We start from the raw sequence: 288,358 nt of genomic DNA on the forward strand, positions 1-288,358 counted from the left end.
GAAATGGATACAGCGCCCAGAGGCGATTCAGTTCGCATGTGTTGCGCTTTACAAGTCTCTCTCTCTCTCTCTCACAACTGTCATTTACACAATAAAGAATGCATTTTAAATGCATTTTTTGCTGTGAAAATTACAATGGTCCCAAAAATGTGTCAAAATTGTGCGAAGTGTCCTCCATATTGTCGCAGTCACGAAAAAAATCGCTGATCGCCGCCATTAGTAGTAAAAAAAAATAATAAAAATGCAATAAAACTATCCCCTATTTTGTAAACGCTATAGATTTTGCGCAAACCAACCGATAAACGCTTATAGCGATTTTTTTTACCAAAAATATGTAGAAGAATACGCATCGGCCTAAACTGAGAAAAAAAAATTTTAATATATTTTTGGGGGATATTTATTATAGCAAAAAGTAAAAAATATTGCATTTTTTTCAAAATTGTCGCTCTATTTTTTTTTTAGCACAAAAAATAAAAACCGCAGAGGTGATCAAATACCACCAAAAAAAAAGCTCTATTTGTGGGGAAAAAAGGACGCCAATTTTGTTTGGGAGCCACGTCGCACGACCGCGCAATTGTCAGTTAAAGCGACGCAGTCCGGAATCGCAAAAAGGGGCCTGGTCCTTTACCTGCATTTTGGTCTGGGGCTTAAGTGGTTAATATGGCATCCTCGGGCTTCCCGGCCTCTAGGGGGCGCATGCCGCGCTACTCGGGTGCCGATGCGCATGCCTGGCGGCCACGATGTCCGCCAGGAACCCGCGATCGCTAGTTACAGAGCCAGGGACGTGGATCTGTGTGTGTAAACACACAGATCCATGTACTCTCAGGGAGAGGAGACCGATGGTGACTTCTTTGTAGATAGGAACACTGATCGGTCTCCTCCCCCGGTCAGTCTCCTCCCCCCATAGTTAGAAGCTAGGATACACATTTAACCCCTTGATCACCCCCTTGTGTTAACCCCTTTCCTGCCTGTCACATTTACACAGTAATCGGTGCATTTTTATAGCACTGATCGCTGTATAAATGTAAATGGTCCCAAAAATGTGTCAAAAGTGTCCGATATGTCTGTCGCAATGTTGCAGTCACAATAAAAATTGCAGATCGCCGCTAGTAAAAAAAAAATGCCATAAATGTAATACCTATTTTGTAGACGCTATACTTTTTACGCAAACTAGGGTTGTCCCGAAACCACTTTTTTGAGACCGAGTACCGATCCTTTTTTTCAAGTACTCGCCAATACCAATACTTTTTTTTAATGTCATGTGACAGTGGCAGTATTTTTTTTATTTATTTTTTTTTACAGTGATTTATTTTTTTCTTTGTTTTTAGGTGGGGGGGGGGAGTGGATTGTCAGTGTGTTTTTTTTTTATTATTTACATTTTATTTTGTATCTATTTTTTTTTTATTTACTGCAATTTTTTTTATTTCTTTAATCAGCCCCTGTTGGGGGTCTTTGGTGAGATATCAGGGGTCTTAACAGACCTCTGACATCTCCCCTTTAAGACAGAGAAAGGGACTAAAGACACAGATTCCACAGTCCTTTTCTCTGCAGCCTCAGCTAAAATGAATGGAGAGAAGCTCCTCTCCATTCATAAACTGAAGCATCGTAAACACAGGTTTATGAATGGACAGAGTCAGTGATCATTCGGAAAAGGTCGAGCCGGATTTAGCGGCTCCTACCTCCGCTCTCCATCCTGACAAATTGAGGGAGGAGAAGACAGCAAGGAGGGGGAGAAAAAAGGACGGAGCACGGAGGGGGGGAGAAGACAGCATTGAGAGGGGAAAAGAGCACGGAAGGGGGGAGAAGACAGCACGGAGGGGGGGAGAAGACTGCACGGAGGGGGGGGAGAAGACAGCACGGAGCATGGGGGGGGACAGCACGGAGCATGGGGGGGGGAGACAGCACGGAGCACGGAGGGTGGGAGAAGACAGCACGGAGGGGGGTGGACAGCACGGAGGGGGGGGACAGCACGAAGGGGGGGAGAAGACAGCGCGGATGGGGGGGGAGAAGACAGCATGGAGCACGGAGGGTGGAGGAGAAGACAGCACGGAGGGGGGGGGGAAGACAGCATGGAGGGGGAAGACAGCATGGGGCACGGAGGGTGGAGGAGAAGACAGCACGGAGGGGGGGGGGAAACAGCATGGAGGGGGAAGACAGCATGGGGCACGGAGGGGGGGAAGACAGCACGGAGGACGTGGAAGATAGCATGGAGGACGAAGGGGGGGGGGGACAGCACGGAGGGGGGAAGACAGCACTGAGGGGGACAGTAAGCAGTGATTGGTGCGGCTTTGGGGGGAGTTTCAAGCACTGATCACTGCTGTATAACTTTAACCAAAACAGCTGAAAAGGGGGCAGATCAGTGCTTGCAACTCCCCTGCCGCACCGATCACCCTGATTGCCCAGGTATCAAGTGAAGCATTGGAGCATTTCCCCCGAGTACAAGTACTCGGGGGAAATGCTCGGTATCGGTAGCGATACCTAAACTAGTATCGATATCGGGACATCCCTAGCGCAAACCAATGAATATACGCTTATTGTGAGGTTTTTTACCAAAAATATGCAGAAGAATACATATTGGCCTAAACTGAGGACAAAATGTATTTTTATTTTTTTAATTTGTGATATTTATTATAGCAATAAGTAAAAAAATATTGTGGGCCAGATCCACAGAGAGAGTACGCCGGCGTATCTACTAATACTCCGGCGCACTTTCAAATTTCCCGCGTCGTATCTTTAGTTTGAATCCTCAAACCAAGATACGACGGCTTCTGGGTTCGATTCGACAGGCGTACGGCTTCGGATCTTAGATGCAATACTTTGGCGCCCGCTGGGTGGAGTTCTCGTAGTTTTCCGCGTCGGGTATGCAAATTAGCGATTTACGACGATCCACGAACGTACACGCGGCCGTCGCATTTTCTAACGTCGTCTGTAGTCTGCTTTTTCCGGCGTATAGTTAAAGCTGGTATTTTTCGGCGTACAGATAGAATTGCCATGTTAAGTATGGCCGTCGTTCCCGCATCGAAATTTGAATTTTTTTTTTTTCTTTTGCGTAAGTCGTTCGTGAATAGGGATGGACGTAACTCACGTCTAAGTTAAAAAAATGATGTCCTAGCGACGTCATTTAGCCTAATGCACGGCGGGAAATTTTGCGACGATGCATGCGCAGTTCATTCGGCGCGGGGACGCGCTTCATTTAAATGAAACCCGCCCCCAACCCGCCCAATTTGAAATCCGCCGCCAGAAATACACTACGCCGCCGTAACTTACGGCGCGAACTCGCTGAGGATTCGAATATACGCCAGGTAAGGTACGGCGGCGTAGTGTATCTCTGATACGCTGCGCCTAACTAAATGTATGTGGATCTGGCCCTGTGTTTTTTTTTCAAAATTGTCGCTCTTTTTTTGTTTATAGCGCAAAAAATAAAAACCGCAGAGGTGATCAAATACCACCAGAATAAAGCTCTGTTTGTGGGGGGGAAAAAAACATAAAATGTCATTTGGGTACAGTGTTGCATGACCGCTCAATTGTCATTCAAAGTGCGATAGCGCTGAAAACTAAATATTGGTCTGGGCAGGAAGGAGGTGAAAATTCCCGGTATTGAAGAGCTTATATAGTGAAATTCAGTATTTGGAAACCTGTCAGACTGTTTTGATGTTGCTTTTTCAAAGCTTTTATAAATTAACATCTATTTCACTATAAAAGCTCAGTTTACTGTTAAAAATAAGTGTGAAATGAAAGACTCCGGTGGGTGTAACAAGATGTCCGCTTGCAGCCTTCTCACTGTATCCGAGTGCGAGGTGTGGCAAGATGGCGGCGGCAAACGTCACTTCCGTTACAAAAAAATCCGAAGGGTCGCCCATCTGACGAAAAACCTGGATCATTGTTCTTCGTCGCAGGGCGCTGATTGGCTAGGAGGGATAGCGGCGGAAGTGACGTGGTAAAGCCTGGCCGCGCTGTTGCTTGCTCTGAGAAGCGACTGGTTGAGTTGAGGCCTCGTGTTTGGTTTGGCGCCATGGTGAAGTTGACGGCGGATCTGATCGAGCAGGCGGCTCAGTACACGAATGCCGTGCGGGACCGGGAGCTGGACCTGCGGGGTGAGTGTGAGGAGAGGCCGATTACTGCCGGAGGGGGATGGGAAATAGCCACCTCAACCAACATGGAGTCCAGTCTGTACACCTGGGGAGCGCCGGACGTGATTCCTTGTAGTGTGTGAGGACACAGAGTGTCTCCATGGATCAGCAGATAGGATGGAGTGACATTACTGCTGGAGGCCTAGGTGTTGTTTGGTTGCTGTGAGAATTCCACATTTCTTGTGGTGCACAATACTTCACCCCCCCCCCCCCATATGTTGTGGTTTCTTCCGCCCGCTAATGAAACATTATGGGACATACCAAGTGGTAGGAGAAGAGGGGGGGGGGCAGGTATCTATTTTTTCCCCCTGACTGTTCCTTAAATTTCATTTTTTAAAGTAGAACTAAAGCCCCCCCCTTTCCCCCCCCTCTTAATTTTGAATAGATTTATGTTTCCCATTGTGGAGATATCCCTTCCTATCCCATAGCCAAACAGGAAGTGAGAGGAAATCCCTCTGAAGCGAGGGAATCTCTGGTTGTCTCCAGAACTAGTGACCCCATTGGAAGATTTTTATTTTTTAAAGCGGTGTTCCCACCGCTGCAAAGATAAACCACTTCCCGCCCGGCCTATAGCAAAATGACGGCCGGGCGGTGGTTATCATACGACGTCCAGTCAGGATAACAACAGCCGCCGCGTGCCCGTGGGGGTGCGCATCGCGGTGAGCGGTGGTGCGGTGTGTCAGCCTGACGGAGACTCTTTACCACGTGATCAGCCGTGTCCAATCACGGCTGATCACAATGTAAACGGGAAGAGCCGTTGATTGGCTTTTCCTCACTCGTGTCTGACAGACGTGAGGAGAGATGATCGGCTGCTCTCGTGACAGGGGTTGTGCGGGGGGGGGTATCTGTGCTGATTGTTCATCAGCGCAGCCTCCCCTCGGATGCCCGCCCAGGACCACCAGGGTGCCACACTGGACCACCAGGTATGTCCCCAGGCAATTGCCAATCAATGCCCAGGCAGCTGCCAAACAGTAATCACCCATAATGCCTATCAGTGCCACACATAAGTACCCATCATTGCAGCCTTTCAGTGCCACCCATGAGTGCCTATCAGTGCCACCTCATTGGCGCCGCCTTATCAGTGAAGGTAAAAACTAAATTTGCCCAGAAATTCCTGTGAAAAAAAGATTTTTGTACTTAGTTTGGTGTCTTGCGCGGCGGCCTCGTTGGGTCCGGCGTCCGTCTGCGGCTTCGGGTGTCCTCTTCGTTGGGTCCGGCGGCGTCCTCGCTCGTTTCTCGCTTTCCCGTGCCGAGTTTGAATACTGCGCCGGCATATACCGAGCGCAGTACACTTGTGTATAGTCGGGCAGTCTCGGGTACACTCGCGCTCACGTCCTGGACGTGCAGGACGTCAGCGCGAGAGGAGCCGAGACTGCCCGACTATACACGAGTGTACTGCGCTCGGTATATGCCGGCGCAGTATTCAAACTCGGCACGGGTATCGGCGTATATCGCGCACCCACAATTTTGCCCTGATTTTCAGGGCAAAAAAGTGCGCGTGTACGCCGATAAATATGGTACTAATTTACAAAATGTTATAATGGAAATTTTCAGTATTTTTTTTTTTTAGTTCGTTTAGCAAAAAATAAAAACCGCAGAGGTGATCAAATACCACCAAATGAAAGCTCTATTTGTGGGGGGAAAAAATGATACAATCCCTTAAACAGAATTTTTAAAGGTAACATTTTTTTATTTATTTTTTAACCACTTAAGACCCGGACCATTATGCAGCTAAAGGACCTGGCCCTTTTTTGCGATTCGGCACTGCGTCGCTATAACTCAAAATTGCGCGGTCGTGCGACGTGGCTCCCAAACAAAATTGACGTCTCCCCCCCCCCCCCCCCCACAAGTAGAGCTTTCTTTTGGTGGTATTTGCTCACCTCTGAGGTTTTTATTTTTTTGCGCTATAAACAAAAATAGAGCCACAATTTTGAAAAAAAATCTGTATTTTTTGCTGTAATATCCCCAAAAATATATATAAAAAAATATTTTTTCCTCAGTTTAGGCCGATACGTATTCTTCTACATATTCTTGGTAAAAAAAATCGCAATAAACTTTTATTGATTGATTTGCGCAAAAGTTATAGCGTCTACACAATAGGGGATAGTTTTGTGGCATTTTTATTAATATTTTATTTTTTACTAGTAATGGTGGCGATCAGCTTTTTTTTTTTTATCATGACTGCGACATTATGGCGGACACATCGGACAATTTTGACACTATTTTGGGACCATTGTAGTTTTTACAGCGATCAGTGTTATAAAAATGCACTGATTATTGTGAAAATGACACTGGCAGTGAAGGGTTTAACCTGTAGGGGTGCTAAAGGGGTTAAGTGTTCCCTAATGTGTGTTTCCTACTGTAGGTGGGGAGTGGCTGTGCGTGTGACGTCACTGATCATCGTTCCCTATGACAGGAAACAGACGATCAGTGACAGGCTCACTAGGAAGCACGGGGAAGGTTTGTTTACACTTACCTCTCCCCGTTCTTCAGCTCTGTGACTCGATCGCGGGACATCGGCAGCGATCGGGTCCACGGGACCCGTGGGCATGATCACGAAGCCCAGGACTGGGTCGTGAGCGCTTGGCCTGCGGCGACCCACAGCTGGGCTTTTTAAAGGGGACGTACCTGTACGTCCATCCGTGCTATTCTGCCGACATATTTAGTCTTGCGGCGGTCTTTAATTGGTTAAATAACAAACATGTTATACTTGCCTCCACTGTGCAGGTCGTTTTGCTCATAGTGGCCCCGAACCCTGTCTTCTCGGGTCCCTCGGCGGCTGTCTCGGCTCCTCCCCCGCAAGAACTAACCACCTTCATGTGAGCGAGCTCTCTCGCATGGTGGTTAGTTCTTGTGGGCGCGCTCCCGTGATACAGCCGACGGCTATAGCCGCTCATTGTATCACTCGGCCCCGCCGCATCTTTGAATGTGATTGACAGCAGCGTGAGCCAATGGCTGTGCTGCTTTCAATCAACCAATGAATGAGCCAAGAAGCCAGCACATTCACGGCGCGGGACTTTCGAGGGGTCAGGTAAGTAAACGAGGGCTGAGGGGGCCGCTAATCCTTGGATGTTTTTTCACCTTAATGCATTAGGGTGAAAAAAATGTACCTTTACAACCCCTTTTAGGTACAGTGTTGTATGACGGCGCAAATTTTCATTTAGACAGCGACATCGCTGAAAATTGGCCTGGGCAGGAAGGGGGTGCAAGTGCCTGGTATTGAAGTGGTTAAAAGCCAGCAGCTACACATATTTCAGCTGCTGGCTTTAAATAATCGGACACTTACTTCTCCTGGAGTCAGTGATGACGGCACTCGCAACTGATGTTTCCAGCTGTCAGGTGCTGCCGCAGCCATTGCAGGGAAGGGAAAACCTGGCAGTGTAGCCTTACGGCTTCATTCTGGGAACCCTACTGCGCATGCGTGAGGCTCCACTCTCCTACTGGCAACAAGGGGAGGAGGAGTGAGCCCCACAGTGATGTCAATATTCATGGCTGTGGCTCCCGGAATTGGAAACAGGATATCCTATCCCCGCTCTTCCCCGAAAGGTGCCAAATATGGTACCGGAAGGGGGCGGGGGTGGTTAGGAATCAAATGAGAAGAGGTTCCACTTTAAGCTTTTTCTTTTTTAAATAACAGACATATATACAGGGTTTGACAAATTTGCTTGGAATCTAGGAGCCAGCTAAAAAAGTTAGGAGCCAGAAAACGCACCCCGTCCCGACAAGCTTGCGCGCAGAAGCGAACACATACGTGAGCAGCGCCCACATATGTAAACGGTGTTCAAAACCACATGTGAGGTATCGCCGCAATTGGTAGAGCGAGAGCAATAGTTCTAGCCCTAGACCTCCTCTGTAACCCAAAACATGCAACCTGTAGATTTTTTTAAAAGTTGCATAGGAAAATTTTAAAGGGTAAAAGTTTGTCGGCATTCCACGAGCGGACGTAATTACTGTTGTCTTATTTTTTAATTAAAAAAAGTGTAATTTTTCCCAAAAAAAGTGCGCTTGTAAGACCGCTGCGCAAATACGGCGTGACAGAAAGTATTGCAACAATCGCCATTTTATTCTCTAGGGTATTAGGATAAAAAATGTATATAATGTTTGGGGGATCTAATTAGAGGGAAGGAGATGGCAGTGAAAATAGTGAAAAATTACATTAGAATTGCTGTTTAACTTGTAATGCTTAACTTGTAATACCAACGGCCACCACCAGATGGTGCCCACCTTCCAAGCCAAGTCGCCAGGAGGCTATTTCTAGTCGCCATGGCGACCAGGATTTGTCGAGCCCTGTGTTATACTTCCTCTGTGCAAGGGTTTTGCACAGTGGCCCTGATCCTCCTTTTCTGGGGTCCCCCAGAAGAGGAGGATGGGGGCTGCTGTGTGCAATATACAATTTTTGCCTTTAGAATCACTAGAAATCTGTCTCCTAGTGGTGAATCTCCACAATAAAAACCTCTTGGGGGATCTTCCGGGTACCCCATCATTTTCCTAACCGGGTGCAAACTGGGTTGCTTAGAAAAACACGCCCACTTTCTAGATTGTAAGCTCGAACGAGCAGGGCCCTCTGATCCCTCCTGTATTGAATTTTATTGTAATTGTACTGTCTTCCCGCATGATGTAAAGTGCTGTGCAAACTGTTGGCGCAATATAAATCCTGTATAATAATAACTAGAGGAAGGACTCTTTATTGTGATCAGTCCTTTCCAATAGATGTTTTGACCAGTGGCCATTTTCTGTTCTGTTTACAGGGTACAAAATCCCAGTTATTGAGAACCTTGGGGCCACACTGGACCAGTTTGATACAATCGATTTTTCAGACAATGAGATAAGGAAGGTGGATGGATTTCCTTTACTAAAGAGGCTTAAGACTTTATTATTAAACAACAACCGGATATGGTAAGTTCTGCTTTACTTTTTTTTTTTTTTATCTGATAATCAAGTCCTGATCAAATGTATAGAGCTTGGGGGGTGTTTGGCACTTTCGATTATCATTATTTTTTAATTAATGTTTTTATGCCTTTGCTTTCATTTTAATTGATCACTTTTATTGCTATCTCAAGGAATGTGAACATCCTTGTGACTGCAATAGGTACTCTTTATGGAGAGATCTTTAGGCTTGGTTCACATTGATGTGAGAACCCTGCGAATCCACTGAGGGTTCCCGCATTGCACCTGACTCGCAGGCAGTGGACACTGCCATATGCAAACTGCTGGGAGTGTCAATAGAAAGTTAAAGTGGAGGTTCACCCAAAAACTTAATTTTTAACCTTAGATTGATGCTCATTTTGTGAAGGGGAATCGGGTGTTTTTTTTTTTTAATCGAAGCCGTACTTATCGTTATAGAGAGCGATCTTCTCCGCCGCTTCCGGGTATGGGCTGCGGGACTGGGCGTTCCTATTTGATTGACAGGCTTCCGACGGTCGCATACATCGCTTCACGATTTTCCAAAAGTAGCCGAACGTCGGTGCGCATGCGCTGTATAGAGCCGCACCGACGTTCGGCTTCTTTCGGCTACTCGTGACGCGCTGTATGCGACCGTCTGAAGCCTGTCAATCAATCAAATAGGAACGCCCAGTCCTGGAAGCGGCGGAGAAGATCGCTCTCTAAAACGGTAAGTACTGCTTCGATTTAAAAAAAAAAAAACACCCGATTCCCCTTCACAAAATGAGCATCAATCTAATGTTAAAAAAAAATTTCGGGTGAACTCCTGCTTTAATGACGCCTCCAAATCGGTTCGCATATCACAGTATGAACTGTCAATTCAGACAGGAATCTGATCGCATAGGTGTGAACACCCATGTGATCCGATTCTAGTGCAGACCAAAAAAGAGTCCTGTGCAAGTTTTGGTCCCAATGCAATGTGTATGGCTGAGTTCGCATTGCACAGACATTGCGTGTGATTCGTGGTGTGAATCACATCCAATATCGCACAGCATGTGCAGTGTGATCCCAACCTTAAAGGGGTTTTAAAGGTACTATTTTATTTTCCTAAATAGGACTACAGGACAGTCAAGACGCTCTTTACGTTGCAGATAAAGGAGCTGTGTGTTAGTGGGTGTCCTGACTCTCCGGTAGTCCAAGGGAGGGGGCGAACAGGACTCCACACCAGGGAGACAGCCTCGCATTACTGTGTGGAGTTACAGACAGAAGAACAGGAAGTGAGGATTTCTCAGAAGAAATAAGGACATTTAAAAGCAAAATGGAAGGATGAGGTAAGTGAAGGAGGACTGCACTAAGGTAAAGGAAGATATTTAGGGAAACATTTTTTTACTTTTACAACCCCAAATCAGTTCGCATATCACAGTATGAACTGTCAATTCAGACAGGAATCTGATCACATGGGTGTGCATACCCATGTGATCTGATTCTAGTCCGGACCAAACAAAAGGGTCCTGTGCAAGTTTTGCTCCCAATGCAATGCGTATTCAGCCATACAATGTGTATGGCTGAGTTCGCATTGCACAGACATTGCGTGTGAATCACATCCAATGTCGCACAGCATGTGCAGTGTGATCCCAACCTTAAGAGTATTGGTGTTATTGAATGCTTTAGATAAAAAAAAAATTAAAAATGGTGCTGTTGACATCCAAGTTACCATAGTGGAGACCCGATGAATGCCGATCCAGCTGGTTTCTTTGGTCTCCCGCTTGGATGGGAGAGCCAGAGCAAGCCGCAGAAGGCGGGGCAGGGAAGTCTTGCCCCGCTGCTTGTAAAAGCAGTCCAGCTGCTAGTTGGCCAAAAGATTGCTTTTACAAGGGAGATGACTACCAGCTCTTAAAAGAAAATAACGGTACCGGGGTGATGCCTGCGGGTGCAGACCTTATCCTGGTATAACCACCGAAAGTCCAGCAACTTTATGGGTACATCGCTGGTCTGGAGGTGGTTGGGAAGAGTGCAGGCATCACATGTTACATGCAGTTTTCCGGTAATGTTGGTTTGCACACTTTGAAGGTCATGTTTCCTTAAAGCATGGGGTCTTCAAACTACGGCCCTCCAGTTGTTCAGGAACTACAATTCCCATCATGCCTAGTCATGTCCGTGAATGTCAAAGTTTTACAATGCCTCATGGGATGTGTAGTTCCGCAACAGCTGGAGGGCCGTAGTTTGAGGATCCCTGCCTTAAAGCATGAATGTTGACATTTGTAGAGATGAAACATTTATTGTGCAGTATTCTCCAAATGTAATCGCTTTATTTATTTTTTTCCTATTACAGTCGTATCGGAGAAGGTCTTGAGCAGATGTTGCCTAATTTAAAAGAACTGATTCTCACCAACAACAGTATCATGGAACTGGTAAGGCTCCTCCCCTATTTAAAACATCAAATTCCCTCTGTCTGCCCAGTGCTTGTGATTTGTGTATTCTGTTGTAACTTGTTTTTCAGATGTCTAACATCTTTGTATTTCCTCACAGGGTGACTTGGACAATTTAGCTACCTTTAAAAACCTCACCTATCTCAGGTAAGTAGCACTGATTGTCCTGGATTCTCCCCTTATGCTCCAGCAAAGTTTAAAAAAGTTTAACACTGGAGTCAACGTACAGCAGAAATCTTAAAGCGGAGCTCCACCCTAAAGTGGAACTTCCGCTCATCGGAACCCTCCCCCCTCTCCGGTGTCACATTTGACACCTTTCAGGGGGGAGGGGGGGTGCAGATACCTGTCTAAGACATGTATTTGCACCCACTTCCAGGAGTCCTCTCTGCGGGTAGTGCGTCACTTCTTGCCCGTTGTGTTGTGGGAAACACACGGCTCCCAGAACACAGTGGGGACGGTGCTGCGTCACTCGCTCATGCGCCGTAGGGAATCGGCCCGTGAAGCCAGAACGCGTCACCAAAGATGGCGGTAGGGGCAGCAGATAGAAGAGCGATTGCTCGTTATCTGCTGCAGACGTTGCTTGACTCCTGGACAGGTAAGTGTTCATATATTAAAAGTCAGCAGCTGCAGTATTTTTTTTTTTTAACGGCGGAGCTCCGCTTTAACACGTTTCAGCTTGCAAAGCTTTACTCATCGCTACTCTGTTGTCAGTAGAGCTCTCATTTTATAAACTGCTCGGTCACTTCAGGTAGAGGGGTGTTCAATACCAGAGTTGTAGTAATTGGTTATGTGTGCAGCTTGTAGTGAAGCTGCACACCGCTGATAACTTGTGTACAGAAACTATTCTAGCACAAAAACACTCCACCCACATGCTCCCTTCTAATGCAGTTTGCACACTATTAGTGGTTGAAATGCATCAGTGGGAGGAAGTTGGTGGAGTGTTGCTATTTTAGTTTTTTGTCCCCCCCCATGTGAACCGGCACCCTAAAGTAGAATTCTAGACTAAACCTAATTGGTCATAACTTGGTTTACTATGCAATTCTATGTTGATGCTTTTTCATATTTAACCACTTAAGACCCGGACCTTTAGGCAGCTAAGGGACCTGGTCAGTTTTTGCGATTCGGCACTGCGTCGCTTTAACTGACAATTGTGCGACGTGGCTCCCAAACAAAATTGGCGTCCTTCTCCCCCCCCCCCCCCCCCCCACACACACAAATAGAGCTTTCTTTTGGTGGTATTTGATCACCTCTGCTGTTATTTTTTGCGCTATAAACAAAAATAGAGCGACAATTTTGAAAAAGAAAATCAATATTTTTTACTTTTTGCTATAATAAATATCCCCCAAAAATATATATATATATATATATATATATATATATATATATATATATATATATATATATATAACAAAAAAATCCTCAGTTTCGGCCGATATGTATTCTTCTACATGTTTTTGTTAAAAAAAATCGCAATAAACTTTTATCAATTGGTTTGCGCAAAATGTATAGCATTTACAAAATAGGGGATAGTTTTATTGCATTTTTTTTTTTACTACTAATGGCTGCGATCAGCTTCGGACAATTCTGATGCATTTTTGGGACCATTGTCATTTTCACAGCAAAAAATGCATTGTTTACTGTGAAAATGACAATTGCAGTTTGGGAGTTAACCACAAGGGGGCGCTGAAGGGGTTAAGTGTGACCTCATTTGTGTTTCTAACTGTAGGGGGGCGGGCCTGGACATGTGACGTCATTGATTGTGTTTTCCTATAAAAGGGAACACACGATCAATGACGGCGCAACAGTGAAGAACGGGGAAGCTGTGTTTTCACACGCAGCTCTCCCCGTTCTTCAGCTCCGGGGACCGATCGCGGGACTCCAGCGGTGAGCGGGTCCCATGGTCCCGGTGCTTCGGACCGGTTCGTGGGCGCACGCCCGCGACCCACGGCTGGGCACTTAAAGAGGACGTACCTGTACGTGCTTGTGCCCAGCCGTGCCATTCTGCCGACGTATATGTACAGGAGGCGGTCCTTAAGTGGCTAAACAATGCGCAGAAGTGATGGTACCCGGAGGCTGCCAGCACAGAGCCTCAAGGCTATGCAAAGTATACTTCTTGTAGTATTCGCTGTATCGCACAATTTATTCGTACTTTTATCTTTCAGTCTGATAAGGAATCCAGTGATTAACAAGCGACATTACAGACTGTATGTGGTCTTCAGACTTCCACAAATCCGTGTGTTGGATTTCCAGAAAATCAGACAAAAGGTGAGTTCCCTGGTGGCAGTTTTGAAATGTTCCTCCTTCACCCATGTTCACGATACTTCTATTTTTTTTTATTTAAACAATAACCGTGCTTGTGGAATTAATAATCTTGTGAGCTGCTAGCACGCTGTTTTCTACAGCAAGTAACTGCATAGAACCATTGTAATGCATGAATAAAAAAAAATATATATATATATATATATATATATATATATATATATATATATATATAATGATCCTTGTACTGTAAAGTATTTGAAATAAAGATAGGTGTTCAATATGTGAATCCAATCTTCCACCCCCATACAAAGGCACTCATAAATGCTTACCAGACACTTGTAGAGGAGTCGTATAAAGCTTTGCACATAATTGCACGTCGTCCAAGCCAGGTCTCAGGATACCTTCCTCCATCTGAGTCTGCCATCTCAATACTGTCACTCAACTGTCTTTCCAACCATTACTCCGTGTGTGCAGATATGGACCAATAAAACGCCCAAAAGCTACACTCTAGTGTGAGAACTCTCTAGATATTAACCACTTGCCAACCGTGCTATAGCCAAATGACGGCTACAGTGCAGCCGGACTGTTCTGGGAGGCTGTCATATAACATCCTCCTATGATTGCGCTGCTGATCACAGATTGAGATAAAGAGCCCTTTACCACTTGATGAGCTGTGTCCAATCACAGCTGATCACAATGTAAACGGAAGCCGGTTATCGTCACCTGACAATGTGAGGAGAGCCAATAACCGGCTTGTGTAAAAGCGACCTCTACACTGATTATCAGTGCAGTCCCAACAGTGCCAATCAGTGCAGATTCTTCAGCGCACATCAGGCGAAGGAGAAAAATTACTGGTTTACAAAATGTTATAACATAATTTTTTTTTTTTTTTTTTTTCTGTTTTATTTAGATAAAAAATAAAACCGCAGAGGTGATTAAATACCACCAAAAGAAAGCTCTATTTGTGTAAAAAAAAAAAAAAAAAAAAATTATCAAAATGTTGTATAGGTACAGTGTTGCATGACAAGCAAATTGTCATTCAAAGTGCAACAGTGCTAAAAATTGACCTGGGCCGTAAGGGGGTAAAAGTGCCTAGTAGGCAAGTGGTTATAAAAGGTACTAAAAATGTAAAAATGCACTTCCAAACAAATGTGGTAAGAGATATTATATAGAGATAGAGATAGATAGAGAGAGAGAGAGAGAGAGAGAGAGAGATATATATATATTCTGGGATTAGTAAAAAATCGTCATACTTCTGGGTCACTTCTGGTGTATGTGGTGATGTCACAACAGGCTCTGCCAGATGCATTTGATCCCATCTTTCGGGAGTAATGGTTGGAGAAACGAGTTGGGTGAAGGTACCCCTTTGAGCTGGTGGAGGAAGATATCTGGAGACCTGGGTGGATGATATACAATTTATTTGCAGCCAGGGCTTTAGATGACTTCTCTACTCAGTCATATGTACATTTTTTGAGTGCCTTTGTATGATGGTGGAAGCATTGGAATAGTGTTTAAAGGGGTTGTAAAGGTACAATTTATTTCCCTAAATAGCTTCCTTTCCCTTAGTGCAGTCCTCCTTCGCTTACCTCATCCTTCCATTTTGCTTTTAAATGTCCTTATTTCTTCTGAGAAATCCTCACTTCCTGTTCTTCTGTCTGTAACTCCACACCGTAATGCGAGGCTTTCTCCCTGGTGTGGAGTGTCGTGCTCGCCCCCTCCCTCGGACTCCAGGAGAGTCAGGACGCTCTCTACGTTGCAGATAGAGAAAGCATCAGATCCTTTTCTTCCCTTATTTTTTTTTTTATTGTTCTGATGCTTTCAAGGGTAGAGGGGAGATCTGGGGTCTTGTAAACCCCAAAGGTCTCCATAAAGAGGGCATGTCGTCCTTTATTGCTATCGTAAGGGATATTTACATTTCTGGCGACAATAAAGGTGATCAAAAAATAATTAATGGGACAATGTAAAAATAATCAACCAGGGGCGGACTGACCATTCGGGCACTGCCTGAGGACCCAATGCCTCTAGGGGGGCCCAATCGGGGTTGCCAGCCTCAGTAAAAACCAGGGGGCCCTGGAAACGCATTGGAGAAGGGCAAAATTTTAAATCTCCCCTCATGCTCCATTGCAGGGGCGAACGAATACATAAATCGTGCACACATATGTCAACAGTGTTTGCGAACGCTATAGTGGGAATCAATATTTTTAGCCCTAGTCCTCCTTTTGTAACTGGTAACCTGTAAGAAGCGTCGCCTATGGAGATTTTTAATTGTCAGTTTGTTGCCGTTCCACGAGCGTGCAAGATTTTTTTAAAGCCTGAGATGTACTGTATTTATTGGCGTATAACACTCAATTTTTACCCTGAAAATAGAGGGAAAACTGTGCCTGCGTGTTATACGCAGGGGGCTGTGGAAAGTGTTTTCCCTGAAACTTCTCTCTAAAAGTTAGGGTGCGTGTTATACGCCAATAAATACGGTACTTACTCACTTGGGGGTTCTAAGTAAATTTTCTAGCAAACAAATGCTGACTTATGCTTTGTAAACAAAAGGTGTCAGAAAAGGCGAAGGTTAAAGCCGTTGCTGGGTATTTTTTTATTTTTATTTTTTATTTCCTGACCTGTAAGGTAAAGCCATAAAGTGCTAGTATGCATCGAATACTAGCACATTATGTGAAACCTACCTGAAAACAAAGTATTCCAGCGATGCAATGTCATCACTGTAGGCCGCTTCCGTCTTTCTTCCGGGCCCGCGGACACCGGCTGTGTGACTGTCTGGAGCCGCGATGACGTCACTCCTGCGCATGCATTTTATTTATTTTAATTTTTTTATATTGTGGATATTTGTGAAACCACACACACACTCACACACACCTGGTAATGTAATGCTCTGTATAAGACTGCTGAGCAGTCAGTTCCCAGTGTTCCATTTTCTGTATTTGATTCTCCATTAACTCTGTGTATAATATCGCTTCAGGAGCGAGAGGAGGCAGCGAGTATGTTCAAGGGCAAGCTGGGTGCAGAGCTTGCAAAGGATATTGCCAAGCGATCAAAAACGTAAGATGCAAACTTTGTCTCTGCAAATTGAAAGTCTCCTACACAAGCACCTTTTTGTACAGAAACACTAAATCTCCTTTTCTAGGATGGTTATATTGTCATGCAAGTCTTTACCTCCCCTCCCCCGCCTAAGTTTCCCTTTTATCAGGATGCTTTTGTTAGTGTTCCACATGGGATATCTTTATGATGAATTGTGTCATCAAGTCTGGTTTTCGATCACCTTTTTGAAATCTTCATACTGCAGACTTTCTAATTTTATGTTGCTAGGGTGCCCCTGTTTTTCTGTCCAATACAAGGTGCTTGTGAAGAAGTTCTACTGTTCTTTTGTGTCAGCTATTAACAAAGATAAGATACTACACTGGTTTTAAATCACTTTCATGGTGTCACCTTTGAAAGTTGAGAGAAGCAGATCTTGTCTCTTTATTGTATTCTCACAAACATCACTGCATTGTTGCTTGTCTGGTTGCAGATTCACACCGGGTGCAGGATTAGCAGAGAAGAAGAAAGCTGGACCTTCTCCCGCGGATGTAGAAGCTATTAAGGTATTTAAAAGTTGGAGCCTAGTGGTTTGTCATTCAAGTGACAAGTCACTCCCTCTCTCACTTACCTGTGATGCTATAGTGCTCTTCAAAGCACATACTGACCTGCATAACAAATCCGGAGCTCGGCCGAAACAACGCCTACATCCTGGTCCTCTTCAGTTGGCTGCCTCTTCCGGGTCCAATAATGTGCTGGACCACCCCTTATTCACTCTGTGTGCTGATCCTGGAAGATGTGATGCAGGTATCCCAGGAGGCAACAGGGCCAGATGCACATCATTCTGGCTAGGCTGAAATGGTGGCTGCAGGCGGTGCAAAAAATTTACCCAAATTCTGCTTGAAGAGGGAGCGTTAAAGCTGGACTAACTTTTCTTTTTGGAGTTAAAGCAGAGTTCCACCCAAAAATTGAACTTTTGCTTTAAGGGAAGGTGACCCCCCTGATATTTGTCATGTACGTTTTTTGGGGGGGCCTCTTTTTTTTTTATTTATTTTTTTCCCTTGAGGGTTTCAGCTCCAACTTCCTCCCTGGGCGAGGTGGGAAGTTCACCAACCTCCCCCCCCCCCCCCTCCCTCTCGGCAATCTGGGACGCATCACAGGTACCAGATGCTTGCTCGGCCAGTCACGGTGCGCGGCTCGCGCATGCGCAGTGCGTGCCCGGCTGTGAAGCCACAGCTGGGCGCCCACAGTGACAATGTCGGCACGGGGGGACGACAATCCTTCTTTTTTTTTTTTTTCTTTTTTTTTTTTTTTTTTTGGTATTTGATTACTTCTGCGTATATATTTTTTTTTGTTCATAGCGCAAAAATATATAAATTTTTTTTTTTTTTTTTTGTGTGGTTGGACTGGATGGACTTGTGTCTTTTCAACCTGACTAACATATATAGCAAAAGTTATAGCATCTACCAACAATGAGATTTTATATTTTTATTTTATTTATAGAGAGATAGAGATCTCTCTAAAAAAAAAAGTAGCCAGCGGCTTATAGCGGGACTGGCATAGTGCGGTAGACAAAATCGGACACTGACACTTTTTGGGAACCAGTGACACTAATACAGTGATCAGTGCTAAAAATATGCACTGTCACAGTACTAATGACACTGGCTGGGAGGGGTGATCAAAGGGTTAACACTGTGCCTAGCTATAGTTCACTCCATTGCGAATTGAATGTGGGTTCCCTGCTTCCAGTTCACTATAGTAGGAGATTTTGACCAGCTCTCTATGGAGCCGGTTCATACATTTCCGATGCGGCTTTGGTGCGAATTTGCACAGGAGCCCTGTGAGTCTTTTGGTCCATTTCAGGTCCCAATTCGGCTGGAATGGGACCTGAATAGGTGAATCGGGATGCTCTGGACCCCTGCTGGGAGCCACATGTGGCGATGGTGTGAACCCAGCCTTGGTGTACTGTAGGCGGTGCTTTTACTAGGGGGAGACCTGGATCCGAGTCCTTGCTTTGCAGAGACACAGGATCCATGCCTTCCCTCCTGACAGAGCGCAATCTGCCTTGTTTACGTAGGATGATCGGAAGGTGCTGGCAGACATCGGTACGCGCAGATCAGCTCCGGCTGTGTATAATCGGAGCGGGGTGGCGAGCATGTGTGCCCTCTACCCAGAAGTGTCTGATCACGTACTACATATGTGATCCAGCAGAGCCACCTTGCCGCCATATATGCAAGTTATGCATTTGGAAAGTGATACTAAAGAAATATTATTTATTTTTACAAACATGTTATATTTACCTGCTCTGTGTAATGGTTTTGCACAGAGCAGCGCTGATCCTCCTCTTCTCGGTTCCTCAGCTGGTGCTCTGGACTCCTTCCCCCTCTGAGTACCACCATAGCAAGCTGCTTGCTAGGAGAGGCACTCATGTGTGCTCGCTCCTGATTCCCGCTCTGGGTTGTCTATTAACCACTTAAGGACCCCTTCACGCCGATATACGCCGGCAGAATGGCACGGCTGGGCACATCCACGTACCTGTGGATCAACTGTGGGTATGGAGTTGGGTGTATAGGATTGTACTGTGTTTTTTATTTTGTTTGTTTATTTTTTGTGGTTGAACTGGATGGACTTGTGTCTTTTTTCAACCTGACTAACTATGTATCCACGTACCTGTACGTGGCCCTTTAAGCCCAGCCGAGGGGTCGCGCGGGTGCACACGACCCGGCCTGAAGCTCCGTGGCCGCTGGACCTGATCGCCGCCGGAGTCCCGCGATCGGTCCCCGAAGCTGAAGAACGGGGAGAGGTGTGTGTAAACAGCTTCCCCGTTCTTCACAGTGGCAGCTTCATTGATCGGGTGTTCCCTGATATAGGGAAGCACGATCAATGACATCACACGTCCAGTCCCGCCCCCCTACAGTTAGAAAAACATATGAGGTCACACGTAACCCCTACAGCGCCCCCTAGTGGTTAACTCCTAAACTGCACTGTCATTTTCACAGTAAACAATGCATTTTTATAGATTTTTTTTTTTTTTTTTTGCTGTGAAAATGACGATGGTCCCAAAAATTGTCCGATTTGTCCGCCATAATGTCGCAGTCACGAAAAAAATCGCCGATCGCCGCCATTGGTAGTAAAAAAAAAAAAAAAATCATAAAAATGCAAAAAAAATATCTTCTGTTTTGTAAACACAATAAATTTTGCGCAAACCAATCGTTAAACGCTTATTGCAATTTTTTTTTTCTGTTTTTTTACCAAAAATGGGTAGAAGAATACTTATCGGCCTAAACTGAGGAAAAACAAGTTTTTACATTTTTTTGGGAGATATTTATTAGGGCAAAAAGTAAAAAAAATATTGATTTTTTATTTTTTTATAATTGTCGCTCTATTGTTTATAGCGCAAAAAATTAAAACCGCAGAGGTGATCAAATACGACCAAAAGAAAGCTTTATTTGTGGGGGGAGAAAAGGACGCCAATTTTGTTTTTGAGCCATGTCGCACGACCGCGCAATGGTCAGTTAAAGCGACGCAGTGCCGAATCGCAAAAACTGGCCAGGTCCTTTTACCTGCATAAAGGTCCGGGTCTTAAGTGGTTAAAGCACAGAACAAGGCTCAGCCCCGCTTCCTCCTTACTGGCTGTGATTAACTGACAGCAGTGTGAGCCAATGGCTCCCACTGTTATGTCTGAGCCAATGAGGGGGAGAGCAGCTGCTCTTGTGCACATCGATGGATGGAGATGGGGCTCGGGTGAGTGTTTAGGGATAAGTACATATGTTGTCTGTGTTAGGGATCCTATATCTCTGTACTGGTTTATGTGTCACTGAGACAGAGGCTGTGTTATCTTTGCAGAATGCCATTGCCAATGCTACCACCCTGGCAGAAGTAGAGAGACTCAAAGGCCTGTTGCAGTCTGGACAGATTCCTGGCAAGGACCGTACACCTGGTAAGTGCAGTGTGTCATTTTTATAAGTTCTATAAAACCCAAATAGAAACAGCTAGACTAGTGCTAGTAGTCATTGTATAGATGGCAAAATATGTGGAAAAAAACGGAATAAGTAGCTTTTTATTTCAGACGCGTGACGTCTGATTGGATTAGTCTAGTGCAATTTCCCAAATGTTTGAGATATATTGGATTTACCATATTAGGAATGTGACCCTTTTATATGTATTTTATGATTGTTTTATTGTTTATGTTCCACTTTTTATAGGAAACGAGATCTTCATTTCAGAGGAAGCGGATGATGAAGAGATGGAGGAAGAGATGGTTGCTAACGGGTCCTAAACTGTTTTATTGCTTTTTTTTTTTTTTTTTTGTGTTCATTGTAAATGTTCTCCTGTAAATTTTAACGACTATAATAAAAGCCTTTTTTTGTATTTTACCTCGCTTCCTTTGCATAAAATCTTGACATAAATATTTGGGGCATGGCTGTGTGTTGGACTCCATTTACACTGGTGTGACTTTGGACATGTCGCAGCCCATTCTTTCCAATGGCACCCGTTCACATTGGTGCGACGTAAAGTGACAGCGACTCTAAAAGGCGACTGACTTTGTCGGGACTTTTGATGCAACTTTAGTCCAGAGAATTCAAAGTCACACTGCAAAGTCCAACTGGAAATCTTGGGGACACGCTTATGTGAATAAAGCAGAAGTCAATGGAGCTTTTGAGCTTAATTCCTCAAAGAATCGCTGATGCACTTGGTCTAAATATAAAGTTTACATGCAATCAAGTGCAGAAATGCTGTTTTTTGTTGTATTCATTTTTTTTTCTATTCCTGAAACAACATGATTGGATGTTCAACTGTATAGTTGCTGACTTTTATTTTATTTATTTTTTCCCATTTTATAGAGATCAAAAGTAAAATTCTATATTGTAAACCAGTGGTCTCCAAACTGTGGCTGGGGGGACAATGGGAAACAATTGGAAATAGTACACCCCGCTGACACAAATGATGGGACACGATTTCCCCCCCCCCCCTCCCACTGACACCAATGATGGGGGCACGATTCCCCCCCCCCCCCACTGACACCAATGATGGGGGCACGATTCCCCCCTCCCACTGACACCAATGATGGGGGCACGATTCCCCCCTCCCACTGACACCAATGATGGGGGCACGATTCCCCCCCCCCCCCACTGACACCAATGATGGGGGCACGATTCCCCCCCCCCCCACTGACACCAATGATGGGGGCACGATTTCCCCCCCCCCCCCCCCACTGACACCAATGATGGGGGCACGATTCCCCCCCCCCCCCCCCACTGACACCAATGATGGGGGCACGATTCCCCCCCCCCCCCACTGACACCAATGATGGGGGCACGATTCCCCCCCCCCCCCCACTGACACCAATGATGGGGGCACGATTCCCCCCCCCCCCCACTGACACCAATGATGGGGGCACGATTCCCCCCCCCCCCACTGATGCCAATGATGGGGGCGCGATTCCCCCCCCTGACCCAAATGATGGGGGTGCGATTTCCCCCACCCACTGACCCAAATGATGGGGGTGCGATTTCCCCCACCCACTGACCCAAATGATGGGGGCGCGATTTCCCCCACCCACTGACCCAAATGATGGGGGCACGATTTCCCCCACCCACTGACCCAAATGATGGGGGCGCGATTTCCCCCACCCACTGACCCAAATGATGGGGGCGCGATTTCCCCCACCCACTGACCCAAATGATGGGGGCACGATTTCCCCCCCCCCCCCCACTGACACCAATGATGGGGGCACGATTCCCCCCCCCCCCACTGACACCAATGATGGGGGCACGATTACCCCCCCCCCACTGACACCAATGATGGGGGCACGATTCCCCCCCCCCCCACTGACGCCAATGATGGGGGCACGATTCCCCCCCCCCCCCACTGACGCCAATGATGGGGGCGCGATTCCCCCCCCTGACCCAAATGATGGGGGTGCGATTTCCCCCACCCACTGACCCAAATGATGGGGGCGCGATTTCCCCCACCCACTGACCCAAATGATGGGGGCGCGATTTCCCCCACCCACTGACCCAAATGATGGGGGCGCGATTTCCCCCACCCACTGACCCAAATGATGGGGGCGCGATTTCCCCCACCCACTGACCCAAATGATGGGGGCGCGATTTCCCCCACCCACTGACCCAAATGATGGGGGCGCGATTTCCCCCACCCACTGACCCAAATGATGGGGGCGCGATTTCCCCCTCCCACTGACCCAAATGATGGGGGCGCGATTTCCCCCTCCCACTGACCCAAATGATGGGGGCGCGATTTCCCCCACCCACTGACCCAAATGATGGGGGCGCGATTTCCCCCACCCACTGACCCAAATGATGGGGGCGCGATTTCCCCCACCCACTGACCCAAATGATGGGGGCGCGATTTCCCCCACCCACTGACCCAAATGATGGGGGCGCGATTTCCCCCACCCACTGACCCAAATGATGGGGGCGCGATTTCCCCCACCCACTGACCCAAATGATGGGGGCGCGATTTCCCCCACCCACTGACCCAAATGATGGGGGCGCGATTTCCCCCACCCACTGACCCAAATGATGGGGGCGCGATTTCCCCCACCCACTGACCCAAATGATGGGGGCGCGATTTCCCCCACCCACTGACCCAAATGATGGGGGCGCGATTTCCCCCACCCACTGACCCAAATGATGGGGCACTATTCCTTAGGCGACCTGATGTGGCACTTTGCTTGCCTTTATTCGTCCCTTGGTGCACTATTCTTTCCACTGATATTAACAATGGGCTATAGCTCCTCCTACTGACATTAACGATGAGACATTATTCCCACTAATTTTAATGACGAGACACTGCCCCCCCCCCCCCACTGACACCAATCAGGGGACACTATTCCTGCGGTGGCAACTGACTTCGATAGATGGTTCTCAGGTAGGTGTTTGGGGGTGGCTGCTACACACAGAAGACTTTATCTTAATGCACCCTTCTGCCTTTAGGTACCTGGTAATTGCACAGTCATGCAACGCTGTACCCAAATTAAATTTATATCATATGTTTCTTACACAAATGGTTCTTTCTTTTGGTGGTATAAAATCCCCACTAGGGTTTTTATTAATCAAAAAACACATTTTGAAAATAAATAAATTGTTCTGTATATGTAAAACAAAATAATTTTTTTTTTTTTTTTTTTACATTTCTTCATACATTGTATTTTGCTACATGAACGTGCCTTTTGATAAAAAAAAATCCCAATAAGTGTATATTAATTGGTTTGTGTGAAAGTATAGCATTTACAGTATCTTACAAAAGTAAGTACACCCCTCACATTTTTGTAAATATTTTCTTCTATCTTTTCATGTGACCTCACTGAAGAAATTCTAGAGAATAAAATGGCGATTGTTGCAATATTTTATGTCGCACGGTATTTGCGCAGGGGTGTTTTAAACACAACTTTTTGGGAAAAATTAACTTTGATGAATTTTTAAAAAAATGAAAAATTAAAATTAGCCCAATTTTTTTGCATAATGTGAAAGATGATGTTGCGCCGAGTAAATAGATACCAAGCATGTCACGCTTTATAATTGCACGCACACGTGGAATTGCGACAAACTACGGTACCTTAAAATCTCCATAGGCGATGCTTTAAACTTTTTTTACGGTTCCCAGGTTAGAGTTACAGAGAAGGTCTAGTGCTAGAATTATTGCTCTCGCTCTGACGATTGCGGCGATACCTCACATGTGTGATTTAAACACCGTTTTAATATGCGGGCGCGACTTCCGTACACGTTTTTTTTTTTTTTTTTATAATATTAAATAGTTTTTTTTTTTTGTTTGTTTGTTTTTTTTACATTTTGATCACTTTTATTGCTGTCACAAGGAATGTAAACATCCCTTGTGACAGTAATAGGTGGTGACAGGTACTCTTTATGGAGGGATCGGGGGTCTAAAAGACCCCCGAGCCCTCCTTTGCACTTCAAAGTATTCAGATCGCTGAAAACGGCGATTCTGAACACTGTACTTTTTTAAATCCGGTGCCATTGGCAGCCGAGAAACCCGGAAGTGACGTCATGACGTTTCTTCCGTGTTTTCAATGCGGACACTGAATCAAAGCCGTTTACGGCTTTGTTTCAGAGCGGGCCTGGACAGTGGAGGCGCAGGATCGGGGATCGGGAGGCCCGGTCAGAGCGGCGGGAGGGCGGGGAAGTCCCCTCCCGCTCCTCCAGCATAACGAGCGGCTTTTAGCCGCATCGGTTGTTATGTTTGGGTAGCTGATCGCCGGCTCTAAACAACGGTACCGGGATGATACCTGCGGCTGCATCCCGGTATAACCCCCGAAAGCCGAGGACGCATATATGCGTTCCGTCGGCGTGAAAGGGTTAAAAGGACAGGTTCCACTCAGAACAGGCCTCGCCATGGTCCACCAAAAAAGTTGAGGTCACGTGCTCAGCGTTTTATCCAGAGGTTGTCTTTGGGAAATAGATGTAGAGGTTGAAGGGGTGGGGGGGTCAGCTGGTCAGTGCTCAGACCATACGCTGCATGGCTGTCGTCCCAGAAGGAAGCCTCTTCTAAAGATGATGCATAAGAAAACCTACAAACAGTTTGCCTACAGTCAAACATGGTGGTGGGAGTCAATGTAGAGGGGAAGGAAAAGGGTACCAAAAAACCCTGGGGACTTTTAAACGGTGCTGATAGAGTGAAATAACACAAATGTCATATAGAAAAATAATTTTATCTGATAACAAATAAATAAAAACCATCCGATAAATATTATAGTTGTTGAACTTCAAAGATATGAGAAGACCTGTTTGCAGTATTAAATCGCTCTACATGTTTCGCTCCAAAATGAACTTCTTTAGGAGCTTGAACAGGTAATACTACAAAATATTAAAAAAAAAAGACAAAAAAAATATAAAGGATGGGAAACAACACATTGGTAAGTATAGGTGCATATATATATATAAACTTTTGAAAACAAAAATGTATATAGACAATAATTCAAAAAGGGGGTATATGATACAGTATAAGTTCAGATATACAAAAGGTGCAGAGTGATGTGCAAGCAAGCGTACCACATGAGACCAGATCACTTCAAAGCATGAAGGTATAGTAAAAAAGCACACAACGTTGTTGAGATAATGGAGCCATGCATCAAAATATTTGATATTGGTGGGAGTGTCACGGTCTGGGGATGCATGAGTGCTGCCGGCACTAGGGAGCTACAGATCATTGAGGGAATGGGGCCTGGCTGCAGCTCTGTGTCTGAATAGACACACGGAGCTGTGACTTGGCTCGGGTGCCCCCCACAGCTAGCTGCTTGCTGTTGGGGAACTCGACAGGAGGGAGGAGCCAGGAACACCGAAGAGGGACCCCAGAAGAGGAGGATCGGGCTGCTCTGTGCAAAACCACTACTCAGAGGAGATAAGTATAACATGTTTATTATTATTTTTTTATAGAAAAAAAAAAAGACTTTACAATCACTTTAAAATGGCCTGGTCATGAAGGGGGTAAAATCTTCCACATGTCAAGTGGGTAAATTACCATTCAGCTCCCGTTTGTAAATGTTGAACACATTGAAGCTAGCAGGCTTTCAGCAAGCTTCAAGAAATGCTGAAGTCTGCTAGCAGCTTGTTTAAAGTGGCAATCAGCACTCCCATTAGGATCTGTGTTCAACATTTACAAACTGGAACTGAATGGAACTTTAAGGACTTTTCACTTACTGTTATCTCACATATATATTATTATAGCCAAATTTACCACCCTAACTCCTCCCAGAGGCGTTGCTAGTGGGGTGCGGTCCGCACCCGGGTGACACCCGCTAGAGGGGTGACACCATCCTGACATTGAGGATTTTTTTTTGCTGACATGCAGGGGGGGAACACTGGGCGGTGTCAGGCCAGCAACCCCCCCCCCCGTGACTGCAGCAATGACAGCTGCAGTCACGGAGTGACATTTAGGCAGCGCCGCGGTACAAGAGGAGGGGGGGTGACACCGCGGCACCATCCATCCCCTCCTCTCACAGCCATGGGCTGTTAGCGGTGCTCGACACACAGGCACAGCCGAGTGAAGCCGCTGCCGCCTCCCCCTCCTCTCTGTTTGTGTGTACAGAGGGGGAGGGGCCCTTCTGTCCATGTGCCGTGACCGTCGCTGCGCCTGTGATGATCTGAGGTACTAAATGGGGAAGGGGGGGTGTTTGCACCTGGGGGGATTTCACTGAAGGGGGGGTGTTTGCACTGAGGGGGGGTTGTACTAAGGGGGGGTTTGCACTAAGGGGGGGTTTGCACTGAGGGGGGTTGTACTAAGGGGGAGTTGCACTGAGGGGGTTTTCACTAAGGGGGGGTTTGCACTGAGGGGGGGTTACGCTAAGGGGGGGTGTCTGCACTGAGGGGGTGTCTGAACTGAAGGGGGGGTACATGCTGCAGGAGGATGTGCAGCGTTTTAAAGGCTCCGATGATGGTACACAGCTAGAGGAAGGCAGTAACGTGAGCCCAGAGAGAGGGGGTGCCCAAGAAGGACAGCAATCTGGCAGTCATGTTCCCCCAGCTGCAGCATACTGCCAGGTTTTCTACAGTGATGAGGAGGAAAAAGATGATGAGGTCACTGACCCCACGTGGGTGCCTGATAGGAGGGAGGAGGAGGCAAATCTCCAACGAGGCAGGATGCCCTCCAGGGGCCAGCTTAAGGGCAGCACACCGACTACATCACAACGCAGATCTCCGCATGTGCAGGGCGCTGCTGTCTCTCCGCGTTATTTCAAAAGTTCTTTGGTGTGGGCCTTTTTTGAGACGAGTGCATCAGATCGCACCACAGCTATTTGCAACATATGTCTCAAGTGTATCTCGCGTGGCCAAAACATCACTTGCTTGGGCACCACATGCTTGACCAGACATATGTCGACCTGCCATGCAGTTCGTTGGCAAGCGTACCTTAAAGACCCACACCAAAGAACAAAGCAGACCTCTCCTTGCTCCTCATCTGCTGGGATCTCCAACCCCACTATACCTTCAGTCCTCTCTGAAGCCTGCACTGATAGGACTGAAGGTGTAGAATTAGGTGTGTCACAACCTAGTAGTACATGCGGGCAATCTATTAGCGGTACACCGATGGCAGATTGTACCAGACAAATTTCCCTGCCCCAGCTGCTGCAGCGCCGAAAGAAGTACTCTCCCAGCCATCCACATGCCCAGCGGTTGAATGCTAGCTTAGTGAAATTGCTTGCACTTCAACGGCTGCCTTTTCAGTTGGTAGATTCTGGCCCCTTCCGTAAGTTTGTGGAACGTGCGGTACCTCAGTGGCAAGTTCCCAAACGCCACATTTTTTTATTCAAGGAAGGCGATTCCGGCTCTCTACCGCCATGTGGAAGGCAATGTCCATGCCTCGCTGGGCAGGGCGGTCAGTGGTAAGGTGCATATTACCGCTGACTCATGGTCCAGCAGGCATGGACAGGGACGTAACCTCTCTTTCACGGCGCATTGGGTGACTCTGCTGGCAGCTGGGAAGGATGCAGGGCAAGGTACAGTAGTGTTGGAGGTTGTTCCGCCACCACGCCTCCAAAACACTACTACTGGTTGTGACACACCTCTCTCCTCCACCCCCTCCTCTTCTTCTTCCTCTGTGGCCTCTTCCTGTGCTGATGTTTCCTCGGAACCAGCGGTGCTCCCTAGGCGTTCAAGGGGCTATGCAGGTACGCAGGCAAAGAGATGCCATGCGGTGCTTGAGCTGGTGTGCTTGGGAGACAGGAGCCACACTGGGGCAGAGGTTCTGTCAGCTCTGCATGGGCAGGCTCAGAAGTGGTTGACGCCACGCCAGCCAGGAATGGTGGTTAGCGACAATGGCACCAACCTCCTCTCTGCCCTGCGACAGGGACAACTGACCCATGTGCCCTGTTTTGCTCATGTTCTGAATTTGGTGGTGCAGCAGTTCTTGGGCAGGTACCCGGGCTTACAGGATGTCCTGAAGCATGCCAGGAAACCCTGTGTGCATTTCCGACTGTCATATAATGCCAGTGCTCGGCTGGCAGACCTCCAAAAGGAATACAACCTGCCCAAGAACCACCTAATCTGTGACATGCCCACCAGGTTAATTACAATTTTTGATGCAATACTTTGCAGCAGGGCTCATTAGTGCGCTCCAACTAGAGCATCTGTGAGGGGTTGCTGTGTTGTGGAACCAGTGCCTAAGGCCCAATTTTTCTGCTTCTGTTCAACAGGGGCATGTAATTACAATTCTTGATCTAATATTTCATAGCAGGGCCCATTCCTGCGCCCACCATTAACTGTGAGGACTTACAGTGTTGTAGCGCCAGCACCAAAGGCCCAATTTTTCTACCACTGTTCAACAATGGCATGTAATTACAATTCTTGATATAATAGTTCACAGCAGGGCGTTCCAGCGCCCACCAAGACTAACTGTGAGGGCTTACAGTGTTGTGGCAACACCAACACCTAGGGCCCAAATTTATGCAGAGTATATACGGCAGGCCCCTACTTTCAAACATCCAACTTACAAACGACTCCTAATTGCAAACGGAATGAGACAACAGGAAGTGAGAGGAAATCTACCCCTAGGAAGGGAAATTCTCTTCTGTAAGAGGTCTCTCCTGTCCACTGATGCTTTATCACCAATCCTTGTTTCACAAAAAAAAACAAATTAAAAAAAAAAACATTTGTCATTGGGACAGAAAGTGAGGTGCAATCTTCTGAACAGATGCACACAGACAGCAAAACAAATGTTACAGGGGTGATTGCCCTTCTCTTTGTTTTCCAAAAACACTTTAGAAAAGTACCAGTTCACAATTACAAACAGATTCTACTTAACAACAAACCTACAGTCCCTGTCTTGTTTGTACCGCCTGTATACTGCTGTTCAAAGTATATAGGGCCAATGGGGCTGGTAATGAACTGGGGGATGGGGGGGGGACCCATGCTATTTTTCTCAATGATTTCCATCTATATTGCAGGGACCAAACATTACATTAAAGCCGCAAGCAGTTTTAAATTACTTTTTTCTTATAGTAATGTAATTTTGTGCAGGGACAGTTCTAAACACGTGCCACTTCACAGGCATACTATAGACACCCAGCAGGTACGATATTTAAAGGAGTTTTCCAAATTTTTTAAAACAATTTTTTCCATTGATACATGTTTCCTGGGGCAAGACCCGGGTCCCCAAACCCGTTTTACGACAATAACTTGCATATTAGCCTTAAAAATGAGCACTTTTGATTTTGAACGTTCGAGTCCCATAGACTTCAATGGGGTTCTAAAGTTTGCGCGAACGATCGGTCCGTTCGAAGGTTCTGGTTCAAACCGAACGGGGGGGGGGGGGAGCATGTTCGGCTCATCCCTAATAGAGATGTACAGAACTGTTCGCCGGCGAATTTTGCGCGTTCGCATTCGCCGATGCGCGCGAACATATGCGATGTTCGATCCGCCTCCTATTATTTTTCATTGAGCAAACTTTGACCCTCAATTTCACAGTCAGCAGACACATTCCAGCCAATCAGCAGCATACCCTCCCTCCCTGACCCTCCCACCTCTAGGGCAGCATCCATTTTAGATTCATTCCGAACCTGCATTCTTAGTGAGAGGAGGGATAGTGCTGCTGCTGCTGAATTGATAGGGAAAGAATAGCTAGAGTAGTGTTTTCAGTGTCCTGAACGACTCATCTGATCTCTGCTGTAAGGACAGCACCCCAAAAAGCCCTTTTTAGGGCTGGTAACCCCAAAAAGCCCTTTTTAGGGCTGGTATATCAGTCTGCTTTTTTTTCTCTGTAATCTCATTGCAGTTGCCTGCTAGGAAGGCAGCCTGTGTGTGTCAGGATCACAGCGTACACTGTGCCCAGTGCCATCCACCACTCATCTATCTTGGTGGCTTCTTTTTCTCTGTAATCTCATTGCAGTTGCCTGCTAGGAAGGCAGCCTGTGTGTGTCAGGATCACAGCGTACACTGTGCCCAGTGCCATACACCACTCATCTATCTTTCTTGGCACAGTAGATAACATTTAAAAAAAAAAACAATTATTACTGCAATATAATTGCAGTCAGTTGCCTGTCTGCCAGCGTGTGTCAGGGTACAGCGTACACTGTGCCCAGTGCCACCCACCACCCATCTGTCTTGGTGGCACAGTCGATAACATAAAAAAAATTAAAAAATTATTACTGCAATATAATTGCAGTCAGTTGCCTGTCTGCCAGCGTGTGTCAGGGTACAGCGTACACTGTGCCCAGTGCCACCTACCACCCATCTGTCTTGGTGGCACAGTCGGTAACATTTTAAAAAAATAAAAAATTATTACTGCAATATAATTGCAGTCAGTTGCCTGTCTGCCAGCGTGTGTCAGGGTACAGCGTACACTGTGCCCCGTGCCACCCACCACCCATCTGTCTTGGTGGCACAGTCGATAACATTTAAAAAAAATAAAAAATTATTACTGCAATATAATTGCAGTCAGTTGCCTGTCTGCCAGCGTGTGTCAGGGTACAGCGTACAATGTGCCCAGTGCCACCCACCACCCATCTGTCTTGGTGGCACAGTCGATAACATAAAAAAAAATAAAAAATTATTACTGCAATATAATTGCAGTCAGTTGCCTGTCTGCCAGCGTGTGTCAGGGTACAGCGTACACTGTGCCCAGTGCCACCCACCACCCATCTGTCTTGGTGGCACAGTCGATAACATTTAAAAAAAATAAAAAATTATTACTGCAATATAATTGCAGTCAGTTGCCTGTCTGCCAGCGTGTGTCAGGGTACAGCGTACACTGTGCCCAGTGCCACCCACCACCCATCTGTCTTGGTGGCACAGTCGATAACATTTAAAAATATTTTTTTTTATTACTGCAATATAATTGTAGTCAGTTGCCTGTCTGCCAGCGTGTGTCAGGGTACAGCGTACACTGTGCCCAGTGCCACCCACCACCCATCTGACTTGGTGGCATAGTCGATAACATTTAAAAATAAAAAAAATTATTACTGCAATATAATTGTAGTCAGTTGCCTGTCTGCCAGCGTGTGTCAGGGTACAGCGTACACTGTGCCCAGTGCCACCCACCACCCATCTGTCTTGGTAGCACAGTACATAACATTTAAAAACCCCCTAAAATTTACTGCAATAGAATTGTAGTCAGTTGCCAGCGTGTGTCAGGCTCATAGTGTAAACTGTGCTCACTTGCCCAGTGCCACCACTCATATATCTGGTGGCATAGTATATTAAATTTAAAAAGAAAAAACACAATTTTGACTGCAATAGAATAGCAGTTAATTGTCTGCAGGCGTGTGTCAGGCCTACAGCGTCTACTCTGCCAACTTCTGCCAGTGCACAGTGCCACTCATATCTGGTGTCACAGTAGCTTGCACGCATAGTACAACTAAACAAATAATAAAAAATGACTAGCAGAGGCAGGCCACCCCGCAGGGGCTGTCGTGGTCGTGGTGCTGTGATTCCCTTTGGCCCTAGAATAATGCCCAGTGTTCAGAGGCCACGTACCCTGAACTCGAAAAGTTCTGAGGACATAGTTGACTGGCTAACACAGGACACCCAATCTTCTACAGCTTCCGCTCATAACCTTGACACACCATCCTCCTCCAGCTCAGCTTCAGGCACCTCTCAAGTTACCACTCGCCCGCATGCCGCCACCACCAACACTAGCATCACAGCTGCTTCACTTGATCCGTCAGAGGAGTTATTTACACATCAGTTGGAAGAAATGAGTGATGCGCAACCATTATTGCCAGAGGTTGTAGATAAAAGGGATATGACTCAGTCAGGCAGCATTACACACATGGACGTATGGTGTGATGATGATGTACCCGCTGCTGCTTCCTTTGCTGAGTTGTCATATACAAGTGAAGCGGTTGATGATGACGATGTGTCCGGGGATGTCACGTGGGTGCCCGCTCGAAGAGAAGAAGAAGAGGGGGAAAGTTCAGATGGGGAGACAGAGAGGAGGAGGAGACGAGTTGGAAGCAGGGGGAGGTCGTCGCAGGGAGCTAGTGGCACAGTCAGACAGCATGTATCGGCACCCGGGGTCAGCCAGACAGCACGCCAATCAACGCATGCTGTTGCCACCACCAGAATGCCGGCATTGCAAAGCTCAGCAGTGTGGCATTTTTTTTGTGTGTCTGCCTCTGATAACAGTGATGCCATTTGCAACCTGTGCCAAAAGAAACTGAGTCGTGGGAAATCCAACACCCACCTAGGTACAACTGCTTTGCGAAGGCACATGATCACACATCACAAACACATGATGATGAGTACAAGCAGCACACAAGCTCAAAGCCACCATCCTCCTCCTGGTGCAGCATCTTCAGTCACATCAACCACTGCTGTCCTCCTTGCCCCCTCTCAACCATCCGCCACTCCATCTCTCACCTTGAGCAGTTCCTGCTCATCTGCCCACAGTTTGGTGTCTGTCAAGGACATGTTTGAGCGTAAGAAGCCAATGTCACAGAGTCACCCCCTTGCCCGGCGTCTGACAGCTGGCTTGTCGGAACTCTTAGCCCGCCAGCTTTTACCATACAAGCTGGTGGAGTCTGAGGCCTTCAAAAAATTTGTAGCTATTGGGACACCGCAGTGGAAGGTACCCGGCCGAAATTTCTTTTCACAAAAGGCAATCCCCAACCTGTACTCTATTGTGCAAAAGGAAGTCATGGCATCCTTGGCACACAGTGTTGGGGCAAGGGTCCATCTGACCACTGATACCTGGTCTGCAAAGCACGGTCAGGGCAGGTATATCACCTACACTGCGCATTGGGTAAACCTGCTGACGGCTGACAAGCATGTAATGCGTGGCTCTGCAGAGGAGTTGGTGACACCGCCACGACTTGCAGGCAGGTCTGCTGCCACCTCCTCTACTCCTCCTACTCCATCCTCTTTGATAACCTCCTCGGCTGAGTCATCTTCTGCTGCTGCGTCTTGCTCCACATCAACTTCACCCCCCCCAGCTCCCCAGGGGCTATTCCACATCACGCATACGACAGTGTCACGCCGTCTTGGGGTTGACTTGCCTGAAAGCAGAGAGTCACACCGGACCAGCACTCCTGTCCGCCCTGAACACACAGGTGGATCAGTGGCTGACTCCGCACCAACTGGAGATCGGCAAAGTGGTGTGTGACAACGGAAGCAATTTGTTGGCAGCATTGAATTTGGGCAAGTTGACACATGTCCCGTGCATGGCACATGTGATGAATCTGATTGTACAACGCTTTGTGCATAAGTACCCAGACTTACAGGATGTGCTCAAGCAGGCCAGGAAGGTGTGTGGCCATTTCAGGCGTTCCTACACGGCCATGGCGCACTTTTCAGATATCCAGCGGCGAAACAACATACCAGTGAGGCGACTGATTTGCGACAGCCCGACACGTTGGAATTCAACACTCCTAATGTTTGACCGCCTGCTCCAACAAGAAAAAGCCGTCACCGAGTATTTGTATGACCGGGGTGCTAGGACAGCCTCTGCGCAGCTGGGAATTTTTTTGCCACGTTACTGGACGCTCATGCGTCCTTTTGAGGAGGTGACAAACCTAGTCAGTCGCACTGAAGGCAGCATCAGCGACATCATCCCATTTGTTTTCTTCCTGGAACGTGCGCTGCGAAGAGTGCTGGATCAGGCCATAGATGAGCGAGAGGAAGAGGAGGAGTTGTGGTCACCATCACCACCACCAGAAACAGCCTTATCAGCATCACTTGCTGGACTTGCAGAAACGCTGGAAGAGGAGTGTGAGGAAGAGGAGTCAGAGGAGGAATGTGGCTTTGAGGAGGAGGAAGACCAACCACAGCAGGCATCCCAGGGTGCTCGTTGTCACCTATCTGGTACCCGTGGTGTTGTACGTGGCTGGGAGGAAGAACAGACCTTCAGTGAGGTAGAGGAACGGGACATGAGTAGCTCGGCATCCAACCTTGTGCAAATGGGGTCTTTCATGCTGTCGTGCCTGTTGAGGGACCCTCGTATAAAAAGGCTGAAGGAGAACGACCTGTACTGGGTGGCCACGCTACTAGACGCCCGGTATAAGCAGAAAGTGCCTGAAATGTTACCGAATTACCGGAAGTCGGAAAGGATGCAGCAGTTCCAAAATAAATGAAAAAGTATGCTTTACACAGCATACAAGGGTGATGTCGCAGCACAACGGGAATCTAACAGGGGAAGAGGTGAAAGTAATCCTCCTCCTACCATGACCACGCCGGCAAGGACAGGACGCTTTACAGACGTGTTGTTGATGGAGGACATGCAGAGCTTTTTCAGCCCTACGCGTCGCCACAGCCCTTCGGGGTCCACCCTCAGAGAACGAATCGACCGACAGGTAGCAGACTACCTCGCCTTAACTGCAGATATCGACACTCTGAGGAGCGATGAACCCCTTGACTACTGGGTGTGCAGGCTTGACCTGTGGCCTGAGCTATCCCAATTTGCGATAGAACTTCTGTCCTGCCCCGCTTCAAGTGTCCTTTCAGAAAGGACCTTCAGTGCAGCAGGAGGTATTGTCACTGAGAAGAGAAGTCGCCTAGGTCAAAAAAGTCTAGATTACCTCACCTTTATTAAGATGAATGAGGCATGGATCCCGAAGGGACTGACAGTGGGCGATACATTTGACTAAAGGCCTGATGAGATGAGCTTCCTTGGGCTACAAATGGTCCACACGCTGCTGTATTTTATCTCTGCCGGATGACTTGCGTGGCTTATCCGCCACCAACTAGGGTTCAAGCCGCAATGTTTTAGTGCACTTTCTGCCTGGAAAACGTCAATTTTTCTGGCCGCTGCTACAGCAGCAGCTGCAACAATACCTACTTTTTCAGGCATGTTTACATGCCTAATTTTTCTGGCCTCTGGTGCTGCACTGTGGCTGCAAAAACAAAACAAAAAAAAAGGCACAAACATGTGTCAATTCCCCTTCGTGATCGCTACCTTGTTGTGGTGAAGGGGCTTGCGTATCACAATGAAGCGACCACCTCTATGAGTGTGTTGGCAATGGCAATGTTGGCACACCCCAGATGATAAGGTCGTTGCTTCATTGTGATCAGACCAAAAGCGATCAGCTGGATAATTTTGCATAGAAAAACCATTAAATTTCTTTGTGATCATCTAATGAATGAATGAATGAATGAAAAATTTATATAGCGCGGCACATGCGAACTGAATCGCCTCTGGGCGCTTGTTGTTAGTGTCTCATGCCTATCAGAAAAGCAGGGTTTTGATCTGCCTTCTGAAAGACAGGTGGTTTTGCTCCAACCGAATGCTGGTTGGTAAAGCATTCCAAAGCCTGGGGCCCTGAAAAGCAAACCTTCTTTCTCCTTTGGACTTGTATTTGGTTTTAGGAACCTTGACCAGATTTTGGTCGGTGGATCGCAGAATGCGGTTGCAATTGTGCGGTTTGATCTTGTCGCATAGATATCTAGGAGCCTTCCCATGGATGCACTTATGTGTCAGGCAGAGTGCTTTGAATGCAATTCTGTCTTTCACTGGCAACCAGTGAAGGGATCTCAGCGAAGGTGAGATTGATTCCCAAGATTTTTTCCCAGTCACAAGTCTAGCGGCCGTATTCTGTACGACTTGAAGACGAGCGATTTGGTACTTGGGGAGCCCGAGGTAAAGGGCATTTGCATAGTCCAGTCTGGAATTCACGATTGTTCCCACCATGACTGCTACGTCTTCTTTGGGAATAAATGGAATAAGTCTGCGTAGAAGGCGCATCAAATGGTGCGTCCCGCTGACTACTGACCCTATTTGTGCGTCCATTGTCATGAAGGTGTCAAACGTGACTCCTAGACTTCTGACTTTGGAGCTAGGGGAGATGGTCTGACCCAGGATGGGCGAAGGTGTCCAGTTTGTTGTCGGTTGACTCTTCCGACTGGCATTGAACATAAAGAGTTCTGTTTTAGCGCTATTGAGTTTGAGATAACTCTTAGTCATCCAGTTTTCTATTGAAGAGAGACATTTCTCTAATCTGAGATGATGATCCTTTTTTTGGCAGATGCGAAAGTACAACTGCGTGTCGTCTGCATAAGAGTGATAGAGTAGTTCTTGGCTACTGATAATATCAAAGAGAGGACGAAGATAGATATTGAACAGCACCGGTGATAGGGGGGATCCTTGGGGGACCCCACATGGCACCGCGCGTTTTTCTGACGTGAAAGATCCCAGTTTCACTGTTTGTGAACGGTTTCCGAGAAAAGAGGAGAACCATGGTAAGGCATCTTCTGAGACTCCGGCGACTTCTGTTAGTCGTCTCAGTAGCAATTTATGGTCTACTGTGTCAAAGGCTGCGCTTAGGTCCAGCAGAACCAGGAGACACGATTCTCCTTCGTCTGCGGCCTCGAGCGCATCATCCCATATTTTCAGTAAGGCCGTTTCTGTCCCGTGTCCGGGACGGAACCCGGATTGAAATGGATCGAGTAGGTTGTGGGTATCCAGATGCTGTTGCAGCTGATTTACCACCACTTTCTCCATTATCTTGGACAGAGCATTTAGACCTGTTATGGGACGGCGGTGAGTTGGGTCCATAGGATCCAAATTAGGTTTTTTCAAGATCGGCAGGATTGTGCCCTCTTTCAGCAGGGAAGGCACTATGCCTTCCTTAAATGACTGATTTATAAGCTGTGTGATCGGAGGCGCCAGGATGTCGGCACATTCCTTCAGTAGCTTGGTGGGAATGATGTCATTGGGTGCTGTGCTGTTGCGCAGCGCACCAATGAATTTTTTTGTGGTATCAATGGAGATGGGTTCCAAAGTGAACTTAGTTGATTGTAGAGGCGTTCCGTCGGTGTTTTGATTGAAGAGGGGGCTGAGTGGAGTATTGTTTTGCCGAATACTTACCCGAATTTTTTCAATTTTGTTGATGAAGAAATCCGATAGTTCATTGCAGAACTCTTGGGTGTCTGAAGTGGGGACTTCAAGACATCCCGGATTCATGGTCTGGGTGACCATCTTGAAGAGTTCACGTGGGCGATTCATTGCGCTGTTAATCACCGTGGAAAAGTGAAGTTTCTTGGCTTTGAAAATTTCCTTGTGATATCGTGTAGTTACTGCTTTGTAGAAGTTGAGGCGGTCTTCTGAAGGACTTCTTATCCAGGCGGCTTCCGCCTGGTGAAGAAGTGATCATTAAAGCCTACTAGGCCAACGATGGGCCCACACTGCAGAATCATTGTTTTCTGGGTCACTTAACTGTCACTGAACTACCTCAGCACGACCATAGGCTTTGAAAAACCCCCATCGCCTGCAATCTCAAAAACGTTCATTGACGTCAGTGAGGACAAGGAACGGGACATGGCTAGCTAGGTTACAGTTAGGGTTAGGGTTACAGATAGGGTTAGGGTTACAGATAGAGTTAGGGTTAGGGTTAAAGATAGGGTTACAGATAGGGTTAGGGTTACAGAAAGGGGTAAGGGTTACAGATAGGGTTAGGGTTACAGTTAGGGTTAGGGTTACAGATAGGGTTAGGGTTACAGATAGAGTTAGGGTTAGGGTTAAAGATAGGGTTAGGGTTACAGATAGGGTTAGGGTTACAGATAGGGTTAGGGTTACAGATAGAGTTAGGGTTAGGGTTAAAGATAGGGTTAGGGTTACAGATAGGGTTAGGGTTACAGATAGGGATAGGGTTAAAGATAGGGTTAGGGTTAAAGATAGGGTTAGGGTTACAGATAGGGTTAGGGTTACAGATAGGGTTAGGGTTACAGATAGAGTTAGGGTTAGGGTTAAAGATAGGGTTAGGGTTACAGATAGGGTTAGGGTTACAGATAGGGTTAGGGTTAAAGATAGGGTTAGGGTTACAGATAGGGTTAGGGTTAAAGATAGGGTTAGGGTTACAGATAGGGTTAGGGTTACAGATAGGGTTAGGGTTACAGATAGGGTTAGGGTTACAGACTGTAACCCTAACCCTATCTGTAACCCTAACCCTGTCTGTAACCCTAACGATATCCGTTACCCTAACCCTAACCCTATCTCTAACCCTAACTGTAACCCTATCTGTTACCCTAACGCTATCTGTTATCCTAACCCTATCTCTAACCCTCACCCTTACACTACCTGATCGATATAACATCATACTTGATGTTTTAGAGCACGTTATTCCAAACAATTTATGAATGTTAGGTGATTTATGCCCTTTATGGATTAAAAACGGACTCTGCGACAACTACGTAATTTTCCATGGGAGTTTTGCCATGGATCCCCCTCCGGCATGCCACAGTCCAGGTGTTAGTCCCCTTGAAACAACTTTTCCATCATTATTGTGGCCGGAAAGAGTCCCTGTGGGTTTTAAAATTCGCCTGCCCATTGAAGTCTATGGCGGTTCGCCCGGTTCGCGCATTCGCGAACATATGCGCAAGTTCGCAATCGGCGTTCGCGAACGCGAAATTTTAGGTTCGCGACATCACTAGTTGTCAGAACAATGGATGGGAAATGATGCCATAAGTTTTGGTGACACCTCAGGATTCTCTCACTTTAGAGGGATTTTTTTCCACACTTCCTGTTTTGGCTCTGGGACAGGAAGTGAAATCTCCCCAACGGGGGAAAAGAAAAACTGACGGGTTATAACCCTCCCTTACTCTATCCAATATGGAAAAAAATGTTTTGCCTATAGTTCTACTTTAAACTAATCCAATAAAAAAAAATAGAATTCTTGAATATTCTTTCTATTTTATTCTATTCGATTCCTTTATTTTCTATTTTATTCAGTTTTTTTATTTTCTATTCTATTTTGTTCTGTTGTACTTTATTCTTTTATTTTGTATTCTGCTCTTTTTTTACTCTATTATATTCTATTCCTTAATTTTGTTTTCTATTCTATTCCTTTTTTTTCTATTCTTTTTTTTTTTATTGTTTTTTTTTCTATTCCTTTTTTTCTATTCTATTTTGTTTTACTTTATTCTTTTATTTTGTATTCTGCTCTGTTTTTACTCTATTCGATTCTATTCTTTTATTTTCTTTTCTATTCTTTTTTTTCTCTATTCTATTTTGCTTTACTTTATTCTTTTATTTTGTACTCTGCTCTTTTTTTACTCTATTATATTCTATTCCTTCATTTTCTTTTCTATTCTATTCCTTTTTTTCTATTCTTTTTTTTATTACGTTTTTTTTCTATTTAATTTTACTTTATTCTTTTATTTTGCATTTTTTTCTGCTCTTTTTTTACTCTATTATATTCTATTCCTTCATTTTCTTTTCTATTTCTTTTTTTTTTATTCCATTTTTTTTCTATTTTTTTATTTTTTTTACTTTATTCTTTTATTTTGTATTCTGCTCTGTTTTTACTCTATTCGATTCTATTCTTTCATTTTCTTTTCTATTCTTTTTTTCTATTCTATTTTGTTTTACTTTATTCTTTTATTTTGTACTCTGCTCCTTTTTTACTCTATTATATTCTATTCCTTTTTTTTCTATTCTTTTTTTTATATTCTTTTTTTTTATTACGTTTTTTTTTTTCTATTTTATTTTGTTTTACTTTATTCTTTTATTTTGTATTCTGCTCTGTTTTTTTTTCTTTTGTTGTTTAACATTTTCCTTTATTTGATTTGAAAACAAACAGGTAACAGAAACAAGAGAAGCAAACGTTTGATTTTAAAACAGACAAATAAGAGCCGGTTCACACTGGGGCGGCACGACTTCGGGGGCGACTCGGCAAGGTGTCCTGAAGACGACTTCAGGGGCGACTTGCAAAATGACTTCTGTATAGAAGTCAATGCAAGTCGCCCCCGAAGTCGTACAAGAACCTTTTTCTAAGTCGGAGGGACTTGCGTCGCTCCTATTAGAACGGTTCTATTGAATGAAACGGGACGCGACTTGTCAGGCGGCGGAGTCGCCCCAGTGCGAACCGGCTCTAACAGAAGAAAAAAAAAAAGGGACACACAAAGTACAAATACCAACTTCAGAGGTTCAGTTTATATACTTCTCACATCATGTGACCTCTCCTACCCTCTATAGACTTACATTTTTTCATAAGAAAAAAGTGTAATTGAAGGCCTACAATACACCTCCCTGCGCCAACACAGAAAAAACTATTGCAAAATCCAATAACAGATTTCCGCAGGTTACAGAGAAATCTGTATATTACGGTAATGGGAGCAGCCGTTTAAAAAAATAAAGACATAATAAAAATGATCAAAATTAAGAAAACATAAATGCACAAATATTAAGATCACAAACGGCGCTAATGGTGACAGTTCTAGTGTAGATGCACAAGGCACCACGTCTACACTCCAATGTTGCGTGAAGGAAATCAGTGAGGTATAGGCAAAAAAGTTCCAAATAGAAGTGTGGTCCACTTTAAGAAAGGACAGATAGTAAGCACCTTCCACCCGAACTCCTCTAGAGACACCACGTGGGACACAATAAGCCCCCTCTGGGGTACACACTCACCAGAAAGTAAATAATACAGAGTCGAAGTCCTATGACGAAACGCGTCAGGGCGTGGCTTCTCACGACGCTCAGGAAGTGACGTTTGCGCTCCACCAGTGCCTCGGCTGGAACCGGAAGTTGACAGTCTCTGTGAGACTGAACCAGGACCAGTACGACGCTGTACCTATCATCCAGGATTTGGTGATTATGCGCTTTTTAAATACTTTTAATGTACGTTCAATGGTTGAAGGGGTTTTTGCTTCTGTGGGCTACTATTTTTGATCCATTAAAAACGGAATTATGCTATGGCACTTTCTCTGTCTTTTTTTCTGGTTTAATTTGGAGCTCCTATACAGATGTGTTTGATTACCCTGCTTGAAGGCTGATTATCAGTTTGGAGTTACGCATACATCGCCCTGTATTATTTACTTTCTGGTGAGTGTGTACCCCAGAGGGGGCTTATTGTGTCCCACGTGGTGTCTCTAGAGGAGTTCGGGTGGAAGGTGCTTACTATCTGTCCTTTCTTAAAGTGGACCACACTTCTATTTGGAACTTTTTTGCCTATACCTCACTGATTTCCTTCACGCAACATTGGAGTGTAGACGTGGTGCCTTGTGCATCTACACTAGAACTGTCACCATTAGCGCCGTTTGTGATCTTAATATTTGTGCATTTATGTTTTCTTAATTTTGATCATTTTTATTATACATTTTTTCATATTATTTACCGTCGATGACCCAACCCTACTCATATTTCTCCCCCTCTTAGGGCCAGATTCACAGAAAAAGTATGCCGGAGTATCTGCTGATACTCCGGCATACTTTCCAATTTGCTGCGTCTTATCTTTATTTGTAATTCACAAACAAAGATACGACGGCATTTGGCTAAGATCCGACAGGCTTACGGCTTCGAACGCCTTCGGATCTTAGGATGCAATACTTCGGCCGCCGCTGGGTGGAGTTTGCGTCGTTTTCCAGCGTCGGGTATGCAGATTAGCTTTTACGGCGATCCACGAAGGTACGCGCGTTCGTCGCATTCTCTTACATCGTCGCTAGTCGGCTTTTCGCGTCGCAAAGTTACGGCTGCTATTGAGGTGGTGTAACAATAGACAGCCCATGTTAAAGTATGGCCGTCGTTCCCGCGTCGAATTTCAATTTTTTTTTTTTGCGTAAGTCGTCCGGGAATACGAAAGGACGTTACGCACGTCGCCATTCAAAACATTACGTCGGGGCGACGTCATTTCACGCAAAGCACGGCGGGAAATTTCAAAACGGAGCATGCGCAGTACGTTCGGCGCGGGAACGCGCCTAATTTAAATGGTCCCCGCCCCATTTGAATTAGGTGGGCTTGCGACGGACGGCCTTACGCTACGCCGTCGCAGGTTTACAGGCAAGTGCTTTGTGAATCAAGCACTTACGCTGAAAACTTGCGGCGGCCTAACGTAAACGGGATACGATACGCCGCCGCAAATCTACATGAATCTGGCCCTTGTTTTTTAGGGTGAACCTCCGCTTTAATTTTTTCATATTATTTACCGTCGATGACCCAACCCTACTCATATTGCTCCCCCTCTTAATCCTTAAATTTTCCTAATACGCACATTTGGGCATATAATCCCCCTCCCCCTCAAGGCAACCTCTTGTCTTCGAGACGGTGGGGAAACTTTCTACCCCTCGCTTATTCTATCTTCGTTTGCTTTTTACCCCCCATCCCCCTGTTTTTACTCTATTATATTCTATACTTTCATTTTCGTTTTTTTTTTCTATTCTATTTTGTTTTACTTTATTCTTTCATTTTGTATTCTGCTCTGTTTTTACTCTATTATATTCTATCCTTTCATTTTATTTTCTATTCTATTCCTTTTTTTTTCAATTTTTTTTATTCCGTTTTTTTTTTCTATTTTGTTTTACTTTATTCTTTTACTTTGTATTCTGCTCTGTTTTTTCTCTATTATATTCTATCCTTTCATTTTATTTTCTATTCTATTCCTTTTTTTTATTCCGTTTTTTTTCCTATTCTATTTTGTTTTACTTTATTCTTTTATTTTGTAGTCTGCTCTGTTTTACTCTATTCTATTCCTTTGTTTTCTATTCTACGTTATTCTCTTTGGAATTTCGATTTGAAAACAATTCAAATTTGATAACTATTTGAATTACATCTGAATTTTCGATTCTTTATTTCGGATTCGCTTAAATTCGGTACTATTGTATTTCCTGAGATTTACATCCAAATACCATTTTTTTTTGTTCTGAATTTCAATTCGGAACGAAACAAACCGCACATGTCTACATTGCAGTCAAATAGCTGAGGGGGGGTAATAATATAAATATATATGTTTATATATAAGTATATCCTTGTGTACGGTCTCCTAGATTGAGCCCCATCCTCCCTCCCTGCTCTATGTTTCCTTCTATAGCCGCTTAATCATCGTCCAGGCACAGCCCCGCCCTCCCATCCACTATCAGCCAATCACAGGTGACGCTGTCCTGTAGAGCGAGTCTTGGAACGCAACGTACTTCCGGCTTGTGTTCCGTAGACGTCCCGTGCGACACGTCATCTGAGCGCTGCTATTGGTTGGAGCGCAGTAAACATCTGAAAAGCCGGATCTGGTGGTGTGAGGAGGAAGCGGCGGTGTCAGCATGGAGATGGGCGATCAGGAGGTGCCGCCCGCCCAGCAAGAACTAGAAATGGACTTCACCAGCTTCCTGCAGGAGACAGGTGACGCCCTCCCCGGGGTGTCTGTATGTGTTGGAGGGGAAGGAGGAGGCCGGCTGTGGTGTGAGGGGGGGAAGGGGGAGGTGGCGTTACCTAGGAGACCTGACCTGTCCTGTGTGTCAGCTGGCCCTTTAAGTGGGCTGGTATTAGGGGCTTAAGGTAATGTGACATTGTGATTGGCTGTCCACTGATGACATCATCTAGAGCCCCCATCCAGTGGGCCATGATGCCCAAGGCTTGTAGGAGGGACTTCTGATCATGTGGCACAGTGACATCATCTGGTAGGAGGGGCTTCTGATCATGTGGCACAGTGACATCATCTGGATCGCCTCCTATTGGTGGGCTGTGATTACCAAGGCTGGTAGGAGGGGCTTTTGAGCATGTGGCACTGTGATTGGCTATGCAGTGACATCATCTAGAGCCCTCCCCCCCACCTACCAGCGGAATGTAAAAACCAAGGCTGGTAGGAGGGGCTTCTGATCATGTGGCACCGTGATAGGCAAGACGCCTGTTGTCACTGTATAGCCAATCACTGTGCCACATGATCGAAAGCCCCTCCTATCAGCTTTGGTTATCACAGTCCACTGGTAGGTGGGGCTATAGATGATGTCACTGCATAGCCAATGACCGTGCCGCATGAGCAAGAGCCCCTCCTACCAGCCTTGGTTTTCACAGACCAAGTGACATCAGGCAGGACGCCTGATGTCACTGTATAGCCAATTAGTGGGCTGTGACAGCCAAGGCTGGTAGGAGGGGCCCTTGATCATGTGGCACTGTGATTGGCTATACAGTGACATCATTTAGAGCCCCCACCTACCAGTCCACTGTCATAACCAAGGCTGGTAGGAGGGGCCCTTGATCATGTGGTGCTGTGATTGGCTATGCAGTGACATCATTTAGAGCCCCACCTACCAGTCCACTGTCATAACCAAGGCTGGTAGGAGGGGCTTTTGATCATGTGGAACTGTGATTGGCTCTGCAGTGACATCATCTGGAACCCCTCCTACCAGTGGACTGTGATAACCAAGGCTGGTAGGAGGGGCTCTGGATCATGTCACAGTCTGATTGGCTCTGCAGTGACATCATCTAGGAGGTAGATCCAAAGTGAATGAAACCAAGGTAGATCAAAGCCACAGTAGGGTTGTCCTCAGATTATGGAGACTCAGATCCGTATCAGGCGACGGATCCGTGGGTCATAAACGTAATTAAAAGAAACCGGACCATATCGTGATACCATTTAAAATGCGGGTTTATTAAATATAAAAAATCTTACTCACAGACATCCGTGAAAAGTAAGCGTCCCAGACGCGTTTCGTCATAAGTTTGACGTTTTCAATGGGAAAAACGTCAAACGCTTATTGTGCCGGCCGGCATTTTAAATGGTATCACGCGGATTATCATACATCGCTGTTTTTTATCTGCAATCTGGTAAGCTGCTTTCCATGTGGTGGTGGTGTCCACGGATGTCAAGTGCACCTGGGTGTTGTTCGTCCTGATTTTTATTATCTGAGGCGTCCATTCAATTGGACTTTGTTCATACCGTCATATTTATACCAGCCTTACCCCCTCCTTTTAGAATGTAATCTCTATGAGCCGGGCCCTCCTGTACCTTCTGTATTGTACTGCAATTGTGCTGTCCCCCCTATACATTGTAAAGCGCTGCGTAAACTGTTGGCGCTATATAAATCCTGTATAATAATAATCATCATCACAGGCATGATGGGATTTGTAGTTTCACCACAGCTGGAGGGCCGAGGTTGCCTACCCCTGCTTTAGCTGCTGAACGATCTTCATGATGAAAGATTGCCCTTCAGCCATAGTTGGGTAGTTCAGTTGGTTAATGCAGTAGGCTATGGTCAGGTAAGGATAAATGATAGGGTTGTCCCGATACCAGTATCGGTATCGGAACCGTTACTGAGCATTGGCGGGAGTACTTGCGGGGAACATTACAGCTTTCATTTGAATAGCTCTCTGTTCCCCGCCGCACTGCGTATAGACACTCCCCCTTGCTCGGGATTGGACGGGTGATCTGTCTATCAAAGTGCAGATCACCCGTCCAATCCCGAGTAAGGGGGAGTGTCTATTAGAGCTGCACGATTAATCGCGGAGAGAATCGCGATCTCGATTCTCCCCGCGGGATGACCCGCGATTCTTATGTGTCACCGCCATTCCACGTAACTAGCATGGAACGCAAATGCCGCCGATATCAGAACAGACGTCAGCAGCCTGGGCTTCTCTCACAGTTCAATACAACTCTAGTGTGTATCCACGCGCCACCCAGTGGTTGCCGGCGGTACTGCTTCTGATGTATAAAAAAAAAGAGACCAGTGATATGTCTATATTGTTAAAGACCATATAACTCCTATGAAAAAAGCAGAATCAAAGTTTGATTTTGCTTTTTTCAAAGGAGTTATATGGTCTTTAACATTATAGACACATCACTGGTCTGTTTTTTATATATTCGTATGTTCAAATAAATCACAGGTTTATTTATTTGCTGCATATGTGGGGGGGACATGGCTGCATATGTGGGGGGGACATGGCTGCATATGTGGGGGGGACATGGCTGCATATGTGGGGGGGACATGGCTGCATATGTGGGGGGGACATGGCTGCATATGTGGGGGGGACATGGCTGCATATGTGGGGGGGACATGGCTGCATATGTGGGGGGGACATGGCTGCATTTGAGGACACATTTAAAAAAAAGTATCGGTATTTGGTATCGGCGAGTACTTGAACAAAAGTATCGGTACTTGTACTCGGTCCTAAAAAAGTGGTATCGGGACAACCCTAATAAATGAGTAAGTGTATTCCTCCATGGTTAGGTAGATCAGTGTTGGGTAAGTGCAGTCAGATGTAGTCCAGTTGGAAAAGGGCAGTCGGCCATGTTTGGGTTGGTGCATCCTTCCATGGCTGTGTGATTTATTCAGGTAAGAGCTGTTAAGCATGATCGGGTGAATGCATTCTTCCATGGTCTGGTAGTCCAGTTGGCCATGTTCTGGTGGGTGCATTCGTTCATGGTCGAGTAGTTCAGCCGAGTAAGGTCATTGGGCATGATCGGTTGAGTGCGATCTTTCATGGTCAGGTGGTCTAGTGAGCTCTTTGCAGTCGGCCATGGTCGGGTGAATGCATTCTTCTTCGGTCACTGTTTCGTAGTTTAGGTGGTTAAGGGCGGTCGGCCACGGTTGTGTAGTTGAGATGGGTGAAGGCGGCCGGCCATGGTTGTGTAGTTTAGGCAGATGAGGGCGGCCGGCCACTGTTGCGTAGTTGAGGCGGGTGAGGGCGGCCAGCCACAGTTGCCTAGTTGAGGGCAGTCGGCCACGGTTGCGTAGTTGAAGCGGGTGAGGGCGGTCGGCTACAGCCATGTAGTTGAGGTGGGCGGTCGGCCACGGTTGCCTAGTTGAAGCGGGTGAGGGCGGTCGGCTACAGCCACGTAGTTGAGGTGGGCGGTCGGCCACGGTTGCCTAGTTGAAGCGGGCGAGGGCTGTCGGCCACGGTTGCCTAGTTGAAGCGGGCGAGGGCTGTCGGCCACGGTTGCCTAGTTGAAGCGGGTGAGGGCGGTCGGCCACGGTTGCTTAGTTGAAGCGGGTGAGGGCGGTCGGCCACGGTTGCTTAGTTGAAGCGGGTGAGGGCGGTCGGCCAGGGTTGCCTAGTTGAAGCGGGTGAGGACAGTCGGCCACGGTTGCCTAGTTGAAGCGGGCGAGGGCGGTCGGCCACGGTTGCCTAGTTGAAGCGGGCGAGGGCGGTCGGCCACGGTTGCCTAGTTGAAGCGGGCGAGGGCGGTCGGCCACGGTTGCCTAGTTGAAGCGGGCGAGGGCGGTCGGCCACGGTTGCCTAGTTGAAGCGGGCGAGGGCGGTCGGCCACGGTTGCCTAGTTGAAGCGGGCAAGGGCGGTCGGCCACGGTTGCCTAGTTGAAGCGGGCGAGGGCGGTCGGCCACGGTTGGGTTAGTTCATTCTTCCATGGTCGGGTAGTTCAGCTGGGTAAGGGCCGTCAGGCAGGATCAGGTAAGTGCAGTCTTCCATGGTCAGGTAGTTCAGTCAAGTAAGTGCATTCATGGTGGTCTCATATAGACACAAGAGGGTGGAGAGGCTCTTCATTCACTAGTGGGAAATTAGTTATCTCTGTTTGCTTGTGTTGGGCAGAGGAGCAGAAAAGAATTCATGTTACATTGAAAAAATATTAGCTTTCACCAGATTATTTTTATAACAAAGCCGCGTGCCAGTATAAAGAGGCGTATTAATGTGACCTTCTGTACATTTCTAGCTATGCTGTTATCTTGATCTTTCACTAGGGGGCGCTCAGGTCCAGCTTATCCCCAGATCCCCACCACTGTCAGTGTAACCTTTTGTATTGATGACGGCCGCTGATCTCTTGTTTCTGTGTCTCCTCGCAGTGGGTTCGGCTCTCTCCAGCTACGGATGGTTCATCCTATTCGGCTGCATCCTTTTGTATATTTTGAAGCAGAAATTTTCATCCAACTTTAGCTCTCTCCTCGCCAGCGCACAGACGGCGCCAGCAGGTAAAGCATGGAGTACTTTTCTTTTACCAGTCTGTATATTTCTAATAAACATTTTAACCACTTAAGACCCGAACCTTTAGGCAGGTAAAGGACCCGGACAGTTTTTGCGATTCGGCACTGCGTCGCTTTAACTGACAATTGCGCGGTCGTGCGACGTGGCTCCCAAACAAAATTGGCGTCCTTTTTTTCCCCACAAATTAGAGCTTTCTTTTGGTGGTATTTGTTCACCTCTGCTGTTTTTAGTTTTTGCGCTATAAACAAAAATAGAGCCACAATTTTGGAAAAAAATTCAATATTTTTTACTTTTTGCTATAATAAATATCCCCCAAAAATATATATAAAAACATTTTTTTCCTCAGTTTAGGCCGATACGTATTCTTCTACATATTTTTGGTAAAAAAAAAAAAAAAAACGCAATAAGCGTTTATTGATTGGTTTGCGCAAAATTTATAGCGTTTACAAAATAGGGGATAGTTTTATTGCTTTTTTTTTTTTTTTTTTTTCTCGTGACTGCGACATTATGGCGTACACATCGGACAATTTTGACACATTTTTGGGACCATTGTCATTTTCACAGCAAAAAATGCTATAAAAATGCATTGTTTATTGTGAAAATGACAATTGCAGTTTGGGAGTTAACCACAGGGGGCACTGAAGGGGTTAAGTGTGACCTCATCTGTGTTTCTAACTGTAGGGGGGCGGGACTGGACGTGTGACGTCATTGATCGTCATTTCCCTATATCAGGGAACAGACGATCGATGACAGCGCCACTGTGAAGAACGGGGAAGCTGTGTTTACACACACCTCTCCTCGTTGTTCAGCTCCGGGGACCGATCGCGGGACTCCAGCGGCGATCGGGTCCCGCGGCCACGGAGCTTCGGACCGGGTCGCGGGCGCGCGACCGGGCACTTAATGAGGATGTACAGGTATGTGATTGTGCCCAGCCGTGCCATTCTGCCGACATGTATCTAGATGCAGGAGGCGGTCCTTAAAAACGAGCTCCCCCCGTCGCGTAAGCCGCGTCACGATTGGCGAAAGGAGCCGAACGGCGATGTGCATGCGCAGTATAGCGCCGACTCGCCGTTCGGCTCCTTTCGCCAACCGTGACGCGGCTTACGCGACGGGGGGAGAGCTCGTTTTTGGGGAAAACGTCAATCAACAGCCTGTGAGGAACGCCCACTCCCGCGGGACTCGCAACCCAGATGCACGGGTGAAGATGCTGTACTAAGGTATGTACAGCAGGAAAAAAAATATTAAGAGCCTTAATCATGATGGAATGTGGGGGGGCAGTGGAATAAAAAAATGTTGTTTTTAAGGGGGAACCACCGCTTTAAGTGGTTAAAGTAAATCTGATGTTCATGCCTTTCAATGGTCTGGGCTTTGGCCCTTTACAGGTCTGTTCAGTAGAGTGATCCATAAAGTGGCGGATTTCCCTGAACTTTGTTTGCACTAAAAGTAGAATTCCGGGCAAAACCACTAACTAAAGCAAGGGTGCTCAACCTGTGGCCCTCCAGCTGTTGCAGAACTACAAGTCCCATGAGGCATTGCAAGGCTGACAGTTACAAGCACGACTCCCAAAGGCAGAAACATGATGGGATTAGTAGTTTCGCAACAACTGGACGTCCACTGGTTGAGCACCCATGAACTAAAGCCTCAATCAGATTTTCCAACGGGATTTGTGTGTTGACAGACCGTTGGCCAAAAATCCGACCGTTTTGTGCGTTCCATCGGACAATTGTTGTCGGATTTTCCGCGGACAAATGTTGGAATTTTATCCGCGTGTACAAAAGTCCAAACGCGCATGCTCAGAAGCAATGTTTACCATAAGGCTGCTTTCACATTGGGGATAGAGCCGCGGTGATGGTATAGCCGCACTATTTGTAGCGCCGCTATGCCGTCATATTTACCGCGATATTCGGGCGCTTACGGTGAGGTTTTAACCCCCGCTAGCGGCCGAAAAACGGTTAATACCGTGGTATTACCGCGGTTTCCCATTGATTTCAATGGGAAGGCGCGGTATAGGAGCGGTGAACACACCGCTCCTATACCGCAGTAAAGATGCGGCTAGCAGGACTTTTGGAGCGCTCCTGCTAGCGCACCGCTTCAGTTTGAAAGCCTTCTGGCTTTCACATTGAACACTACAGGGCAGGTTTTTTTCATGCGGTATAGCAGCGCTATTTTTAGCGCTGTACCTCATGAAAAACGCCTCAATGTGAAAGGGGCCTAACACAACATTAGCAGAAAGTGCCCAAAGGGTGGCGCTAAAGAGCTGAAAAAACAAGTCGTTCGTGTTTGTTGGCCGACAACTGTGTGCCGTTTGTATGCAAGACAAAATCCAGGCACACGCTCTTTGGACAAAAGTCCTGCGTTTTGTCTGCGGAAAATCCGATCGTGTGTATGAGGATTAAAGCGGAGTTCCACCCAAAAATGGAACTTCCGCTTTTTGGAATCCCCCCTCCTCCGGTGTCACATTTGGCACCTTTCAGGGGGGAGCAGATACCTGTGTAATCCAGATATTTGCTCCCTCTTCCGGGCATAGATCACCGCAGTGACCTACGCCACATCCGGTGCCTACTCCGCCCCACGCTGTCAACCAGTGCCCACACAAAACTTCTACCAATGCCACCAGGGATGCATATCCGTGCCCAGCAGTGCCGGCTTTCAGTGCCACCCATAATTGCAGCCTTTCAGTGCCACCCATGAGTGTCCATCAGTGCCGCCTATCAATACCCATCAGTGCTGCCTACTAGTGCCCATTAGTGCCACCCCATTGGCGCTGCCTTATCAGTGAAGGAGAAAATGTACTTATTTACAAAATTTTGTAACAGAAACTAAAGAAATTTATTTTTATTTATTTTTCAAAATTTTCTTTTTTTTTCTTTTTTTGTTTAGCAAAAAATTAAAAACCGCAGAGGTGATCAAATCCAACCAAAATAAATCTCTATTTGTGGGAACAAAATTATAAAAATTCTGTTTGGCTACAGTGTAGGATGACTGCGCAATTGTCATTTAAACAGCGACAGCTGAAAATTGGCTTGGGCAGGAAGGGGGTGTAAGTGCCCGGTATTGAAGTGGTTAAAGGAGAAGTACAGCCAAAGCTGATGCAGTTTGTTCTGCCTCCTGTGACCCATTTTCAGCAGACAGCGAGCTGAAGCCTGCTATCAGCTGACATCACAGAGCCGGTCCAGGCTGGGGCAAGATCATGACATTGGGCCGGATTCAGAAAGCGATACGACGGTGTATCTCCTGATACGCCGTTGTATCTCTGAGTTCCGTCCGTCGTATCTATGCGCCTGTTTCATAGAATCAGTTACGCATAGATCTCCCTAAGATCCGACAGGTGTAAGTGACTTACACCGTCGGATCTTAGGCTGCAATCTCACGCTGGCCGCTAGGTGGCGCTTCCGTTTGTAAACGCGACGAATATGCAAATGAGGAGTTGCGCCGATTCAGAAACGAACGTCCGCCCGGCGTTTTTTCTTTACGTCGTTTGCGTTCGGCTTTTTCCGGCGTATAGTTACCCCTGCTATATGCGGCGTAGCTAATGTTAAGTATGGCCGTCGTTCCCGGGTCGAATTTTTAATTTTTTTACGTTGTTTGCGTAAGTCGGTCACGAATACGGATGGACGTAATTTACGTTCATGTCGAAACCAATGACATCCTAGCGACATCATTTGGAGCAATGCACGCTGGTAAATTTAGCGGACGGCGCATGCGCAGTTCGTTTGGTGCGGGGACGCGCCTGATTTAAATTCTACACGCCCCCTAGCTGCGGAATTTGAATTCCGCCGGGGGATTTACGATACGCCGCCGCAACTTTAGAGGCAAGTGCTTTCTGAATACAGCACTTGCCTCAAAAACTTGCGCCGGCGGATCGCAAATCAGATAGGTTATGCGAAAACTAAAGATCCGCTAACCTATCTGAATCCGGCCCAGTGAATTTAGGATCCACCCACAACCCTGGACCAGCACCTTTGCTCAGTTGCTCCCGCACCCTCCACGGCCCAGCGCTCCAGTGAACGCGGTGGGGGGGGGGGGTAGAGCAGAGTGCCGGTGCCTGACAGTCACTGGCTCTCTGCTCACGGAGCTCTGAGAACTGAGTGATCAGCGGTGTTTGATCGCTCGGTGTTTGATCGCTCGGTTCTCAGTGTTAGAGCCGGCAGGGGACAGATGTAGCATCGGACCGATCTTGCATCCACCTAGGTAAGTATGATTTTGAAAATAAAAAAAATACTGAGGGATTACTACTACTTTTTATGACCATGATCTGACTTTGTGTTGAATCTTTCCCTAGACCCAGATGAAGTGGTCAGAAGACAGGAAGCAGTGGCTGCAGCCAGGCTGAGGATGCAACAGGAGTTGGATGCTCAGGCAGAAAGATATAAAGAGAAGCAGAGACAGGTGAGTGACGGGAGCAGAAATGTGGACGGGTTGCTGTGTAGATCTGTCTTGTTATGGCGCCAGTCTAAGAAAATACAATCCTCTCAGGAGGCGGGGCTTCTAGTAAAATGATGGAGCAACCTTTCTGAACGTCTTACATTCTGTGCAAGATTTGGGGGTTTTTTTCAGCGCAGACACTGTACAATTTTATTCTACTAATAAAACATTGAAAATGTACTGATAACCTCCAATCACACTCTTTTTTAGAAAGTAAGAGGATTGATATTCCACTTGCCGACCGCAATACGTATATACACATTGTGGTTTACCAGGATTATGGCTGAAGATATCAGTGTAACCCCTGTGTGTGTTTTTTTTTTTTTTTTTAAATACCGTATTTATCGGCGTATACCGCGCACTTTTTTCCTCTTAAAATCAGGGGAAAATTGTGGGTGCGCGCTATTCGCCGATCCTCGCTGTCTCTGAACGCGCCGACAAAGGCCGAGCCGAGTGTACTGCACACTCGGCTCTGCACGGAGCCACGTGAGAGGAGCTGAACACACCGGAAATCCGGCTCTGCACAGCTCGACCAAGGCGCCAAATTCAACGCTGCAACCCCCGGCAGACGGACACGACTGACACCGACAAGGCTGGACGGACCGGCAAACGGACGCGACGGACACCGACAAGGCTGCCGATGGACGCCGGGCAAGACAGTAGATGAGTACCGACAAGGCTGAACGGACCCCGCGCAAGGCCGCCGGACCCCACGCAAGGCCGCTGCTGGACGCCGGGCAAGACAGTAGACGGACCCGACAATACTTAACGGACCCTGCGCAAGACAGTAGACAAACAACGACAAGGCTGAACGGACCCCGCGCAAGGCTGCCGATGGACAAGACAGTAGACGAACACCGACAAGGCTGAACGGACCCCGCGCAAGACAGTAGACGAACACCGACCAAGGCTGAACGGATCCCGCGCAAGGCCAGACAGTAGACGGATCCCGCGCAAGGCCGCCGACAGCAGACGGACACCGACTAGGCTGAGCATCCAAAAATTAAGTTCCCCCCCCCCCCCCCCAAAACTTCCCTTCTCAGCTTGGGGTGCGCGTTATACGCCGGCGCTCAGTATACCCCGATAAATACGGTAATAATAATATTTTTCTTTTTATTTGGTCGGCTTTCTTATGAAACCGGTCCAGGCGGCTCATGTGCCCCTGGAATGGTTTCGGAAGCAGCGGGAGGAGATGTGTCCAACCATCTAAAACCCCCCACCACTTGCTGGAGTTTTCGAGGGCTTAAAGTTTTTGCCAGTTTGCCTGAGAAACGATTCGACAGCTGCTCCCATAGACGATCGGACTCTATGGCCTTGGAGGTCTAGTCCAGGCTGGAAGTAAATAAATTTTTTTTTTTTTTTTTGCTTTTAAAAGATTTGTGGTCTTTTTGATCTGAGATCTCTGCATAAAGAGGACCTGTCATCCTTATTTATTTTACAAGGGACTGTTTACATGTCTTGTAATATGGATAAAAGTGATAGGGAAAAAAAATAATAAGTAAAGTAACAGTGTATAAAAATAAAAAGTTAAAAAAGATCAGAAAAAAATCATTTAAAGTGCACCCATCCCTTCATGCACGCGCAGAGGCATATATAAACTGAATTCGCACCACACATGTGAAGTGTTGCTGTGAACAGTAGAGCGAGAGCAATAATTCTAGCGCTAGACCTCCTCTGTAACTCTAAACACGAAACCTGTAAAGGCGTTTTAAAGTGTCGCCTATGGAGATTTTTAAGTACCGTAGTTCGTTGCCACTCCACGAGCGTGCGCAATTTTAAAGTGTGACATATGGGGTGTCTATTTACTCGATGTAACATCTTTCACATTATTGAAACAAATTGTGGTTCATGTTTGTGTGTGTGTGTATATGTGTGTGTGTGTGTGTGTGTGTATATATATATATTTTAGTGTGTGTTTTTTTTTTTTTGTTTGTTTTTGTTTGTTTTTCTCCAAAAAAAGTTGTGTCTGCAAAGCCGCTGCGCAAATACCACGTGACACAAAAAATAACAACAATTGCCATTTTATTCCCTAGGGTCTCGGCTAAAAAAAAAAAAATTTTGGGAGTTCTAAGTAATTTTCAAGCAAAAACAACTGATTAAACAGATTTTTAACAAAAGGTTGCTGAAAAGCCTGGTCTTCAAGTGGTTAAAGAATATGAACAATATGTTTAAAGAGGAGTTCCAGCCTTTTAGTTTTTATTAAGTCAGCAGCCAAAAAAAGTATAGCTGCTGACTTTTAATAAACAGACACTTGCCTGCTCCACGGTCCAGCGACGTGGCCGCCCGGAGCTCTGCTCTTCTCCATAACTCCCCTCCCCCCTGGCTGGCGCCTCCATTCATAGTGTGGGCACCCGGCCCTGACAGCTTTCGGCTTCACGGCCAGGCACTCGCTGCGCATGCACGACTCGTTCTGAGTGGGAAGGGAGGAGAATGAGAAGGAGGGGGGGAAGGGAGGAGAATGAGAAGGAGGGGGGGGAGAATGAGAAGGAGGGGGGGGAGAATGAGAAGGAGGGGGGGAGAATGAGAAGGAGGGGGGGAGGAGAATGAGAAGGAGGGGGGGGGGAAAGGGAGGAGAAGGAGGGGGGGGAAAAGGGAGGAGAAGGAGGGGGGGGGAGGGAGGAGAAGGTAGGGAGGATAGGGGAGAGAGAGGGAGGAAGAAAGGTGGAGGAGGGAGGGAGGGAGGGAAAGGCATAGAGGGACAGAGTGGGAAAGGTGAGGAAGGAGGGAGGGAGTCAGGGAGTTGCGCTACTCCTGAGTTCAGCCACATGCACAGTGTTTAGTAAAAGAGATGACGTTTGTTTTTGTTTTTTTACTGCTGGTGTTCCTGTCCCATGGACGTTTTATGTTTTTACCCCATTCACACATTGTGTTGTGGAAACCAGTGTTCACGCTTTACACTAGGGGCTGCCTGTATGCCTGTTTGTTGAGAAAAAGATTCTCCTGCATTTTGTGTGTGCGTATGTTTTTTTTTTTTTTTTTTTTTTAAACGTGTGTTATGCCGCGTGATTCTGTCACACGACAGTCACACACCACATTTGGGTACCGTTAAGAACAATGACACCCAAACACACAAATTGGAATTGTGGACAGGATCGCACTGATTCCAAATTGCCTAATGTCAACGGGGCCTTAGGAGACGCAGGAGAAAATAAAAACATGTTTTTGACAAAACCTCAGGGTTGGCATCCCTGCCATAGTCAGATGATGAACGCAGTGATGGGCGTACGAGAACATCGCATGTTTGCTTTTTTTAATGACCGCTGAGTCCGTTACGTCCAACGTTTTGCTTTCCCTTACTGTACTGGTCTCCTCCTTGGGAAGCCTTTCCTCCTACCGTAATTCTCCTTAGTGACTGAACTTGGATGAATGGGATCTCCTGGCAGGACTGCTCAGAAAGACTCGCAAGAATCAGGTTGGCAGCGAGAAAATCTGTCCTCATCCCAAAGTAAATACTGGCAGCGTTCTCCCTTCCTCCGAGCATCTGGGAATGAGAACAATGGAGCTCCGTGTGCCAGAGACCATTCATCTTATCACTGTGTGATCCTAGCAAGGAGCCCGGACTGGGTCATGGCAGGGTGGATTACATTTAAATCAACTCTATTAAAATTTTTAAAGAGCAGCTGTAATCTCTGTCCCGCAGCGTCTCCTCGTCCTCTGTCCCGCAGCGTCTCCTCGTTCTCTGTCCCCGCAGCGTCTCCTCGTTCTCTGTCCCCGCAGCGTCTCCTCGTTCTCTGTCCCCGCAGCGTCTCCTCCGTCCTCTGTCCCCGCAGCGTCTCCTCGTCCTCTGTCCCGCAGCGTCTCCTCCGTCCTCTGTCCCGCAGCGTCTCCTCCTTCCTCTGTCCCGCAGCGTCTCCTCCTTCCTCTGTCCCGCAGCGTCTCCTCCTTCCTCTGTCCCGCAGCGTCTCCTCCTTCCTCTGTCCCGCAGCGTCTCCTCCGTCTTCTGTCCCGCAGCGTCTCCTCCGTCTTCTGTCCCGCAGCGTCTCCTCCGTCTTCTGTCCCGCAGCGTCTCCTCCGTCTTCTGTCCCGCAGCGTCTCCTCCGTCCTCTGTCCCCGCAGCGTCTCCTCGTCCTCTGTCCCCGCAGCGTCTCCTCGTCCTCTGTCCCCGCAGCGTCTCCTCGTCCTCTGTCCCCGCAGCGTCTCCTCGTCCTCTGTCCCCGCAGCGTCTCCTCGTCCTCTGTCCCCGCAGCGTCTCCTCGTCCTCTGTCCCCGCAGCGTCTCCTCGTTCTCTGTCCCCGCAGCGTCTCCTCGTTCTCTGTCCCCGCAGCGTCTCCTCGTTCTCTGTCCCCGCAGCGTCTCCTCGTTCTCTGTCCCCGCAGCGTCTCCTCGTTCTCTGTCCCCGCAGCGTCTCCTCGTTCTCTGTCCCCGCAGCGTCTCCTCGTTCTCTGTCCCCGCAGCGTCTCCTCGTTCTCTGTCCCCGCAGCGTCTCCTCGTTCTCTGTCCCCGCAGCGTCTCCTCGTTCTCTGTCCCCGCAGCGTCTCCTCGTTCTCTGTCCCCGCAGCGTCTCCTCGTTCTCTGTCCCCGCAGCGTCTCCTCGTTCTCTGTCCCCGCAGCGTCTCCTCGTTCTCTGTCCCCGCAGCGTCTCCTCGTTCTCTGTCCCCGCAGCGTCTCCTCGTTCTCTGTCCCCGCAGCGTCTCCTCGTTCTCTGTCCCCGCAGCGTCTCCTCGTTCTCTGTCCCCGCAGCGTCTCCTCGTTCTCTGTCCCCGCAGCGTCTCCTCGTTCTCTGTCCCCGCAGCGTCTCCTCGTTCTCTGTCCCCGCAGCGTCTCCTCGTTCTCTGTCCCCGCAGCGTCTCCTCGTTCTCTGTCCCCGCAGCGTCTCCTCGTTCTCTGTCCCCGCAGCGTCTCCTCGTTCTCTGTCCCCGCAGCGTCTCCTCGTTCTCTGTCCCCGCAGCGTCTCCTCGTTCTCTGTCCCCGCAGCGTCTCCTCGTTCTCTGTCCCCGCAGCGTCTCCTCGTTCTCTGTCCCCGCAGCGTCTCCTCGTTCTCTGTCCCCGCAGCGTCTCCTCGTTCTCTGTCCCCGCAGCGTCTCCTCGTTCTCTGTCCCCGCAGCGTCTCCTCGTTCTCTGTCCCCGCAGCGTCTCCTCGTTCTCTGTCCCCGCAGCGTCTCCTCGTTCTCTGTCCCCGCAGCGTCTCCTCGTTCTCTGTCCCCGCAGCGTCTCCTCGTTCTCTGTCCCCGCAGCGTCTCCTCGTTCTCTGTCCCCGCAGCGTCTCCTCGTTCTCTGTCCCCGCAGCGTCTCCTCGTTCTCTGTCCCCGCAGCGTCTCCTCGTTCTCTGTCCCCGCAGCGTCTCCTCGTTCTCTGTCCCCGCAGCGTCTCCTCCGTTCTCTGTCCCCGCAGCGTCTCCTCCGTCCTCTGTCCCCGCAGCGTCTCCTCCGTCCTCTGTCCCGCAGCGTCTCCTCCGTCCTCTGTCCCGCAGCGTCTCCTCCTTCCTCTGTCCCGCAGCGTCTCCTCCTTCCTCTGTCCCGCAGCGTCTCCTCCTTCCTCTGTCCCGCAGCGTCTCCTCCGTCTTCTGCCCCGCAGCGTCTCCTCCGTCTTCTGTCCCGCAGCGTCTCCTCCGTCTTCTGTCCCGCAGCGTCTCCTCCGTCTTCTGTCCCGCAGCGTCTCCTCCGTCCTCTGTCCCCGCAGCGTCTCCTCGTCCTCTGTCCCCGCAGCGTCTCCTCGTCCTCTGTCCCCGCAGCGTCTCCTCGTCCTCTGTCCCGCAGCGTCTCCTCCTTCCTCTGTCCCCGCAGCGTCTCCTCGTTCTCTGTCCCCGCAGCGTCTCCTCGTTCTCTGTCCCCGCAGCGTCTCCTCGTTCTCTGTCCCCGCAGCGTCTCCTCGTTCTCTGTCCCCGCAGCGTCTCCTCGTTCTCTGTCCCCGCAGCGTCTCCTCGTTCTCTGTCCCCGCAGCGTCTCCTCGTTCTCTGTCCCCGCAGCGTCTCCTCGTTCTCTGTCCCCGCAGCGTCTCCTCGTTCTCTGTCCCCGCAGCGTCTCCTCGTTCTCTGTCCCCGCAGCGTCTCCTCCGTTCTCTGTCCCCGCAGCGTCTCCTCCGTCCTCTGTCCCCGCAGCGTCTCCTCCGTCCTCTGTCCCGCAGCGTCTCCTCCGTCCTCTGTCCCGCAGCGTCTCCTCCTTCCTCTGTCCCGCAGCGTCTCCTCCTTCCTCTGTCCCGCAGCGTCTCCTCCTTCCTCTGTCCCGCAGCGTCTCCTCCGTCTTCTGCCCCGCAGCGTCTCCTCCGTCTTCTGTCCCGCAGCGTCTCCTCCGTCTTCTGTCCCGCAGCGTCTCCTCCGTCTTCTGTCCCGCAGCGTCTCCTCCGTCCTCTGTCCCCGCAGCGTCTCCTCGTCCTCTGTCCCCGCAGCGTCTCCTCGTCCTCTGTCCCCGCAGCGTCTCCTCGTCCTCTGTCCCCGCAGCGTCTCCTCGTCCTCTGTCCCCGCAGCGTCTCCTCGTCCTCTGTCCCCGCAGCGTCTCCTCGTCCTCTGTCCCCGCAGCGTCTCCTCCCTCCCTCCCTCCCAGCCTCTGTCATGAAACTGCGGCAGGTTGGCATGGCTGCGTAAATGGCCGTAGGTATACTTTGGCTGCTCTAAGAGCGATAAAGGGCGCAGCGCTGGAGCCGATGCGAGTGGCCACGATGTCCACCAGCCACCCACAATCGGTCCACAGAAAGCCAGAACGGGGATCTGTGTATGTGAACAAACGGATCCCCGTTCTGACAGGAAATCAGTGATCAGGAACGGCGATCTCTCCTTGATCGCCCCCTAGTGTTAACCCCTTCCCTGCCAGTGACATTTGTACAGTAATCAGTGGCTATTTTTTAGCTCGGATCGATGTATAAATGTCTCTGGTCCTAAAAAAAAGTGTCCTCTTTGTCTGCCGCAATGTCGCAGTCCCACCAAAAAAATTGCAGATCACCATTTCCAGTAAAAAAAATAACAATAATAATAAAAATGCCATAAATCATTCAGTACAGCTGGGGGGGGGGGGGGGGAGAGAATTAATTTGCAGAAGAAACATGCTATGTCTAAAGCAGACTTTTGCCCGGTACACACGATGGGCCAGATTCAGAAAGAATGGCGTAACTTTCGGCGGGCGTAGCGCATCTCATATACGCTACGCCGCCGTAACTTAGAGAGGCGAGTACCGTATTCAGAAAGAACTTGCGCCCTAAGTTACGGCGGCGTAGCGTGAATGGGCCGGCGTAAGCCCGCCTAATTCAAATTATCAAGGCAGTGGGCGTGTTGTATTACAATGAGCCGTGACCCCATGTAAATGAGGGGCCGAACGAACGGCGCATGCGCCGTCCGTGAACGTATCCCAGTGCGCATGCTCAAAATCACGTCGGCTAGAATGCCCAAGATACGTCGAACACTGCCTACGACGTAAACGTAACTTACGCACAGCCCTATTCACGTACGACTTGCGTAAATTTCGACAGTCGTTCCGACGTCCATACTAACATGACTTACCCCTGCTTTATGAGGGGTAAAGTTACGCCGGTCGTACGCCTTACGTAAACGGCGTATATTAATACGCCGGGCGCAAGTACGTTCGTGAGTCGGCGTATCTAGGTCATTTGCATATTTATAATGGGAACGCCAAATGCGTCCAGCGTAACTCTGCGGCCACGATACGCCGGCGTAGGCAGGTTACGTCGGACGGCTGAAGCCATGTTTTTTTGGACGTATCTCGCTTTGTGAATCGGCGCAAAGATGCGACGGCGCACATTTTGAAACGCCGACGTAACTGCTTTCTAAATCTGGCCCCTCGATTATCGGACGATCGTTTTTTTTTTTTTGCATGATAATTTCAGATCGAATCTGATGAGTTTACTAAAATCACAAAAATTCTCGTACGACTAAATAAAAATTCAGAAGCGATGTCATGTGTTGTAATGCATTTTCGAACGACGGCTGTACTGATTAGACGAAAATCGTACGATCTGGCTTCTTACGAAAAAAAAAAGAAAAATTGTGCATGTCCAATCAAATATTAAATCGGATGAACTGTCCTGATCGGCTCTTAAAAGCTCCAATCATCGTACGATCGCCCCAAAATCTGCATTTTTTTTTTTCTTTTTGGTACGATTTTTTGATCGTGTGTATGGGGCTTAAAAGGCCGTACAAAACTATGAGAAAATTGGGTGAACCTTTATTCCAGACAGGGGGCCATATTCTGAGTAGAGTTACGATGGTGTATCTCAGGAAACTCTGTCGTATCTCTCTTTTTTCACCCGGGTATCTATGCGAGTGATTCTTAGAATCATTTTCGCATAGATACGCTGAAGATCCGACATGTGTAAGTCACTTACACTGTCGGATCTTAAATGTAATTCGCCGCCGGCCGCTAGGTGGCGTTTACGTTCAGGTCTCATTTGTTTATGCAAATGAGCCTGATACGCCGATTCCCGAACAAATTTGCGTCGTTTGCGTAAGCGTAAGGTTACCCCTGCTATATGAGGGGTAACCTTACGCCAGTCCCACGTACGCCATGTTAAGTATGGCGTCGGGTCCGCGTCGTCTTTTCCCGTCGGGTACGTCGTTTTCCTAAGTCGTTCTTGAATACGACTTTACGTCAATGACGCACACGTCGGCGTCATTGACGTTTTCCGCCGAGAACTGGAGCATGCGCACTGGGCTATTTTTAGCCCGGCGCATGCGCAGTTCAATCGAAACGGGGGCGCGCTTAATTTAAATATAAGCCGCCCCCTTTGAAATACGCGGGGATACGCCGGGCCTTTTACACTACGCCGCCGCAAATTACGGAGCAAGTGCTTGAGGAATACGGCACTTGCTCCAGTAAGTTGCGGCGGCGTAGTGTAAATGGCTTACGCGAGGCCGCCGCAGAATATTGGAGAATCTGGCCCAGTGTGCAGAATTGGTCTAAAGACCTTTTTATTGCCCATCAATGATTTCCATAACCCCAGCAAATGATTAATCAAACGTTTCATTTAGTAAAGGCTAATTTGGCAGATCTGATGTCGCTGTGATGTAATTCTCCTCATTTATTGTGACGGTGTGAATAGGGGAGTCTGGTGATTGTTTTGTTCTCTGGGATCAGCGCGGAGACGATCGCTTATTTGCATTAGTTGAGATGTCGGCACCCTCACAGCTGTACATACGATGGCGCTATTGTTCTTTTATCAGCCGCATCCGACTCTGAATAGAACCCTGCTGGGGGTCTTGCTTTGTAGTTGAAAACCACACAAACGCCCCTCCCCCCAACGCCTCCCCACCTCCACAGACACAAAGCAAGTCCATTTTTTATTATCAGTCTGTCAAAATAAAGAGATCTGCAGGAGCCGATACCACTACATAAGACATTTAACCTTCTTTTTTTTTTTTAGCATTTGTAAATTCCCTGTTTGTACTAAAGCTGGCCTAAACATTGACTCTATTTGAATAGATTTGATGCCGTCTCCAAACCCCCCCCCCCCCCACAACAGGGAGGTTGGTGATGTACCGTATACACTCAAGCATAAGCCGAGTTTTTCAGCACATTTTTTATTTATTTTTTGTGCTGAAAATGCCCCCCTCGGCTTATAGCCCCACTCTTCCTCTACAAGTGTGCAAAGTTTGTTGTCCGGGGGACCTATGGCCGGGGAGCACCGATTTTTCAAAGCTGGACACCTATTCTATATACCATGTTAACCATATTGCTTGTGAAAGACCAGAGCACTTTTTGGGATTCGGCACTGCGTCGCTTTAACTGACAATTGCGCGGTCGTGCGACGTGGCTCCCACACAAAATTGGCGTCCTTTTTTCCCCACAAATAGAGCTTTCTTTCGGTGGTATTTGATCACCTCTGCGATTTTTTTAGTTTTTGCGCTATAAACAAAAATAGAGCGACAATTTTGGAAAAAATTAATATTTTTTACTTTTTACCATAATAAATATCCCCCAAAAATATATAAAAAATTTTTTTTTTCCTGTTTAGGCCGATACGTATTCTTCTTCATTTTTTTCGTAAAAAAAAAAAAAATCGCAATAAACGTTGATTACTTTGCGCAAAAGTTATAGCGTTTACAAAATAGGGGGTAGTTTTATGGCATTTTTATTAATATTTTTTTATTTTTACTAGTAATGGCGGCGATCAGCGAATATATATATATATATATATATATATATATATATATATATATATATATATATATATATATATATATATATATATATTAAATAAAAAAAAATCGGTACTGCGACATTATGGCGGACACATTTTTGGGACCATTGGCATTTTTATAGTGATCAGCGCTATAAAAATGCATTGATTACTATAAAAATGCCACTGGCAGTGAAGGGGTTAACACTAGGGGGCGGGGAAGGGGTTAAGTATATTCCCTGGGTGTGTTCTAACTGAAGGGGGGGGGTGGCCTCACTAGGGGAAATGACTGATCGCTGTTCATACATTTTATATGAGCATTTCTCCCCGCTCTGTAACGAGCGATCGCGTGCGGCCGCCGGGCACGCTCGCGGGATTCGGGAGCGAGTGCGCCCCTATTGGTCACTTCCCCTGCCGACGTAGAGCTACGGGCTCTGACGCAGGGGAGCCGACCTGCCGCCGTAGAACTGCGGCGGCTGGTTGGCAAGCAGTTAAACGTCAGTCTAGTCATGGGCACAGTGAGGCAAAGTAAGGCACAGTGAGGCATGCACATGGACACCCTAGGCTTATACTCGAGTCCATACGTTTTCCCAGTTTTTTGTGGTAAAATTGGGTGCCTCGGCTTATAGTCGAGTATATACGGTACATTTTCATAAAATCACCCATCCAGCAGACCCAGAATTGTCCCATTAAGATACTCTCATGATAAATCTACAAAGTGAGTGCAGGGCTAAACATAATAATGAACATAATGTTGAACATATGTGGATAAAAAATAAATGTAAAAAATTGGAAATAAAATAAAAATAAATTGCCAAGTGAAAAAGAAAACTAAGGCAAAGTCCCATTCAAATCTGTAGGAGTCTGTAAAGTGACATCCAAACAGGTGAAGATAAGTTGCAGAAAGAGAGATGTGACACAAATCTTCCCATAAATCAAAGTGCGGTCAGGTCGACGCCCAAGTGTAGCCTGCTTACCAGAAAACCGCGACGGCCAAAAACAGTACAGGGAAATGATGGTCTCCCCAGGACCAATGAGGTATCCGGAGCAGCGGCTAATGGTCTGGTGTTGCTAAAAGATAAAAAAAGAAAGGGCTCCCATAGTGCAGTACATCAATTCAAGATTACACTTACAGGAACGATGTGTATAAATCAGCAGTTGTATCATAAAAGAGCTGCAGCATCTCCATTAGCTTCTCCCTATTTCCTGAAGTGAGGATTTCTCAGAAGAAATAAGGACATTTAAAAGCAAAATGGAAGGATGAGGTAAGTGAAGGAGGACTGCACTAAGGTAAAGGAAGATATTTAGGGGGAAAAAAAAATTACCTTTACAACCCCTTTAAGTGAATATTCAGCTGCCAGAGGCCAGGTATGGTGTATATGTAACAATAGATCATACCTGAAATTCTTCAGGAACTGGTCACCTCCCCCAATGCTTTCCATAGACAAAATCAAAAATGCTTGAATGCACATGTAAAATGGTTGTAATCTGCTTCTAAAATGTTCTTCTATGCAAGCAAATGGCTCAAATAAGATCACCTGAAAATCGTTCTGCTCAGGTGTGAATGCAGCCTTGGGGCTCTTTCACACGGGCGGCTCGTACAGGTCCGCCTGCCAGTTTTTTAGGCGGACCTGAACGGGCGCTCCGTGCTCCTCTATGGAGCCGCGGATGTCAGCGGTGACATGCCCGCTGACATCCGACCCGCTCCGATCCGCCAAAGTGTGACGGAGGAAAAACCTACTTTTCCATCCGTCTGGTGGACCGGATCGGGTGAACACGGACAGACGGTCCGTGTTCATCCGATCCCCCCCATAGGGGAGAGAGCGGAGAAAAGACAGGGCGGTCCCTGCACAGTGTGCGGGGGACCGCCCTGTCATCCACCGGCTCAGCGGGGATCAACGGAGCGATCCCCGCTGAGCAAGCGGAGGTTCACGGGGCGGATCATTACTGATCCGCCCCGTGTGAAAGGGGCCTTATGCCTCGGAAACACGATCTGAAAATCGAACAGAAAATACCAGTTTTGGCGCGATCGTACACTATGTACCTCTCTGCTCCTGTGTCCTCTTCCCCCCCCTCCTCTCTATGTCTGTATCTGTGCATGTGTGTGTGAGCCGCCCCTCCCCCTCCTACTGCTCTCGTAACACTAACCTGTATTCTCCATCAGCACCGCCTCCTATTTCAGTGTCCCCCCCTGTGAATGATTTATAAATATAAATGCTGTAAATACCTAATTTCAGAGCCGCGATCACATGAACAGCCAGCTCTCTCCTCCCCTCCAGACTGACATCAGAGGAATCTCAGCCCCGCCCACTGCATCTCTCAGAGGAGGAAAGGAGAAAGCTGGCCAGTCATGTGATCACAATCTCGGCTGTGAAATTAGGTATTTGCAGCATTTATTTTTTTATAAATCCCGCACAGAGGGGGAAACTACAATAGGAGGCAGTGCTGATGGTGGAGACGGGTTAGAGTGGCTTGACAACCACTTTAAGATTTTAGAACCACTTTAATTCCTTGTGTGCTTCTCATGTTTTCTCCTCCTGGTTTTTATCTTAGCTGGAAGAAGAGAAGAGGCGGCAGAAGATTGAGAGCTGGGAGAGCATGAAGGAAGGGAGGAGTTACAAGGTGGCTTCTCCCATCAGTCAGGTGAGGATGAAGATTCGGGTTTGTTTTACAGAATCCGGCCAGCAGAGCGGATATTGGTGGTTGTATGTCCATTAATCAGTGACTTGTGAGAAAAATAATCGCACAATTAACGCCTTGGCTGCTCCAATATATCTAAACAAACCTGATTACATGCGAATAGCCACAGTTGGCTGTGGGAACGGTCAGCCCCCTTTTTGCTTTCAATGGGGTCTCCACTCGCAGATAATTGCTGGGTCTCCCGTATATAATTTAGAATTGTCCCTCATGCAAGTATGAATGGGACCTTAACCACTTAAGACCCAGACCAAAATGCAGCTAAAGGACCCAGGCCAGTTTTTGCGATTCTGCACTGCGTCGCTTTAACTGACAATTGCGCGGTCGTGCGACGTGGCTCCCAAACAAAATTGGCGTCCTTTTTTCCCCACAAATAGATCTTTCTTTTGGTGGTATTTGATCACCTCCTGCGGTTTTTATTTTTTGCGCTATAAAAAAAAAATAGAGCGTCAATTTTGAAAAAAATGCAATATTTTTTTACTTTTTGCTATAATAAATATCCCCCAAAAATATATAAAACATTTTTTTTTCCTCAGTTTAGGCCGATACGTATTCTTCTACCTATTTTTGGTAAAAAAAAAAAATCGCAATAAGCGTTTATCGGTTGGTTTGCGCAAAATTTATAGCATTTACAAAATAGGGGATAGTTTTATTGCATTTTTATTATTATATATATATATATATATATATTTGTTTTTTTATTTATTTTTTACTACTAATGGTGGCGATCAGCGATTTTTTTTCGTGACTGCGACATTATGGCGGACACTTCGGACAATTTTGACACATTTTTGGGACCATTGTCATTTTTACAGTAAAAAAATGCATTTACAATGCATTGTTTACTGTGAAAATGACAATTGCAGTTTGGGAGTTAACCACAGGGGGCGCTGATGGGGTTATGTGTGACCTCATGTGTGTTTACAACTGTAGGGGGGTGTGGCTGTAGGTGTGACGTCATCGATTGTGTATCCCTATAAAAGGGATGACACGATCGATGCCACAGTGAAGAACGGGGAAGCTGTGTTCTTCAGCTCTGGGGACCGATCGCGGGACTCCACACAGGTACGTGACTGTGCCCAGCCGTGCCATTCTGCCGACGTATATCGGCGTTAGGCGGTCCTTAAGTGGTTAAACTGGCCATACACAGTTTGATTTTCTTCGCAGCCCACAGATTCCTCCATCCACTGTGGAAGGACAAACTCTCGCACTGTGGCTATTGTATTCTGACAGTTGGCTGCATCTGATTGGCTGACAGTTTTCCCATAAGGCTGGCCGTAGAAGGATCGAGTCTTGTCCAGTTCAGCAGAAACTGTGTGTGGGCAGGGTGAATGTACCGTTTGGTACAACATGCCTACTAGATTAACTTGCGGTTATCACTAGTGGGTGCTTTAGCTGCTAGCAATAATTACTGTCTTTTCCCAGTGGGGACGGCTTTCCATAGTTGCAGGAAATAAATTGTCAGTCTATGGCAGGGATCCCCAAACTATGGCCCTCCAGCTGTTGTAGAACTACACATCCCATGAGGCATTGTAACACACTGACATTCACAGACATGGCTAGGCATGATGGGAATTGTAGTTCCTGAACAACTGGAGGGCCGTAGTTTGAAGATCCATGGTCTATGGCCTGCCTAAAGCTGGATACAAACTATACAAGTTTTTGTTGTTCCATCAACTAGGGATGAGCCCGATGTTCGAACATCTGGTGTTCGCCGAATAGCAAACAATTTGGGGTGTTTGCGGCAAATTCGAAAGCCGCGGAACACCCTTTATAAGTCTATGGGAGAAATCAAAAATGCTAATTTTAAAGGCTTATATGCATGGTAATTTCATAAAAAGTGTTTGGGGACCCGGGTCCTGCCCCAGGGCACATGTATCAATGCAAACAAAAGATTTAAAAACTGATGTTTTTTCGGGAGCAGTGATTTTAATAATTTAATAATGCCTAAAGTGAAACAATAAAAGTGAAATATTCCTTTAAATTTCGTACCTGGGGGGTTTGTATAGTATGCCTGTGAAGTAGCGCATTTTTCCCGTGTTGAGAACACTCTCTGCACAAAATTTAAAATAAAGGAAAAAAAAGTAATTTAAAACTACTCGCTGCTATAATGAATTGTCAGCTCCCGGCAATGCAGTTAAGTCATTGAAAAAAAAATGGCATGGGTCCCCCCCCCCCCCCAGTCCCTTACCAGGCCCTTTGGGTCAGGTGTGAATATTAAAGGGAACCCCGAACCAAAATTAAAAAAAAAAAATTCCTGGAGGTCCCCCCAAATTCCCTTCAGGTCTTGTATGGATATTAAGCGGCACCTTGAGCCAAAATAAAAAAATGGCGTGGGGTCCCCCCCCCCCAAAATCCATACCAGACCCTTATCCGAGCACGCAAAGTTTTCCTCCGGTTTGTCCATTTATCTCACTGAAAAAAGAAAAGAGGATTGCTCAGAGCTGGATTAACTCTGTGGCAAGACTGGGTACAGATGATCGGAAATCTTATACTCTACATTGTGACCTCAAAAATAAATAAATTTGGGTTTACATCAGCTTTAATTGGTGGCCAAAGTAAAAAATATCCCCTTTTTAATGGCTGAAAAAAAACATTGGCGCCAGCAGTAAGAGAGGCAAAAATTGGTCAAGGAAGCACTAGGAATCGTTGGAGGAACTCCCCGGGGGTTCCATGGTGGAGAAAGGCTGGTCTCCAAATAAGATATGCATGGGTACTTCTATGAAGTTTTTTAACGAAGATGAGTTCTGAAAAAAAGAAAAAGCATTTATTCATATCGCTGCTCTTCTTTGTTCAGCCGCAGGAGCCATCTGCAAGCACCTCGGCGTCGTCCTCTGCCCCGAAACCGAAACCGGATCGGAGACCTCTTAGAGACGCCGGTCAGTATTTCTAGAATTTTCAGATCACTGGGGAGAGACGGGGAAAAAAGATAAACAAGGATCTGTTCCGGCCTTACATCGCCAAACATGTCAACTATTTAATGAATGCATGTACAATATGAATGTTGTGTATGTGCGACCAATATAACTACGGGGGGGGCGGGGCTGGGGATACCATCTCCATGTTAACAGTTTGAATGCCAAAACCCGGGTTAGATTGCATTTTATGGACGCTGCATGCCTGCTGCCCTTTTGCTTACTCCCGAGCTTTTTGAGACTATAAGCTGGATTCAGGTAGGGGCGCGCATCTTTGCGGCGGCGTATCGTATTTACACTACGCCGCCGTAAGTCAGAGAGGCAAGTACTGTATTCACAAAGTACTTGCCTCTTAAGTTACGGCGGCGTAGCGTGAATAGGCCGGCGTAAGCGCGCCTAATTCAAATGAGGATGTGGGGGGCGTGTTTTATGCATATTAACTGTGACCCGACGTGATTGACGTTTTTTACGAACGGCGCATGCACCATCCGTGTACATATCCCAGTGTGCATTGCGGCAAAGTACGCCGCAAGGACGTATTGGTTTCGACGTGAACGCAAACAACGTAAAATTTTCAAATTTCGACACGGGAACGACGGCCATACTTAACATTGGCTACGCCACCTAGGGGGCAGCTTTATCTTTACGCGGTGTATCTCTTACGGAAACCGCGTATCTTTACTGCGACGGGCGCACGTACGTTCGTGAATAGGCGTATCTAGTTATTTACATATGTTACGCCGAACTCAATGAAAGCGCCACCTAGCGCCCAGCCTAAATTTTGCACCCTAAGATAAGACGGCGCAGGCTGTCGTATCTTAGATAGGTTTAAGTGTATCTCAGTTTGAGAATACACTTAAACTTAGGTCGGCGCAGATTCCGAGTTAGGTTGGCGTATCTACTGATACACCGGCCTAACTCTCTCTGAATCCACCTATATATAGAGATACTGGAAATACAGATATTGCCAGCACTGGGATTAAATTTCAGGTAGAGAAGCTGTACAGTATCTCACAACAGTAAGTACACCCCTCACATTTCTGTAAATCTTTTCTATCTTTTCATGTGACAACACTGAAGAAATTACTTTGCTACAATGTTGTGTAGTGAGTGTACAGCTTGTATAACAGTGTAAATTTGCCGTCCCCTCAAAATAACTCAACACACAGCTATTAATGTCTAAACCGCTGGCAACAAAAGTGAGTACACCCCTGAGTGAAAATGTCCAACTTGGACTCCAAGTTGCCATTTTCCTTCCCTGGTGTCATGTGACTCATTAGTGTTACAGGGTTTCCAGTGTGAATGGGGAGTAGGTGTGTTAAATTTGGTGTTATCGCTCTCACTCTCTCATACTGGTCACTAGAAGTTCAACATGGCACCTCATGGCAAAGAACTCTCTGAGGATCTGAAAAATAGAATTGTTGCTCTACATAAAGGTGGCCTAGGCTATAAGAAGATTGGCAAGACCCTGAAACTGAGCTGCAGCACGGTGGCCAAGACCATACAGCGGTTTATCAGGACCGGTTCCATTCAGAACAGGCCTCACCATGGTCAACCAAAGAAGTTGGTCACGTGCTCTGCGTCATATCCAGAGTTTGTCTTTGTGAAATAGACGTATGAGTGCTGCCAGCATTGCTGCAGCGGTTGAAGGGAATGGGGGGTCAGACCATACGCCGCACACTGCATCAAATTGGTCTGCATGGCTGTTGTCATGATGCACAAAGTCCGAAAACAGTTTGCTGAAGACAAGCAGACTAAGGACATGGATTACTGGAACCATGTCCTGTGGTCTGATGAGATCAAGATAAACGTATTTGGTGTCATATGGTGTCAGGCGTGTGTGTCGGCAACCAGGTGAGGAGGACAAAGACAAGTGTGTCTTGACTACAGCCAAGCATGGTGGTGGGAGTGTCATGGTCTGGGGCTGCATGAGTGCTGCCGGCACTGGGGAGCTACAGATCATTGAGGGAACCATGAATGCCAACATGTACTGTGAGATACTGAAGCAGAGCATGATCCTCTCCCTTCAGAGACTGGGCCGCAGGGCAGTATTCCAACATGATAACAACCCCAAACACACCTCCAAGACCACCACTGCCTTGCTAAAGAAGCTGAGGGTAAAGGTGATGGACTGGCCAAGCATGTCTTCAGACCTAAACCCTATTGAGCATCTGTGGGACATCCTCAAACGGAAGGTGGAGGAGCGCAAGGTCTCCAACATCCACCAGCTCTGTGATGTCATCATGGAGGAGGGGAAGAGGACTCCAGTGGCAAACTGTGAAGCTCTGGTGACCTCCATGCCCCAGAGGGTTAAGGCAGTGCTGGAAAATAATGGCGGCCACGCAAAATATTGACACTTTGGGCCCAATTTGGACATTTTCACTTAGGGGTGTCCTCACTTTTGTTGCCAGCGGTTTAGACATTAATGGCTGTGTGTTGAGTTATTTTGAGGGGACAGCAAATTTACACCGTTATACAAGCTGTACACTCACTACACAACATTGTAGTTACAAAGTGTCATTTCTTCAGTGTTGTCAAAAGATAGAAGAAAAGATTTACAAAAATTTGAGGGGTGTACTCACTTTTAGGTACTGTATATCCAATGACGTGCTTCCATTTTCATGTTTTTTTTATTGTTTTGTTGTTTTTTCAACGCACATTTTTATGCATTATTATTGTTATGCAGAATTTATACCTTCAGTTTGTACAGCAATTTACACAATGAAAAGATAGAAGAAAATGTTTACAAAAATGTGAGGGGTGTACTTACTTTTGTGAGATTGTGTGTGTGTGTGTAATATTTTTCTTTTTTTCCTTCAGGTTATAATCCTCTGACAGGCTCTGGAGGAGGCACTTGTGCTTGGAGACCGGGACGCAGAGGACCTTCTGCAGGAGGATGAGGTTAAGCTGCCTTGCTGGTCTTCTTCTCTCCGTAAGAAATCCCAGCAAGGTCATTGGACTGTCCCGCCTACCAAAGCAGCGTCTCCATTACTGCTCTGAAGGATCTCGCAACGCAAATCCTTTTCGCCTGGAATAGCGTTGGATCGCGCTGTGTGCATTCTCGCAGGTCTGGGTATATTTTGCATACCGAAAAAGACGGGACTTCCCCCTAGAATGTTGAATTTCCGGAAAAGTTGATTTGTCACCAAATACTGTTTACTGCAGTTTGACGCTCCTAATGACGTCATCCTTACAAATGGTTTGCAGCCAATAAGGGTGACCGATGTTGTGTGGCGGACGGTCCTCCTCCTCCTCACGTCTCTTCATTGTTTGTATCTCAATAGAATAATAGACACTTTGCACCTTCAGCCAAAATGGTGAGATTCGTCTGTGTGGATAGAAGATCTCCCATGTTACATCTTTTTCTTTTTCTTTTTCTTTTTTTTCTTTTTTTCCATGGCTTAATCTTTCAAGATTTCCAAGAGATTAATAATTAAAAAAAAGTGTCTGTATTTATTCTGTGACTGTTTCAGTAAAAGAAAACTATTTTGTGTTCATATACAACATAGAACTGAATGGTTGATGGTTTGTGCGCTATGATTGTTAACCACTTAAAGCGGAGTTCCGGACACAATTTCACTTTTTAAATATAAATACCGCTGTAATACACAAGCTTAATGTATTCTAGTAAAGTTAGTCTGTAAACTAAGGTCCGTTTTGTTAGGTTGTTACAGCATTTAGACACTTTATAAAATTAGAAATTGACTGGGGCCATCTTAAGTGTGGGCATCATGAAGCCAGACTGTATGACTTCCTGGATTTCAGCCTTTCAGATCTCGCACATGCTCAGTGCTGCACAAGCAGTGTCAGATCAGGTTTCAGCACCTGTGCTGTCCAAGTCACATGATTCTTTGGGACTGGGGAGTGCACAGACTCCTGGAAAGTTACACCCACTACATTCCCAGGACTCTGTGCGGTGTAGGTTAGGAAGCTTAAGCACCTAGGTGCAGGAAGAGGGAAGATTAACTATTCTGCCTAGCAACAACACTTTGAAGGCATCTAAAAAAAAAAAAAAAAAATTCGTAAAGGACTAATGAATTTGTTTTAAAACTACTGATGTAATGTTATATTTATGGGTGGAACTCCACTTTAAGACCTGGACCTTTAGGCAGCTAAAGGACCTGGCCAGTTTTTGCGATTCGGCACTGCGTCGCTTTAACAGACAATTGCACGGTCGTGCGACGTGGCTTCCAAACAAAATTGGCGTCCTGTTTTCCCCACAAATAGAGCTTTCTTTTGGTGGTATTTGATCACCGCTGCGGTTTTTATTTTTTTGCGCTATAAACAAAAATGGAGCGACAATTCTGAAAAAAAATTCAATATTTTTTACTTTTTGCTATAATAAATATCCCCCCAAAAAAATAAAAAATAAATATATATAATGTTTTTCCTCAGTTTAGGCTGATACGTATTCTACCTATTTTTGGTAAAAAAAAATCGCAATAAGCGTTTATCGATTTTGGTTTGCACAAAATTTATAGCGTTTACAAAATAGGGGATAGTTTTTATTGCATTTTTTTTATAATTTTTTATTTTATTTTTGGCGGCAATCAGCGATTTTTTTTTTTTTTTTTCCGTGACTGTGACATTATGGCGGACAATTTTGACACATTTTTGGGACCCTTGTCATTTTCACAGCAAAAAATGCATTGTTTACTGTGAAAATGACAGTTGCAGTTTGGGAATTTAACCACAAGGGGGCTCTGAAGGGGTTAAGTGTGACCGCATCTCTATTTCTAACTGTAGGGGGGTGTGGCTGTAGGTGTGACGTCATTGATTGTGTTTCCCTATAAAAGGGAACACACGATCAATGACGGCGCCACAGTGAAGAACGGGGAAGCTGTGTTTACACACACCTCTCCCCGTTCTTCAGCTCCGGGGACCGATCGCGGGACACCAGCGGCGATCGGGTCCCGTGGTCACGGAGCTTCGGACCGCATCGCTGGACCAACGGCTGGGCACTTAAAGAGGACGTACCTGTACATGCTTGTGCCCAGCCGTGCCTTTCTGCCGACGTATATGTGCAGGAGGCGGTCCGTAAGTGGTTAACCACTTCAGCTCTGGGTCATTATGCAGCTAATGGACCTGCCCCCTTGTTGCGATTCGGCACTGCGTCGCTTTAAGGCTGCATTCACACCTGAGCGTAGCGTTTTTTGGTCGTGGTGGTTTTTTTTCTTTCAGCGTTTTTGTCGCGCGTATTCACCTGTATTCGGGCGTTTGCATACAGCGTTGTCCGATGTTTTTGAACTTCGGCGTTTTTTTATTTTAGCCAATAGGAAAAATGATCATCTCTTTCATCATTTGTTGCTATGTTTTGTAGATTTTTTATTTATTTTTTATCTTCTTCCTGGGTGAATGTTCTATTTCACAGAACAGATTAGAACGTCAATACACCCGTAGAAACGATTGTCGTCACGCTAGAAGCTTGAATCGAGCATTTCCATTATATTCTATGGAAATACAAACGGTCAAAAACGCCCAAATCGGCCCGATTCGCGCGACAAAAAAGGGTCCAGAATTTGTTTAAGCTTCAGGCGTTCGTCTTCAGGCGTTTTGGAGTGGAGATGTGAACCATCTCCATAGAGAATAATGTATTTTTTCCCCTCTAGCGTTTTATAGCTTCAGGCTACAAAACGCTCATGTGTAAATGCAGCCTAACTGACAATTGCGCGGTCGTGCGACGTGGCTCCCAAACAAAATTGATGTCCCTTTTTTTTTTTTTTAACACAAATGGAGCTTTCTTTTGGTGGTATTTGATCACCTCCTGCGTTTTTTTTGTTTTGTTTGTTTTTTTGCGCAATAAACAAAAAGAGCGACAGTTTAAAAAGAAAAAAGGAATATTTTTTTTACTTTTTGCTGTAATACAGGGCTCGACAAATCCCGGTCGCCATGGCGTTCTGGCGAGTGGGGTCTTGGCTGGGAAGGTAGACTCGTAGGCCCTCCAGACACTGCCCGTCACTGTCATTTTGGAATGCGATTAGCGGCGTCGGAGCAGTAAGAGAGCAGCGCTGAAGACACTGATGTGTTTTTTTTTTTATTGTTCCATAGGACCGGCGCTCTGCGGACTAGGCCGAGGCTACGGCCTCGCCTAAAAACGTCCTGCGCGCTCGCCGCGATCCTGGGAAAAGGACCACGAGCTGCGGGCAGGATGTTTTAGGCGAAGCCGCGGCTTCGGCCTAGTCCGCAGAGCGCCGGTCCTATGGAACCAACGCGGTGACATCGGATGTCCATGGGCACCCTGGGAGATAACGGGCACGCTCACAATGGGCAAGATTGATCATAACCATGCCCATTTTATGATTGTCTTCCCTCTCCTTGCTTGAAATGAAGGGCTCCTGGGCACATTTAGTTCATCGCCCCTGTCAGTCAGATCTCTGCTTCTGTACTTGGTGATCTATAGAGAGATTTGAATAAACAGTTTTGTACTTCCAAGTGAACAGTGCCCCAGATCATCTCTTCCTAGCGGTCTCGAGCGCAGTACGCCTAACAACGCCCGGGCACAGTTTGGAGTACTTGCACTACACAAACCAGCTGAACTAAGGGGGTGAACTGTGCCCAGGACACAGTTAAAATACCTATCATGAGTACACCTCAAAACATTAATAATTACATTAAATTCCCAAACTATGGTATCACGTTTATGGCGGGATGGGCGCGTTTTCTGGCTCCTAGATTCCAAGCAAATTTGTCAAACCCTGCTATAATAAATATCCCCAAAAAATATATATATTAAAAAAAAAAAAGTTTTCCTCCAGTTCAGGCCAATACGTATTCTTCTACATATTTTTGGTAAAAAAAAATATCGCAATAAGCGTTTGGTTTGCGCAAAAGTTATAGCGTCTACAAAATAGGGGTAGATTTATGGCATTTTTATTAATCATTTTTTTTTTTTTATTTTTTTTTTTTTTACTAGTAATGGCGGCGATCAGCGATTTTATTTATTTTCTTATTTATTTTTTATATCGTGACTACGACATTATGGCGGACACCTTTGACTATATTTTTGGGACCATTGTCATTTTTACAGCGATCGGTGCTATAAAATTGCACTGATTTACTGTAAAAATTACACTGTTGGTGAAGGGTTTAACCTGTAGGGGGTTAAAGTGGAGGTTCACCCTATAATTTTTTTTTTAACACTGCATCCAGCACCGTGCTGCCTATAAAATGTCACTGACCTTTATTTATTTTTTCCCCGATATCGTTTAGCCGTGGAATTTACCGCGGCTTCCGGGTAGGGAATCCCGTGGGAGTGGGCGTTCCTATTGACATGCCAATCAATTGGCATGCTAAACGACGGCGCACACAGCGCGTCACGACTTCCCGAAGGAAGCTCGGGTCGGCTCGGCTCTATTCGGCCCCTGCGCCGAATAGAGCCGACCCGAGCTTCTTTCGGGAAGTCGTGACGCGCTGTGTGCACCGTCGTTTAGCATGCCAATTGATTGGCATGTCAATAGGAATGCCCACTCCCACGGGATTCCCTACCCGGAAGCCGCGGTAAATTCCACGGCTAAACGATATCTACGAAAAAAAATAAAATAAAGGTCAGTGACATTTTATAGGCAGCACGGTGCTGGATGCAGTGTTAAAGTGGAGGTTCACCCTATAAATTTTTTTTAAGTGTGTCCTAGTGAGTGATTCTTACTGTAGGGGGGGTGGGCTACACATGACAAGACAGTGATCACCGCTTCTGATTACAGGAAGCGGTGATCACTGTCATTGTCACTAGGCAGATCGGGGAGATGCTTGTTTACATCAGCATCTCCCCGTTCTTCCTCACAGTGAGACAATCGCTGCGACTCACGGTCGGGCTCACGGAGCTCGCACGTCCTGCCTGTCCGTGCCATGCTGCCGACGTATATAGTCGTGCACTGGTTGGCAAGCAGTTAAAGTGGGAGCAAGCTCCCTTTTGTTTTTTACCTATAGGTTGTGTGTATGTATGTATGTATGTGTATATGTATATATATATGTGTATGTGTATATATATATATATGTGTGTGTGTGTGTGTGTATATATATATATATATATATATATATATACACACACACACACACACACACACACACACACACACACACACACACACTGTCAGATCACATACTAGATGCATGATCTGGCGTAACCACGCCACTTTGCCGCCATATATCTTAATTATACGGTCAGAAATTATCTTTTGAGGTCTTCAAGGCCTAATTAAACACATATTTTATATTTAATTTGACATAATTACAGGGGAAATAATTAGTCTCATCAATTTGAAGTGTCACCAGTCACTCCACCAGTTTTTCTACCTGGAAGTCTTGAAATCCTGCCTCTAAGTCAAGCCATAGATGATTTGATTGTCTTCCCTGCAAGAAAGAAAAAAATAAAATGGCTTGACTCCGTCAGTATTAATGGGGAAATGCCCCCTGCAGCGCTTTTGTGTTCTACCAGTAAGGATTGGGGCACAGGGAGCCTTCACTGTTTATTTCCCACCCGTCTCGCATTACACTCACGTGCCAATAAATCTTTAATCGATTCCGGACCGCCCCCCTGTTTATATACTGCGGCAGGGCGGCCTGGCTGTGCAAAATCATGTACCTGTTCGTGATTTTGTGTGCGCGGTGTAGGGGGCGCACGTGCGCCGCTCCCCCTTTGATTGGACACAGCGGGTCCAGTGGCTGCGATAGCCACTGCAACCTGTCTATCGTAGCAACAGGAGGTGAAATTGAAGGCTTGGTTGGTCGAATTTCAAAATCGATAGTGGCACCCTCGGATCACAAAACGCATTTTTCAAAAGAAAATTATTTTGAAATTAGAGAATTTGCCAGCCTTAGATTGACAGGACTAATCTGTGTACCACATAAGCCGAAATTATTGTTGGTTGGTAAGGGGATCAAATATGGATTCGGAGGGGACCCCCTTTTTTTTTAATGGCCATTGGGTTCCCCCCCCCCCCCAGAAGCCATACCAGACCCTTATCTGAGCATGCTGCCCCGCAGGTCAGGAACGAGAGGGGAAGAGCAAGCGGCCCCCTCCCTCCTGAACCCTATCGCATGCCCTCAACATGGCGGTGGGTGCTTTGGGAGAGATTTTAGGCTGCATTCTTGCGTGGGCCGCTAGGGGGCGCTCCCATTGTGATCAGCGTGTAGTATGCAAATTGCATACTACCACTGATTCACAAACTTGCGCGGGCCCTGCGCAAGCCAGGTACGGAGTTTCCGTACGGCAACTTTAGCATTGGCTGCCCCTACTATTAGAAGGGGCAGCCTTGCGCTAAAGTATAGCCGCCGCTCCCGCGACGTGAAATTTGAATTTCACGTCGTTTGCGTAAGTGATTCGTGAATGGCGCTGGACGTCATTCACGTTCACTTTGAAGCAAATGACGTCCTTGCGACGTCATTTGCCGCAATGCACGTCGGGAAAGTTTCCCGACGGAGCATTCGCTGTACGCTCGGTGCAGGAGGGCGCCTAATTTAAATGATTCCCGCCCACGGCGTGATCATTTACATTGCGCGCGCTTTTGCCGGGCAATTTTGCCGGCGCGCCCTCGCAATTTACGGAGCTACTGCTCCGTGAATCGAGGGCAGCGCAAAATATTTGCGGGGGCGCAGGGCAAAATCTAGACAAATGTGGCGATATCACACGTGTGGTTTAAACGCTGTTTACATATGCGGGCGCAACCTACCTATGCTTTTTTGTTTCTGTGTGCGAGGCAACGGGTCGCTTTTTTTTTTTTTTTATCGTTTGTTATATTTACATTTTTACTTTTTTACATTTTTCTTTTTTTTTATCACTTTTAACCACTTCAGCCCCCGACCATTTGTCAGCTTAAAGTGGTAGTAAAGTCTTTACTACCACTTTTACGTACAGGTAAGCCTATAATCATCGGGCATTTAGGAAAAAACTAAAGACCCACCTCTTCTGAAAGACCGGTACGACGCTGGATTCCAATCACCTTGAGGCGATTAAGTTCGCATTTGCTGCGCTATACAAGTTACTCACTCACTCTATAATAAGGCTTACCTGTAGGTATAAAGAATATCTCCTAAACTTGTACGGTTTAGGAGATATTCCCCTTGCAAGCGGCTCATGCGCAGCGGGGATCCTCCGTTGCCCTGCTCCCTGCTCCCCCGCAAATATCGCGTCAAAAGTGTCCAAAAGTGGCCGCAATATCGCAGTCCTGACAAAATTCGCAGATTGCCGTATTACTAGTAAAAAAGTCAGAATTCTATCCCCTATTTTGTAGTCACTATAACCTTTGCGCAAACCAATCACTATATGCTTATTGCTATTTTCTTTTTTTTTACCAAAAATATGTAGAATACGTATCGGCCTAAACTGAGAAAAATTATTATTTTTTTTTTAAAATGGGATATTTATTATAGCTCTTTTTTTGTTTATAGCGCAAAAAATAAAAACCGCACAGGCGATCAAATACCACCAAAAGAAAGCTCTATTTGTGGGGAAAAAAGGACGTAAATTTTGTTTGGCACGTCCGCGCAATTTCAATTTAAAGCGTTGCAGTGCTGAAAGCTGAAATTTCGCCTGGGCAGGAAGGGGGTAAATGTGCCCAGTAAGCAAGTGGTTAATAGAAAATCAAATAAACGTTCTTAAAATGAAGATCGTTGACCGTCTAGTGTATGGCTAGATATAGAGTAAGGCCCCTTTCAGACGTCCGCTCAGCCTGTCCGTTTTTACAAGTCCGTTAACGGACTTGTAATACATCCCTATGGGATCGCGTCCGTTAGCGGGATCCGGTTTTCGGACGGAAGAAAACCCTATTTTTCTTCCGTCCGGCGGAATGGAACTGATGCAGACGGTCCGTCTGCATCCGGTTCCCCATAGGGCAGAGCGGAGCTGAGACAGGGCGGTCCCTGCACTGTGTGCGGGGACCGCCCTATCCGCCGACAGCTCAGCGGGGATCCCCTCTGAGCCGACGGAGACACACGGAGCGGACCCAGAAACGGTCCGCTCCGTGTGAAAGAGCCATAAGGCCACGTACACCCGATCAGTCCATCCGATGAGAACGGTCCGAAGGACCGTTTTTCATCGGTTAACCGATGAAGCTGACTGATGGTCCGTCGCGCCTACACACCATTGATTAACAAAACGATCGTGTCAGAACGCGGTGACATAAAACACAACGACGTGCTGAAAAAAACTAAGTTCAATGCTTCCAAGCATGCGTCGACTTGATTCTGAGCATGTGCGGCTTTTTTGACCGATGCTTTTGCATACTAACGATCGGATTTGACCTATCGGTTAGGCGTCCATCGGTTCAATTTTAAAGCAAGTTCTCTTTTTTTTGACCGAAGGATAACTGACCGATGGGGCCCACACACGATCGGTTTGGACCGATGAAACGGTCCTTCAGTCCTTTTTCATCGGTTTTGACCGATCGTGTGTACGCGGCTTCATGTTTTTCCCTTTTGGTCCCTGGCTTGGAATTCCTCGAATTCTTGAAGCGAGCGTCGATGACAATTGACCAGAAGGTTAATCCTGATAATATGGCTACATGGGGGTCAAACCTGTTACTCCTGTGAATGCCGTTTAGCAGCCCTAAGTGACCTGCGTGTCTTGCTGAGCAATGTGTGTGATGAGTGTTCCCTGAAATGGAACCGGTCATTTTCTATGGAAAATCAAAGGTTTAGCAATGCTTGACGCAAATCGTTTTAAATGGGGTCTCTCTCTGGCTTTACCGGCTGCTATTAGTGAGTAAGGATTAGAATGGATCTAATTGCTGCCCTGGTGACCGGCCTGTGGCCCGGGAGCTGCATTCGGCCTTTCACACTTTTTGTGCAGCCCTCAGGGCCCATGTGTCTCCCTATTGCCCTATTACAGAAGGGATTTCTAGCTGTATTGTGTAATGTCTCCAGTCTCCAGAAATTCCTGTAGCATGTATAAAGTCTGAAAACCTTCTGTATCATGTCTACCATCTCTGACCATCTCCTGTATCATGTCTGCAGTCTCTGACCGTCTCTGACCGTCTCTTGTATCATGTCTACCGTCTCTGACCATCTCCTGTATCATGTCTGCAGTCTCTGATCACCTATAGTTTCTTATCCATAGTCTCTGACCATCTTCTGTATCATGTCTGCAGTCTCTGACCATCTCTTGTATCATGTCTGCAGTCTCTGACTATCTCCTGTGTCATGTCTGCAGTCTCTGACCATCTCTTGCGTCATGTCTGCAGTCTCTGACTATCTCCTGTGTCATGTCTGCAGTCTCTGACCATCTCTTGTGTCATGTCTGCAGTCTCTGACCATCTCTTGCATCATGTCTGCAGTCTCTGACCATCTTTTGCATCATGTCTGCAGTCTCTGACCATCTCTTGCGTCATGTCCGCAATCTCTGACCACCTCTTGTAGAGGTCAACCGATATATCGGTCGGCCGATATATCGGCCGATATTTGACCGTTTTTAAGAGATCGGCATTGGCCGATTATTGTAAAAAAATCGGCCGATTTTCGGCTGCCACACTAAGTCCCGCTCCACCTACAGCGGCACAAGAAATGAATCCCTCAGCCACGCTGCTGGTAGTCTGCGCGCCGGCCCCGCCCCCCCCCCCCTTTACCTCGGCGGGCTGTAGCAGAAAGCAAACATGTCACAAGCCCGAGCAGCTGCAGTAGTTGTCTGTGCGGAGATCACACTTGTAATGCTTCCTGCATGCTGGGACGGTGGCGAGATTACTGAACATGGGCTCTAGGCTACAGCTCCAGCCGTAGCCTAGAGCCCATGTTCAGTAATCTCGCCACCGTCCCAGCATGCAGGAAGCTTTTGTGATCTCTTCGCACAGACAACTACTGCAGCTGCCGAGGTAGGGGGGCGGGGCCGGCGCGCAGGCTGAGGCTACCAGCAGCGTGGCTGAGGGATTCATTTCTCGTGCTGCTGGAGGCTGGCAGCCTGATACTGGGGTAATGTACAGTATTCATATTATCTATGATGGGTGCCTCGGCTCTCTAGTGATAGTACTCAACTCACGTGAGAGCTCACAGGTGTCATCCAATGGGCAGTGCTGGAGGGAACAGTGTGTACATGTCAGAGCACACCCCTCTCCTGTATACACACTCGTATACATACACACACATTTTATATATATCCATCTCCCACCCACGGCCAGCTCCATCCATCCACCCCCCTCTACAAAGCATCTCCCACCCACGGCCAGCTCCATCCATCCACCCCCCTCTACAAAGCATCTCCCACCCACGGCCAGCTCCATCCATCCATCCCCCTCTACAAAGCATCTCCCACCCACGGCCAGCTCCATCCATCCACCCCCCTCTACAAAGCATCTCCCACCCACGGCCAGCTCCATCCATCCACCCCCCTCTACAAAGCATCTCCCACCCACGGCCAGCTCCATCCATCCACCCCTCTCTACAAAGCATCACCCACAGCCAGCTCCATCCATCCACCCCCCTCCCTCCATCCACAGCCAGCACCATCCATCCACCCCCCTCCCTCCATCCACAGCCAGCACCATCCATCCACCCCCCTCCCTCCATCCACAGCCAGCACCATCCATCCACCCCCCTCCCTCCATCCACAGCCAGCACCATCCATCTCTTCCCCTCCACAATGCATCCCCCACCCACGGCCAGCTCCATCCATCCATCCCCCTCCACAATGCATCCCCCACCCACAGCCAGCTCCATCCATCCATCCCCCTCCACAATGCATCCCCCACCCACGGCCAGCTCCATCAATCCACCCCCTTCCCTCCATCCACAGCCAGCACCATCCATCTCTTCCCCTCCACGGCCAGCAACATCCAGCCATCCCCCTCCACAACGCATCTCCCACCCACGGCCAGCACCATCCATCTATCCCCCTCCACAACGCATCCCCCACCCACGGCCAGCATCATCCATCCCCCTCCACAACACATCCACCGCCAGCAACATCCAGCCATCCCCCTCCACAATGCATCCCCCACGCACAGCCAGCACCATCTTTCCCCCTCCACAGCGCATCTCCCACCCACGCCCAGCACCATCCATCCTCCTCCACAATGCATCCCAATCCAAAAATCGGCCCAAAATATCGGCCGCAAAAATCGGCATCATATATCGGCCATCGGCTGCCCCGATTTCGAAATATCGGCATCGGCATCGGCCAGAGAAAAAACCCATATCGGTCGACCTCTAATCTCTTGTGTCATGTCCTCAGTCTCTAACCATCTCTTGTATCCTGCCTGTAACCCATGATAGACATGTGCAGAACTAAAAAATATGTTTAGTTTTGATTCGGTATGTACCGTATTTATCTGCGTATACCGCGCACTTTTTTGCCCTGAAAATCAGGGCAAAATCGTGGGTATACGCCGATACCCGCTTTCCCGTGCCGAGTTTGAATACTGCGCCGACATATACCGAGCGCAGTACACTTGTGTTTAGTCGGGCAGTCTCGGCTCCTTCCGTGCTCACGTCCTGGACGTACAGGACGTCAGCGCGAGAGTTGCCGAGCCTGCCCGACTATACCCGAGTGTACTGCGCTCGGTATATGTCGGCGCAGTATTCAAACTCGGCACGGGAAACGAGCGGGGAGGACGCGAGGACGCCGCAGAAAGACGCCGGACCTGACGAAGAGGACACCCGAAGCCGCAGACGGACGCCGGACCCGACGAGGCCGCCGCACAAGACACCAAAACTGTAAGTACAGGATTCCGCTGCAACTTTAGAGGTGTGCGCTATACGCGGGAGCGCGCTATACCCCCATAAATACGGTACATAAATTTGTTAAGTTAAATTAGTTTAATTTGTTTATCTCGTTTTTGAATCGATTCAAATTATTCGAACTATGATCTATTCGAAACGTTTTTCCAATTTCTAAGGAGAATAAAATAGAATAGAAAATAAAGGAATAGAATAGTAAAAAAAATATTTTATTCTTTTTGGAAATTGGAAAAATATTTGAATTCGAAAACGTATCGAATTTCGTCAAAATTTGTATTTATCGTTATTTCGGATTCGTTTAAATTCGGTGCTATTCTAATTTGGAACTTCAGATATATCCAAATTTCTGAAAAAACAAAAATTCAGCCAAAATGTTAAATTAGAAGGAAGCGAACCGCACGTGTCTAGTCTCTGACTGTTTCTTTTATCATGTCTGCAGTCTCTGAAGACCTCTTTTATCTATTATCATGGTCTCATGTGACCAGAGCACCTTCTTCCACATGTTTGCTGTGTCCCCTCCCCCACATGGCTTCTCACAAACTGCAAACAGGACTTCTTATGTCTTTCTTTCTCCAATGTCTGTCTTCTTGTCACTCTTCCATAAAGGGCAGATTTGTGGAGAGACCACTAATAGTTGTCCTGTGGACAGATTCTCCCACCTGATCTGTGGATCTCTGCAGCTCCTCCAGAGTTACCATGGGCCTCTTGGCTGCTTCTCTGATGAATGCTCTCCTTGCCCGGCCCGGTCAGTTTAGGTGGACGGTCATGTCTTGGTAGATTTGCAGTTGTGCCATACTCTTTCCATTTTCAGATGATGGATTGAACAGAAGCTCCGTGAGATGTTCAAAGCTTGGGATATTTTTCTATAACCTAACCCTGCTTTATACTTCTCCACAACTTTATCCCTGACCTGTCTGGTGTTTTCTTCGGCCTTCATGATGCTGTTTGTTCACTAATGTTCTCTAACAAACCTCTGAGGGCTTCACAGAACAGCTGTATTTATACTGAGATTAAATGACACACAGGTGGACTCTGTCTACTAATTATGTGACTTCTGAAGGCAATAGGTTCCACTCGATTTTATTTGGGGGTATCAGAGTAAAGGGGGCTGAATACAAATGCCCCCCCCCCCCCCCACACACACACTTTGACTTAATTATTTGTAAAAAAAATTGAAAACCATTTATAATTTTCCTTCCACTTCACAATTATGTGCCACTTTGTGTTGGTCTATCACATAAAATACATTTATGTTTTTGGCTGTAACATGACAACATGTGGAAAACTGGCAGTTGTAATGTTTAAATATCACTGGATCCTCGTGTGTATTGAGGTTCCGTCCGCCCAAAGAAATTCTATTCTCATTGAACATGTTCTTGGTGGGCTAAGTTGGCCCCCCTCTTTTTTTTTTTTTTTTTTTATGTCTTGGGTCCACCAGCAGTGGCATCTCCCCACCATATTATACAGTATCTCCCAAAAGTAAGTACACCCCTCACATTTCTGTAAATCTTTTCATGTGACAACACTGAAGAAATGACACTTTGTATCTACAATGTTGTGTAGTGAGTGTGCAGCTTGTATAACAGTGTAATATTTGCTGTCCCCTCAAAATAACTCAACACACAGCCATTAATGTCTAAACTGCTGGCAACACAAGTGAGTACACCCCTAAGTGAAAATATCCAACTTGGGCTCCAATTAGCCATTTTCCCTCCCGGTGTCATGTGACTCGTTAGTGTTACAAGGTCTCAGGTGTGAATGGGGAGCAGGTGTGTTAAATTTGGTGTTATCGCTCTCACTCTCTCATACTGGTCACTGGAAGGTCAACATGGCACCTGATGGGAAAGAACTCTCTGAGGATCTGAAAAAAATAATAATTGTTGCTCTACATAAAGAAGGCCTAGGCTATAAAAAGATTGCCAAGTCCCTGAAACTGAGCTGCAGCCCGGTGGCCAAGACCATACAGCGGTATAACAGGACGGGTTCCACTCAGAACAGGCCTCGCCATGGTCCACCAAAGAAGTTGACGTGCACGTGCTCAGCGTCATATCCAGAGGTTGTCTTTGGGAAATAGACTTAGTGCTGCCAGCATTGCTGCAGAAGTTGAAGGGGGGGGGGGGGTTGTCAGCCTGTCAGTGCTTAGACCAGGGATTCCCAACCTTTTGAAGAGCGAGGGCCACATGAGCGACTTGGTAACTGGTCGTGAGCCATAATAAGTGGAGCGGACGGAAGACAGAATCTGTGTCTGCTCTGTATCCCATCCAATCGAACCAGATCCCCTCCTGTTTTTTTGGGGGGGATTGGAGGTAGGTGGGTGCAAATGGACACAAGTCAGTTTACATCGGCCTCTACATAGAGATGAATGGAGGGTCTGTGTGGGTTGAACCGATCATGTGAAATGGGCCTAAGGGCTCTTTCACACGTCCGTTCCGTTTGTCCGTTTTTTGGACGTCCGTTAACGGACCGCAATGCTTCCCTATGGGCTAGCGTCCGTTAGCATCCGTCTGCGTTCAGTTCCGTTTTTTTGGACGGAAGAAAACCCTATTTTTCTTCCGTCTAAAAAACGGAACGGACGAAAAACGGACGTTAACGGATGATCCGTTTATCATCCATTCCGCTAACATCCGTTTTTCTATGTAAAAAGACCCCAAAAAAAAAAAAAAAACGGATGAAAAAACTGATGCAAAAACTAATGGAAAAACTGATGGAAAAACGGATCAACTGATGAAAAAAAAACTGATCTGAAAAACTGAACGGACGTGTGAAAGAGCCCTAAGGCTGCTTTCACACGGGTCGGCAACCTGCGATCTGGGCTTGCGAACCTGCTATCTCAAAGCAGGAGGCCGCGGGCCACATCAGAGGGCTTCGCGGGCCACATGTGGGCACCCCTGGCTTAGACCATACGCCGTACACTGCATTAAATTGGTCTGCATGGCTGTGGTCCCAGAAGGAAGCCTCTTCTAAAGATGATGCACAAGAAAGCCCACAAACAGTTTTCTGAAGACAAGCAGACTAAGGACATGGAATACTGGAACCATATCCTGTGGTCTGATAAGACCAAGATAAACTTATTTGGTGTCAGATGGTGTCAGGCGTGTGCGGCGGCAACCAGGTGAGGAGTACAAAGACAAGTGTGTCTTCCCTACAGTCAAGCATGGTGGTGGGAGTGTCATGGTCTGGGGCTACATGAGTGCTGCCGGCACTGGGGGGCTACAGATCATTGAGGGAACCATGAATGCCGACATGTACTGTGACATACTGAAGCAGAGCATGATCCCCTCCCTTCAGAGACTGGACCGCAGGGCAGTATTCCAACATGATAACGACCCCAAACACACCTCCAAGATGACCACTGCCTTGCTAAAGAAGCTGAGGGTAAAGGTGATGGACTGGCCAAGCGTGTCTCCAGACCTAAACCCTATTGATCATCTGTGGGGCATCCTCAAATGGAAGGCGGAGGAGCGCAAGGTCTCTAACATCCACCAGCTCTGTGATGTCATCATGGAGGAGGGGAAGAGGACTCCAGTGGGAACCTGTGACCTCCATGCACAAGAGGATTAAAGCAGTGCTGGAAAATAATGGCGGCCACACAAAATATTGGCACTTTGTACCCAATGTGGACGTTTTCACTCAGGGGTGTACTCACTTTTGTTGCCAGCGGTTTAGACATGAATGGCTGTGTGTTGAGTTATTTTGAGGGGGACAGCAAATTTACACTGTTATACAAGCTGTACACTCACTACACAACATTGTGACAAAGTGTCATTTCTTCAGTGTTGTCAAAAGATAAAAGAAAAGATTTTTTAAAAATTTGAGGGGCGTACTCACTTTTGTGAGGTACTGTATATGTAATGACGTGCTTCCATTTTCATGTTTTTTTTTTTTTTTTCCAACACACATTTTTATGCATTATTATTGTTATGCAGAATTTATACCTTCAGTTTGTACAGCAATTTACACAATTAAAGGGAGATCGCTCAATTACAACACAATAAAAGACAAGAGGTTTGGGAGGAGGTGGTGCCGAGTGAAGGCCCCCCTGTGGTCAGTGTGCAGAGGGGCAGACGGCACAGGAGCCACACAATGGAGGCTACTACAGGGATTGCCAGCCCCCCCCCAGGGGCTCCTCAGGTAAGAGATATAAACGCGTGGATGACCAAAAAAAAAGTTTGTTTAGATTACATTAGGTTATTTCTTTTCTTTTTTCTTTCCCTTTTTTTTCTTATTTAGTTTTGTTAAATTCCGTTGATTCATTCAATTCGTATTTGGAATTTTTCAAATTTACCGTTTTTTTATTTTTTTTTTCGATTCAAAACGTTCGAATCAATGAATTTTGAATCGGTCAAATCGAAAACTTTAGATTTTTTTTTTCAGATTTGTGGCAAAGTGAACTAACAAATGATAAATCTTCATCAAATGATTACAAGTCTTTAACCACTTAAGACCCGGACCAAAATGCAGGTAAAGGACCCGGCCCCTTTTTGCGATTCGGCACTGCGTCGCTTTAACTGACAATTGCGCGGTCGTGCGACGTGGCTCCCAAACAAAATTGGCGTCCTTTTTTTTCCCACAAATAGAGCTTTCTTTTGGTTCTTCCCCGTGCTTCACTGTGGCGGCGTATCGATCGAGTGATCCCTTTTTATAGGGACACAATCGATGACGTCACTCCTACAGCCACACCCCCCTACAGTTGTAAACACACACTAGGTGAAACATAACCCCTTCAGCGCCCCCTGTGGTTAACTCCCAAACTGCAACTGTCATTTTCACAATAAACAATGCAATTTAAATGCATTTTTTGCTGTGAAAATGACAATGGTCCCAAAAATGTGTCAAAATTGTCCGAAGTGTCCGCCATAATGTCGCAGTCACGAAAAAAATCGCTGATCGCCGCCATTAGTAGTAAAAAAAAATTTTTTTTATAAAAATGCAATAAAACTATCCCCTATTTTGTAAACGCTATAAATTTTGCGCAAACCAACCGATAAACGCTTATTGCGATTTTTTTTTTACCAAAAATAGGTAGAAGAATACGTATCGGCCTAAACTGAGGAAAAAAAATGTTTTTTTATATATGTTTTTGGGGGATATTTATTAGAGCAAAAAGTAAAAAATATTGCATTTTTTTCAAAACTGTCGCTCTATTTTTGTTTATAGCGCAAAAAATAAAAAACGCAGAGGTGATCAAATACCACCAAAAGAAAGCTCTATTTGTGGGGAAAAAAGGACGCCAATTTTGTTCGGGAGCCACGTCGCACGACCACGCAATTGTCTGTTGAAGCGACGCAGTGCCGAATCGCAAAACCTGGCCTGGGCATTTAGCTGCCTAAAGGTCTGGGGCTTAAGTGGTTAAAGTAACGCAGTGCCGTATCGCAAACAAAATGGCCTGGTCAGGAGGGGGGGGAACCTTCCTGAGGTTAAGTAGTTAAAGCAGGCACTGAGGAAGCGATACAACACCTCCTCACTGCCTGTGGGTGTGAACGAGGCCTTAAAGCTGCATTTTTTTTTCTGCCCTGTGCATGAAGCCTTAAATAAGCCCCCAGGTTTTAAATCAGGAGGCACTTTGCATGTTTACATACATCTGATTTAGTTTCATTGTCACTGATGTCCCCTAATTAGCACAACACCCCGGAACACATGCTGGGACTTTCACGAAGCGCATTGACACTGTGCAGGGTGGTATATACTAGTATTGCACTGATACTTGTTCTTGTGCAAATGCCCCAATACTAAAACCGATCCCTTCACACATATGCGGTTTGGATGGGTTTTTAACCACATCCGATTCGAATGACATGTGAACCTGCAGCCTTTTCAACGAAGCCGGTTCACACATGTGCCCGCCAGGCCGCAGCGCGTTTTTTTTTAAAAGGAGTCTGGTATGATTTTTAAGCACGGATCACGATTTTCATTGTCGTACATCTTGACAATTCGCACCTGAATCGCATCTGAACCGCCAAACAAAGTCACCCCGGGGGGGGGGGGGGGGGGCTGAAATCCTGCTGCCAAAACCAGACAGATGTCACTAAAAATAGGTATCGGAAACTGGTATCAGCAAGTACTTGAGAAAAAGTATCGGTACTCAGACTCAGCCATTAAATGTAATATCTGTGCATCCCTAGTATATATTGTATAGTGTATATATAAGGTATAGAGTGTATAAGGTATAATACATGGTATAGTGTATATATAAGGTATAATACATGGTATAGTGTATATATAAGGCATAATATATATGGTATATAGTGTATGTATATATAAGGTATAGTATAAACAGTATAAGGTATAATATATATGGTATATACATTTTAATGTATAATATATATGGGGCGGTTTGTATATAAGGTATAATATATATGGTACGGTGTGTGTATATATATGGTATAGTATATACAGTATAAGGTATGGTGTTTATATATAAGTTTTAGAGTATATAAGGTATAGTGTGAATAGGTATAAGGTATAGTATATACGGTATAAGGTATAGAGGGCCAGATTCTCAGAGGAGATACGACGGCGTATCTCTGAGTTGTGCCGTCGTATCTATGTGCCTGATTCTTAGAATCAGTTACGCATAGATTTCTATTAGATCCGACCGGCGTAAGTCTCTTACGCCGTCGGATCGTAACTGCATATTTACGCTGGCCGCTAGGGGCGTGTACACTGATTTACGTCTAGAAATATGTAAATCAGCTAGATATGCCAATTCACGAACGTACGCCCGGCCGACGCAGTACAGATACGCCGTTTACGTTAGGCTTTTCCCGGCGTAAAGTTACCCCTGCTATATGGTGGCGTACATGCGGCGTACCAATGTTAAGTATGGACGTCGTTCCCGCGTCGAATTTTGAATTTTTTACGTCGTTTGCGCAAGTCGTCTGTGAATGGGGCTGGACGTAATTTCCGTTTACGTCAAAACCAATACGTTCTTGCGGCGTTTTTGAAAATGCGCACTGGGATATGTTTACGGACGGCGCATGCGCCGTTCATGAAAAACGTCAATCACGTCGGGTCACATAACATTAACATAAAACACGCCCCCCTGTCCCACATTTGAATTAGGCGGGCTTACGCCGGCCTATTTACGCTACGCCGCCGCAACTTACGGAGCAAGTGCTTCGCGAATACTGCACTTGCCCGTCTAAGTTGTGGAGGCATAACGTAAATCGGATACGTTACGTCCGCGCAAGGATACGCCGATGTACGAGAATCTGGCCCAGAGTGTATAAGGTATAGTGTACATAGGATAAGGTATTATATAAGGATATATATATATATATATATATATATATATATATATATATATATATATATATATATATATATATATATATATATATGGTATAGTGTATAGATAACTTATAGTAAATACAGTATAAGGTATAGTGTGTATATATAGGTTATAGAGTGTATATGGTATAGTACATACACTATACTATATTTTATACTGTATGTGTGTGTGTGTGTGTGTGTGTGTATATATATATATATATATATATATATATATATATATATATATATATATATAGTATAGTGTGTATATATAAGGTATAATATATATGGTATAGCATTTACAGTTTAAGGTATAGTGTATACAGTAAAAAGTATCATGCATAGATAAGGTATAGTATATCCCGTATAAGGTACAGTGTATATATAAGATATAGTATATATGAAGTAGCATATACAATATAAGGTTTAGTATATATGGTATAGCATATACAGTAGAAGGTTTAGTATATTCCATATAAGGTATAGTGTATATATAAGGTATAGTATATACAGTATAAGGTACAATATATATGGTATAGTATGTGTATATAAGGTATGATATACACAGTACATATAAGGTATAGTATACACAGCATAAGATATTTATATAATATATAAAAAATTGGGTTCCCCCTCATTACTTTCTCTTGATGAATAATCCCAATCACTGGTAACAATGTTACACGTCTACTCATTCCATTACCTATAATGGTGTTTTCTAAAACACGAAGGGGGTCCTCATTATAATTAGGTTATTACAAGTACCTACCACGCCCTCTACACCCTCCTGTATTGTCTAATCTGGAAGATAATAAAGATCTTGTTGAGGTTTTCAGATCAAAGAATTCCTTTCACCTCCAACAAAGACTTTTTTTTTTTGTTGCAATGTCTTTGTTCCTGGGTTGTTATTACACCATACCCCCAGAAGGGGGCCTCAGAGATCTAGGGGTTTCCCTTTTCTGTCCTTGTTGAGTCATCTTATGACAAGCCTATAATTCTGCTTTGCCTTATGTTGCCCTTGTTGGTCAGCTTGGGATGGGTATGTTTAAGATTTTTACGTGCCGTAATGAAGAAATCTACAACAATAGGTGTGCAAACATCTTACAGAGGCGATTCAGTTCGCATGTGTTGCGCTATATAAGTTTTTCCCTCACTCACTCATAGAATAAAACAATTGTGCAATAATAATAATAATGGCCCAGATTCAGATAGCCTTGCGCTTTTTTTACGTAGGCGCAGGGCACCGTTTTTGCCCTGCGCCCCCGCAAATTTTCTGCGCTACCCGCGATTCACGGAGCAGTAGCTCCGTAAATTGCGTGGGCGCTCCGGCAAAATGCCCGGCGTAAGCGCGTGCAATTTAAATGATCCCGTAGGTGGCGGGAATCATTTAAATTACGCGCGTTCCCGCGCCGATCGTAGAGCGCAAGCTCCGTCGGGAAACTTTCCCGACGTGCATTGCGGCAAATGACGTCGCAAGGACGTCATTTGCTTCAAAGTGAACGTGATTGGCGTCCAGCGCCATTCACGATTCACTTACGCAAACTACGTAAAGTTCAAATTTCGGGACGCGGGATCGACGGCAGGGGCAGCCTTATGCGAAAACCGCCGTACGCAAACGACGTAAACTGCGTACTCAGGGCTCGCGTAACGTTGTGAATCGGCGTTAGTATGCAATTTGCATACTATACGCTGAGCACAACGGGAATGCACCTCACCAGCCCCCATCAATGCAGCCTCACCAGCCCCCATCAATGCAGCCTCACCAGCCCCCATCAATGCAGCCTCACCAGCCCCCATCAATGCAGCCTCACCAGCCCCCATCAATGCAGCCTCACCAGCCCCCATCGAGTGCAGCCTCACCAGCCCCCATAGAGTGCAGCCTCACCAGCGCCCATCAAATGCAGCCTCACCAGCCCCCATCAAATGCAGCCTCACCAGCCCCCATCAATGCAGCCTCACCAGCCCCCATCAATGCAGCCTCACCAGCCCCCATCAAATTCATCCTCACCAGCCCCCATCAATGCAGCCTCACCAGCCCCCATCAATGCAGCCTCACCAGCCCCCATCGAGTGCAGCCTCACCAGCCCCCATAGAGTGCAGCCTCACCAGCGCCCATCAAATGCAGCCTCACCAGCCCCCATCAAATGCAGCCTCACCAGCCCCCATCAATGCAGCCTCACCAGCCCCCATCAATGCAGCCTCACCAGCCCCCATCAAATTCATCCTCACCAGCCCCCATCAATGCAGCCTCACCAGCCCCCATCAATGCAGCCTCACCAGCCCCCATCAATGCAGCCTCACCAGCCCCCATCAAATTCATCCTCACCAGCCCCCATCAAATTCATCCTCACCAGCCCCCATCAAATTCATCCTCACCAGCGCCCATCAATGCAGCCTCACCAGCGCCCATCAAATGCAGCCTCACCAGCCCCCATCAAATGCAGCCTCACCAGCGCCCATCAATGCAGCCTCACCAGCGCCCATCAAATGCAGCCTCACCAGCCCCCATCAAATGCAGCCTCACCAGCCCCCATCAAATGCAGCCTCACCAGCCCCCATCAAATGCAGCCTCACCAGCGCCCATCAAATGCAGCCTCACCAGCGCCCATCAATGCAGCCTCACAAGCACCCATCAAATTCAGCTTCACCAGCACCCATCAATGTTGTCGGAGACTGGGGACATGCTGTAGGAGTTGTTGGAGACTGGGGACACGCTGTAGGAGTTGTTGGAGACTGGGGACACGCCGTAGGAGTTGTTAGAGACTGGGGACATGCTGTAGGAGTTGATGGAGACTGGGGACATTCTGTAGGAGTTGTCGGAGACTGGGGACACGCTGTAGGAGTTGTCGGAGACTGAGGACACACTGTAGGAGTTGTCGGAGACTGGGGACACGCCGTAGGAGATGTTGGAGACTGGGGACATTCTGTAGGAGTTGTTGGAGACTGGGGACATGCTGTAGGAGTTGCTGGAGACTGGGGACATTCTGTAGGAGTTGTTGGAGACTGGGGACACGCCGTAGGAGTTGTTGGAGACTGGGGACACGCCGTAGGAGTTGTTGGAGACTGGGGACACGCCGTAGGAGTTGTCGCAGACTGGGCACACGCCGTATGAGTTGTCGGAGACTGGGGACATTCTGTAGGAGTTGTCGGAGACTGGGGACACGCCGTAGGAGTTGTTGGAGACTGGGGACACGCCGTAGGAGTTGCTGGAGACTGGGGACACGCCATAGTTGTTGGAGACTGGGGACGTGCCGTAGGAGTTGCTGGAGACTGGGGACACGCCGTAGGAGTTGCCGGAGACTGGGGACACACTGTAGGAGTTGTTGGAGACTGGGGACATGCCGTAGGAGTTGTTGGAGACTGGGGACATGCCGTAGGAGTTGTCGGAGACTGGGGACACGCCGTAGGAGTTGTTGGAGACTGGGGACACGCCGTATTTGTTGTTGGAGACTGGGGACACGCCGTAGGAGTTGTTGGAGACTGGGGACACGCCGTATTTGTTGTTGGAGACTGGGGACACGCCGTAGGAGTTGTCGGAGGCTGGGGACACGCCGTATGAGTTGTCGGAGACTGGGGACATGCTGTAGGAGTTGTTGGATACTGGGGACATGCTGTAGGAGTTGCTGGAGACTGGGGACACGCCGTAGGAGTTGTCGGAGACTGGGGACACGCTATATTTGTTGTCGGAGACTGGGGACGTGCCGTAGATGTCGGAGACTGGGGACGTGTCGTAGGAGTTGTCGGAGACTGGGGACGTGCCGTAGGAGTTGTCGGAGACTAGTTGTATCATATGTGCAAAGTATTATGGGATGTTATATATATATATATATATATATATATATATATATATATATATATATATATATATATATATATAGGGTATAGTAGTGATTATATTGTTTATTATGGGGGATTATGTATAAAAAGGGATTGTGAGGTAATGACTGGTTGCTATGGACACCACTTCTGTGGCAGTGTCACGTGCTCCGTTGCCCCAGGTAACCGCAGCACGACACTCCCCGCCGTCTCCCTGTACGGCACTCTCAGCACTGAGCTCTGTGAGGAGACAGCGGTGAAAGTTTTGCTCCTCTCACAGGTCACGTGAGTTGGCGGGAGAGGAGGGGTCTTTGACTCTCGGCCAATGAGAGGGGTCGGACGGGTGCCGGGCGGGTTCAATCCCTGGCTGTGTCTGTGTTGCGCCTCATATAGAGCCGCGGTGCGGGTGAGGAGCGGAGCTGAGGCCGGGAGATGAGGGGGTGTGATCCGTGACACAGGCCGGAGAAGAGCGGAGAAGGGACGGTGGCGGCGGGTTGTCAGAGCGGACGGAGAAGAAGACAGAGGAGAGCGGCGGCGGTGGGGTGTCCCCGCTCTATGACGGAGAGTGGCGCGGCTGGATGGGCCGGCGGTGATTTCTCCTCGGTGTGAATTCCCGGTAGCGGTGGGGACTCCGGCGGTGTCCGCCCTGTATATAGGGGCCCCCTCCCCCCCTGCAGCTGCTGCCGGCGGCACTGCACTTCCCCCCCTCCCCGGTATGGCCGGCCGGAGCCGCCGGTCGTGGCTCAGCGTCCTCCTCGGACTGGTCCTCGGCTTCCTCCTCGCCTCCCGACTCATCCTCCCCCGGGCCGCCGAGATCCACCGCTACGGCCGGAGAGGAGGCGGAGGAGGAGGGCTCCGGGGGGGAGGACAGGCCGGGGGAGGCTGCGGGGTGCCGGCCGGGAGCCGGAGCGATCTCCTCCAACTACCGTACATCGGATCCCGGGCCCCGGAACCGGGGGACACCGAGGAGGAGGAGGACATCCCCCGGGACCGGAGCTTCCTCTATGTCGGGGTTATGACAGCCCAGAAGTACCTTCATACCCGGGCTGTGGCCGCCCACAGGTGAGACCTACCTACTGTTACCTACCTATCCCTATCTATACCCCCCCCCATACATAGAAGTGCCCACAGGTGAGACCTACCTACTGTGTACCTACCTATCCCTATCTATACCCCCATACATAGAAGTGCCCGCAGGTGAGACCTACCTACTGTGTACCTACCTATCCCTATCTATACCCCCCCCCCATACATAGAAGTGCCCACAGGTGAGACCTACCTACTGTGTACCTACCTATCCCCCCCATACATAGAAGTGCCCACAGGTGAGACCTACCTACTGTGTACCTACCTATCCCTATCTATACCCCCCCATACATAGAAGTGCCCACAGGTGAGACCTACCTACTGTGCACCTACCATGCCCATCTATACCCCCCATACATAGAAGTGCCCACAGGTGAGACCTACCTACTGTGCACCTACCTATCATGCCCATCTATACCCCCCCATACATAGAAGTGCCCACAGGTGAGACCTACCTACTGTGCACCTACCATGCCCATCTATACCCCCCATACATAGAAGTGCCCGCAGGTGAGACCTACCTACTGTGTACCTACCTATCATCCCTATCTATACCCCCCTGTACATAGAAGTGCCTGCAGGTGAGACCTACTTACTGTGTACCTACCTATCCCTATCTATACCCCCCATACATAGAAGTGCCCACAGGTGAGACCTACCTACTGTGTACCTACCTATCATGCCCATCTATATTCCCCCCCCCATACATAGAAGTGCCCACAGGTGAGATCTACCTACTGTCTACCTACCTATCATCCCCATCTATACCCCCCATCTATACCCCCCATACATAGAAGTGCCTACAGGTGAGACCTATCTACTGTGCACCTACCTATCATCCCCATCTATATCCCCCCCCCATACATAGAAGTGCCCACAGGTGAGACCTACCTATCATCCCCATCTATACCCCCAATACATAGAAGTGCCCACAGGTGAGACCTACCTATTGTGCACCTACCTATCATCCCCATCTATATCCCCCATACATAGAAGTGCCCACAGGTGAGACCTACCTACTGTGTACCTACCTATCACTCTACACCCCCATCTATATCCCCATACATAGAAGTGCCCACAGGTGAGAACTACCTACTGTGTACTTGCCTACCCCCATCTACATTTCCCTCATACATAGAAGTGCCTACAGACCTACCACCCTTCACCCACATCTGTGCCTTCATACTGTGGCTGCCCACAGGTGAGACCTACCTACTGTGTACCTACCTACCCTCATCCATACCCTCCCCCCACACATAGAAGTGCCTACAGGTGAGACCTACCTATTGTGTACCTACCCCCTCCATACACAGAAGTACCTTCATACCTGGGCAGTGGCTGCCCACAAATGAGACCTACTTATTGTGTACTTGCCTACCACCTTACACTCCCATCTATACCCACCTATATACATAGAAGTGCCTACAGGTGAGACCTACCTATGTGTACCTACCACCCTCTATACCAGACATGCATATAAGTGCCTACAGGTCAGACCTACCTACCTATACCTACTGTGTACCCAACTACCCCATCTATTACCCCCCCCATACATAGAAGTACCTTCATACCTGGGCAGTGGCTGCCTACAGGTGAGACCTACTTACTGTGTACCTACACCCCCATCTATACCCCCCCCTATATATAGAAGTGCCTACAGGTGAGACCTAACTACCCCCCATCTATAACCCTCCATACATAGAAGTGCCTACAGGTAAGACCTACCTACGTGTACCTACCCCATCTATATACCCCCATACATAGAAGTGCCTACGGGTGGGACCTACCTGTGTACCTACCTACCACCCTACACCCCCCATCTATATCCCCGCCATACATACAAGTGCCTACAGGTGAGACCTACCTATTGTGTCTCTACCCACATGCCCATCTATACCCCCTATACATAGAAGTGCCTACAGGTGAGACCTACCCCATCTGTACCCCCCCATACACAGAAGTACCTTCATACCTGGGCGATGGCGGCCTACAGATGAGACCTACCTATACTTGCCTACCCCCTCATCTATTACCCCCAACATACATAGCAACCCCTACATACCTGAGCTGTGGCTGCCTACAGGTGAGACCTACCTACCCCTTCCCCACATATACACAGAAGTACCTACATACCTGGGCAGTGGCCGCCTACTTACAGGTGAGACTTATCTATAACCCCCAATACATAGACGTACCTCCATACCCAGGTGGTGGCTGCCTACAGGTGAGACCTACCTACATCCCCCATCTATACCCCCATATACATAGAAGTACCTACATACCCAGGCTGTGGCCCCCTACAGGTGAGCACTACCTACTGTGTACCTACCCCCCCATTCACAGAAGTACCTACATACCCAGGCTGTGGGCACCTACAGGTGTCGCCTACCTCTAATCCCACCCCCCTCCCTATACATAGAAGTACCTACACACCCGGGCAGTGGATGCCTAATAGACGTATCGGAAGACTCGGGTGGTGGCTGCCTTTAGGTGAAACCTACCTACTGTATACCTACCGCTACACTACTCCCTGCCTTGTATTAGGGGGCGTGGGGTGTAGATCTCCTAGGATGTGATGCTTGTGGCTGGAAGCCCCTCCCCCGCCATGTGCTCGGCTTCTGCTGGCACAACGTTTTATGGAGTTTGATTTATTGTCTGATTTATAGGAATACGATTCGTCAATTAGATTGTGTGCTTGTAAATGGGAGCCAATTAGAGGCTGTAATCCGGGAGATCTTTGTGGGAAATGTCATCTCCATTCCAGCAATTCTCAGCACGCCTATTAATGATGATGATATTATTATTATACGGGGTTTATATAGTGCCAACCGTTTACACAGCATTTTATAACATTGATCCAATCATTTCCATTGTTTGCCGGTCCCAGCCTCTAATTGTATTCTAATCACAGGAATGGTAAATACCCCCCTCCCCTCCCCCCAGGGGGTGCCCGGATATCTGTAGCTGGGGGCAATGCTATCTATACACACTTCTATTATCAGGATGGTGTTTGTTGTGATGGAGATCAGTATGAATAGAAACGTTGGCGGCGTCCTCTACATACAAATAATCTCCTTGGATCTCATTGTCGTCTCTGCTTGTCTTCTATCACCCGGGTGCTTTCATGTCTCTGCCCACACATTGTAGATGCCAATCTTCCCGACTGACACAACCTAAACCCAGACACCAACGTCTCCATAATCCGGGCCATTAGAGGAGCTTTACAACCCCTGCCCATAAAATTAGCGAGCGCTTTTGCAGCGCTAGCGGTAGATTTATAATTTTTTTCTAGGGTGACTCAAACTGCTTTAAGAACCATTTTCATGTGCTTTTGAAGCGCTTCCCATTCATTTCATTGGGGAGGGGCTTTTCTTTGTTTTGTTTAATTTTTTTTTTTTGCACTCCTAAAAAGCTTGCAAGAGTTTTTTTTTTTTTTTTACCTGCCAGGCCCCAGTGTGAAAGCATTAACTGATTTTAATAAAAAATTGGTTTTCGTGAGCTTTTCAAGCGCTTTTTTTTTTGTGTATGACAGGGCTCTTGGGCTACGTTCACACTGGGACAGAGGTGCGTTTAGTGGCGATTTTTACCGTTGTTTTAGCATAGCATTTTGCCTGGTGCTTTTAACTCGCCGCTAGAGGCCATGGAAAGGGTTAAAAGCGTCTGTGTTGTGGCGCTGCTGAATCGATTTTCAGGCATTTCGGCAGCGCTAAAAGGAAAAAAAAGCGGCGCCCTCTAAGCGTAGTATAAAATTTATTAGAGAAACAAAGTAGACAACAATTCTTATGAGGGAATACTCACAAGACTGCAGGGGGTACTGGCAAAGGGAATAAGAGTGCCATCTGTGGCTTGCTTCCGGGGTACATGAGTTCCGCTGTGTAGATCTTGCCAGATGGACTTGTGCTCAGGCAGTCAGCATAGTGGGCGATCCGCGGGCTGAAGCCAGGTGCGGAGTATCTGGGGATCCCCGGATGGTAATCCAGCGCTGGTGTGGCAGGGGAATGCAGGGACGCAGTAGACCGGCGTGGTGGAACGCAGCCGTGGAGAGCAAACAGCGAGACGTCACTTCCGGGTTAGGTCACGGGGCGGTGCACGCGTTCGAGGCATGCGTGCCTCTTCGTCAGGCTTTCGGCAGCGCTGCCTGTTCATTTCAATGGCAGGGCGTTTTTAGGAGCGATGTATGCGCAGCCTCCGCACCGCCACCAAAGATGCGGCTTGCAGGACCTCCCTCCTGCAAGCGCACCACCCCCAATGTGAAAGCACTCGGGCTTTCACACTGGGGAGGCATGAGAGGCGCTAAACTCCTGTGTGAAAGTAGGGGGGGGGGGGGGGTTGAACCCTCGGCGGCAAAATATAACTTTTCTTGCTGCAATTTTAAACAACTCAAATGTTTACGGCCTCATTCACACGACGGACCGTTCGGGTCCGCCTGTCAGTTTTGACGGCGGACCTAAGCGGCTGCTCCATGCAGTCCTATGGAGCGTTGGATGTCAGCGGAGACATGTCCGCTGACATCTGACCCTTTCCACTAAAAACAGATGTATGGGGGGGGGGGGCACGGCCCCATCCGTCCATGCGGATCTGATCGGGTAAGATCTGATGAAAACGGACATGCTGTCCATTTTCATCAGATCGCTCCAAAGGAGACAGCGGCGCCCGACAAGCCCCTCCTCGCTCAGTGAGCAGAGAGGAGCTTGTCATCCGTTGGCTCTGCGGACTGATCTCCCGCTGAGCTGGCGGGAGCAGGTGGACTCCGTAGGAACGGAGTCCGCCTCGTGTTAATGGGGCCTAAAAGTAGTATGGAATATACATGCATTTATTTTCATACTTGTCTAGGTGGATGCTGCATCGGTTCCCCTGGTGCCTCTCTAGCACTGAGAACTGAGCGATTAAACACTGCCGATCACTCGGTTCTCAGAGTACTGTGAGTGGAGAGCTGGGCTGTGGAGGGAGCGGTGAACGGTCGGCTTAGGCTCTCAGTGGCTTGTTGAGGTTGAGCCGGGTGTCGGTGTGCCATCAGAAGCGGCAACCTGTCCGTTTAGGGAACGGAAGTGACGTTCCGTCACCTGCGCATGTGTCCACTGCTACCAGGTTTGTGCATCTGACAAAACCCCTGCAGTGACAAAAAGGCAGTGGACATCTTGCTATACCCAGCTATGTTTTGAATTTCAGAGAATTTTTGGCAATAAGCTGAGCGCATATCAATATACTATATTGGCATCTGTGATGCTGTTTGGATGTTAAATTTTGAAAGGCTAAAGCATGGGTCTTCAAACTACGGCCCTCCAGCTGTTCAGGAACTACAATTCCCATCATGCCTAGTCATGTCTGTGAATGTCAAGAGTTTTACAATGCCTCATGGGATGTGTAGTCCCGGAACAGCTGGAGGGGGGTAGTTTGAGGATCCCTGGGCTAAAGGTTTAGCGCTGAGCAGTGCGGGGTGTACCAACATGGCCTCTGCCACCTTCTTAGTGCTGGGAGTAGCAACATGGCCTTCTGCCACCTTCTTAGTGCTGGGTGTGCCAACATGGCCTCTGCCACCTTCTTAGTGCTGGGTGTGCCAACATGGCCTCTGCCACCACCTTGGTGCTGGGAATCCACCTCCTTTCAAAATTACACATCCAAACGGCGTCACAGATGTCAATATACTATATTTTATATACGCTCACTTTATTGCTAAAATTATTCTGAAATTGTAGATGTAGCTGGGTGTAGTAAGATGTCCGCTGCCGCTTCTTCTGACTGCTAGTTTCAGATGAGCAAACCTGGTAGCGGTGGACGCATTGGCGCAGCTGACCAAACATCACTTCCGTTACCTAATCTGAGTCGCCGATTTCTGATGGAACACCGGTCCAGTCATGTGGGCGGATCCCCGACTCCATTGTCGCGATCTTGCCTGGACCGGCTCTGTGACATCAGATGTCAGCCCGCTGTCTGCTGAAAACTAGTCACAGGAGTGAAGAAGGAACTACACTCCTGTGATCCATAGAAGTGCGGCCAAACAAACTTTCCTGTACTTCTCCTCGCATACAATCCCATTATCTCGGCCCATGCCTGGATTCTATATTCTGGTTTGCACTCAATGTGACTAGTCTCTGTTGGCACTCTCTACAGAACATTGACTGTGACGAGTAACGTTTTGGCCTTTGAAGAATGTTGTTTCTATAACCGTTTTACCTAGAAGAGCGAGCTTTTCTGGTAGTACAAGTGCGCTCCACCCCCCCCCCCCCCACTCTAGGCCTGTGAATTCCTAAACTGGCTCTCAATTCCAAGGCTGTTGCATTATGCAGCCTTAAAGTGCGCTGCGCTCAAGCATGCCGGATTGTAAATGCAGGAAAGGTTACATAGGTTGGAAAAAAGACACAAGTCCATCCAGTTCAACCAAACGATCCCATATGCCCGCTCCTATACCCACAGGTATTATGACGTACAATGTAAAGAGCTCATTCTTTGTTTCTGGGTCAGAGTAAAGTCCTGATATGTTCAGTATGTCTATACGTTGGTGACTAATGCAGCAGGAAGCCGCCTTGAGGAGGTCGTCATTCAGCTGTGAGAAAAAAAAATGTCAGTTTTTCACAAGAAGGTGACATAATCAGGATTCTGGTCAAAAAGGAATTATGAAGGGGGGAAAAAATGCTCGTGACCCCCCCCCCCCCCCATTTACATGATATGGCCCAGGAAAGATGGCTGACTTCCAGGTTGGACCAAACACAAGCTCATGCCTCCTGCACAGCCCATCTAAAGTAGTTGTAAAGGCAGATGGTTGAAAAAACCTTCTGTATGCAGCTTCTCCAGGCCCAGGCATTTGAGATCCTCCTCGCATCGCTGACATGACGGGCTAGACTGATTTCGATTGGTCAGTGCCCTCTGACGGTGCTGACCAGTGCATTTTGTTTGTACATGCTGATAGGATCTTAAGCCACAGGGATTGCAAATCCCTGGACCGGTGAAGCGGTGTCCGACAGCGGGTACCTGTTTAACACTGATGCAGCGGTGGTGGGTGGGGTAGGATTGAGGGGGTCCAGTGTAAGATGTGTGTGTGTGTGTGTTTTTTGTTTTTTTTTTCGTGCTGAAAATGCCCCCCCTCGGCTTATACTCGAGTCACCTTTTTGCACCTAATCTCCCAAACTTTGGGGATGCCGTGCTGGCCGTAGGTCCCATGGACCCCAAACTTGGCATACGTGTAGCCCCAGTTCTCCTCTGTGTGCAAAGTTTGCTGTCTGGGGGACCTACGGCCGGGGAGCACCTTGTTTTTTTTTTTGTTTTTTTTTTTCAAAGCCAGGCACCCCTTCTATTAGTTAAACGTCTAGGCATGGACACCCTCGGCTTATTCTTGAGTGAAGTTTTCCCATTTTTTTTGTGGTAAAATTAGGTGCCTCGGCTTATTGGTGTCGGCTTATTCTCAAGTAGGGCTGCAACTAACGATTATTTTCATAATCGATTAGTTGGCCGATTATTGTTTCGATTAATCGTATAATAGCCTTAAAAAAAAAAAAAGCATTTTAAAATTTTTTTAAAAACGTGTCCCATGGGAAAACGTGTAACTGAACTGTAATGTGTTTCTGCAAAAAGCACCAAAAAACAGAGGTGTGGACCCGGGCCTGAGATGTTTAGTAACATAATGGGGTTAAAAAAACTAAAATAAGTACAAAAAGAGCAAATAATCGCTACTGTAAGGGGTTCATTTTTTTTTTTTTGCTGTGGGACGGTGAAAGTAATATTTACAGTAGCGATTTGCTTTTTTGTACTATAAAAGGCTAATTTTAGTTTTTTAACCCCATTATGTTACTGGCCGATCGATTTTGAAAATTGTTATCGATTTTCATAATCGATTAGTTGTTTCGGCCCTATTGTGTGTGTGTGTGTGTGTGTGTGTGTGTGTGTGTGTGTGTGTGATATAATATCATTTATTTATTTTTTATTTAGACCCGCACTATAGCTGAACGACGGCTACAGAGCAGTCGCACTTTGCTGGGAGGCTATCATGTGACGTACTCGTGCAGTCTGCAGACCCCCTGTGGCACGCATCTGATCGCTGCCTCCTTTGGACACGGCTGATCAAAGATTGGGTAAAGAGCCAATCATGGTGGCAGCGCGAGAGCAAAGCCCATAACAGGCAAATCCACACAGGGGATATCTATATTGATGATCAGGACACTCGTAACCAGTGCTGCCTCATTAGTGCCGCCTATGAGTGTCCATCTGTGAAGGCGAATAATTTCTTATTTACAAAATTTTGGCATACATTTTTTTTTTTTTCCCTCAATTTTTGGTCTATTTTTTGCTACACGAAAGAAAAAAAACCCAGCTGTGATTAAATATCACCAAAAGAAAGCTCTATTTGTCTATCAATTGTGTTTTTAAATGTAATGAGTACAGTGTTGCATGACCATACAATTGTCATTCAATGTGCAGGAAAGGGGTGAAGGTGCCCAGAAGGCAAGTGGTTAAAATCTTGACTCTGCAAAAGTTTTTTTTTTTCTGATGGATGTACGTTCTAAATCCGATTTTTATGTTTTCTTTCAGAACCTGGTCACAGTTCATCCCTGGAAAAGTGGAGTTCTTCTCAAGCGAGGGCTCAGACACATCAATACCAATTCCTGTTGTAGCGCTCCAAGGTGTAGACGACTCCTATCCACCCCAAAAGAAATCCTTCATGATGTTGAAGTATATGCACGATCACTATCTGGATCAGTACGAGTGGTTCATGAGGGCGGATGACGACGTCTATATCAAAGCGGACCGACTGGAAAGCTTCCTGCGCAACCTTAACAGCAGCGAGCCTTTGTTCTTGGGGCAGACCGGCCTGGGCACTACGGAGGAGATGGGCAAACTGGCCTTGGAGCCGGGAGAAAACTTTTGCATGGGTGGCCCCGGAGTGATTATGAGCAGAGAGGTCCTGCGGAGGATGGTTCCACACATTGGGGAGTGTCTCCGATCCATGTACACCACCCACGAGGATGTTGAAATTGGCAGATGTGTTCGGAGGTTTGCTGGAGTGCAGTGCGTCTGGTCTTATGAGGTAAGTGATGATGATGGACGTTATAAAAACATGCAAGGTTTGGTTGTTCAAGAACTTTAGTGCTGTGCAGGCTCTGACTGCAGAGTATCTAAAATTTGAAAAGCAAGTGCACCTCTTATCTTTTGGGGAGGGTGCATGTGATCAGCACAGGGCCAATCGGCACTGTTCACACAGAGGGTCAGGGATCCCACAGCTTCATAGGACAGTCGGTAGAATTAAAAACTCCTTCTACAAAGCTTTAACCAGACACTGATAGACGTCACAAGAATGCTATATACTGCTGATGAGAAAAAGGTATTTAGCAGTTTATTTTTACTAAAATAATTGCATTTCCACGTTCTGTGTACTGCGGGAGACCAGATATAGTGACTGCAGGCTCCGGGGTTTAGTAACACTTTAAAGTGGCGTTCCATCCTGTGTTAAAAAAAAAAGGCACATTGATTTTCAGCACAGCCCCCATCAGATGTGCCCAACAGCTGCCAGTCGGTGCCCCCTCAAAAAATCTCAGTGCCAATCAATGCCCAACAGTAACACCCATCAGTGCCCATCAATTCTACATACAGTGTCACCTTAGTGCCGCCTCATCAGCGCCCGTCCAGTGAAGGAGAAAACCATTTTGAGTAACTTTTTTAGTGATCAGGGGTGATCAATTGCTACCAAAAGAAAGCTCTATTTGTGGGAGTGAAGTTATAAAAAATTTAGTTTGGGTACAATGTTGTATGACCACGCAATTGTCATGTGCGACAACGCTGAAAATTTTACTGGGAAGGGAGTGAAAGTGCCCGGTATTGAAGTGGTTAAAGCTATAAATGCTGTTACTAAATAAATGGTTAGCTTACAGTCCGGTTTACACCTTGCTTTTGCTTCAAGAATTATACCCCTTGTAGCTTTAGTGATGCTTCAAAGCCTCCATAGAAGTCTATGGCATAGCTCCCCAAGCAAAAGCAAGGTGTAAACAGGACTGTAAGCTAACCATTTGCTTTGCCAGGTACCGAGCGCCTACTTCTCCTTGGCAACTCGAGTAGACGATCTCCTATGTTTTTTGTCGCTGGGATTTTCTCTGCAGATCTGCTGCTGACCTGTTGAGCGAATATCGGAATGTACACCCCGAGCTCTTGCAATGGCGCAGATGTCAGATGAAAGCCCAAGGCGTTGACACAGATTATCTGTGACGGTTAGAAACGCAGAAAATAACATTTTTGAAGTGTGAATGTTTTCATCATCGCCTACCTGAGATTTGTTCCATTGCGTTTGAACTTTTGTGATTAGTGTGGCAGTTTTGTGTAATGGGGTTGGGTGTGTAACCTTCAGCGTTTACCCAGAAGAAAGGCTGTGATGTCGGTATGGATTGTGAAAGTGGGTACTTAATGCCGTTTAATCACACTTAGAAAAAAAAAATCGCTCATTACAAGTGCTTGGAGGTCACCGGAAGGTTTAATCTCCCAAAGCCTCTTCTCTTTTTTTTTTTTTTTTTTTTTTTTTTTTTTTTTTTATATATTTGCATATTCACATACTATTACATTGGGTCAGCGGCTCTCGTTGGGCGCTCACCTATGTGCACTTAGACACTGATATCTTGTGACATTGTTTCCAGTCCAGTCTGCAGGAAATGAATAAGATATGAAGATGGATCATCCTTTCCACTGAGAACGAACAAATCCTCTCATAAGGATAAAGAGACTTACTGCTGTAGGCAGCTAATTAGAGAGCTGTGTGCGGCTTCCAGGCCGAGGGCAATGCTCGCTAGTTACATTTTACACTACAGAAAAGGGTTTTATGGCTCGGCGACAAAAAAAATGCAAGTTTGGCTTCTGTGAAGATGGCCAGCTGGCCTTTAGGTAGGACAGTAGAGACTCTCCATCGTAATCTCTGCTGTGTTTAAAAAAAAAAAAAATCTGGAAAGAGTATTTTATTTTTTTTAAATATAAATAAATATTTTTTTATATATACCGTCTTTATCGGCGTATAACGCGCACCCCAAGCTTAGAAGGGAAGTTTAGTCCAAAAACGTACATTTTGGATGCTCAGCCTTGTCTGTGTCTGTCTGCTGTCGGCGTCCGTCTGCGGCCTTGCGCGGGGTCCATCCAGCCTTGTCCGGCGTCCATCTGCTGTCTTGTCCGGCGTCCGTCTGCTGTCTTGTCCGGCGTCCGTCTGCTGTCTTGTCCGGCGCTGAGTTTGGCGCCTCGGTCAAGCTGTGCAGAGCCGGATTTCCGGTGTGTTCGGCTCCTCTCGCGTGCCTGCGGGAAGAGCTGAGCGTGGCCGCGCGCGCAGTACACTCGACTCGGGTCTTTGTCGGCGGCCCTCAGACAGCGGGGATCGGCTTATAAGGCGTGCACACACGATTTCCCCCTGATTTTAAGGGGGAAAAAAGTGCGCGTTATAAGCCGATAAATACGGTTATATATATTTTTGTCAAAGGTATTGGGATGCCGGTGTCTTGTCAAGCTAGTTCCCCTATCGGATAGGGTCTGGCCTCGACTGCGCGGACGAAGCCCACGGAAATCTCCAAATTTGATCAGCTGTTCTTCAGGTGTACACTGCGCATGCGCAGCATCCAGGCTCATTCCTTACCACCCGTGGGCTTGGAGCATGTTAAAAAAAAAAAAAAAGAGCCTGAAGGCCAAGCAAGGCCGACTGGCCACTTACAGCGAGGTCCACGTCGCTCCTGGACCTGTTGTAATAACAACTGAGGGGCGGGTACACCTAAAAATGGCTGATCAGGTTCTGTGATTTTCGTCGGCTCGGATTGCACCTGCGCAGTCAAGGGGGAACCATATCGATAGGAGGAACCCTATCGGCAGAACACAGATATGGTGTGATGTTTTTTTTTTTTTTTCCAGGGGTTGGGCTTGGCCCCTTAGTTCCAGTGAAGGGAACTCTTAAGGTGTCAGCATGCCAAGACATTTTGGACTATTTCATGATCCCAACTTTGTGGAAACAGTTTGGGGATGACCCCTTCCGAGCCGCTTGTGTAACATCTCTGGATAGATTGGCTCAGTTAAAGTGGTTGTAAACCCCCCAAAAACCCTGTAAGACAAAGGCATAATGGGCTAGTATACATCGCATACTACCTCATTATGAAATGCCTTCGCTTGAAGCTGTTGCAGAGGTCCCACACACTGACGTGAGTGGAGACTGGTCTCCCGGAGTTATTTCCAGGTTCGAAGGCTCCGGCACTGTGATTGGCCAGAGCCGTGATGAACTTCACTCCTGCGCATGTGCGTGGGAGCCGCAGGTCATGGCAGAGCTGCTGCAGAAATGGCACAAGCGAGCCGTTGAGTGTGCATGTGCTGATGAAGTCGGCGCAAGTGTGTATGGTAAATATCTCCTAAACCGTGCAGGTATAGGAGATATTCACAGTACCTACAGGTAAGCCTTATTATGGGCTTGCTTGTAGGCAAAAGTGGTGTAATTAGGTTTACAATCGCTTTTAAGTATTTGGGGGGAGGTGCTGCAACCCATAGGTGAAGGAAATAATCGATTAATGTAGGGCCAGCCTTGCTGCTTGTGCATTGGATCATACCGGTAAGAAGCCTTGCAGCCCTTATAGCTGAGGGGGACCTGCTGGTGGCACATTCTCTGACCCAACGCGTAGCCAGAACGGGCACGCTTATCTTGTTTGAGAAGAACAAACATTGCAGGACTGACTGTGAATGGGAGGTTCAGCACTTTATTTGTACATAATGGTCTCTATATGGCGTTTGCATCTTTCATCTCCCAGGTAATCCGGGTTTCCAGGTGTGTTCTGGAACAATTCTGTGTTTTCAGCCGAATGATTGGCTCCTATACGAAGGATCAATACCTTGTTATCCTTGGTGTGAAAGGTAATGGTAGAGCTGATCTAGACGTTAACGATGTATAATGAAAACTCTCGGGTGTTTATTAGCTGTCTGTAGAATCTGACCAGTTGGACTTTCCTCCTCCTTGGCTATTTTCTGCCTGGTTGCTCTCCCTCATTAACCCCGCTGATGCCTCTTTCTCTGCCTGTACTGAATGGCTTTCTGACCACGTGGCACATTTCCCCGGCATGGAAGGGGATAAGGAGCGCGATGGATTAAACGTCAGTTTCTATAAGGTCAGCAAAGGCTAATCTCTCACCGCTCTGCTGGGAAAGGTGCACTAATGTTTTTCCTCTCGAAGTTTTTTTTTTTTCTCTAGAGCACTGAAATCTCTTAACGAAGTTATGCATGAATGATTAATGGTATATCCAGCCTAACGGTAAAATCTCTACATCTACAGACATCCACGATCTATCACTAACCTATCTAACCCTGCAAAGATAGATAGATATATATATATATATATATCTCCTGTATAAGACGCCACCTTAATTTTCCAGCTAAAAGGTTGGTTTTGGTATATACTTGCCTTATAAGACGACCCCCCTTCCGACTCTCCTCACTGTGCCGATCTCTTTACTTTATCCCTGTATTCAGAGTCAGACTTTGGGCGTCCATTCTTCAAAAACACGCCTCGTCCTGTTCCGTGATAGGCGGAACACTCCGTTTCCCAGCAGAGCCCGTGTTCAGCCTTTCACGGACGTCCTCTCGTCTGCGGCCTCGGACGAGAGGACATCCGTGATAGGCTGAACACAGGCTCTGCTGGGAAACGGAGTGTTCCGCCTATCACAGGACGAGGCGTGCTTTTGAACAATGGACGCCCGAAATCTGACGCTGCATACAGGTGCCAGCGTATAAGACGCTATAATATATATATATATATATATATATATATATATATATATATATATATATATATATATATATATATATATATATATATATATATATATATATTAAATACATTTTATTGGCACCCGCTGTTAGACATCTGCTCCATACAATCACAGCATAGCTGGGTCGCTGGCGGCCCCCTACCCAGAAGTGGAGACACTAGCCTTATTTTATTCCAGTTTTACATTCAAAGGCGAAAGCAATAATCCAATTGGTTGCATCCAGTGTCAAGTCCTTATTTTGTTACGTAATGTGACAAAATTGTGTACATTTTTAGGTTAGACACTAATCCTGGTCTCCAGCCTCTTGCATTACTCATATAGGAAGCAGTACATTTCCTCCACTGCTTCTTTTCACTAGAAGTCTATTGCTGTATTTCCTATATGTGGCTCGAGCCGCTCCACGCCTGCTTGCTGTTGGCGGTGTGTGTGACCTCTGGGGTCACAAGTTGATTGAAGGAACTAGAGGCAGCTTAGTGGCTGTGTGACATCACCCGAGGAAGCGTCTTGTCCGCACTCACTTCCCCAAATCTTCAGATTAGGCAGACCCCCGGTGTGACAGAAGGGACCTGTCTTGTGTCCATCTGTAGAAGCCTGGGAAGAGAAAATACTGGCCACATATTGTCGGGAAGGTGGAGATTATCATCTTAACACTCTGGCGAGTAAAAGCCTTTAAGTCTGTGTACAGGGGGCCCTGCCAGTGCCTGCCGATTAAAGGTTCTGGAGTTTGGAGGCTTTAAAGATAAGCGGTGCTGGGAAACTTCTGCACAGCCGGAGGATTGCCGTTAACCCTTGCTGCAAAAAACTGTTTTTAGAAGTGACTAAATGCTGTCTGAGCGCCAAGCATTCGCTCGTCCTGGGAGGGCATTATAACTATAGTATGTGCCACAAATGTCCTGACCAGATCAACATGGCTAACCTCATGCAGCGGGCTTGGTGGGCTGGTTTGTTGGAGAGGTCTGTTTTTTGATTTGTATACAGGATTAAAGATTGGCCAACTTTTTTAAAGGCTTGTTTCATCTTTGGGAAAAAACGTGTTTTTTTTTTTTTAGTAAGAAAAAAATTATCATTTATTACAGGATCTCGCAAAGCATTGCACTTGCCATCAATGGATTATGGGTGCAATGCCAGCCTCCTGTAAACTTTCTCCGGCCTCCTGTATGGACTTTCTATTGGAGAGCCAGAGGAAGATTTAATAGACTATGATTGTGCGCTGATTACCGCACTCGTTCATTAAGAAGTCCCTCTGGTGCTGCAGCACTATTCTATATAGCCCCAGAGGGACTTAAACTGCTTAGGCCCCATGCACACGAGAAGCAAACGCATGTAAACTCAAGTTTTCAAAGGCAAAAACCGGCGTTTAAAACTCCTGTTTTTGCAGCGAATTTTGCTGCGTTTTGCCGCGTTTAGCTGCGTTTTACCGCGTTTGCGGCTATCAGCGTTCATAACAAAGACATTGTAGACCCTCCCAAAGCTTTGAAACGCAAAAACGTTTGCGTCCGAACCCAAAATTTTGCTTCTGAAAAAAACGAGCCTAAACCCATCTGCTTTAAAATGCAAAAAAACGTGAATGTGTGCATGGACACAGGATAACATTAAATGTGTTCAGGGGCAGTTGAAGAAAATGCCCAAATGCCTCTGAACTCGAGTTTACCAGCGTCTCGTGTGCATGGGGTTGTAAACCATTAAGGTTTTTCACCTTAAAGCGGAGTTCCGCAGAAAAAAATAAAAATTAAGTCAGCAGCTACAAACACTGTAGCTGCTGACTTTTAATATATGGACACTTACCTGTCCTGGGCTCTCGCAATGTCGGCACCCAAAGCCGATCTGTCTCTTGGGTGGAGGCGCCACCATCTTTGTTAAGGGAATCAGGAAGTGAAGCCTTGCGGCTTTGCTTCCTGGTTCCCTACGGCACAATGCATGAGTCACGCTGCATGATCCCACTGGTCCCTGCTGTTTTCTGGGACCTGTCTCTCTCTAAGACAGCGGAGGGAAGGAGGCGGCGCTGGGTGTGGCATTTTTTTTTTTTTTTTTGCGGTGGGAGCAAATACACGTATTACACAGGTATCTGCTCCCTCCTCCCCTATGAAAGGTGCCAAATGTGACACCGGATGGGTGGGGAGGATTCCGAAAAGCGCAAGTTTCATTTTTGGGTGGAACTCTGCTTTTAAGGCATTCTATGCCTTTATGGTGGAAAAACCTGTAGTGCAGCAGTACCCCAGAGCCACCCTTTACCCTTTATTGGTGGAGGATTGGTTCCCCTGGGAACGAATATACACAAGTGGGATTTCCTAACAGGACTATATGCATATGAATCTCATGCAAGAAATCACCTAGTTGATTTGCCCATTCCTTTTCAGGATTCAGGACACTTGCATTTACCTATTTTGGCTGCGCACTTATTTGTTTATCCACCCTTTACTTACCTGAACTTGATCGTTCCATCAACGGACAAGCACACCCGCTCTCTCGGGTACCCATACCATAGATTGATGGCAGAGCATCATTGGCGAGAGCATCAGCCACCTCGTTTTGACAGGTACCTGCTCCCTTCCAGTCGGATCGCCATGGCAACCTGAGTGGACCTTCGGTCCCCCTGCTGCCTTCTGGGACACATCACAGAAAGCTGGGGGACCATTCAGATACAGCGCAGCTCGTGCAGTGAAGCCGCAAACGCACAGCTGTGTGCCCAGTTGGTATGCCAGGGACCGAAGCCCGGTGAGGACGGCATTGGATCCTGACATTGGTGATTAATAAAATGTATTTAGCAGCTACAATTTTTGTAGCAGCCGACTTAATATTTTTTAAAATTTAGTAAAGGACCGCTTTAAGGTGCCTCCTGAAATTACCGATCTCGTGTTTTTGAGATTTGTTGACGTTCGTATTTTTTTTTTTTTTCTTCATTTGTACATTTGGTACTCTACTCTAAAGAAAACATTTTGACTTCTGTCCTGAAGGAGTCATTGAAAAGTCCGGCACAGAGTGAAGAGCTTCATGTATTGGTGTCTCGGGGATTAGATGTGGAGGAAAAGGCAAAATGTGAATTCCAAACCTACCAACTGAGCGGCAGCTTGTTTACTTTACTGGCCTGCAGAGGGGTATACCTTACAGACCGAGCCTTGTTAGGATTCTGGATGGCACAAGGCCTGTTTGTAACAACTCTTCACCTAGGCTCCAACACCGCTCTCTATAATTAGTACAGGACACTTTCCTCTGCTAGCACGCTGCCGGAGAAGCAAAGGTATGCGCGCCGCTGATTAGACCCTTCGCTGGGTATACTGTCCTAGTGAGCAGCAGAAAGATCTGTAGTCTCCGTGACTATCAAGGATAAATGCTGTATACAAGGCTGTATTCACTCCATTAAAATGGGAGGAACACAAGTCGTTTTGTGCTCCGCTCTGTCTCCTCTCTGGTTTCCCCCATCTGTTGTCTTCTCCTGAAAAGACATTAAGTATTCTAATGCAGCCTTACTCAACCTTTTCAACACAGAGGAACCCTTGAAAAAAAGTTCCCGTCTCGGGGAACCCCTGCTAAAAATGGTCATCTACTCCTCATGATGCATTAGTAGTGTGGTGGTCAGTGTTCCTTGCACTTGTGGTAATTGGGAAGAATTGCCCCCTGACAGATGGCTAAAGATCAATGGTGCCAATGGGAACTTATCCAAGGCAGAAATTGGCCATTGCTCAAGGAACCTCTGGAAGAACCATGGTTGAGAAACCCTGCATTGGTCCTGGGAAGAATGTGCCTTAAAGGGGGTTTGTAAAGGTTCATGGTTTCTTCCCCTTGATGCATCCTATGCATTAAAGGGGTTGTAAATTATTTTTCATAATAAGCATCCTTTACCTGCAGACATTCCTCTTTTCACTTCCTCATTGTTCGTTTTTGCTCATAAGTTGCTCTATTTCTTCTCTGTTCTGTTCACTTCCTGCTTGTCTGATTTTACTGACCACTGTGAAGGGAGGCTTTACTGCGGTGGTCAGTAACGTGCTCGCCCCCTCCTGGGAACTACATCTGTGCGGCAGGACGCTCTCTATGTGTTAGAGACTTCAAGAAGGTGTGAATTACTGGGCGTGCCGCAATGCATACTGGGAAATGTAGTTCTTGCATGAACGAGCGCCGCAAACCAGGAAGTGAATGAGAGAACAGAAACTAGAACGCTGGAGGTGATATAGATAAAGGAATTTAATAGGCATTTACTCGTTTTTTTTAACAGAATCATTACACTATTCTGTCTACCTTGCAGACCTTAATTTTAGGCAAAAATCTTTTTTCCTTTAAGGCGAGAACGCCTCGCTGTCATGACACCCCCCCCCCCCCTTTTTACTTACCTGAGCCCGTTCACCTGCTGTGTGCGTCCTCTTCAAGGAGTCTGGCCATTGATTGGATAGATTGATGGCAGAGCAGCCAATGGCTCCCGCTGCTGTCAATCACATTAATTGACGTTGCCGCCAGGGGCTGGACCGAGTCATACACTTGGCGTCTATTGACGCCAACTGTCTGACACAGGAGCGTGCCTGCAAGCTAACTCCCTCAGATTCCCAGAGGGGGTTGGCTTTAGCGGGGGGGAGCCGAGACAGTCGCCATGGGACCCCTTTACAGCAGGATCTGGGCCACTCTGTGCAAAACGAATTGTACAGTGAAGTATGACATGATGCTTTGTTAAAAAAAAAGCATCATGTCATATTTCCCTCCACTGTGCAGCTCGTTTTGGACAGAGTGGCCCCCGAACTGCTTTTTCTGGGGTCCCTCGGCGGCTTTCTCAGCTTCTCCTTAATGCGAGCTCCCAAGGGGTGGAGCCCTTGCCGGCACGCTCCCGTGATACAGCCAGCGGCTATTGTCGCTCACTGTATCACTCTGCCCCGACATGCTGCGTCATTGGATGTGATTGACAGCAGCGTGAGCCAATGGCTGCACTGCTTTCAATCCATCCACTCTACCCACCCGGCCAGGGTGAGCGACGAGGAAAATGACGTGGACGAGCGTGGGGCTTTTGAGGGCTCAAGTAAGTATAACGGGGAGGGGAGGGGGCGCGGTATTGTCAGAAGTTTTTTTTTTTTATTTGCCTTTTTTACCTTGCAACCCCTTTAAAGGTGGAAAGATATATTTATTTTTTAAGCAGGGGTGTGTAGACTTTATATCCACTGTATAACCCAGTGAAGTGACAGTCCTCAGGTGAAACCAATCAGATTGGTTGTTGGCCTCTTCCCACCATTGACAAATCTGCCCTCCAATGCGCCTATTTATTTTTTTCGTTCCATATGTTTTTAACTGTTTCAAACAGGGGTTGTAGTGTCCCTGAAATTTAGGGTTGTATGTCACCATTTAAAAAGTAAATGTCTCTTTCCCGTCCGCAGTCCTTAATTTGGCTCTTGTTTCATGTAACCTGCGTTTCTGGCAAGTGTTTTCAGTCATTCTTCTGCTGGATAATTACATCCAAATTTGTTCTTATGTCATCCTTCTAGCATTTCTATCACTCCACTACCTAATCATTACTGGGATAATATGCGCCTCTGGGATTCTTGCTGTTCTGCAAGGCTTGTAAAGATTAAATCAATTTAAACGAGCGTTAAAACGCATTCTGTAATCTGTTCCAAGCATTGCTCCAGTTTTCATGTCCATTTAAACCCCCGGCGTGCTCGCGCACACTTGTAGGCACGCTCTGTTCAGACTGCGCAAATGATTTCAGCTTCGGTCTCTTCACCACAGGAATCGGCAAAGACCAGGTCTAATCCATAGTTAATTAAACCAGCATGAGTTTTATAATGCCAATCCCCTTGGATTGCAGCTGCGGAGATGGGAGTTGTTCCATCTTCTATCATCCCATGCAAATGTCTCTGCTGCCCGGTGCTTGGCAAATGCTTGGCCCTTTTCATGATGCCCGGATTAGAGACGCATTATTTTTTTTTTTTTGATCAAGTTAAAGCCAGGATGTTGGATTGGGATGTTCTGTAGAAGGAGGGGTGTATGTGACATGTGCTGTCCATGTGTGTAAAGCAGGGTCAGGCGTGGGGCAAATAAATGCGAAGTGCGATCATGTCTGGGTCCCATACGCATAAATTTACCCGCTGCCATAATGGATAAATAATAATGGCAATGATGCTCCTAAACGGTAAAAGATTCCTTCATATCAAAAGTACATTGCTTTCTCAATTATTGAGCCATTGTTACCTAATCATGTGTCTTCCATTGTTACCTAATCATGTGACTTCCTGAGTGTATTTTGTGTCACTCTTTGACCTCTTAACTGTTATTTTTTTTTTCCATGTGGACTATAAAGCAGATATGGTAGCCACGCCAATGGACTTAATGTGCAGACGAGCTGCCAACAAGACTTTGCATAGCAATCCCTTTGATCTTAATTTTTCATTTTGTGTTTGATTTCTTCCCCTACCTGTGACCTCTTTTCCAGGGGTCATGTCCTGGGGAAAAAAAGTGTGGGAACTCCCACCCAAAAAACAATGATACGCTCATATGCATAATTACTAAACCGCATGTTTTTTTCGATCCCCTGTACTTTAGTAATCCTTTATGGATTACTTTACGGAGGTCTGCGGCAAGTTATCGCGGGAACTTTAAGCAACTTGCGGCAGACCTCCGCAATGCCCCTGACAGTGACTCGAGCTGGGCATCGCCGCTTGGTGAAGGGTTGGCTCGGCTGCTCTAGTCCTGCAAAGGGAACTGCGTTCCTGCTGTGAAAAAAATGCAGGAACTCCGTTCCCACAGGGCTTGAGCCCTGCTCTTTTCCTTGAGTTGGTATCTAATCTCCCTCTCCATTTGGTCCTCAAGCTTCCCAGAGGAACAAGGCTCTTTTTTTTTTTTTTTTTTTTTTTAATGGGTGCAAGAACTCTGGCTAAAGGACATAAAACCAAATCTTGGCTGTGATGTACTGTATTTATCGCGGTATACCGCGCACCCCTAAAGTTGCCCCGAAATCCTGTGGGGGAAAAGTATTTTTTGTACTTAGTCTTGCGCGGCGTCCATCGGCGGCCTCGTCGAGTCCAGCGTCCGTCTGCGGCTTTGGGTGTCCTCTTCGTCGCGTCCGTCTGCGGCTTCTGGTGTCCTCTTCGTCGGGTCTAGCGTCCGTCTGTGGCTTCGGGTGTCCTCTTCGTCGGGTCTAGTGTCCGTCTGCGGCTTCGGGTGTCCTCTTCGTCGGGTCCGGCGTCCTCCCCGCTCGTTTCCCGTGCCGAGTTTGAATACTGTGCCGACATATACAGAGCGCAGTACACCTGTACGTCCAGGACGTGAGCGCGGAAGGAGCCGAGACTGCCCGACTATACCCGAGTGTACTGCGCTCGGTATATGTCGGCGCAGTATTCAAACTCGGCGCGGGTATCGGCGTATACCGCGCACCCACGTTTTTGCCCTGATTTTCAGGGCAAAAAAGTGCGCGGTATACGCAGATAAATACGGTACTTTCTTGGTTATCAGCAGAGTCTTCCTCAGAATTCAGCTAGTTTGGGCATTCCATGCTATGACTGAAACTGGTGCTTTTTTTGAGAATAGTTCTGTGAGACGGACACCCCAATTGGCTGCCTCCTACCTGAGCAGCTTCGAACAGGAGGACAAATTTGAACTGAAATTTGATGAAAAGCGTGACATCACTGCCCTGTCTCTCCACTCCATCCAATCGGAGGACGCTTTACATTCAGGGAGAAGATACAAAGCAATCTTTGAATGGCGCCAAGCCGCTGACTTCCGGTGTTCAGTGGTGCAGGACAGCCGCTCGGCACGGGACCTGGAAGCTAGCAGAGATCGCTGGAGTAGCAACATCTATTAGTGACTTGCAACCATTAGAGGTGTGACGTGTACGCATAGTTCAATGGGTCCAAGCTCCACCGGTGTAACTAATGTATGGAAATGCCATACTTGAGATTCTTTAAACTGGCTGCCTCAGGTGATCTAAACCCTCTGCATATCTTTTGCATAAATACTATTAATACCTTTGCAAACCTTTTTGCATAATGTTTTCACCTTTGATCCTGTTACCGGAGTCTTGTCCAAATCTTGCTTTCGGAACAGACAGGTACTTGTGACTTTTTTTTTTTTTTTGCGTTTTAGGAGAGTGTTGTATCGGCTGGTTCACACCAGTGCAGCTTTGGGGGGGGGGGGGGGGGGCTTGGGCAAGGAAGATCAGAACTTCCGCTTTTGGTTAAAGCGGGGGTTCACCCTATTAAAAAAAAAAAAAAAAATAAAAAAATGTATTCTAGCATTACATTCGGCATCGTAGCGCGAGCTACAGTATGCCGGTCTTACATTTTTTTTTTATCCCCGTACTCACTGTGCTATTGTACATTGAAGATTCCGGGGAATGGGCGTTCCTATGGTGAGAGAAGGTGATTGACGGCCGGCCCTGGCACGTCACGCTTCTCCTGAAATAGCCGAAATAGGCTTGGCTCCTCACGGCGCCTGCGCATAGCCTGTGCGCAGGCGCCGTGAAGAGCCGAGACCTACTCCGGCTGTCTTCGGGGAGCGTGACGTGCCAGAGCAGGCCGTCAATCACCCTCCCTCTCCATAGGCACGCCCATTCCCCGCGGGAGTCGGAATCTTCAATGTGCAATAGCAAAGTGAGTACGGGGATAAAAAATGTAAGACCGGCATACTGTAGATCGCGCTACGATGCCGAATGTAATGCTAGACTGATGTTAAGGAGGGTGAACCACCGCTTTAAGTTCTGCTTTAGGGTTTGCAATAAATCATGGAAAGTTCAGAAGGCCGGTGATCTGCCCATATGGTTCCGGCTAACGAGAAAGTTCCTTTAAGGACTGCGCAGGCGCAAACTTGCCAACGGAAGTCTCTTAACCTCGGCCGGCATCCAGGGCGACGTGGATTTCGAGTAAAGTGGCCAATCGCTCCGCTCGCTCGGCCTCCTGGCTCTTTTTTTAACATCCTCCAATCCACGGGGATGTTAAAGAATGAGCCTGGATGCCGGGCGAGGTTCAGAGATTTCCGTCGGCAAGTTTGCGCCTGCGCAGTCCTTGAAGGAACTTTCCCGTTGAGGGAACCTTAAGGACAAGTCACCGGTGTAGAGCTGCCATGGCTTGGTTTATTATGAATGGTTAGTTCCTCATCGACAAGATTAATACCGGTGTATTTTTTTTTTTATTTTATTTTTCTGCCGATCGTCTTTAGGCCATATTTTCAATAGTGTCTGATCGTTAGAAGGTGGGGGGAGAGGTTGTGGGATCGTGGCTGGGAGTGTAGTGTTAGAATGCGGCCATTTGATTTACTGCATGCTGACTCAAATCTCGCAGACAAGTGTGGAACAAGGTGAGCTGTGAATAACGTGTCTTCACCTCCGCTCTCCAGGGATGCCATTCCGGGCTTGGGAGGGAGCACCGGCTTCACGTCCAACTTTTAATCTTCCCTCATTGTTCTGTATTATAGAGCATTACCACAAATACTTCCTTTTATAAAACCAATTATTTTATATAAAGCACAACTTTAGAAATTTTCCTTCATCTTCATAATGACCCCTTTGATGTTTTTGAGTTAATGTTTTGTCATTAAAGGGGTTGTAAAGGTAATTTTTTTTTTTTTTTTTTTTTTTTTTTTTTTCCTAAATGGCTTCCTTTCCCTTAGTGCAGTCCTCCTTCACTTACCTCATCCTTCCATTTTGCTTTTAAATGTCCTTTTTTCTTCTGAGAAATCCTCACTTCCTGTTCTTCTGTCTGTAACTCCACACAGTAATGCGAGGCTTACTCCCTGGTGTGGAGAAAGCCTCTTGAAGGGGGAGTGGGCGAGCAGGCAGGTCAGGACGCTCTCTACTTTGCTGATAGAGAAAGGAGCTGTATGTTAGCTGTATGTTAGTGGGCGTCCTCAATTACTGGCCGGCGCGGGCCCGCTGCTATCTCGCAGCGGGGGAGGTGGGGTGCACGGAGACCCAGGATCCTGTGTCTCCGTGCCCCCGCGCCGCGTGATCGTTGAAATACTTTGTCACACCGTATTTGCACAGCGGTCTTGCTAACACTTTTTTTTGGGGGGGGGGGGGGGGAATACACTTTTTTTTTAATTGAACAGTAAAGTCAGCCCAATTTTTTATTTTTTTTTTATATTGTGAAAGATGTCACGCTGAGTAAATTGATACCCAACATGTCACACTTCAAAATTGCGTCCGCTCGTGGAATGGCGACAAACTTTTACCCTTTAAAATCTCCATAGGCGACGTTTAAAAAAAATCTACAGGTTGCATGTTTTGAGTTGGGAGGTGTAGGGCTAGAATTATTGCTCTCGCTCTACCAATCGCGGCCATACCTCACATGTGAGTGAGAAACTTGTATAGCGCAGCACATGCGAACTGAATCGACTCTGGTGTGGTTTGAATACCGTTTACATATGCGTTCGCTTCTGTGCGCAAGCTTGGCGGGACGGGCGTGTTTTCTGGCTCCTGACTTTTTTAGCTGGCTCCTAGATTCTAAGTAAATTTGTCAAACCCTGATGTAAACACATTTGCTGGTTATCGGCATTCCTTTCCTCCTGCAGTCAGAATGAGGAGAGGAGAACTGGTAACTAACAAGTGTGAAAGGAGACTACACTGATCATCGGGGCGATAATCGGTGTCCTGAGCAGTGCCGACCCAACAGTGGTGGAGAAATTACCTGTTCACAAAATTTTATAACGGAAACAAAAATGTTTTATTTTTTTATTACTTTTTGGGGGAAAAACCCCCAGTGGTGATTAAATGTGCCAAAAAGCTCTGAACAAATTTTATAAAAATGTCACATGGGTACAGAGGTGAGTAACTTGTATAGCGCTACAAATGCGAACTAAATCGGCTCACGGCGCTGTAGCTGATGTCGTCGTCCAGCCACGCTTCAGAATAGGTGGGTCTTGCTTTTTCTTCCTGAAGGCACGATGGTTTTCTTCCATCCGAATGTCTGTAGGTAGAGCATTTCATAGCCGGGGTCCTTGGACTGCGAATCTTTCGTTCTCCTCTAGATTTGTAGCGGGACTTGGGGATGTGGAAGAGGTTCTGATTAGGGGTGCAACGGATCGTCACCGATCCGTGATCCGAACGGGTCACCCCGTTCGGATCGGCGCACCACGCGATCCGCGGAGCGCTCCGGAGCCTCAGCCGTAGGAAAGTCCCCGGCTTAGGCCTAGCTCCGGAGCGGCGGCCATTTTTCTTCCCCCCGTGTGCTTGTAAGAGCACAGCGTGACACGCCTCCCCGCCTCAGCGCGCTCACTACAGACCCAGGAACTGCCTGCAGACATGTGGAGACAGCGTCAGTGAGCTCTGCACCGGCAGGTAGGAGCTACACCATCACCTGGGGAGCATGTCTGTACACCAGGGTGGAGGGGGGTGGATAGTGATTAGGTGGGGTGTAACAAGATTTGTCTTTTTTTATGTTTTTTGCTGATCCGAGGATCGAACCGATCCGTGACTCCTGATCGGAGGATCGATCCGATCCTTGATTTTTTTTTGATCCGTTGCACCCCTAGTTCTGATTAGTTGATCGTAGGGCCCGATTGGGGTGTAGGGTTTTATTTTTCTCGCATAAGTATTGCGGCTCGATTCCTTGCGTGCATTTTTGGGTGAGGCAGAGGATCTTGAATGTCACCCAATCCTTTACGGTCAGCCAGTGGAGGGTCCTCATGCATGAGGGTACAGCATTGCATGACCGCACAATTGTCATTCAAAGTGCGACAGCACTGAAAATTGGCCTGGGCAGGAAGGGGGCGAAGGAACTCGGTAGTAGGCAAGTGGTTAAACCAGGATGAGCCCTGGCGGCGGCATGGGACAAAGGTGCACCTGCTCTCCTCCTGGTCCAGTCACTGCTAGGAGGACCTCGATGTCTCGGCACTCGGATGTAGGTGCAGAAATGGTTAAGCTGGTCTCCTCTAAGTCATTCAGCCCCCCCCCCCCCCAGTCTCTCTTCAGCTGTAAAAGGATATCACTCAGGATATGGTTTAAGAGAAGGGGGTGAATGAAGTCCTCCCCGTGCATTTACAAAGCCCACATTGTTCAGACCCATTGCCAGCCCCCTGCCCAGCGCTTGCTGCAGCGCTCTCCCTGCGAGAGGATATTGAATTCAAGTTATCTTGTGATAAGTGATATATTACAGAAGCATTTTCTGCACAATGGCTCAGTCACAAAACAGAAAAACACCTTCCGTTCCCATTTACCTCCTACTAAAAGGCACATTGTCATCTTCAGGAATGATTGAAAGGATCCTTTATCCAGGAAGACTCTGGTTACCCCATAGTAATGTAAGGTATCTCTGGGATTATCGGAGCGGGGCTGGATTCTGCATCAAGGTGCCCCCCCCCCCCCCCCCCCCCATGCTGGATTCATCTCTATTGCCATCAACAATGTGAAATATTTTTAGTCTTTGGCAAACTGATGCATTTATTTTTTTGCGATTGACAATTCCCAGTTGGCGTTTCAGATTAACGCGGCTGTGTGTTCTCTGGAGACCATTTGTTTCAGATTGACGAGGGAATAAGTGATGATCGCAGGGAATTGAATTAAGCCATTGATTTGTGATTTCCCAGAGGAAGCGATCCCCAGTGACTAATAAAGAACCTTAACAGGCACGTTATTCCGAGTGAGATTCCCGCCGCGCTCAACTGTCTGGAGGTGGCAGAATTTTCTTTTACATTCGTATTCTTTAATAGTAAATGCAGGTGATTGAAAGGGTGTGTCTGGGCTGTAACCATCATAGGGGATCGATTTCACGTAAATGCCGCGCATTCGTTCTCAACTTTCCATCTATTAAATCTGCTGACTTTTTGTTTTAACTTTGGATAGCAAAACCTTTTATTTTATAATACAGCCCACTTCATGTTTTCTTGTCTGGTCATTGACCTCTATATCTCTGGCGCTCTCTCTATATCTCTGGCGCTCGCGCTCTCGCTCTATATCTCTCTCTCGGGGTGTCGGTTCCCAACACCACCATTTTTAAATTGATATATTTTGTAAAATTCTAATTTGCCGTTTTTTTTTTTTGTTATGCCAAATTGTGCTTGATGTAAACCTCGATGGATTTTAGGGCATTCGATTAGAGGAGATTTGGGTGCTGTAGATGGGTGGTATGAATAGGAGACGAGTGGTGGTGTTGAATGGTATGGTTAGGAGGTGGGTGCTGTAGATGGGTGGTATGGATAGGGGTGTTGTAGATGGGTGGTATGGATAGGAGTGGTGGGTGTTGTAGATGGTATGAGTAGAACTGGTGGGTGTTGTAGTTGGGTGGTATGGATAGGAGTGGTGGGTGTTGTAGATGGTGGGTGTTGTAGATGGGTGGTATGGATAGGGGTGTTGTAGATGGGTGGTATGGATACGAGTGGTGGGTGTTGTAGATGGTATGAGTAGAACTGGTGGGTGTTGTAGATGGGTGGTATCAGTAGAACTGGTGGGTGTTGTAGATGGGTATTATGGAGAGGAGTGTTGGGTGCTGTAGATGGTTGGTATGGAGAGGAGTGTTGGGTGCTGTAGATGGTTGGTATGGAGAGGAGTGTTGGGTGCTGTAGATGGTTGGTATGGAGAGGAGTGGTGGGTGCTGTAGATGGGTGGTATGGAGAGGAGTGGTGGGTGCTGTAGATGGGTGGTATGGAGAGGAGTGGCGGGTGTTGTAGATGGTATGAATAGGAGTGGCGGGTGTTGTAGATGGTATGAGTAGAACTTGTGGGTGCTGTAGATGGGGGTGTTGGGCGCTCGCTGTGCTCTTATCTTGTGTTCTGGGGACACGTTGTTCTCATTTTGATAAAATTTTTTGCTTCTGCAGTTTTTCCACAACTCATCTCAGCACTTTGTCACGAATGGTTAACCACTTGTTTGCGCAGTGTATGTATTGGAAGCTCTGACTTCCTGTGTTGGTGATGCACAACGTGTAGTGTGATCTCTCTGCCTTCAGTGTGTAGCAGTTTCAGTCTTGCTGCAAAAAAAAACTTCTATATTTATGTCCCCAGTGTCTGCGGTGAAGCTATTGTTTTTGCTTTAGAGAAGTTTTTTTGTGACCGCAAACTACCATTTGGACGTCGTCTTGTCTCTGGGCTTGCTGGTTTTAATCGACAAACTATTTTGAATCCTTATGCTGCTAGAATTGGTAAATAGGATGGTAGATTATATTGTGTTCAATAATTTTTTTTTTTTTTTTTTTTTTTCTTTCAAATAGTTTTTATTGGTATATGTCAAGCATATCAATACAACATTATCAAGTACCGTGTGGTATACAGTGCAGAGTAACTTGCATAGTATCAGATAGAAGGTACAATACCGGGTTACCTACTGTACCGTCCATGCACCCACCAAGTGGGTATCTAGACGGTAGGTAATATATAAACAGAATGTGAACAGAATACCATTGTGTAACCAAACAGGGGGGGGGGATGAGGGATAAAGAGGGAGGGAGGGGGGGGGGGTGGAGAGCATCATAAGTATCAATACAATCAGGGGATAATTCGATGGTCTATTGGCCGTTGTACCAAGTTTGCCAGGGGTCCCAGAGGGTCAGTACCATGGAGTAGGAGTGTTTCCTACGTGCAAGGGTGGATTCGTATGTGTAGTGGGTTCTCACCAGTCGCACTACGTCTGTCAGTGATGGGACAGTTTTGGACTTCCAGTTCCGAGCGATCAGTAGTCTTGTTGCTAACAGTACATGTACAGTTACCAGTCTCAGGGGTGATGGGATGTCTTCAATGGATAGATTAAGGATAGCTAGCGGGGGTGTCAGTGAAATGGGTGTACCAAGAATGTTCTGTAGCATCAACTCCACTGATGACCATAGTGGTCTTAAGCATGGGCAGGACCAGAATATGTGGAGAAGAGTACCAGGGTTTTTACATCCCCTCCAACATTCGTGAGATGTGGCAGGGTGGAATTTGGCTATCCTAGTTGGTGTAAGATACCATCTCATCAGCAGTTTTTGTGAGAGTTCCCAAAGGGAGGTGCAGGAGGTGTATTTGTGGTTGGCTTTGATCGCTGTTTGCCATTGACGGTCAGAGAACGGGGTAAGTAAGTCATGTTCCCATTCCAGGAGTGGTTTGGATTTGGTGAAGGAGTTTTTTTCTTGGAGGGTTGAGTAAATTATGGACGTACCTTTGTTTTTCGTCGTATCAGAGAAGAGGAAGCGCCATATGTGCAGAGGTAGGTGTCCTTCCAAGGGACGAGAGTTGTTAAGGCAATGTTGCAGTCTATAGTACGTGAGGTAGTCTGAAGCAGGGGCCTGTAGGGTCTTTTGGGCGTGGAGAAATGATTTGGTGGCCACTAGGGGACGTAGTTCGTGGACGTGGGATATGCGGTCGGACAGCCAGTGGGGAATAGGCAGGTCAGGGGTCAGCAGCTGGAGTGTTTGTATGGGTATTGGGGTAGGTTTGGTAGCAAGGGTCGGCCAGGAGGAGGAATGGAGTACCGTCCATACTTTGACAGTGGCCTGAATGGTAGGGGAGTATATGGAGAGTAGTGGGTATTTGGCGGTCGTGCTGAATAGCCATTGGGAAAGGTTGGGGCCAGGGACCATGTGGGATTCTATAGCGCCCCAAAGTGTGGTGGGGCGTTCCATCATCCACTCGCGCATCTGTGAGATTATAGTGGCCATATAGTAATCTCTGATGTCTGCTAGGCCCATGCCTCCCACAGACCTATGTTTGACGAGTTTAGCCTGGTTGCATCTGGGTTTTTTGCCTTGCCATAGAAAGTGTCCAAGTATGGATTGTAAGGATTTAAGGTATGATTGTGGTAGAGGGATTGGGAGCGTCCTGAAGATGTACAGTAGTCTGGGTAGGATCATCAGTTTAAAGGCCGCAAGTCTCCCCGCCCATGAGAATTCGTGTTTGGAAATTTTTGCAGTTTCTCGGATAAGCATCTGTTTCATCTCGGTATAGTTTTGGGGGAATAGGGTTGATGTGGATTTAGTCAAAGTGATACCTAAGTATGGTATACCTATGTCCGCCCAAGGGTATGGGTATTTGTGTCTAAGCAGGTTGCTAGTGATGGCGTCCAGTCCTATGTCTAGAATGTACGATTTTTGTTCGTTGACCTTATAGTAAGATACATTAGCAAATCTTTTTAGTAATAACTGTACCGAAGCCAGGGAGGAAAGGGGGTTACTTAGCATTATTATCACGTCATCGGCGAACAAATTGATTTTATGGTCTGAGATGCCTATTTTTAGACCTGTTATTGAGTCGTGAGTTCTAACATGTTCTGCTAGGGGTTCCATGATGAGGTTAAAGATTAGAGGTGATAGGGGGCAGCCTTGACGTGTGCCGTTGGAAATCATGAAAGGTTTTGAGAGTATTTCGGAGGTATATACCTGGGCTGACGGGGAGGAGTAAAGTGCCATGATGGCGGAGAGTATGGGACCCTGGAACCCAAATTTTGTGAGAGTCGCGTGCATGTAACCCCAGTGGACTCGGTCGAACGCCTTCTCCGCATCCAGTGATAGGAGCAGAGAAGGCGTTCGGGTCGACCCCGCGGCGTGGATGAGGTTAATGAGTCTACGGGTTGCATCAAAGGCTTGCCTACCTTTAGTAAAGCCGGATTGGTCCTTGTGGATGAGCAGGGGCATTAGGTCTATTAGGCGGTTGGCTATTAGCTTGGCGTGGATCTTGGCATCCAAATTGAGGAGGGAAATAGGACGGAAGTTTTGGGCACATGTGGGTTCCTTGCCTGGCTTCGGCAGAGTGACAATCAGGGCGGATAACATTTCAGGGGGGAGAGAGGAGGAAGAAGCAGCATCGTTGCAGACAGTAGTCAGAAAAGGTGCAAGTATCGGGCCGAATTTCTTATAGTACTCGCTAGTCAAGCCGTCAGGGCCTGGGGATTTATTAGAGGGCAGACCTGCTATCGTTTGTAAAATTTCTAGGGGAGTAAAAGGTGCGTTCAGCGATTCCAACTGATCCACAGACAACTTAGGGAGATTGATGTCTTGGAGAAATGTTTCTATGTCTTGGGGAGACGGTTGGGGCACCGAACTGTCATCTTTGAGGTTATATAAGGTGTTATAGTAGTGGCTGAAAGCATCAGCAATCTCCGTGGGGTTAATAAGTTTCTGTTTTGAGGAAGGGTGGAACAGGTGGGTAATTTTGGTTTTGGTAATATGCCCCTTGATTCTATTGGCCATGAGCTTGCCAGCTTTGTTGCCTGTGGAGTAATGTGTGGCTTTGAGGTAGGTATGGGCCCTTTCATAAGATTCTAGCAGGTGTGCCCTAAGGTCACTCCTCAGGAGGTCTAGTTTATTTTTAGTATCAAGGGTAGGATTAGATTGGTTCTGAGCCTCCAGTATTCTTATTTCAGAGGTCAGGGTGTCTAGGCGGTGTGTTTTCAACCTCCTCTCTCTTGCCCCAAGTTGAATAAATATTCCTCTTATGAACGCCTTGTGTGCGTTCCACAGCATAGAATTGTCTTTCACAGAACCTGCATTCAGGGAAAAAAATTCAGTTAGACGGTCTGCGATATACGCAGAGTGTTGTGGTGAGTGAATAAGGGATGCATTAGCTCTCCAGATCTTCGATCGTGCGAGGGAGGGAGAGGCATTTAAGGACATGGTGACGGGTGCATGGTCGGACCACGTAATGGTAGAGATATCAGAGTTCGAGATATTGGGAAGGGACCATTTGTCTACCAGGAAATAGTCAATCCTCGTGTAGGAGTTATGGCGGGGGGAGAAATATGAATAGTCTCTTTCAGTAGTATGCAGACATCTCCAGGCGTCGTATAGGTCGTGTGTTCTCATGAAGGAGCCCATAGGCGATGCAGTCCTGCCCGTTCGGGAAGAGGCGTCCATCGAGTTGTCAGGGACTATATTAAAATCTCCGCAGATGATAAGTCTTCCCTGTTTAAAGCGAGTGAGTTTTTTCATAAGCTTGGATAGGAAGCTGATCTGCCTCGTATTAGGGACGTAGACATTGACTATAGTGTATCTTACATTGTCCAGGGAGCAGTCTAGTGCAAGGTACCTTCCGTTGATATCAGACATGCTGTTGTGGAGGGCAAATGTTATGGTGTCCTTGATGGCTATTAAAACTCCATTTTTCTTCTCAGGGCCCGAGGCCTTAAGGATAGTTGGGAATTGTTTGTTGGTACAGGTCGGCTCTGCCGTGATTTTAAAGTGCGTTTCTTGCACACAGATGATGTCACATAGGGACGTGCGGGCTGTTTTCCATAGTGACGCCCTTTTAGCAGGGTGGTTTAGGCCTTTAGCGTTTAGGGTCATAAATTTAGGCATTTTCGGTACAATGTAGTAAGAGCGGATAGTTAGTTACTCACAGTTCGTTGTGGTCTTCCAGGTGTGGGATCAGGTGGGCTGTGGCGTTGATCTAAGTCCTAGTTCAGGAATACGTTTTCTCAGATGTGTGGAGCTCTCCAGGGATCCGGTAGAAAGGGGAAGGAAAGGAGAGGGTCAGGGAGCACAAGGAGGGTTAACAGTAACAACGATAGGTGCAAACAGGTTAACAACAGTGCTGGGTGTGTATAAAACACCGTGGTCAGTAGTATATCAGAAACGACTACTGAATCTTTTGGGGGGTAAAAGTCCGTGTATCAACTGCAACGAGCAGGCACCGACCGGAGTGCATATGTGAGCAATAGGTAGTAGCGCACCAACCCTATGGTCAGTTAGTAACACTGGGGTGGGTTTCCATGGCATTGTGGTGCGGATGGTTAGGAGAGGTGTCACGAGGTGTTGCATTGCCATCTGGAATAATGTGCCACTTTTTGAGGAGATGGATGCCTTCTTCCACCGTGTGTACATTGTTTAACCCCATTTCTTGTAATCATAAGTTTGGTCGGGAATCCCCATTGGTAGGGAATCTTGTGGTTGTTCAGAGGTTTGGTGATGGTCTGGAGTTGTCTCCGCTGCTGACGGGTGTATTGGGAGATGTCAGCGAAAAGCTGCAGCTTTGTGTATGGCGGAGGTAGCTGGCCCAGCCTTCTGGATTTGGACATGAGCATGTCCTTGGCGTGGTAGAAGTGAATTCTCATGAGGGTATCACGGGGTATTTCAGGTGGCAAGTGGGAAGGTTTTGGCAGGCGGTGGATACGGTCTACGATTGTCTCCACAGGGGGGAGATCGGGTAAGAGCGTGGTGATCATTTTTCTGGCGTATGAATTGAGGTCAGCAGGCAAGACCGATTCTGGGATGCCGCGTATTTTCACATTATTGCGCCTTGACCTGTCCTCGAGGTCCGCCATCTTGGCGCGCAGCCACTGTTGGTCGTCTTTTGCGTGGTCATGGGCATCTACTAAGTCATTGACTGTTACCGTCATGGCGCTCATCTGGTGCTCAATACGGTCCACCCTCCCATTGACATGTGTCATTTCGTTTTTAAACGCTGAGATCATGGTGGAAATGTCACTATGCAGCGATGTGTGCAGGGAGATTAGCATGTCCTTTAGCACTGTGTCCATGACAGGCTGGTCGGTAGTGGGAAATGCTGCTATAGGGGATGATGTTGGATCCAGTGAGGGGAGGCTGTCTAGTGTAGGCCTTACCTCAGAGGCCTGGGGGTGAAGGTCCATCCTCATCCGCGCTTTAGCAGGGCTGGCAGTAGTGGAGGACGGTCCGGAGGGTGGCGGTGGGCCGTGAGGGGGTGAGCTGGGATGTACGAATTCGTCCCCATCGTCCGGCAGGTCAGTGTAGGCTCTCTCTCCTCGCGGTGAGCGGGCGCCATCTTGGATTCGAGCGCCGTGAGGTGAGGAGAAAAAATCAGTCAGTTTCCTCGGCGGGCGGTAGTCTTTTCGTTTCCTGGAGGTGCCAGGCGGGTTCCCCAACATGTGTTGGCTTTGGTGATGCATTTTTAGGGCGTAGGTTGGCCGCTTAGATGTCGGATTCTCCGGTCAGTGCAGGAGCTGTGGTATCAGGCTTCCATGCAGCTCGGCGGTTGGACACGCCCCCGTGTTCAATAATTTTTATACATTTCCTGGTTTCCATGCTTGGGCAAATGATAAATCCCAGGAGTCTTCGGGAGGGGAGGGGGGGGCTTTCTCGGCTAAGCACGCCCTCCTGCCTTCATGCCCAAGCTAAGGGCAAATGGATTCCAGGAAGTGCTAAATGATGGCCATAGGTTATATATATATATATATATATATATATATATATATATATATATATATATATATATATATATATATATATATATATATATATATATATATATATATATATATATATATATATATATATATATATATATATATATATATAAAATTTTGTGGTGCTCAGATACTTGTGCTTACAGCAGAACTGTAATGTATCAGTACTTGTTTGGGGGGGAAGGTAGGTATCGGCACAATCGGTAATTTTGGAGAGCAATCTGAAAACTGATGGCTCTTCAGCGCACATGGGAAGTATGAATGAACCCCAATCCTGATTCCGGCTGGCTTGTGAACCCCATATGTAGCGGTAACCTCCCGATTCTCCTGGCAATCTGCTGCCACACTTGCCATGTTTTCAAATATCTCTCCCATCTATTTGGATTTTCTCTTCCTTCACTGTAATTTTGCAATTTATATTCTGTAATATATTTTTTGTCCACCAAAACAGCTGAAGTGTTATCCCCGGGGTGGGAAATGCTTGGCTGTCTATAAATGTATTCCTCCCCTCCTTGGTTCTCTGTATAATGATGGATAAAGAATCCCTGGCCTGTCATTATAAAGTCTGATTGCAGAAATGTTGAATATTTCATTGCAGGATGCTTGGGGTTTCAGGGAGGAGGTATCCAGTGGGGGAAGCCCCCCCCCCCCCTCTTCATGGCTTTATCCTTGTCACATCTTGCGCACACCAGAATATAATAATACTGCACAAAAAAAATGCTCCACAACAAATCGCTGGAATTGCTGCCACAGAATACCTGCATATTTTTTTCCTCCCCCCTCCATTTACAATGATAAAGAGTGTTTAGCTGCTACAGTCCTGCCCAGGTGACATTAACCACTTCCAGCCCAAGGACGTCATATGACGTCACAGCGTTTTTTGTTTTTTTTTTTCTTCTAGAATACATACCCAAATGTATGTGTTGAAAATGGCCCTCAGCTTATACTCGCGTCGGTGTACCTTGGGTGTCCAATTTTTAAACTCGAGTCTTCCTCCTGGTCCCGTCCCGTTATAGGCGTTTGGCACTGTGTTCAGTGTTCCACCTATCACAGACGTTCTTTCATTCTCGGACTGTTTCCCAGCAGACACTGTGTTCAGTGTTCCGCCAAATCACGGACCTTCTCTTGTCCGAGAACGAAAGAACATCTGTGATTGGCTGAACACTGTGTCAAACGCCTATCACAGGACTGGACCACAGGAAGAAGCCGCAAGTTTTAAAAAATAAATGCCTGCAGTGCAGCTTGTCAATAATTTCAGGTACGTTGTGATGGGCGCAGTGAAGCATGCAAATGGGCATTGCTGACCCACTTTTCCCCTTGGTGGCTGCTGCATTCTCACCCTAGGCTTATACTTGAGTCAAGTTTTCCCAGTTTTATTTATTTGTGGTAAAATTAGGTGCCCCGGCTTATACTCGAGTATATACGGTATTGATTGGCTTGCCCAAAAGATAATGGCGGGTAGATTTAGGAATTTTTTTTTTTTTTTTGGGGGTTTGTGGCGGACAAATCTGACCCTAAGTGACACTTTTTGGGTACCAGTGACACCAATACAGTGTTAAAAAAAGATCGCTGTATAAATGACTGTCAGGGAGGGGGTTAAGTGTGTTCCCCCTCAGTGTGTTCCCCCCCCCGTGTTTCTCCCCCTTTCCCCCCCCCCCCTCCCCGTGTTTCGCTGACCCCTCTCCCCCCCCCTCCCCCTCCCCGCGTTTCTCCCCCCCCCCTCCCCCTCCCCGCGTTTCTTCCCCCCTCCCCGCGTTTCTCCCCCCCTCTTCCCCCTCCCCGCGTTTCTCCCCCCCCCCTTCCCCCTTCCCCCTCAGTGTGTTTTCTTCCCCTCCCCTCAGTGTGTTCTCGATGGACTCACTGGGACAACAGATCGCTGTTCCCCTAGTAATCTCAGTGTTTGTCCCCCTGTCAGAACGAGGATCTGTGTTTACATGGGCAGATCCCCGTTCTGCCTCTGTGGCGCGATCGCGGGTGGCTGGCTGACATGGTGTCCCCAGACCTGCAGTGAGCGTGCGCTCCCCCTGGCATGCAGCGGTGCATGTGCATTTGGAAGTGGTTAAAAGATGATCAAGAATTTCCCAGGCATTCTACTAATAACTAATCATGCAGAGCATTTTGGCGATATTTGGCAGAATTAAAAGCAAAAAAGTTCTAATGAATCGGTAAATTGTGTCCTATCCTCCGTCATTCATAAACCTTTATGGCCGAGCCGCTACTTTGTACAACTGTTCCAGAAAACCACAAATCCGGAGCTCTAATTGTTCTCTTAATCTGTTTGTTTTTTGGGTTCTTGTTTCTCTTGTGCAGCTTCCAGGTGTTGTGGATGCCAAGTCTGCTTCCAGGCTGGCACGGCGAGGAGGAATGTAGAAGCTGCGCTACTTTTATCATTGTTTGGAGAGCTTTTAATCTAACAATGCATAAAGAGCGCATTCTAATTACCAACCGATTAGGCGGTAAACTCCTTACCCGTGCAAATATTGTGGTCTGGGGAAAGCTGAACAAAGACCATTGTGTGGCAGGTTGGTCAGCAGGAGACTGGAAGTTTGCCGGTGTAAATCTCCAGTTGGCATTTGAGCATTTCTGCATATTTTTATTATTTTTTTGTTGTGCAGAATAAAAACGCACAACAAGCTTTTCTTTTTGTGTACAGAACAGCTCCAGGTTACCATATTGCATGTTACATAAAATTTCAGCGCTGCAGATTGGAAAGGAAAGGTCATTTTTAATCCACTGCAATATGACTTGTGTAGCAATTTGTATATAACAATTCCCCCCCCTCCCCATGAAAGTTGCCTAAGGCCTCTTTCACACGGGACTGATCTGTGATGATTTTCCCCGTGAACCTCTGCTTGCTCATCGGGGATCGCCCCACTGAGCCGGCGGATGACAAGGCGGTCCCCGCGCACTGTGCAGAGACCGCCCTGTCTTTTCTCAGGATCAGATGAACACGGACCGTCTGTCCATTTTCACCCGATCCGCAGACGGATGGAAAAATAGGGTTTTCCTCCGTCTGCAGAATCGGAAGATTGCGGAACCGGGTGAGATCGGATGTTCATCTGCTGACACCCGCAATCTCATAGGGACCAATGTATGTCCCTTTTTCATCCGTACACAGATGGTTGAAAAAGTGGACATACGTTCCGCCCGTGTGAAAGGGCCCTTACTCAAGTGGAAACCAACATTTTCACACGCTTCTAAACAAGAAGCCGATTTGCTCTTCAGATACAAGACAGGCTATCAAATCTGCGTCATAAGATCATTTCCTGGGGGTGTGGGTTTTTTTTTTTTTTTGAGCTTCTATTTCCTTTCATTGCACTCTGCTTTAAAAAAACAATTTGGCACCTAAGTTTAGGGAGCAGCGCTGAGTAAAATGCGTGTTTTGTTGAGCAGTAGAAGATGATCTCCTTGAGATAGTTTAGTTGGCTTTCCACCCTTTCACCCCACTGAATGATGACTGCCAAATCCCAAACCGCTCTCCATTCTTACTACAAGGACGTTGATGAGCTGATTTGTGATGAACTTTACTGGTTACGTTCTGGGTGGTAAACCGGTGCCGGGGCTTGCCGGTGATATATGGAAATTGTTTGGACTCGTTGACCGGTTACACCAGGGATCCTCAAACTATGGCCTTCCGTCTGTTGTAGAACTACACCTCTCATGAGGCATTGTAACACACAGACATGGCTAGGCATGATGGGAATTGTAGTTCCTGAACTGGAGGGCCGTAGTTTAAAGACCCCTGGGTTACACTGTCACCTGTGCCTAGATTTATTCCAAGTTGGCTGCTATGCAAGTTATATGTGCTGGTGATCTGACGCTAGGGTTCCAACTATCGAGACGGTTCCTGTAAAGACTTCGCAGGCACAATCCTTGCCGACGGAAATCACTGAACCTCCAGGGCGACGTGGAATTTGAGGTAAGTGGCCAGTCGGCCTCACGTCGTTGCTCGGACGGCTCGCTCCTCTCGCTCGGCCTCCTGGCTTTTTTTTTTAACATCCTCCAATCCACGGGGATGTTAAGGAATGCGCCTGGATGCCGACCGAGATTCGGAGATTTCTGTCGGCAAGGATTGCGCCTGCGCAGTCCTTACAGGAACCAATCTCCATAGGGGAACCATAACGACAAGTCACCGTGAATAAGTTGGCGGTGCCATTCCAGAATATTGAGTTTGAATGCAGTTTTACCTTGTTTGCTTACTTGACCACTTTTTGTTTACAGTTTTAAATTGGTATCTTTTACTAGAAAATTGCTACAAAAAAAAATTATGCATACATACAATCGCCATTTTATTCCTTGGGGTCTCTGCTTAAAGTATTTTTAGTGGAAAACCTAGGGAATAAAATGGAGATTTTTGCTATATTTTTCTTTTTTTTTTACACAATGTTTGCACAATTTTGCGGAAAGTCACTTCAATTAATAAAAAAAAAAATCTATATATCCAAATTTTGTAAATGTTAGGAGTGGATGCCCTTTCAAGCTTTCTATATTGGTTAAAAAAAAAACCCTTCTCGATAAGCCCATTCATTAAAATGTGTCTCGCAGAATGAGTAGATCACACACGGCTTTCCATCAATTGTGCAGCTCTGGATTTTGTGCATTTCAGGAATAGACAAACAACAAGGCTGTTTATATAATGCGGTCATTTAGTGTTCCTGGAAGTCGGCATTGACTGCTCAGATCTGAATAGCTGCACTAAACATCCAAGATTTGTTTACAAAGACGCTCTCTTCCATGGACGGCTTCCTGGCTGTGCGCTTTCACTCGTCATTTATCTTTAATGAGCACCGCCTAGGAACTGCGATTCCTAACTGCTAATAGATAGAATTGTAGTTCCTGAACTGGAGGGCCGTAGTTTGAAGACCCCTGATGTACAGCATACTGAGTGACAAAAAATGCATCCACAAAATCGCATAAACGCAAAACATGCTACAAATACATTTACATATTGACGACATGGTACTTGGCATATCGTGGAGTAAAGACGGGTCCTGCACAAAAAAAAAAATCTTGACTTTACAACCACTTTGATATTGTTCATTAAAGCGGATGTGCCACTAAAAAAAAAATATTAAAAGCCAGCAACTACAAATACTGCAGCTGCTGATTTTTTTAATATTGGGACACTTACCTGTCCTGGAGTCCAGCGCCGTCCGCAGCAGAGGATGAGCGATCGCTCGTCTCTCTGCTGCTCCCCCCGCCATCCTCAGTGAGGGAATCAGGAAGTGAAGCGCTCCGGCTTCACTGCCCGGTTCCCTACGACGCATGCGCGAGTTGCGCTGCGCCGCTGATTGGCTCCCGCTGTGCTCTGGGAGCCAACTGTTCCCAGAGCACAACGGGGGGAGGACGGGAGGTGACGTTCTGTCCGCAGTAAACCCGAAACTGTGGCCGGAAGTGGGTGCAAATACCTGTCTTTAGACAGGTATCTGCACCCCCTTCCCCCCTGAAAGGTGTCAAATGTGACACCGGAGGGGGGGAGGGTTCCAATCAGCTTGAGTTCCACTTTAGGGTGGAGCTCCGCTTTAACGTGTATCAGAAAATAACAACTAGACATTAGTGTTTTTTTTTTTTTTTTTTTTTTGTAATTTCCCATGAAAAGGGATTGGTTATTTTGTGGCTTTTTTTTATTTTTTTTTTTATATATAATAAATTTTGAACAGAAAAATTTGAACGTGCTTATAGTTGGGAATTTGAGCGCTGAGGACTTTCCTGCCGTCACATCATAGACATAAATGACGCAGTTCCACCTTACTGCAGAATAAGAAGTTTCACAATTTCTCAGATTCTCTTCCTGGCAGCGAATAGCTCCGCTTTCTGCCTCATTCACATTGGATGAGCACACATAGAATAACCATCGTTCTCTGCTCTGCATGTGTTCAGTGTCGGCTTTTTTCCATCTCAACTGTAACACCCCATTACCACTCCTGAGTTTTGTACATGTGTCTCAATCACTTCCTGGGAATTTTCTTTGTTGATTTGAAATGAGATCTTTAAAGGGGTTAAAAAATTACTTGAGCCCTTTTTTTTCACCCCCCCCCTCTCTCTCTCTCTCTCTCTCTCTCTCTCTCTCTCGTGGTTAGTAGAGTTCTCCATAATGACTATTGTAGTCCATCTATATATATATATATATATATATATATATATATATATATATATATATATATATATATATATATATATATATATATATATATATATATATATATATATATATATATATATATATATATTCCTTACAAAAATCCATTGGTGACCGGGTCCTCTTATGCACACCCCAAAGTCCGTTTAGTTGATTTTGTAAAAGTCAAGCACTTTGTATTGGGTCAGAGCTAAGCCTTTAATGGCTACAAGAAGGAGTTTTATATATTTTATTTTTTTTGTGTTGCTCGAGGTTTTCTTCTTTTTTTTTTTTTAAATGTTATTTTTCCACTTGGTAAAGGGAATTCTAGAATGTAACGCATGCTGTTTTTTTGCCTAAGGCAAACCTGTATAGAAAATTGAAAACGATGTGACACATATGTTTCATCAAACTGAAGTATATGCATGTTTTATCTTTCCGTGGAAGTCAAATTAAGTAGGACACATTGTTCATTATTGGGAAATATTTGTCAGTGAGTGTGAAGTATCCTGTAATTAAAAACAGCTTATCAATACATTTAAAAGGTAAGCTCTACAGGTACCGGGGTGAGGGACTCTCACTGACAACACTTTGAAAAGCAATAAATGTCGCTCTTCCTGATCATCGCCTGTAGCATGTCTGCAGTCTCTGATCATCTCCTTTTAGTATTTTGGGGGGAGAGCCATGCGCACTTGCGCTGCAATCGTGATGCATCGCGGAATCGAATCGTTTCCTGTCTTGACAAGGGTCACCCTTCTGGGGCCCCCCCAATCGCTTCCTGTCTTGACATGGGACCCCCCAGCTCTATCCAAAAAAAGTTTTGTCTGTAGTTGGCCTTAAAATTGGGAGGGAGGTCACATCTTATAGGGTACTAAAGGAAGAAAACTTTCTACAGCAGAATTTTGCAGTTTAGTTGCTTTGTCATGGAAGGGGTTAAGAATCGGCTTGTAGTGCTCTGACCTGGCTCTCCAGTATGGTGTCCAGGGGATCGGGATTCCGCTCTTTTTTCTTGGAGTGGATCAGCGGATGTCTCTTGGCCTTATCACTCCGAGCTTATCCAAGATCCTGAAACTCATTGCTGATTTTATTGGGGTTCTGGGATTGACTCCCCCACCTTAGTGGCCTCTTGTTTTGCATAGCCAATCGTCCTCTTTACACACAGTACAAAGTATAGGAAGTTTACGGCATGGATTGTATAGTTAGTGTGACTTGTACTGTATACAACACCAAGTCATGCGTGTTTGCAGTCCACAGTACAGAAGAGTGGCGGCTGACGTGATCTCCGGAGGTCTGCATGTGACTCAGATTTGTAGTACATGAGATAATCTATTCCATATTGTCAGTAAATTGTGCAAGCGGCTTTATTACTGCACTGTTACTTTTATCTTATCTCTGACAGCCATGGCTGGCATAGGAATGTGCCATTGAAGTGTCAGCTTGAAGCCCGTCAGATATCCCGGCACGGATTGGAGTCGGTAGCTGTGGGAAACGTGCAGATTTTTGCATTTCTGGCTTTGCAGCATTTTTTTTTCTACTTTTTTAATAAAATGCTTAATTTTTCTGTTTTTTGGGTTTTCAAGTACAGCATCCATAGAATGAAGGCTTCTTTACCTGCATAAAGGTCCGGGTCTTAAAGCGGGAGTTCACCCATTTAAAAAAAAAAAAAAAATCTCCCCTTAGCTTCCTGCTCGTTCGGTCTAGGGGAATCGGCTATTTATATTAAAATATGAGCAGTACTTACCCGTTTTCGAGCTGCATCTTCTTCCGTCGCTTCCGGGTATGGGTCTTCGGGAGCGGGCGTTCCTTCTTGATTGACAGTCTTCCGAGAGGCTTCCGACGGTCGCATCCATCGCGTCACTCGTAGCCGAAAGAAGCCGAACGTCGGTGCGGCTCTATACTGCGCCTGCGCACCGACGTTCGGCTTCTTTCGGAAAATCGTGACGCGATGGATGCGACCGTCGGAAGCCTCTCGGAAACCTGTCAATCAAGAAGGAACGCCCATTCCCGAAGCCCATACCCGGAAGCGACGGAGAGGATGCGTCTCGTAAACGGGTAAGTACTGCACATATTTTAAAATAAATAGCCGATTCCCCTAGTAATAACGAGCAGGAATCTAAGGGGGAAAAGTGCCCTCTAAGGGTGAACCCCCGCTTTAAGTGGTTAAGGACCTGGCCAGTTTTTGCGATTCGGCACTGCGTCGCTTTAACTGACAATTGCGTGGTCGTGCGATGTGGCTCCCAAACAAAATTGGCGTGTTTTTTTTTTTTTTTTTTTTTTTTTTTTTTTACAAATGCAACTTTTTTTTTTTTTTGGTGGTATTTGATCACCTCTGCGTGTTTTTTTTTTTATTTTTGTTTTTTGCGCTATAAACAAAAATAGATTGAGACAAGAAAAAACGCATATATTGAGAGTCCAAGTCCAAAATGTTGTAGAGACAAATGGGGAAATTCCCCCCGGGGGCTTTTAAGGTTTTAAGCGACATAATGTGTAAAGTATATTAAATTCAAAGACATGGAAATGTATAAAAAAAAAAAATCTTTACGAGGTTTCTGTATCACGAGTAATGAAGATGCAGATAGTTGTAATATAAAAAAAATAGAGCGACAATTTTGAAAAACTATTTTTTTACTTTTTGCTATAATAAATATCCCCAAAAAAAGAAAAAAAAACTTTTTTTCTCAGTTTAGGCCGATACGTATTCTACATATTTTTGGTAAAAAAAATCTCAATAAGCGTTTATCGATTTGGTTTGCGCAAAATCTATAGCATTTACAAAATAGGGGATAGTTGTTTTATTGCATTTTAATTTTTTTTTTTTACCACTAATGGCGATCAGCGAAAATGTTTATTTTTTTTTTGGTGACTGCGACATTATGGCAGACACATCGGACAATTTTGACACATTTTCGCGTGCAGGTACGTGGATGTGCCATTCTGCCGACGTATATCGGCGTGAAGGGGTCCTTAAGTGGTTAAAGCGGTATTAAACCGAAAAGCAAACGTTTTATTATATTGCTGATTTCCAGTCTTTTTAAATGCGATTGCTGCATTTTCTTCTTTTTTTTTTTTTTTTTTTTGTCTTGTTTTGACTTTGTCATAATTTTAGTGCCCGTTCACACTACTGTGACTTGGGATCTGACTTGTGTCGCCCCCAAGTCAAACATAAGAAATTACATTAAAGGGAATGAGAGCCGTCATAATGCACACTACAGAAGTCTCTCCGACTTCAGAAAAGGTTCCTGTACTACTTCAAGGCCACTTGTAAACATTGATTTCAATGGAAGTCGCCTCCAAAGTCGGATCACTGTCTTAACCTGAAGCAACTTTTACAGGAAGAGAAAATGTGTTTTCTCAGGCAAACCCCTCCCTCCCACAGAGCTGATTATAACTTGATTGGCCACTGGTAAAGTCGTGCCGACTCATGCCGTTGTAGTGTGAACCGACACCGATAATCTGTGCTATACCCCATTGCAGAGGTCTCCAAACTTTGACCCTCCAGTTAAGGAACTTCAATTCCCATCATGCTTAGTCATGTCAGTTTTGCAGTGCATCATGGGATGTGTAGTTCAGCAACAGATGGAGGCCTGTAGTTTGGCTATTCACTGCGCCTATTGGATGTATAGATAAAAGGGCAAAAAGCAACGGTCTGCACACTTGGGCTTCGCTCACACAGGTGATGATGCCCATATACAGTGGGGGGGGGGGTTATTTAATCCCCCCTGCTGATTTTGTAATTTTGGTCACTGACAAAATTGTCTGGACGTGTTGTGTCGGATAATCCGACCGTGTGTATGCTCCATCAAACAATTGTTGAATTAACAACAGATGTTGGCTGTTCATGCTCACCAACTGTCTGGCAATAAATATGTTTTGTCAGTTTATCCGATCATGTGTACACATCTGTCCAACTAAAATCCAAAGTACAAACACGCATGCTCGGAACCAATGCTAAACATCAGACAATAGCAAAAGTCGCCCAAAGGGTGGCGGTAAAGAGCTGAAAAAACACGTGATTTGGTGAATGTTGGCTGAAAACGTTTGGCCGTGTTTATGCAGAACAAGTTCACGACCAACATCCCCCTTCGGATCAAAATCAATAGAAAAGTCCACTGGAAGTCCGATTTGTGTGTAGAGAACTTTAATGGTCGGTTTATTTTAACAGTGACAGAATAACCAATATCCAGGAAAAACTTCAAAAAAGTTATAAATTGATTTTAATTTTAATTCGATGATCTAAGTATTTGACCCTTTTGTAAAACGTGACTTGGTGTAGAAACCCTTGTTGGCAATCAGAGCTCAGACGTTTCTTGTGATTGGCCACCAGGTTTTCTCACATCTCGGCTGACGGCTCACATTCTCCTAGAAAGCTGCGGAGTCCAAGTCATTGCCGAGCTCCAGCCCTCATAAAGAGCCTCAGCACTTCCTTTCGGCAGATTGTCATCACAGGCCTGTTATTAATTAGTGATGTGTTCAGGGAAGTAAAGGACTTCTTGACGGGGCCGGCCAGCAGGCCAGGACATGCTCCAGCGATTCATTAACTGCTCCGTTCTGTCATTTGGAAGTGAATAGTTTTGCTCTGATAGAAGTCTCACCTGGATCACACCTGGACTTGCACTCGTCTCACTTCAGCTCATATATTTGAGTGCCGGGAGTGAGGGCACAGCTGGCGTTGGAACAACCATGTACCTTTCACACACAAAACAAGTGTTGTGCAGAAAATGGTCCCCCAAGGTCTGTCGACGGAAACGGTCTTCTGTGGCCACTTTGAGTTGTGTTTTACAGCAAAAGGTTTCTGCCGGTGCATATTGATGAGGCAAAATCTCTAGCTGGCGGACCTCTTCTGCAGAAGCCGCGTTCCTTCTCAGCCGCTTCTGAATTTTAAAATGGAGAACTACAGGTCATGTGAAGTTCCATACTACAGGGCTTGACAGATTTACTTTGAGTCTAGTAGCCAGCTAACATATTCAGGATCCAGTTTTCAGCGCCTGGGACAAGGTGCATAATTTGGGCCCACTAAATTGCATCAGGCTGTCCTGAGTGCCACCCATGGCTGTCCTGAGTGCCACCCATGGCTGTCCTGAGTGCCACCCATGGCTGTCCTGAGTGCCACCCATGGCTGTCCTGAGTGCCACCCATGGCTGTCCTGAGTGCCACCCATGGCTGTCCTGAGTGCCACCCATGGCTGTCCTGAGTGCCACCCATGGCTGTCCTGAGTGCCACCCATGGCACATTGTAAGTAAATAGAAATTCTTCGGAGGGATAAACGCTGCAAAAGTAAGCGTATAAAAGGAAAAAAAAATGACTTTTCAGCGCTTTTACTTTATAGCAGGTTTTATTAGATGCTTTTTATTACTTGCAGTGCAGTGATATAAACAAATGAGGTTGGTAAATATTCTCACTCTGTGCCTGCTGTATTGAGTAGCTGTACGGAAGTGCCATCTTTTGGGGTCATTATCTGGTTTGGCATCTTAGAAACAAGAAAATTGTGGGATTTTGTATGAAGCAACACCACTAAATGGAACAAAATCAATGTAAACATTGTTTATTAAATGCAGAAAGGCATACATACACCATGAAATGGTAAAGTATAATAAATAGTAGTAACATAATCATATAGTTAACCACTTACCCCCGGACCATATTGCTGCCCAAAGACCAGAGTACTTTTTGCGATTCGGGACTGCGTCGCTTTAACAGACAATTGCGCGGTCGTGCGACGTGGCTCCCAAACAAAATTGGCGTCCTTTTTTTCCCACAAATAGAGCTTTCTTTTGGTGGTATTTGATCACCTCTGCGTTTTTTATTTTTTGCGCTATAAACAAAAATAGAGCGACAATTTTGAAAAAAATGAATATTTTTTACTTTTTGCTGTAATAAATATCCCCCAAAAATATATAAAAAAACATTTTTTTTCCTCAGTTTAGGCCGATACGTATTCTTCTACATATTTTTCGTAAAAAAAATCGCAATAAGCGTTTATTGATTGGTTTGCGCAAAAGTTATAGCGTTTACAAAATAGGGGGTATTTTTATGGCATTTTTATTAATATTTTTTTTACTAGTAATGGTGGCGATCAGCGATTTTTTTTCTCGGTATTGCGACATTATGGCGGACACTTCGGACATTTTTGACACATTTTTGGGACCATTGGCATTTTTATAGCGATCAGTGCTATAAAAATGCATTAGATTACTATAAAAATGCCACTGGCAGTGAAGGGGTTAACACTAGGGGGCGGGGAAGGGGTTAAGTATGCCCCTGGGTGTGTTCTTACTGTGGGGGGGGGGTGGCCTCACTAGGGGAAACACTGATTTTCTGTTCATACATTGTATGAACAGAAAATCAGCATTTCCCCTGCTGACAGGAACGAGAGCTGTGTGTTTACACACACAGCTCCCGTTCCCCGCTCTGTACCGAGCGATCGCGTGTGCCCGGCGGCGATCGCGCCCGCCGGGCACGGGAGTCGGGGGCGAGCAGGGAGCGCGCGCGCCTCCGGCGGCGCGCACGCGCCCCCTAGTGGCGGCTATACGATAGGACGTATAGCTACGGGCTCTCGCCCAGGAGAGCCGACCTGCCGCCGTATAATGACGGTGCGCGGTCGGCTAGTGGTTAATAACATAATTATTAAATGGTAACAATATGATTATCTCAACATAATGTACAGAATACTAAACCTGGGCTAAGCAGAATTGCAATAGTAATGGCATATAAACAATGATGGATTGATGCATTATAATAGGCTATCAGATCTACATAAAAGAACATGAACACTGTAACGTTGCATCATAGAAAACTCTACGCGTTTCGTGGTTGCATATCGCTCATCAGGAGCAGATGCTAGTTATATTTATAATATAATAAAATGATCAAATTGGTATGGTAGTAAAGGGCATAGAGTACCTCTCTGGACTCTCTCCCTTTTACCTCTCTGGACTTTCTCCCTTTTACCTCTCTGGACTCTCTCCCCTTTACCTCTCTGGACTCTGCCCCCTTTACCTCTCTGGACTCTGCCCCCTTTACCTCTCTGGACTCTGCCCCCTTTACCTCTCTGGACTCTGCCCCCTTTACCTCTCTGGACTCTGCCCCCTTTACCTCTCTGGACTCTGCCCCCTTTACCTCTCTGGACTCTGCCCCCTTTACCTCTCTGGACTCTGCCCCCTTTACCTCTCTGGACTCTGCCCCCTTTACCTCTCTGGACTCTGCCCCCTTTACCTCTCTGGACTCTGCCCCCTTTACCTCTCTGGACTCTGCCCCCTTTACCTCTCTGGACTCTGCCCCCTTTACCTCTCTGGACTCTGCCCCCTTTACCTCTCTGGACTCTGCCCCCTTTACCTCTCTGGACTCTGCCCCTTTTACCTCTCTGGACTCTGCCCCTTTTACCTCTCTGGACTCTGTCCCCTTTACCTCTCTGGACTCTGTCCCCTTTACCTCTCTGGACTCACAATTTCCTTCTGTTTCTAAGTATCAGGAATGGAGACAATCGTAGGTATTGCCTCATACAAAGTCCCACCCTCTTTATCTGGTTTGGCATCTTGTTCCTACCAGGAGATACTGGCCCACTGACAGTCCTGGAGAAGATCCAACTATGCCTCTTAGATGGCGAAACCATGCCTGCAACAGACTAAACGGCTCTCCGGTGACGGTAATTACTGCCCGATGGTGCCATGCGAAGGCCGGTCAGTGGAGGGCTAACAAATGAAACCATTCACCCGAAAATAGTACATTTTTAACATCGTCCTGTCTGCTTTTGGAAGGACTTCTTTTTTTTTTTTGTTCCTATGTATAATTTTGCTTGGTAACATTGAAAACAAGGCTACGATTACCTCTCTTGGGATATTCCAGCTGATTTCAAACCTTTTGTTGCTATTATAGTAAAGTAGAAAGGCCGCATACAGTGCCTAGTAACCTATATACACGTCAACAATAGTACAGGTTCCCATGTAATCTTTTCACCCACATAGAAGTAATTGGAAATCAACCTGTTGGAGAAATATGTAGGCTGTCATTGTTTACCAGCTTCTAAAATTGCCACGTAGGCTTTTTACCCCTTTCTTAGTAATGCAATGTACTAAGTATCTGCAATACAACCCGGCAACTGGGATTTCCAGAGAGGGTTGAGCAATAGTGGCCTCCATGTTTTTTTCTTATGACACGTTACAGTTAAGCAGAACTAAAGGCAAAAATACTTCTCTATTCATATATTTCTTGTTCTGAATGTTCTTTTCTTGTATTTGCACTATTTATGTCGCAAAACATTTCCTTCGCTGACACCATCTTCTCCCTATGTTCTTCTGGTTGCTGGTCTGTGATTGGTGTGTAAAGACCTCGAAGCACTTGCAAGTGCAGTCATACCAACACAGGTACTGTGCCGGTGTTCTGTCGAGGTGCCCCTCCATCGAATAGTCCGTACGTCATGGCACCAAAGCAGATTTGGCGATCAGATGGGCTGACGTATCCAAGGCACATCGTAGGAGGTAGCTCTCGATGGGAGATACAATTTCAAAGGCACAATTTAAACCTATAGAAAAGCGGGGGGAGACCATAGCTCTCAGATTGTGCCTCGCTGTTAGCCGCCCTCCCATCAGCGATGCACGATGTGAGAACTACGGTCTCCCGCTCCTGTTTGTATAGGTTTCAAATTGTGCTCGTGAAATGGCATCTCCCATCGAGAGATACCTCCCATCGGTGGTCACGTCACTACAGCTGATTGGCAATTTGGCTGGAGTGCGGCTCCATCATGCGTGGTGCGTAAACTGCCAGCGCGGCTCAGTGTAAATTTGACGGGGATTTAAAGGATAGTCAAAGCTTTTTTTTTTTTTTTTTTTTTTTCCTGTACGTCTCCTATGGATCACTGGAGTGCACTCCTGTGACCTGTTTTCAGCAGACAGCGGGCTGATGCCTGTCAGCTGACATCGGAGTCAGTCCAGTCTCGGGCAAGATCGTGACAATGGATTCGGAATCTGGCCACATGCCTGGACCTGCACCTGGCTGTCTCTTGGAGCCGTTGAGAGCCTGACCTGGCCAACCCTCCACAGCCCTGCTCTCCAGGGGCAGAGGAGACAGCTGCTGACTGTAGGTCTCTGCTCGGGGCTGTGAGAACAGAGCGATCGGTGGTGTTGAATCACTCTGTTTTTGGTATTGGAGGTGCTGGGGGACAGATGCAGCATCCACCTAGGTAAGTATAATTCTTAGAAAAAAATAAAACCCCATACTACTCTTTGAAGAACAGGTAAGTATGTTCTATTGCTCAGATTCTATGTCTCTTCTGCAATAAAGAGGGGTTTTATTTTTTTGCCTAACAGTCCTGATTCAGAGACCTGGATCAAACATGCTCCAAAATCGGTAAAAGCTTCCCCGATTGCAATACTTTTTCTGGGACGATGATTTAACCCCTAGGAGCTCACAATACTCTATTATTATTTTTCCTCTCGGTGGGTGGGCCTTGACGCTGAGCGGCCGCATATTTGCGTACCAATTGGCAGACACAGCTGTGCACCTCCCGGCGCAGTTGGCGTCGGCTAACGGAAAGCTCCCGATTTTTTTTTTTCCTTTTTTTGGATCATGTGATTGCTGTGACAGCCAATCATGACGGTACTGTGGTTTTGGCAGGTACCCAATCTCTCTCCCTCTTGGATAGCCTCGTACGTCCACAATGGACAATGTAAAGCTGCAAACAGTCGGCTGCCCACAGTTGACATGCCAGTGCCGCGGTTCAGTGGAGGACCGCACTGGATCCCGGGGGCAGCCGAGTCTTAAGTCAGAGGCTACAGTTTTGTAGCTGCTGCCTTGATTTTTCTACAAGTTGAACCGTATGCATAAGCATGGCAACCAAGTAACTAGCATTTCCAGACACAGCGGTGGCCTACTTCTTTTGAGGAGGAAACTAAAGGCCCGTACACGCGACCGGATATTCCGACAACAATTGTCCGATGGACGTGTCTTGTCAGATAATCCGACAAATTGTCTGGAGCATACAGTCGGAATTTCCGACAACAAATGTTGGCTCTCAACTTGACCAAAAAATGTGTTCCGTCAGATTATCTGATCATCTGTACACAAGTTTGTTGGACTAAAATCCAAAGTACAAAAACCTATGCTCGGAATCAATGCTAACCATCAGACAACATTGGCAGAAGTTGCCCAAAGGGTGGCGCTAAAGAGCTGAAAAACATTATTTCGTGTATGTTGGCTGAAAAAGTTCTGCTGTCTGTATGCAGAACAAGTTCACGCCTTCGGTTAAAAATCCACGGATTTGTCAGCTGGAAGTCCAATCGTGTGTACGAGGCTTTAGAAATAAGTTGCCCATGGAAGGTAGGAGAACCTGATGTGCTGCGTTCCAACATTTCAGAAAATCCACATTTATATATCTTAAAGCGGGAGTTCACCCAATTAGTTTTTTTTTTTTCTCTTTTACCCTTAGCTTCATGCTCGTTTTGTCTAGGGGAATCGGCTATTTGTTTTAAAATGTGCCGTACTTACTGTTTTCGAGATGCATCTTTTCCCTCGCTTCAGGGTATGGGTCTTTGGGAGCGGGCGTTCCTTCTTGATTGACAGTCTTCCGAGAGGCTTCCGACGGTCGCATCCATCACGTCACTCGTAGCCGAAAGAAGCCGAATGTCAGTGCGGCTCTATACTGCGCCTGCGCACCGACGTTCGGCTTCTTTCGGAAAAACGTGACGCGATGGATGCGACCGTCGGAAGCCTCTCGGAAGACTGTCAATCAAGAAGGAACGCCCAGTCCCGCAGCCCATACCCGGAAGCGGCGGAGACGATGCATCTCGTAAACGGTAAGTACAGGTCATATTTTAAAACAACTAGCCGATTCCCCTAGACAAAACAAGCATCCATCTAAGGGGAAAATGTGTTCTCTATGGGTGAACCTCCGCTTTAAGGTGGTATCTTTTGGGATTGCATCAACTTAAATTGTCTCCATGGCGTTTAATTTTTTTTTATTCTTTCCTGTGACTGGCAAGACTATGCGTCCCGTCCTCTGCCCATGGTCTAGTCACTTATCCACCCAATTCTTTCCTCCTTTGGCATGAGACATATGCTAAAAAAAAAAAAAAAAAGCCACAGCCAGGAAAAACTTACAATTACATGAAATCACCTCATCTTCTCTCATGGGAGTGCAGGGCTCTCTAGGTGCAGTTTTTGTTCTACTTCCTTCCATTACGGAATCGCATCTTCTGCAAGGTGTATCTAGGATTATATAATATACTGACAGATTCTAGACCATACTATGCTACGGTCACCTGTACATGGAAGAAGGTACTAATTGGTGATTGTCTACGTGTTGGCATCCATGAAATCCACACGTTATACAGAGTCTGCATGTAGTGAGCAATACCCGAGATTGGTTGTCGGTAGTAAATGATATGAATTGTGCCGAGGTTGGGAAGTTTAGGCCGGTAATCTCTAGGTCATGTTATAAATTGGTTGAGCAATTGCTGTATGTTCCATAAATCCTTCGAACTAGATTGTAAATAGATAGGATCGGGATAAGATAGTGAAGAGAAGGGTTCAGTTTCTCTAGTTTTAAAGGAAGTTATTTTAAAAAAAAATAACAAATTGAACTACAAGCAGACAGACGCAAAAAGAGTCGGAGCTCATAGTTCATTTACACACAGCTGTAAAAATGACACGACCATGTGGGTGGAGCTCTGCGCTGATTTCAAAAAGTGACATCCAGTACAGGGGGACTTTTCCCTGTACTGCTGTCACCGTAGGGGGTTTGATGTGATTGGGCAGCGGCTGCAGAATTGGGACCAAGTTGCATGTTCCCAAAGGTGAAAATTATCCTTTAAGCCGGTGTCTTGTCAATCTAGTTCCCCCTATCGATATGGTTCCCAGCTTCACTGCGCAGGTGCTGACGAAGCCCACGGAAATCTCCGAACCTCGGGCGGCATCCAGGCTCATTCCCTAACATCCCCGTGGATCACCGGCCATATATAGTTTGAAGTTCAGCAGGGACCATCTATGGGCAGACTGACTTGCCCAATTTGATTGTTGTGCGACTTGCGTATAACCAGAATGTTGGATTTATTTAAAAGGGGAAGTATGGGGGGGTTTCGTTTATTTCCCTAGTCGTCCGATGCTGCATCTGTCCCCGCCGGCTCTAACGCTGACAACTGAGTGATCAAACGCAGCCAATCACTCGAGCTCTGGGCTGTGGAGGGGGGCGGGAGCGGCCAGCCCAGGCTCACAGTGGCTCGTGGAAAGCCTGAGCTGGGGTGCCAATCCAGGCATGTGGGCCGATCCTGAACTGGCACTGTGACGTCGGCAGGCTTCAGCCCGTTGTCTGCTGAAAACTGGTCACAGAAATGCAGAACGTACTACACTCCTGTGGTCCACAGCAGAACAGCCAAATGATCTTTGACTGTACTTCTCTTAATGTGATTATTGCTAGCTGCAATATCGGCTAGCAATCTGTGTTTTGGTAGGGACGGATCCCCTGGTGGTTGCAGGAAATAAAATCACATTGTCTGGGCAAAATAGATTTTGTGCAGTACATGTACATTTTCTTTTTGTTATCCCTTTTTAAAGTAGACCTGAAGATTTTCTATGTTATTGGGGACATCTAGAAATGTGCCTTATCAGTCCCCTAATATTTTTTTTTGTTTTGAATTCTATCAAGAAACAAGTTTCCTTTCTGGTATGTGTGGGTGCCTGGGCACTCTTGTGCCTACAGCCTCATAGCGGTGTATCTGCAGTGTGATCGGACTTGCTAGCGTCACAAGATTTGGAGGTGTCACTACTGTGCTGCTCACTGTTCTCCTTGCTGAAGGTTCTGACATGAGGAAGCAAAGCCCTGCCTCTACCAAGATGGCACCCTTTACATCTATACAGCCTCTGACATGGCAGTCTGGTAATGGGTGCGAATGATCAACTGAAGGGAAAATCATTGGCAAGTCAGGTGATTAGTCCTTTACATCTGCCTACCATTTATTTATTTTATTTTGGAACAGTTTCCAAAGTTCATTGCATCGTAAGACGTTGCAAGTAGAGAAATCCCTCTTGATCTGCCCGATACGCACTCCGTTCCGAATTTACTTCTGTGGTGAGCAACGCAGTTTTTGCATCTTGTGTAAGGGTGCCTACACTTCTGCATAGTGAACATGGGGTTACCCTCTTGGCACTGCCACCGTTCACAGGATGCCTTGTAGGATTTTCAATGAATACAAGGCATTCTCTAAATTTGACGAGGTGGAGTGACGTCAACGTCTCGCCAGAAGACCATGACTATCTCTGTAGTAGCGGCATTAACTAAAATGCTTCTCTTCCACAGTGACCCACATATATATGGCATTATCATGTCTACCTAAATTGGTCCAAGCTGTAACTATATGCACTAAAGCTGGACTCCCAGGGTATGGTTTTTGATCGACCAAAAGGAAGCAAATCAGATGTTCGTTTTTGTTGGTGGCTATTTAAGGTATCCTTTGCAAGGCTTCTCATTGGTGGCAGACACTGATGGCATGGATTTTTATTCTATAATCCATGCAATCGTCCATCTATTCAGTTCTATCCTGTTCAAGTTTTTTTTTTTTTTCACAGTAGCCTATAGAAACTTGAAACCACCAGCCTATGTGAAATGACACGTGTCCAGCCGTGTTTTGAGTTTTTTGGGAAAAGCCAGGAAATGATGTTTCCCCTTCTAGTCTAAATAAACCCCAATGGACAGAGAATTCTCTGTATTAGGACCTGGTGTCCCTTTGTATATAGGAACCGGCGCTGGTTGCCCATTGTTGAGGTTGTAGAAAGTCCGAGCGCCGTCTTTCCGTTCTCGCTCCTTGAAGTCTATGCTTCAGTGTTTTCGGCTTTCTCTTCAGACATGCATGGAGCCGAAATCCGTCCACAATAAAGTAGAGCCCGGAGGCAAGAGTTCTAAACCTCACACGCTGAATGTTTGTAGATATCATTATACAAAGCCTTTGATGGGGGGGGGGGGGATATGTGGCACATGTCTTTGCTTCTTTTTCTAGTTTTGTTCAAGGGGGGGGGGGGGGGGCAGTGTTAGACCACCTCTGGCTCCTCCGATTTCAAACCAACGGCCTTCAAATGTGGACGGTGACTGCAGCTGATTACTGCAATTAAGTGTGTGCGCCCCTGCTAAGCCAGGGAGTTCAGCACAGATGACACACGAAGGGCTTCTTCACACTTGTGGCTGGCGTGCGGTAAAACCCTGAAATTGAGTTTCGGTTTTACCACCATCACCAGTGTCTAATTGGTATTTTTCTGTTAAACCCCAGTAGATTAAAGTAATAAAGCGGAGGTTCACCCTAAAAAAAAATTCTAACATTACATTGAGCTCACTTCCGACATTGACAGCTGATTTTTTATTTTTTTTTGCAGTACATACCGTTGTTCTTCTCCCCCCCCCCCCCAGCTTCCGGGTAGTGAATCCCGCGGGAGTGGGCGTTCCTATGCACAGGCTAAGTGATTGACTTATGACAAAAGCTTACCCCTGGCGCATACGGCCGCTTCACGAGTTGCCGAAAGAAGCCGGACTGCGAGTCTGCTCTATACGGTGCCTGCGCACCGACGTTCGGCTTCTTTCTTCTGAGGCGATGCGGTGGCAGGAGAGAAAAAAATCTCCGGCAAGCATCTTTGGAGCGGTGAGAGTAGCGGTATGTATGCCGCCCCTTCCCATTTAAAACAATGGGAAACTGCTGTATTAACCCTTTATCGGCCGCTAGCGGGGGTCAATACCCAACCACTAGCGGCTGAATCCCGCGGCAACTCCGACAGTATATCGGTGCTATACCCCCACCGTGCCTCCCGCCCCAGTGTGAAAGGGGCCTTACTCTTTGCACAGGGACTCGGGCAGGAACCATTGGCTCGTGTCTGTCTTTATTTTATTTTTTTTGTAACGCTTTAAGACTTTCATCAAATTACAGCTTGGGTAGTGTATGCTTCTGGTGTTTTTTAATGAAAGATTTAAATAGAATGAATGTCTTGCAACCGGCACAATGAAATGTGTTGTTGGTAAGATAAAATCATAGGGCTCTAAATACATCTTTATAATGTGGCTCTATATTTAGTGATAAGCAGCGAGCGTTCCATCTGGTGGAATGTTAATTGTAGGATGAAGATTGAATGTTGTGGTTAGATGGTCGTCCCACAATACAGAGAAGATAAATGATGACTGAAAAGTGAATGGGGGGGGGGGGGAAGAATTGTCCAGGAAACCTCCGGCCCATCTGCCGCGCTGGACAGGAAACTTTCCTTTTCATAGCAATGCAAAAACTATTCTTGGGCATGGGTCCTGACTGCGGCCGGCAACAGATGGCATGCAGGAGGACATGGCAGACGCGGGTCTGTAAATACTCCGTTATACAGAAGGCACAATTGCTACGTCTGACCTTCTGTGACACGTGTCGTCTGAGATCTTCCCATTTAATGGACATGATCTATTTAAACTATTTCCTTTTATTTGGAATCAGGTTTTACTTTTATAGTTGGAATATTAGATTGGTGCCTCTAGGAGTAGATTTCCTATCATTGTCTACTTTTCCCAGGAAATGTGATTTTTATCTGTTCTTCCAATATTTGTGAAATTGGCTATTTTGGAATTTTACGCCCCCGTAGTTTGGCTTCAGAAAAGCTTTCCGAAGAATTTCGGGCTTTTCATTCATGGGTTTCTTTTTCCATTCAGATTCTATATTGTCGCTGCAGAGTAACCTGTGCATTTTCTGTTTTTTTTTTTTTTTTTTTTATAGACTCCATTCACACCTGCTGCAGCAAGGGTTGTGCATGTGGTGTTTTTTTTTTTTTTTGGCGCTGCACCATTTGAATAGGACACTCTCTCCCAAAAATGCTTCAGAGAAGCTCATGTACCAAATCTTGGCACAGAGCCAGGAGCGTTTGGGTTGCGATTTTTGGCACCTTTCGACAATCGTGACAAACCGTGTTTGGGTGCCATTAACCACTTAACCATATTGCTGGTCAAAGACCAGGCCACTTTTTGCGATTCGGCACTGTGTCGCTATAACTGACAATTGCGCGGTCGTGCGACGTGGCTCCCAAACAAAATTGGCTTTTTTTTTTTTTTTTTCTCTCACAAATAGAGCTTTCTTTTGGTGGTATTTGATCACCTCTGCGGTTTTTAGTTTTTGCACTATAAACAAAAATAGAGCGACCATTTTGAAAAAAAATATTTTTTGCTATAATATCCTCAAAAATATATAAAAAAAACAATTTGTTTTCCTCAGTTTAGGCCGATACGTATTCTTCTACATATTTTTCGTAAAAAAAATCGCATTTAACGTTTATTGATTGGTTTGCGCAAAAGTTATAGCGTTTACAAAATCGGGGGTAGTTTTACGTCTTTTTTTTTTTTTTTTTTCAGTACTGCGACATTATGGCGGACACTTGACAAATTTTTGGGACCATTGGCATTTTTATAGCGATCAGTGCTATAAAAATGCATTAGATTACTATAAAAATGCCACTGGCAGGGAAGGGGTTAACACTAGGGGGCGGGGAAGGGGTTAAAGCGGGGGTTCACCCTTAGAGGGCACTTTTCCCCCTTCGCTTCCTGCTCGTTATTACTAGGGGAATCGGCAATTTATTTAAAAATATGTGCAGTACTTACCCGTTTACGAGACGCATCCTCTCCGTCGCTTCCGGGTATGGGCTTCGGGAATGGGCGGTCCTTCTTGATTGACAGGTTTCCGAGAGGCTTCCGACGGTTGCATCCATCGCGTCACGATTTTCCGAAAGAAGCCGAACGTCGGTGCGCAGGCGCAGTATAGAGCCGCACCGACGTTCGGCTTCTTTCGGCTACGAGTGACGCGATGGATGCGACCGTCGGAAGCCTCTCGGAAGGCTGTCACTCAAGAAGGAACGCCGGCTCCCGAAGACCCATACCCGGAAGCGACGGAAGAAGATGCAGCTCGAAAACGGGTAAGTACTGCACCTATTTTAATATAAATAGCCGATTCCCCTAGACCGAACGAGCAGGAAGCTAAGGGGAGATTTTTTTTTTTTTTTTAAATGGGTGAACTCCCGCTTTAAATATGTTCCCTGGGTGTGTTCTAACTGTAGGGGGGGTGGACTCATAAGGGAAATGACTGATCTTCTGTTCATACATTGTATGAACAGTCAGTCAGGCATTTCTCCCCTGACAGGACCGGGAGCTGTGTGTTCACACACACAGCTTCCTGGTCCTCGCTCTGTAACGAGCAATCGCGGGTGCCCGGCGGCGATCGCGCCTGACAGGCACGCGGGTCAGGGATGAGCGGTGGTGTGCACACACCCATAGTGGCCGCTGCGAGAGCCGACGTAGAGCTACGGGCTCTCGCGCAGGGGAGCCGACCTGCCGCCGTAGAACTGCGGCGGCTGGTCGGCAAGTAGTTGATGGCATTCCAAATATGACCCGTGTTTTGCTGCGATTTCTGGAATCGTAGCAATTCACAGCTACACGATTTGATTCGCAGACGGAACAGAGCCTTAAGCCCCGTAGACACGATCCGAAAAATGCAGAAACCTACACAGATTTCTCTGAAATCGCGGCCGAAATTGGGACTGCCATGCGGGAGTTCGGCCCACGGCTTTGTTCCCGCAGCTCGGTGAGAACCTGGGCTTGGTGGTCTATTTTTTAGCTGCAAACTCTGCCTTACTTTTTTGGGGGGGGGGGGGGGGTTTGCAGAAAAAAAACTTGTGTGCTTGGCTTTAACGGGAGGAACATTCATTGTTTGCTTTTTTTCGTAAAAATGGGAAGCCTCTGTTTTTAAATATCCGCCTATCTTGAAGCTGCTGCTCCCGGTTCCCTCCAGTGCCAATCACATGACCAAATGCCATGCCAAAACGGCATTGGTGTGATCTCAGCCAGTGAAAGGAACATTGGTTCAGGCAGAGCTGCAAATCGCTCTCTGAATGTCCTACAACCCCCAAAAGTCGGCTTGCCTTTATTTTTGTCTGTATTTTTGTTTTATTGTAGATGTCCCCCCTTTTTTTTTTTTTTTTTTTTTATGCACTTATTTAATATCCTGCAGGAATGTTCCATTTCTTTAAAATGTTGACTAGCAGTTTGTTGCCATTAGAAAATAAATCCAAAGGGCATCCGCATAAAGGAAAAACCCATCCATATTGCAGCCAGACGCCTGGCTGCAGCTCTCCTGTTTGCATGGACAAACGTTTCCTTCTGCTTTTCATCTCCTCTGTATTTTCCTGTGATGTACTTGCCCTTTTATAAATGTCATCCCCCGTCCCTTGTAAGTGCATATGTGTGCTTTCCGAGGGCCGTTACTATAGTTAGTGGCTGTAAACCCAATTCATGAATTTTGATCTGGGCACGTATATCTGCAGTGTTTTTAATTATCTCTCTTCAAAGAGCAAAGTCCCATAGCTCTCTCCTGGCCCCGTTCCTCAACCTAATAACTCCTGACAAATTCTTGGACCCATCAGATAAGCAGCTTAAAATTTCTGTCAGGGGAGGGTGCTATAAATTAGCAGGGAGCTGGCCCTGTTACAAAGCACCTCTGAGTGTGTGCTGAGTAGAGGGGGTGTGCGCCTTTCCTCCAATCAGCAATGTTAGCCATCTTGGCTGTATGCTGTGTAAACAAACAGGGAGAGAAACTTCCTAACAATCGGAACTTTCTAAAGAGTATATAAATGTGAAGACAGCAGATATACATGTAAAACCTATGTAGGGAGATTTGGTTCATCTCTGTATCATCTGAGGCTGTTCACTTCACTGGGTGTATGGAGGGTTTACATCCACTTTAAACATGCAATCAAACTAATTTTAAATTGTTGTGGCCAACTGTATAAGGGCCCTTTCACACGTACGGACAAACGGTCCGTTTTTTACAAGTCCGCTAACGTCCGCAAAGATCCGCTTTTGCGGACGGAAGAAAACCCTAATTTTCTTCAGTCCGGATCATCGGATACAAACGGGCAGACGGTCCGTATTCATCCGATTCCCCATAGGGGAGAGCGGAGGAAAGACAGGGCGGTCTCTGCACAGTGTGCGGGGACCGCCCTGTCCGCCGACAGCTCAGCGGGGATTTACGGATGATCCCTGCTGAGCAGACGGACGCGGGGCGGATCAATACGGATCCGCTCCGTATGAAAGGGCCCTTAGATATTTAAAGATGCACCTGTACAATGAGCATGATTACCTACCTGTATGGAGGTTCCATGTGTCTGTGTGGGTTTCCTTTGGGGACTCAGATTTTCTCCCACACTCCAAACACATGCTGGCAGGATAACTGGCTTCTGGGAGGAAGTATTCTTACCCCGGAAAATAAAACTGTTCTGTATGTACAATCTTTAACCGCTTGCCGATCCGCCGTAGGGGTATGACCAAAAAGTGTTCTGGCAGATGCGCTGTCCCCCCTGTCAGAACACAATAGAACAGCGGGGGAGATCACTGCACTAACATCAGATTGTTAGTACAGCGCTGCCAGGTTTTTGTTTTCTTCATTCAGCTTGCTGGCTTGAACAAAAAACTAGCCGTGTACACTAGGCTTTAGCGTCACTGGTGAGGTCAGTGAGCGTTTATTTTATTTTGTATTTTACTTTTTTATTGGTATTGCATGACTGAGCAATTGCCAGTTAAAGTAGCACGGCGCTAAATAGAAAAAAAAAGGCCTGGTCTGAAGGGGGTAAAATCTTCCGTTGCTGAAGTGGTTAAAAAAAGCGGTTTGTGATATGTGGCAATCTCCCATTGAACTTTGTAACCTTTTGTATTGCGCATTAGACTTCCTAATTGCTTATAATAACTCATGTGTTCTGCTTATCTGACCTGGCTTGGCAGCGTCTCTCAGGGTGGAGCAATTAAGGTTTACCCAGCCAGAACAAGACTCTATTGTACTCTCTAATGTACAGATAGAATCCCGAGTGATGCATTAGGAATAACAGTACAGCAGGACGCAGTAGACGGGATCCTCAGGACGCGTTGGTCGGTGTGTTTCACTGTACAGGAGTGTCCTGGCAGAGGTTTTGGTGAATTGGTGTGTTTCTGCTGCCACGCACACGTCCACAATCCCCAACAACGTTGTCATTTGTCTGCAGCTGTCCAAGCTTAAGTGGTTAACTTGCTAGATTTAAACTTGTGGGCAAAGACTTGCGGTTGGCGAAGGGCAAATAAGCATAATGTTCTGCCTCCAAAAAAAAGAGAAGTACTAGGCACTCTTCTCCTAATTATGTGTATTGAAGTCCTCGCTCATTAGAGGGATTCTCAGAACAGAGAGCCGCTTGCGTTCCATCGTGCCAGGATCAAGTGACTAGGTGACATCTCATTTACTCCGGTGCCACATCATCCGTTTCCTCTTTCTAATATTGGCAGGAAGATGTATCTTCAGCGGAGGAGAAGTCTGTATTCCAGAAAGTGACCGTTTCTTGTGAAATCAGACAGTCTTGTTCCGAAGAACATTGTCAGCCCCTGGAATGCAATTATCACAAGGTTTAAGCTAACAGACTGGTTGGGTGACTGGGTTGCCTTTAGATTATGATAGACACTGTATATAGACTACAGGGTTACATTGCTTCATTGTTGCAGACAAAAACGGCTAGAATTTATGGCCAAGTTCTCAATGGGAACAGATGCGGTTTATAACTCTGCTCATCATTAATTTTATCTAATTTTTTTTTAAACTTGATGCGTCTGGGAGAAAAAGGGGTAAAGCAAAACCTTTTTATTTCAATTGGCATTAATAGGCCAGTGATCTCCAGACCATGGGACAAATGTGTCCCTTTGCTTGGCTTTATCTGCCCCTCGGGCACTGCTCTTCTGATATGAGGCGAGGCGCTCCCCGTTCTGGCGGCTGGTGGGCGAGGCGCTCCCCGTTCTGGCGGCTGGTGGGCGAGGCGCTCCCCGTTCTGGCGGCTGGTGGGCGAGGCGCTCCCCGTTCTGGCGGCTGGTGGGCGAGGCGCTCCCCGTTCTGGCGGCTGGTGGGCGAGGCGCTCCCCGTTCTGGCGGCTGGTGGGCGAGGCGCTCCCCGTTCTGGCGGCTGGTGGGCGAGGCGCTCCCCGTTCTGGCGGCTGGTGGGCGAGGCGCTCCCCGTTCTGGCGGCTGGTGGGCGAGGCGCTCCCCGTTCTGGCGGCTGGTGGGCGAGGCGCTCCCCGTTCTGGCGGCTGGTGGGCGAGGCGCTCCCCGTTCTGGCGGCTGGTGGGCGAGGCGCTCCCCGTTCTGGCGGCTGGTGGGCGAGGCGCTCCCCGTTCTGGCGGCTGGTGGGCGAGGCGCTCCCCGTTCTGGCGGCTGGTGGGCGAGGCGCTCCCCGTTCTGGCGGCTGGTGGGCGAGGCGCTCCCCGTTCTGGCGGCTGGTGGGCGAGGCGCTCCCCGTTCTGGCGGCTGGTGGGCGAGGCGCTCCCCGTTCTGGCGGCTGGTGGGCGAGGCGCTCCCCGTTCTGGCGGCTGGTGGGCGAGGCGCTCCCCGTTCTGGCGGGCGAGGCGCTCCCCGTTCTGGCGGGCGAGGCGCTCCCCGTTCTGGCGGGCGAGGCGCTCCCCGTTCTGGCGGGCGAGGCGCTCCCCGTTCTGGCGGGCGAGGCGCTCCCCGTTCTGGCGGGCGAGGCGCTCCCCGTTCTGGCGGCTGGCGGGCGAGGCGCTCCCCGTTCTGGCGGCTGGCGGGCGAGGCGCTCCCCGTTCTGGCGGCTGGCGGGCGAGGCGCTCCCCGTTCTGGCGGCTGGCGGGCGAGGCGCTCCCCGTTCTGGCGGCTGGCGGGCGAGGCGCTCCCCGTTCTGGCGGGCGAGGCGCTCCCCGTTCTGGCGGGCGAGGCGCTCCCCGTTCTGGCGGGCGAGGCGCTCCCCGTTCTGGCGGGCGAGGCGCTCCCCGTTCTGGCGGGCGAGGCGCTCCCCGTTCTGGCGGGCGAGGCGCTCCCCGTTCTGGCGGGCGAGGCGCTCCCCGTTCTGGCGGGCGAGGCGCTCCCCGTTCTGGCGGCTGGCGGGCGAGGCGCTCCCCGTTCTGGCGGCTGGCGGGCGAGGCGCTCCCCGTTCTGGCGGCTGGCGGGCGAGGCGCTCCCCGTTCTGGCGGGCGAGGCGCTCCCCGTTCTGGCGGCTGGTGGGCGAGGCGCTCCCCGTTCTGGCGGCTGGTGGGCCAGGGCGCCCCCTTCTGGCGGCTGGTGGGCGAGGCGCCCCCAGGTCCCCCTTCTGAATCCTGGTCTGCGAGGCGCCGTCTGGTCCCCCTTCTGAATCCCGATGGGCGCCGTCTGGTCCCCTAAAAGTCTGAAGAAAAGTAGTAAATGGCACTAAACTTCAGTACAACCCACCTGCACATAGATGATTTGAAATTCGTATGGTTCCTGTTGTTAAATTGGCCAAATTTCGTTCCTTCCATGGCCAGCTTTTAGTATTAGAATCCAGCAGAGGAGTAAAACGGCCAAGGAACTATGGTTTTCCGATGGCAGTCTCCATTTCTTAGCAGGTTTACTTTAAGAATAAAATAAGCCAAGACACGACTGTTCCGGCATGAGTTGGTTACCTGGAGTGTTCCGTTCAGGAAATAAAAGCCTTGCAATATATACGAAGAAACTCAATACTAGAAGCCGCTAATGGTTTGTTGCAAGAGCTTTTGTTGGCTTTGGCAGGACGGAGCAGGTGCTCGCTCTTTAACTATATACACTAATACTTTCACTGCTTCCGCCTGTGTGTAGCCGAGGCCAAGCCTTTCACTCAACCTGCTTCAGGTACACGATGAACAGCTTTCCAGATGAGTTGGCCCTGAGATCTGGGTGTGCCATAATGCGACTATAACATGTATGCCGTTACGGCACCCTTTGCATAAATAAACGTTTGAGTGCGGTAATTATATGGTGTACAGTAATCGTATTGCTGTAATAGGTTTGTCTTTTTAATTAATAGTTTTGAACTCTTGGCCTCGCAATGCTAAGGACACAAACTGACATTTGATTTATTTAATTTTTTTTCTAGCTAGTCAGACTTCTAAAAGTGATAATTTTCTCCCAAATGTGGTAGATTTTTCACGTGGTGGTGATGGAGATTGCACACAGGCTGTTCAGTTTCTGAGCCGATAACCGTATGGTCTTGCTTATGAATGTAACCTACATGGCAGGTAATGGCAAACTTTGGATCAGCCATGCTTAAATGGGGTCTTCCAGAGGTTGATGGAGGTGGGTGCGGGACACCAGTGATCTCCTCCCTCCTCAACTGTGACGGCTTGCGTCTTCACGGCTGGGTGCGCATCCTGCAATTGCTGAATGGTCCAGCAGTCTAGAAGACTTGAGGTAGCGGGAGAGGAGGACTTCTGCTTGGATAGCCTAGGTCACAGGTGTCAAACACAAGGCCCGCGGGCCGAATCCGGCCCCCCAGGCCATTTCATGTGGCTTTCGCACTTCTCCTGCAGCTGCAGGAGATATTCAGCCCTCATCTGGTCCAATCCAGACCCTTACTTTCGGCTTTCAAGCAATGCATCCAGCTTCTTCCCAGCAGCAGCATAAGGAAAGGGGGTGCACTGTGATGTAAGGTAGAGTGGGGGACTCTACTTCTGATGGTGGGGGGGCTCTGGACATCTTATCTAAGGGGATGCGCTAGACATCTAATCTTAGATACAAATGAACCCTTTGGAGGGCAATCATAATGCTGATGCGGCCCGCACTGAAATGGAGTTTGACACCCCTGGCCTAGGCGATCCAATCGCAAATGGGAGCGGGTTCCTGTCAAAACCAGGTATCGGCCACGCCCCCCAAAAAAATTACACGTCAAATGTGGCAGCGGGGGGGGGGGGGGGGGGGGTGTGGTTGTGGTTATATTTAAAGCCAAACTCCCCTTTTGGGTGGAGCTCCGCTTTAAGATTTTTCTGATATGCGGCTCCCAAACAAAGTATTATCCAGCCATTACATAGATGAGCCTTCTCTAAACTGTGGCCCAGGGGCCTGAAGCAACCTTTTGCTTGCCTTTTGTCTGGCCTTTGGGGGGTGGTATTTATCGCATGACCCTATTATATGGTGGTATTCCTTCCACTCCCACCAACAATAGGACATTATTCCTTCCACTGATTTCATTTTTTCTACTTCCGCTGGCCAGACTCCGGCCCCCCTGCAATCCGAAGGACTGTAAACGTGTTCCTTTTGTTTAAAATGTTTGTTCCCCCCCCCCCCCCCAACAAGGGGTAACCTTTTGTGGGCCAGTGAATCGGGCACCTCCAGCATCCAAGCCATTAAATGTTCAAGTACCGTAGGGTCCAGTCGGGAGCACACCATCAATGAATGAGGCCTGACGCTCAGTTGCATTGCCTGACGCTCAGTTGCATTGCCTGACGCTCAGTTGCATTGCCTGACACTCAGTTGCATTGCCTGACGCTCAGTTGCATTGCCTGACGCTCAGTTGCATTGCCTGACGCTCAGTTGCATTGCCTGACGCAGTGACTCAAACGTTGCACTCTCCTTGTGTTGTGATCATGCAATATATTAGTTTTGGACGCCATTTATGTTGTTCCATGGTGTGCTGGCAAATATCTTTACTGCCACCATCAATGACGACCCAGGTTATCAGCAGGAAATATCACAAACACCCCATGGTGGGCATTTGGGTTCACACTCCAGCCCAAAAAAGTTTGGGGGGGTAGATTGAGCCCCAACCAGTGATCCGATGCTTCCACTGAGATGGGGTTGAGAGGCTACTTTAGATCTTTCTTATAATTGTCCTTTTGTAATGGGCACCTGGATAAGGCCAGGATTTGTGGATTGCTTGTTTATAGGGTGCGGAGTGTGAACCCCCGGGGCAGTGACCTCTCATATCAGTCACCTTGTAGAATGAGCTTCTAAAGAATAACGGCATCTGAATGTCCATTTCCAGGTAGAGAGGAGCAATGAGCGGCCTCTAGAATAATCCAGCACATATTGCTCGCACTTATGCATTGATAACCCGCTGAACACGAGGCCTTGTTCATTGAAGTATGCGAAGCTCTAGAGTCTGACTCTGCAGTACAATCTCTGACTGTGATGAAATCCTATGGGATTCTCCGCAGGCAGGATGCCAAGTTTTCTATAAACCGGGTCTTCTATTAGAGCCCCGGATTGACCAATCCATTGAGCGCTCACTGGCAGGAGTTTGTCTTCATTAAAACTCAAGAACACAACCCACACTTTCAGTCGCTTTGCTGGAAAGCAGCCAGTGAAGTCCACAACAGCTGGACCACAAACATTCCGCCTGTAATGGAGGGGAGAACTTTAGCGCATTTAAGGCTTTCACAGGTCTTGGAGGCTCTGTATCCCCCCCCCCCTTTTTTTCCCTCCCCCATCAACTCTTTATAGTTTTTTAAAAGGACAAAAAAGTGTAACAAAATGCTTTTTATTATTGGATAACTCGGATTTAATATGGATGAAATTGTGTATTAAATGACTTGATTACTGATCACTTTAAACCCCCCCCTCCTGCCCAGACCAATTTTCAGCTTTCGGTGCTGATGCGCTTTTGAATGACAATTGCGCGGTCATAAAACACGGTACCCAAATGACATTTTTATCCCCCCCTCAAATAGAGCTTTCTTTTTGGTGGTGGTTGATCACCCCCGCAGTTATTTTTTGTTAAAAAAATGTTAAATACCGAATTAAAAAAAATATTTATTTTATTTTGTTATAAAATTTTGCAAACAGGTAATTTCTTCTCCTTCATTGATGTACACTGATGAGGCGGCACTGGTGGGCACTGAGGTGACAGACGTTGCACTGAAGTGCATTGATGGGTGACACTGGGCACTCAAGTGGCAAAATAAAAATTTAAGTCTGCTACAAATTGTGTAGCTGCTGACTTTTAATATAAGGACACTTTCCTATCCAGGGCGCCCGCGATGTCTGCACCCGAGCCGACCTGTCCCTCGGCTCCGGGTGGAGGCGCCAGCAGTCTTGCGGCTTCACAGCCTGTTTCCTACTGCACATGTGCGAGTCCTGAATGGTCCCTGCTTTCTTCTGGGACCCGTGTCTCCCAGAGGACGGGGTACAGGGGATGGACAGAGTGCAGCAATCTATCCCCAGGAGTGGGAGGGAGGAGGAATCTGATCCACGGAAGTTCCATTTCTGGGTGGAACTCCGCTTCAAATCCAAATGATTTAAAGCTGAACTGGAAGCACAGATACTTGAGGCAGACCACTGATGTAATTTTATTTCCTACAGCTACAGGTTGCAGGAAAGAGAATTGGCTTGATTCAACACTGTTGGGGGGGGGGGGGGGGGGAATCCCCTCGATCCCTCCCAAGGAGCCATTGTGTTCTTGGGGACAACTATCGGTTTCCTCCACCAGGCAGTCCCACCCCACACACATTTAACTCTTTAATTGCCCCCTAGTGTTAACTCCTTCCCTGCCAGTGACATTTATACAGTAATCGGTGGCCATTTTTTAGCTCTGATTGCTGTATAAATGTCACTGTCCCAAAATGGTGGCAAAAGTGTCCGATCTGTTTTCCACAAAAATCGCAGCTCATCGATATTACTAGTTAAAAAAAAAAAAGCCATAAATCTATCCTTTTTTCTTTTGTTGACGCTATAACTTTTGCGCAAACCGATCATATTGCAATAAGCGTATATTACGCTTATTGCACTGAAAGTCGGGCAACTTTGTCGTCGGGCTAGTGTGAACCGAGCCTTACAGCGCACCAGCGCACACCAATTTTGGTAGTATAAATATTTAATGTGGAATGGCTTGTTCCTTGCTAAAGAACTTTTTATTTTTATTTATTTTATTTTTTTATTATAAGTTATGGTAAAGTTCCACTTCAAAAATCCACTTCTTGCCCGATTATAATATGCCGTGGGTGTTTTTTTTTTTTTTTTTTTTAATAAATTCCTCTGATTAATCGTTTGGTCTTCCTCATAACCAGATTGAGCACAAGTCTGGTTTTTATTTTTTCTTATTTTTTTTTCCTCCCTCCCCCTTTTTCTTAGTTGTCCCTTTAAGCATACTCAGATGGATTCCTTACATTCCTGCTCGAGTTCAAAATACTTTTTCAAAACATTTTATTAAGTAAGATGGACTACATTTGTCCAAAACAATTTAGATTCAGCATAAATATAGCTTTAATAATATGGATCTGTCATCTAGTTTCACATCTATTCAGATTTTACTCTACAATCTGTGACTTCCCGTGTTTGTGTTAAGCTGCACATTAAGCAGCCATAATATAATTAATAGCAAAGTAATGTAATGTTTTCGGTCTGTATGAATCACTTTAAACATTTATTTTCCTGTATTGGAAAGGCTGTTAACATATTGCAGCCCTCGCACGCACGCTCGCATTTTTCGAATGGATTTTGAGGGCTGCCGGGGGGTGGCGAGCCCCGCGATCAGATGGGAAGCGAGGAGAGCCGCCACTGGGTGATCAGAGCAGGGAACATCACAGCTTTTGTGTCAATAGCTGTGTGTTCCCCTGCTGTGCGCTGTCACATAGTCCGGAACTTTGGTAGACAGGTCACCCGTCCAATCCTAGGACGGGTGACATGTATCAAAGTTCCCCGGACAAGGGGAGGGGCTTATGTGCGACGGGGGGGTGGAGGGACACGGCTATTGAAACGAAAGCTGTGATGTTCCCTGCTTTGATCATCCAGTGGTGGCTCTCCTCTTTTCGCCCTCCACAGGTAGGCTGCCCGTGGGACACGGGCTGCATGGTGGGCACAGGCAAGCTGCGTTGATGGGCATGCATAAAGTTGTTACTTTTTTTTGTAACTTATTTGTAGGGTTGTCCCGATACCGATACTAGTATCGGTACCGATACCAAGCATTTCCCCGAGTACTTGTACTCGGGGAAATGCTCCGATACTTCACCCGATACCTGGGCAGTCAGGGTGATCGGTGCGTCAGGGGAGTTGCAAGTCTTCTCCGTGCTGTCTTCTCCCCCCGTCCTGTCTTCTCCCCTCGTGCTGCCTTCTGTCCATTCACATAAGTGAGCATCGTAACCTGTGTTTACAATGCTTCAGTTTATGAATGGAGAGGAGCTTCTCTCTGTTCATTTTAGCTGAGCCTGCTGAGAAAGGGACTGGGGAATCTGTGTCCTTAGTCCCTTTCTATGTCTTGAAAGGGAGATGTCAGAGGTCTGTTAAGACCCCTGATATCTCTCCAAGGACCCCCAACAGGGCTGATTAAAAAATAAAATTGAAATAACAAAAAACAAAACACACTCACAATCCACTCCCCCCCTAAAAAAAAAAATCACTGTTAAAAAAAAAAATAATTGTAATAAAAAATAAAATACTGTCACATGACATTAAAAAAAAAGTATCGGTACTTGTACTCGGTCTCAAAAAAGTGGTATCGGGACAACCCTACTTAATTGCATAAATTCTTAAAGTGTAATTTCATGAGATTTGAGGGCTGATTTAGGGGCAGGGGTTGGGCGGGGCAACTGACAGAGAGTAACCCTTGAGGCCTAGCATCTCAGGACTAGAAATTGAGCCCTGCATATTGTATGTACATATAAGCTTTGCAAAGCATGTCTGGAACTGACTTTTTTTTATTATTTCTTTTCAGATGCAGCAGCTGTTTTATGAAAACTATGAGCAGAACAAGAAGGGGTATATTCAGGACCTGCACAACAGCAAGATCCACAGAGCCATCACTCTACATCCCAATAAGAATCCACCATACCAGTATCGACTGCACAGCTACATGCTGAGCCGCAAAATAGCAGAACTACGTTACCGCACAATCCAGCTTCACCGGGAAATCGTGTTGATGAGCAAATACAGCAACACCGAGGTCCACAAAGACGATTTCCAGCTCGGAATAGCTCCGTCTTTTATGAGGTACCAGCCACGCCAACGGGAGGAGATTTTGGAATGGGAGTTTCTCACTGGCAAGTATTTGTTTTCAGCGGCCGATGGGCAGCCCCCAAGACGAGGAATGGATGCTTCACAAAAAGTAGCGCTAGATGATATAGTGATGCAGGTCATGGAAATGATAAATGCGAATGCCAAAACCAGAGGCCGTATTATTGACTTTAAGGAGATCCAGTATGGCTACCGTAGGCTGAACCCGCTCTACGGCGCAGAATATGTTTTAGATCTGCTCCTGCTCTACAAAAAGCACAAGGGCAAGAAAATGACCGTTCCTGTGAGGAGACATGCCTACCTCCAACAAACTTTCAGTAAGCTTCAGTTCAAGGAGCATGAAGAGATCGACGCTAAAGAGCTGGCGAATAGAATAAACCAAGATTCCGGCTCCTTGTCTTTCCTTTCCAATTCCCTTAAGATGTTTGTCTCTTTCCAACTCACCTCTTCGAAGACGGAACACAAGGAGCCCAAAGACCAGAAGGTCAACATTCTGGTTCCATTATTTGGGCGCTTCGAAATGTTCAGCAGGTTCATGGCCAATTTTGAAAAGACTTGCCTCCTTACCAACCAAAACGTGAAGCTCGTGGTTTTGCTGTTCAATTCCAACTCCAATCCCGACAAGGAGAAACAAGTCGAACTCATGAGAGATTATCGCGGTAAATATCCAAAGGCGGACATGCAAATCTTGCCGGTGACTGGGGAGTTTTCTAGAGCCTTGGCCCTGGAAGTTGGATCTTCTCAGTTTAGCAACGATTCTTTGCTTTTCTTTTGCGATGTGGATTTGGTGTTCACCACGGAGTTTCTTCAGCGTTGTAGAGCCAACACTGTCTTGGGACAACAAACGTACTTTCCCATTATCTTCAGCCAATATGATCCCAAGATTGTTTATGCCGGGAAGGTTCCCAGCGACAATCATTATGCATTTACACAAAAAACTGGATTGTGGAGGAACTATGGCTTTGGTATTACTTGTGTTCATAAAGGAGACCTCCTTCGTGCCGGAGGATTTGACGTTTCTATACAGGGATGGGGACTGGAGGACGTAGACCTTTTTAATAAAGTAGTACAAGCAGGTTTGAAGACTTTTAGAAGCCAGGAGGTTGGCGTGGTCCACGTACACCATCCGGTGTTTTGCGACCCAAATCTCGATCCTAAGCAATACAAGATGTGTTTGGGATCCAAAGCATCAACGTACGGTTCCACCCAGAGACTGGCAGAACTATGGCTTGAAAAAAATGACCCAGCATTTGGCAAAACTACTCACAAAAATGATACTGTGAGGACAGCCTGATAAGCCAGCATAGCTGGCCCACAATGAACCTTTTCATAGCCATCTAATTTATTTTTTTGGTTTTTGTTTTTTAAAACTTTTTTTTTTTTTTTTTTTGGTTTTTGTTATTTTTAAGTAGCTAAGGAAACCATAGTTAAGGTTTTTTTTTTTTATTTTTTTTTCTTATGAGGCTCTCTGCTCCCAAATGAACTTTTGAACAAAAAGAAATGTGATCAGTATTTGCCTTTCACACATTGCAATACAACAACTTGAAGCTTTTTTATGTACAGTTCCCTGTTTGTCACATTCCATGATGTCTCGTTTTTTTCTGTCCTACCCCAACCCCTCTTCTGCAACATAGTGAGTATGGCCAGTAGACCCTGCACTGTACCTGGGATATCTCCTGTGTGTTTGCCCCCCCAATATCAATCCATCGGTTTTAGTTGTTTTTATTTTCTGAACAAATCGCATTAGTTACAAGCATTCATAATTATGACAGTTGATACAGTGGAACCTCTGATTGCGAGTAACTCGGTTAAGGAGCGTTTCGCAATTCGAGCATTGTATTAGGATTTTTACAAACTGTTTGCTAGTGTCTTGTAATACGAGCAGGATTCAGGCCAAAGCGGTGTGCAGTACCGCGTTTGGCCTGAAGGAAGGGGGGGCGCCGAGCCGACTGGTGCCGTTCGGAAAGGCACGGAAATACTCAGGTGTCCTCAGGCCTTTCCAGCCGTTTCTGAGGCTCTCCGGTGCCCCCCCACCTCTGGCCACATGCGGTATTGTATGCCATTGAAGTCAATGCGGAACTAATTATTTAATTTTTCGTTCCCATCGACTTCAAGGGGTAAACTCGCTTTGATATGCGAGTGCTTTGGATTACGAGCATTCTCCTGAAACAGATTATGCTTGTAATCCGAGGTTCCACTGTATTTGAAATTACTGGTTTTAACCACTTGATTACCGAGCCTGTTTTTCAGATTCGGTGTTTACGAGACTAAAACAGTTTTTTTTTGCTAGAAAATTACTTAAAACCCCCAAACATTATATATATATTTTTTTCCAACACCCTAGAGAATAAAATGGCAGTCATTGCAATACTTTTTGTCACACTGTATTTGCGCAGCGGTCTTACAAGCGCACTTTTTTTGGAAAAAAACACTTTTTTGAATAAAAATAGACAGCAATAAATTTTGCCCAATTTTTTTATATATTGTGAAAGATAATGTTACGCCAAGTAAAATGATACCCAACATGTCACGCTTAAAAATCGCGCCGGCTCATGGCATGGCGTCAAACTTTTACCCTTAAAAATCTCGATACATCTCGATTTTTTTGTTTTCTTATTTTTATTTCGTTTTTATAATTTTTTACACTGAAATCAAAAAAAAGAAAATTGATCACTTTTATTCCTATTACAAGGAATGTAAACATCCCTTGTATTAGAAAAAAGCATGACGGGTCCTCTTAAATATGAGATCTGGGGTCAAAAAGACGTCGCATCTCATATTTAGACTAAAATGAAAAAAAAAAAAAATTAAACTGTCTTTTTTTTCAAATGACAGAAAAAAAAATGTTTCTTTAAGACGCTGGGCGGGACTGACGTTTTGACGTCCCTTCCGCCCAGCAGAGCTATGGGGACGGGTGGGGCGGCGATTTTTCCCTCAGTCTCATCCCCGCACAGCTGCCGAACGGACCCGATCGCCTCCGCCGCTACCGACGGCTCCGGTAAGCGACGGGAGCCCTCTCCCGCCACCGATAACAGCGATCTCGCGGCGGAGACCGCCGTTATCGTTTACAGGACCGTTGGCACTAAAGATACCTCGCTGCTGCCGTTACCGAGATATCCATCTTTAAAAACAGGATGTCTTTTGATTATGGGCCAGTAACCAAGTGGTTAAAGCCAGCATTTGAGGATGTATTGGAGTGTTGGCATCATGGTATGGACCTTGGCCTCTTTGATTTGTCAGAATGCTTTTACCAATAAGGTTTTCCTTTTTAAGTAAATGTAAAAAAATTAGCCCCCCTTGGTTCAGTTTTCCATATACCCCTCTAAATTAAAGGGGTGGGGGGTAGATTTTGAATGTACACTTCTTTTTCTTCTTCCTGTAAATCTTTAAGTCTACCAATTTGCTGCTCCTTTTAGTATTTTATTCAAAAGTCCTATAGGGCTTTACTTAAAGTGGTTGTAAACCCCTTACATCTACCCGCTGAAGAGACTATCCTCGGGTGATGAAGCAAATCCTCCTACATAAGTTGTACCGGTTTACAGCATTTTCTCCACCAGCCTTCTAAAGTACACAGATCAAAGGCTTTTTTTTTTTTTTAATATAGCTCCAGAAGGCAGGGGGCTAAGATCTAATGTATGGTTGTCCAACCGCTTCCCTCCAGCTGTTGCGGAACTAAAAGTCCCATGAGGTTTTGCAAGGCTAACCATTGCAAGCACGGCTCTCAAAGGTGCACAATGGGACTTGTAGTTTTGTGTCGGGCTGCCGGTTGGACACCCATGATCTACTGTCACACAGGGCACAGAAGGGAGCTAAGTGTTATCTGAGGCTTGAGTGGAGAGAATACACCCCCACACCCCTCTACAAAGTCGCATAGGGAACCCTGCACAGCTGAGGCTTGCGCCGTCCTATCTTAGGTTGCAATATTTGGGATGGCCGCTAGGTGGCGCTTCCATTGCGGTCGGTGTAGAATATGTAAATTGGTAGATACGCCGATTCACGAACGTACGTCCGGCCGCCGCAGTACATTTACGCAGTTTCCGTAAGGCATTATCAGGCCTAAAGTTATTCCATCTATTAGATGAAATAGCAATGTTAAAGTATGGCCTCCGTTCCCGCTTCGAGATTCGAAATTTTTACGTCGTTTGCGTATGTCGTCCGCAAATGGCGATTTACGTCCACGTCGAAATCAATAGGCCCGTGCGGCGGACTTAGCCGCAATGCACACTGGGAAATGTAGGCGCCCGGCGCATGCGCAGTAAAAAAAAAACGTCAAACGTAAGGTCAAGCCTTATTGCCATAAAACACGCCCCCCCTTACACACATTTGAATTTGGCGCCCTTACGCCCGCACGCTTTAGGCTACGCCGCTGTAACATAGCAGGTAAGTACATTGTGAATCATGTACTTGCCTAGCTAACTTACGGCGGCGTACCCTAAACACGCTAAGCTACGCTGCCGCAAGTTTGCACCATTGTACCTGAATCTACCTAAAGGGTTCCAACTTGGCTTTATCTGTTTTAATGTAGCAAAACGAATGAAAGATATGCGATTGGTTCCCCAAGTCCATTGTGTTACACATACACACAGTCGATCGAATGATTGAAATAACACTTGACTTGCATCAGATGCCACTTTCTAGGATGGCCTTGGTACATTGCAGGATCTGAATGTTCACGACTCTCGCACGCGGTCTGTGCCGCGTCTTCTTGCCATTACACCCCATAATGTGTCCTTATTGTTCATACTGGAATCCTGCCACCGCAGCAGCTTTTTGACCTGTACATTTGTTTTTATGACCAAATACTTGCACATTCCCAGTGGTTTTTATCTTCTGTTTTAAAAATCATTTTTACAATGTGCCTTACCTCCTCTTTTTATATAGATGCACTCCATGTCTCCCTCTCTGCCCCTTTCTTTGCTATCCTATTCGTCCCTCTGATGAACAATTGGTAAGGTATCTGTTACCAACAGGGGGGGATGTATCCTGTGAATTGTGAGACTTCATCAAAGTGTTATTTCTCTTTTTAGGTTTTTGTGTGCTTTTCCCCCTTTTTAAGCTTCCTATTGGATTTCTTTCAGTGCCTTACGTTCCTATCTCCCTGCAGCAGGGGGGACAGTTCAGTGGATTCCAGGCACTGGAGTCTGTACCAAATACATCTTCAGGTCTCAACCCTCTCCTGTACTGTCTGCTCTTCTTTCTGGCGGCACAGTAGTGCGCGATGAACAATGTTTTAAATTGTTTTTATTTTACTGTTCAGTCCCTTTCCCATGTCACTGTTTGTTTTTTTTTGTTTTTTTTGATTATGCAAAAGTTTAATAAAATGTTCAATGAAAAATGGTAGTTTGCTTCATAAACGTCTCCTTGGTTTCCTATTCGATTGTTTTGTTGACACTAGGGCTGCAACCAACGATTATTTTCATAATCGATTAGTTGGCCGATTATTGTTTCGATTAATTGGATAATCTTAAAAAAAGTGTGGTGTACAATTTAGTTAATGTTAATAAATTAAAAAAAGGCAATTTATTCTTAAATATCCATATGCAGTGGTAAATATAAATAACCAACTACAGTAATTGTAATGCCTTCTATTACCTCCTTTCTTTGGGTTCAGATGCTAATCTTCCCTACACAGAGTCTTTAAAAAAAGTGTTTTTTTTTAAACAAACTTGTTTATACTTACCCGCTCTGTGTAACGGTTTTGCACAGAGCAGCCCAGATCCTCCACTTCTGGGGTCCCTCACCGATGCTTCTGGCTCCTCCTGCCTTCAGAGTGCCTCAATAGCAAGCTGCAAAGTATAGTAAAGAGCGCCCGCTATAGCAAGGTAAAAAAACTTCTGCCTTTAGAACCACTCACTTCCTGCCCAGGACTACATGTCCCATGAGGCATTGCTCCTCACTTTCACATTCCCAATTTCTCAGGCACTTAGTGACATGTATGGATGTTGTACTGAGCTCTATGTGTGCTGCACTTGTATTTCCTGATATGTAAACAAATAATGCATACTATATGCAGGCCAACTAATCAACTGGCCGATTAATCGATTATGAAAATAGTTGACAACTATTTTCATAATCGATTAGTTGTCGATTAATCGATTAGTTTCGGCCCTAGTTGACACACATATGTCACTCCTATTACTGTATTTGAGAGCTTTTTTTTTTTTTTTTTTCAAATTTGTTCATGTCAAAGGCAAATATTGTTTTTTGCATAGCATACGAACCTTTGTGTAACAATACAAAGTGCACGGCCTCAAGCTATGGAATTGTAAATGCAAAGATATACAAATACAGTGCGGTTGTATCCAAAATGCAAGCGTTGTAGAGTCAAAGGGTCACTGCCCGGGAACCGTGACAGTGCGGCTTCGTCTGCCTACCAGGGAACATAAGACTGCATTCACACCTTAGCGCGGCGTTTTGTACTGCGATTTTCAGCGACAAATTGCGGCGTTTTGTGCCGCGACAAAACGCAGCGTTTTTTAACCCAATGTTTTTGACCTGTCATTGTCTGCTATGCCGAAGCCGCCTGAATACGCGTGACAAAAAAGGGTCCGGGACTTTTTTGAGCTTCGCGCGATCGGCGTGGAGATGTGAACCATCTCCATAGACAACGTTTTTTTTTCCCCTCCAGCGTATCTGAGCGTCGCGCTTCAGGCGTTTTGTCACTCAGGTGTGAATGGAGCCTAAAAACCTTGATTGGGGAGGAAAATTCTGAGGTTGATCCAAGATGCGATGCAAAGGATAAAAAAGGGGGAGGAGGCAGTGGGAAACACAAATGGGGGGGTCGTTCCCTATTCTACCTTCTGGGTTGTGGTATGCAAAAGTAGAGAATCGAAACGGAGTCTAATAGTCTTTCAATGGCCTTCTTCTTGGTGGACCAGTACATTATGAGGTCTTCCATGTTATTTGGGGATGCACCGATAGGTGTGTGTGTGTGGTTTTTTTTTTTTGTCTGGGCTTCTCTTATGGGTCACAGGATGGCAGTTCATTTTGCACTCCTATGACCATATTTTAGCAGAGAGCGGACTGAAGTCCACACCTTGCTGGCGTCACTGGAATCCGTCCCGGCACCGAGACGTCATGATTCGCCAGGTGCCTGGACTGAGACTGCCGCTGCCCTGCCCCTCCACAGCTCGGCGCTCCAGTGAGCGTGGAGGAGCAGAGTGGAGAAATGCTGATTGACAGTCAGCAGCTCTCTGGGCTGTGAGAACCGGGCCATCGGCGGTGTTTGATCGGTTCTCAGTGTTGAGGTGCCGGGGGACAGATGCAGCATCGGGCCCATGCTGCATCCACCTAGTTAATATGGTAAAAAAAAACACACATACTTCTCTTAAAGCGGGGGTTCACCCTAAAAAAAAAAAAATTTCTTCTACCATCTTATCCAGCATACTAGCGTCAGCTACAGTATGCCTTTTTTTTTTTTTGCGTTGTACTTACCGTTTAATCGTCCAGTTTCGTGGGCAAATAGGCGTTCCTATGAAGAGGGGAACATGATTGACGTCCGGCTATGGCGCGTCACGCATTCCGAAAATAGCCAAAATAGGACTTTGATATATACGGCCCCTGCGCAGTCAGCTCCTAGTCTGTGCGCAGGCGCCGTGAAGAGCCGAGTCCTACTCCGGCTATTTTCGGAACGCGTGACGCGCCATAGCCGGACATCATTTATGTTCCCCTCTTCATAAAAACGCCTACTCCCCGCGGGAGTTTGAAATGAAACTGAACGATTAAACGGTAAGTACAGCGCAAAAAAAGGCATACTGTAGCTGACGCTAGTATGCTGGATAAGATGGTACATGGTTGTTTTTTAGGGTGAACCCCCCCTCTTTAAGTACTCACTGACACCAATTGCCTATCATCTGGGAAGAGTAGGTTGAGGGGTGGCTTGGGAGTTGGGTTGAGGCTGGGGTGAAGAGGTGCTATGAGAAAAAGGGAGGGCTGATGAGGTGGGGCGGGAGAGTCGCAAGCCTGACTACTTCTCTTTATTTAAAAAAAAAAACAACACTTTAAACATGAATAAATTCAGCTGATGCAAACACCCAGTGTATGTATGTTCCCCACCAAAAAGGAGTATAAAGGTATAAACTGCACTGATGTGTCAAATTCCAATTCTCTATATAGTGTTACCCTGCAACAAAAATTACTGGCGTAGATGAGTGAAATCCAATATCCATACCTAAATTTATCTTGGCATGTTAATAAATTGATAATTGGCATCTATAGCGTCCATGCATAAAGAAAATTTTCATACATATTCTGGATTTTAACTTCCCGCTGGTTGGGGAACCCAAAACTCCAATACAAACGATCCTATTTTCTGTGATTTTTTCATGGACACCATAGATCAGGGATATGCAATTGGCAGACGTCCCGCTGTTGCAGAACCATGAGGCATAGCAAGACTGACAGCCGCAAGCATGACACCCAAAGGCATGATGGGACTTGTAGTTTTGCAACAGCTGGAGGTCCTTTAATTGCATATTCCCGCTATAGATGCTAATTATCAGATTATTAACCACTTAAGGACCCTTTTACGCTGATGTACGTCGGCAGAATGTCACGGCTGGCCACAATCGCGTACCTGTACGTGTCTCTAAGTCCTGCCCTGGGGTTGCGAGCGACTCGGTCCAAAGCTCCGTTGGACCCGATCGCCACCGGTGTCCCGCGATCGGTCACCGGAGCTGAAGCACAGGGAGAGGTGTGTGTGTAAACACACCTTCCCTGTTCTTCGTTGTGGCGCTGTCATTGATCGTCTGTTCCCTGATATAGGGAAAGACGATCAATGACGTCCCACACCCCGCCCCCTACAGTTAGAAACACATGAGGTCACACTTAACCCCTACAGCGCCTCCTAGTGGTTAACTCCTAAACTGCAATTTCCATTTTCACAGTAAACGGTGCATTTTTATAGCACTTTTTGCTGTGAAAATGGTCCCAAAAATGTGTCAAAATTGTTCGATGTGTCCGCCTTATGGCGGCGATCAGCGATTTTATTGTCGCAGTCACGAAAAAAAATCGCTGATCGCCGCCATTAGTAGTAAAAAAAAAATCTAAAAATATAAAACATCTCCTATTTTGTAAACGCTATAAATTTTGCGCAAATCAATCGAACGCTTATTGCGTTTTTTTATTTTTATTTTTTTTTACCAAAAATATAGGTAGAATTCGTATCGACCAAAACTGAGTTTTTTTTTTAATATATTTTTGGGGGATATTTATTATAGCAAAAAGTAAAAAATATAGCATTTTTCAAAATTGTCGCTCTATTTTTGTTTATAGCGCAAAAAATAAAAACTCCAGAGGTGATCAAATACCACCAAAAGAAAGCTCTATTTGTGGGGGAAAAAATACGCCAATTTTTGTTTGGGAGCCACGTCGCACGACCACGCAATTGTCAGTTAAAGCGACGCAGTGCCGAATCGCAAAAAGGGGCAAGGTCCTTAACCTGCATAATGGGCCGGGTCTTAATTGGTTAACACGCCAAGATAAATGTAGGCATTGATAATGGAGTTCACTTTTCTATGCTAGTAATTCGTTTCATGGTATGAACACTATATAGATTATTAAAGACAGCAGTGCAGCACCTCTATTTACTGTATACTGCTCTCTATTCCCCTGTACAGGGAGTCCAGACCACCCTCACGTTGCAGGGGGGGGGGGGGGAGGGGATATAATCACCCTCTGACCTGCTGCAATGGTACTGTGCCACTGCTTGCTGGGTGGGTGCTTTCTCCAACGGGCAGCGCAGCAAGGACACGCAGGGCATGGGGAGAAGTCTCGCTGTGTGCAGAGCCGTGCAGCTGCCAAGGAAAGGACGGTTCTATGCCTGGCCCAGGGATGGACTGGCCATTGGAACTACAGGGAGTTTCCCGGTGGGCCGGCTTCAGTGACAGCGGACTGTCGCTCCTCTGTGTCTCCCTTCCCGCAGCGCTCACCTGGGGGTAACAAAGAAGCAGGGGGAGGAGCAGGGGGCATGACAGAGGAGCATAGGGGGAGGGGACAGACAGCTGACTCAACAGCTATGGCCTGGGAGTTTCTCACTTCTGCCTAATCTTGTCCCATAAGGGGGGGGGGGCACCAAACTGATTATTTGCCCCGGGTGAAATAATGTCTAGCTTCCCCACTGGTACTGCCTATTAGAGTACCAGCTCTACTCTAATAAAGTAGAACGGCTAGTGAAGGGGGAGAGGGGGCTTGGGTGGCCCGGGGGGGTGCGTAAGTTGTCCGGCCGCGATGGGAGAGACCTGTCAAAGTGGGCCAGTCTGGATGAAGTCCAGGGCCAAATTTCTGTCCCAGTCCAGCCCTGGCCACTTGGGACTCGCTCCTTTTCCCAACCAGACTGGGGTAGGAAAAGGCAAGCTGTATGCGAGAGCTGCGCCTGGCAGGAGAGGGGAGGACGGTGGGATGGGTGGGGGGCTTGCTTACCTCTAATTCAGGCACCTTCCTGAACTGAAGGTCCACAGACATGCAGGCCCTGTGACAACTGGCAGGGAGGGGAGTCCCGAGCATGTGATTGGTGGTTAAGGATGCACTGGCCCCTTTCCTTAACCACTAGCCGACTGGCTCACGCTGATGTACGTCGGCAAAATGGCATGGCTGTGCATAGTAACGTACCTGTACGTTGCCCTTTAAGACGCGGCATTGTGGGCGTGTGCACGCTGTGAGCTCCGTGAGTGTAACCGTGATCGTCTCACGGAGAGGAAGAACGGGGAAATGCTGATGTAAACAAGCCCTTCCCTGTTCTGCCTAGTGACAGGACACTGATCACGGCTCCCTGTGATCGGGAGTGGTGATCAGTGTCGTGTCACACGTAGCCTATCCCCCCCTACACAGTTGTCGCACATCCCTAGCTAGATTCAGATAGGTAAGCGGATCTTTAGATCCGCTTACCTATCTGATTCACGTTACGCCGCCGCAAGTTTTTCAGGCAAGTGCTTTATTCACAAAGCACTTGCCTGTAAAGTTGCGGCGGCGTATCGTAAATCCCCCGGCGGAATTCAAATTCGGCGGGTAGGGGGCATGTATCATTTAAATGAAGCACGCCAACCGAACTGCGCATGCGCCGTCCCAAAAAAATCCCAGAGTGCATTGCTCTAAATGACGTCGCAAGGACGTCATTGGTATTGACGGGAACGTAAATTACGTCCATACGTATTCGCGAACGACTTACGCAAACAACGTAAAATTTCAAAACTCGGTGCGGGAACGTCGGCCATACTTAACATTAGCTACGCCTCATATAGCAGGGGTACCATACGCCGGAAAAAGCCGAACGCAAACGACGTAAAAAAAAGCGCTGGGCGGTCGTTCGTTTCTGAATCGGCGTAACTCCTCATTTGCATATTCCTTGCGTAATAATACGGAAGCGCCACCTAGCGGCCGGCCTGGAATTGCAGCCTAAGATCCGACGGTGTAAGTCACTTACACCTGTCGGATCTTGGGGATATCTATGCGTAACTGATTCTATGAATCAGGCGCATAGATACGACCGTCGGAACTCGGATACGACGGCGTATCAGGAGATACGCCGTCGTATCTTCTTTCTGAATCCGGGGCAAGTAAGCGGAAGTAAACCCATCGATTTAACAGTTTCAAAAAGCAGTTACATTTCCGGCATGCCGGGATTGCTAACTGTCACATTGGTTGCGCTCTCAACCAAACTGTCAAACCATCCAATGGCTGGTGTCATAATTGATCACATGTGCAGCATCATGGCAGTTGAAGATTAACCACTTCTCGCCCGGCCTATAGCCGATTTACGTCCGGGAAGTGGTTCTGAAATCCTGACAGGACGTCCATGGACGTCCTGCAGGATTTCATGCCGGGCGCGCAGCGCGGCAATCGGTGATGCGGGGTGTCAGTCTGACACCCTGCATCTCCGATCTCGGTAAAGAGCCTCCGGAGGAGGCTCTTTACCACGTGATCAGCCGTGTCCAACCACGGCTGATCACGATGTAAACAGGAAGAGCCGTTAATCAGCGCAGCCCCCCCTCGGATCGCCACCCTGGACCACCAGGGAAGGGCAAACAACCAAAAAAGGAGGCAAAAAAAAGTCTGGCATCTTTATTTTTTAATGGTTTTTTTTTTCAATCAGTGCCCACAAATGGGCACTGACTGGCAAAATTGGCAAATCAGTGCTGCCCCACAATGTCCATCAGTGCCACCCCAGTGTCCAGTGCCACCCCACAGTGCCCACCTATCAATGCCCATCTGTGCCGCCCATGAGTGCCCATCTGTGCCGCCCATGAGTGCCCATCTGTGCCGCCCCTGAAGTGCCCATCTGTGCCGCCTGTGCCCATCAGTGCCGCATACCAGCGCCGCCAATCAGTGCCATCTCATCTGTGCCCATCAGTGCCGCCATATCAGTGCCCGTAATTGAAAGAGAAAACTTACTTATTTACAAAATAATTAACAGAAAAAAATAAAAACGTAATTTTTTTTCAAAATTTTCAGTCTTTTTTTAGTTGCGTAAAAAAAAAAATCGCAGAGGTGATCAAATACCACCAAAAGAAAGCTCTATTTGTGGGGAAAAAAGGACACCAATTTTGTTTGGGTACAGTGTTGTATGACCGCGCAATTGCCATTCAAAATGCAACAGTGCTGAAAGCTGAAAATTGGCTTGGGCGGGAAGGTGCGTAAGTGCCTGGTATGGAAGTGGTTAAACATAGGCCAAGATGGCAGCTTCCTTGGCTGAAAATGATAGGTGGGTTTACTTACGATTCAGTGCCCCCCTACAGCTTAACCCCTTCACCGCCAGTCACATTTACACAGTAATCGGTGCATGCCTAAAGGTATCGGTTTTCGGGTATCTGTGTTTTTGCACGAGTAACAATACATGTGCAAATGCTTAGTTTCGTTACCGGTATCGGTGTAACCCTAGTATTATCTCTTGCCCTATAGATGGGGGTTTGGTCAGATTTCAGATACAGGCTGGTAAGATTGGCACTGACCTATGAAGACCCTCCCTTTATCAGCATGGAGAAAGCCGGACGCATAATCTAGTGGATTGCGTCTTTCTTATGCAACGATTTGACCTTCTGTTGCTTAGTGTACAACATTCTGTAAGATACTTTCCCTATGTGTGTGATTATTTGTCAGTGTTACATTGTATATCCCTGTATGTTGTGACTGTTCAGGTGCTTATCTAATAGTTTCTTGAAACTATGGATGCCTCCCGCTGAGACCACCGCCTGTGGAAGGGAATTCCACATCCTTGTCGCTCTTACAGTAAAGAGCCCTCTACGTAGTTTAAGGTTAAACCTCTTTTCTTCTAATTTTAATGAGTGTCTTGTTAAACTCCGTTCCGCAAAAAAAGTTTTCTCCTTATTGTGGGGTCACCAGTACGATATTTGTAAATTGAAATCATATCCCCTCTCAAGCGCCTCTTCTCCAGAGAGAATAAGTTTAGAGCTCACAACCTTTCCTCATAACTAATATCCTCCAGACCCTTTATTAGCTTTCTTGCCCTTCTTTGTACTCTCTCCATTTCCAGTACATCCTTCCTGAGGACTGGTGCCCAGAACTGGACGGCATACTCCAGGTGCGGCCGGACCAGAGACTTGTAGAGCGGGAGAATTATCATTTTATCTCTGGAGTTAATCCCCTTTTTAATGCCAATATTCTGTTTGCTTTGTTAGGCTCAGCAATGCCAAGCTGCTGCTATCATCTACTAGGATCCCCAGGTCCTTTTCCACCAGAGGTTCTCCCCCCCAGTGTATAGATTGCATTCATATTGCTAGGCAAAGCCTTGATTAACCTCTTGACCACTGGGCACTTAAACACCCTTCCTAACCAGACGAATTTTCAGCTTTCGGTGCTCTCACATTTTGAATGACAATTACTCAGTCATGCAACATTGTACCAATATGAAATTTCCGTCCTTTTTTTCCCACAAATAGAGCTTTCTTTTGGTGGTATTTGATCACCTGTGGGTTTTTTATTTTTTGTGATATAAATGAAAAAAGACTGAAAATTTGGTAAAAAAAATGAATTTTTCTTCATTTCTATTATAAAATATTGCAAATAAGTCATTTTTCTTCATAAATTTTGGCAAAAATGTATACTGCTACATATCGTTAGTAAAAATAACCCAAATTAGTGGATATTATTTAGTCTGGGTGAAAGTTATAGGATCTACAAGCTATGGTGCCAATCACTGAAAATTGATCAATTTGATCACACCTGATGTGCTGACAGCCTATCTCATTTCTTGAGACCCTAACAAGCCAGCAAAGTACAAATACCCCCCAAATGACCCCTTTTTAGAATGTAGACATCCCAAGGTAGTTAGTAAGAGGCATAGTTAGTTTTTTGAAGTTGTCATTTTTTCCCACAATTCTTTGCAAAATTAAGATTTTTTTTTATTTTTATTTTTTTCACACCAAATTGTCATTATAACAGGTTATTTCTCTCACATGGCATGTACATTCCACAAATGACACCCCAAAATATATTCTCCTACTCCTCCTGAGTATGGCGATACCACATGTGTGAGACTTTTACACAGCATGACCACATACAGAGGCCCAACACCGAAGTAGCAACTTCAAGCATTCTAGGAGCATAAATTACACATCTAATCTCTCAACCACCTATTACACTTTTGAAGACCCTGGAGCACCAGGACAATGGAAACGCCCACAAAGTGACCCCATTTTGGAAAGCTAACACCCCAACGTATAATCTATGAGGCATAATGAGTCTTTTGAACAGTTCATTTTTTTCCAGATGTTTTTGGAAAATGTGGAAAAAAATAAAAACGCATTTTTTTTTACAGAAAGTTGTCCATTTATAGGATATTTCCAACACATAGCATGTACATAGAAAAAATTACACCCCAAAATATATTCTGCTGCTCCTCCTGAGTATGGCGATACCACATGTGTGAGACTTTTACACAGCGTGGCCACATACAGAGGCCCAACACCGAAGTAGCAACTTCAAGCATTCTAGGAGCATAAATTACACATCTAATCTCTCAACCACCTATTACACTTTTGAAGGCCCTGGAGCACCAAGACAATGGAAACCCCCACAAAGTGACCCCATTTTGGAAAGATAACACCCCAACGTATAATCTATGAGGCATAATGAGTCTTTTGAAAAGTTCATCTTTTTCCAGAAGTTTGGGGAAAATGTGGAAAAAAAATGAAAACGCATTTTTTTTACACAAAGTTGTCCATTTATAAGATATTTCCAACACATAGCATGTACATAGCCAAAATGACACCCCAAAATATATTCTCCTGCTCCTCCCGAGTATGACGATACCACATGTGTGAGAATTTTACACAGCCTGGCCACATAGAGGCCCAACATCCAAGAAGAACCATCAAGTGTTCTAGGGACATAAATTACGCATTTAATTTCCTTACAATCTATCCCATTTTTGAAGGCCCTTCATATTTCTAGCATATACATACCAAAAATTACACCCTAAAATACATTTTGCTGAGTAATGGGTAAACAAAATATTACCTGTGGTTTTAGTAGTCCAGTTGTCCACAGGAGGAGAGCCCTGATCCAGGCAGCAGGCAGGGACGTGGTCAGCGTCGGTGAATGGAATTGTCCAGGCAGAAATATTGTCCATAGTCAGTACTGGCAGGGTTACAGTCCAGGGTCAGTGCAAGTAGAGACATTGCCAGCAGTGCCAAAATATTGGTCCTGGTAGTAAGCAGGAACATGGTCCAAGTAGCAGGCCAGGAAAGAAGGGGGACAGGGGTAGAGGCTTCTCCCACCCAAATCTCTTTGAAGCCTCCGGGCAACCAGACCCTAATCCGGGAATGAGAAAACTAAAAAACTATTTTTTTCATCCAGAAAAACAATTCTGGAGCCCCTCACATATGTGAGACCCCTGTGTTCCCACTAGCATAGCAGGGTAAAAGATCAATCCAAGGGGCAGGCAAAAAGCGTGGTCAAACAGTCCAGGGTCAGTTCCAGAGCGGGCAGAAGTAGGTACAGTTTAGTGTTAGGCAGAAGCATAGTCGTATAACAGGCCAGGGTCAGTTCCAGAGCAGGCAGAGGTAGGTACAGTTTAGCGTTGGACAGAAGAGTAGTCGTATAACAAGCCAGGGTCGGTTCCGGAGCAGGCAGAGGTAGGTACAGTTTATCGTTAGGCAGAAGAGTAGTCGTATAACAAGCCAGGGTCAGTTCTGGAGCAGGCAGCGGTATGTACAGTGGCATAAGAGGTGTGGCGGTAAATGACAATTACGTTTACCATACTTTCCTAATAATTTAGAAAAGAATGGTAACGGCGGAAACATTGATTGAAACAAAGGCCTGGTTGGGAAGGACAGTCAGGGCAATAATATATAGTGTCTCTTCTAGTTCCTGCTTTGGTGCACACACGGCATCTCTTCTGACGTTTTCGGCCTGATTCATGGGGGGGGAGTTTATCAATATAGTGTCGTTCATGGAGTCTGCTCACGCAATCAGAGCGAATGCCATCTGGTGAGTCTTCAGGGTACAAAAGGGAGGAGACAATTTCTTCTTGGTAATAAAGATAAGATAAGGGGTTACTTGTAGATTTACGGTAAACGACATAAGTGTTGTAAATGGCCAAACTGAAAAGATATATGGAGACCTTTTTGTACCAATAGCGGCTTTTTCTTGTGGGAAGGTATGGTTCGAGCATCTGATCATTGAAATCTACTCCCCCCATGAACAGATTATAGTCATGAACACATGCCGGTTTTTGGACAGGGCCGTTTCTTTTGGGGATTTCCACGTAGGTGTCATTATGTATCGTTGAGAGCATGTGGACGTTTCGTTTGTCCCTCCACCGGATAGCCAATACTTCTTCATTCCGCAAAGACGCCGTCTCCCCTTTTTGCAGTCTTTCCATAATGAGCCTTTGCGGGAAACCCTTCCTATTGGGTCGCACTGTACCACATGCTGGAGTGCCCATCCGGTGAAGGTTGCGGAAGAGGGGCAAGCTAGTATAGAAGTTATCCACATAAAGGTGGTAACCCTTTCCAAGGAGTGGATATACTAGCTCCCAAACAATCTTTCCGCTGGCTCCGATATATTCTGGACATTCAGGGGGCTGCAGTTGGGTGTCCTTCCCTTCGTAGACCCGGAAGGCGTAGACATACCCCGTGACCCGGTCACATAGCTTGTAGAGCTTAACCCCATATCGGGCCCTTTTGTTTGGGATAAACTGCTTGATGCCAAGCCTGCCTGTGAAGTGGACCAATGACTCATCCACGGAAATATTTTGGTCGGGGACAAATAACTGGGGAAATTTCTCTGAGAAAAAGTTTAGAAGTGGCCGAATTTTAAATAATTTGTCCTGTGATGGGTCATTTCGGGGAGGGCACTGGTCGTTGTCATTGTAATGGAGGAAACGCATTATCCTGTGGTATCTGGTTCTTGACATAATGGATGAAAAGACTGGCATGTGGTGGATGGGTTTTTTGGACCAATATGAGTACGATTCATTTTTTTTTGAGAGCCCCATGTTGAACGTTAGGCCTAAAAATAATTTAAATTCCTCCACTGTCAATGCTTTCCATTGATAGGGACGGGCGTAACTTGAATCAGGGTTGTCTCTTATGAATTGCTGTGCATAGAGGTTGCACTGGGCCACAATGGAGGATAATAGGTCTGGGGTAAAAACTAAATTAAAAAAATCAATAGGGGCAAAGTTCTCTGTGTTCACCTTAACACCTGGCTGGGCGGTGAAAGGGGGGACGTTTGCTGCTCCGGAATTGGGGGGAAGCCACGTAGGGTTTTCAAGGGCATAGGGAAGGCTGGCATGGGTCCTAACCCTTTGGGGCTGAGATGACACTCTGCTGGTTATTGGCCTTTGCTGCAGTGGTACTTCATTTCTCCTGGATGGTACTGAGCTGCTAGTTGATGCCACTGTATTTCTGGTGGATGGCTGCGAGCTGCTGGTTGATGCCACAGCGCTACTTGTGGTAGCCTGCTGCCCCATGTCAGAACGCCTTCGTTTCATGGGCACACTTTGCTCTTCCTCTGAATCTGTAGAAGACCCAGTGCTTCCAACCGGTTCATATTCTGAATCAGAATCAGAGAGCTCCCCGCTGCTCTCGTCGGTCAAGCACATATGTTCGTATGCCTGCTGAGTGGTAAAAAACCTTTTTGCCATACTGGTGACTGTGGGCTGTGGTGACAAACTATGGTAGGGAAACTGGAACAGATATGGCTGCACTGATGGGTGCTGATGAGATGAGGCTGGTCTAATGAGTGTGCACTGATGGGTACTGAGGGTGCACTGATGGGAACTGATGAGGGTGCACTGATTATCTGCCACTGATATGCACTGATAAGGCGGCGGTGATGAGGATCCACTGATGAGCACTCACTTATGGGCACTATTGGGCACTCTAGTGGCACTGATGAGCGCTGTAGTGGTGTAGATGAGCACTATAGTGGCGCTGATGTGGTACTGATGGCACTAATGTGGCACTGGGCACTGATGGCACCGATGGGCACTGTAGTGACACTGGGCACGGTAGTGGCACTGACGGAGCACTGGTGGCACTGATGGAGCACTGGTGGCACAAATGGGCACTGTAGTGGCACTGATGGTGCACTGACGGACACTGGTGGCACAGATGAGCACTGTAGTGGCACTGATGGAGCACTGACGGCACTGAGCACTGTAGTGGCACTGGTGGTGCACTGATTGGCACTGATGAGTACTGTAGTGGCACTGGGCACTGGTGTGGCACTGATGGACACTGGCAGCACCGATAAGCACTGTAGTGGCACTGGGCACGGTAGTGGCACTGACGGACACTGTAGTGGCACTTATGGACACTAGCAGCACCAATGGGCACTGAAGTGGCAGAGGTGGCACTGAAGTGGCAGAGGTGGCACTGGTGGGACTGTATTGGCACTGGTGGAGACTGTATTGGCACTGGTGGGGACTGTATTGGCACTGGTGGGGACTGAAGTGGCACTGTAGGGGCACAGATGGGTACTGTAAGGGCACAGATGGGTACTGTGTGGCACAGATGGGTACTGTGTGGCACAGATGAGCACTGCTAGGCACTGCTGGGCACAAGAAAAAAATGACACTCACTTTAAAATGTCTTCTCTCCTCACACTCTGTAACAGGGTGAGGAGAGAAGAGAAGGAGACCTTTCAGTGACCTGTTTATGTTTACATATTGATCGCTCCCTCATTGGAGGGAGCGATCAGGTGGTGAAGAGCCGCTTTCATTGGCTCTTCACCGCGATCTCTGTTGCGCCGGGTCTCCTGGACCCGGCAAGCACACACACTCCCGCGAGCGCGTCGCAGGACGCGCGCGAGACACGGAGGTGTACGAGGACGTCCCATGGACGTCCTGTCACAATAACCCGGCCGCGCTGTAGCAGTATTTCTGCTATGGCGCGGTCGGCAAAAGGTTAAGGTTTTGGATAAACTGAAGAATCTGTCAGATTTTTATTGCTGTCTGTTTTGCTATTGTGGAGATTCACCCTTTGTAATTGCACTGGAGATCATTGTGACAAAAAAAAAAAAATTAAAATGAGGAAATCTGAAATTTTGCCGTTGTCCCCAGAGGAGATCTTCTAATGTGGGCTTGTTCACACCTGCTTTGGTCATTGAAGAGCAATCCACATTCAGGTTGCTTGTCAAAGCATTTGACAGGTGGTGAAGGCATACTATTGTGTCCTCACCATCTGCTTTAACCCTTTGAACCTCAGACTAGGTCAACACAGCCACATGCATTGCTTGTGATTGGACGAAATTGATGATCCTTTGTGTGCTGGCGAAAATTTTTTTTGTGTGTGTATATATATATATATATATATATATACACACACACACACACATATGTGTGTGTGTGTATATATATTTCAAGAAAGATCACATCACAATGCGGTGTAGTGCAACATTTCAGGGTCACACAGGACCCTTTCGCCAGGCATACTGTCCACAGGCCCCTAAACCACTTGTGTGAATGAGCCCTAAGGGAGGTTGCGTTTTCTCACTTTGGGAAATCTTCTCTAACATCCTGTTGCATCCCTGGACAGGAAGTGAAGGGAAATTTTCTCCAATGGTACACAGCAGCAAATATGACCATGGCAGAGTTTTTAACCCTTCCAGACTCTATACTTGGCTATGTACAGAGATGGTTATATAGAATACAAGCCAAACAGGTTTGTAAAGGGAGATGTCTGTGGATATTACAGTGGGGGGGGGGGGGGCTGTCTGTGGATATTACAGTGGGGGGGAGATGTCTGTGGATATTACAGTGGGGGAGAGATGTCTGTGGATATTACAGTGGGGGAGAGATGTCTGTGGATATTACAGTGGGGGGGGGGAGATGTCTGTGGATATTACTGTGGGGGGGGGAGATGTCTGTGGATATTACAGTGGGGGGGAGATGTCTGTGGATATTACAGTGGGGGGGGGCATGTCTGTGGATATCACAGTGGGGGGGAAAGATGTATGTGGATAGAACAGTGGAGGGAGATGTCTGTGGATATTGCGGTGGGGAGAGGTCTGTGGATATTGCGGTGGGGAGAGGTCTGTGGATATTGCAGCGGGGGGAGATGTCTGTGGATATTGCGGTGGGGAGAGGTCTGTGGATATTGCAGCGGGGGGAGATGTCTGTGGATATTGCGGTGGGGAGAGGTCTGTGGATATTGCGGTGGGGGGAGAGGTCTGTGGATATTGCAGTGGGGGGAGATGTCTGTGGATATTGCAGCGGGGGGAGAGGTCTGTGGATATTGCAGCGGGGGGAGAGGTCTGTGGATATTGCGGTGGGGGGAGAGGTCTGTGGATATTGCAGTGGGGGGAGATGTCTGTGGATATTGCAGCGGGGGGAGATGTCTGTGGATATTGCAGCGGGGGGAGATGTCTGTGGATATTACAGTGGGGGGAGAGGTCTGTGGATATTGCAGCGGGGGGAGATGTCTGTGGATATTGCAGCGGGGGGAGAGGTCTGTGGATATTACAGTGGGGGGAGAGGTCTGTGGATATTGCAGCGGGGGGAGATGTCTGTGGATATTGCAGCGGGGGGAGATGTCTGTGGATATTACAGTGGGGGGAGATGTGGATATTACAGCGGGGGGAGATGTCTGTGGATATTAGTGGGGGGCTATATTATATGGTGGTGATCTGAAAAATGTATGTGCATATATATTTGTCGAAATTAGTTGATTAACCAATTAAAAAAAAAAAATCGATTAATCGAACATGAAAATTTTAATCAGAAACAGCCCTAAAGATTTGGGATATGAAGAGTAACCATTTTTAGAAAATTTACCTAGAAAAAAAATAACCCAATGATATAACATTTTAATAAAGAACATGGTGTTGTTTAAAGCGGGGGTTCACCCTTAGAGGGCACTTTTTCCCCTTAGATGGATGCTCGTTTTCTCTAGGGGAATCGGCTAGTTGTTTTAAAATATGAGCAGTACTTACCGTTTACGAGATGCATCCTCTCCGTCGCTTCCGGGTATGGGCTGCGGGACTGGGCGTTCCTTCTTGATTGACAGTCTTCCGAGAGGCTTCCGACGGTCGCATCCATCGCGTCACGATTTTCCGAAAGAAGCCGAACGTCGGTGCGCATGCGCAGTATAGAGCCGCACAGACGTTCGGCTTCTTTCGGCTACGAGTGACGCGATGGATGCGACCGTCGGAAGCCTCTCGGAAGACTGTCAATCAAGAAGGAACGCCCGCTCCCGAAGACCCATACCCGGAAGCGACGGAAGAAGATGCATCTCGAAAACGGGTAAGTACAGCTCATATTTTAATACAAATAGCGGATTCCCCTAGACCGAACGAGCAGGAATCTAAGGGGAGAAAAAAAAAAAATTAATAAATGGGTGAACTCCCGCTTTAACTTCCAACAGGAATTCCTAGCTGAGCTTTGGCCGGATCTCCTCGACTGTCTTGTGCTGCTTTTTGAAGGTTGAATACATTTTGTAAAAGATTCTAAAGACTCCTAGTATGTTCTAAATTATAACCCGCCTGGCACTGCTTTAGAAGAGCATTGAGCTGTAAATCTTTGAAGTCGCACATGCCTCCTGATGGTAACTTAATCATACAGTAATAAAATGCAGGGGGCTACCTAAGTTTTGCAGCCGGAACGCTCCTACCTTACCAGATGTGTTCGGTGTAACGGATACTGTTGATGCAACATTTCACAAATTGCAGGCTTCCAGGATCTCTCTTGTGCGTCACTTGGCCCCGTTCACACCAATGCGATTTGACAGGTCAAAGTCTCATGACAAGACGCACACCATTTCTGGCTATGGAACTGTTCTTACCGGCGCGACTCCGACTTGCAACAATTCCTGTACTGCTTTTGCCTGTGCAACTTGCATTGATATCTGTGTGAAGTCGCACAGATGTCTGCAAGCCACACATAAAACTTCACTCACCGGCAGATTTCAGTGTGAACCGGGGCTAACAGAGTTAAAGGAGGAGTTCAGGCAAAGCTTTATTGGCTGTACTTCTCCTGTGGTTCACAGGAGTGCAGTTCGTTCTGCACCCCTGTGACCTGTTTTCAGCAGGCAGCGGGCTGAAATCCGCTGACATCAGAGACAGTTTAGGCTCAGGAAAGATTGCGGCAATGAAGTCGAGATATGCAGGCCCGTCGGAACCCGACAGGCAAAGCAAGCATTTGCCTGGGGCCCCCGAGCTGGCCAGGGGCCCCAGCAGAGAGGGCCCTTGCCGCACCGCTGCGTCCTCCTGCAGTCCGGTCGGCCGTGTACCATAACCGCGCGGTACAGGAGAATCAGGTTCCTGTTCCCGGCCGGACTGACAGGAAGTGCACACACTGAGTGTTCACTTCCTTTCAGTCCGGCCCCGGGAACAGCAAACTGAATCTCCTGTACCGCGCGGTTATGGTACACGGCCGACCAGACTGCAGGAGGACGTGGCAAGGGCCCTCCCTGCTGGGGCCCCTGTGCGGACACCAACATATGCCGGGGTGTGCGTGTGAGGCGGAGGCCAAATCCCCCCCACCCCCCGCTTCTCAACTTGAAATGTCACTTTTTTTTTTGCTTGGGGCCCCCAAATGTCTTCGAACGGCCCTGGAGATATGTCCACTTGCCTGAACCACCGCCTGGCTCAGCCTCTGCGGGCCTCTAAGAGCCTGCAACTCCCACCCCCTCTGCAGCACAGCGATCCAGTGAGCTGGGGTGGGTGGCAGAGCAGAGAGAACCAAGAGATCGTAGGTGTTGGATTGCTCAGTTTTCAGTGTTAGAGCTAGCGGGGAGCAGGCTAGGGAAGTATGATTGGGGGGTGGAGGGTTCCATACATCTCGTTCCACTCAGAACAGGCCCCGCCCTGGTGGACCAAAGAAGTTGAGTGCACGTGCTCGGCGTCATATCCAGAGGTTGTCTTTGGGAAAATAGATATTTTGTGTGCTGCCAGCATTGCTGCAGAGGTTGAAGGGGTGGGGGGTCAGCCTGTCGGTGCTCAGACCATACGTCACACACTGCATCAAATTGGTCTGCATTGCTGTCGTCCCAGAAGGAAGCTTCTTCTAAAGATGATGCACAAGAAAGCCGGCAAACAGTTTACTGAAGACAAGCAGATTAAGGCGACGGATTACTGGAACCATGTCCTGTGGTTTGATGAGACCAAGATAAACGTATTTGGTGTCAGATGGTATCAGGCGTGTGTGGGGGGGACCAGGTGAGGAGGACAAAGACAAGTGTGTCTTGCCTACAGTCAAGCATGGTGGTGGGAGTGTCATGGTCTGGGGCTGCATGAGTGCTGCCGACACTGGTGAGCTACAGATCACTGAGGGAACCATGAATGCCAACATGTACTGTGAGATACTAAAGCAGAGCATGATCCTCTCCCTTCAGAGACTGGGCCGCAGGGCAGTATTCCAACATGACGACCCCAAATACACCTCCAAGACCACCACTGCCTTGCTAAAGAAGCTGAGAGTAAAGGTGATGGACTGGCCAAGCATGTCTCCAGACCTAAACCCTATTGATCATCTGTGGGACATCCTCAAACGGAAGGTGGAGGAGCACAAGGTCTCTAACATCCACCAGCTCTGTGATGTCATCATGGAGGAGGGGAAGAGGACTCCAGTGGAAACCTGTGAAGCTCTGGTGACCTCCATGCTCAAGAGGGTTAAGGCAGTGCTGGAAAATAATGGCGGCCACACAAAATATTTTCTCTTTGGGCCCAATTTGGACATTTCACTTAGGGGTGTACTCACTTTTGTTGCCAGCGGTTTAGACATTAATGGCTGTGTTGAGTTATTTTGAGGGGACGGCAAATTTACACTGCTATACAAGCTGTGCACTCACTACACAACATTGTAGCAAAGTGTCATTTCTTCAGTGTTGTCACATGAAAAGATAGAATAAAATATTTACAAAAATGTGAGGGGTGTACTTACTTTTGTGAGATAATGTACATGGTCCCCATATAACTTTTGTCCGCAATGAGAAGGTTGGTATGGACGGCACGTGTTCATTTTGCCACTCGCCAGGCTTTCTGGTCTTTGTGTCATTTTCTTTGGTTGAACTCATTGTTTGCTGCAGACTATAGTATAAGATAAAGGATTGCTTCTATTTACTCAAGTTTCTAGGGCTGAACATAAAGAATAAGCGACATACTTCTATGCAAGACGTCCTTTTACCTCGTGGGAGAGCAGGTTCCACCGGTCCATATTATTTATAAACACGGAAACGTCCTGCCCCCTCTTCCATACAATGGAACTCAGCAATTCTGCATAAATGATGAATTTTGAGCATTTACAGGTAAAATACATTAGAATGGCTGTCTTTTTTTCGAGTGCAACTCGAAAAATTAGAATAACGTGCAAAAGTTTATTTACACTGCTCAAAAAAATTTAAGGAACACTTTGAAAACACATCAGATCTCAACGAGCAAAAATCTCATGCTGGATATCTATACTGATATGGACGGGGTAATGTGTTGGGATCTATACTGATATGGATGGGGTAATGTGTTGGGATCTATACTGATATGGACGGGGTAATGTGTTGGGATCTATACTGATATGGACGGGGTAATGTGTTGGGATCTATACTGATATGGACGGGGTAATGTGTTGGGATCTATACTGATATGGACGGGGTAATGTGTTGGGATCTATACTGGTATGGACGGGGTAATGTGTTGGGATCTATACTGGTATGGACGGGGTAATGTTGGGATCTATACTGGTATGGGCGGGGTAATTTTGGGATCTATACTGATCTGGACGGGGGAATGTGTTAGGAATGAAAGGATGGCACATCATTTGATGGAAATGGAAATTCTCCACCTACAGAGCGGTGAATTCAATGACACCCCGAAAAGCAAAGTGAAAAAATTATGCAGCAAGCTCGTCCATGTTGCTGAAATTTCATTGCAACAACTCAAAATAGTCCTCAGTAGTTTGTATGGCGCCCCCAAGTGCTTGTATGCATGCCTGACAACATCAGGGTATGCTCCTAATGAGATGACGGATGGTGTCCTGGGGTATTTCCTCCCAGATCTGGGCCAGAGCATCACTGAGCTCCTGAACAGACTGAGGTGCAACCTGGCAGCACCGGATGGACCGAAACATAATGTCCCAGAGGTGTTCTTTTTGGATTTAGGTCAGGTGAGCGTGGGGGCCATTCAATGGTATCAATTTCTTCATCCTCCAGGAACTGGCCGCATGCTCTCGCCACATGAGGCCGGGCATTGTCGTGCACCAGGAGGAACCCAGGACCCACTGCACCGGCGTAGGGTCTGACAATGGGCCATCCCGATACCTAATGGCAGTCAGGGTGCCATTGTGTAGCCTGTAGAGGTCTGTGCGTCCCTCCATGGATATGCCTCCCCAGACCATCACTGACCCAACAAAAAAACAGGTCATGTTTTAAGGATGTTACAGGCGACATAAAGTTCTCCACGGCTTCTCCAGACCCTTTCACGTCTGTCACATATGCTCAGGGTGAACCTGCGCTCATCTGTGAAAAACATGGGGCACCAGTGGCGGACCTGCCAATTCTGGTGTTCAATAGAAAATGCCAATCAAGCTTCACTGTGTCCGGCAGTGAGCACAGAGCACACTAGAGGATGTCGGGCCCTCAGGCCACCCTCATGAAGTCTGTTTCTGATTGTTTGGTCAGAGACATTTACACCAGTGGCCTGCTGGAGGTCATTTTGTAGGGCTCTGGCAGTGCTCATCCTGTTCCTCCCTGCACAAAGGAGCAGATACCGGTCCTGCTGTTGGGTTAAGGACCTTCTACGGCTCTGTCCAGCTCTCCTAGAGTAACTGCCTGTCTCCTGGAATCTCCTCCATGCTCCTGAGACTGTGCTGGGAGACACGGCAAACCTTCTGGCAATGACACGTATTGATGCGCCATCCTGGAAGAGTTGGACTGCCTGTGCAACCTTTATAGGGTCCAAGTATCGCCTTGTGCTACCAGTAGTGACACTGACCCTAGCCAAATGCAAAACTAGTGAAAAACAGTCGGAAATGATGAGTAGGGAAAAAAAAATGTCAGACACCTCCACCTGAAAAAACATTCCTGTTTTGGAGGTCATCTCATTGTTGCCCATCTAGTGCACCTGTTGTTAATTTCAGTCAACAGAAAAGTAGCTGAAACTGATTAACAACCCGCCCTGTATACACCCCTTCCCCTCTGTACACACCCCTCCCCCCTCTGTATAGACCCCTCCCCCTCTGCTACTTAACTGACCAGATCAATATCCCAGGAGTTCTGATTCAAAAGTGTTCCTTTCATTTTTTTAAGCAGTGCATTTCACTAATGCAACTTAAAAGGTGAAACTAATATATGAGAGAGACTCATTACATGCAAAGTCAGATAGTTCAAGCCGTGATTTGTGATAATTGTGATGATTATGGCTTACTTTAATGAAAACCCCAAATCCACAATCTCAGAAAATTTGAATATTGTGAAAAGGTGGAATATTCTCGGCTCAGTGTCCCACTCTAATTAGCTAATTAAGCCATAACACCTGCAAAGGGTTCCTGAGCCTTTAAATGGTCTCTCAGTCTGGTTCAGTAGGAATCACAATCATGGGAAAGACTGCTGACCTGACAGTTGTGCAGAAAACCATCATTGACACCCTCCATAAGGAGAGAAAGCCTCAAAAGGTAATTGAAAAAGAAGTTGGATGTTCCCAAAGTGCTGTATCAAAGCACATTAATAGAAAGTTATGTGGAAGGGAAAAGTGTGGAAGAAAAAGGTGCACAAGCAGCAGGGATGAGCGCAGCCTGGAGAGGATTGTCAGGAAAAGGCCATTCAAAAGTGTTGTGGACTTTCACAAGGAGTGGACTGAGGCTGGAGTCAGAGCATCAAGAGCACCACACACAGACGGATCCTGGACATGGGCTTCAAATGTCGTATTCCTCTTGTCAAGCCTCCTGAACATCAAACAACGTCAGAAGCGTCTTACCTGGGCTAAAGGAAAACACACCTGGTCTGGTGCTCAGGGGTCCAAAGTCCTCTTTTCTGATGAGAGCAAATTTTGCATCTCATTTGGAAACCAAGGAGCCGGAGTATGGAGGAAGAATGGAGAGGCACACACTGCAAGATGCTTGAAGTCCAGTGTGAGGTTTCCACAGTCTGTGATAATTTGGGGAGCCATGTCACCTGCTGGTGTTGGTCCGCTGTGCTTCATTAAGGCAGGGGTCACCGCAGCCACAGTGGCGGCTGGTGCTTAAATTTTTTTTGGGGGGGGCGCAAACAAACTAAAAAAAAAAACATCAAACGCAATTACTGTAACCAAGTATTGCCAGTGTGTGCCCATCAATTGCCACCAGTGTGCCCCATCAATTGCTGCCAGTGTGCCCATCAATTGCCGCCAGTGTGCTGCCAGTTTGCCCCATCAAATGCTGCCAGATTTGCCCTCCCCCGCCCAGACTTGCCTGTCTCGGTCAAAGCTGTCCTCTGAGTCCTCAATGTCTTCTCCCTTCTCTCCTCCTCTTCCGTCAGTGTTAGGGAAACGATTCCCTAACACAGCACTTTGTAAGCAGTGAACCCAAAGCAGTGCGCCTGCTCTAATCAGGAAGCCTATTAGAGCCTATGTCTCTAATCAGGCACTTTCAAAACACCCCCACCGCTGTAATTCAGATGGCCGGCGCTCAACAAGAGGCAGGACACCTGAATAGTGGGCGGCAGGGGCAACGGGTACAAGAGAGGGGTCGGCGCTCCTGTGCCCACTATGGACGCACTGCCACTGTGCAGCTGTCTAACAGGATATTTTGGAGCACTTCATGCTTCCTTCCGCAGACAAGCTCTATGGGGATGCTGACTTCATTTTCCAGCAGGACTTGGCACCTCCCCTTCATTGCCAAAAGCACTAAAACCTGGTCACATGACCGTGGGATTACTGTGCTTGATTGGCCAGCAAACTCGCCTGACCTGAACCCCATAGAGAATCTATGGAGCATTGCCATGAGAGACATGAGACTGAACAATGCAGAAGAGCTGAAGGCCGCTATTGAAGTATCCTGGTCTTCCATAACACCTCAGCAGTGCCATTACAGACCCCCCCTCAGTACAGACACCCCCCTAGTGCAGACCCCCCAGCATTACACACCCCCCTCAGTACAGACCCCCAGCATTACAGACCCCCCTCAGTACAGACACCCCCCTAGTGCAGACCCCCCAGCATTACACACCCCCCTAGTGCAGACCCCCCAGCATTACAGACCCCCCTCAGTACAGACCCCCCAGCATTACAGACCCCCCCTTTACATACCTCAGAACAGCGCTGACAGATGCACACAGTGTGTCCCTAGAGCGCAGGCTCCTCCTCCTCTGTGGATGTAAACAGAGAGGAGGAGGCGGCTTCGGTCCACGCCGCTAGGTACACAGCGTCATGAGGCACAACTAATCAGGGCAGCGGGCAGTGTTAGAGGGGCTGCTACCCACAGGTGTCACCCGGGTGCGGCCTGCACCCCCCGCAATGCCTTTGTTCTCACTGGCCACAATCCGGCTCCCCTGAGGTTTGCAGGACTGTAAACTGGCCCTTTGAAAAGTTTGGAGACCCCTGATCTATGCTATACAGCACAGATGGAGGAATCTCCCACTGCAGCTATTGTATTTTGACAGCCAGTCCTGGCAGCTGTCAAAGTACATGGATGGTGGCTGAAAAAAAATGACAATGGGCCCTTCAACAAAATGGGATTGAATGATCAACTTTTGGCAAACGGGTGGGTGTCGCTTCACCCACTGAGCAAAATTTGGGCAGTTCCTGAGGAATTGGGTAAAATTTAAACAGTGTATGGTCACATTACGTTCTTTAAGAGGAAAAGGTTACCTCCGGTCACACGCATATAAAACTCTAGAAGGTGTTTCCTTTTCTAAGTTGTGCAATCTCCCAGCATGTAACCGTTCAAACAGATTCTCGTAGGTAACAAAACAGTGACTGTAGAGTTGACAAGAAGAGGCCAACAACACCTGACATTCTTTCCATCCTATGCTGTACTAGTTGTTTGTTTTAACTCCTCCTAACCATTTAGGTTGTATTATTTAACTGTTTTCTCTTTAGCATTTTATGTAGCAGTTTGGTTTTGGTAAATGGTTTCAAGGTAAAGGGGGGGGGGGGGGAATAACTGAAGCGGGAAGGGTTTTATGGCTTACTTTAACCACTTAAGCCCCGGAGGATTTGGCTGCCCAATGACCGGGCCATTTTTTGCGATTCGGCACTGCGTCGCTTTAACTGACAATTGCGCGGTCGTGCGACGTGGCTCCCAAACAAAATGTACGTCCTTTTTTCCCCACAAATAGAGCTTTCTTTTGGTGGTATTTGATCACCTCTGCGATTTTTATTTCTTGCGCTATAAACAAAAAAAGAGCGACAATTTTGAAGAAAAAAAAAGCTATATTTTTTTTACTTTTTGCTATAATAAATATCCCCAAAATATATATATATATAAAAAAAACTAATTTCGTTCTCAGTTTAGGCTGATACGTATTCTTCTACATATTTTTGGTAAACAAAAATCTCAATAAGCGTATATTGATTGGTTTGCGCAAAAGTTATAGCGTCTACAAAATAGGGGATAGATTTTTGTCATTTTTTATTTAATATTTTTTTTTACTAGTAATGGCGGTGATCTGCAATTTTTATCCTGACTGCGACATTATGACGGACGCATCGGACACTTTTGGCGCTATTTTTGGGACCATTGTCATTTATACAGCGGTCGGTGCTATAAAAATGCCCTGATTACTGTGTAAATGACACTGGCAGGGAAGGGGTTAACCACTAAGGTCGTTGAGCATCATTGGAAATGTAGTTCCAAAACATCTGGGGTGCCAAGGTTCGCCATCACTGATATAGGCCAACAAAAACTATGGATTGAATTCTTAACATTGATGACTTTCACTAATTTGCAATGTCCACTGGTACTGTGATTGATTTTTCTGAGATCGTTCCTAGGCTTCTTTGGCCTGATTACAGTAGATAACGGGCCAGATTCACAAAGAGATACGACGGTGTATCTACAGATACACCATCATATCTCTGACTTACACTGGTCCTATCTATGCGCCTGATTCATAGAATCAGTTACGCATAGATAGGGCTAAGATCTGACAGTGTTACAATGTGTTACACTGTCGGATCTTTTTTTCAATTTAAAAATGGCGCCGGGGGCGTTCCCGCTGATTTACGATAAATAATATGTAAATCAGCGAGATACGCAAATTCACGAACGTACGCGGACCCGTCGCAGTGTACTTACGTCGTTTCCGTAGCGGTTTTCCGTCGTATACTTACCCCCTCTTTTATCAGGCGCAGCCAATGTTAAGTATAGCCGACGTTCCCGCTTCGAATTTACATTTTTTAACGTCGTTTGCGTAAGTCGTTCTCGAATACGGACGGACGTCGTTTACGTAAGCGTCGCAACCACTGACGTCCTAGCGACGTCAGTGGGAGCAATGCACGCCGGGAAATTCCCCGGACGGCGCCTGCGCATTTAAATCGGCGCGGGAACGCGCCTGATTTAAATAGTACACTCCCCCTAGCCACGGAATTTGAATTCCGCCGGCGGATTTAGGATCCGCCGTCGCAAGTTTGGAGGTAAGTTGTTTGTGAATTAGCCACTTGCCTCCTAAACTTGCGGGAGCGGATCTTAATTCACGTAGAACGAGCGGATCTATAGATCCGCTGCGCCACGTGAATCTGGCCCAACGTGTCTAAGAACAGATCAGAAGATTGCAGGTTCAACTTCTTCCTGCCCCGTAGACTTTGCCGTGATCAGATAGTGGTTAGTACTGTGTTGTGGCCGCAGCAACCCTGGTTCAAATCCAGTTCATGGCATCTTAAAGCGGGAGTTAACCCAATTAAGTATTTTTTTTCTCTTTTCCCCTTAGCTTCACGCTCGTTTTGTCTAGGGGAATCGGCTAGTTTTAAAATATGAGCCGTACTTACCGTTTTCGAGATGCATCTTCTCCGTCGCTTCCGGGTATGGGCTTCGGGAATGGGCGTTCCTTCTTGATTGACAGTCTTCCGAGAGGCTTCCGACGGTCGCATCCATCGCGTCACTAGTAGCCGAAAGAAGCCGAACGTCGGTGCGGCTCTATACTGCGCCTGCGCACCGACGTTCGGCTTCTTTCGGAAAATCGTGACGCGATGGATGCGACCGTCGGAAGCCTCTCGGAAGACTGTCAATCAAAATAGGAACGCCCGCTCCCGAAGACCCATACCCGGAAGCGACGGAGAGGATGCATCTCGTAAACCGTAAGTACGGCTCATATTTTAAAACAACTAGCCGATTCCCCTAGACAAAACGAGCATGAAGCTAAGGGGAAAAAGTATATTGTACGGGTGAACCCCCGCTTTAAAAAGGTAAACGTGATGACGTCGCAACTTCTGAAAACTGAGGAGTGGCACACTTCACTGTGGGAATTTTCACGTTCTTCTTGCTACGTAAAAGTGAGCATGCTCTTATCACCAGCTATTTCCTTAACCACTTCCCACCCGCCATATAGCAAAATGGCAGCCGGAAAGTGGTTCTGTCATATGACGTCCAGCAGGATAAGCCGCCCTCAATGCCTGTGGGTGCGCACAGTGTGGCGATCAGTGGTGTGGGGTGTCAGTCTGACACACTGCATCTCCGATCTAGGTAAAGAATCTATGACGTTGGCTCTTTACCACATGATCAGCTGTGTCCAATTAAAGCCGATCACAATGTAAATAGGAAAAGCCGTGTATCGGCTTTTCATCCAGTTGCACTGACGGGCGCAAGTAGAGGAGAGCCGATCGGCTGCTCTCCTGATGATGGGGGGGGGGGGTAGTCTGCGCCAGGGGCGGACTGACAACTCATGGGGCCCCTGGGCAATAGAAGATTATGGGGCCCCTCTGGCTTACAGATGACCACCACGCCAGGAGGTAGTGCAGAGGCGGGCAGCTAAAATCTTGGGATATTCACATTAAAAGCATGTCATTTTCGGACATATCAGGGACAGATCTAAAAAAAACACAGATTTTTACATACTGTCCCTGGTTTTACTGAGCCTGGCAACCCGGATGGGGCCCCCTAGTGGCATGGGGCCCTCGGGCAGTGCCCGAGTGACTCAATGGTCAGTCCGCCCCTGGTCTGCGCTGATAATCAGAGCATTGATTATCAGTCAAGACCCATTGAGGATGCCCATCCATGACCACCAGGGATGCCCACCCATGGCCACTAGGTAAGCCCACTAGAGCCCACCAGTGATGCCAATCAGTGCCCTTTAGGGATGGCACATGTGTCCATCAGTGATGCCTGCCAGTGCCCCTGATCAGTGCTGCCTATTAGTGCCGCCCATCAGTACCACCTATAAGTGCCCTCCAGTGCCACCTATGAGTGTCCATCAGTGCCACCTATGGTGATAATGTCATGTTTATTTACAGTTGAGACAGAGTTTTTATGTTTGCTGTAAAACATTTTTTTATGCTTTATTCGCACTTACCCACATGCATTGGTGTTAATTTTTTGTTTATTCACCATTCACATTCTATATTGCATTCAGCTTGCTTTACATTATATTAGTTTATTATTAGCGCTGCACTTGTTCCATTTCCTATATCTTGTCACAAATTTTCAGTTTGTTGGTGCTGGCAGCTTCTTTTTTTTTTTTTTTAGTTTCACTTCCCCCCCCCCCCCCCCCCTTTTTCAACCTATGAGTGCCTATCACTGCCACCTATCAGTGCCCATCAGTGCATGAGTGCCTATCAGTGCTGCATATAAGTGCCTCATCATCAGTGCCACCTCATCAGTGCCCGTCAGTACTGCCTCATCAGTGCCCGTCAGTACTGCCTCATCAGTGAAGGAGAAAAAAAAATATTTACAAAGATTTGTAACAGAAAGGAAGAAAAACCTTTTTTTTTCCAAAATATTCTGTCTTTTTTTTATTTGTAGCGAAAAAAAATAAACCCCAGCGGTGATCAAATACAACCAAAAGAAAGCTCTATTTGTGGGGGGAAAAAACGATAACAATTTTGTTTGGCTACAGCGTCACATGACTGCGCAATTATCATTCAAAATGTGACCGCGCTGAAAATTGGTCTGGGCAGGAAGGGGGGCAAGTGGCGGGTATTGAAGTGGTTAATTTGGTGTCCAAGGCCTCTCTAAAGAGTTGTTTCCTATTAAAACGGAATCCTTTACAGACAAAGGGCCAGATTCTCAGAAGAGTTACGACGGTGTATCTCAGGAAACTCCATCGTATCTCTCTTTTTTGACCCGCGTATCTATGCGAGTGATTCCTAGAATCATTTTCGCATAGATACGGCCAAGATCCGACAGGTGTAAGTCACTTACACTGTCGGATCTTAAATGTAATTCGCCGCTGGCCGCTAGGTGGCGTTTACGTTCAGGTATCATTTGACTATGCAAATGAGCCTGATACGCCGTTTCCCGAACGAATTTGCGTCGCGTAGTCGTCGCTTTCGTCGTTTCCGTAGGCGTAAGGTTACCCCTGCTATATGAGGCTTAACCTTACGCCAGTCCGCCGTATGCCATGTTAAGTATGGCGTCGGGTCCGCGTCGTCTTTTCCCGTCGGGTATGTCGTTTTCCTAAGTCGTTCTTGAATACGACTTTACGTCAATGACGCACACGTCGGCGTCATTGACGTTTTCCATCGTGAGCTGGAGCATGCGCACTGGGATATTTTTCAGCCCGGCGCATGCGCAGTTCAATCGACGCGGGGGCACGCTTAATTTAAATACCAGCTGCCCCCTTTGAATTACGCAGGGATACGCCGGGCCAATTACACTACGCCGCCGCAAACTACGGAGCAAGTGCTTGAAGAATACGGCACTTGCTCCAGTAAGTTGCGGCGGCGTAGTGTAAATGGCTTACGCTATGCCTCCGCAGAATCTACCCCAACACACATTTCCTACTGACGGCCTCCACAGAACAGCAGCATCCACACAATCCTGTACATCTGGACTGACATGAGGGCCAGTCAAGAATGTTGGCACAGGGCGTCTGCCGAACCCAATACACAGTAGCATAGGGACAAAGGGAGTGCTTCCAACTTCTGGAGGACTGAAGGATCTGTGAGGATCTTCCCAGGGTCACATGCCATATGCTTGGCCTAGCCAGGGGTCTTCCAACTGTGGCCCTCCAGTTGATCAGGAACTACATTTCCCATCATGCCTAGTCATGTCTGTGAATGTCGGTGTGTTACAATGCCTCATGGGATGTGTAGTTCTACAACAGCTGGAGGGCCGTAGTTTGAGGATCCCTGGCCCTAGACCATAAGGGTCTGACAGACAGCCACAATAAAATGACTGTTGGTTGCATGGCCAAGCCAGAAAGAGCAAAGGAAGCTTTAACCACTTCAGCCCCGGACCATATTGCTGGTCAATGACCGGACCACTTTTTGCGATTCGGCACTGCGTCGCTTTAACTGACAATTGCGCGGTCGTGCGACGTGGCTCCCAAACCAAATTGGCGTCCTTTTTTTCCCACAAATAGAGCTTTCTTTTGGTGCCATTTGATCACCTCTGCGGTTTTTATTTTTTGCGCTATAAACAAAAATAGAGCGACAATTTTGAAAAAAAATAATATTTTTTACTTTTTGCTATAATAAAAATCCCCCAAAAATATATAAAACATTTTTTCCTCAGTTTAGGCCGATACGTATTCTTCTACATATTTTTTGTTAAAAAAATTGTAATAAGCGTTTATTGATTGGTTTGCGCAAAAGTTATAGCGTTTACAAAATAGGGGATAGTTTATGGCATTTTTATGAAAAAAAATTCAGCGATTTTTATCGGTACTGCGACATTATGGCGGACACTTCGGACACTTTTGACACATTTTTGGACCATTGGCATTTTTATAGCGATCAGTTCTATAAAAATGCATTGATTACTATAAAAATGGCACTGGCAGGGAAGGGGGTTAACACTGGGGGGTGAGGAAGGGGTTTATCATGTTCCCTGGGTGTGTTCTAACTGAAGGAAGAACAGGAAGTGAGAAATTCAGACAAAGAAAAAAAACATTTAGAAGGGAAATGGAAGGAAAAGGTAAGTGAACCAACAATGCACTAGCTTAACCAGTTCCCGACCCCCGCATGTACATATACGTCCACAATATGGCACGTACAGGCACATGGGCGTACACGTACGTCCTCGCCTATTAGCGGGTGGGGGGTCCGATCGGGACCCCCCCCGCTACATGCGGAGGTCGGGTCCGCTCGGGGAGCGATCCGGGACCACGGCGCGGCTATTTGTTTATAGCCGCTCCGTCGCGATCGCTCCCCGGAGCTGAAGAACGAGGAGAGCCGTATGTAAACACGGCTTCCCCGTCCTTCACTATGGCGGCGCATCGATCGCGTCATTCCCTTTATAGGGAAGACATGATCGATGACGTCATTCCTACAGCCACACCCCCAAACAGTTGTAAACACATACTAGGTGCACCCTAACTCCTACAGCGCCACCTGTGGTTAACTCCCAAACTGCAACTGTCATTTTCACAATAAAGAATGCAATTTAAATGCATTTTTTGCTGTGAAAATGACAATGGTCCCAAAAATGTGTCAAAATTGTCCGAAGTGTCCGCCATAATGTCGCAGTCACGAAAAAAATTGCTGATCGCCGCCATTAGTAGTAAAAAAAAAATAAAAAATAAAAATGCAATAAAACTATCCCCTATTTTGTAAACACTATAAATTTTGCGCAAACCAATCGATAAACGCTTATTGAGATTTTTTTTTACTAAAAATAGGTAGAAGAATATGTATCGGCCTAAACTGAGGAAAAAAAATGTTTTTATATATGTTTTTGGGGGATATTTATTACAGCAAAAAGTAAAAAATATTGCTTTTTTTTCAAAATTGTCGCTCTATTTTTGTTTATAGCGCAAAAACTAAAAACCGCAGATGTGATCAAATACCACCAATAGAAAGCTCTATTTGTGGGGAAAAAAGGACGCCAATTTTGTTTGGGAGCCACGTCGCACGACCGCGCAATTGTCTGTTAAAGCGACGCAGTCCCGAACTGTAAAAACACCTTGGGTCTTTAGGCTGCATATTGGTCCGGGGCTTAAGTGGTTAAAGGAACCCATTTAGAAAATAAAAAACAAACCTTTACAACCCCTTTGGGATGTCCCCTCGGCCTGGAACAGTAAGGGATCCAGCAGAAAATGAGTTATATAGTTAGTGAGGTTAAAAAAAGACACAAGTCCATCTAGTAGTTCATCTAAAAAAATTAAAAAAATAATCCAATCCAATATACACAATCCTTCACCCACAGTTGAAGGCAAAAAACCCCAGCAGAGCATGAGATCCAATTTGCTCCAGCAGGGGAAAAAAATTCCTTCCTGATCCCCCGAGAGGCAATCGGATTTTCCCTGGGATCAACTTTACCTATAAATGTTAGTACTCAGTTATATTCTGTACATTTAGGAAAGAATCCAGGCCTTTCTTAAAGGGGTTGTAAAGGTAATAATTTTTTTCACCTAAATACCTTCCTTTCCCTTAGTGCAGTCCTCCTTCACTTACCTCATCCTTCCATTTTGCTTTTAAATGTCCTTATTTCTTCTGAGAAATCCTCACTTCCTGTTCTTCTGTCTGTAACTCCACACAGTAATGCAAGGCTTTCTCCCTGGTGTGGAGAATGCCTCTTGAGGGGGTGAGCAGGCAAGTCAGGACACTCTCTACTTTGCAGATAGAGAAAGGAGCTGTGTGTTAGTGGGCGTCCTGACACTCCTGCTCGCCCATAGCTTCCAACTGTCCCTGATTTCGAGGGACTGTCCCTGATTTGTCCCTCTGTCCCTCATTCGTCCTCATTTGTCCCTCATTTTGGTCTGATCTATATAGTTGTATATAAAATGCACTTTTTATGTATCAAAAAGTATTTTTCAGCGCTAAACCTTTCATCTGATTTCTAAATTGCTGCATTTGTAAATTCCAAAAGCCAATATAAATGAACAGTAGTGGGAAAAAATGCACTTGTGGGTTTAACCAATCTTGTGTTTTTGTACAATTCTCCTTTAAGGGGGCGTGCCAAGGGGTGTGTCCTATGCCTGCATACTTTTGCTGATAGGTGTCCCTCATTCCCATCTCAGAAAGTTGGGAAGTATGTGCTCAAGAGGCTTTCTCCACAAGAAATAAGGACATTTAAAAGCAAAATGGAAGGATGAGGTAAGTGAAGGAGGACTGCACTAAGGTAAAGGAAGCTATTTAGGGAATTTTTACCTTTACAACCCCTTTAAAGCAATCTACTGAGCTGGCCAGAACCACCTCTGGAGGGAGTCTGTTCCACAATTTCACAGCTCTTAATATGAAGAAACCTTTCCGTATTTGGAGATTAAATCTTTTTTCCTCTAGACGTAAAGAGTGCCCCCTTGTCCTCTGTGATGACCTTAACCACTTGCCGACCATCCAACGACGATATATACGTTGGCAGAATGGCACGGCTGCGCCAAGCAACTTACCTGCCACGTGCTCAGTGACTGTGCGCCCATGCGTCCCGCGAACTCGATGTCCGCTGGTGTCCCACGATCGTGTCATGGAGCTCCAGAACAGGGAGATGCCTATGTAAACAAGGCATTTACCTGTTCTGCCTTGTGACAGGACAGTGATCTACTGCTCCCCGTCATCGGGAGCAGTGATCGATGTCATGTGCTAGTGAGACCATCGCCCACACAGTTAGAATCACTCCCTAGGACACACTTAACCCCTTGATTGCCCCCTAGTGTTTAACCCCTTCCCTGCCAGTGTCATTTACACAGTAATCAGTAAATTGTTATAGCACTGATCGCTGTATAAATGACAATGGTCCCAAAATAGCGTCAAAAGTGTCTGCCATAATGTCGCAGTCACAATAAAAATCGCTAATCGCCGCCATTACTAATAATGAAAACATTTATAATAAAAATGCCATAAAACTACCCCGTATATTGTAGACGCTATAACTTTTGTGCAAACCAATCAATATACTCTTATTTTGTTTTTTCTTTTTTACCAAAAATATGTAGAAGAATACGTATCGGCCTAAAGTGAGAAAGAATTTAGTTTTTTTATATATTTTTTTGAGGATATTTATTATAGCAAAAAGGAAAAAATATATATATATTTTAAAATTGGCACTTTCTTTTTGTTTATAGCGCAAAAAATAAAAACCGCAGAGGTGATCAAATACCACCAAAATAAAGCTCTATTTGTGGGAAAAAAAGGACGTCAATTTTGTTTGGGTGCCACGTCGCACGACCGCGCAATTGTCAGTTAAAGCGACGCAGTGCCGAATCGCAATAAGTGCTTTGGTCAGGAAGGGGGTAAATTCTTCCGGGGCTGAAGTGGTTAAAGGGAATAACTTAAAGGGTTAATAAAGGAAATTTTTTTTTCTTTAAAATAACAAACATTGTATACTTACCTCCACTGCGCAGTTCATTTTGCACAGAGTGGCCCCGATCCACTTCTTCTGGGGTCCCTCGGCGACTGTCTCTGATCCTCCCCGCAAGAACTCGCCACATTCATGCGAGAGAGCTCGCATGGTGATGAGTCCTTGCGGGCGTGCTCCCGTGATACAGCGAGCGGCTATAGCCACTCACTGTATCACTTGGCCCCGCCCCTCGGCGCGCCGTGTCACTGGATGTGATTGACAGCAGCGTCAGCCAATGGCTGCACTGCTCTCAATCCATCCACTCTAGCCAATCAGCAGCCAGGCTGAGCGGCGAAGAGGATCTCGGGACCGAGCGCGGGACTTTCGAAGGGTCGGGTAAGTATAAGGGGGGCTCGGGGGGGGGGGGGGGAGGCCGGCATCATCAGATGTTTTTTCACCTTAATGCATAGCTTGCATTAACCACTTAAGGACTGCCTCCTGCACATATACGTCAGCAGAATGGCACGGCTGGGCACATGTACGTACAGGTACGTCCTGTACTAGTACCAAGCCATGGGTCGCGGGCACACGCCCGCGGCGTGGTCCGAAGCTCCGGGGCCGCGGGACCCGATCGCCACTGGATTCCCGCGATCGGTCCCCGGAGCTGAAGAACGGGGAGAGCTGTGTGTAAACACGGCTTCCCCGTTCTTCACTGTGGCGGCTGCATCGATCGTGTGTTCCCTTTTATAGGGAGACACAATCGATGACGTCACTCCTACAGCCACACCCCCCTACAGTTGTAAACAAACATTAGGTGAAACATAACTCCTTCAGCGCCCCCTTGTGGTTAACTCCCAAACTGCAACTGTCATTGTCACAATAAACAATGCATTTTAAATGCATTTTTTGCTGTGAAAATGACAATGGTCCCAAAAATGTGTCAAAATTTTTCCGAAGTGTCCGCCATAATGTCGCAGTCACGAAAAAAATCGCTAATCGCCGCCATTAGTAGTAAAAAAATTTTTTTTGAATAAAAATGCAATAAAACTATCCCCTATTTTGTAAACACTATAAATTTTGCTCAAACCAACCGATAAACGCTTATTGCGATTTTTTTTTACCAAAAATATGTAGAAGAATACGCATCGGCCTAAACCGAGGAAACACATTTTTTTATATATATTTTTGTGGGATATTTATTATAGCAAAAAGTAAAAAATATTTAATTTTTTTTCAAAATTGTCGCTCTATTTTTGTTTATAGCGCAAAAAATAAAAACCGCAGAGGTGATCAAATACCACCAAAAGAAAGCTCTATTTGTGGGAAAAAAGGAGGCCAATTTTGTTTGGGAGCCACGTCGCACGACCACGCAATTGTCAGTTAAAGCGTCGCAGTGCCGAATCGCAAAAAGGGGCCAGGTCCTTTAGCTGCATTTTGGTCCGGGTCTTAAGTGGTTAAGGTGAAACATTTTTTTCCTTTACAACTCCTTTAACACCAAGTTCACTATATGGACCCCTTATATATTTGTACATGTTGATCATATCCCCCCTTAATCTCCTCTTCTCCAGTGTATAAGGCCCCTTTCACACGGACGGATAGAATGGTGCTTTTAGCTGCGGATTTTACCACAGCTAGAAGCACACAATGCTTTCCTATGACATCATTCACACACTACGGTTACCTGCGGATTTGTTACCCGCGGTTTTGTGCGGATAGAAAAAATAGAACTGGATGCGTCCAGCTGCGAAATTCCGCAGCTATCGGCACATAACTGCAGGTAATCGCAGTGCACTGTGTCAGCTGCGTTTGGTATGAATCTTGAGGGGGAACTCCACGCCAAATTTCAAATTAAAAAACGGCATGGGTTCCCCCTACAGGAGCATACCAGGCCCTTGGGTCTGCTATGGATTTTAAGGAGAACCCCCGTGCGCCGAAAAAACAGCGTGGGGTTCAACCCAAAATCTATACTAGACCCGTATCCGAGCAGCAGCCTGGCCGGTCAGGAAAGGGGTGGGGACGAGCGAGTGCCCCCCCTCCTTAACCGTGCCAGGCCGCATGCCCTCAACATGGGGGGTAGGTGCTTTGGGGCAGGGGGGCGCGCTGTGGCCCCCCCCACCCCAAAGCACCTGTCCCCATGTTGATGAGGACAGGGCCTCTTCCCGACAACCCTGGCCGTTGGTTGTCGGGGTCTGCGGGAGGGGAGCTTATCGGAATCCCAGAGCCTCCTTTAATAAGGGGGCCCCCAGATACCGGCCCCCACCCTAGGTGAATGAGTATGGGGTAGCCATTCACCTGGCGGAAAAAAAAGTAAAAAAACACACTACACAGGGTTTTTAAAGTAATTTATTAGTCAGCTCCGGGCCCCCCCTCTCTTCTTTAGCTCTTTTACGAGGGGGGGCCTGCTTCTTCGATGTCTTCTGCGCAGGGGGGGGTCCCAGTCTTCACCGCCGTCTGTTTCTCTTCTTCCGGGGGGCGCTGTCTTCTTTAGCTCTTTTACAGCGGCCCCCTCCCGGGCTTCTTCGACGTCTTCTGCCGGGGGTGTCCGGGCTTCTGTCGCCTTCTGCCTCCTTCTCTTCTTCTCTTCTCTGCCATCTGGGACCTCTGGACCCTTTACTAATAAAAAAAAAAGAAACCTCTGGGCCCTTTAATAAAAATAAATAAATAAATCAAATAAACTTTTATAAAAAATAAAAAAAGGGGGGTTGCCATCCAGGGCACTGGGGACCTCTGGGCCCTTTAATAAAAAAAAAAAAGAAAAAATATATAAACAAAAATAAAAAAATAAACATTTATAAAAAATAAAAAAAAGGGAGGATTTGCCACATGTGGCCCTGGGGACCTCTGAGCCCTTTAATAAATATATATATATTAGGGCCGAAACAACTAATCGATTAATCATCAACTAATCGATTATGAAAATAGTTATCAACTATTTTCATAATCGATTAATTGGCCAGTTGATTTGTTGGCCTGCATATAAAATGCATTATTTGTTTACATATCAGGAAATACAAGTGCAGCACACATACAGCTCAGTACACCATCCATACATGTCACCAAGTGCCTGAGAATTTGGGAATGTGAAAGTGCGAGGAGCAATGCCTCATGGGACATGTAGTCCTGGGCAGGAAGTGAGTGGTTCTAAAGGCAGAAGGTTTTTTACCTTGCTATAGCGGGCGCTCTATACTATACTTTGCAGCTTGCTATTGAGGCACTCTGAAGGCAGGAGGAGCCAGAAGCATCGGGGAGGGACCCCAGAAGTGGAGGATCTGGGCTGCTCTGTGCAAAACCATTACAAAGAGCAGGTAAGTATAAACAAGTTTGTTAAAAAAAAAAAAATCACTTTAAAGACTCTGTGCAGGGAAGATCAGCATCTGAACCCAGAGAAAGTGGAGGTAATGGAAGGCATTACAATTACTGTAGTTGGTTATTTATATTTACCACTGCATATGGATATTTAAGAATAAATTGCCTTTTTTTTTTTACATATTAACTAAATTGTACACCACACTTTTTTTTTAAGATTATCCGATTAGTCGATTAATCAAAACAATAATCGGCCAACTAATCGATTATGAAAATAATCGTTAGTTGCAGCCCTAATATATATATATATATATATATATATATATACATATAAAATAAAATAAAAAATAAAGAAATAAAATAATATAAAAAAAGAATATTTTTTTTATAAAAAAAAGGGGGGTTGCCATCCGGGGCCCTGGGGACCTCTGGGCCCTTTAATAATAATAATAATAATAATAAAATTTTATATATATATATATATATATATATATATATATATACAAAAAGGGGGGTTGCCATCTGGGGCCCTGTGGGCCTCCGGGCCCCTGGGAACCTCCGGACCCCTTACAGGTGTACTGCCTGTACCCCCCTGATGGCGGCCCCGTTGATGGGTGAAGTTTGCCATAGTCTTTGACCACACTTTATACAATGTGTATTTACTTTACACTTTTTTTTTTTGTAATCTTTTTTTTTTGGATGAATATGATAGATATTGACCTAAATATTCCTATTTTTCTTTTTCAATGTTTCAGCAATAATTTTCTCTTCTCTAGATCCCTTGAGCTTCTTCCGTTTTTTGCAGTGTTGCGTGTTTTTGCGATTCGGCACTGAGTTGCTTTAACTGACAATTGTGCGGTCGTGCGACGTGACTCCCAAACAAAATTGACGTCCTTTTTTTCCCACAAATAGAGCTTTCTTTTGGTGGTATTTTATCACCTCTGCGTTTTTTATTTTTTTGCGCTATAAACAAAAATAGAGCGACAATTTTGAAAAAAATTCCAATATATTTTACTTTTTGCTATAATAAATATCCCCCAAAAATATATTAAAAAAAAATGTTTTTCCTCAGTTTAGGCCGATACGTATTCTTCTACATATTTTTGGTAAAAAAAATCGCAATAAGCGTTTATTGATTGGTTCGCGCAAAAGTTATAGCATCTTCAAAATAGGGGATGGTTTTATAGCATTTTTATTAATATTTATTTTTTTCTAGTAATGGCAGCGATCTGCAATTTTTATCGTGACTGCGACATTATGGCGGACACATCGGACACTTTTGACACATTTTTGGGACCATTGTCATTTTTACAGCGATAAATAACCAGTGCTATAAAAATGCACTGGTTACTGTGAAAATGACACTGGCAGTGAAGGGGTTAACTACTAGGTGGCGCTGTAGGGATTAAGTGTTCCCTAAGGTTTTTTGGAGTGCGGCTGTCCATATTTTCTTTTCCCATTTGTTGCCTTGTGCATTGCCAGCACCCTTGATCTCCTGAGACCATACTGATCATCCTAACACAATCCACCTGGAGCGGTAACTTTCTTTAAGTGTTCCCTCAGGCGTGATTCTTACTGTTGGGGGGTGTGGCTTGCTGTGACACGTCACTGATCGTGTTCCCGATGACAGGGAACACGATCAGTGACAGTGTCACTAGGCAGAACAGGGAGATGTTGTGTTTACACTAACATCTCCCCGTTCTATGTCTCCGTGAGACGATCGCGGGTATGCCCGCGGCGATTGAGCCCGCGGGCGCACACCCACGCGCAACAACCGCTTCTTAAAGGGGACGTACCGGTACGTCCTTTTGCCTGCCCCTGCCATGCTGGAGACGTATATCTGCGTGCAGCGGGCGGCAAGCCGTTAATCACATCTGTGTTTTTTATTTTTTGGGATATAAATGAAAAAAAAAATATTGAAAAAATATATTTTTTACTTTCTGCTATGAAGCATATGCATTCTCCCTGTGTTCCCGTTGGACCCGGTTACCACAGCTTCCGGGCCAGGCATTCTCCATGGCCCAAGCACCCTGGCGGTGAACAATCGGAGTTCATTGAATCTGCTGCCAGAGCATGCAAAGGACTTATTCTTCCATGCAAATGCTGTATGGTTCAGCAGAGGGTCTGCTATTCAGTTCAACCAAGTGAGAGTTGTCTTAATCTGTGCATAGTTAAAGTTGGAGTATCCCACTAATCCCTTCTCTTTTCATTAAAAAACATATCTTCCTAAACCAGTGGTCTCCAAACTGCGGCACGGGGGCCAGATGTGGCCCTTTGCTTGCTTTTATTAGACCCTTGGGGCACTATGTCATCCACTGATACCAACAATGAGGCACAATTCCTCCAACTGACATCAATGATGGGGCACAACTCCTCCCACCAACATCAACAAAGGAGCACAACCTCACCCAATGACACCAACAATGGGACACAATTCCTCCCAATGACACCAACAATCAAGGCCCAATGACACTAACGATTGTGCACAATTCCTCCAAATGACACCAATGATGCACAATTCTTCCCACCGACCACAAAGATGGCGCATTGTTTATTCCCACTGACGTTGGGACCTTTTCTACCCCCAATGGCCACAGTCTGGCTGTACCAAGATGGTGGTCTTATCCATAGGAAAGGCCGCGGCTTCGGCTTTGGCCTAGCTCCGGAGCCGCGGCCTTTCCTATGGGTGAGACCACGGAGCTCAATCCGTGGATCATCCCGATCAAAATTATTATGCTCGATCAAAGAATTTTTTTTACAGCAAAGTTTTCTTTTATTGACATAACAACATGTTACAAAGCAATGACAGTCAAAAGGCAAGATCTTTACACTCCATCACAGGTTACATTGGCAAGTCATCAAAGAAATCGAAAGAATGCATGACAAAAGGGCACAAAAGTAAATGGATAAATAAGCAAAATCAACACCAGTGAGATAGCAGGACTTAACATAGGGATCAGTTGATCAAGTCAGCACAAAAAAACATCCTACACCCATCTGGTCCCCCACCCCCAAAACAATAGAGAGGGGGGGGGGCAGAAGGGAAGCCATATAGTAGGGGGGGGGGGACAGGAAGAGGGCGAAAAAAAAAAAACAAGACGAGGAGGGGGAGGGGGCGGGAGCAGAGAGGGGCGAAAGGAGAAGAAAGAAGAGACAGGGAAGGATCCAGGATCGTCTTCCACCTCATCCACCACCCACGAGAGGGGCCAAACATCAGGCGAGGGACTCAGTCGGAAGCATTGATCCAGCTTGACCAAATCTTGTCGAACTTTGTCGGGCAATTTCTGCTTTCGTACGTGATCCTGTACAGCGGCAGGACTCTGCCAATCGCAGACCGCCAAGAGGATCCAGTAGGAGGCTCGGAACCCCTCCAACGTAGGAGGATCTCTCTTTCTGTGCGATCAAAGAAATTAACGATTAATCGACAAATTAATCGTTAATTTCCGCAGCCCTAGTTATGACTAACAAAAATGAAGGGTATTTGAGTTGATTTACTAAAGGCTATTAGGCTGTTCACTTTGAAAGTAAACTTTCACTTTGCAAGGGAATTTTCTTTTAGCTTTGTGAATGCCGAGAAAATTCACTTTGCAAAGAATATCTATTTACTAGGACGGAAAAAAAAAAAACTGATAGGATATTAAAGTGTATTGCCTCAATAAACCAGTATAATATGTAGGGATGGGTACCATCATCCTATAAATAGATAGTGAAGGGAAAAGGGGATTGTCAAGGGCTACTCCAAATGTTGCCCTAAAACGCCAATGGTGTTAAGGACTATCTCGGTACCCAGAAATTAAACAAAATAGTTATAAAAAAGTACATGTATTACAAAAGTTGTTGCAAGGGATTCATTATGTTTACACTTAGAAAACATAGAAGCCCCACAGATACGTGGGAGCGCACAGATGTAGGTTCAGACATGTTTCGTGACAAATGCCGCTTCTTCAGGAGAAGTCAACCAAGAACATCTATAAAGAGATATAGTCTCATAGTTACAGTATCAAAAACATTTGAAGACAGTGTTGTAGCGAACTACCAATAACGTGTTTTCTTTTGGAGTATTAGAAAACCGGCAGGACTCACCAATGAAGGCCCAATTGGGCAACAACCGGCATCAATTAAGACACCCTAAACGGGTGATCTCCCTGGGGCGAACATGGAAGGCTATTAGGATGGTCTGAAAATGTATAGAAGAGATATAATTAATTTATAAAATGTGGGTTCATACATAAAACCAGCACACGTGAACAGAACGGAAAGGGAGAGCAATGGAGGGGTGGGAAAGGGGGAGGGGAAAGAGAAAACAGTGGGATGGGGAGGGGGGACAGGAGGAAGAGAGGGAGGGGAGGAGAAATGGGGAGTGAGGAAGGGCCACTGGGCGATGAAGGGGGGTGGGAAGGGGGAAAGAACGACCGGGACCAGGAAGGAAGCATGATAGGATGACAGCAGAGCTTCACCTTAATCACTAAGCCAGTGGAAAATTCCCTGCAAAGTGAACAGTCTATTGCATTTAGTAAATCAACCTCCACATAAGTATCAAAGCGCCATATAAATATACAGTCTTATGCCGCGTACACACGACCATTTTTCGGGGTTGTAAAAAATGATGTTTTTTTTTAATGTCATTAAAAACGATCGTGTGTGGGCTCCAGAGCTTTTATAACGATGTAAAAAATGGGCATTAAAAATTTAGAACATGTTCTAATTGTTCACGTCGTTTTTAACGTAAAAAATGGTTGTGTGTGGGCTTTAACGACATGAAAAAAACGCGCATGCTCAGAAGCAAGTTATGAGACGGGAGCGCCCGTTCTAGTAAAACCAGAGGCGTTGCTAGGGGGGTGTGGTCCGCCCCGGGTGACACCCGCTAGAGGGATGACACCATCCCGATTAAAAAAAAAAAAATGTATGGATCTCCCCCCCGCGACTGCAGCGATGAGCGCCGCGGAATCGGAGCGCGGTACAAGAGGGGGGGTTGCGGGGTGACACCGCAGCACCATCCATCCCCTCCTCTCACAGCCACGGGCTGTTAGCGGTGGTCGGCAGTCGGCACACAGGCACGGCCCCCTCCTCTCTGTTTGTGTGTACAGAGGGGGAGGGGCCGAGGGGACCTTCTGTCCATGTGCCGTGGCGCTGCATGCGATGATCTGAGGTACTGAATGGGGAGGGGGGGTGTTTGCACCTGGGGGGATTTCACTGAAGGGGTGGGGGGGGATGTACTAAGGGGGTGTTTGCACTGAGGGGGTTTTCACTAAGGGGGGTTTGCACTGAGGGGGGGTTTGTACTAAGGTGGGGGGGTGTTTGCACTGGGGGGTTGCACCGAGGGGGGGATTTGCACTGAGGGGGGTTGCACTGAGGGGGGGTGTCTGCACTGAGGGGGTGTCTGCACTGAAGGGGGGTCTGTGTAACATGCAGGGGTCCAGAGGTGCAGGTGGCTGTGTAATGTAAAAGGGGTGCAGTGATGCAGGGTGCTGTGTAATGTAAAGGGGTGCAGAGGGCTGTGTAGTGTAAGGGTCCAGAGGTGCAGGGGGCTATGTGATGTAAAGGGGTGCAGAGGTGCAGGCGGCTGTGTAATGTAAAAGGGGTGCAGTGATGCAGGGTGCTGTGCAATGTAAAAGGGTCCAGAGATGCAGGGTGCTATGAGATGTAAAGGGGTCCAGTGATGCAGGGGGCTGTGTAATGTAAAGAGGTCCAGAGGTGCAGGGTGCTGTGTAATGTAAAGGGGTCCAGAGGTGCAGGGTGCTGTGTAATGTAAAGGGGTCCAGTGATGCAGGGTGCTGTGTAATGTAAAGGGGTCCAGAGGAGCAGGGTGCTGTGTAATGTAAAGGGGTCCAGAGGTGCAGGGGGCTATGTGATGTAAAGGGGTCCAGTGGTGCAGGGGGCTGTGTAATGTAAAAGGGTCCAGAGGTGCAGGGGGCTATGAGATGTAAAGGGGTCCTGTGATACAGGGTGCTGTGTAATGTAAAGGGGTGCAGTGATGCAGGGTACTGTGTAATTTTAAAGGGGTCCAGTGATGCAGGGGGCTGTGTAATGTAAAGAGGTCCAGAGGTGCAGGGTGCTGTGTAATGTAAAAGGGTCCAGAGGTAAAGGGGGCTGTGAGATGTAAAGGGGTCCAGTGATACAGGGTGCTGTGTAATTTTAAAGGGGTCCAGTGATGCAGGGTACTGTGTAATTTTAAAGGGGTCCAGTGATGCAGGGGGCTGTTTAATGTAAAGGGGTCCATTGATGCAGGGGGCTGTTTAATGTAAAGGGGTCCAGTTTTAAAGGCGTCCAGTGATGCAGGGTACTGTACAGGGTATTACACAGGGTGCTGTGTAATTTTAAAGGGGTCCAGTGATGCAGGGTACTGTGTAATTTTAAAGTGGTCCAGTGATGCAGGGGGCTGTGTAATGTAAAGGGGTCCAGTGATGCAGGGGGCTGTGTAATGTAGAGGTCCAGAGGTGCAGGGTGCTGTGTAATGTAAAGGGGTCCAGTGATACAGGGTGCTGTGTAATGTAAAGGGGTCCAGAGGTGCAGGGTGCTGTGTAATGTAAAGGGGTCCATTGATGCAGGGTGCTGTGTAATGTAAAGGGGTCCAGTGATGCAGGGTGCTGTGTAATGTAAAGGGGTCCAGTGATGCAGGGGGCTGTGTAATGTAAAGGGGTCCAGTGATGCAGGGGGCTGTGTAATGTAAAGGGGTCCAGTGATGCAGGGGGCTGTGTAATGTAAAGGGGTCCAGTGATGCAGGGTGCTGTGCAATGTAAAGTGGTCCAGAGTTGCAGTTGTGGAGAGGGGTACACAGTAGTAACAAAAAGATATTGAAGGATGGAGAGAAAGAAGAAGGGATAGAACAAACAAGAAAGATGGATAGGGAGAGAGAGAAAAGGGGAAGAAAGGAGAACGGAGAGCAAACAGTAGGGTAAAAAATATTTGAAAAATGTTATTGGGGGGGGTGACACCATATTTTACCGCTCATTCATCACACTGTAACAGACTGAAAAGCACAAATCGTCTTTTACTAACACAAAATCAGCAAAAGCAGCCCCAAGGGTGGCGCCATCCGAATGGAACTTCCCCTTTATAGTGCCGTCGTACGTGTTGTACGTCACCGCGCTTTGCTCAAGCGTTTTAATGATCGGATTGAAAAAAACGTTGTTTTTTCTAGAGCCTGAAAAACGTCATTTTTTAGAACCAGAAAAACGGTCGTGTGTACGCGGCATTAGGCTTAAACCTGATATCGTATGCAGTCTTCTCACATTATCGCCCCAAAATTTTAATAAACATCCTCTTTTAAAACCAACAACTGGTAACTGGTTGATGATGAACACATAATATAAACTTGAGCATAACTCCTCTCCATTTCCCAAGAGAAAATCTGTCCACAGTGTAATGTATCTTCCCATAAGAATGTATATCTAAAGGAACGTCAGATTTGAACACCCCTCCACATTCTTTGGAATGTATTATTTTGACATTCGCAACATTAATATATTGAAAGACAACATTTTAAAAGAAATGTCTTTACATTTTTTTCTTTCCATATTTTAATAATGTTGCGACTGTCAAAAAACGAATTTGGAAGAATGTGGAGGAGTGTTCGGAGCTGACGTTCCCTTAGATATAAATTTACGGCTAGGTATATTACATTGTTGACAGATTTTCTCGTTGGGGAAATTGTTTAGTTATACTTGAATTCAAACAATTTGCAAGACTGGTGATCTGACGATATGGTTCCGGCTATCGAGATGGTTCCTGTAAGGACTGCGCAGGCGCAATCCTTTCCGACGGAAATCACCGAACCTCCAGGGCGACGTGGAATTTGAGGTAAGTGGCCAGTCGCTCCGCTCGCTCGGCCTCCTGGCTCTTTTTTTTTAACATCCTCCAATACACGGGGATGTTAAAGCGGGGGTTCACCCTTAGAGGGCACTTTTCCCCCTTAGATTCCTGCTCGTTATTACTAGGGGAATCGGCTATTTATTTTAAAATATGTGCAGTACTTACCCGTTTACGAGACGCATCCTCTCCGTCGCTTCCGGGTATGGGCTTCGGGAATGGGCGTTCCTTCTTGATTGACAGGTTTCCGAGAGGCTTCCGACGGTCGCATCCATCGCGTCACGATTTTCCGAAAGAAGCCGAACGTCGGTGCGCAGGCGCAGTATAGAGCCGCACCGACGTTCGGCTTCTTTCGGCTACGAGTGACGCGATGGATGCGACCGTCGGAAGCCTCTCGGAAGACTGTCAATCAAGAAGGAACGCCCGCTCCCGAAGACCCATACCCGGAAGCGACGGAGAAGATGCATCTCGAAAACGGGTAAGTACGGATCATATTTTAATATAAATAGCCGATTCCCCTAGACCGAACGAGCAGGAAGCTAAGGGGAGATTTTTTTTTTTTTTTTAAATGGGTGAACTCCCGCTTTAAGGAATGAGCCTGGATGCCGGCCGAGGTTCGGAGATTTCCGTCTGAAAGGATTGCGCCTGCGCAGTCCTTACAGGAACCATCTCGATAGAGGAACCATACCGACAAGTCACCGGCTCTAACACAATATTATCCAAAATATATCATTTATACTAAAATGGAACTTCACTATCTCAATCAGTGTTGCATATTTTTTAAAACTTATGCTGCTCAGGGCCGTTTTTAATGTTGATTGGACCCTGGACGAATTTTTTCTTGGGCCCCCCCCCATGCAATATTACTCTCTACCTGCTCTGAGACATAAAATAAATAGCTAGACTTAAAATCAGTTTACTGTATCAGATGAGGCAGTGATGCGATTGGTTGCAAGAGGTTACATCATATCATTATCACTTACTGACTGGTTGCTAGAGGTTACAGCACACATTACGGCTCACTGGTTAGTTGCCAGAGGTTACAGCACATGATTTCTTCTTGGTGATTGGTTGCTCGAGATTACTGTACAGTAATACTGCTCACTGATTGGTTGCTAGAGGTTACAACACGTCATCTCTTCACTGCAGAGGGGCATGATATACATATGAATGCCGCGTGTATTTACATATGAATGCCACAGGCCTCAGTTGTTTACATTTGAATGCTCCTGTTATTTACATATGAATGCTCCTGTTATTTACATGTAAACACAGGGTCTGCAGGTGAGTCATCTGTACACAACAATAGGGCAGAGCTGGGCAGCATTAGTAGCAGCACTTCACACTGAGATATCAGGACACAGCAAAGGAATAAATCTACAAGGGAATTTAAACTGGGATAGTTGGCAAGTATGAGGCAGCTGCTTTGGACCCCACAACAATGACAGGGCCCAGGGCAGCGTCCCCTTTTGCCCTGCCTTAAAGACGGCCCTGATGCTGCTATTACAGTATTAGTAAATATATAGGAAGATATACAGTGGGAAAAATAATTATTTGATCCCCTGCAGATTTTGTGAGTTTGCCCACTTACAAAGAAATGAAGGGTCTATCATATTTTTATCGTAGGTGTATTTTAAATAATAGAGACAGAATATCAACCAAAAATCCAGAAAAAACACATGATACAAATGTTATAAATTAAAGAGGATGTCCGCTGAAAAAAAAATATTAAAAGCCATCAGCTACAAATACTGCAGCTGCTGACTTTTAATATTAGGACACTTACCTGTCCTGGAGTCCAGCGCCGTCCGCAGCAGAGGATGAGCGATCGCTCGTCTCTCTGCTGCTCCCCCCACCATCCTCAGTGAGGGAACCAGGAAGTGAAGCGCTCCGGCTTCACTGCCCAGTTCCCTACGGCGCATGCGCGAGTTGCGCTGTGCCTGCTGATTGGCTCACACGCTGTGTACTGGGAGGTGACGTAATACCCGCAGTCTGCCCGAGACTGTGTGGCCGGAAGTGGGTGCAAATACCTGCAATATCTGCACTCCCCTCTCCCCTGAAAGGTGTCAAATGTGACACCGGAGGGTTCCGATCAGCGGGAGTTCCACTTTAGGGTGGAGCTCCGCTTTAAGTTGCAGTTCAGTGAGTAAAAAAAATATTTGATTCCTAAGCAAAACATGTCTTAGTAGTTGGTGGAGAAACCCTTGTTGGCAACCACAGAGGTCAGACGTTTCTTGTAGTCGGTGATCAGGTCTCCACACATCTCAGGGGGGATTTTGGTTCACTCTTCTTTACAGATCTTCTCTAAATCCTTAAAGGGTCACTAAAGGAAAACATTTTTTTAGCTGAAATGACTGTTTACAGGACATAGAGACATAATAGTTAACTGATTCCTTTTAAAAATGATTAAAAACAGATAAAAAAACAATCATATAATGTGCCTGCAGTGTAGTTTCGTTTTTGCTGTTGTTTCCTGGTTCTCTGATGTACAGAGAGCCACTAGAGGGCAGTCAGCCAATAGAGAGCAGTGATACTTTGTCTAAAACTCCTCAGCACCAATCCAGTTTCGTTTTACACACAGCTCCTTGATTAGTGACCACCGTGAGAAATCTCCCAGTACTGTGGTTATCAGGAAACAGGCAACCAGGAAGTGTCCAGAACAGAGAGGATTTACAGCAACATGAAAGCAAAAACGAACAATGAGGACATGAAACCAGGACTGCAGTAAGGTAAAGGAAGCTATTTAGCTAAAAAAAAAAATTCCTTTAGTGACCCTTTAAGGTTTCTTGGCTGATGCTTGGCAACTCGAAGTTTCAGCTCCCTCCATACATTTTCTATAGGATTAAGGTCTGGAGACTGGCTAAGCCACCTTATGACCTTAATGTTCTTCTTTTTGATCTCCTCCTTTGTAGCCTTGGCGGTATGTTTTGGGTCATTGTCATGCTGGAAGACCCATCTTCAGGTTCTCATCCAAGATTTTACAATACATGTCCCTGTCCATTGGCCCCTCAATGTGGAAAAGTCGGCCTGTACCTTTAGCAGAGAAACAGCCCCAAAGCATAATGTTTCCACCTCTGTGTTTGACTGTAGGGATGGTGTTCTTATGGTTATTGTCAGCCTTTTTCTTCCTCCAAACATGGCGAGTTCCCCCTCCTTAAGAAGGCACATATACAGTCATGTAAATGAACATATAAATGATTCAGAGAATGATTGGGAGAAAGTGCTCTGGTCAGATGAGAGCAAAATGAAGCTCTTTGGCATTAACTTGACTCGCCGTGTTTGGAGGAAGAAAAATGTTGACTAGGACGCCAAGAACACCCTCCCTACAATCAAGCAGGAAGGTGGAAACATGATGCTTTAGGGTTGTTTCTCTGCTCTGGGTACAGGTCAATTTTGCCACATTGAGATTGAGGGGACAACGCATGGGGCCATGTAGTGTAAAATCTTGGATGAGAACCTTCTTCCCTCAGCCAGAACACAGAAGATGGGTCATGGATGGGTCTTCCAGCATGACAAGGCAACAAAGGAGAGGCTCAAGAAGAAGCACAAAAAGGTAATGGAGTGGCCTAGTCAGTCTTCAGACCTTAATCCCATAGAAAATGTATGGAGGGAGCTCAAACTTCGAGTTGCCAAGAGACAACCAAGAAACCTTAATGAGTTAAAGAAGATCTGTAAAGAAGAGGGGACCAAAATCCCCCCTGAGATGTGTGGAGACCTGACCACCAGCTACAAGAAACGTCTGACCGCTGTGCTTCCCAACAAGGGTTTCTCCACCAAGTACTAAGTCATGTTTTGGCTGGGAAATCAAATACTTATTTTAATTAGTGAACTGCAACATAATTTATAGCATTTGTTTTACGCCCCTTTCACACGTATACGACTTGTCCCACGATTTGTGATGGCAAAGTAGCATGACAAGTCGTTTCCCATGATTTCCAATTACCACCATTCATATTAGTACGACTTCAAGTCATTCCGAATTCAAAATAGTCCCTGCACTACTTTCGTCCGATTTTGATGCCACTTACACAGGCATTACCTGAAATCGTGGCAAAATGCAAAATCGTGGCCGTGAAATTGCGGTAAAATCACGCGGCTTTGAAGTTGTAGTAGTGTGAAAGGGGCCTTATGTTTTTTTTTCTGGATTTTTGGTTGATAGTCTGTCTCAATCATTTAAAATATACCTATGATAAAAATTATAGACCCTTCATTTCTTTGTAAGTGGGGGATCAAATAATTATTTTCCCTGCTGTATTGAAATTTACTTGTTTTAACCAATTTTTTGCTTTTCTTAGTTACTTCCTGGTTTCCAGGACTAGGCAGATTATGTCATACCTCCCAGGAGTCTTCAGGAGGGGCTTTCTCAGCTAAGTACACCCTCCAGCTTGAGTGCCTGAGCTAAGGGCCGGTGTATTCCAGCAAGTAAATGCTACATGAATCATCTGCTTTTACTTAAAGCAGGGGTTCCGCGGGATTTCGTTTTTTTTTTTTTTTTTTATGTGCATCTGCTGGTCGGTATGTCATTAATAGTTTACTTACGTGTTCGATTTCACTAGCCCTCCGCCTTGTCTTTCTGCAGTAAAAGGTACTTTATAAAATTCTGTCCTGAGCGGGTCCATCTTGCTTGTGGGCACTGTGAAGCCCACAAGCAAATCCTTCCGGGATTCGGAGCCGCCTTTGTCACGTGGCCGCCTGCATGAGTCACGCGACAATCGAAATCATGCGAGATTTGCTCTATATGCAGTCTTAATCGTCTCCTGGGCAGCATGACGCTGAGCTCCCGGGAGACATTGCGAAGCAGAGAGACGAAGCGACACGCCCCCTCCCGCGGGAGGAGAACCAGGAAGTCACTGCTAGACATTGTATATACAAGGGCCCAGATTCTCGTAGAATTGCGTAAAACTGGGCGGGCGTAACGTATCTGATTTACATTACGCCGCCGCAAGTTTTACAGGCAAGTGCTTTATTCTCAAAGAACTTCTCAAAGAAGTTGCAGCGGCGTAGCGTAAATCACCCGGCGCAAGCCCGCCTAATTCAAATTAGCCGGGTAGGGGGCGTGTAGCATTTAAATTAAGCACGTTCCCGCGCCGAACGTATGGCGCATGCGCCGTCCGTAAAAGATCCCAGGGTGTATTGCTCCAAATGACGTCGCTAGGACATCATTGGTTTCGACGTGAACGTAAATGGCGTCCAGCCCCATTCACGGACGACTTACGTAACAACGTAAATTTATAAATGTCGACGCGGGAACGACGGCCATACATAACATTGATTGCGCCTCATATACCCAGGGGCAACTTTACGCCGGGACAAGCCTAACGTAAACGACGTAACTTTACTGCGTCGGCCGCGCGTACGTTCGGGAATTCGCGTATCTAGCTAATTTGCATACTCGACGGGGAAAACGACGGAGGCGAAACATAGCGGACAAAAAAAAAATTGCATTTAAGATCCGACGACGTAAGAGCCTTACGCCTGTCGGGTCTAATGGATATCTATGCGTAACTGATTCTAAGAATCAGTCGCATAGATACGACGGCCCGGATTAGGACTCACGACGGCGTACATGGCGTTGCGCCGTCGTAAGCCCTTTGAGAATCTGGGCCAAGGTATTTGATTATTATTTGAATAAATGGATAGCGATTTGTTACTATACACACCAAGATAGTGCGATTGAACATTAGATAGGATTTAGGGTGAACCTCCGCTTTAAGATGATCCCTTTTTCATGTCGCCTACCTCAGAGTCTGAGCAGCCTCGCTAAAAGAAATGGAGGAGGGCTGCGTCCGTTTGGGCGGACTGTATTGTATGCAGCCGGGTCTAAAACAGTGGAATCAGTTTACTCCCACCCACCCATAGAGAAGAGTGGGGTCTGTTCTTGTGCGCTCTGCATAAGCGAAGTGGACATGGGCTCTGCTCCGATCAGACATCACTTCTTCAACCACACCGTGTTTCCTCTACGGATGTGTATGGTGCGGGCGTATTACACACGTCTGTCTCGCTCTCCACCTTAATGGTGATGATTTTGGATCCAGGAATGTCAGTTGCTAATCCCTTCAATGTTTTCTTCCTTCTTAACAGACTGATTATTCCAATTACGGAATTTCTGTCAGATGTTTCTGCTGTTTGAAGTGGCTCTGTGTATGACATCGGAAACCTTGTTTCCCCTTCCCGAAAGAGGTGTTGAAATCCCCCCTATAATATATACAACCATTCATTTTCTAAATTGATAGGTAGTTATGTCTTTGTTTTTCTTAAGCGCATTTGGATGGTTTATATAAATGATCCTTCGTGTGCTGGGAAACAATTTGGACATTTTTGTCAACAGTTGGAAGGCAAACACTAAGGGCCAGATTCAGGTAGGAGATACAACGGCATATCTCCAGATACGCCGTCGTATCTCTGAGTTGAGCCGTCGTATCTATGCGCCTGATTCTTAGAATCAGTTACGCATAGATTTGTATTAGATCCGACCGGCGTAAGTCTCTAACGCCGTTGGATCTTAACTGCATATTTACGCTGGCCGCTAGGGGCGTGTACGCTGATTTACACTTAGAAATATGTAAATCAGCTAGATACGCGAATTCACGAACGTACGCCCGGCCGACGCAGTACAGATACGCCGTTTACGTACGGTGTAAAGTTTTTTTTTTTTTTTTGGAGGTATAAAACCATTTTGTATAACCTATTTCCTTACCTAATTCACTTCGTTGTTACTCCTAATGTTCTTCCCTTTACCCATATCCCTTCCCTCGCCCCTTCTAATTTATTTCCCAAATACACACTTACGCCTTTAAACTACATTTTACTATTAGCACATTGCCTTTGAAATACATTTTTAACGCCCGGGGATTCTAATCCAATTCTCTGTTGCCTCTCCGCTTATCTCGTAGCTTGCCCCGCTGGTCCTTCTTTATTCCCCTTCTCTGCTTATGGCGGACAGCCCATTTTTCTCAACCATGGCTCCCACATTGCTTTAAATTTGTTGAAGTTGCCCTGTCTGGTTTTTTTTTTTTCATTCATTTTTATTTGTTTTTCTTAATTCAGTAGTTGACAGGAACAGTTAACATTGTTGCAAAGTAACATAGTATAGAAAACAACCACCTTGTGCCATAAGGAGAGAGTATACAATTGCTATTAACACACAAAAAATAGAGAAGAGAAGCTGACTTCCTTCTACTCTTCATCCCAGTGTCAATTCCCTTGTGTCTCCCTCCCCCCTCCCTCCCCCCCATACTAAGGAGCGTGCCACCCTCTTCGTTTCCTTACCTAGGAAGTGGACGGGTCGGTCTAGTGACCTCGCTACCTCCAAGAGTCCTTGACGAGAAAAGTCTGGCTGGCAAGCCTTCTAACAAGGCCCCTCCCCCAGGGGTCTCCCCATTGAGAACGATTGGGCAGTTGGGCTGTGGTTATCCCTTGTTGTCAGAGGAGATGAAATCCTGATGGACAAGGGCATCTCAGCCACTATGTCCCCCTAGGAGGGATCTCCCGCAGCCCTCATCCAGGGTCCCCAGAGTCTCACAAATTTCCCATAGTTCCCTTGTCTGGTAAAGGACACCCTCTCACTGGAGATGGTTAGGTTAATGGTCGCTACCCAATTTTCTACGGACTGGGGGGCATGTGCTTGCCATTTTTGAGCTATTATCTTACGTGCCTGAAACAGACATCTTAATATTGCTTCCAGGTTGCCAGGTGGAACTTGATTGTCCTCCATGCATCCTAGCAGGCAGGTCAGCGCCACTGGGTCGAGGGAAGACCCAAAAACCCTATTAATCCTCTCAGTTATCTCCACCCAATAGCTGTAGAGCTTTGGGCACCTCCAAACCATATGCAGGAAATCACCTTTACCTCCACATCTTGGGCATTCATTGTTTTGCCTCCACCCTAGTGTGAACAATTTTTGGGGGGTATAATATACCCTGTGCAATAGGAACAGGTGGGACAGTCTCTGCGCTGGAGCTATTGAGACCAAAGCTCCTCGATGCATGATCTTGTCCCACTGTTCAGGAGTTACTGTCCCAACGTCCCTTTCCCATCCTTCTCTGCTCTTATTGGGGCCCGCTCGGCTTATTGCTTTAGTCCCCAGTAGGGTGACCACGTGTCCCGGATTGCCCGGGACTGTCCCTTAATTAATACTTGTGTCCCGTGTCCCGGACACCCTCATTACGGGACAATACAGAGTCCCGGAATTGGCCTGGGCCGATCTAATGCCCCCTAAAATAGCCTTTGTATACATCATCTCTGTCTCAGCCTGTGGTGGACCCCTAGCTGACAGAGAGTGAGACCCCTTTTTACTTTATTTCCACCGCTGGCTCAGTGCCCAAACTGGTTGCTACCTCCTGCCTCCCGCTTGGCGTGTAGCAACCAGTGACGTCAGAGCAGGAGAGAGGGAGAGACCTATCACAGCGGAGGAGAGTTTAACTTCCTCCTCCGCGCCTTCTGTTCAGCTCCACCCACCTCCTCGTGTATGCTCTGGAGTCCAGCCAGCAGCCAGAGGAAACATCAGACTGTGAGACAGACTGCAGTGTACAAACTAAGGCAAGTAACATTACAAAGCACTGACCAGCAGATCCATCCGTGTTATAATCCTGTCGGCTCTCCCTCAGCAGTCAGAGTTCAGTAAGACACTGGAGTGTGTGTCTGCACTCTGCACAGTACACTCAGAGGCTTGCTCCAGATAAGGGTCGGCAGGAGAGACACTGACACATGACACCCTGGATGGAAGGAGGAAACTTCCTTAGATATCAGGGCAGGGTTCATGCTGGGACTTGTAATCCTTCACTTTTGGGGGTGTGACTCCCCCCCCCCCCAAAAGTGAAGAACTACAGGTCCCAGCATGAACTCCTCAGAGCTGAAGATGTTTCCTGCACACATGATATCTCCTCACACCCAGTCCTGTCCAGCTGCTCAATGTCTCTTCTCTCCCACTACTTGTTTGCCTCTCACTGCAGCAGCCCCCTCCCCCCTCCTCCTTCACTCTCAGCCTTTCATGTTCTGCCACCTTTTCACCTTCTAGTCTTGTTACCCCCTCTGTATACCAAGCAATCCTCTCAGGAGTGGCTCATCAGCGACTATCACAACCTCAGAATCCTGCCAGCATTCCATTCATTGCTCCTTCAAACTGCCAGAAATGTTTTAGTTACTCCACTGCAGCGGTGTAACTACAGGGGGCGCCATTGCAACCCAGCCTCATACTCCAGGATGGTCCATGCAGCTTCCCTCTAAACCTGGATAGGAGGGGTGTCATATAGAGGAACTGATGCCCTCCATGTTCTTCTTGCAGCCACTGAATGCCTGCAGGAGGTAAAGGAGGAAAAGCGGGCATTCAGTGGCTGCAAGAAGAACATGGGGGGCATCAGTTTCTCTATATGCTGCCCCTCTTATCCAGTTTCCTTCTGCTGCCCACAGGTCCCTCAACACTCTCCTGGCTGATCTTCCCCAGTAACTTCTCTGCTCTCTCCCACCTCACCCCCCCATTCTCCAACCCCCTGCTGTCCTCTGGTCCCACCTGTGCTGTTCTTCAGTCCCCCCCCCCCCTCCTGTGCTGTCCTCTGGTCCCACCTGTGCTGTTCTTCAGTCCCCCCCTCCTGTACTGTTCCTGATTTGAAGGAACTGTCCCTCATTTAGGGCATTGTCCCTCTGTCCCTCAAGGAGCCAATATAAAAGAATAGTAGTGGTAAAAAAGCACCTGTGGGTTTAACCATTTTTATTTTTGTTTATAATTCTCCTACATATTTTTGCTAATAGGTGTCCCTCATTCCCATCTCAGAAAGTTGGGAGGTATGCCTCTATCCATCCCACGGTCCCCCTGTCCATCCCACGGTCCCCCTGTCCATCCCACGGTCCCCCTGTCCATCGCACTGCCCCTCTGACTACTCTGTGCCCCCCCCCCCTGACCACTCAGTTGTTCTTCTTGATGCCTAGGGCCCACTTTTGATCTTGCGCATGGGCCGCTGATTTCATACGCCCCTGCCCCCAAAATCTGCAAAAAAAATGGGGGGGGGGGGGTGTCCCTGAATGGCAGTTTGGAAATGTGGTCACCCTAGTCCCCAGAGTGATGTATGTTACTGAAATTAGGCCTTTCGCTGTTCTTGCCTTAATTAGTCTAAGGAGGGCGGGAATCTGGGTCCATGTAAGTGTCTGTGAAGCAAATTGTGATTGGATGGCATGGCGCACCTGGAGATATTTATAAAATGTCTTATTTGGAATGTTATATTCCCTTACCAATGCGGAAAATGGTTTTATGGTGACACACTCGACTAAGTGTATTAACCGGGTTATACCCTGTCTCTCCCATTCCCCTGATTTCTCTATATTCATCACTTCCTGTAAGTTTTTATTATTCCATAAAGGGGAAAATTGTGTTACCCCGGCATACCCCAATAAGGCCTTTGCTGTCTGCCATATTTTATTCACTAATTATGTAGTCGGGCATTTATAAAAAAAAGTCTGCCTCTAAAGCTTCCACGAGTAACCTATGGGGGCCCTGTCTGGTTAGGGTTACTTTTTCTTTCCATACTGTGGCATTTATTACATTTTCCCATTCTACTGGTGTAGGCGCATTTTCTGACTGCCACTTTTGTGCAATCAGTTTTCTAGCTTGGAACAAGCACCTTATAGCAGCTACCTTACTTCCTCTTGGCTCAAATCTCTCATCTAAACATCCCAGCAGACAAACCAATGCCTCCAGCTCCAAATCCATCCCAAAAGTGGTGTTTATGATCTCTATTACTTTACTCCAGTACTTGTGTAGTTTTGGGCACCTCCACATCATGTGTATTAGGTCGTCTGTGGTTTGGCATCTGGGGCATTTATCATCTGCTTTCCGGCCAATACGCCTCTTTGGCGTATAGTAGGCTCTATAAAATAGAAATAGATGAGAGACCTTTTGCGACGGGGCAAGTGACACCAAGTTCCCTGCCGCAAGGATCCGTTCCCACTGTACAGTTGTAATTTGGCCTACATCCACCTCCCAGCTCTATTTGTTTTTTTTCCAGTCTTGTTCCCGCTAAGAACCCCTCACTTATCTTTGCATACAAATCAGATATAATTCCCTTGGAACTCTTTGCTTTAATTAGGCGTGGAAGTTGGGGGATTTTTTGTCCTCTTACCAGGCCCGTCTTAAATTGCGCCTGTAAGGCATGTCTTACCTGCAGGTAAGTATAAAATAGAGAGTTTGGTAAGGCATATTCTTCCTTCAGTACTGCAAATGATTTCAGTGTCTCATCTGAATAGAGTTGGTCTATTCTGGTTATTCCCAACCTTTCCCACTCTTTCAATTTTCCCATCCTCAGAATCTCCTGCAAGTTTTTGTTATCCCAAAGTGGGGAATACTCTGTTAAGCCCTTATACCCTAGCGCCGCCTTACTTGCCTGCCAGGTTTTTTTAATCAATCTCAAAGTTGTATTCATAACCGGGAAAGAGTCGGCCTCTAGCGTTTCTATCATGGACTTATGTGGGGATCCTGTTAGCATCATCTTCCCGCTAGCACTCCCTCCTCCTTCTATGCCACATCCCCCCCAGATGCTGTAATTGGGCCGCTAGGAAGTAGCTATGCGGATGGGGGATCGCCAGCCCTCCCTTTTTGGTTGGGGCCTGTAACGTCTGAAGGCTGATTCTAGCTGTCCCCTTCTTCCAGACCAATTCCCTAAAAAGGGTTTCAATTTTTTAAACCATTAAACCAAGCCTTTCCTATCCATGCCGATGAATTATGGAGTACGTACAGTAGTTGCGGCATCCAGATCATTTTTATAAGATTACTCCTTCCTGCTATCGACAGAGGGAGTCTACCCCAGATGTCCGCTTTCCGTTAGAATTTTTTCAAAAGGGGCTCTAAGTTGTTTTTGATGTACTGTTCTGGGTCTCTTGCCACAACTACGCCTAGGTATTCCATTTTTTCCACTATTTTCAGTTGGGGAATTACTTCACCTGTCCTATTACCTGCTGGATTTATTGGCAAAAGTGCCGACTTTTCCCAGTTGATCACTAGCCCCGATATTAACCCAAATGCCTCCACTGTTTCTAGTGCCGATTTTAGGGACTTTGTACAGTCCCCCAAGAAGAGCAGGATGTCATCAGCATAAAGTGCGTTTTTTTCCTCTCCCGCTCCTCTTTGGAAGCCCTGTATATCTTTATTTCCTCTAATCGCAATGGCCAGCGGCTCGATTGCTAGGGCAAAAAGGAGGGGCGACAGGGGGCACCCCTGTCTTGTTCCCCTTTCCAGCTTGAACGATCGCGAGTATTCATTGTTAATTTTTATTTTTGCGCTTGGGGCATTATACATAGTTCTTATCCAACCAATGAAGGTGGGGCTAAATCCAAATTTTTCCAGGACATACCAAAGGTAGTCCCACTCAAGGCTGTCAAATGCCTTGGTGGTATCCAGAGTCAAAATGGCTTCATCCCCCACATTCACAATTGGCGTTTGTAAGTTCAAATATAATCTTCTAATATTGACACTGGTGGATCTATTTGGTATAAAACCTGATTGGTCTGGATGAATGAGATGCTGTATATGTTTATTTATCCTGGCTGCCAGAACCCTAGCCAGTAGCTTGAGGTCTGAACACAGTAAAGATATTGGTCTATACGAGGCTGTGTCTAATACGTCTTTCCCTTCCTTCTGCAGGACGATTATAATAGCTTCTGACATTGATGCCGGCAGCCTGCCTTTTTCTAGAGCCCTGTTTAGCACCTTGAGGAGCTCCGGGAGCAGTACCTTCCTGTATTTTTTATAAAATTCTGCCGGTAGCCCGTCTGGTCCAGGGGACTTCTGGTTAGTCATTCCACCCAGGGCCTGTTGTAACTCTTCTAAGGTTATTGGGGCTTCAATTTCCTTTCTATCTACTTCTTGTAGTGCTGGCATTTCCATTCCTCTCAAGAAATTTTTTATACCTGTTGTCTCGCCCCTTCTTTTTGTTCTATATAATTCCTGGTAAAATACCTTAAAGCGTAAAGTTACCCCTGCTATATGAGGCGTACCAATGGCCGTCGTTCCCGCGACGAAATTTGAAAATTTTACGTTGTTTGCGTAAGTCGTCCGTGAATGGGGCTGGACGTAATTTACGTTCACATCGAAACCAATACGGCCTTGTGGCATACTTTGGAGCAATGCACACTGGGATATGTCCACGGATGGCCTATTTACGCTACGCCGCTGCAACTTACGGAGCAAGTGCTTTGAGAATACTGCACTTGCCCGTCTAAGTTGCGGAGGCGTAACGTAAATAGGATACGTTACGCCGCTCAAAGATACGCGGCTGTACGTGAATCCGGGCCTAAATGGTTATTGGTAAAGTTCATTCAATGCAATGCAGTATTTTTCAACCAAGTGCCGCCTGGGTTCCCCCAGGACGCCACAAGACAGTTTGCCCTGGACCAGTGCCATGTGTTGCCATGGTGCAGGCGGATGGGCCAGCTATTGACACCATAACAGCCAATGACCAGGATGCACAGTGTAATTTGTTGCTATGGTAAAGCTTCTCCAGACTGTAAATGAGGGTAGTGATGAAGAGAGCCTTTGATGTATGAGGGTAACTCTGATGGGATGAGGGGCTCTCGTGTATCTTATCTCGTGCGATGAGGGAAACCTGAAGTGATGAGGGGTCTCTGATGTAATGAGGGAAACTCAACATAATGGAGAGCCTCTGATAAGGGTGACCACATTTCCAAACTGCCATTCAGGGACACACCCCCTCTCTCACCTTCCCCCAAAAAAGCTGATGGGGGCGGGGGCAAATGTAGTCTCGGGGGTTGATGGGGAATTTGGCAGCAGGTTATTTGTCAGCTGAATGTGCCACTTGCCACCAGGTGCAGTGCCGCTTGCCACCCATAGCCTGCCACCAGATGCAGTGCTGCTGTCACTCCCTCTGCATGAGCCGCGTGTGTAGAAGGAAAGGAGTGACGTCACTATCGGGAGAGTGAAGATCACACCAGTCCCTGGTGCTTTGCGCTGGGTGCCGGAGAAGGAGGAGGTGCCGAGGTGGGTGGGGACAGCAGTGCAGCACTAGGCGCAGGCCTTGCTTCCGGTCTCACTGTCTGAGAGTAAATTGTCACTGGTTGCAAGATGCCAGGCAGCGCCGGCCCTAGCAACCCGTTCCGGAAATGTAGTTATTAGTTAGTAGGGTGTTGGTTGTGTCCTCTATCTCCTTTTTTGGCAACCTCCCCTTTTTTTATTTATTTTTTATAAAAAAATATGTAAATTATTTTTTTATATATTTTTTTTGTTTGTTTTTACTAAAGGGCCTTTTTTTTTATAAAACATTTATTTATTTTTTTATATATTTTTTGTATCTCTTTATTTTTATTTTTTCTTTTTATTAAAGGGCCCAGAGGTCCCCAAGACCCTGGATGGCTACCCCCCTTTGTTTTATAATCTTTTTTAGTTTAATTTTTTTTAAGGGGCCCAGAGTTTACCCGGCAAGCGGCAGCACAACCCCACCCCCCCTCCCCCTTTTCAATTGGGGGGCCCATGCCTGAAGCTGTGTAAGGGGCCCCATAATTCCTGATGGCGGCCCTGCTGGAAATGTAGTTATTAGTTAGTAGGGGGTGGCTGTGTCCTCTATTACATTCCGGGACATTGTATTGTCCTGGAATGAAGGTGCCCGGGACCCAGGACAGACGATGTCAATTGCGGGACAGTCCCGGGCAATCCGGGACATGTGGGCACCCTACCTCTGATGTGATGAGGGAAGTCTAACATGATAGGGGCCTCTGATGTGATGAGGGAAACCTGACACAATGGATGGGCTTCTGATGTGATGGGGGGGGGTCTTGCATGATTGGGGGGGCCTCTGATGTGATGAGGGAAACCAGACATGATGGAGCGCCTCTGATGTAATGAGGGAAGCCTAACATGATGAGGGGGGGCTCTGATGTGATGGGGGGAACCTGACATAATGGGGGGCCTCTTGATGTGATAACGGAAACCTGACATGATGAGGGGCCTCTGATATAATAGAGGAAATGTGGCATAATGGGGAACCGCTTGATATCATGTGGGAAACCTGTCATGATGGGGGGCTTCTGATGTGATAGAGGAAACCAGACATGATGAGGGGCCTCTGATGTGATGAGGGAAAGCTGACATAAGGGGGCCTCTGATGTGATGAGGGAGACCAGACATGGTGGGGGGGGGGGGGTTGTTATGATGAGGGATACTAGACATGATGGGGGGCCTCTGATGTGATAAGGGAAACCATACATGATGAGGGGCCTCTGATGGGATGAGCGAAAGCTGACATAAGGGGGCCTCTGATGTGATAGAGGAAACCAGACATGATGAGGGGCCTCTGATGGGATGAGCAAAAGCTGACATAAGGGGGCCTCTGATGTGATGAGGGAAACCTGAAATGATGGAGGGGCCTCCAGATGTGATGAGGGACACCTGACATGATGGGGGGCTTCTGATATGTTGAGGGAAACCAGACATAATGGGGGGCCTCTGATGTTATGGGGGATACCTGACATGATCAGGGGCCTCTGATGTGATGGGGGAAACCTGACATGATGGAGGAGCCTCTGATGTGATGGGGGAAACCTGACATGATCGGGGGCCTCTGATGTGATGAGGGAAAGCTGACATAAGGGGGCCTCTGATGTGATAAGGGAAACCAGACATGATAGGGGGGGGGGGGGCTCTGATATGATGACGGAAACCAGACATGATGAGGGGCCTCTGATGTGATGAGGGAAAGCTGACATAAGGGGGCCTCTGATGTGATGGGGAAAACCAGACATGATGGGGGGCCTCTGATGTGATAAGGGAGACCAGACATGATGGGGGGCCTCTGATGGGATGAGGGAAAGCTGAAATAAGAGGGCCTCTGATGTGATGGGGGAAACCAGACATGATGGAGGGGCCAAGCAGCAGAACAGGATATCCCCCTTCCCGCCTCCTTCCCCCGTCCTACCTGGGGACCCGAGTGACCAGCCGGCATGTCCGCCGACTGGCCGGACAGCCAAGCAAAGCTGGGTTCCACTTTGATCGGCTGTTCCTGACAGTAAACCAAAAAATCGATGACATGACATCACTTTCAGTTTACTCAAAAACAATCGGCGCCATTTTTAAAAATCCAAAGCGTTCAAAAACACAGATCTTGGTGTTTTGAATGCTTTTAAGTTGTCAGGTACCTGGTTGAGTACCCCCGTTCTCTCGTGCTCACACAAACAGTGATCGTCCCACACATGTGAGGTATCACAGCATACATCAGATTATGGGCAGTAATTCTAGCACCAGACCTCTGTAAATCTAAAGTGATAACCTGTAAAGGCTTGCTATGGGGACACGCAAAGAAGAGATAGAGCCAAGATCGCCAGCGGGGTCCCATGAAGAGGAGGAGCAGATGAGTATAACATGTTTGTTATTTTCATTAAAAAAAAATAATAACCTTTAGTAACAATGGCAGAAACAATTAAAATTCTGAGCCTTTATTTATTTATGTAAAACCTTTATCACAAAGGGATTATAAAGTGCAAGGCCTGGAAGTGCTGCATTCTGATAGCCCTCTGTGATGGTGGTAACATTTCCTCCATGTTTTGTTTGTACCGGGGGTTTAAGTAGGTTGCCACCCAGTACTGGCCCTTGCCCTTTATGCTTTTTATACAGGGATCCCTCCGAAAACACTGGAGCATGAAAGCCCCCTGTGACGGTATCGGTATGATATCCCCGTCAACGTTCCCTTCTTCCCATAACGAAAATCACCCCAATATTCCACGAGGAGGGATATCCCTGGAATCGCCCAGAAAGCCACACATGAGACCAGCTTACTGCTTGAACAACACAGACTTTAATGTTATCACACACAGCTTATATGTCATTTCCAAAACTGTTACAATGACAAATCTCCGCCCCCCTCACACTGGGGCTTCCATACAGATGAGTAGGTAGACACGACGGGGCCGATGCTGAAACACATTTTCTTTAGACAATGACATCAATGACGCTGAGCACTAGCTGTACTGAATACATCAACCAGACCGCTCGACCCCGCATATAGAGAGATAATTACCACAATAAAGCAATCAGAATAATTAACACAAGCCACTTAAACCCAGCTCTCCTTCACACAACACAATAGATCAATTAACCTTTAGAAATAGTGAGGGGACATTAGCACATCAATAACCTGGCTAGCAGGGAGCAGTAAACTGAGACATATAGGCAAATGTATCACAATGGCCCCCCTTTTGCTCCCTGCTCCGGCAAACCCGGTTGGACCTTCCCTGGTCCAGTAGGGTTGACGGGTTCAGAGCTATTAGTCAGAGGTTAACTCCGTTTGGCATGACTGACCTCCCTTGGCAACTGCTTCAGACTCAGGTATGTCACCGGGTCGTCAGATCACACGCCGGTCAGTCCCCAAGTCTTTGTGCGATCTGCAAAGTCACCAGAAGTCAGTGTGAAGACAGCGAATGGGTCTGTGCGCCGCCGTCTAGGTGTCCCGCTATGGGAGGGGCAGGTTATGGCTCTGAAGTGACAATCCCAGGAGATTCATAAAAAGAAAAAGTTATATTTGTTGAAATGCTGTAGCACTGGTGCTCAGAGTCCGGGGGGGGGGGGGAGGGGAATCAGAGCCCCATAAGGTCAGCCACCCCCTGCTCCCTCCGCAGCCGCCGGTTCTCCTCTTGGAGCTTCTCCAGCTCCATCTCCAGTTCATGCTGCTGTGACCTCAGGTGGTTGTTCTCCTCCTCCATGCGGCTTATGCACTCCTCCAGCTCTATGTACTCACGGATCAGCTCCTGCTTGCTCATGTCCTGCAGGCTCTCCACGTGGTCCTTCATCATCAGGAACTGGGTGGTGGTGTAAGGGGCCACCGGTGGGCCCTTGGCGAACATCTCGGCACGCATCTGGGACGCCCGCTGCGACTCCCTCTCCTCCAGTCGCTTCTTCTCCTCCCAGGTCAGCTTGTTATACGGCTTCCAGGACCTCTTCTTCTTGAAGGGTGGCCGGCGGTGCCTCTTTCTGCCCAGCTCCCTCCAGGGCCCCTCCGGCTCAGGGCTGTCGCCCATGACCAGCTGACAATGGTGTTCCCTGTTGTCCGTAATAACAGATTGTACCATGAGGGCTTCGTAAGGGGTGCCCAATGGTTCTTCCTGACCCAGCTCCTTTGGATCCCAAGCCGAGTCTACACAATGGGCTGCTGCTGGTGGGCGGTACCCAGGTTGAGACCAATTTGACCTGGTGTTGTCATTCATGGGGCAATTCTGCTTGAAGTGACCCAGCTGTTTGCACCGGAAGCAGCGTTGTTCGTTGCCCTCCTGGCGATGATAGCGAGGGCTAGATGTCACCGGTCTGTTAGGAGGTTGGTATCTAGCGGTTGGTGGGTGTGAGGGCACCGTTTGTGGTGGAGGTTGTTCCTGTGGTGTGACCTGGTTCGTCTTGCGAGTATCTGCATATTCATCCGCCAACTTTGCGGCCTCTGGTAGAGTCATGGGCCTGCGATCTCTCACCCAATCTTTGACGTCCGTCTGGATGTGATTGTAAAATTGCTCCAGGAGCATTAGTTGCAAAATGTCCTCTGCGGTGGTGGCCTGGCTGCTGTTAGCCCAGTTAGAGGCCGACCGGGACAATTGGCATGCCCATTCCGCATAAGAGTCTTTCGTGGTTTTGCGTGAGTCCCTGAACTTCTGTCGGTGGGACTCTGGGGTTACTGCATAACGAGCCAGGAGCACTTCTTTAACCCGGGCGTAGCTATGGATATCCTGATCTGGCACGGTCCGGAAAGCATCAGAAGCTTTGCCTGACAGTTTGCCTGACAATATTGCAACCCAGTCTCCTCTAGCTATTCGGTGCAGGTTACATTGTCGCTCAAAATCCGCCAGGAAGTTATCAATCTCACAGTCCTTTTCATCAAAAGCTTTAAAAGCGCTAAACGGAATCTTCCCTGCGTCTGCTGTGCTGTACTCACTGTTTGGAGAATGTGCGGCTGCTTGTTGGACTGCTGCCAGTTTTAACTGTAGCTCTGCGTCCCTTATTTGTTTATCCTTCTGTAGCTCTGCGTCTCTTATTTGTTTATCCTTCTGTAGTTCTGCGTCCCTTATTTGTTTATCCTTCTGTAGCTCTGCGTCTCTTATTTCTTTAGCCTTCTGTAGCTCTGCGTCTCTTATTTCTTTAGCCTTCTGTAGCTCTGCGTTTACTAACATGTCCATCACTTTCAGTACCACATCTGGCGTTGGGTTCGGGCCGAACCACGCTAGCTTCTCTCTCATTAGCTTGTTGGCTGGCGATTCCTCCTCCTGAATCACTGGTGTCTCCATCTCTTGTACTGCTGGCGTTGCTGCAATCCCGTCCTCCTGGTCTAGCTCCATTGATTCTGCTATGATGACCCGCTTGGTTTTGTTGCTAGCAATCCTTCCACGAACTTCCAGTAGTTCTTCCAGTGTCTGCTTGGAATCCGGGTGTGAAGGGGAATAGAAGGGAAAAATCCCACTGCTACCAACCAATTGTGACGGTATCGGTATGATATCCCCGTCAACGTTCCCTTCTTCCCATAACGAAAATCACCCCAATATTCCACGAGGAGGGATATCCCTGGAATCGCCCAGAAAGCCACACATGAGACCAGCTTACTGCTTGAACAACACAGACTTTAATGTTATCACACACAGCTTATATGTCATTTCCAAAACTGTTACAATGACAAATCTCTGCCCCCCTCACACTGGGGCTTCCATACAGATGAGTAGGTAGACACGACGGGGCCGATGCTGAAACACATTTTCTTTAGACAATGACATCAATGACGCTGAGCACTAGCTGTACTGAATACATCAACCAGACCGCTCGACCCCGCATATAGAGAGATAATTACCACAATGAAGCAATCAGAATAATTAACACAAGCCACTTAAACCCAGCTCTCCTTCACACAACACAATAGATCAATTAACCTTTAGAAATAGTGAGGGGACATTAGCTATTGGTTTACTGCTTACTGGCTAGCAGGGAGCAGTAAACTGAGACATATAGGCAAATGTATCACACCCCCATTTGCACTAAACTGGAAGCGGTGTAGTGGCCTGGCTCCTGCTCATCATCCAGGATAATGTCATCCTCCTCCCCCATCCACGGACAACATCAGGGATCCCAGAAAGGTTTAAAGCATGCTCTTCTTGCTCCTCCTTCTCTGCCCCGGCACCATCCTCCTCTGACTCCTCTTCAGACTCCCGTTGTTGACTTGTCTCAGGTGGAGTAGCCCCCCCTGGGAATTCATCCAGTCTGCTGAAAAACATCACCACAGCATGATGCTGCCACCACCATGTTTCACGGTGGGGATGGTGTTCTTTGGGTGCGCTCGCGACCGAATGGCTGGGCTCTTAAAGAGGACGTACAGGTACGTGCTTGTGCCCAGCTGTGCTCTTCTGCTGACGTATATCGGCGTGAAGGGGTCCTTAAGTGGTTAATGTGGAACACACCACCCGACTTGTAGAATGCCTCCTATGGCCGCCTATCAAAATCCAAGGCAGTCATCCATCTTGCCCAATATTCGTCAGTCTAGAACCAGATGGGGGGGCACTACCTCTGAGGGAACTTAACCAGTTCTGCCAAATGCTAATGAATTTCTTTGGTGAATCTCTATGGTAATAGGTGTTCCTTTCTCGCATAAGTATTTTATTAACTGCCTGGATCCACTGCACGCTCATAGGGGGTTGTGCAGAAAGCCAAAGCCGAGCAATCAGTTTTCTGGCTAGGTATATGAGTCTCATGAGAGCGAATAATGTGTTATGATTAGACATGTGCATTCGTTTTCGTCTGATTGCATTTTCGTCTGAATTTTCCAGGATTTTTGCGTTCGTTTTAACAAACGATAATGAACGCGCATAATCCGAAATCCGAAAGATCTGACATAAAAAATGCTTTATTTTCGTTTGGTTGCAACGGCAGTTCGATATAGATAGAAGATTCGACATGACGGTGACAATAGCGATCTGTGTCTATCGAACCTGCAGTTGAATGTGCCTAACCTGACTCTATTGGCCAGATTCAGGTAGGGCAGCGTAACTTTGTGCGGGCGTAGCGTATGGTATTTACGCTACGCCGCCATAAGTTAGAGAGGCAAGTGCTGTATTCACAAAGCACTTGCGTCCTAAGTTACGGCGGCGTAGCGTAAATGTGCTGGTGTAAGCGCGCCTAATTCAAATGGGGAAGAGGTGGGTGTGTTTTAGGGAAATTAAGCATGACCCCACGTAAATGACGTTATCAACGAACAGCGCATGCGCCGTCCGTGGACGTATCCCAGTGCGCATGCGTCGGATAGAATGCCTAAGATACGTCGAACACTGCCTAAAACGTGAACGTAACTTAGGCACAGCCCTATTCGCGTACGACTTACGCAAACGTCGTAAAAAGATAGGCTTGTTCCGACGTCCATACCTTGCATGGGCTGCGCCACCTATCTTAGCCTAATTTAAGCGTATCTGGTTTCCAGAATACGCTTAAATTTACGACGACGTAGATTCAGAGTTACGACGGCGTATCTACTGATACGCCGCCGTAACTCTCTCTGAATCTAGCTATATTAGTGTGAGATTATTCTACATAGAGAGAAAAGATTCGACATGAAGATTTGACGAAGCAGTCGACACGAGTGGACATTTAGGGCAAATGCTCCGCCCATAGGCTATAGAAGAATTTCAAATGTTGGTTGACTAGTAATAATAATGAATAAATATAATTATTACTAGTGTCATACAACATTAGAATTCTTCTATAGCTTGTGGGCGGAGCATTCGACCGGAAATGTACGATCGCGCCATTGTACAGTTTAGCTGCTCCGTCGAATCTTCTTCGAACATTGGACAGACATCATAAGCCTTCAATTGACAGGTTCGACCTTAATTCGGATTTTTGGATTAATGAATTTTTTAACTAAACTTAAAAATATTTTTTAGTTCAATAACTGATAAATGGTTTTAGCCAGGAAGATTGTTCTATGGTGGCCGTCATATAATGGATGTATATGGATAGAAATGGTTCCCAGTCTGGCACAATAATTATTCTTTCCCAGTGATGCCAAACCAGGAGTGTCTCGCCTTCCATCCCACCGTGTCCAAAACTCATTTTTATTGACGTTCCTGGCAAAGCGAGAGCCCGTCTCGCAAAAGGTGCCAGAGTGCAGGAAGTGACAGCATGCTGTTCAAGAGGTATTAGCGTCCCGCTATGTCCTCAGACGTGGGGCTGGAAATGAATCCTGACAGCAGTGCCATTAAAATGGGCACATTGAGCTCGGAATTCTGTTCTTGCTGTGAACAATGTTCATTTGTCTGTCTGCGTGACTCGCCCAGCTTTGTCCTCTGTTTTTTAAAATGTGAAATTACCTAATTAATGATTCCAGGCAAAGCAAAGCCCCTGTGCATGTTCAGGGTACCAAAAATATGTCTGGGACAGTGGCAGCTGGTGCTCAATTTTTTTTGGGGGGCGCAAACGAAAAAGAAAAAAATGCAGCCTCACTGTGCCCATCAAATGCAGCCACTGTGCCATCAATTGTCACCACTGTGCCATGCCATCAAACGCAGCCACTGTGCCATCAATTGTCACCACTGTTCAATGTCATCAAACGCAGCCACTGTGCCATCAATTTGCACCACTGTGCCATGCCATCAAATGCAGTCACTAAGCCATGCCATCAAACGCAGCCACTGTGCCATGAATTGTCACCACTGTGCCATGCCATCAAACGCAGCCACTGTGCCATCAATTCACACCACTGTGCCATGCCATTAAACGCAGCCACTGTGCCATCAATTTTCACCACTGTGCCATGCCATCAAACACAGCCACTGTGCCATCAATTGTCGCCACTGTACCAATTGTCGCCACTGGGCCCATTGATGTCACTGTGCCCTTTGATTGTCGCCACTGTGCCTATTGATGTCACTGTGCTCTTTAATTGTCACCACTGTGCCATGCCATCAAATGCAGTCACTATGCCATGCCATCAAACGCAGCCACTGTGCCATCAATTCGCACCACTGTGCCATGCCATTAAACGCAGCCATTGTGCCATCAATTTTCACCACTGTGCCATGCCATCAAACACAGCCACTGTGCCATGCCATCAAACACAGCCACTGTGCCATCAATTGTCGCCACTGTACCAATTGTCACCACTGTGCCCTTTAATTGTCACCACTGGGCCCATTGATGTCACTGTGCCCTTTGATTGTCACCACTGTGCCTATTGATGTCACTGTGCTCTTTAATTGTCGCCACTGTGCCCATTAATGCCGCTGTGCCAATTGTCCAACTGTGCCCATTGTCCCCACTGTGCCTATTGTCGTCACCGTGCCCTTTAATTGTCGCCACTGTGCCCATTTATGCCGCTGTGCCAATTGTCCCCATTGTGCCTATTGTCGCCACTGTGCCCATTGATGTCACTGTGCCCTTCATCGCCGCTGTGCCCCTTCCCCCTCCCCCGCCCGGCACTTACCTTTACTGGAGTCAGCCATCCACGTCCTCGACCCTTGATGAATGGAAAAATGTACCAAGATATTCTTGATAAAAATCTGCTGCCGTCTACCAGGATGATGAACATAAAACGAGGGAGGAGATTTCAGAAGGACGATGATCCCAAACACAAAGCCGAGGAAACTCTCAATTGGGTTCAAAGAAAGAAAATAAAGCTGCTAGAATGGCCCAGCCAATCACCTGACTTGAATCCAATAGAAAATCAATGGAAAGAACAAAAGATCAAGTTCATAGAAGAGGCCCACGGAACCTTCAAGATTTGAAGAGTGTTTGTGTGGAAGAATTGGGCCAAAATCACATCCGAGCAACGCATGCGACTCGTTTCTCAATACAGGAGGCGTCTTGAAGCCATCATTGCCAACAAAGGATTTTGTACCAAATATTAAATACATTTCAGTTAGCCTGTTCAGTACTTTTTCCCGGTGTCATTCCATTTTATTACACAGAACTTTTATGAACTTATTCATTTTGGTGTCTATAGCTAGATTCAGGTACGGCGGCGCTTCTTTCCGGCGGCGTAGCGTATCGTATTTACGCTGCGCCGCCGTAAGTAAGTGAGGCAAGTGCTGTATTTACAAAGCACTTGACTCCTAAGTTACGGCGGCGTAGCGTAAATGGGGCCGGTGTAAGCGCACCTAATTCAAATGAGGATGAGGGGGCGTGTTATATGTAAATGGGTGGTGACCCGACATGATTGACGTTTTTTTATGAACGGCGCATGCGCCGTCCGTGTACATATCCCAGTGTGCATTGCTCCAAAGTATGCCGCAAGGACGTATTGGTTTCGATGTGAACGTAAATTACGTCCAGCCCCATTCACGGACGACTTACGCAAACGACGTAAAAATTTCAAATTTCGATGCGGGAACGACGGCCATACTTAACATTGGCTACGCCACCTAGGGGGCAGCTTTATCTTTGCGCCTGCGTACCTCTTACGGAAACGGTGTATCTTTACTGCGACGGGCGCACGTACGTTCATGAATCGGCGTATCTAGTCATTTACATATTCTACGCCAAACTCAACGGAAGAGCCACCTAGCGGCCAGCGGAAAAATTGCACCCTAAGATAGACTTACGCCGCTCGTATCTTAGCCTAATTTAAGCGTATCTGTAGGTAGATTCACAAGGAGTTAGGCCGGCTTATCAGTAGATAAGCCGACCTAACTCTGAATCTACGCCGGCGTTTGTTTAAGTGTATTCTCAAACAGAGATACACTTAAACAAAGCTAAGATAGGCTGGCTTGCGCCGTTCTATCTTAGCTTGCAATGTTTCTGTTGACCGCTAGATGGCGCTTCCATTGCGGCCGGCGTAGATTATGTAAATGAGGGGATACGCCGATTCACGAACGAACGCCAGGCCTACACCGTCGCATTACGTCGTTTCCGTAAGGCCTCAGGCGGCCTAAAGTTATTCCACCTATGAGGTGGAATAACAATGTTAAAGTATGGCCGCCGTTCCCGCCGCGAGGTTCGAAATTTTTGCGTCGTTTACGTAAGTCGTCCACGAATCGGGAGTTACGTCGTTTACGTCCGCGTCAAAATCATTAGGCCCGTACGGCCTGCTTAGCCGCAATGCGCACTGGGAAATGTAGTCGCCCGGCGCATGCGCAGTGTCAAAAAACGTCAAAAAACGTGAGGTCAAGCCTCATTTCCATACAACACTCCCCCCCTCCAAGTCATTTGAATTAGGCGCCCTTACGCCCGCTCGTTTGAGGCTACACCGCCGTAGATTAGCAGGTAAGTAGATTGTGAATCACTACTAGCCTAACTAATTTACGGGGGTGTAGCCTAAAAAGGCTAGGCCGTCCTAAATTTAGGCCAATCTACGTGAATCTACCTACTGGTTTCCAGAATATGCTTAAATTTACGCTGGCGTAGATTCAGAGTTGCGACGGCGTATCTACTGATACGCCGACGTAACCCTACCTGAATCCAGCTACCGTATTTATCGCGGTATAACGCGCTCTGGCGTATACCGCGCACCCCCAAAGTGGCAGCCAATCCTGTGGGAAAAAAAGATTTTTTGTTTTTTTGTACTTACAGTTTTGGTGTCGGGTCGGGCGTCCTTCTGCGGCTTCGGGTGTCCTCTTCGGCGGGTCGGGCGTCCATCTTCGGCGGGTCCGGTGTCCATCTTCGGCGGGTCCGGTGTCCATCTTCGGCGGGTCCGGTGTCCATCTTCGGCGGGTCCGGCGTCCTATTGCGGCGTCCTCCCGCTCGTTTCCCGCCACGACTTTGAATACTGCGCCCGCATATAGCGAGCGCAGTACACTCGTGAATCTTCGGTCAGGCTCGGGCGCCTCTCGCACTGACGTCCTGTACGCTCAGGACGTCAGGACGTCAGTACGAGAGGCGCCGAGACTGCCCGAAGATTCACGAGTGTACTGCGCTCGCTATATGCGGGCGCAGTATTCAAAGTCGTGGCGGGAAAGCGGGTATCGGCGTATATCGCGCACCCACGATTTTGCCCTGATTTTCAGGGCAAAATAGTGCGCGGTATACGCCGATAAATACGATATTTGTATGTAAGGATTGGATGGGTTGTTACCGACATGTGGTGAACATTTCATGTCAATAGTAAAAATCTATTTACCTAGAAAAATGGTGCTTATTTTGCACGCTGTATGTCCATGTGCGGATGTTCTTACGGTTTATTGTCTGAGATCTGATCATATCTTAGCATTCAAAGTTATATTACAGTTGGGTTATTTAAAGATGACATTGGGTGTATAGTGATATGGAGGGGTCATACATCAAAGACGGCTATACGCTGACTGGCTGTGCTATCGCGTGTGTACATGGCCATATCTGATCCTCTGTGTTTGTTTTTATGACAGCTTTGCATTTGACCCAGATTTCATTTCCTTATTTCCCCCACAATTCATGTTCATAAACGGCTGCTGAAGGAAGCAGGAATCGGGCCGCTAATTCTGACAGTTTTTATAACAAATTAAAGCCAGGCGCTGGGTTTTAGCTGGATTGCATTCTGGTTTTGTGGTTGAGCAGAGAAAGAAGCAGATGTTGGTGTTTTTACACTGATATAGATATGTGAAACGCGTTGCCACTTATTTCTCGTATGTGGTACCTCCTTCATGCCTGCTTACTATCAAGGTCACATCTTGGCCCATGACTTTCATATCGTTTGTGTGGATTCCTATTTATCCAGCTCTTGGTAAAGCTAATTTAGTTAGTAACCTTAACCCCTTAACGCCCGCCGCACGACTATTTACGTCCACAGAATGGCACGTACAGGCAGAAGGACGTATATATACGTCCTTGCCTTCTAGCGGGTGTCCGATCGGGACCCCCTCCGCTGCGTGCGGCGGGCGGATTCCCTCGGGGAGCGATCCGGGACGACGGCGCGGCTATTCGTTTGTAGCCGCTCCGTCGCGATCGCTCCCCAGAGCTGAAGAACGGGGAGAGCCGTATGTAAACACGGCTTCCCCGTGCTTCACTGTGGCGGCGCATCGATCGAGTGATCCCTTTTATAAGGGAGACACAATCGATGACGTCACTCCTACAGCCACACCCCCCTACAGTTGTAAACACACACTAGGTGAACCCTAACTCCTACAGCACCCCCTGTGGTTAACTCCCAAACTGCAACTGTAATTTTCACAGTAAACAATGCAATTTAAATTCATTTTTTTCAAAAATGTGTCAAAATTGTCCGATGTGTCCGCCATAATGTCGCAGTCACGAAAAAAATCGCTGATCGCCGCCAATAGTAGTAAAAAAAAAAAAATTTATAAAAATGCAATAAAACTATCCCCTATTTTGTAAACGCTATAAATTTTGCGCAAACCAATCGATAAACGCTTATTGCAAATTTTTTTACCAAAAATAGGTAGAAGAATACGTATCGGCCTAAACTGAGGAAATTGTTTTTTTTATATATATGTTTTTGGGGGATATTTATTATAGCAAAATTGTTGCTCTATTTTTGTTTATAGCGCAAAAAATAAAAACCGCAGAGGTGATCAAATACCACCAAAAGAAAGCTCTACTTGTGGGGAAAAAGGACGTCAATTATGTTTGGGAGCCACGTCGCACGACCGCGCAATTGTCTGTTAAAGCGACGCAGTGCCGAATCGCAAAACCTGGCCTGGGCATTTAGCTGCATAAAGGTCCGGGGCTTAAGTGGTTAAAGTGAATGTAAACCCGATTTTTTTTGTCACAATGTAGAGTAAAAGACTTTCTATCATCTGTGCCCAGTCTTGCCACACAGAGTTAATCCAGCTCTGAGCAATCCTCTTTTATTGTTCAGTGAAATAAAACGGACTTACAGAGAAAAACCTAAGTCCGTTCCGCCCCCTTGCTGTGAGTGACAGGTTATTTACATATCTCATGCACTAGCCTGGAGACAGGCATTATTTTTTAATTCCCACCCCCACTTCTTTTCTGAAGTCATGTGGTTACTTTTCTGAATTTTGAATGGATGTTAGTGATCATAGCAGAATTTAGTGTAAGGAATACATAGGAAAAAATGCATAATGACAAGGGGAGTGTAGAGGTGGGCGGGGAGTCTACTGACATCACAACTCCACCCACCGAGCTCCAGACAACAGACCCACCCACAGAATTTTCAGTTCTTATAACAGACAGAGGGGAGACATTTGACAGGTGAGGATACATGCAGGAGGTGTCTATATCCATATAGATCAGCACTATGGCAGGAGTTTAGAAAGGATGAGAGCGGCTTTACATCCACTTTAAAGGGGTTGTATGTTTTTTTTTTTTTTTTAATAATAAACATGTTATACTAACCTCCACTGTGCAGTTCGTTTTGCACAGAGTGGCCCCGATCCTCCGTGTATGACTCGGTCCCGCCCCCAGCAGCCGCGTCATTGGATGTGATCGACAGCAGCTCGAGCCAATGGTCGCGTTGCTATCAATCTATCCAATCAACAGCTAGACTCCTTGGAGAAGAGGACGCCGGGGGAGGTGCACAGCAGGTGAAAGCACTCAGGTACGTAAATGGGGGGGGGGGGGCGTTATTGCCAGGTGAACTCAACTGTATCTGAAAACTCTATTTAACCACTTCCCAACTTCCCATCCCGGAAATTGTATATTGACGGCCACAAGGTGGCTCTACAATGCCGGGAGGACGTCATATGACTTCCTCGTGCCTCCGGGTGCTGGGGCGCGCGCGCGTGCGTGCCCGCTGCTTCACTCAGGTGCCAATGCGCGTGCCTGCGGCCGTCATGTCCGACTAGTACCCGCGATCAGCAGTTTACACCAAAAGAAAGCTCAATTTGTGGGGAAAAAAGGACGCCAATTTTGTTTGGGAGCCACGTCGCACGATCGCGCAATTGTCATTCAAAGCGTGACCGTGCTGAAAGCTGAAATTTCGCCTGCTGCAGGAATGGGGTATATATGCCCAGTAAGCAAGTGGTTAATTAATTTTTAGTATTCAAATCAAACTCACCCATGCATCCATGTCTCAATGTCTTATTTTGTTAAGAAATCACTTCGAAAGACACTCTAGATTTTCTAGCCATTCAGAGTAAGGGCAGATAATTAATGTAACATTTACTTCCTGGAATCCATCTGCCCTTAGCTCATGCATCCCGACAGGAGGGTGTGCTAAACTGAGAAAGTGCCTCCTCCCATTTAGACTTCTGGGATGTATGACATCATTTTGGCCTAGGCCAGGAGCCAGAAAGTAACTAAAGGGGTTGTAAAGGTACAATCCCCCCCCCCCCCCCTAAATAGCTTCCTTTACCTTAGTGCAGTCCTCCTTCACTTACCTCATCCTTCCATTTTGCTGTTAAATGTTCTTATTTCTTCTGAGAAATCCTCACTTCCTGTTCTTCTGTCTGTAACTCCACACAGTAATGCAAGGCTTTCTCCCTGGTGTGGAGTGTCGTGCTCGCCCCCTCCCTTGGACTACGGGAGAGTCAGGATGCTCTCTACGTTGCAGATAGAGAAAGGAGCTGTGTGTTAGTGGGTGTCCTGACTCTCCTGTAGTCCAAGTGAAATACAGGGTACGGAGTGGGTGAATTCTATAAAGGTTGGGGCGAAGTGGGAGGGGTCAAAAAGGGAAGGGAGAGGTCTGGTGCACCCCTATCCTAAAACTTCACCAGCTGCCATTATAGGGTATGGGGTAGATATGAAAGGGGGCAGGAAATGGAATTGGGGAATTACGGCGGGGGAAGGAGGGGGATTAATCCCAAATAACAAATAGACCTCAGGTACAAAGTGCTTGAGTATACTTGGAGGAAGACAGGGCCGATCCTAGGGTCACAGACACCTGGGTGCAGAAATATTTCTGGCGCCCCCACATGGGTGTGGTCATCTTACTAACTCCTCCCCTTTACAAATGTTTCTATGGCTACGACTCAAACACAGAGATGCTCCCTTAAGAAGTCTTCATTAGTGTCCCATATCAGAGTCCCCCCTAGCAGGTGTCCCCCATCAGAGCCCCCCCCACAGCAGGTGTCCCCCATCAGATCCCCCCACAACTGGTGTCCCCCATCAGATCCCCCCACAACTGGTGTCCCCCATCAGAGCCCCCCCACAGCAGGTGTCCCCCATCAGAGCCCCCCCACAGCAGGTGTCCCCCATCAGAGCCTCCCCTCAGCAGGTGTCCCCATCAGAGCCCCCCACAGCAGGTGTCCCCCATGAGAGCCCCCCAGCAGGTGTCCCCCATGAGAGCCCCCCCATCAGATGTCCCCCACCAGAGCCCCCCACAGCAGGTGTCCCCCATCAGATCCCCCACAACTGGTGTCCCCCATCAGATCCCCCCACAACTGGTGTCCCCATCAGAGCCCCCCCACAGCAGGTGTCCCCCATCAGAGCCCCCCCCACAGCAGGTGTCCCCCATCAGATCCCCCCCCCACAGCAGGTGTCCCCCATCAGAGCCTCCCCTCAGCAGGTGTCCCCATCAGAGCCCCCCACAGCAGGTGTCCCCCATGAGAGCCCCCCAGCAGGTGTCCCCCATGAGAGCCCCCCCATCAGATGTCCCCCAACAGAGCCCCCCACAGCAGGTGTCCCCCATCAGAGCCCCCCAGCAGGCATCCCCCATCAGAGCCCCCCCCTCAGCAGGTGTCCCCTCAGAGCCCCCCACATCAGGTGTCCCCATAGATCAGTACTTGTCCAATAGATCCATGTAGCTCGGGCGTGCTGGGAGCAGAAGCACATTACAGGGGGCAGGGCATACGTGGCATCTTTGGTTACTTGGAGGATGGCACTCGGAGAGCATTTCTGGGAGTGCCACGGCATGATTGGTAGCATCTCCGGCCAACCCAGAAGCCTCTTATCACACCGCCTATGGGAAAAGAGCCGACACACGCAGAGGGGGCGGGGAAGACAGGAGACTGCTCCATGCACACCGGACAGAATTAATTAGTGAAGCCTAGTACCGAACATGTTCCAGTACTAGGCTCCGCTGTGGTACCCAGCCTGGATTCCGGGGACAGCGGGAGATATGCGCTCTTGTTAGTTGCCAGCGGAGAGAGCAAGCGGGATGGGAAACCACAGAACCCGCTACATGTGCTCCGCCTCTAGACACAGACAAGGAGGAGGGAGGGCAGCACTTTGGAGCTTCGGCGCCCCCACCGCTGCGGCGCCTGGGTGCGGAGCACCCCGTGCACCCTGACTAGGATCGGCTCTGGAGGAAGATGTAAAGGCAATAAAATTAAGAATGATGATATACTGTTTCTGCCCTGTGTTACAATACAGATAAGCTGTGTGGCATTCCTTTGTCTTTATCTCTTGGACCTTTGGAAAATTTTTGGTCAACAAACAAAATTCAAACAGTAGTTTTCCTTTGGCAATTACTGTTCATTATGAAGTTGAATATCAAATGCAAGCCAAATTTTGACGTATTTTCCGAATGACGGTAATCAATTCTCTGTAATGGAGAAAGTAGTTGTACAACAGCTGCAACTGCATTTAGACACCCATAAATTACTCGATCCGTTTCAATCAGGCTTCCGTCCGGGTCACGGAACAGAAACGGCGCTGCTCAAAATATGGGATGATGCTCTAGAGGCCGCAGACGAAGGAGAATCTTGTCTCCTGATACTGCTGGACCTAAGCGCGGCTTTTGACACTGTAGACCACGGAATACTACTGGCTAGGCTAGCTGAAGTAGCCGGAGTCGCTGAAGGTGTTTTACCCTGGTTCTCCTCCTTCTTGGAAAACCGATCACAAATAGTGAAACTGGGGTCTTTCACTTCTGAAAAACGTACGGTGTCATGCGGAGTCCCTCAGGGATCTCCCTTATCGCCCGTATTGTTTAATATCTATCTTCGCCCTCTCTTTGAAATCATCAGTAACCAGAAGTTACTTTACCATGCCTATGCAGACGACACACAACTGTATTTCCGCATCTGCAACAAAAAGGATCATTCTCTTGGACTAGAGAAATGCCTCACTCTAATAGATAACTGGATGACAAACAGTTATCTTAAACTCAACGGTTCGAAAACAGAACTTCTCCTGTTTCACGCTAACCGCGTCAACATGGACTCCCCCACCCATTCTGGGGAAAACTATCACCCCTAGCACCAAAGTCAAAAGTCTCGGAGTCATTTTCGATACCTACATGACAATGGATGCACAAATAGGGTCAGTAGTCAGCGGATCCCACCATCTGCTGCGCCTACTACGCAGACTCACCCCCTTTATCCCGAAAGAGGACATTGCAGTCGTGGTGGGAACAATCATCAATTCCAGACTTGACTACGCAAATGCCCTCTATCTCGGACTCCCCAAATACCAAATCACTCGTCTGCAAGTCGTTCAAAATACGGCCGCTCGACTAGTGACTGGGAAAAAAACCATGGGAATCAATCTCACCTTCACTGAGATCCCTTCATTGGTTGCCAGTAAAAGACAGAATCACTTTCAAGGCGCTCTGCCTAATACATAAGTGTATTCAAGGCAACGCCCCCCAATATCTATGCGAAAAAATAAAAGCCCACAACCCCAATCGCATTCTGCGATCCACCAATCAAAACCTCCTCCAGATACCCAAAGCCAGATACAAGTCCAAAGGAGATCAAAGATTTGCAGTCCAAGGACCTCGCCTGTGGAATGCGCTACCAACCATCATCCGACTGGAGTCGGACCACTTGGCCTTCAGGAGAAAGATTAAAACCTATCTCTTCTGAGGTCAAGGGGTTCCTTACCCATGAAATGGATACAGCGCCCAGAGGCGATTCAGTTCGCATGTGTTGCGCTTTACAAGTCTCTCTCTCTCTCTCTCTGTTGGCATTATTGAATGTACTCCCTAGATTTTATGTATGACCGTTCGTACGAAAAATCTACCAGTGTAATACAGATGGCAAGATTTACATTGCAACATACCCATGGACGGAGGAGTTGATGACTTCATACCACATGAGTAAACGCTAAACACAGCATGAAACGCGTTACCGTGTCTCTCTTCCCTCCACTGTGAATTTACTCTTTTATATATGTTTACATGCAATAAAGATGGCTTTTAACTGCATCGGAGTGCAGCTGTCCAGAGTTTCTTCTTGCTTTCATCCCAATGAGAGGCGACTCAGCTGGTCCTAGACTCCCCCTGACAATTACTCAGAAATCCTAGAAGTCCTCCTTGTAAGAAACCTCTAAAAGGTAAGATATATGTATACAGAATTTCACAAAAGTAAGTACACCCCTCACATTTTTGTAAATATTTTCTTGTATCTTTTCATGTGACAACACTGAAGAAATGACACTTTGCTACAATGTTGTGTAGTGAGTGTACAGCTTGTATAACAGTGTACATTTGCTGTCCCCTCAAAATAACTCAACACACAGCCATTAATGTCTAAACCGCTGGCATCAAAAGTGAGTACAGCCCTAAGGCCTAGTACACACGAGAGGATTTATCCGCGGATTTGGAATCCGATGGAGTGTACTCACCATCGGATCGAAATCCGCGCCGAAATCCCATCGCGATGACGTGTCGCGCCGTCGCCGCGATGATGACGCGGCGACGTGCGCGACGCTGTCATATAAGGAATTCCACGCATGCGTCGAATCATTACGACACATGCGGGGGATCCTTTCGGACGGATTGATCCGGTGAGTCTGTACAGACCAGCGGATCAATCCGTTGGGATGGATTCAAGCAGATAGATTTTAAAGCATGTCTTCAAATTTTTATCCGCTGGAAATCCATCCCAGGGGATAAAAATCTGCGGAAACAGATCCGCTGGATTGTACACACCAGGGGATCTATCCGCTGGAGCCGGTCCGCGGATCAATTCCAGCGGATGGATCCTCTCGTGTGTACGGGGCCTAGGAGAAAATGTCCAAATTGGGCCCAATTAGCCATTTTCCCTTCCCGATGTCATGTGACTCATTAGTGTTACAAGGTCTCAAGTGTGAATGGGGAGCAGGTGTGTTAAATTTGGTGTTATCACTCTCACTCTCTTATACTGGTCACTGGAAGTTCAACATGGCACCTCATGGCAAAGAACTCTCTGAGGATCTGAAAAAAATGAATTGTTGCTCTACATAAAGATGGCCTAGGCTATAAGAAGATTGTCAAGACCCTGAAACTGAGTTGCAGCACGGTGGCCAAGACCATACAGCGGTTTAACAGGACAGGTTCTACTCAGAAGTGCTGCCAGCATTGCTGCAGAGGTTGAAGGGGTGGGGGTCAGCATGTCAGTGCTCAGACCATACGCCGTACACTGCATCAAATTGGTCTGCATGGCTGTCGCCCCAGAAGGAAGCCTCTTCTAAAGATGATGGACAAGAAAGCCTGCAAACAGTTTGCTGAAGGCAAGTAGACTAAGGACATGGATTACTGGAACCATGTCCTGTGGTCTGATGAGAACAAGATAAACGTATTTGGTTCAAGATGATGACAAGCGTGATTGGGTGATAGAAGTTCAAAGATTATAGTCTTGGTTAACCACTTAAGGACCCCTTCACGCTGATATACGTCGGCAGAAGGGCACGGCTGGGCACAAGCACGTACCTGTACGTCCTCTTTAAGAGTGCTCGCGGCCTGGTCCGAAGCTCCGTGACCGTGGACCCGATCGCGGCCTGTGTTCCGCGATCGGTCACAGGAGCTGAAGAACGGGGAGAGGGGAGCGAGGGGAACAGGGAGAGGTGTAAACACACCTTCTCCGTTCCTCATTGTGGAATATAGGGAAAGACGATCACTGACGTCACACGTCCAGCCCCGCCCCCCTACATATGAGGTCACACTTAACCCCTACAGCGCCCCCTAGTGGTTAACTCCTTTACTGCATTGTAATTTTCACACTAATCAGTGCATTTTTTTTAGCACTTTTCGCTGTGAAAATGACAATGGTCCCAAAAATGTGTCAAAATTGTCCGAAGTGTCCGCCATAATGTCGCAGTCACGAAAAAAATCGCTGATCGCCGCCATTAGTAGTAAAAAAAAAATTATTAATAAAAATGCCAGAAAACGATCCCCTATTTTGTAAAGGCTATAAATTTTGCGCAAACCAATCGATAAACGCTTATTGCGATTTTTTTTACCAAAAATAGGTAGAAGAATACGTATCGGCCTAAACTGAGGAAAAATAATGTTTTTTTATATCTTTTTTTGGGGATATTTATTACAGCAAAAAGTAAAAAATATAGAATTTTTTTCAAAATTGTCGCTCTATTTTTGTTTATAGCGCAAAAAATAAAAAACCGCAGAGGTGATCAAATACCACCAAAAGAAAGCTCTATTTGTGAGAAAAAAAGGACGCCAATTTTGTTTGGGAGCCACGTCGCACGACCGCGCAATCGTCAGTTAAAGCGACACAGTGCCGAATCGCAAAAAGGGGCAAGGTCCTTAACCTGCATAATGGTCCGGGTCTTAAGTGGTTAAATCTATTTGCCTTTAGAAAATCAACCCCTTTATGTGAATTGTATGATTTTACAATTTTCTTGGGGATAAAACTTTGTGGGGGGGGGGGGGGGATAGAGAGAAAAAAAAAAACATTGCTTGTCTCATTAATCAAGAGCTCCAACAGTGTCTCCTAAAGTCCAATTGAAAGTGACATCTCCTAACTGGAACCAGCAGCAGCCTCCATATGGAACCAATCTCTATAATGGGAGCGCCTATTCATCATCTCTACATCTCTGCCCTTATCAAGCCCCTTCACCCCGTCTAATCATTTCCCCAACTACTGAGAACTCTCTAGAAGTGTAATAAAAGTATACCGGGCTATATAAATAAAACATAACTTTCCACGCACCACACTGCTGTCATCCCAACATTGAACAGACTTGGATGGAGGAATAACTCGACACATTTTTTTGACATCAGTAATAATTATTACGGTGACTACAAAGTAGCTGAGTTGAGTGCTCAGTTATAAAAAGTGGGGTAGATTCAGGTAGCTTTGCCCCTTTTTTTACGGAGGCGCAGCGCACCGTTTTGCCGATGCGCCTCCGTAAATTTCCTGCGCTACGCGCGATTCACGGAGTGGTAGCTCCGTAAATTGCGCGTGCGCTCCGGAAAACTGCCCGGATTAAGGGCGCGTAATTTAAATGATCCCGTAGGGGGCGTGGATCATTTAAATTAGGCGCGTTCCCGCGCCGAACGTAGTGCGCATGCTCCGTCGGGAAACTTTCCCGACGTGCATTGCGGCAAATGACGTCGCAAGGACGTCATTTGCTTTAAAGTGAACGTGAATGGCGTCCAGCGCCATTCACGATTCACTTACGCAAACGACGTAAAATTTAAACTTCGCGACGCGGGAACGACGGGTATACGTAACATTGGCTGCCCCTGCTATTAGCAGGAGCAGCCTTACGCGAAACCCGACGTACACAAACGACGTAAACTGCGTACGCAGGGCTCGTGTAGGGTTGTGAATCGGCGTTAGTATGCAATTTGCATACTATACGCTGACCACAACGGGAACGCCCCCTAGCGGCCAACATAAGAATGCAGCCTACGATATGACTGGCATAAGAGCCTTATGCTAGTCATATCTTAGGCTGCCGTCGGCGTAACGAGGTTCCTGAATCAGGAGCATTCGTAACGCCGGCGCAAGTAAGCAATTGCGCTGCGTAACTATGGTTACGCAGGCGCAATTGCTCTTTGAATCTACCCCAGTATCTTTAACCACTTTAATACCGGGCACTTATACACCTTCCTGCCCAGACCAATTTTCAGCGCTCTCATGCCGCGTACACACGACCGTTTTTCGGGTTGTAAAAAATGACGTGTTTTTTTTTTATGTCATTAAAAACGGTCGCGTGTGTGCTCCAAAAATTTTGAACATGCTCTAATTTTTCACGACGTTTTTCACGTCGTAAAAAATGGTCGTGCGTGGGCTTTAACGTCGTGAAAAAAAACAAAACGTGCATGCTCAGAAGCAAGTTATGAGACGGGAGCGCTCGTTCTGGTAAAACTACCGTTCGTAATGGAGTAAGCACATTCATCACGCTGTAACAGACTGAAAAGCGCGAATCGTCTTTTACTAACACGAAATCAGCAAAAGCAGCCCAAAGGGTGGGGTGGGTGATGTAAAGGGGCAGAGGACACTGTATTGGGGGGTACAGGACAATACCAGTAGTGTATTTAGGTTTGTGTTGCCCTAGGCCTGACTAAACTTGTGCACCCAATAATTTAAATATGACCTACCTCTTCCTGTCAAGGCCACACCCCTTTCTGTTTAAGACCCACCCTGAAATTTTCAAGCAATGAATTCCCTTAATTTGCATAGATTTACTCTCACTTCCTGTTTGGCTATGGGGCAGGAAGTTAAGGGAAATCTCCGCAGTGGGTCAGAGATGGTTAAAAATAAGCTGACAGGGGCTATAACCCTCCCATATTCTATCCAAAATAAAAATAAAATGTTGCCTATAGTTCTACTTTAAACACAAATTTCTGATAATTTTATGGAGAGGACTAAGCAGATATAACCATGCCAATGGTGCAACAGAAAACATATAGCACCGTGAGGAAGGTTTGTGGTCCAGGCTGATAGGAGGAAGCAGCTGCCCCCCTGCAAAGTGCTGCCCAAGGCCTGGGCCTTGTTGGCCTAGGCCAGTATACAATATAAAGGAAGAGGGAAAAGGAATGCTAAGAAAAGGTTTGGGAATTTATATGGAGTACACAGTTTGGGGAAAAACAGCCATCAATATAATTGTAAATATAAATATTTTAATTAGGTATAGGTAAACAATAATTACATAGTAATTGATAGTAATATATTACTATCAATTACTATTAAATAGTAAGTCCCAAACCTTTTCTTAGCATTCCTTTTTCCTCTTTCTTTATATTTTTAATATTTTTTCACTAGACAGGGACAGAGGTACATGTTCCCTATTGGCCATGACCTCAATTAAAATCCCAACTATTTCCTCCTTTTCTAGGCCAGGATACAGCGTTGGACACTACTTTGGGGGGAGGGGGGCAGAGGACCCTAAAGTGATGGGGGGGGGGTCATGTAAAGGGGGCAGAGGACACTGTGTTGGGGGATATAGAACACTACGGGGCAGATCCACAGAGATCTGCACCCGCGCAGCGTATCAGAGATACGCTACGCCGCCGTACCTTACCTGGCTTTAGTTTGAATCGAGGAAGATTTCGCGCCGTAAGTTACGGCGGCGTAGTGTATCTCTGGCGGCGGAATTCAAAACGGCGATTAGGGGGCGTGTTTCATTTAAATGAAGCGCGTCCCCGCGCCGAATGAACTGCGCATGCGCCGTCCCGAAATTTCCCGCCGTGCATTGCGCTAAATGACGTCGCTAGGACGTCATTTTTTTTACATAGACGTGAATTACGTCCATCCCGATTCACGGACGACTTACGCAAAAAAGAAAAAAAAAATTCTAATTAATCGCGGGAACGACGGCCATACTTAACATGGCAAGTCTAACTATACGCCGCAAAATACCAGCTTTAACTATACGCCGGAAAAAGCCGACTAGAGACGACGTAAGAGAATGCGACGGCCGCGCGTATGTTCGTGGATCGTCGGAAATAGCTAATTAGCATACCCGACGCGGAAAACGACGCAAACTCCACCCAGCGGTCGCCGAAGTATTGCACCTACGATCCGAAGGCGTACGAAGCCATACGCCTGTCGGGTCGAACCCAGAAGCCGTCGTATCTTGGTTTGAGGATTCAAACTAAAGATACGACGCGGGAAATTTTAAAGTACGAGTAGATACGCCCGCGTACTCTCTCTGTGGATCTGCCCCTACATCTACGTCCACTATGTCTACGTCTTTCTATTGGGAGCTTGATAGTTTTTTTTTTTTTAAGGGTGCCGCCTAGTACATCCCCCCCCCCCCCCCCCCCGGAGACCTTTACTTCCCTCCATGTTGTCCAGGTACAGTAGATCTGAACCTTCGAAAGGTTGCCTTCCCTTGCTCTAAAGCAGTGCTTTAGAGCCTGGGGGGCCGCGAGGCTCCGTAAAGGGGGGCTCGTTTGACCTCAACAAATACTGCATACTGCAGAGAGAGGGAGCAGCGCGGCGCGATCACTTGAGAGAGAGGGAGCAGCGCGGCGCGCCTCGAAAGGGTCACTTGAGTAGCAGCCAGACGCGGAGGACCACGTGACCCTTTCGAGGAGAACAGACCCGATTGGATAGACATAATGCTCTATCCTGATTGGCCAAACCCGCCCGTGTGACTCTTTGTAGACACAAAGTGTAGCAGACCCTCAAGTGACATCATGGAAATTTTTTTAACAGGGATGAGAAGACAGGCGGGGAGAGAAGGAGATAACAGAAAGTCTCCCGAAGGCTAAGACGAGGAAATATGACGAGGCGTATGTAGCGAGGCGTATTCTTTGTTGTAAATTGATCCACATTTCTTTCTTTTTTTATTCTCTTATACATTAATAAGGATACGGTGTTATGCAGAGGTGTACTTATAACAATTTTATAGACAAATGATACTATTTACAGTCGCGCGCGGGGGGGGGGGGCGCAAAATGTTTTCTTCTTCCTAGGGGGGGCATGACAGAAAATAATTGAGAAGCACTGCTCTAAAGCAACACATCCTTCCCTTCTACGTAGACTCAGTTCCTCTTCTATGCTTTCCAGAAACTGAACTGCGTGAGTTGGAAAGAGAGGAGCTAAAGAGTGTCAGCAGCATTTATTGATGGCATAAGGAGAAGCCTTGCTGGCTTTTCATGGAAAGAGGACCCCATTCCCCCTCAGATGTGGCCTGATGTTTAACAAGAAGCCTGAAGACCTTTAAACTTGTTTTATGGGGAGGACTGTTGACCCGGGCCCCCTGATGAAGTACTCGGTATCCTTTGTGTGTTACTCACAAGCTGTAAATTGTATCAGAAGGGGATACTCTTACAAGGCGACTCCTGGAAGAGACTTATTGACTCGGAGAGATTGCAAAAGTCACATTTCTCCCACTGGGAAGTCAAGATTAACTCCTTTATCATCAGCAATGGAGTGCCTTTTATTACGGGACACTGAAACCCTAGATAAAGGTTTTCATTGCTTTAGAAGTTAAAGCAGAACTAATCTCTCAATCAGCATAAACCATTTTAATCCTTATGCTGCTAGCATTAGTAAATAGATAGGAACTTATATTATGTTTGCTTGTTTTAAACTTTCTTTGTTTTACATTTCTTCAGTGGCTTCCTGGCTTCTGGCCTAGGCCAAAATTATGTCATACATCCCAGAGGTGCTTATGGCCACTTCTTTTTTCTTTCATCTGGAGTAGGGTGACCACGTGTCCGGGATTGCCCGGGACAGTCCCGCATTTTGCAGGTCTGTCCCGGGCACCTTCATTCCAGCACAATACTGTGTCCCCGAATGAAACTGACACAGCCACCCCCCAAGCCAAACTAATGCCCCCACAAATGGCCACCACATCACCGCTTTACTCACTGACAGTCAGTGGCGGCTGGGGCTCAAAATTTTTAGGGGCACAATTGACAATTGCAGCCTCACTGTGCCCATCAAAGGCAGCCACTGTGCCCATCAAATGCAGCCACTGTGCCATGCCATCAATTGTCGCCACTGTGCCATAAATTGTCGCCACTGTGCCATCAATTGTCACCACTGTGCCATCAATTGTCACCACGGTGCCATCAATTGTCACCACTGTGCCATCAATTGTCACCACCATGCCATGCCAAACGCAGCCACTGTGCCATCAAATGCAGCCACTGTGCCATGCCATCAATTGTTACCACTGTGCCCACATCAATTGTCCCCACATCAATTGTCCCCACTGTGCCCACATCAATTGTCGCCACTGTGCCCACATCAATTGTCCCCACTGTGCCCACATCAATTGTCCCCACTGTGCCCACATCAATTGTCCCCACCGTGCCCACATCAATTGTCCCCACATCAATTGTCCCCACTGTGCCCACATCAATTGTCCCCACTGTGCCCACATCAATTGTCCCCCACTGTGCCCACATCAATTGTCCCCCACTGTGCCCACATCAATTGTCCCCCACTGTGCCCACATCAATTGTCCCCACTGTGCCCACATCAATTGTCCCCACATCAATTGTCCCCACTGTGCCCTATAAAATTCTGCCAGTCAGATTGCCCCCCCGCCCGGCACTTACCTTTCCGGGGAGCTGAAGGGCTGTACTGGGAAAGCTTATCAGAGCCGCTGGCTCTGATATGCACTTCCGCACAGCCAACCAGCTGTCCTTATTCAGATAATCGGCGCCCAATGTCCGGTTATATGAATAGGCTGGCCACAATAACATACACTCATGCAATGCATGAGTGTATGTTATTTGCGCGGCGCTGCAAAACTAATTTTTAAAAGCCTTAAAGGGCCGTTTTTTTTTCTTTTTTCTTTTTTTTTTCAGACTACAGGAGGGGGGGGGGGCTCGGCACTCAGGCGCCCCCTATGGACGGGCCGCCACTGCTGACAGTACTTGTCCAGGAGGACAATGCCTGGAGGAGCAAAAGTCCCTGCCCCTTGCTTGTGATTGGAGAAATCATAAATCCTGCCTCTTGTATCCAATCACTGTGCTGTGATTCGTTACAGCACAAGCCGATTTTGGGAAGGGGGGGGGTGTCCCTGAATGGTAGTTTGGAAATGTGGTCACCCTAATCTGGAGGAGGGGAGGAAGAGCTTTCTCGGCTAAAAAAATGGCAACTGACAAATGCACGCCACACTTTTCACATATTTATTTGCAAAAAATTTGGAAAACCATTTATCATTTTCCTTCCACTTCACAAAATGTGCCACTTTGTGTTGGTCTATCACATAAAATCCCAATAAAATACATTTACGTTTTTGGTTGAAACATGAGAAAATGTGGAAAATTTCAAGGGGTATGAATACTTTTTCAAGGCACTGTGCATGTAAAAGTCTGTATACAGCAGTCCATATTATAAATGGAAGAAAAGTGGAATGAAGACGAGACCCCGCACCAACTTTGTTTTTTAAATCTCTTTATAAAAAAATTTCATATCCTTATATACATTTCACATCTTACATTTATCAACTTACTCAGGAGTTTCTATAAAATCATATTAATACATATCATTTCATCACAATCACATAAAATACATTTATACCTTTAACCTCTTCCTTATCCCTTTCATCCATTGGTGTATTTCCCTCCCACTTCCATATCCCCCTACCCTGAAGCCGTCGTAATATTCTCTATCCAGTGTGCCCATATTTTTCCATTTTTCTCCCCATTTCCTCTGTTACAATATGTCTCCCTATGCATGCTTCTACTTTTCAGAGGTCCGATATTGTTCTATGTACAATCCTTATTTTATTGATTGCATGTAATATTATAATTTTCTGAGATTGTGGATTCGGGGTTTCCATGAGCTGTAAGCCGTAATCATCACAATGATGACAAATCACGGCTTGAACTATCTTGCTTTGCATGTAATGAGTCTCTCTCATATATTAGTTTCACCTTTTAAGTTGCATTAGTGAAATAAATGAACTTTTGCACGATATTCTAATCGAATTTCAAGTTTCACCTGTGTATATATATATATATATATATATATATATATATATATATATATACACCGTATTTTCCGGCGTATAAGACGACCCCTAATTTTCCAGCTAAAATGTTGGTTTTGGGATATACTCGCCGTATAAGACTACCCCCTTCCTACTAGTCATGCCTTGCCTCACGGTGCCACCATTACATGCCTCACTGTGCCCCATTACATGCCAGACTCACTGTGCCCCATTACATGCCAGACTCACTGTGCCCCATTACATGCCAGATTCGCTGTTCCCTTATGACATGCCTGACTGTGTCTTGACGATCCCTTACCTTATCCTAAGACATGCAGAATCGCGGCCGTTCCGTTTTTCAAAAGCCGCGCCTCCTACTTCTTCTATTCCGTGATAGGCGGAACACTCAGCTTCCCAGGAGGCACTGTGTTCAGTGTTCGCCTATCACGGAGGCCCTCTCGTCCGAGGACGAGAGGGCCTCCGTGATAGGCGGACACTAAACACAGTGGGCCAGATATACATACATTTAGTTAGGCGCAGCGTATCAGAGATACACTACGCCGCCGTACCTTACCTGGCGTATATTCGAATCCTCAGCGAGTTCGCGCCGTAAGTTACGGCGGCGTAGTGTATTTCTGGCAGCGGATTTCAAATTGGGCGGGTTGGGGGCGTCGTCACAAAATTTCCCGCCGTGCATTGTGCTAAATGACGTCGCTAGGACGTCATTTTTTTAACTTAGACGTGAGTTACGTCCATCCCTATTCACGGACGACTTACGCAAAAAAAAAAAAATTTAAATTTCGACGTGAGAACGACGGCCATACTTAACATGGCAATTCTATCTATACGCCGAAAAATACCAGCTTTAACTATACACCGGAAAAAGCCGACTACAGACAACGTTAGAAAATGTGACGGCCGCGCGTACGTTCGTGGATCGTCGTAAATCGCTAATTTGGATACCCAACGCGCAAACTTTACCCAGCGGGCGTCGAAGTATTGCACCTACGATCCGAAGGCGTACGCCTGTCGGATCGAACCCAGAAGCCGTCGTATCTTGGTTTAAAGGATTCAAACTAAAGATACGACGCGGGAAATTTGAAAGTACGCCGGCGTATCAGTAGATACGCCGGCGTACTTGCTCTGTGAATCTGGCCCAGTGTTTCCTGGGAAGCTGAGTGTTCCGCCTATCACGGAACAGAAGACGTAGGAGGCGCGGCTTTGAAAAATGGACGGCCGCGATTCTGCATGTCTTAGGATAAGGTAAGGGAATGTTAGGTTACCGGCATATAAGACGACCCCCGACTTTTAAGAAGATTTTAAGGGGTTAAAAAGTCGTCTTATACGCCGGAAAATACGGTATATATATATATATATATATATATATATATATGTGTGTAAAGCAGTGACGGCGCCATATGAGTATCTGTAATAAATAAAGAAATACATAAAAATACAAACAAATTAAATAAAGGTGGAATTTCTCCTCTTTTTGGGAATTTTCTTTTGCGTCCTGACATAAAAACCTAAGACTGGTTCTAACCCTTCCCTACTCTATCCAATACTAGACAGGAATTATTTTGGTTGGAGTTCCACTTTAACCTTCACCATCTCCCCCTCTCTCGCTTTCTTCTGTTGGAATGGGAGTAATTCATGTATACCTTCCAATAGTCTATGACGGTAAAGAGGAATGCCTTTTACATGAACCTTTTTTGGCTACAACCTCCTCCTCCTCTGGTGAGTGAGAAGAATGGATGGCAATTAGCACAGTGTATTACAATGATGAATGATTACATTATGGCAATAAGTGTGAGCTCATCGGGCCCCAAGGCACAGGGGATTATGACATCATAGAGCAGTAGGAAGTGTTCAAAGATCTCAGAAAATTGGGCCACTCTTCTAAGACAAATACCTAGATTAATAGACGCCGCCGCAACTTTAAGGCGGCGTAGCGTATCGTATTTACGCTACGCCGCCTTAAGTCAGAGAGGCAAGTACTGTGGGGGTAATCCACAAAGATCCGGCGTAACTTAATTTTTCCCATTTAAGTTACACTGCCTTAAAATTTCTACCTAAGTGCCCGATCCACAAAGCACTTACCTAAAGAATTTTGGCTGTGTAACTTAAATTCCGCCGGCGCAAGGCGTTCCTATTTTCATGGGGGCGATTCCCATTTAGATACGGCGCGAAAAAAAAAAATCGCGTCGCTGGACAGAAGGGTCTGCTTTTACATGGTGTAAACAGTTTACACTTTGTAAAAGCAGCCCTAATTTTGCGTTTGCAAACTAAAACTTACGGAGAAAAAACTAAGCAGAAAAGCTTTGTGGATCTCCGTAAGTGCTAATTTGCATACCCGAGGCGGCATTTCGACACAAAATGCCCCCAGCGGCGGATGCGGTACTGCATCCTAAGATCCGGCAGTGTAAGTTCCTTACACATGCCGGATCTTCTGCCTAACTATGGAAAACTGATTCTGTGGATCAGTTCCATAGTTAGAAACAGGGATACGCCGGCGTAACAGCAGTTACGCCGGCGTATCCCTTTTGAAGATCTGGCCCTGTATTCACAAAGTACTTGCCTCCTAACTTACGGCGGCGTAGCGTAAATTCAAATGAGGATGGGGGGGCGTGTTTTATGTTAATTACTCGTGACCCGACGTAATTGACTTTTTTTACGAACGGCGCATGCGCCGTCCGTGTACATGTCCCTGTGTGCATTACGACGGCGTAGGAGACTTACGCCGCTCGTATCTTAGCCTAATTTAAGCGTATCTGGTTTCCAGAATACGCTTAAATTAACGCCGGCGTAGATTCAGAGTTACGACGGCGTATCTACTGATACACCGGCGTAACTCGCTATGAATCTGCCTAAAAGTTTTTATGTGGTATTGGATGGCAAACCTGGCCTAATTTGTTTTTGGAAAAGGTAGGCATGGAGTCAACGAGAAGAAATGGAGGACAGAAAGGTCTCATGGTTCAATCTACTGTGTTACAAAATGTCAAAAGGAACTTGCCCTGGGCAAATCACTGCAACCCAGGTCTAATTGTGGTTATTTAGTTAGTCAGGTTGAAAAAAGACATCCAGTCCAACCATAAAAAAAAAATATATATATTATACAATCCCATATTATACCCAATTCTATACCCACAGTTGATCCAGAGGAAGGCAACAAAAAAAAAACCAGCAGAGCATGAGATCCAATTTGCTACAGCAGGGGAAAAAATTCCTTCCTGATCCCCCGAGAGGCAATCGGATTTTCCCTGGGATCAACGTTACCTATAAATGTTAGTACCCAGGTATATTATGTACATTTAAGAAAGAATCCAGACCTTTCTTAAAGCAATCTACTGAGCTGGCCAGAACCACCTCTGGAGGGAGTCTGTTCCACATTTTCACAGCTCTTATGCCCTGTACACACGATTGGTTTTCCCGTCGGAATAAACTCCGCTCAAGCTGTCTTGCATACACACGGTCACACTAAAATCCGACCGTCAAGTATGCGGTGACGTTTAAACACTACAATGAGCCAAAAAAATGAAGTTCTATGCTTCCGAGCCTGCGTCTAATTGTTTTTCCGAGCATGCTTGTTTTTTAGTCCGTTGGAATTGCGTCCAGTCGAACAGAAATTCCGATAGAATTTTTTTTCACAGGAAAAATTGAGAACATGTTCTCTATCCAATTCCGTCAGAATTTCCGACGGAAAAAGTCTGATGGGGCATACACACATCGGATGGAATATCCGATGAAAAGCCTCTGTCTGACTTTTTCCGTCGTAAATTCCGCTTGTGTGTACGAGGCATTACTGCAAAGAAAACTTTTCGTTTTTGGAGATGAAATCTCTTATCCTCTAGACGTAAAGAGTGTCCTCTGTGATGACCGTAAAGTGAATAACTCAAGTGAAAAACTCAACACCAAGTTCACTATATGGACCCCTTATATATTTGTACATGGTGATCATATCCCCCCTTAATCTCCTCTTCTCAAGAGAGAACAAATTCAGTTCCTCGAATCTCTCCTCATAGCTGAGCTCCTCCATGCCTCTTATCAGTTTGGTTGCCCTTCTCTGCACTTTCTCCAGTTCCCCGATATCCTTTTTGAGAACTGGGGCCCAAAAGTGCATATTCCAGATGAGGTCTTACTAATGGTTCACTTTGTTCCATTCACTCTTCCCTACCCACCCCTACTAGCCCAAGGCCTGCAAACTAGGGGCCAGATTCAAAAAGGAGATACGACGGCGTATCTCCTGATACGCCGTCGTATCTCTGAGTGCGGGCCGTCGTATCTATGCGCCTGATTCAGAGAATCAGTTATGCATAGATTTCCCTAAGGCCCCGTACTCACGACCGGATCTGTCCGCAGGGATTTATCCGTGGATCAGTTCCAGCAGATAGATCCGGTCGTGTGTAGGGCCTAGCGGACATTTTCAAGCGGACATTTGTCCAGCCGACGGTTTTCCAGCAGATAAAAAATTCTTAGCATGCTAAGAAATCTATCCGCTGGAAACCTGTCCTTCGGACTTATCCGGTCGTCTGTACGACTCACCGGATAAGTCCGTCCGATCCCCATCCCTCGCATGCGTCGGAATGATTAGACGCATGCGTGGAAGTATTTACCTTCCAGAGTCGCGCATGTCGCCGCGACGGCGCGGCCACGTCACCGCGGATGTTTTCCGCGGGGATTTTGATCTGATGGTGTGTACAGCCATCAGATCAAAATCCGCCAGCGGACATATCTGATGGAAACAGTCCGGCGGACCGTTTTCATCAGATATCCGCCCGTGTGTACAGGGCCTAAGATCCGACTGGTGTAAGTGTCTTACACCGTCGTATCTTAGGCTGCATATTTACGCTGGCCGCTAGGTGGCGCTTCCGTATATTTCCGCTAGGAATATGCAAATTAGGTAGTTACGCCGATTCAGAAACGTACGTCTGGCCAGCGCATTTTTTTACGTCGTTTACGTTAGGCTTTTTTCGGCGTATAGTTACCCCTGCTATATGAGGCGTAGCTAATGTTAAGTATGGCCGTCGTTCCCGCGTCGAAATTTGAAAATTTTACGTTGTTTGCGTAATTCGTCCGTGAATAGGGCTGGACGTAATTTACGTCCACGTCGAAACCAATACGTCCGTGCGGCGTACTTAGCCGCAATGCACACTGGGATATGTACACGGACGGCGCATGCGCCGTTCTTAAAAAAACGTCAATCACGTCAGGTCACACTTCATATACATAAAACACGCCCCCCACATCCTCATTTGAATTAGGCGTGCTTACGCCGGCCCCATTTACGCTACGCCGCTGTAACTTAGCAGGCAAGTACTTTTAGGTAGATTCACAAAGAGTTAGGCCGGCTTATCTACAGATAAGCCGACCTAACTCTGAATCTAAGCCGACCTATGTTTAAGTGTATTCTCTAACAGAGATACACTTAAACATATCTAAGATAGGACGGCTTGCGCCGTCCTATCTTAGATTGCAATGTTTTGGCTTACCGCTAGGTGGCGCTTCCATTGCGGCCGGCGTAGATTATGTAAATGAGCATTTACGACGATTCCCGAACGAACGCGAGCCCGCCGCAGTCGATTAACGTCGTTTCCGTAAGGCCTTAGGCGGCCTAAAGTTATTCCACCTATGAGGTGGAATAACAATGTTAAAGTATGGCCGCCGTTCCCGGCGCGAGGTTCGAATTTTTTACGTCGTTTGCGTAAGTCGTCCGCGAATCGGGAGTTACGTCGTTTACGTCCGCGTCGAAATCAATAGGCCCGTACGGCCTACTTAGCCGCAATGCGCACTGGGAAATGTAGTCGCCCGGCGCATGCGCAGTGTCAAAAAACGTCAGGTCAAGCCTCATTTCCATACAACACGCCCCCCTCCAAGTCATTTGAATTAGGCGCCCTTACGCCCGCTCGTTTTAGGCCACACTGCCGTAGATTAGCAGGTTAGTGGTTTGAGAATCACTACTAGCCTAACTAATTTACGGCGGTGTAGCCTAAAAAGGCTAGGCTAGGCCGCCCTAAAGTAAGGCCAATCTACGTGAATCTACCTATTAGTGAATACAGTACTTGCCTTGCTAACTTACGGCGGCGTGGTGTGAATACGATATGCTACGCCGCGGCGGGCTTTCTGAATCTAGCTACAGGACTGTACAGTTGGGTAGGACCTTTTTGCTGTTTACACACGTGTTAGTCTTGAGTCAAAGCCAAGCTTTCCTAAAAAAAAAAACAATTGCCTGGCAAACTGTTGTATACTTCATAACTGAATGATTTCCAGCTTTTCCGTATGTTGCATTTAGTGTACTCTGAATTAATGCCATCCTGTTTCCTGTAATTGGAAACAGTACTAACTGCGCTGCCCTACACTTTGACCCGCGCAGCAAACAGATGTTTCTATCTACAAGCTTTGGACCTCTTGCTACTTCTCCATACAAAACTCTGCCGTAGAAAGCATCTGGATCCTTTCAACATCAGGCTCCCTTAAAGATATTCTCAAGCTGGTATTGTTCAATGGATGCTGAGAAGTAATGAGTGTTTATTTGTGTTTATACGTTCAGCTTAGTCCGAGGGGCCTTTTCATGTGAACCGAGTCCCAGCTGGTGCCACCTATTCATTCTTGGGACTTACTGACGTCAACCCGGCTTTTAATCATTAAGAAGTGGAGCGCCCAGGGCAGAAAACTTCTTGGAAACACGTTACTGTCCCGTGACACCGGCACTTACCAATTCTGGAATATCACGTCCAATGATCAGCAGAAATAAGCCAATAGAACCTAAAGCCTGCTGCTTCACTGCATGGATTGGTTTCAGATTGAGACCCATTACACATCTCAATTGAAAAGGCATAATATGAAAATAAAATTCTGTTTATGTAATGGGGTGGAAGGTATCAGGGAATTCCTAATAGCCAGCTGGCCTGGAAGAATATGCATGCGCATACTTCGGCACGAACATTAGCCAGTCAGTCAGCTGTAACGCCAAAAGGCATATTTAACCACTTGCTTACTGGGCACATATACCCCCCTCCTGCCCAGGTGAAATTTCAGCTTCCGGCACTGCATCGCTTTAACTGACAATTGCGCGGTCGTGCGACGTGGCCCCCAAACAAAATTGACGTCCTTTTTTCCCCACAAATAGAGCTTTCTTTTGGTGGTTTATCACCTCTGCGGTTTTTATTTTTTGCCCTATCAACAAAAAAGAACGACAATTTTAAAAAAAAATACAATATTTTTTACTTGTCGCTATAATAAATATCCCAATTTTTTTTCTCAGTTTAGGCCGATGCGTATTCTTCTACATATTTTTGGTAAAAAGAAAAAAAAAAATCGCAATAAGCGACTGGTTTGCGAAAAATTATAGCGCCTACAAAATAGGGGACAGAATTGTTATTTTTTATTATTTTTTTTTTTACTAGTAATGGCGGCGATCTGCGGTTTTTATTGGGACGGCGACATTATGGCGGTACATCGGACACTTTTGACACATTTTTGGCACCATTCACATTTATACTGCGATCAGTGCTATAAATATGCACTAATTACTGTATAAATGTGACTGGCAGGGAAGGGGTTAACATTAGGGGGTGAGGAAGGGGTTAAATGTGTACCCTGTCTTGTGTTACTAACTGTGGGGGAAGGGGGGGGGTGACCGATCTGTGTCTCTATGTACAAGAGACACAGATCGGTCTCCTCTCTCCCTGACAGGACGCTGTCTGTGAGAGCCGGCAATGAGAAATGATCTCATATGTTTACATATGAGATCATCTCTCATTGGCCGCACAGATCGCCTACCGAACGGCCACTCCGATTGGCCGTTCACGGCGATCTGTGATTGGCTGTGTCCAAGGGACACGGCCAGCAGAGAGTTTCCCCGCTGCACGCTCGGGAGCGCGCGCGGGGAACGAGCAAAGGGGCGGACGTCAATTGACGTCCACTTGGATTTTCAGGTCCGCGCTGTAGCCGTCATTCGACTATAGCGCGGGCCTCAAGTGGTTAAGGGAGGTTCTAACTTAGTGTAAGTCAGTGGCGGCTGGTGCTCAAAATTTGGGGGGGGGGGGGGCACAAACAAACAAAAAAAAAAAACATCAATTGCAGCCACTGTGCCAATCAAACGCAGCTACTGTGCCATTAAACGCAGCCACTGTACCCATAAATTTCCGCCACTGTGCCAACAAACGCAGCCACTGTACCCATAAATTTCTGCCACTGTGCCATCAAACGCAGCCACTGTACCCATCAATTGCCGCCAGTGTGTCCCATCAAATGCTGCCAGTGTGGCCATCAATTGACACTACTGTGCTTAATCAAATGCTGCCAGTGTGACCATCAATCTACGCTACTGTGCCCCATCAAATGCTGCCAGTGTGCCCATCCATTGCCGCTATTGTGCCCCATCAAATGGTGCCAGTGTGCCCATCAATTGACACTACTGTGCCCCATCAAATGATGTCGGTGTGACCATCAATTGCCGCTACTGTGCCCCATCAAATTCTGTTAGCAGTTGGGTTTTATTTTATTTTAATTTATTTCACTTTGCTGTGACTTGTAGTGCTGTCCTTTTTTCAATAAAGGCTACAATTTGTTCAGTGTGCGGCTGTCCAGAGACAATCTTTGTTCCTGCTTTCCCCATCAAATGCTGCCAGTGTGCTGATCAATTGCCGCTACTGTGCCCTTCAAAATGCTGCCAGTGTGCCGATCAATTGCCACTACTGTGCCCCATCAAATGCTGCCAGTGTGCCCATCAATTGCCACTACTGTGCCCCATCAAATGCTGCCAGTGTGCCCATCAATTGACACTACTGTGCTTCATCAAATGCTGCCAGTGTGACCATCAATTGCCACTACTGTGCCCCATCAAATGCTGCCAGTGTGCCCATCAATTGACACTACTGTGCTTCATCAAATGCTGCCAGTGTGACCATCAATTGCCGCTACTGTGCCCCATCAAATGCTGCCAGTGTGCCAATCAATTGCCGCTACTGTGCCCCATCAAATGCTGCCAGTGTGCCCATCAATTGACACTACTGTGCCCCATCAAATGCTGCCAGTGTGACCATCAATCGCCGCTAATGTGCCCCATCAAATGCTGGAAGTGTGACCATCAATCGCCGCTACTGTGCCCCATCAAATGCTGCCAGTGTGCTCATCAATTGCCGCCACTGAGCCCCAGCAAATGCTGCCAGTGTGTCGATCAATCGCCACTACTGTGCCCCATCAAAATTGCTACAAAATTTTACGCAGTGACGTACATGTAGCGCTACCCCCGAAGGAGCCGCTGATTGTTGTTGGGATCGGCATATTAAGTTACCTCAGTGTTGTCTAGGGGTGTATTTGATGAGTAGAGTAGTGAGCAAATGTCCAGTCAATGAATAAAGGTTTTCCAATGCTTTATTTCCAGGCCCAACATGGCCAACATCAACATCAAATGAGGAGAAAAGGTTGATGAAGCGAGAGAGAACCTTGCAGTATCAGGCCTGGATATGAACTGAGCAATCCTGCTCTCAGTGGTATCAATTGCAGTTTGTCGCCACTCTAGCCAGAGTGGGTGAAGTGCCCCCGGACAGACTCCTCACACGAGCCTGGCAGCCGAAGTGTCACTTTAGATTGCTGGGAGGAACAGGCCTCTGCTACAGACCTGGCTCTAGGGCCTCTGCCACAGGCCTATTACTTTGAATGAGCTAAATGGACGAATCGAGCGAATCCTCCCAGTAGATTTAAGCATAGGTCACCGGATGACAGCAAAGTGTACCTGTCAGCATTCCGGTCACCAGATCCCCGATGGTTCGTTCAAGCCCTGTTGGACAACCCGCCTCTGGGTTCCCCTCAAGCCGACCCCCCAATCGAGCGGCACCCAGCCTGGGATCCTTTCAATAGAACTGGGGACCCCGTAAGTCACTGGGGCCCCTCTCAGGAACATGGAACTCCGCGTAGAATGCGACCCCGGCCTGGTAGGCCATCTCCGGGGTCCATTGGATGCGCACACCCTAAAGGTGGGTGCCGCACCTGGAACATGGACCCCGCAAAGGGCCAAGGAAAATGGCGTCTCCCACAGATATACTCTCCCCCAGCATGCTCCGCAAAGGAAAACTCCTCTAATTGGCTGCTGGGGAAAAGTGGCTCTGCCAGAACCCCTCTAGCGCCACCTGTCGCCCAGGGGTGGAAACGACACCCCTGGAGCGCAGACTGACCCACAGGACAGTTCAGGAATGACAGCAGCCCAAAATTTAGCAAATTGCGAATGGGAGCAAAATAACTCTCCCATTCCCCACTAACTTTCGAGCCGAGAAAAATTTATTGATTCCGAGCATGCGTAGGATTTTTGTGCATCAGAAATAGCTACACACGGTCGGAATTTCCGACAAGAAATTTTGTTGTCGGAAAAAAAAAAAAGAGAATCAGCTCTCAAACATTTGTTGTCGGAAATTCTGATAGCAAATGTCCGATGGAGCATACACACACGGTCAGATTTTCAGATTTGTCAGATTTTCCGACAACAAGCTCACATTGAACATTTGTTGTCGGAAACCGTGTGTACGCGTAGGGGCTGCTTAGTGATGTGGACCACCTGTCCCCTGCCCAGTCCGGCATTCACTTCCAGTCACCCCAAGACAAGGAACAGGTCCATTAGCTTTGTTTTTGTATTTTATTGAGGGATTAAAACTTGGATGGGGTTAAGGAATTGATGGGATGCCCAGGAAAAAGATTATTGCATTGTTCGGGACAATTCAGATATTCTCCTCCTGCACAACACTTGCTGCAGACGCTGGGCTAGATTCAGTAAGAAGTTACGTCGGCGTATCTGTTGATACGCCGCGTAACTTCTAGGATGCGCCGGCGTATCTTTTTTCTGTATTCAGGAAGCAAGATACACCGGAATTTTTCTAAGATACGACCGACGTAAGTCTCTTAGGGTGCATATTTATGCTGGCCGCTAGGTGGCGCCTCCGTTGATTTCGGCGTAGAATATGCAAATGAGCTAGATACGCCGATTCAGAAACGTACGTGCACCCGGCGAATTTTTTAACGTCGTTTACGTAAGGCTTTTTCCGGCGTAAGGTTACTCCTGCTATATGAGGAGTATCCAATGTTAAGTATGGACGTCGGGACAGCGTCAAATTTTGCCACTGTGCCATGCCAAACGCAACCACTGTGCCATGCTATTGTCGCCACTGTGCCCATCAATTGTCGCCACTGTGCCATGCCATTGTCGCCACTGTGCCCATCAGTTGTCGCCACTGTGCCATGCCAAACGCAGCCACTGTGCCATGCCATTGTCGCCACTGTGCCATGCCATTGTCACCACTGTGCCCATCATTTGTCGCCACTGTGCCATGCCATTGTCGCCACTGTGCCCATCAATTGCCCCACTGTGCCATGCCATTGTCGCCACTGTGACCATCAATTGTTGCCACTGTGCCATGCCAAACTCAGCTACTGTGCCATCAATTGTGGCCACTGTGCCATGTCATTGTCGCCACTGTGCCCATCAATTGTCGCCACTGTGCCATGCTAAACGCAGCCACTGTGCCATGCCATTGTCGCGACTGTGCCCATTAATTGTCGCCACTGTGACATGCCAAACGCAGCCACTGTGCCATCAATTGTCGCCACTATGCCATGCCAAACGCAGCCACTGTGCCATGCTATTGTCGCCACTGTGCCATGCCATTGTCGCCACTGTGCTCATCAATTGTCGCCACTGTGCCATGCCAAACGCAGACACTGTGCCATCAATTGTCGCCACTGTGCCATGCCATTGTCGCCACTGTACCCATCAATTGTCGCCACTGTGCCATGCCAAACGCAGCCACTGTGCCATCAATTGTCGCCACTGTGCCATGCCAAATGCAGCCACTGTGCCATGCCATTGTCGCCACTGTGCCCATTAATTGTTGCCACTGTGCCCATACATTGCCACCAGTTTGCCCCTAAAATGCCCCCCGCCTGGCACTTACTTTTCTCGGTCAGCCATCCTTGGATCTTCCTCCACGATCCCTCGAAGTAGTCCCGCCCTAGATGTTGATATTTATTATAGCAAAAAGTTCAAATATTGGGCCAGATCCACGTACCTCGGCGTAAATATATGCGGGCGTAGTGTATCTCAGATACACTACGCCGCCGTAACTTAGAGCGGAGGATCCTTATCCACAAAAAATGTCGTTTCGGCGTAAGGGCGCGGAATTCAAATGACAAAGATGTGGGCGTGTTTTATGGTAATTCAACTTGACCCCACGTAAATGACGTTTTTTTTGAACGGCGCATGCCGTCTGTGGGGGTATCCCAGTGCGCATGCTCGAAATCACGTCGCAAATAGTCAATGCTTTTGACGTGAACGTAATTTACGCAAAGCCCTATTCGCAAACGTTTTACGCAAACAACGGAAAATTCTAGGCTGTGCCGACGTCCATACTTAACATTGTGTACGCCTCATAGACCCAGGGGTAACGTTACGCCGAAAAAAGCCTTACGTGTCATTTGGGTACAGCGTTGCATGACCGCGCAATTGTCATTCAAAGTGTGACAGCGCTGAAAGCTGAAAAATGGCCTGGGCAGGAAGGGGGTGAAAGTGGCCAGTATTGAGTTGGTTAAAGTTCATGTGCGTGTAAAGGCAGGTGTCCCAATACTTTTGGTAATATAGCGTATTTGGGTAAAGAAAAAACGGTGATCCCTGCGGGGTGAGCGCTATATACAGTATTATTACACACCTGTGTAACCTCAAACTCATGGGCTCCATGTATAACATCTGCCTCCTAATTCTCCACATTACCAGGCATAGTATTTACTATATATATATGAATTGTGTTTTATTGCAAAACAGTCTAAGTACTGACAACCCTCCGTATTGTCTGCATATGTTGTATTCTTTCATTGATGGACTACAGCTGTCCGTAATTCTGCTTTAGTAGAATGTAAGGTCTTTACAAATATTTCAATAAAAATGCATATTGTGTTCTAGAAACTACAAAAGAATTTCACACAAACCCACAAATAACAAGAGGTAAAATCCTTAGCAGGCAAAGAGCTGAGCTTGTTATTTGTGGGTTTGTGTGAAATTCTTTTGTAGTTTCTAGAACACGTTAGGCTAGATTCAGGTAGATTTGCGTATTGTTACGGCGGCGTAGCGTATCGTATTTACGATACGCCGCCGTAAGTAAGTGAGGCAAGTGCTGTATTCACAAAGCACTTGCCTCCTAAGTTACGGCGGCGTAGCGTAAACGAGGCCGGTGTAAGCGCGCCTAATTCAAATGAGGATGAGGGGGGCGTGTTTTATGTAAATGGGTAGTGACCCGGCGTGATTGACGTTTTTTACGAACGGCGCATGCGCCGTCCGTGTACATATCCCAGTGTGCATTGCTCCAAAGTACGCCGCAAGGACGTATTGGTTTCGACGTGAACGTAAATTACATCCAGCCCTATTCGCCAACGACTTACGCAAGTGACGTCGAATTTCAAAATTCTACGCGGGAACGACGTCCATACTTAAGATTGCGTACGCCTCATATAGCAGGAGTAACCTTACGCCGGAAAAAGCCTAACGTAAACGACGTAAAAAAATGCGCCGGGCGTACGTACGTTTGGGAATCGGCGTATCTACCTAATTAACATATTCCTTGCGTAAATCGACAGAAGCGCCACCTAGCGGCCAGCGTAAAATTGCAACTAAGATACGACGGCGTAAGAGACTTATGCCAGTCGGATCTTAGTCAAATCTATGCGTAACCGATTCAAAGAATCAGGCGCATAGATACGACGCCGCAAATCTGAGATACGACGGCGTATCTGGAGATACGACGGCGTATCTGGAGATACGCCGTCGCATCTCCTTACTGAATCTAGCCCAATATGCATTTTTATTGAAATATTTGTAAAGACCTTACATTCTACTAAAGCAGAATTACGGACAGCTGTAGTCCATCAATGAAAGAATACAACATATGCAGACAATACGGAGGGTTGTCAGCACTTAGACTGTTTTGCAATAAAACACAATTCATAAATATAGTAAATACTATGCCTGGTAATGTGGAAAATTACTAAAAAGTCATCTCAATGGAAAAAAGTCAGGGGGACGGAAGTGGTGACACGTGCTTTGCATAATGCAATGCAAAAATGTATTCAAAGAAGCTGGAGGACCTGGTGCATCTCTGGAACTGAACTTGGCAGGAGAAACCAAAGATGGCTATAAAATACAGTGGAACCTCGGTTTAAGAGTAACAGGGTTAACAAGCGTTTTGATTTACGAGCAACTTTTTTTCATTCTGACTCGGTTTGCGAGTGTTGTCTCGCAAGACGAGCAAAATTCAACCTAATGGGGCCTGCAGTACCGCATTTGGCCTGAGGTGCGGGGGGCGCCAGAGCCGAGCAGAGCCGAACAGCGACGATCGCAGCCAATGGTCGCCGTTCAGCAATGCTCGGAAAGACACGGACATACACAGAAATACTCAGTTTCCGAGCCTTTCCGATGTTTGCCGAGGTCAGCCAAGGTGTCCTCAGGCCTTTCAGGCCGTTTACGAGGTTCTCCGGTGGCCCCCCACTTCTGGCTGCATGCGGTATTGCATCCCATTGAAGTCAATGTGGAACAAATCATTTTAGTTTCCATTGACTTCAATGGGAAAACTCGCTTTGATATGCGAGTACGTTGGATTACGAGCATTCTCCTGGAAGGGATTATGATCGTAATCCAAGGTTCAACTGTAGTAGATTTTTGAATGAATTTACAAAACATTTGATGACTTGAAAGTATCTCATAACTTCAAAACTTGCTTTTAACATTTGATTTTGGAATGAACGGACCTTTCCGAACAAGACCACATACCTTTCCGAACAAGACCACATACCTTTCCGAACAAGACCACATACCTTTCCGAACAAGACCACATACCTTTCTGAACAAGACCACATACCTTTCCGAACAAGAATACATACCTTTCCGAACAAGACTACATACCTTTCCGAACAAGACTACATACCTTTCCGAACAAGACCACATAACTTTCCGAACAAGACCACATACCTTTCCGAACAAGAATACATACCTTTCCGAACAAGACTACATACCTTTCTGAACAAGACCACATACCTTTCCGAACAAGACCACATACCTTTCCGAACAAGAATACATACCTTTCCGAACAAGACTACATACCTTTCCGAACAAGACTACATACCTTTCCGAACAAGACCACATACCTTTCCGAACAAGACTACATACCTTTCCGAACAAGACCACATACCTTTCCGAACAAGAATACATACCTTTCCGAACAAGACCACATACCTTTCCGAACAAGACCACATACCTTTCCGAACAAGAATACATACCTTTCCGAACAAGACCACATACCTTTCCGAACAAGACCACATACCTTTCCGAACAAGACCACATACCTTTCCGAACAAGACCACATACCTTTCCGAACAAGACCACATACCTTTCCGAACAAGACTACATACCTTTCCGAACAAGACTACATACCTTTCCGAACAAGACCACATACCTTTCTGAACAAGACCACATAACTTTCCGAACAAGACTACATACCTTTTCGAACAAGACTACATACCTTTCCGAACAAGACCACATAACTTTCCAAACAAGACTACATACCTTTCCGAACAAGACTACATACCATTCCGAACAAGACCACATACCTTTCCGAACAAGACCACATACCTTTCCGAACAAGACCACATACCTTTCCGAACAAGACTACATACCTTTCCGAACAAGACTACATACCTTTCCGAACAAGACTACATACCTTTCCGAACAAGACTACATACCTTTCCGAACAAGACCACATACCTTTCCGAACAAGACTACATACCTTTCTGAACAAGACTACATACCTTTCCGAACAAGACTACATACCTTTCCGAACAAGACCACATACCTTTCCAAACAAGACCACATACCTTTCTGAACAAGACTACATACCTTTCCGAACAAGACTACATACCTTTCCGAACAAGACCACATACCTTTCCAAACAAGACCACATACACCATCACTTTCAAATGCAGTGAGGAGAAATTTGAAGGAGCATAATGGAAATTTTTTCTCAAACAAATACATTTCTAACAGATGGCTTGCCCCATGTGCATACACCTTCTTCCCTGGTGGGGTGTCATGGCTGCCCTGCCCGCTCCATGGCTGCTGTTTCCCATGGACCCCTCTCCGGTCCCCTTTGGCAATTGGGGAGGGAAGGTTTGCCCCCGCCTCAACCCTGGGTGAGACAGCTTTTTCAGAGCCACCGTCCCATTCCATCATGGATAACTGCTGGGTCATACATATGGGCTATACCATAGGTAACGTATAAGTCCTTAGCCCTTTCTTTTAGAAAGCTTGGTACTGTATACCTTTTAACTGCTTAAGGACCGTCGTGTGACGATATACGTTGACAAAATAGCACGGCTGGACACAAGGGCGTACAGGTACATCCACTTTAAGATCCCAGCCGTGGGTCGCGCTCACGACTCGGTCCTGAGCTTCGTGACCGTGCCCACGGGACCGTGCCGCCGGTGTTTCCCGCGATCGGGTCACAGAGAGGAAGAACAGGGAGAGTTAAGTGTAAACAAACCTCTCCCCGTGCTTCCTAGTGAGAGTGTCACTGATCATCTGTTCCCTGTCATAGGGAATGACGATCAGTGATGTCACACGCCAAGCCATGCCCTCACACAGTAAGAATTACACAGTATGTCACACTTAACCCCTTCAGCGCTCCCTTACAGGTTATCTCCTTCACTGCCAGTGTAATTTTCACAGTAATCAGTGCATTTTTATAGCACTGATCGCTGTAAAAATTACAATGGTCCCAAAATAGTGTCAAAAGTGTCCGATGTGTCCGCCATAATGTCACAGTACCGTTAAAAATCGCTGATCGCCGCCATTTCTAGTAAAAAAAAAAAAAAAATTATAAAAATGCCATAAAACTATCCCCTATTTTGTAGACGCTATAACTTTTGCGCAAACCAATCAATAAACGCTTATTGCAATTTGTTTTACCAAAAATAGGTAGAAGAATACGTATCGACCTAAACTGAAGAAAAAATAAATTTTTTAGATATTATTTGGGGATATTTATTATTAGCAAAAAGTTAAAAATATAGAATTTTTTTCAAAATTGTCGCTCCATTTTTGTTTTTAGCGCAAAAAATAAAAAACGCAGAGGTGATCAAATACCACCAAAAGAAAGCTCTATTTGTGGGAAAAAAGGACGTCAATTTTGTTTGGGAGCCACGTCGCACGACCACGCAAGTGTCAGTTAAAGCGACGCAGTGCCGAATCACAAAAAGGGGCCAGGTCCTTTACCTGCATATTGGTCCAGGGCTTAAGTGGTTAAGATCCTAATTACCCATTTATTTATCCTACCTTTTAGCCCATAGAATATTTGTAATGTAGTGATTCACCCTTTGCTTCACTGAAGGCCCTCTGGGCTTGACCTTGACATGTCTTAAAAAATACATTCAGGAAGTCACAAAATTCTCTGAAAGTCAATAAAACTCCAGGCTCTTGCCCTAGTCTAGACCAATGTCAGGGCTGAATCTACAGCTAGACAAATATTGGCACACTGGCTGAAGAGTGGCAAGGTGGGAACACTGCTAGCCAAAAAGAACATAAGCACTTATAGAAGGGGTGGACAATTATTTTTTCGATCGGACCACATGAGAAACTAAAAATATTTTGGAGGGCCGGGCCAAAAGGCTAAACTCAATACTGCATAAAATCAATTGTATTTCTTTATAAAAAGCAGTAAATATCATTGTTGGACAACTGGTACGAGTACTTGTTATAGACATGGCACAGGAGGGGGACAGAGGCTGGGGACATGGCACAGGAGGGGGACAGAGGCTGGGGACATGGCACAGGAGGGGGACAGAGGCTGGGGACATGGCACAGGAGGGGGACAGAGGCTGGGGACATGACACAGGAGGGGGACAGAGGCTGGGGACATGACACAGGAGGGGGACAGAGGCTGGGGACATGACACAGGAGGGGGACAGAGACTGGGGACATGACACAGGAGGGGGACAGACGCTGGGGACATGACACAGGAGGGGGACAGAGGCTGGGGACATGACACAGGAGGGGGACAGAGGCTGGGGACATGACACAGGAGGGGGACAGAGGCTGGGGACATGGCACAGGAGGGGGACAGAGGCTGGGGACATGGCACAGGAGGGGGACAGAGGCTGGGGACATGACACAGGAGGGGGACAGAGGCTGGGGACATGGCACAGGAGGGGGACAGAGGCTGGGGACATGACACAGGAGGGGGACAGAGGCTGGGGACATGACACAGGAGGGGGACAGAGGCTGGGGACATGACACAGGAGGGGGACAGAGGCTGGGGACATGACACAGGAGGGGGACAGAGGCTGGGGACATGACACAGGAGGGGGACAGAGGCTGGGGACATGACACAGGAGGGGGACAGAGGCTGGGGACATGACACAGGAGGGGGACAGAGGCTGGGGAAATTATCATATCACTTCTTCACATCATCAGTATGCTGTGTCTTCCTCCTGTGCCCCTTTCACCTCTCCACAGATCTGACCTGTGGAGAGGTGAAAGGGGCACAGGAGGAGGACACAGCATACTGATGATGTCTAGGTAGGATAGCACTTCACACTCTGCTGCTGGACTGAGGAGGACTCACCAGACAAGGCCAGGGCAGTGGCACTGAGGGCAGGCAGCAGGCGTCGCGAGGAGTCCTACTCCAACAAAGAGAGTGGAGACCAGGGTCCACTCCAGGTCCGGGCACCAGCATGGCGGCTGGCCGACTGCTACAGTCAGTCAGTCGGGTGGGCAGAGCAGGCAGGCAGGTAGGCGCACTGGTCGGTCTCCGTCTGCCTTCACTCAGTCCACTCCGTCACAGTGGGGGTGCGTCTGCAGTGTGTCCACTACATCTGCTGCTGTGTGCTATCCCGCCGGTGCCGCTCTCCACAGAGTCCACACATTCTACGATGTTCCTCAGTTTCCCCGCGCTGCTCTTTTGAATAGGCTGGCAGCAGTGTTGTTAGCGCGAAAATGCGCTTTGATAATTGGCTGCGTGGTGGGTGGTGGTGGGCTGGGCGGTCAGAGAGGGTGAGGCTATGCATAATGTAGGAGGACTAGACGCTGCCTGCGCTGCGGCTCACATTCGGATCTTTTTACTGGCACATTTCCCTTATTACGGACTTTTACGAACAGGGAAAAAGTGCCTTTTATTTACGTACTGTCCGTAATTCTACGGACGGTTGGCAACTAGGGTTGTCCCGAATCCCGATACCACTTTTTTAGGACTGAGTACAAGTACCGATACTTTTTTTTATGTACTCGCCCATACCGAATACCGATACTTTTTTTTAAATGTGTCCCCAAATGCAGCCATGTCCCCCGTATAACAGCCATGTCCCCCGTATAGCAGCCATGTCCCCCGTATAGCAGCCATGTCCCCCGTATAGCAGCCATGTCCCCCGTACAGCAGCCATGTCCCCCGTACAGCAGCCATGTCCCCAGTACAGCAGCCATGTCCCCCGTACAGCAGCCATGTCCCCAGTATAGCAGCCATGTCCCCAGTATAGCAGCCATGTCCCCAGTACAGCAGCCATGTCCCCAGTATAGCAGCCATGTCCCCAGTACAGCAGCCATGTCCCCAGTATAGCAGCCATGTCCCCAGTATAGCAGCCATGTCCCCAGTACAGCAGCCATGTCCCCAGCACATCGGCCATGTCCCCCGTACAGCAGCCATTGTCCCCCTTACAGCAGCCATTGTCCCCTGTACAGCAGCCATTGTCCCCAGTACATCGGCCATGTCCCCCGTACAGCAGCCATTGTCCCCCTTACAGCAGCCATTGTCCCCTGTACAGCAGCCATTGTCCCCCGTACAGCAGCCATTGTCCCCCATACAGCAGCCATTGTCCCCCGTACAGCAGCCATTGTCCCCCGTACCTACTGTTATCACCGCGGCGGGGAACATTACAGACATCGTTCGTTTGAACAGCTGTTTTCCCCGCTGCGCATAGACACTCCCCCTTGGACGGATCTGTCCAATCGCGAGCAAGGGGGAGTGTCTATGTGACTCCCCCTTGCTCGCAATTGGACAGATCCGTCCAAGGGGGAGTGTCTATGCGCGGCGGGGAAAACAGCTGTTCAAACGAACGCTGTCTGTAATGTTCCCCGCCGCGGTGATTAACGTGGCATCGGCGGCGGCGGCGGTTTCGGCAAGTATTCTATTTTAGTATCGGGGGTATTAGCGGGAGTACGAGTACTCCCGCTAATACTCGGTATCGTTCCCGATACCGATACTGGTATCAGTATCGGGACAACCCTATTGGCAACACTGCCCGGGGGCCGGATTAAAAGGTCCGCCGGGCCGTATACGGCCCACGGGCCGTAGTTTGCCCAGGTCTGACTTATAGGGTTTACCAGGAGTTGAATGATCTCCAAGCCTCATTGAGGAATGTCCTTGTGACAGATGAGTCCATAGTAATACTTTCTGGACGAAATCAGCATCACTATGTCTATATATTCCCATAGCACTATAGGTTAGAGAGGCATTCCAGCAGTACTAGTCTTCCTCCTGGGTGGCTTTGATTTGGTAAATCTGAAGACAAAAATCTGCAGAAAATCTAATAGTGTGTATGGGGTCTTAATCTACTTCCTGCTCTTCCTCTCTATGCATTTCAGTCTGCTCCATGAATATATGTTCCCAATTAAGGGATAGGGCATGGGACTGTGCGAATGCAAGTTGGGTATGTCCGAAAAATTGTCAATGAGTCAAAAGTATTAGCTCTGGAACCACAGAGATCATATAGCGAGACAAAATTTATATGTAAAAAAATATAATTTTAATAATACACATTATATATACAAACAAAGCTAAAAAACATGGTCATATGAGAGATTGTAATTCACCATTGGTTGACTTATATAATGTTTTGCCCATTGTGTCACTTAGGAGAAGCCCGCAATGTCCCTGTCTTCCTCGCTAGTAGCGAGCGGCCATTCTTCACCCCTCTTCTTCCGGGGTCCGCGAACTCCGGCTCTGTGACTGGCCAGAGTCGCGTGACGTCACTCCCATGCATGTGCGCGGGAGCCGTCACTTACGGCATGACCCCATTCATAAAACGTCACGCTCAGTGCGCCTGCGCCGTCGTCTACAGTCTTTTTTGCAAACATCTCCTAAACCGTGTAGGTCTCGGAGATATTGCAAGCACCTACAGGCAAAACTTAATCTTGGCTTACCTGTAGGTTAAGGTGACCAGATTTTAAAAATTATTTTTTCTTTACTAGTAATGGCAACAATCGGCGACTCTCTGCCCGTCGCCGCCCGCCTCACAGTCTCTCAAGTCTTACTCTTCGGGCCCCGGCTACTACTGGATGGGGAGCGGAGGAAGATCACTCCACCAGGGAAGGCAAGGAGATAGGCAGGTGGCTGACCAGGGTTTGAGCCAAGGCAGAAGCGAGCGAAGCTGAATGGGCATGCGCCCGAAACTGAAGAAATATTCCCTCCGCTCCGACCAGCACATGATCATCAGAAAGGGGCACAGATAATGGGAAAAATACAACCCCCCTATGCTAGTAGGCACGGCAGAGGTGTGTAATTCAATTTTTTTTATTTTAAATTTGCACTGACTGGGGTAGATTCAGGTAGGAGATACGACGGCGTATCTCCAGATACGCCGTCGTATCTCTGAGTGTGCGTGGTCGTATCTATGCGCCTGATTCATAGAATCAGTTACGCATAGATATCCTTAAGATCCGACCGGCGTAAGTCTCTTACGCCGTCGTATCTTAGTTGCAATTTTAGGCTGGCCGCTAAGTGGCGCTTCCGTATATTTACGCGTCGAAAATGCAAATAAGGTAGATATGCCGATTCAGAAACGTACGTTTGCATTTTTTTACGTCGTTTACATTAGGCTTTTTCCGGCGTAAAGTTACCCATGCTAAATGAGGCGTATCCTATGTTAAGTATGGACGTCGTTCCTGCGTCGAATTTTGAAAATTTTACGTTGTTTGCGTAAGTCGTCCGTGAATGGGGATGTGCGTGATTTACGTTCACGTCGAAAGCATTGGCTTTTTGCGGGTTAATTTGGAGCATGCGCACTGGGTTACTTTCACGGACGGCGCATGCGCCGTTAGTCAAAAACGTCATTTACGTGGGGTCATGTTTTATTTGCATAAAACACGCCCACCTCTTCACAATTTGAATTAGGCGCGGTTACGCCGGCAGAATTACGCTACGCCGCCGTAACTTAGGGCGCAGGTTCTTGGTGAATACAGAACCTGCCTTACTAAGTTACGGCGGCGTAGCGTATCGGAGATACGCTACGCCCGCACAAATTTAAGCCATTCTACCTGAATCTACCCCCATGTCTTTGAAATTGGACCTGCCCCGTATTAAATCCAATCTGGGGACAAAACCAGGGACAGACTTGGTCCGGGGACAGTGGGCCATATTCTCAAAGAATTTACGCCGGCGTATCAGCAGATACGCCGACGTAAGTCCGATTCTAAGGCCGTCCTATGTTTAAGTGTATTCTCAAACTGAGATACACTTAAACATGCCTAAGATACGACGGCCTGCGCCGTTGTATCTTAGGCTGCAATATCTACGCTGACCGCTAGGTGGCGTTTCCTTTGCGGTCAGCGTAGAATATGCAAATGACTAGTCACGCCGATTCTCTAACGTACGCTTGCCCGTCGTAGTGATTTTACGTTGTTTCCGTAAGCGATACGCGGCGTAAAGATAAACATGCCCCCTAGGTGGCGTACTCAATGTTAAATATGGCCGTCGTTCCCGTGTCGAAATTTGAAAATTTAACGTCGTTTGCGTCAGTCGTCCGTGAATGGCGATGGACGCCATTTACGTTACCGTCAAAACAAATGACGTCCGTGAGACGTCATTTAGCGCAATGCACGTCGGGTAATTTACCCGACGTAGCATGCGCATTACGATCGGCGCGGGAGCGCGCATAATTTAAATGATCCACGCCCCCTACCAGGATCATTTGAATTAGGAGTGCTTGCGCGGGTGGACTTTACGCTACGCCGCCGCAAGTTTACAGGTAAGTGGTTTGGGAATCAGGCACTTGCCAGTTAAACTTGCGGCGGAGTAACGTAAAGGACATACGTTACGCCGCCGGAGATCTCTAAGAATATGGCCCAGTGTCCTCAATTTGGGGACTGTCCCCTGAAACTGGGGATGTCTGGTCACCCTACTGTAGGTGAATGTTCTACCTGAGGGTTTACAACCATCAGGGCCGCCATCAGGAATTATGGGGCCCCTTACACAGCTTCAGGCATGGGCCCCCTGGAGGGGGGGGTGCTGCCGCCTGAAATTGAGAAGCGGGGGGCTGCCGCGGTAAATTAAGAAGCGGGGGGGGGGCCCTTTACAAAGAAAAGAAGAAATAGCCATCCCATAAAAAAGAAATAAAAAGAAAAAAAGAAATAAAATAATATAAAAAATAATATTTATTTATTTTTTATAAAAAAAAGGGGGGTTGCCATCCAGGGCCCTGGGGACATCTGGGCCCTTTAATAATAATAATAATTATATATATAAAAATAAAAAATAATAGAAATAAAAAAATATATAAAAAAAAGTATTTTTTTTATAAAAAAAAAAGGGGGGGTTTTCTTCCGGGGCCCTGGGGACCTCCGGACCCCTAAAAAAAAAAAATTGGCCCTTTAATAAAAAATAAAATAAAAATATATTAAAAAAAATATACATTTTTTCATAAAAAAGTAAATAAAAAAAAGGGGGGGGGGTTGCCATCCGGGCCCCTGGGGACCTCTAAAAAAAAAAAATTGGCCCTTTAATAAAAAATAAAATAAAAATATATTAAAAAATATATATTTTTTTTTTATAAAAAAAAAGGAGCCCCTGGGGACCTCCAGACCCCTTAAAAAAATAATTGGCCCTTTAATACAAAATAAAATAAAAATATATTGAAAAATATTTTTTTTTTGTAAAAAAAAAATAAAAAAAAAAGGGGGATTGCCATCTGGGCCCCTTACAGGTGTACTGCCTGTACCCCCCTGATGGCGGCCCTGACAACCATTAAGGGCAAATGGATTCTAGGAAGCAAATGCTACATCAATCATCTGCCCTTACTCAAGATGGCCGGGCCTAGAAATGTTCAAAGTGATTTCTCAACAAAATAAAGCATGGAGACATGGATGGATGGGGGAGGAGTTTTCTTTAAATATTAAAAATTAATGAAATCGTGTCTTCAGGTTGTGATGCTCAGATACAGTTTAGTTCCATTTTAGAAGGGCAGTTGCACCCGTAACATTGGTGCCGCCGTCTTTATCACCCGGTACTTATAGAGGGCGAGCTGCTGGCGAAATCCCCTCTGGCTGCCATGTGGTGAGTGATCACCCGGAACACCCGGATAATGTTACTTTACTGAAACTTTAACAAGTCTTAATGGAGATTGCCAAAACATGTTTGTAGTTAGCGGTGTCACTCATCAGATATCGCCGACAATGTGTTTCACATAAACACAGGATATGGGAAAGTCATGGGCTCGTTACACACTTCAGAAACACCAAGATTTAGGCCGGTGATATCGGGAAAGATTATTTATTTTCTTCCTGCAATTTCAGCGTTTAACACTTACACTGACAGATCTGCGATCAAACGCCTCGCTAGGAAGTCCATTCACAAAAAACGTCACGTGTCTTCCTCAGTGTTCTTCCTTGTGTCCGGGACGGCACTTCTATGGTAACCAGGGGATGGAGCCCGACATTGAAGAATGTGGTTTTTCATGTTCTAATAAGTGACTCAGTTTGCTGCCATCTCCACATTGTTTTTGTGTTATTCTTTGTAAATGACATTTAAAGGTTAAATTCACTAACCTTACAAATGAGTGTAGGATGTATGATGGCGTGGAGGAGGACATGCTGGTCGCTCTTTGTCCTCGGGCCTGGATCACACGGGGCTTCAGCACAAGGCCTTGACAAAGCTTTTAGGAAGCTTTGTTGAAGCTTTTAACTGCTTGCCGACCGCCCCTACAGCGGTTTTACTGCCACTGGGCGGCCGCTGTGCGCAGGATCACGTACATATATATGTGATCCTGCACTTCTGGGAATGCGCACCGCCGGCAGGAGCCAATGGGCAGGAACTAAGGTTGCCACCTCATCCCTTTAAAACTGAACACATAGGCCCGGATTCACGTACGAGTTACGCCGGCGTATCTCCAGATACGCCGTCGTATCTCTGAGTCCGAGCCGTCGTATCTATGCGCCTGATTCTTAGAATCAGTTACGCATAGATTTGTATTAGATCCGACCGGCGTAAGTCTCTTACGCCGTCGTATCTTAACTGCATATTTACGCTGGCCGCTAGGTGGCGTGTACGCTGATTTACGCCTAGAAATATGTAAATCAGCTAGATACGCAAATTCACGAACGTACGCCCGGCCGACGCAGTACAGATACGCCGTTTACGTTAGGCTTTTCCTGGCGTAAATTAAGTCAGCAGCTACACTTTTTGTAGCTGCTGACTTTTAAATGGGTGGAACTCCGCTTTAACTGGGTCTTTATGCCCGGAGGCAAGAAGGACTACCGGATCACGTGACCGCTGTGATCTGTGATTGGGTGTCATTGGTCATATGATCAGGAACGAGTCCTGCCACCCCCTGATCATTACTAGAAACCAGGAACTGACAGCTCAATCACTTTGCTGGGAGACTGCAGTGAGCACGCCCTCAGCACAGAAGCCCAGCCATCCATGGACATATACAAAAAAAATGTATAGTGACATTTCTTTGTCTGTAGGCGGAGTCTAATTATAACTAGAGAGTGGGGTATTAGTTTGGCGTGGTGTAGTGGGGAAAGGAAAATGCTGCTCAAACTAAATATTGGGCGTGGCTTGAAGGGAGCATGGCTCAAAGGGGGTGTGGTTCGAGTCTGAGATACACTATGCATTCACAGCAGAGTCCCACTTACATCAGGTGCCCCCAGAGGAGTGCCTCCTTACATCAGGTGCCCCCAAAGGAGTGCCTCCTTACATCAGGTGCCCCCAGCGGAGTCCCTCCTTACATTAGGTGCCCCCCAGCGGAGTCTATCCTTACATCAGGTGCCCCCAGAGGAGTGCCTCCTTACATCAGGTGCCCCCAGCGGAGTCCTTCCTTACATTAGGTGCCCCCCAGCGGAGTCTATCCTTACATCAGGTGCCCCCAGCGGAGTCCCTTCTTACATTAGGTGCCCCCCAGCGGAGTCTATCGTTACATCAGGTGCCCCCAGCGGAGTGCCTCCTTACATCAGGTGCCCCCAGCGGAGTCCCTCCTTACATTAGGTGCCCCCCAGCGGAGTGCCTCCTTACATCAGGTGCCCCCAGCGGAGTCCTTCCTTACATTAGGTGCCCCCCAGCGGAGTCTATCCTTACATCAGGTGCCCCCAGCGGAGTCCCTTCTTACATTAGGTGCCCCCCAGCGGAGTCTATCGTTACATCAGGTGCCCCCAGCGGAGTGCCTCCTTACATCAGGTGCCCCCAGCGGAGTCCCTCCTTACATTAGGTGCCCCCCAGCGGAGTGCCTCCTTACATCAGGTGCCCCCAGCGGAGTGCCTCCTTACATCAGGTGCCCCCAGCGGAGTGCCTCATTACATCAGGTGCCCCCAGCGGAGTCATCCTTACATCAGGTGCCCCCAGCGGAGTGCCTCCTTACATCAGGTGCCCCCAGCGGAGTCCCTCCTTACATTAGGTGCCCCCCAGCGGAGTCTATCCTTACATCAGGTGCCCCCAGCGGAGTGCCTCCTTACATCAGGTGCCCCTAGTGGAGTCCTTCCTTACATTAGGTGCCCCCCAGCGGAGTCCATCCTCACATGATGTGCCCCCAGCAGAGTGCCTCCTTACATCTCAGGTGCCCCAGTAGAGTCCCTTGGCTCTGCCTCTCGTCAAACATAGACCGCCAGCAGGCCACCGGGCGGAGGGTTGGCGGCAGCTCCATGTGTCTTTGCAGGTCTCTTTCCCCGTATGTTCAGTGGCTTCAGCGTACAAGCGTACATCTGAATGTCGCAGCTGAAATCCAGACTCATTAAACCAGGCAACGTTTTTCCAATCTTCTATTGTCCAATTTTGGTGATCCTGTGTGAATTGTAGCCTCGGTTTCCTGTTCTTAGCTGACTGGAGTGGCACCCGGTGTGGTCTTCTGCTGCTGTAGCCAATCTGCTTCAAAGATCGATGTGTTGTGCGTTCAGAGATGGTATTCTGCATATCTTGATGGTAACGAGTGGTTATTTGCGTTACTATTGCCTTTGTACAGTGGGGATCGAAAGTTTGGGCACCCTAGGTAAAAATTTGTATTAATGTGCATAACGAAGCCAAGGAAAGATGGAAAAATCTCCAAAAGGCATCAAATTACAGATTAGACATTCTTATAATATGTCAAAAAAAAGTTAGATTTTATTTCCATCATTTACACTTTCAAAATGACAAAAAACAAAAAAATGGCGTCTGCAAAAGTTTGGGCACCCTGCAGAGTTAATATCTTGTACTGCCCCCTTTGGCAAGTATCACAGCTTGTAAACGCTTTTTGTAGCCAGCCAAGAGTCTTTCAATTCTTGTTTGAGGTATCTTTGCCCATTCTTCCTTACAAAAGGCTTCCAGTTCTTTGAGATTTCTGGGCTGTCTATCACGCACTGCTCTTTTAAGGTCTATCCATAGATTTTCAATTATGTTGAGGTCAGGAGATTGTGAAGGCCATGGCAAAACCTTCAGTTTGCGCCTCTTGATGTAATCCCCCGTGGATTTTGAGGTGTGTTTAGGATCATTATCCATTTGTAGAAGCCATCCTCTCTTTAACTTCAGCTTTTTCACAGATGGCATCAAGTTACCATCCAAAATTAGCTGAAATTTTATTGAATCCATTTTTCCTTCTACTCGTGAAATGTTCCCTGTGCCACTGGCTGCAATACAACCCCAAAGCATGATTGATCCACCCCCATGCTTCACAGTTGGACAGAGGTTCTTTTCATTAAATTCTGTGCCCTTTCTTCTCCAAACGTACCTCTGCTCATTCCGGACAAAAAGTTCTATTTTAACCTCATCGGTCCACAGAACTTGTTTCCAAAATGCATCAGGCTTGTCTATATGTTCATTTGCAAAGTTCAAACGCTGATTTTTGTGGTGAGGACGTAGAAGAGGTTTTCTTCTGAGGACTCTTCCATGAAGACCATATTTGTACAAGCATCTCTTTATAGTGGAATAGTGTACCACAACTCCAGTGTCTGCCAGATCTTTCTGGAGGGATGGTGCCGTCAAACGTGGGTTTGGAATTGCTTTTCTCACAATCCTGCGAGCTGTTCTGTCTGATATTTTTCTTGGTCTTCCAGATCTTGCTTCCACTGTTCCTGATGACTGCCATTTCTTAATTACATTCCGAACAGAGGATATTGACATCTGAAAACGCTTTGCTATCTTCTTATAGCTTCTCCAGCTTTGTGAGCGACAACTATTTTCACTTTCAGTTTTCTAGACAACTGCTTAGAAGAACCCATGGTGCTGATTGTTGGGGGCAAGGTCAGACGAGTCTGGGCATTTAAAACCTTTGGGATTGACATCACCTGGTCTTCCCAGACGATGATTGAGAACAATCCATGACACTGGCAGGTCTCAGCTTTGCAAAGGGGGCAGTGCATGCTATAAATTCTGCAGGGTGCCCAAACTTTTGCAGATGCCATTTTTTTGTTTTCTGTCATTTTGAAAGTGTAAATGATAGAAATAAAATCTAACTTTTTTTTACATATAAGAATGTCTAATCTGTAATTTGATGACTTTTGGAGATTTTTCGATCTTTCCTGGGCTTCGTTATGCACATTAATACAAATTTTTACCTGGGGTGCCCAAACTTTTGATCCCCACTGTATAATCTGGAACCAGTCTGCCCATTCTCCCCCGACATCAACAAGGCATTTTCCTCCACACAACTTCCGCTCACTGGATATTTTCTCTTTTTCGGACCATTCTCTGTAAACCCGAGAGATTATGAAATACATTTGGATACAGCGTTGCATAACTGCAGAATTGAACCTAGGGTTTAATACTAATTTCAAGATTGCAAAAGACCTTAGGAGAAGTTTCATCGTTTATTAAGTAACAATGCTTAATAAAAAAAATTCCATCAGCTCTGCCAGTGCCTGGCATTGGACTCAATATGGGCGGATTGGTTCATTATCTGCATGTGATAGTAAATGCCTCGGGAGCTTTGATGTGGTGAAAAAAACATAATAAAATTGAAAGCCAAAACTCTTACAACATAATAGGCTATGATGAGTTCCATGCCCAAGGCTACCGCTACTTGTTCTCATCATGTGGTTACCTGTTTTATGTGACCCGTTCACCGCGTTACATCCCCCGCCATTACTGCCTGCCGATAGCTTAGCATGTGTAATGTCATCCACTAACACGCTCGTTTAGTTTAATTGTTTTAATTATGTATTTGATTTTCTTAGATGAACGTTGCAGCAGCTGACGCATTGCCAACATTTCATGATCCTTTCCAAGGAGGCTTTGCAGTCGCTGGGTGTTACCTGAGGCTCCGGATAGGAAAAGCGAAGCGCGCTTCAGCCCCATTAGCCGCATTCATAGCTTAAAGTGCTAGTAAATGCTTTTTAGTTGTTTATACGTACAAGTAAGCCTATAATAATGCTTAATTGTTTACAATTATATATATACTGGGGTAGATTCAGCAAGAAATTACGCCTGCGTATCCATAGATACGCAGCGTAATTGCTAAGTAGCGCCGGTGTATCAACTTTCTGTATTCAGAAAGCTCGATACGCCGACTGTAGCCTAAGATACAACTGGCATAAGTCTCTTATGCCGTCGTATCTTAGGGTGCATTCTGACGCTGGCCGCTAGGTGGCGCAACCGTAGTTGTCAGAGTATGCAAATTGTATACTAACGCCGATTCACAAACGGACGCACGGCCGGCGCTCGTTTTTTACGTCGTTTGCGTACGTCGTTTTCGCCGTAAGGCTGCTCCTGCTTTTAGGAGGCGCAGCCAATGGTAAGTATGGATGTCGTTCCCGCGTCGCGATTTTCAAAATTTGCGTTGTTTGCGTAACTCATTCGTGAATGGCGCTGGACGCCATTTACGTTCACGTCAAAGCCAATGATGTCCTTGCGACGTCATTTACCGCATGCGCAGTACGTTCGGCGCGGGAACGGGCCTAATTTAAATGATCCACGCCCCCTACGGGATCATTTAAATTATGTGCGCTTACGCCGGCCCCTTTTACGAAACGCCGCCGCAAATTACGGAGCAAATGCTTCGTGAATTAAGCGTAGCTCCAGTAATTTACGGAGGCGTAGCGTAAAAACGGTACGCTGCGCCGCCGTAGCAGTGCGCGCCCCTAGCTGAATCTACCCCACTGTACCTATACATGTAATAAGGCTTACCTATAAGCACAGTAAATATTTTTTTAATTCTCCTAAACGGATGGAGACCCTTAAGAACATTTTTTTTCTCTATTACTGGCTCCAGACAGCCATCTTGGGGAGGCCGGCATCTCCTATTAGATGTTGAAATCCCACAGGACTTGGGCAGTAATCTGAACAGATGTTCCAACCTTCTCCAATGGAAGTGCTCCTCAGGCATTCTGTGGTCTGTAAGCTCGTGTTATATCACTATAAAAGAAATAAAAAAAAGTGCCTTGCTGATGAATTTTTTTTTCCTGACGCATTCATGGCAGCACACACTGGGTTGTGACTCCGCCCCCACAACCTGACAGGATTGGTTAGCTATAAAATCCAAAGGGGAGACACCCGGCACTATTCTCTTTTTTATCCTCACCTGACAAGACGTTGGTCGTACAGCTTGCCTCCTACCGCTTTCGCCCCAGCAGGTTCAGCCTCTCCTGTTTGGAAGTCCCCCCTGTGCAGTCTCTAATAGAGCTTTATGGGGGGAACCCCGCTCTGGTGGTCTCAGGGGTTAAATCCCGGCAGGTACCTGGCACTTTATACAGGCTCTAAATGAGCTTATTTAGGCAGTGGCTCCACTTTTTATTTTTTTTTCCAAAACTGTGCAGCTATCCCTATATGCCTTTTATTTCCCTCTTAGCAGGTGATCACAGTGTATGTCCCTTGTTCCATGTCCCTCCGTACCTTTGTGACGCTCTGGGCTTGCTGGGCAGTGTTGTTCCATGTCCCTCCGCTCCGCCGCGTCCCCCTGTCCGTTCTGCGCATGCGCGCAGCAGTGTGATGACGCCAGCGGTCTCCTTCGCCCTCATCCAAGATGGCGTCGGGAGGCGCGCGGCGCTACTGCGCATGCGCGTATACGTCATCAGCGCCTTTCTAGGCTGCTGCTTTGCCCCAATTTCGTAGGGATTTTTTCCCAGGTAACCTAACTTCTTCCTCCTTCAGGGCACCCCTGAATTTTTCACTGATTCTGTTTTTAAACCATATTTTTACTTTCCTTCAGCTTTCCCATCTGCTGCTGTCCTGCTACTTCATGGAGTCCACTGCCCTCGCAGACCACTACCAACAGACAAGGTATGGAGGCCGACATAGGAAATTAGGTAAGTAGTGAAGAGACAAAAGAGAGCCGGCCACTAAACACTGCTTTTTTTGCAGTCCCATCAGGCCTAAAGACGCAAGCCCGCGGCGCAGGGAGAGATCCAGACATGCATCAAGCAGGAGGTCCCGCAGAAGTCGATCAAGATCATCCTCCCGCTATCACCGATCGAGACATAGCCGATCACGACGCAGCCGCTCCCGTCATAGCCGGTCTCACCGCAGACGGTCACCCTCACCGCACCGCGAGCATTACCATACCCGTCCTGCAGCAAACGCTTGCTGAGTGTGCGGTGCTACTGCATTGCCAGGAAAACTCGCTTGCCGCACCTGCTTCAATGAAGCAACCAGAGAGAAGGAGGCGGATGCCAGAGTGGCTACAGATCTCATAAGGGAGTCAGTGCGGGAATCAATCTGGACCACGGCTCCTCTGGCCTGTGATGACCCCATCCCAGGCACGTCATCCGCTTCCGGGCTGTATGCCCAGCCAGCAGAGACCCATTCCGATCACGAGGAACGTGAGCTGATGTCTGGAATTGACTTTGGGTTGATCGAACCTTTTGCTCGCTCTGTCAAGGAGGCTATAGGCTGGGAGGAACCCGCAGCGGAACCTCTGAAGGTTGGGAAATACTTCCCTGAGTTAAGGAAGGATCCCGAATTGTTTCCCTTCATCGAAGAGTTGGAGGACCTTATTAAGGAGGAATGGGAGAAGCCGGATAAGCGGCCTGGTCTGTCCAATAAGCTCTCTAAGTTGTACCCTCTGAAGGAGTCTAAGGTCTCTTCCCTCATCAATGCTCCCGTTGTAGATTCGTCTCTAATGCGGCTTGCCAGGCACGTCACCTTGCCGATAGAGGA

The 288,358-nt window shown here is 46.9% G+C and overlaps 3 protein-coding genes across 3 annotated transcripts; all 3 read left to right on the top strand.

Annotated features, from left to right (window-relative positions):
• The first annotated feature begins 3,891 nt into the window (after positions 1 to 3,891).
• On the top strand, positions 3,892 to 21,031 carry SNRPA1 (small nuclear ribonucleoprotein polypeptide A'). The gene is made up of 9 exons (XM_040342315.1): positions 3,892 to 4,094; positions 8,879 to 9,026; positions 11,344 to 11,422; positions 11,541 to 11,587; positions 13,603 to 13,705; positions 16,671 to 16,750; positions 17,220 to 17,292; positions 20,573 to 20,666; positions 20,932 to 21,031. The coding sequence occupies exons 1-9, from the start codon at positions 4,013 to 4,015 to the stop codon at positions 21,003 to 21,005; spliced, it is 780 nt and encodes a 259-aa protein (XP_040198249.1). The 5' UTR covers positions 3,892 to 4,012; the 3' UTR covers positions 21,006 to 21,031.
• Positions 21,032 to 43,557: 22,526 nt separating this feature from the next.
• On the top strand, positions 43,558 to 71,821 carry SELENOS (selenoprotein S). Its single transcript, XM_040342316.1, has 6 exons — positions 43,558 to 43,732; positions 48,128 to 48,253; positions 52,549 to 52,655; positions 65,307 to 65,396; positions 68,248 to 68,329; positions 71,186 to 71,821. The coding sequence occupies exons 1-6, from the start codon at positions 43,654 to 43,656 to the stop codon at positions 71,263 to 71,265; spliced, it is 564 nt and encodes a 187-aa protein (XP_040198250.1). The 5' UTR covers positions 43,558 to 43,653; the 3' UTR covers positions 71,266 to 71,821.
• A 22,652-nt stretch (positions 71,822 to 94,473) lies between these two features.
• CHSY1 (chondroitin sulfate synthase 1) lies at positions 94,474 to 165,348 on the top strand. Its single transcript, XM_040342318.1, has 3 exons — positions 94,474 to 95,176; positions 103,724 to 104,219; positions 163,517 to 165,348. Exons 1-3 carry the CDS (start codon positions 94,830 to 94,832, stop codon positions 165,107 to 165,109), a joined length of 2,436 nt encoding a protein of 811 aa, XP_040198252.1. The 5' UTR covers positions 94,474 to 94,829; the 3' UTR covers positions 165,110 to 165,348.
• Positions 165,349 to 288,358: the final 123,010 nt, after the last annotated feature.

This window comes from Rana temporaria, chromosome 3 (genome assembly GCF_905171775.1).
Source record: "Rana temporaria chromosome 3, aRanTem1.1, whole genome shotgun sequence".
Taxonomy (NCBI): Eukaryota; Metazoa; Chordata; class Amphibia; order Anura; family Ranidae; genus Rana; species Rana temporaria.

Bases quoted from the DNA above. Each gene is read 5' to 3' on its own strand.
- CHSY1 (XM_040342318.1), top strand. From the start codon at position 94,830: ATGGCCGGCCGGAGCCGCCGGTCGTGGCTCAGCGTCCTCCTCGGACTG. The intron at 95,177-103,723 runs GTGAGACCTACC...GTTTTCTTTCAG, and splicing joins CGGGCTGTGGCCGCCCACAG to AACCTGGTCACAGTTCATCC. The intron at 104,220-163,516 runs GTAAGTGATGAT...ATTTCTTTTCAG, and splicing joins AGTGCGTCTGGTCTTATGAG to ATGCAGCAGCTGTTTTATGA.
- SELENOS (XM_040342316.1), top strand. From the start codon at position 43,654: ATGGAGATGGGCGATCAGGAGGTGCCGCCCGCCCAGCAAGAACTAGAA. The intron at 52,656-65,306 runs GTGAGTGACGGG...TTTTTATCTTAG, and splicing joins ATAAAGAGAAGCAGAGACAG to CTGGAAGAAGAGAAGAGGCG. The intron at 65,397-68,247 runs GTGAGGATGAAG...TTCTTTGTTCAG, and splicing joins TGGCTTCTCCCATCAGTCAG to CCGCAGGAGCCATCTGCAAG.
- SNRPA1 (XM_040342315.1), top strand. From the start codon at position 4,013: ATGGTGAAGTTGACGGCGGATCTGATCGAGCAGGCGGCTCAGTACACG. The intron at 11,588-13,602 runs GTAAGTAGCACT...TTTATCTTTCAG, and splicing joins AAAAACCTCACCTATCTCAG to TCTGATAAGGAATCCAGTGA. The intron at 17,293-20,572 runs GTATTTAAAAGT...TTATCTTTGCAG, and splicing joins CGGATGTAGAAGCTATTAAG to AATGCCATTGCCAATGCTAC.